At 46.0% G+C, this 282,838-nt stretch overlaps 2 protein-coding genes across 3 annotated transcripts; both read right to left on the bottom strand.

The window, feature by feature from the left end:
* Nucleotides 1–24,082: 24,082 nt before the first annotated feature.
* On the bottom strand, nucleotides 24,083–95,660 carry LOC128345761 (lipoxygenase homology domain-containing protein 1-like). Of its 2 annotated transcripts, XM_053298188.1 has the most exons (15): nucleotides 95,592–95,660; nucleotides 94,666–94,828; nucleotides 92,448–92,602; nucleotides 90,156–90,365; nucleotides 84,107–84,221; nucleotides 80,755–80,963; nucleotides 69,840–70,025; nucleotides 68,822–68,949; nucleotides 64,753–64,870; nucleotides 49,937–50,114; nucleotides 35,638–35,823; nucleotides 31,872–32,042; nucleotides 29,640–29,778; nucleotides 26,381–26,542; nucleotides 24,083–25,002 (listed from the first exon to the last, which is right to left on the bottom strand). In XM_053298188.1, the coding sequence occupies exons 1-15, from the start codon at nucleotides 95,592–95,594 to the stop codon at nucleotides 24,522–24,524; spliced, it is 2,604 nt and encodes an 867-aa protein (XP_053154163.1). In that variant the 5' UTR covers nucleotides 95,595–95,660; the 3' UTR covers nucleotides 24,083–24,521. The 2 variants fall into 2 exon arrangements, with proteins under 2 accessions (XP_053154163.1, XP_053154165.1); XM_053298190.1 differs by lacking the exons at nucleotides 80,755–80,963; nucleotides 84,107–84,221; nucleotides 90,156–90,365; ... (1 more) ...; nucleotides 94,666–94,828; nucleotides 95,592–95,660 and adding an exon at nucleotides 71,736–71,784.
* A 3,306-nt stretch (nucleotides 95,661–98,966) lies between these two features.
* LOC128348218 (lipoxygenase homology domain-containing protein 1-like) lies at nucleotides 98,967–189,438 on the bottom strand. Its single transcript, XM_053303958.1, has 20 exons — nucleotides 189,389–189,438; nucleotides 187,960–188,095; nucleotides 182,334–182,494; nucleotides 178,937–179,023; nucleotides 172,613–172,748; nucleotides 167,436–167,590; nucleotides 157,549–157,709; nucleotides 145,958–146,034; nucleotides 144,047–144,243; nucleotides 141,534–141,726; nucleotides 139,410–139,570; nucleotides 136,768–137,068; nucleotides 132,075–132,226; nucleotides 127,861–127,994; nucleotides 125,721–125,866; nucleotides 121,877–121,981; nucleotides 119,115–119,243; nucleotides 112,873–113,037; nucleotides 105,022–105,203; nucleotides 98,967–99,200 (listed from the first exon to the last, which is right to left on the bottom strand). Exons 2-20 carry the CDS (start codon nucleotides 187,988–187,990, stop codon nucleotides 98,967–98,969), a joined length of 2,907 nt encoding a protein of 968 aa, XP_053159933.1. The 5' UTR covers nucleotides 187,991–188,095; nucleotides 189,389–189,438.
* Between the last annotated feature and the right edge of the window lie 93,400 nt (nucleotides 189,439–282,838).

Genomic DNA, 282,838 nt, shown 5'->3' on the forward strand with positions numbered 1-282,838 from the left:
TTTATTTGTAAAGCCACACTTTTCTCCCCTTTTTGCTGTTCTTCTGATAGATACCCATAGTGGCAGTTGTGATGGGATGGAAAGCAAAAGATATTTGAGTCCAAATGTACAAGGCAAAACGTTATGACAATCTGAATATTTCAGACATGAAGGACATTTTAGATTTCTGAAATATGTTACAGTTGTGCCCTGCTCTTGAAAAATAATTGCTAATGAATAAGGAGTCAACCCATATTCTATTATTAGCCCTAAGAAAGTGGATGTGATTACATATGCATATATTTTATTAGGTTCTGAAGACCTCTGTGCATAATATACTCATTATCAAGATAGGCTGGGGATGGGAGTAATGATACAATACGGAAAGACACACCGTGAGTTGTTAGGGCGCATTCCGTTGTGATGGCCCCGATCCCATTGAAGCATATGCTGCTGAAGTAGATTGCCATTATTATAAGTCTAGGTGGATGGCGAATTGTGTGCAGTCAGGGCTGTGTCTTCATAGACAAGTCAAAGAGCTGATCACCTGGAATCTAGTGGATCCACTGTTTGGCAACAGAAGCAGGGGGTGGGAACCAGATTTAGTTGTCCTTCCTTCCCCTTCCTTCCCAAACAGTAGATCATCAAGATTTCAGCTTCAGTCCTGACTGCTGTGTATGCTCTGCTGAAATCGAGGCCTCTGGGTTTAACCTGGTCTGAAACTCAAAATAGGTGCCCCCTGGCTAAAATAGTTTGGTACGTGTGTCAAAAATTGTCCATTAGAGACTTTCTGGCCCCTTTCCACAATTGTTGTTTCCAGGGGTTCCCTGGCTAGAAGCCACCCTAGTAAAAATGTGTCTGGAAGGCATATATTTCTAGTATGTAAACATGCTACATTTCATTTGGACTCTAGGTATTATCAGGCAGGTATCTTTGTCCAAGTTAGATATTCAGCTCCTCAGCCCAGCAACCAAAGAAGCTGAGATCCAATTCATAAGACCAGTTTTAAATGCTGAACTCACCATAGCAAGGGACTTGGGTCTTCAGAGGAAGTTGGACTACCACTCCTATCATCCCCTGCCACATTTAGCTTTCTGGGGATGATGGAAGTAATAGTCCAATAACATCTGAGGGCCCAAGTCCGAGAACCCCTGCACTACATATATCTGCTGAAATTTATGCATAAACTAGCCAGAAAGTATTCCATTCTTCCTGCTTGGTCAGAGTTTCAGGATACCAAGGGCCAACATGGGTGAGATTTGGGAGTTTCATGATTAGAACTTTTTATTGCTCAAAAAGCAGCACCTGGGGGATATTGTTGGGATTAAGGTATAGTATAGGGTTAGGGGGTTCTAATCTTTTCCTCCCACATCACTGCAGTGCTCACATATTGCACAAGAGTACGTCAGCCTAGTGAGTTCAATTTGTGTTAAGAGTAAGCTCTTTGGAAATAATGGTCTTACTCTTGTGTGACGCAACTTGCACAAATACAACATCCCTGGGCTGATGTATTCTTGCGCAGTATGTGAGTCACTGTCCCGAAGCTGCTGGGAGTTACAGAAGGAAAATCATATGAATACAACTCGTGCCTACAAGTTTTCTCTTTGTGACTAATAGCACCTTTAGAACATAAGAAGAGCCCTGCTGAATCAGACGCAAGGCCTTCTATTTCCCACAGTGGCCCATCAGATCCCTCTAGGAAGCCCATAGGCAAGAGCTGAAGGCATTGTCCTCTCTCCTGCTGCTGCTGCTGCTCCCCTGCAACTGGTATTCAAAGGCATCCTGCCTGCCTCTAAGCCTTGAGGTAGCTATGGCCATCAAGACTAGTAGCCACTGATAGTCCTGTCCTCCATGAATTTGTCTCAGCACTGCTTAAAGCCATCCAAGCTGGTGGTCATCACCAACCACATCCCATGGCTGAGAATTGTGCTCTCCGTAAAAAAGTACTTTCTTTTGTCAGTCTGAAATTTCCTGGCAATCAGTTTCATGAGAGCTTTCTGAGCAGAGGGAATAGAAGTCAGCACGGGGGGAAAGCGGTCCCCACACTGCAGCTCTGATCCCTGTTGATGTCCCCAACAGCTTTCTGAGAAGTAAAATGCCATGGGAAGTCCACTCAGGGAACTCTCACAACACGCCTAGTTTGGCCCTAACAGAATCACTAGACACACAGTTCATCGTGCAATGAAACCATTTCTGGACTGTACCATTTAAGACTGAAGGTGGGGCATTCCCCCCTCATACTGACACAGAGAAAAGCAGATGTGAGGAAGAAATACTCTAGCCTAGCTTTCTCCCAAATATGCTAATTTTCTGCATGTGGAAATATTTTTCCTAAGGGGACACTCAATTACATGGACCTCTGCTGCCAACTGAAGTGGTATAGCTCAAGAATAGTTTTCCTGCTGATGCTCTGTTTGGCTGGGGGAAAAATGGCCGGGGTGTAAAGATTGCTTGATTAATAAGTTAGAGTAATCAGGTAATCAGAGATTCTCAAACTTGGATCTCCAGCTGTTGTTGGACTACAACTCCCATCCTCCTGAGCCACAATGGCCTTTCCCCCACTTTACAGCTTTCCATTACATAAGAACTTACAAGAACTTACATAAACTGTAGGTGGCAGGCACCATGGTAGAAGAAACATCCTGCTTCTCACATGCAAGCAGGAATCCTGTTGATTAAGGATCCCTGTATTAGGGATTCCCAGATGTTGACTACAACCCCCATCATCTCCAGCTGCATTGGCCTTTGTCTGGGGATTATGGGAGTTGTAGTCAACAACTTCTGGGCATCTCTGTTATAGGGAACTGTGTTCTTGATAGTCTTGTATGGCAGCACATGAGGGCAGAACCTAAAAACACAGGCATACTTTTTTTCATCATGAGTAATTTTTTATCCATATGCCTATTTATGCAGATTTCATTTATTAATTCAACAATTAGTAACAGCTTCCAGAGGGGTAGGCTGTTGCAGCAAAAACAACAAAAGAGTCTTGTGATACCTTAAAGCATAACATGTTTACTGACGCCTAAGCATAAGAGCGGGCTTTAGTCCACACAAGCTTATGCTACAATGATGCCGAATTCGGACACACTAGGAAACTGGAGGTCTCTTCACCTCTGGTTTCCCAAGCCACGTGTCCGAATTGATGAAACTCTGATCAGAGCGCAGATTCGCTGCGTACCTGCGGTTCTGTGGCACCAGCATTACATCCGAATGCTGGCACTGCAGTTTCGGCTCCACAGAACTGAAGTTGAGGGAGGAAGCTCCTCCCTCAACTCCCAGTCTGATTGGCTCTCTCTTTCTGTCAAAAAGGAAGACCACACAGCCAGCTCCCCTGGCTCTCTGCAGTCTCGCTGACTGTAGAGGGGCAGCTCTCCTGAATGGCCGAAAGCAGACGGGAGAGCGGGGGAAGGGGGCATGGAACCGCAGGTTCATTGGACCTGCAGTTCCACGTTAGATCTGAAGGGGGCCTAAATGTGTTGTGTTTCCACGTTATGCAAGACTCTTTGTTTTGAAACAAATACTTGACTGCAACTAATATGACTGCTCAACTAATATTGCTTGGATCAAGTGACAGGCCTAAAAAAAGAGCCACTGCTCTTGTGAAATTATACAGTAGAAGGCAAGGAGTACCATATTTACCCGAATACAAGACCACTCCAAATTTAAGACGAGTCCCTTAAAAAGCAGAAGTTAAATACAGGTTATAGCTTTGCCCAAAAGGAAGAGAACTCAGAATTTAAGACGACCCCCTGATTTCTAACATCAAAGAACCGGAAAGAAACCTAGTCTTGGATTCAGGTAAATACAGTAAGGTGAGTTCAAGTATGCACTGAGAAATTCCAAGCAATGAGGCAGGGGCCCAGTGTGACCTTAAAGCTTAACATATTTATTAACATGTTAGTTTTAATAGCTCTGTAGAGTAGTGAGTATCACACTTAACCCTGTTGCACAGAATTTAGGTTATACACCACTACCATTTTATTAGGACTGGTTAAGACAGAAAGAAAAAGTTGCATGATTAAGAATGCCAAAGCAACAAAACTCCATGAGGAGAGATCCTTGGTCCTCTTGAAATAATACATATTGCAGTCTCTTTGCCAGAAGAGGCACTGATTCAAGTGAATGCTCACCCTTTTTCAGTCTCTTCCACCTGACAGTCCCCTGGAGGATCAAAATAAATGAGCAGAATTCTGCCGGCTTTTATGCATTTTTAATGCTTTAGGGTAAAAAAGGGGGAAGTGACAAGTCCCCCCCCCCATGTTTTCCTTCCACTAAAAAACCTCTATAGGTGGAAGCCCACAAAAATTCAAAGAAAGATTTATTCCAATGGTTTCTTTTCCTGAAATAATCTCCTTCAATACTCTGCGCCCCTTCCCATCAAAAGCACATAGCTTCTTCTGTCTCTGGGCCCATCAGAATGTTCATTTACATTCCATGCATTCACAGCAGTTCAGCCAATAGCTAGAGGAGTCTCACTGCAACAAACTGAAGGCAGAGTTTTATTTCTGATCCCCATGCTACTGTGACATCACAGCAGCTCAGACATTGGCTAAGGGCTGTCCCATTTAAATAAGTTTAAAGCAGAGCTCTTGTGACTCTGTTCTTGCAGAAATGCGGGAGCTCGGCCGCTCTCTGTTTATTTCAGTGAGACCTGACTAACTATTAGCTAAGCTGCTGTGATGTGATGTCACAGAACGTAAACAAATATTCTAACTGTTCAGAGGTCTAGAGACGGAAGAGGCTATGTGCTGTTTAAAACCACAGCAGTTCAGTCAATGACTAGGGTTGCTCACAGACTGTCAGGAAACTGCCAGATTGTGCTAGCCTCAGGTTTTATTTTGGTTTGGAATTCCTGCAATGTTCTTTGGACATACTTGCAAAACTTCTGCTTTTAAGTAAATCTTCACATGGTGCTGTGCTTTTATTTTGACATCTTCTTCAAATCCCTATAATGATCATAATTACCCTCACATAGAATCAAGACAGAGGCCCTGAGTTCAGAAACAGTTCAAAAGAAAGAAATAGAAAAGAAAGAAGACAACAACAAAAAATTAAGAAAGAGGAATGGAGGGAGATGTGGGGATGGATGGCAAATGGATGAGGGTGAGTAGACAGAATGGAAGGGAATGTTACCAGGATGCCTTGCCCACCATGACTCTTCCCTTGAAAAGAGCAAGGCAGTGGAATGGAACCTCTGCAGTTGCCTTCTTCTGCCTAGCGTCTTCCCCATACTTCTCTGGGTAGAAAGGACGGTCCCCTAATCCACTAGGTTGCCTTGTCCATTGGAAGGTAAGAGAGGGAGAGGAACCCACACACTGTATTTAGGGGTGGAGGTAGGCTCAAAACTCTTAGCTGACTGGAATCTCTCAACCCATTACTGGCTTCTATTGGCCAGATATTTCATCAGTTCAATGGAATACAGTGGGAGTTCCCAACCTTGGGTGTCCCAATGTTGTTGGATGACAACTCCCTTTGGACATTGTGGCTGGAGATTGGGGATATGTATGAAACAGATTTTGCATTTCATTTTGAGCATGAAATGAAATGCAAAATGCTTGAAACGTTCATTGAAACAGTGGCCAATCTGGCTTTTTTAACAAAACAAACTCAAAATGTTTTGAGTGTTTCAAGCGCCATTTTGGAAGGTTGGTTTTCCATGGAGAGGGTATTTTCCATGACTTATTTAAAAGGTGTTTTGTTTCAAGCTCAGAACACTTGAAAAGGCCCATTTTGAGCTCAAAACATTTTGTACATCTCTATTGGTGATGAAGGAAGTTGTCATCCAACAACATGTGACAACCCAAGCTTGGAGACTCCCGGTGGGGATACAGTTTGCAGCTGGATATGTGCAGAATGCTGTCCATGCAATCAAGAGCTCTGGATCCCTGATGCGTACAACTGTGTGTGGGGAGACCATTCCCAGGCATTCAGTAAATACGTTGATACATGATTTCGGCCATAATTGTTTATTTTTGGGAGATCTGTCTGTTTTAGCACTGAAAGGAAGAGAGAATGCAGTAAAGTGGCAAGCAGAGAAGGCAATGGTTGAAAACATTTCTTTCAAACCACCTTTTTGTATGCCAAAGTCATCATAAGAACAGGCATAATTCTTAAAAATAAATCTCTCTTTGCTAGGAAAAATTCAACCATTACCTATTTACTTTTGATTGAAGATGGAACTAGAAATGGGTAGTCATCTGTTCTTGAGTGGAATTTTAGGGAATTTTAAGGTCTCTGCTCAAAGTTGAGAAGAGTTGAGTGCCTTTGGATTAAAACAACTGCCCAGCAACTTCGCTTGGGCCTATTTCCAGCAGCAGGAGGTTATTATTATTCTGTTCATAGCACTAATAATCATAATAATTAATAATAGCAAGGAAAACTAAAGGTGAAATATGACATTCTGTGCTGTCAGTAATGTAACTGGAGTTTGGTCATGTCAGGATCATAAGCATGTCCACAGGGAAGCATTGTGGAAACTCAACAAAGGAGCAACTTGGAACATGATTCCTGGTTTCAGAGATAGCTGAACTGAAGACTTTAATTTTATGGACAAGCATCTGCCGTGTGGGACTAGGGCATTCACAGCAGGCACCATGAATGACCTGTGAACAGCAGTGCTTCAGAATTTAGAGACCTGTCAGGGCATCAGTAACATCAGTTCCAGTTCCTTCAAAATATTTGCACGTGCATTCAGATGTGCATGTAAAGGCTAGCTTCAGGCCATGGCTTCCTGGGTTCCTGATTGGTAATCTGAGTGCTAAGCTACAAGAAGGTCTGCCCACAGGTGTGCTTTGCCCAAAAATCCCTCCTTCAGTGCCATCTGTGATGAGCTCACTTCAGCTGTCTCTGAAATATGGTCAACATCAGTGTTTGGCAGGGTTTGTGATTTCCAGATAATTTAAGACAGGGGTTCCCAATGCTGAGTCCCTAAATGTTGTAGGACGACAATTCCCATCATATCCATCAACTACTGTGACTGGGAATGTTGGGAGTTGTTGGCTAACAACATCTGGGGACCCAGGAATGGGAAATCCTGGCTTAAGAAAACTGCCAAGAATAAAAGCCACCATATTTGCTCCACTTTTTCCTGAGATCCCACTGGTTGGGAGGCAGCCTGGGCTATTTCTGAGCATTCATCAAACTCCCTCTCTCAGAGTCTTGCTTCTGACCTGGCTGGGCCCATGCCAGCAAACATAAAAAAACACTCTTCATGACCATGAGACATCCTTTGTCTCAACTCCTTTTCCCTCCTCTGTGACAATGAAAGGAGGCTGCCTACAAATGTTTGCTCAGAGACCCACAAAACCCTTGGCTGGGCTCACACAAAGAGCAGATGAGGGGACGATAAAACTGTACCTGGAGTGTACCACTTCAGATTGCAGAGGGGCAGGTTTGCATGGCTGAATATTCCCCCGCTAGCATATTAGGCAGAAGACTACGGCAGAACTCTTCTCCCAGTGACATCTAGTCTTCTGTGTGCCAGAAGACATTTTGTTTGGTGGAAAGTCACCCCACCCTCCAGTCACCCACCTGAAGCCATGCACTTCAGGTACCCTTTTACCCCCTCATCTGCTGCAAGGGCAGCTCCCCCATATGGCCACCTGAGGCTACAGCCTCAGGTGGTGAGTGTGCCATGGGGGGGGGCAAATATAGGCACCTTGCCCTGCTCTCTGCATGGGTGTCACCCCACCTGCCTACTGCTGCTACCTCATCTCTAGGTTCCCCTCCTTGCCAGCCCATTCTTGGCCTTCCCAGCCCAGATGCATTGCTCCCCCTATTCCCACTTGCCCCAGATGGGGCGCACTGCCACAGCCTGTAGCAAGCCATGGTGGTGTACCACCATCTGGCAGTCAGGGGGTAAAGAGTAGCAATACAGGGGGTGGCCTGGCAAGGGACATGGGGGTGTGGCCAGCAAGGGGGCAGGGTGGCATCCGTGCTGCTTCCAGCCCAGGGTGGGGCCAGAGATAGGAAAGCAGGGTGGTTCATTTCTCTTCACCTCAAGCAGCCAACAGTAAAGATCTGGTGCTGAACTGCTGCGCGTGTGAACCGGGCCTTGGAGTCAGGGCACTGCTAGATATGATGCAGGAGATCAGGGAACAGGATCTCCAGCTTCTGTTGCTGTATAATGGACAACCACTGCAGGCTGAGATTGCGATTCAGATTGGGTCCGTGGCACCGGGTGATGGTGGCTTAACTCTTTGTAGGCCATTCTCCCAATTAAAATGTGTTACTCCGAAATGGGTCTTTCGCCTGGTACAGGAGTGGGGGTGAGGGTGGACATTCAGATAATAAGCAGGTCCCTGAGGGCTTTTGCCTTGGGTGGGCGAGGGGGACGAAATAATGCTGGCCTGAACAATTTCACTGAAATCGCTTGGGGCAAAGTTGTTCAGTGGGGAGGAGTGAAATGGGTTTGAAGAGAGGAATGAAAGGGAACTTTTGGCCTGAATCTTTGGTTCATTTTGGGGGAGAATTTACGGGGGCTGTGGTGGCAGCACAGGTGCCCCATACAAATATTCATAGTAGTCGTAGTTGTAGTCCTTGGTCATCTTGTATACTGTGCAGACAGAAGCGATGGAAGTGCTTCTGCCAGTTGCCTTTGGGTGTGTGTGGAATGAACCAGGGAATAACACCAAGACTTCCAGCACTGCCTGTACAGATATATACCATAAAAGAAAGACTATAGAGGATGGCACTATTCCTAGCAAGCCTCTCTGAGATATTCAGGACCTTCATCCCCAGCCCCATACAAACACCAAAAGTGTGCCCTCTTTTTTTTTTTTTGGCAACAGTGAACTGGGCGACGGAAGTGAGGAGGCACCTTTGGTCCAGCACTAGGCAGAAAGCAGCCTCGATGGGGGATTCTCCTTGGGACAATAGCACAGGTAGAAAGAGTTAGAATTCTCCCCCTCAGTGTTACAGTCCCAATCCAATCCCACCCCATGGCCATTAGTTGACTTGGCAAAATGGTTGGTGATGCTGACACACCGCACAATGTTACATGCACAAGGCTGCAAGAGCAGTCTTGTGCAGTGCAGAAATTGTGCGAATACAGTTGTGCAGTGGTATGGCCATTATTTCCAATGGTGATACCATTGTGCAACCCTGTTTGCACAATATTTGCACTCGTGCAAGAGCGCTCTTGCGCCACGGCATGACCATAACAGTATAAGGTGCCCATAACTCAATATGTCCGCCCCTATTCCTGACTCTCCTTCATCATGTCCCAGTGCGCCTTTAGTCTTGCCTGGACACATGTGAGAAATCGCCACGTGAGAAAGCATGGAAATTCTAAGCAGAAAGCGCTGAGGACCAGACAAGGCCAAATCCTTGCTTGGAAGAAACTGTTTTCAAAAGGGGGAAAGGGGCTGTTTTAGCCATGACTTGGAAGAAACCATTCTTTGGGGAGGAAGCTAGAGCTTCCAATCCAAGTGCTTAAAGCCTATGCGAAAGTATTAATATATATATCCATATATATATATATATAAAATATATATATATCCATATATTATATATTATATGCCTAATGAAGAATAATAAGCACAGTTTTTTTAAAATGGTGAAGCAAAGCACCAAATGCATTGATTTTTGGGTTTTTTTGAGCGAGTGGGTGATAAGTGACAGCAACCTGAGTGAGTGAATGCTTTCAAATCTTCAGCGCTGCATAGTGGACATCAGGTTGTGTCACAGTTAAACATCTTGTGTGAATGAGGACACTGAATGATCTATTAAAAAAAATCTCTAGAAACAAAAAACAAAAACAAAAAAAACCCACCATTGATAGTTTACAGGGTTTTGTGAGTTTAAATGCCTTATATTTAACAATCATAATTTATGACTAACTTGTAGATATTGTGGGTTCTTATTTAATTATTTTTATAGTTGGGTTTCTTTTGCATTTTTAATTATAATTTATTTATTTAGAAATGAATACTAATTTTTTTAATTGCTCCTCTATTACCTCATAATATTTCTTTGGGGGCATAATTTCTGAGAATGAAATGCTTTGCATGTGTCGGTACTTTCAAAGAATTTTAAAAAAATGATACAATGGGTGGGATGCATTTATTGTTTCAAAAACAAAACAAAAAAATATTCAGGGTGTGTGATGACAAACTGTATTACTCGTGGTGCTGTTACCTTGGAGACATTCCATTAAAAAAAAATGCAAACCTTTGATTCTGTATGCTGTGACATAGTGGAAAATCTGCAATATAGTGGCTGTGTTTTAGCACATACAAACACACTTACACACACACACACACACACACACACACACACACACACACACACACACACACACAGAGAAACGTATATATATAAATATATATATATAATATGAATATTATTTGCACTCATGATCAAATTGTGATGATCCCTTTACTCCTGCCTTTTTTGCATTGAGGGAAATATCCTCGTAATCCTCAAAACCAAACCGATGGAATTGAACTGTTAATGGAAACTTATGCTGATGTCCACATGGCTAGGCTATGCTCATGTGGTCGGTCTGCCATGTAGAAGACATGACTGTACCATCTCAGTGGGGCCCACCCATGTACGGATTTACAATTCTCACGCAAGATTTTGACATGTGACTGTGTGTACCTGAGGTTCACACCTATATCGCAGCATCATGTCCTCAACCTCCCTTGGAGTTATGTGTGAACCAACCCAAAAATCTAACTCTTAAATGTGGTGGGTGAAGCTGATCGGTGCATGTTAGCTTTTCTAGAGAAGAAGTTCATCTCAGCTGGTAGATGTTTGTATTCTTTTTTGTCATCAAGAGTGAATTCCCTACAACTTAGACAGTAGTTGGAGGCACAATCCCTGTGTAATGGGCACGGGCAGGGTGAGTGGGTACTAATGTCTTTGCTCCTGCCAGGAAATCTTCCCACGCTGAAAGATCATCAGTGGGGTTTTGGCATGTATGTTCCACATAATGGAGGGTTTATACCCTTTTCTGTCTCCATGAAAGCATTCTTCCAGCATAAGAAGTTAACGAGTTAACGACAGCTGGGATCATCTATTAATGGTACACCTATTAATGGTAGCAGAAAATCCTCAGTACAGTAGGTGAACCAGATGTAAATCCTCTGTTATCGGGTTTCTTGAGGAATTCCACCCTTCCTGTTGTTCCCCTGTGAAAATCCCACTTCCAATGCTGTGCTCCTTTCACATCTCTCTCCCTTCCTTCTTTTCTGTTAGGAAGAAAAGAACCAATGTGTCATCTCACCTTTCTTCCTCTGCATCCATGGAAGGTGCTGAGCCCCGTTCCCTGTTCATTGCTGACTACAACTCCCAACACCCCCAGTTGCGTTGGCCTTTAGCTTGGGATTTTGGGAGCTGTAGTCAACAACATCTGGGAATCCCTGCCACAGGGAACACTGATGCTGCTGAGTGGACTGCCATGCCACCCTTGAAAACAGGCCCATCACTTGCCTGGCCCTGGGCAAACCTACCCCATTGGCTTGATCACCAGCTGAGCTGAGATTGCTGCCAACATGGCTTCTTCTGTGTATGTTTGGAGTCGCTGCCCCTCATGCTCAGGAAAAAGCCAGAGGGCAGCAATCACTAAACATCTTGGATGGAATCCTGAACGGGCCTGTAACAACTCAGTAACGTATGACTGATTCTCACCAACAACTCTCCAAATGAAATTTGGAGAGAATTTGCCATAAAACTGGAGCCAGAACTTGCATCTAGTGAAAGTCTGACCCATTTCTGTGGAGCAGCAGCTTTAGATGGCCTTTTGCCATCTACTCTAGCAAAGATGAAACGTCCTGTGTGAAAACTGGGTGTTTTGTATCTATACAGAGAGGAGGAAGATGATATGATTTTGCTCTATACCTGTCGACAGTTTCCCTTTCTCTTAATTCTGAACTTATATATTGCAGAGTTTCAGGTGGGAAGGGAGCTTGCACAGCATCTTTGCATTCTCAACACCACTGGGATCCTCTGTTAGTGGAGATTGGGTCACTAGCAGAGGGAGGCCAGCAGTGGCCCATGTCCGGCCACCATGGCAGCCCCCTTCACCCCACCCCCTATGTCTGACGTCAGATGTGGGTGGTTAGCCACTCCCTCCACATCTGCTGTCAGACACAGGAGCATGGTCTAGCTCCTGAATGGGGCCATGCAGCCCCGTCTGGGAGTTAGATCGAGGCCAGTGCTGCATTCGCAGCGCGGCCAGGAGTGGCTCTCCCTGAGAGAGCCGCTCCTGGCTGCACTGGCCATTTAACTCCTGAACGGGGCTGGGTGGCCCTATTTGGGAGCTAAACCACGCCCCCCACGTCTGACATAAGATGCGGGGGCACGTTGGGGCTGCGACCCGGGTTCTTTAAACCCAGTTGCCCAACGGTGGCTACGCCCTTGGATTGGGTCACCCACTAACAGCGGGCAGTTTTTGCCCCTACAGCACCATTAGCCCAGTTCCAACGTGTGTGTGGATACTGAATGCTTGCGAATTGGTGGAGGAACCCCCACCCCAATCTTCACATGGTCATCTGTATGCCTGAATGGGCCTCCCATCTGTTTAGCTGCATGCAGGGGCAAGGGCAGCCCTTCTGGAATGCAAGATGAGACAGCTGCCTCAAGCAGCAGATTACTGGAGCGCCAGTGGGGTGGCAAGATTCCCCCCACTCCCCCGACTACCTCAGCTCCCTCCCTCTCGGCTACCAACTGCCACTATAGCAGCTCTTGGTGGAGTGCTGGTACAGCCCCCGCTCAGCAAAGACTGTCCTCCGCTACCTCCCTCGTCTTTTTCTTTGCATTGGCAGCGGCTGCTGCCAATCTGAGCATGCCCTGCTCCCCCTGCCTCCCATTCTCTCTAGAGCGCCTCCCCAGTCCTCTATCCTCCTTCCCATATGCCTTCTTCCATTTCTTCCCCCTTTTCACAGCCAAACCAGCCAGGCATGTAGCTAGGGCAGAGAGGGCTCATGTTCACCCCTCTTCCACGTGGCTCCTTGTGCACACCAGCCACATCCCCTGTGCATAGGAGCCACACTAAAGTCTCAGGAGCTGGGTGGCTTGGGTTCTTTGAACCTGCCTGCCCAGTTATGGCTCTGCCCCTGAATCTAGCAGCACAGGAGGAAGCAGCTATTGCTAACTCCCATGGAATGCAATAGAGGACATTGAGGATGGATCTAGCCCCCATCTGTTTAGATCTGCCTAGTCATCAGCAAAGGTCCTTACCCAAAGTTCTGCTTCTTGGCATTGTCTTAGACCATGGGCCTTGATGTTGGTTTATTTAATATGGCACCATCAGAATAATTTAAGCAAACAACAACAACACAGATCCTTGTCCTGAGGACCCTACATTATACATTTAGCCAGTGGGAGAATACAACAGAAGCAGCAACAAGAAGAAGAAAGGAAAAGGCGTTCATGGGCTAACAAGGGATGGATGGGAGCCAATGTAATGATAGTAGTGGATGGCCAATATCTGACTGCCTGCTCTAGAATTTTCTAACATGCACCAACTGTTTGAATGGGGAAATTCTCATTTTTCTAAAATTTAAAATTTAAAAAAACCCAGTGGACCTAACTACTCATTTCGGTACAAGCATGCAGTTTTCCCTTAATGACAGAGGAAAGTGAATGGATCATCCACATTTTTTTTACTCCTACTGCTGTTCTGTTGTGCTGTGCAACATTTTGCTACATAGACTATTTTATAGGAGAAAGCTAGAAAAAAATATTTATTATTAATATTAAAGCAATAGGAAATTGGGGGGAAATCAAAGAGACATTAGAAATTGTGTAAATGCTTAGATTCACTTTTGGTGGATTTTTTTGTACTTTATTTATAACTAATAAAATGAATTGCATTGCTAACTACTTCCATAGTATGTGTGTTGGTCATTGCAACTGAGTTATAAGACAGCCCTGGATGAATGGCAGATCCCAGATTTGTTCAAACAGCGATCGATGGTGTTTCTATTGAAGGCTAAGGCTGCCAGTACAATCATGCTCTTTCACATATTTATTTACTTAAAGAACCTTTAAACACCCCCATTTTAGAGCTCAAGACGGCTTACAAAAATAAAAGTGAAAACACATTTTTAAAAAATACATATATAAAAGCTAATAGTGTACTGAAAAGCCAGTAAAATCCATATTATATAAGCCACTGCCCAGAACTCACCAGGGTCTGCCTTAGGTCCAGCTCTCCTGGTCCTTTACTCTGAAAGGGACTGTAGGGGGTAATTATACAGGCATGTTGGTGCCTGTATGTGAGAGCGCAAAAACTGTAGCCCACCATTGTTGAGAAATGACCAAGATAGAACCATCTGAAAACAGACCCTAAAAAGCTATATCATTTGATTACTACAACTACTACAACTACAGCTCCCTGCCCTGCATTCCCCCTCCACCCTCCTTAAGCCACCCCCTGCCATCTGGGATGGCAGTGGAAGTGGCGAAACCTTCCCCACCCACCCCCACAACTCTCACTCGCTCTCCTCCCTCCCTCAGCCTCCCTCTCCCCTCCCCTTCCTAGAGAGAGAGTGGCATCACGGCGGTCTAGGTTGGCTCCTAGTGCCCGACTCAATCGTGTCACCCTCCCGAGTCTCTTCGTGAGGAGGATGGACAATTTGGCTGGGAGAGTGCACCAAGAGCCAGCCATCACCCTACCAAGCATCCTCATGAGAAGAACAGCCGAGCCGGGGCTTCCCTTCTGGCCTGCATGGACGGCCTTTGGTCTGTTCTTCTGCCCCGGCTGTCTTCCTCACAAGAAGACTCGGCAGAGTGACAGAAGCTACTGCTCATTGTCTCTACTTTCTTCCTTGTTACCACAATGCCACCTCCTCAGCCTTCCCTCCCTCCCTCCACCCTCCTCCTCCTCCTCAGCTGCCCCTCCATCTACTGCTCAGGCCTACTCCATGTCTTCTCTCTCCTCTGGACAACTCTTGTAAGATGTGCCATGTACCATGGGATGTGCGACATACATCCTAAGGCTTTAAAATATCTCTATATTTAATTCTTTAAGAGGTACCCGTGGCTAATCCCATGCCTGACAGCTCTCCCAAGAGTTTTTGAGCAGCTGCCAGATAGCCAAGGGTATGGGCAAGAAAATGGCAGCGGCAGCAGCTGGCTGGCCAGCGGGGAAAGAACAGCCATGAATGGTCACTGCCGCCACCAGGCAGAGAAAGTGGCCAGCGGGAAGGCAAGAAAACTACGGCGGCAGGTAGGCAGTGGAGAGGGCCTGCCTGCCAGCCAAAAGGAAAGATGGCCCAGCCTGCTGGGTGTCCGGCTGGTGGGCAGGCAGGTAAAACTGGCAGGTGGGTGGCAGAGAGGGTGGCACACTCTCTCTCTGGCCCACCTGCTGGCCAAACTGAAGGATGGCCCGGCCCGCCAGGCAGAAGAAGGCGGCTGGCCGACGGGCAGGCAGATGAAACCGGTGGGCAGGCAGCAGAGAGGGCAGTGCACTCCGGTCCATCTGCCAGCCAAAATGAAAGATGGCTAGGAAAAGCGGTGGGGGCGCGAAGCAGCAGCCGGGCTTGCCAGCCATTAGGAGAAGCGGTGGGGAGGAGAAGCGGCAGCCAGGCCGACTGGCTGCTGGGAGAAGCAGTGGGGAGAAATGGGGCGGAAGGGGGAACGAAATGGGGCAGGGAGAGGACAAAATGGGGCTGAAGGGGGGAGAACAAAATTAGGCTGAAGGGGAGGAGAACGAAATGGGGCTGGGGTGGAGAATGAAATGGGGCAGGGGGGGAGACAGGGAGAACTAGGGGCGCAGATGCTCTGTGCCAGGTCAGCTAGTATAGATTATTATTTACATTTGGCCTTCAGCAATTCATCTTGGAATGTTTAATATTGCTCAGGTTATTACCCTTTGAAGTCTTCATTATAGCAGGCATCATAACACATTTCAGATGGCCTGACAGACTCTTTCCAGAAGCAATCGTGCATCCAGGCAGAAATTCAACTGGCGCAGCTTTCCCAATCACTTGCTAGGATGCCCCTGATATATTCCTGCCTGACGCATCTCTACAAGGTACAATGCTGCCCTCAAATGCTATCTCCGAACAATATTCTGCCTAGCTGAGCTGCTGGCATGTGATGCAAAACTACACAACTGTCTCCTAGTTGTAAACCAGGACCTTTAAACCTCTGGCAGGCCTGGTGTGACCGAGGCTCTAGTGGCATCTGAGAAGTGCTTCATCTCAAAACCCTCTATGACTTCACACTGCTCATCTGGTGGGGGCAGAGTATCCCACAGGATTTTCTCATGTGCGCTTGCTCTATGCAGAATTCAAGGTCCTCTTATAGTACAAGGTGTTCTTTTCCATCAGGTATAAATTGAAACTGATTCCAGGTGGTCTCCCCAATTTTGCAGCACAGCGAAGCATGGGGAGTCACTGAACAATGTGCATGCTGCTGTGTGTGTTGTGGAATAGCCCTGTCCTGCTGCAACTTAAAGTTGCACGACATGACGTCCACTGGAAATAATAAACGTCACATTACACAACTACACTTGTGCTCCTTTAAGCCTGAGTCGAACAGGACTGTTTCACAACAGCATAGGCAGCCTGGGCAATGCGCAACCACCTGCATTTCCCTAAGCTGTGTGTGACCCGCTGATAGTGCTGAGCAACCAACTACCAATCACTGCCTGTGCTGCTTGTGGCTGTGTTAAATTCCAAGTTCGGAATTTGCACCAGCAATTCATTGGATGGCCTTAGGCAAGTTGTTAGAGATACTTCCTTAATACTGGAGGCCTGGCGATTGGTGTAGGGTGATCTGAGCTCTGCATTCCGCACAATGTTATCTCTCGACTAGTGAGTCACTGGGTGGTTGTATCGACATTGGCAGGTATGGGTGTACGAACAACCATTTATTGTGGTTCGGTTCAAACTCAAGCCAAATTTAAACCAAATAACCACTGGTCTGCAAACTCGTCTGGTCAGATCGCCTGTCAGTTCAGTTCGATTGGTTGAACCGGGTTGAACTGATTCGACTCGGTTCGAGGGCTATGCTTGTAAAGGGGAATCTGGTGAGGAGTCCCCTTGGCAAAGGGGTGGGGGAATCCTTAACAAGGCTTCTAAAGAGTCTTACCAGTTTGGCAGCGGCCATACTGTTGCTTCTAGAAGGCCCCTGGCCAGGGGTGTAGCCAGCCCGCCGGCGGCCCGTGTGTGACCGCGGTGGGTGCCCCTGCTAGCCCCGCCCCTGCGTCTGACGTCAGACACGGGGATCATGGTCCAGCTTCCAAACGGAGCCTTGAGGCTCCGTTCAGGAGTTGCAGTTTAACTGCTGAAGGGGCCGCGTGGCCCCTTCGGCAGTTAAACTAAGGCTAGCGTTGCCTTCGCAGTGCAGCCCTTGCGAAGGCAGCGCCAGTCTTTTAGTTCCTGAAGGGGCTGCACGGCCCCTTCAGGAGTTAGTTAGGCTGGCGCTACGTTTGCAGCGCGCAGCCAGGAGCGACTCTTCCCTGCCTTTGCAGGGAAGAGCCACTCCTGGCTGGCATGGCAAATGCTGTGCCAGCCTTAGTTTAGCTCCTGAAGGGGCCGCGCGGCCCCCGCTCGGGAGCTAAACTACCACCCCCGCTTCTGACATCAGATGCAGGGGGCGTGTCGGGGCTGCTCTCGCGGCCCCTGATTGGTCAGCGGCCCGGTTTCTTTAAACCCGTTGGCCCAATGGTGGCTCCACCCCTGCCCCTGGCACTCCCCAGCAGCCCGCCCATGTGTGGCTGGCCTCCATGCATCTGTGGAGGCCATTTGTGTGGTCATGCACCATGCAAATGCACACCCCTCCATGCAGTCTACTGTTATTCAAAGTCAGATGCCCACACACTGCTTCATTCTGCTCAAAAACATGCTGATGCTGCTTGCAAATGCTCAGAGCCCCTATGGCTCCTAAGCACAGCATCTTCACTCCAGTGACAAAACTCCCCGATTCCCAAGGAGAGTATCATTGCTGCAGAGATGACACCGTGCTTAGGATCCAGGGAGGCTCTGAGTGTTTGCAAGCAGTGTCAGCATATTTAATAGTAGGATGCAGCAGTGTGTGGGCATCTCGCTTAGAATGACGGTAGACGGTGCTGTCTATAAGCCAGTGATTACAGAAGTGCTGAGAAGGTGCAATGTTGAGGCTAGCAATTATTACAACTCTGTCCTCCTGTGTTATATGCTACAAAGATGTTGCATGAATGTTACTGGCCCTTTATTGGGTGGTGCCTGATGTGACATTATTCCCAGTGAGAGCTGAGCCACAGGCAGAGGCCAGAAGGCAGGACCAGGAGACCTCAGGCAACCAGCCAGTGGCAGGAAGCCACCACAAGGATCAGTGGTAAGCAAGCACAGTCTTCACTACAGGGAACTCTGGTACTCCGTGGTGTCATTAGCTTCTCATCTGCATTGTTATACCTGTTTGAATGACAAAGAATGTTTTTTCCTGTTCTTGAAAAAAAGCAGATCTCATGTTATGTGGCTAATGCTGGAACATCGTGGATATGGCATATTTTATGATACAAATGTATATTGGTGCTGTATCACTTAAGTTGTCATGGTTTCCTCCTCATGCCCCCCCCCCCCCCGCTGCAAATATCTTGGGAATTGTAGTTTGGTAAGGAACTGCAGGATGTCTGTTACAGGCCCCTAGTTTCCCCTTCCCCCTGCAGAACTACAGTTCCCTAGAAACAGGGAATAATTGTTAAACTAGTTTAAAATCTGTATCTCAGATGTGCCCAGAGGGACAGTTTATCCCAAAGGAGAAGGGTTATGTCTAAACACAGATATAGGCTAGCCTGCCTATCAACTGACCTACTTCATGAGGCTATTATGAGGCAAAAATGCTCCCCTGAATGTCTTGAAGCAAAGGTGGGCTGTAAAGGCAAGAAACCAATCAACAGCAGTAAGGAGAAAATTTAATTTTGGCATCCCTCATGGTCGTTGCCCTTGCAGAACTATCTCTGCCATTTTCAGCTTCTCAGATCACACCAATATAATTTCTACATTCAGGGACTCACTCAGGAGTGGGTGTGTTAGCAAATGAGGAAGCCACTGCAGCAAACGAGATCTCCATGCCTGACCAGCTGACGGATCTACAGCTCCCCATCTCCCATTGCCAAGAATGTGTTCATTTTAGAGAAATATATGTAAATCCTTCCATTGGAAAAATTCCATGGGAATCTTATTATGCCTGCAGCATTAGTTGTTGTAGCAACGGGAAGGAGTCTCAGGCGAAAAGTCAAATGTTTAATGCAGCAGAAAGAAAAAGGCAAGGGAGCCCATTCTACACTTTTTTCTGTCAAGGCTGTCCTCTTTGGTCACCAAAGCAGAGAGAGAGCACATCCTAACAGAACTTCCAAACTAGCCGTAGCATGTAGCAGGGAAGCAGCAATTCTTGACCACTTCCTCAGGAAGCCCTCTGGGTCACCTGAAAATATATCCCTGAGGGCTGCAGAACCACAATTTGGACCAGGACCATGACACAGAGGCAGAGGGTATGAACGTATTACTTCCATGCCACTTTCCCACCCAAAATTGCCCCCCACCATGGCTATTGAACCGTGCCATTTCCTACAATGGCACTTGGGTTAAATAGCCATATCGGGAGACAATATCTGGTGGAGAAACAACACAGAACGAAAGGGTTCAAACACACGACAGTTCCAGTTTAAACTACAGCCCGATGCAGTGACTACCTGCAGATACTTTTTAAGCCCCTGATTAGATGGAGGCGGAGAAAGCATTGCATCTAGCTTGGCCCGACATTCCTTGTGCTTGGAGAAACCAGGGGCTGGAAACTGGGGCCTTTTGCATGCAGAACAGAGGCTGTACCACTGAGCTATGGTTCCTTCCGCCTTCCCCCACTGAGAGCGTGCATGGGAGTTCCAGTGGCCTTAGGATGGCTGACATATGGCACAAAAGGATGCAGGTGGCTTGAGCATTACACGCACCCCTGCACACATGTAAACAGCTGTGAGGAGACTGTGCTGTGGGGGTAGCAGTGCTTGGCAGTCAGGGCTCCATGCACAGAGTTGTGTGCCACGGCACGTGTTATTTCCAGTGGGTGGCACATTGCACAACTCTGTGCGCAGAGCGCTTACTGCCATCAAGACAGCCAGTGTGATGTAGGGGTTAGAGTGTTGGACTAGGACCAGGGAGGCCAAAGTTCAAATCCCCATTTAGACATGAAACTTACTGAGGCGATTCTCACGATCGCCAAAAAGTGGGCTAAGGGAGCCAAGCCCACTTCTTGGCGATCGTGTGCTGCAGCGGGAGCTGTGTGGCTCTCGGCAGCAAACCTCGCTAATTCCCCGTCCCCTTAGCTGAGGTTAATGGAGTGAGCACTCCGTTAACCTCAGCGTTTTGCTCGTGTGTTGCCACGGCACACGGCAACACACAAGTAGACCCCTGACGAGGAGGCTGCAAGCCCTGGATCCCTGTAGCCCCCGCCGGCTCTGTGATGGAGCAGGCTGTCATGGGAGCAGCTGATCCGGCCACCCAGGACTGCTTGGCGATTGTCTGCGGGAAGAGCAGGCTAAGCCCGCACTCCCTGCTAACCCCCTTACGGCGGGTCTCACTGATCGTGAGACTCGCCTCACTGGGTGACTCTGGGCCAGTCACTTATCTCTCAGCCTAACCTACCTCACAGGGTTGTTGTGAGGATAACCATTCCCATGTACACTGTTCTGGGCTCCCTGGAGGAAGAGCGGGATATAAATGTAAAATAAATAAAAATAAAATAAATCTGAGCTGTCAGTGTCTGACCAGAAGAGAGATCTTGGGGACATGGTGGACAGCCTGTTGAAAGTGTTGATTTGTGCACAGCAGCTGTAAAAAAAAAGGCCAATTCCATGCTAGGCATCATTAGGAAGGGAACTGAAAATAAGAATGCTAGTATTATAATGCCCTTATACAAATCTATGGTGCAGCCATATTTGGAGTACTATGTATAGTCACCGTATCTTAAGAAGAACATTGGAGAACTGGAAAAGGTGCAGAAGAGGGCAAGCAAGATGATCAGATGACTCTTATGAGGCAAGCCTAAAGCATCTGGGGATTTTTAGTTTGGAAAAGAGGCGACTACATGACAGAGGTCTATAAAATTATGCATGAAGTGAAGAAATTTCTCTCACACACAGACAATGCTAGAACCAGGGGTCACCCCATGAAACTGAAGGTTGGGAAACTTAGGACCGACAAGAGGAGGTACTTTTTCACACAGCCCACAATTAATCTATGGAATTCTTTGCCATGGGATGCGGTGATGGCCACCAGCTTGGATGGCTTTGAAAGGGATTTAGACAAATTCATGGAGGACAGGTCTATCAATAGCGATGTCTGGTGGCTGTGGGCCACCTCCAGCTTCAGAGGCACGATGCCTCTCAATACCAGTTGCAGGGGAGCAACAGCAGGAGAGAGAGCATGCACATACCTCTTGACTGTGGGCTTCCCAGAGGCATCTGGTGGGCCACTGTGGGAAACAGGATGCTGGAGAAGATAAGCCATGGCTCTGATCCAGCAGGGCTGTTCTTATGCTGAGTGGTGTTGCCTTGCAGCGCAATCTCCATCCAGCTATTGATTGACATGTGCGCAGAAGCATGGCCAGTGCTTGAGCACCATGTGCGTCCCCTTGTGCAGGAGGTAAGTCGGTGCTCTCCATTTCCAAGGAGATCCCTGTTAATTTAAACCTGGATGAGGGGAATCGTAGGTTTTAATAATTGGGTCTGAAGTGATGTGAGCCCTATGGGAGCATTTCCCTCTGGAAACGATTCCAGAGAAATATTATTCTGATATTGGGAGCTGATTTGATACTATGCCAAATTGTATCAGCACAGGATCAAAAAGGATCAGAGGGTAGGGAGGGGGCTTACTTTAAGTGAAGAGCCAGCTTAGGAACAAAAGAAGCTGCCTTATAACAAGTCCGACCATTGGTCTGTCTAGCTCAGTTTTGTCTACACCAGGGATTCTCAACCTTGGGTCCCCAGATGTTATTGGACTTCAGCTCCCATAATCCCCAGCTCCAGTGACCTTTGGTTGGGAATTATGGGATAATTACATCTGAAGACCCAACGCTGAGAATCCCTGGTCTACACAGACTGGCAGTAGCTTCTCCAAGGTTGCAGGCAGGAGCCTCTCACAGTCCTATCCAGGGATGGCAAGGAGGGAACTTAGAACCTTCTGTACACAAAGCATGTGAATGCTCTTCTCAGAGCGGCCCCATCCCCAAGGGGAATATCTTATAGTGCTCACATGTAGTCTCCCATCCAAATGCAAACCAGGGTGGACCTTGCTTAGCAAAGGGGAGAATTCATGCTGGCTACCACAAGGCCGGGTCTCCTCTTGTGAAAGATTCTGTGAAGAAAGTGGCTTCCTTCTGGCAGCCACTGCAGCAGCAGCAATTCAGAAACGCCACCTTTCCCTGCACCAGCTTAGAATGCACGAAGCAATGTCTTCACGTTGCATCCTTTTCCTGGTGTATCACTGGAGGGCGGGGCACTGTTCCCTCTAACAGGGATTCCCAGATGTTTTTGATTACAACTCCCTGCATCCCCAGCTGCAGTGACCATTGGCTAGGGATTATGGGAGTTGTAGTCAACAACATCTGGGAATCCCTATTAGAGGGAACAATGGGTGAGGGGATGCCAGTGCCTGTAACCATAGGTTGTGGTCATTTTTGACCAAGTAGTGCACGAGAGGAAGAACATAACTGCCTGTGTTGTTTCCTGCATTCCAGTGCCAATGAGCAGGCTGGGAAACAAGCTGAAGCTGAGGCACTCAGTCTCCCTTCCCACTCCATCCCACCTGCCCCTCTCTCTCCCTCCTCCCTCTCTCTCTCTCTCTCCCCAGCCCACCCTGAGCCACATCATGGGCTGGTTGTTTGCCCATTCTGCAGGATATTGATTGAAATCCCCAACTGGGCAAATGACCAGCCTGCATGGCTCAGGGCGGGAAGAGAGAATGAGAAGGGCCAAGGTGGGACAAGGCGGAAGGGAGATCAAGATACACACCCGTGGCTTGTTTTCTCTCCCCCCACCGCCACCTCCACCGGCACCGGATGCCACACTGGTGCATGCCATGGTGGCACCAGGGGCGTAGCAAGGTTGGAGTGGGCCCAGAGAGAAGATTTTAAAATGCCTCCCCCTCACTGAAGCTCAGCTCATGAAGTCAAGAAATCTTAATAGTGGTAACAAAAAACATGGAGATAGATAGATAAATAGATAGATAAATATAACCTATGTGCCACAATAGAACACCATCCTAAATTATTTTTAAAGGGTTTTGCTTTAAAGGATGAATACAACTGAAGGAACCCCGGGCGGTTGCTCAGCTGGGGGAGTCAGTCATGTGACTTGCCTCGGGCGGGGGGAGGCAGTGGGCTCCCAGACAACTGTCTCCCCTTGTCCTATTATAGTTACGCCCCTGGGTGGCACAGCGGAGGGAAAGAGGACATTTTGTAATTTCATTTTGTTTGCAGAAGCCAGCTCTTAACTTAAGGTGAGTCCCTCCTCCTGCATCCTGATGCATTGAGCTGGGAAATATTATCAGTCCGATGCAATTCTGAACACTCTCTGCATCATTAGCACAATGTAGAAATGGCCAAGACTGGGGCCAGGAACAGGATTGGGCTGATAATTCATTAGGGCTGTGCATGGGCCAAATTATCAGCCCAATAATTCGACCCATGCACAGCCCTAATGACTGGCTCATCAGTTGGAATTAACTGATGGCTGCAATTGAGGTGGAGAGCTGGTCTTGTGGTAGTGAGCATGAATTGTCCCTTTTGCTAAGCAAAGTTCATCTTAGTTTGCATTCGGAAGTGTGACTACAAGTGAACACTGTATGCTGTAAGATATTCCTCTTAGGGAATGAGGCCATGGCTCAATGGTAGAGCACCTATTTGCATGCAAAAAATTTCAGGTTCAGTCCTAGGTAGCATATCCAGGTACGGTTGAGAAAGACTCCTGCCTGAAAATTTGGAGAGCTGCTACCAGTCAGTGTAGACAATACTGAACTAGAGGAGGAAAGGGTCTGACAACTTTCTATGTTAAATTGGCTCCGTAGCCACAACGGGAGGGCTTTTAGTCAAAAACACATGCTTGCAATCTTTGAGTGCAAGTATTTTTTTTAAGTATATATTTTATTTTACAAAACATTAAACCAAATAATATTTATTAAAACTTTATTAAAAACTATCAAGCATGTTTTTACAGTTCTGGAAATAAACTATCTTAAAAAGGCTTGATAGCGAACAGACTAAACAAAGGCAAGTGAAGTGAGTAGAAACCTATTCTGGGGCTGGTCAGGGTCATTTTGCAAAATGTCCCTTTTTTGAAAAAATGAGGGTTTTTTTAAAAAAAGAAATTGACATTTTAACAGACAGACACATATTTTTGGAAAATACTAAATCATCAGAATTCTATATCAGAAGTCTTCTGAGATGAAAACAAGTGGATTGACATAGATTTTCATTTTAGCCCAAAAGACGGTATGTTTGGAAAGTCTATTCACAATGGAAAAGAAAAAGGATAGAAACCTAGGCTTAAAAAGTCCAGTGCCAGAGCAGGCTTAAGTGTTTTGATATATTTAAAGTTGAAAAAGCAGCCATCAATTCCTTGGGAACAGTTCTCTCCACAGCAGCCCATCCCCTCTGTTCTCATCCAGCCATTTCCCACAAGGGAAGTTCGTGGTTACACCGGTAGCCGAGTTGGTGATCTCAACCCGCTCCACCAGCCATCCAGATGAGAGCCCAGTATTGTCATGCTCGACTCGAACCTTTCTCAGCTCCCCAAGTTCAAGAATTTCCAGGTAAAACCGATCAGTGCTACCACGTTCAAAGAGATTGCGGTACTTCTGTTTAAGTTCTCGCTTGCCGGAATCCCCGTTCACTCCAAAAATGGTGATGAGGACATTGGCATCGGTACCTGCTCCCTTCTCAAACCCTGTCACGACAATGACCTCATATTTGACTGGCACCAAACTCCGAGCTTTGCTGGCAAAACTCTCTTCCATCTTGGCACACTCAAAGGCTTTGGGTTCACCCTTCTTTCCACGTAGTGGAATTTTCGAGTTGCACCTGAAGTAATACCTGCCAGAGAAGGAAAGCAGAGTCTTCAGTTTGGATACATGAATTGGTAATCTTTTGAGAGATAGAGAGAGGTGGGGAGTATCACACTTTGTCTAAGAAGTATTTTGCATACGGATCTGCAAATCAATTCGAATTTGAATCAATCCAACTTCCGAATTTGAATTGAATCACCCCTTAAAATGGCATTTTGATTTGAATACAAATTGAATTTTGAAATTAGATTTGAGAGCCATTTGGCACCTTTTTTAAACCATTCAGGCCCCCAATTGGTTAAAAAGGTGCCAAAAGAAGGTCAAATTGGTTTGAATTCGATTCAAGTTTGCATTGAATTTTTGGACCATATTCAATTTTGATTCAAATTTGCAATGAATTTTCAGAATTCGACTCGAATTCAAAATGAATGAAAAAATTCACTTCATACACATTTCTAATTTTGCTAGCTTTCGTTAGCTTTGCTAAATCCTATTTGGTTGAATGGTTTGTTTCCTGTCTTGTATTAAATTCCTTTGGTTGGTGAAGTTCCACAGCATGCTAGGCCCAGGAACCAATTTAATTGGATGTGAAGCCTTCTTTCCCCACTTCTTTCACTTTCTCCACCCATGAATGGTCACAATCTTTTTCCCACCCCTACTCATCCATTTCTGAAATCATCCGAAGAATCAACTATCCCCAAAGTGCTACATCATTTATAACCTGCCTTATCGACAGATATCCTCAAGGTGGTTTACATTAACAAAATTAAAACAATAAAGATACAAAATGATGCTAAAATGACTGTAAAAGCAGCAGATCAAAACAATAAAGCAAGCCAGTAAAAAAAGTCAAATGAAATATATCAATAAACATCAGAAAGGCAATTAATTAAGAGGCTTTCAGGCATTATATTAAAAACCATAAAAAGAAAACTGGATGTATTTTGACAACTAATCATTGTCTTACTATTTGCCACCATTCTTGTTGCTTGTAGGTTCAGGGTGGAGGCTGGTGGTGGACGTTGGGTGGAGCTAATAGTAAAAACACTCCGGCCGAGTAGAAAGGAGCTTGCCCCCTTCAGTCTAGCCACTCATCCTGAAATCCTTCCTCTGGAGGCCCTGGGAGAGAGGCTAAACCCCTGAAAATTTAGGTGTTACATCGAGACCTGGCAACATGCTTGCGGGGGCTGGATTCATTCTTGGGGATCACAGGATGTGCAGGCTAGCAAGGCAGCAAGGAGTGGTGCAGCACTGGAGACAGAAGGAGGACTGCAGGCTTGACTCTATGTCACCTTTCCTGGACTGTAGACGGCCTTGCTACTGCCCAGGAGTGCCACCAGCCTGGTCTGCCTCTGCCATTTGGGGCACCCAGTCTCCTGGTTGACCACCCAAAGCTTTTCACTTACTTGTTGTTAAGTTCCATTTCTGTAATGATTATCTCCTGAACGTGCCAGTAGACTTCTACTTTTGAGCTTGACCTCTTCTTGTCTTTTGGACAGTGAGTGACACAGATGGCTGCAATATCACCGACATTCTTGGAAGAAAACTCAAACACGTCTGTTGCTCCTCTGCAGGGACCCCCCCCCAAAAAAAACACCTCAGCTTTCATTAATATTATGCAGACCAACCATCACTAGTACAAGGCTATAAAGTGTCCCTGTGGAATCATTTTATTAAAATTTATTTATTTATTTGATTTCTATAGCACCCTGCCAAAAATGGCTCAGGGCGGTTTACACGGAGAAATAATAAATAAATAAGATGGATCCCTGTCCCCAATGGGCTCACAATCTAAAAACAAACATAAGACAGACACCAGCAACAGTCACTGGAGGTCCTGTGCTGGGGGTGGATAGGGCCAGTTACCCCCTGCTAAATAAAGAGAATCACCATGTTAAAAGGTGCCTCTTTGCCAAGTCAGCAGGGGTACAGACAGAGTATGACAGAGTATTTAGCAAAGGACACCTATAATTCCTTTCAATCAGTCAGTTCCACATATGAAAGTGATTTACTTCATTCCAGATGGAGCCAAAGAACTGGGAATGCTGACGTTTCTTTAAAAAGATGTCCCTGCATATGCAAACATAGGCAGGCTCAATCAATTAATTAATGATTAAATCCGCTTATTTAGGAGAACGCCTTCTGTGTCATGAACCTTGCCACCTTTGGAGATCATTTGGGAAGGCCCAGTTACAGTTGCCACTGGCTTGTTTGGTGGCCACTGTCACCAGGCCTTCTCTATGGCTGCTCCAAGGGTTTGCAATACACTCTTTGACTGCTTTCGCGCATAATGCCAAACCTGCGGGTTGACAGATCCTTGAACCTGGGAATCATCATGTGGGTGCTCTTCCAACACGGGTCGGGCAATCTCCAGTTTCATGGCAGAAGGTCCCTTCCCTCTCCCTGGTCCACCAAGGCCGCATCCCAGCTTGCTCCATGGCGGTTGCGTCACCAGACTGCAGGCAAGGTGTCCTCACGCCAGCAGTGTGTCAGCCATTGGCCACAACGTTCAAGGGGGTCTGCCCAGCACAACTGTGCCTTTTAGGCATCAACTGCCTGCCCTCGCCAGGGGAAGGACATTTAAATCCCTTTAAGAGGCATTTAAACCCTTTCCCTCACAACACTTGTGCCACCGCCCCTGCAAGAGCCCCACAGGCAAACTGTCTCTCACGAACATGATTACTGGGAAAGAGGAGATGGAGAGGGACTCTATTTTCCTGTTACTCCAGGAAGGGATCAGGATGGCTTCCTAGGAGGGGATAGGTATATGAGGGCGGGCAAAGGATCCTGGGGTCTGGTCCACTGTGACAAAGGATGCTCTTGGGATGGCAGACCTGGTCAAAGCAGTCCAGGAACCCTGCTGCCCCCATATCGTCTTGCTGGCTGGGGATTAGCCCTCTCATGAGAGGGCCAGCCCACTGGGGAGGACCAGAGGGTCTGTGAGCTTTGGGTTTCCATAGGACTGTGCCCTCATGAGTTAGGCCATCCAACGATAGGCCATCCAACTATGATATATCTGTTTAAAAATAGAATGCATTCTCCTTGCCTTCCCCTCACCCCTGCAGACTCCCAAGGAGTCCTGGCCGCTCCATGTGTCCAGCCATTTCCCTGTGGGCTCAGTTTGTCAAGATCAGGGATGGCTCCTAGTACCCATTCAAAATTCCTGGGCTGGGACTAACATTGCAGAGTATGCAGATCAGCCACTGTGGGGAATCGCAGGTGAGAGGCACGCCTATTTTCTGTGAACCCTGGCAAGCCAGGTGGCTGTATTAGGCAAAAATCACCATGCATATGTTCCAAAGGATGACCAGAGTGCCAGAGTGAGCACTTTCACTCCTGCTGTCTGCAGTCACTGTGATCTGGAAAGTAGTTGGTGTGGTACCCTTCTCCAGGGCTTCTAGCAATGGGGCTGGGAGGCAACAGCCCTCTGACCCGTATGCATGTCTCTATGGCCTGCCACTCTCATGAGAGCAGTCCTTGGGAGAAGGAGCAATCCAGTTTGATGTACCTCTTCTCATGAGTAATGCCATAGAGTGTGTGTTTGCACCCAAAGGGAAGGGGCTGGGCCACTCTTCCCCTACTAATTTGTACAAAAATTGAGTGGAGCCACCTAAGAATTCCAGAGGCTGCCTTTCAACCCAACTGCCCAGTGTCACTGCCCTGGCATGTGTTATCTTTGTTGGGAAGCAACCGGGTTGCCCGGTTCATGGTACCACTGGGACTCCATGTGCTTCTGCAAATTCTTCTTCAACACTTGATTTGTGGAGAACTCTCCACAAAGTGTCCGTCTTGTCACCCCACCCCCTTTTTTTTCAGTTTGCCAAAGGGGGGGACATGGGACACAGTGGGAAGGGGGCATCCATACTAAAGAGCACTTCTTGGGGGAGGAGAGATTGCTAAAAATTAGCCCCCTCATCCTCTGGATTACAAAATGGTATGTAAGCAGTTTGCAGCCAGCACTTCTGCATGGTTAGTGAAAATGTCAGCCTATGTTTACAACGATTAAAAAATAAAATAAAGGACTTCTTTGTGAACACTCTCACACAGGAAGAAATGCTTCTCCAGAGATTGCCATTGTCACCTACAGTTTTTAAAAGCACTTGGTTGGTTTGTATTAAAAATGGTTGACATTCCTCAATTCCTGACAATGGAAGCCCTTCAGGTTGGAAACTAGTAACATGTCATCCTTCTTCTGCAGCCGAGCATGCCTGTCCAGCTCTACCCAAGGAATGGCCAAGCTTCATGGCTCTTGCGGGAGGTGGGAGAGAGAGAAGCAACCTTTGGTGGCTGCCTGTTACCTTAGGATGAGCTTCTGCTGGGTGCAGAGGGAGCAGAATATAATTTTCATTGCTTTATCCTCCTTCCAAAAGGACTATTCACTTGCAGAAACATGTCCCTGAAGGCTTCACAACCCTCAGGGACACATTCCTGTGAGTGAACAGTCCTTTTGGAGAGAGGAGAGAAAAATCACACTCCCCTCCACTTCTTCCATTGTTGGAACACTGCAGGAATGTCAGATATATTTTGAAAAATAAATCTGCTGACCTATTAACTTGACTCACCTTTTAGCTGATCAAAACACTTTTAACTGATTAGTCTAAATGATTTACACACACATACTCCTCTATCTGTCTCTCTGTATAAGGTTAATAGTATCTCACCTACCTTAAAAATCTCTTGGTTTTGGAGGAGTTCTCCAGAAGGAACTCTTTGGACCGCCCCTTCTTCCCCTCCAGAATAATAGAGATGTTATCCTTTGTTTCTGCATCCTCCCTGTCGCTGGTGATGGCCATGACCTCATAAGCTTGAAAAGAAAAATATTTCTTTCGCAGAGTGGTTAAAGAACATGGTTCTTAACATGGTATGTTGTGCTTAGTGCTAATGTACTTGTTTATTTTTTAACTAAATAGTACCTTGATTGACCCCACTGAGGATCAAGACTGCAGTGTGCAGGGAGGGGCTTTAACTCTCTCCCCCAGCCCTGGTCCTCAGCCATATCTGGGCCCCATGCAGCTATTTAACCTGGGGGGGGGATCTTTCCTTGGGTCCAATGGAATTTCCCCCCCATAGCAGGGATGGAGAGTTAAATCCTCCTTCCCGCAGCATGGCCCCACAAAAGTCTGATCAGGGGCTATTTGGGTTTCAAAATGTATCGTGACATTAAGCTCGTGCTTAATGGTCATGGATAGCTTGACCTTAAACAGCACACAGACAGCTTTCTTGTGGTCTATGGTGTTGAGATGCCTTGTTTGGCCTGATGGATTATTTCCAACTAGGTATTGACAGAGGGAGTGTGACTCTGCTGATCCTTTTGGATCTCTCTGTGGCTTTTGATACCATTGACCATGATATACATCTGGACCACCTGAGGGAGGTGGGACTGGGTGGCACTGTTTTACAGTGGTTCCATTCCTACCTCTCTGGTAGATTCTAGATGGTGTCACTTGTGGGCTGCTGTTCTGCAAAGCGAGAAATGAAGTGTGGAGTTCCACAAGGCTCCATATTGTCTCCAATGCTTTTTAACATATACATGAAACTGCTGGGTGAGATTATCAGGATGTTTGGTACAGAGTGTTATCAATATGCTGATGACACCCAGATCTACTTCTCCATGCCAACCTCATCAGGAAATGACATATCTTCCCTAAACACCTGCCTGCAGGTGGTAATGGGTTAGATGAGGGATAACAAACTGAAGTTGAATCCAAATAAGAAGGAGGTACTGACTGAGGGGGTCAGGACATGGTTTAGATTTGCCTGTTCTACACCCCCACCCCCCGAAAGATCAGGTAAGTAGTTTGAGAGTGCTCTTGGATCCAAAATTCTTTGAGGTTTCTCAGGCTGAGGCAGTGGCTAGGAACGCTTTTAAAAAGCTTTGGCTGATACATCACCTACATCCATTTCTGGAGGTAAATGACAAAACAGTGGTACATATGCTGGTAACCTCCAGGCTTGACTACTGTGATGCACTCTGCGTGGGGCTGCCTTTTTATGTAGTCTGGAAACTACAATTGGTACAGAATACGGTAGCCAGATTGGTCTCTGGGACAACCCGAAGGGATCACATAACACTGATTTTAAAATAATTGCACTGGCTGCCAATATGTTTCTGGATGAAATACAAAGTGCTGGTTATTACCTATAAAGCCCTTAACAGCTTGAGTCCAGGCTATTTAAGAGAGCGCCTTGTTTGTCATGAACCCTGCTGCCTATTACGATCTTCTGGAGAGGTCTGGTTATGGTTGATGCTGGATCGTTTGGTAGCAACTCAGGGCCAGCCCTTCTCGGTGGTAGCCCCAAGGCTTTGGAATATGTTCCATGTTGAAATAAAAGCATCTCCTTCTCTGCTTGTTTTCAGGAAGACCCTCAAGATGCAGATTTGAGGGAAGACCCTCAAATTATGTTCTCACAAGATTTTAACTGGAATTAATTTTAATAATTTGTGTTAATAGTTTGATGTATGAGATTGTTTTTATTGTGTTTTGTGGATTTTTAATCTGTTGTTACTTTTTAATATTGTTTTTAATTTTGTACACCGCCTAGAGTTGTACATATCAGGCAGTATAAAAATATGATAGATAGATAGATAGATAGATAGATAGATAGATAGATAGATAGATAGATAGATCTTTAAACATAATTGAGACTCAACAAATACAGGAGCAATCTGTTCCTTCTGCCAGCTCTAGCAGCTTCCTCTCCCATGTTTTTTTCATCCAGACTATTGCGATATGATGACTTTAGTTTTTATAATGTCATAGGTAGCAAGACCAAGCTGCCAAACAAAAACCCCAACAAAAAGAGCTGGAAAAGCTGAATTAATACAGATTTGCGACCACCATGTTCCTGTACCCCTCCCTGCTGCCCTCCCCAGGCATGCTGTGTCATCAGACTTACTGGTGCGCTCCTTCAGTTCCAGGATGTCATTATTGGCACACGCCAGTTCTCGTATGGTCTGCCCATCATCTTCGTCCTTTGCCAGCCAGCGGTCGCACTGGAAACGGAACATCTTATCCATGAGGGAGTCTTCTACGTCTATGAATTCCAAGTGCCAGCCAGGTCCAATTCCTTTGGAACAGGAAACACCTCGGGCAGATTAAGCAGCTAGGGAGGGGGGTTGCTACTATCTACAGGTAAGTGGAAGTCAGACATGAAGAGACAGAAAGAGGACAAAACCACTGCACTGGAGGCCTGGCGACATTTTGTTCTGGCAGGCCATTAGCTTCATGACCATTTCTGTGTAAGTTAATCACTGCTTGATGGCTCAGAGGATGGTCCTGAATAGCTGCTCTCACCTCTCAAGGCAGCTGCCTTCAAGAGTCTCGAAAGGCTCACATTTCTCCTGCCTCAAGTTGGAGGCTTGAAGGAAGGTGTAAGATCACCTGATCCTGCTTTCCCCCGCTCCATGGAAGCCATCGTGGCTGGTGCAGGCACCGCCAGGGGTGAGCAGTGAGAGGCACCTTTAAGTATAAATTAATAGCTGTTTACCTTTGCTATCACCACACCTGAATGCTGCTTTGAGCTGCAGCGTGCCGCCCAGCACCCCCCTGCAGTGGGGAAACTCCTCTGCCACTCACCTGACCTCCATAAAGTTATGGTTAACCTCCCAGTTAACCCCTGCTAACTTGGCAAAGAGGCACCTTTTAATGTGGTGATTCTCTTTATTGAGCAGGGGGAGAGTAAATGGCCGTCTCCACACCCAGCACAGGACCTCCAGTGACTGTTGCTGGTGTCTGTCTTATGTGTTTGTTTTTTTTAGATTGTGAGCCCTTTGGGGACAGGGATCCATCTTATTTATTTTTTGTTTCTCTGTGTAAACTGCCCTGAAGGGCGGTATAGAAATAGAATTATTATTATTATTATTATTATTATTATTATTATTATTATTATTAATAATAAAATAAAGCCGACCCCCACCAGCTGGGCCAGGTGAGTGGCAGAGGTGACCCCACCCCCAACACAGGGGGTGCTGGGCGATGCACTGCAGCTCAGAGCAGAGTTGAGGTGCAGCAGTAGGAGGGAAGCACCTATTAATTTACACTTAAAGGTGCCTCTCGCCTTCTCTCTGGTGGTGCCTGCACCAGCCACTACTGCATGGAGAGAAAGCAGACCAAGAGAGGATCTTAAGAGCCTAGAACACAGTCTTCCAAACTCAGGTCCACAGTTGTTGGACTACAACTCCCATCATCCACAGCCACAATGGCTGAAGTTGATTTGCCTAGATGCATGAGCCAAGGAGATAGCAGAGGTATCTTAGGATGCAGAGTTTGGGCTCTCTGATGTAACCTCTTGTTGACATAACCTGTTGCTGATACTACACCCTCCTACAGAAAGCTTAGAACCTTTGGGTGTCACATGGAACCTGAGGTATAAAGCACCTCAGGTTGTCCCTGCATGATATCCGAATTGTCAGAACCATGGTTGCAGTGCCCAATCACAGTTCCAAATTCTCCCTCCAACCTTTGAATGAACCCTCGGTTAGAAGTAAGGTACACTTACCAAATCCAGGGTCTGAAGGCTGCAGTATTGGGCTCACCCAAGCCAGAGTTAAGGGAGAAAGCTCCTCCTACCGTTTGAACTCAATTGGCTGGCATGGCTTTCTGTCATGGGTTAGAGGAAGCCCACACAGCCAGGTCTATACCCATTGCAGTCTCCCAGACTGTAGATAGCTATCGTCTGGGAGCACACTGGGGGTCTCGGACAGAAGCTGCAGGTCAGTTGAACCTGCAGTTAAAAGGTACATGTGAAGGCACCCTCTGAATAAATGTTGTTTTCAGTGGAGGGCTGGATCTCTGAAAAGGCAAGCAGACAGCAATGTTCTGCTTTTCTATGTTGCATGTCACTGCCTGCTTTCCTTTGCACAATGCGTATGTTGAACAGCAACATCTGCTGTCTGTCTGAGAAACTGAATCATGAATGTTCCAAAACAAAGTTAAAAATGTTACTGCCCACAATTGGAAAAAATAACAAAAATATGATACACAAAGCCCCAAACTGTCACCAACAGCCAAAGGGAATGGCAGGAAGACAGAAATGCTGAAAGACAGTGTTGAACGAAAGAAGAATGGTGAGGTGGCGGCAAAGGAGGCAGAGGAGGCACAAAGAAAGAGAGAGTGAAATAAAGGAGGAGGAGGAGGAGGAGGAGGAGGAGGAGGAGACTTCTCCAGGCACAAAGAAAGAATGAGAAATAAAGGAGGGAGGGAGGGAAATGTAACATAAGTGAAGAGAGTGGCACATAAAACCAACAACTGTTCTCCATCATTCTGCTTATCACTTTTGATGGGCCTGCAGCTAGTTATTAATAATATACTTATATATTGCTTTTTAAAAACAGCAGCAACAAAAAGTAATCAAAGTGGTTTACAACAATAACAAATATTTATATACTGCTTTCAACCGAAATTTCCAAAGCAGTTTACATAGCGAAATAATAAACAAAGATGGATACCTTTTGTTTACATAACAAAAAGTATGAGCAAATGGTTCTCTGTCTCAGAAGGGTTTACAATAATAAAAAAGAAACCCTCAAACCGCACACAAGTACACAAAGACGATACCAGCAGCACTCAGGAAGAAATTTTAAGATGGGCTAGATAAAAACACTTCCTCTCTCCTTGTTTAAAAGTGTCTCCCTTTAAAGGAGGGGCCCCAATGCCCCTATGCTAGTTTTAGAGGGTTTCCAACCTCATGGAGAGAGTTAACATCCCCACACATGTTAACTGGGCAAGAAGCGCCTTTTTAAACGGATGGCTTTCAGGGGCATCATTAGAGGGTGGCTCATGGGACATGATCCCCCAGTGAATTGCCCAGAACCCTGAATCTCACCAGCCCCCTCCCTGCCCTCTTCCAGAAAGGAAGTGCATCAGTGGAGGCCCCTGTACAGAGCACCTCACCTAGTTCTTTGTTGTGTCCACCTTCATGGGTTGTGCATTATAATATTGGAGACATAACCACATGCAATCGTTCTTGAAGCAGTATGATTGAGATTAATTACCAAAAGTGAGGCTAGCACCTAGCAAAGCCCCTGGAGGCTAGGAGAGGGAGATCAAGTGTCCCAGTTCAGTCCAGCCCAGAGCAGTGGCTGTTGCTGGTGTCTCCACTGTGCGTGCGCATGAGCTGTATTTAAGACTGTGAGCCCCTTTGGGACTGGAGCCATTTTCTCATACTTTCTGCTATGCAAACTGCTTTCAGAAATCTTGCTGAAAAGAGGCATGTATGTGTGTTTCATAATAAGACTGTGAAATCCATGCAGCATCCCTGGAAATAATTGTTCTTCTTTTGTTTACACGAGAGGCTGCTCTCAGCAGAAGTCGCAGGCTCATCTTCACCTACATCCAACCTTTTGTTCCCCCCTTGGACATGTACATAACTCAGCGGTCAGAGTGACTTCAGGGTCAGTTATCCCAAGATAACTGGTCAAGTAAGTGAGATCTAATTGGCACTTCGGCCAGCTCCCACCTGCCTCATTGTGTCAGAAGAGGCTTACTCACCAGGTCTGCTTGCTACCAGATGAATGTATTAGGAAAGCTGCTTGTTTTGACTTTTATAAAAACACACAAAGAAACAGAGTCTCAGCCATCTTGAACTACATTTTTTTAAAAACGAGAAAGCTTTACCTCTGTGTGGCTCAGTGCATTAATATAATTTATCAGAGTCTAGTTACCTTTGTTGTCATGCCAGATGCGCACCTTGCAGAGTTCCCCAAGACTGAGCACATCGGAGAAATAGAAAACATCCAGCTGGTCCCTTTCGAACTTGTTCTTCCTGTTCGACTCCTTCAGAGCTAAAGTTCCAGTGTCCCCATTCTCTCCAAAGATGGCAATCCACACATTGGCATCTGTTCCAGCCTCTTGGGGAGACAGCAAGAGAACAGAGCATCATGGGACTTTTCAGACGGAGTGGGGAGATACATGACCAATACCCCTTGACCTGCACTTTAGACAGTTCCAGGGAGCTGGGTCTATGGAGGGGGTCCTGGGAGCAGGTTTAGATTTGAGGGTAGTGGTGTTTTTTCTTGTTTTTGGTTAGCCCATTCCTTGATCCAGGCCAGCTTTTGAATGGTGCATTAGTTACTTGTATTCCAGTCCTGGAGTAGAGGCAAGGCTAACACACAGCCAGCAGCAAGAGCACTGAAGGCAGACTGCTACTTGCCTCTCTGTACATAATATTAAACCCTTAATATTCCTGATTCAACTCCACTATCTAGTCCTTGCATACCACAACTCTTTCCTCTGGATTCTACAGGGTTCTTTTGGTACTAGCACACCTTGCTTGTGCGCTTGATTCTGTGTCCTGCCATCCCTGCTCAGTTTATGAACGGTTACAATTACAGCATAAGCTGGCAGGGCTGTCTCCTCCATTCAAAATCAGCTCTGCCAAGGAGGCCCAGAGCTTCTCAACTGTTTAAGAAAGGGGAAAGAAGACCATGCTTATGTGTCTGTGTGTCTGTATTGGAGCTTCCACATGCACCAATACATAGGGTGTCGAGGCAGAAAAAGGAGTATTGAAATACAGGCAGGTACAAAGGATAGGCGAGAGCATGGCCGCATTCCTACGGAAACTGAACCAATTGTGTGAAGTTGGACTTAACTTCTCATTTGCTCCTTGAGAAAACATTAAGGGAAACTCAGCGCCAGGGAGTCACATGCTTTGCCTGGCAGTACCTGGCTTTTATGGCCCTCCAGCTCACCAAGGTGGTGAACAAAACCAAAGAAAATCTGCTTCCCTTTGACAAGAAGCAGGCTCCCAATTAACCCCAGGCCTTGAAAGGTACAGACCTAACTGTTTCTTAGCAAAACCTTCCTTGCACGATGCAGCATGTGAAGGCCTCATGCCGTGGCATTGACTTGGCGAGCAATTAGCCGGGGACTGGAGAGAAAAGAGGAGCAACTGTCGAATCAAATGTGTGCACTGACCCCACCTCACCCTGCCTGCCTTCCCAGCCAAACCTTCCTCTGGCTTACAAAAAAAAATCAGGAAGGCTTGTGATGAGTTTCATTGGTGGGTGGGATCCATAGAAAATGGAGTGGTGAAGTTAGCAGAATCATGGGCACTGGGAGTATGTGTGGGAGGAGTCTTCGAAGGGCAGTCCTGATCCCTTTGCATCTGTGCTGGTTTCTGGTTTCTTCCACAAGCACATCTCCAAAGACCAGTCCTAGAGATTTTGGGTGCCCTAGGCCAAGGACCTTAAGTATTTTTCAGGTGGAGGGGGGGCATTTTGGCAAAAAACCCCACCCAACCCACCTTCAGTGTGAGATCCTTTCCCACTGTGCTGACCTCTGCCCAGTACTGCACTTTTCTCAGTGCTGGGACGGGGGAGCTTAAGAGAAATTGAGCCCTCTCTAAGAGCTTTATGGGGAAAGTGTTGGAAGTGAAGGACTCTGTGCTGCCTCATGCCTCAATGACAGAGGGGGACAGACTAGTGAGTCAGAGGGCTAGAGGGGTCAAGACATTGCTCATCCCTTCTCTCTACTGCTCTGACACTATCCCTTTGATATGTAGATTGCTACTCTCAGGGACTTCCTGCCTGCCTGCCTCTCTCTCACTTCCTTACTTCTTTTCTTCCCTCTATCACACATGCTCGCCTCTCTCTCTGCACCATATGTGCAGAGATGCAGACAGCATCTCTCTGCATCCATCCAGCTAGCTAGCTAGATTAGAGATTCTATCTCTCCACTTTCCTATCTAGAATGGAGTTCTCTAATAAAGACTCCTTATATTGATTTGAAACTATAAACTGGCTCCGAGTTTCTTTTGCTCTCAGCAAAACATGCATGCCTGCACAGACTCCGCTGTGTTTTGCCTCTGTGCACTCTGCTGTAATAGAAGGGTATCTCTTACCAGAGAGAATTCCCAACAGAAAGTGCTGGGAAGGGCTACACTTCCAGCACCCCATGCACGCCTCCAAAAATGATGCAGGGGCTCAAGAGAGTGCAGCTTCCTTAAAGGAGCCCCCTGCCCCTGGTGTTAGGCAAAAGCACAGCACTGCATGATATTGGTTGCCTCCTCAGGGGGGACTGTGTAGAATATTCCTCTTCAGCCAAAGCTTCACACAGGCCCAAGAAACAGAGGGCTGAACTTAGGGTTGCTGGGCACGGCCAATGGCCTCTGGGCCTTACAATGGAAAACACTGCCCTAGGCAATGTTGGACTTTGGCACCACCAATCACATTCAGTTAAAATTATAGTCCATCATGTACAGGATATAAGTTTAAGCAAATGTGGGGGGGGGGGGCAGAGTCATACTTGGCAGCTGGTTGGGCCACCAGAAAGTGGGAGAGCAGTTATTCATGGCGGAGGCAACAGGATCTGTACCCAGCCCATCCCCCCACAAAAAATCTGTTGTTCTAGGTGACCACTTAGGTCTGCCCAGTGGGTGCGGGCCCGCCCCACCCAGGTGGGCACAACCTTGCCCTGGCATCTCCATATCTTCACCAGCTGACCCCTCCCTGCTACCTCCCAATGGTATGATCAGGACCTCCTCTCCAACTCTCTTGGGATGGTGGGAGTTGTAGTCCAACAGTAGTTGGAGAACCTCAGGTTGGCCACCCCAATATAAATGTTTATAATAAATAAGGCAAAGAATGTGACCCGGCGCTGCTGGATGCTAGTCTGCTGTGGGTATGCTAAGCCTGAAAAAGGCCCCCGGATCCTGCACAGAATTTGGCAGCATTCTGTCTCCCATGCTGTTGTTGCTGCAAGATGGGTGAATTGGGCCATCGCTCTGTTTCAGGAGATGCGGCAATCCAGATAGCTCAGAACCTGCACATTTCTTAGTCAGATAGATGTCCTTTTTGCTGACTGCTGTATAATCTGATCAAAACCAAGCTCACCTCATTCATTCTCTAATTTGTTTTTCTCCCACTGGCTGTCTCATAACAAGATAGAACTCACCACAGTTAAAACCCATCACCCTTCATTTCCTGGAAGAGAGGAAATATATTTGCTGATCTTGACATCTACTATTCTACTCCCCCCACCCCACTTTCTCTCTGTCAGAGAGAGGGGGGTGGTGGATCTTATATATATCATGTTGTGATAATAATAGTTCTACCCCAAAGAATACAAGCCCATAAACACATCATCCAGATGTTAAGGTTCTGATGTTTGCTGGGTTTTTTTGGATTTTTTTTTGTACAGCTGCAGTATATAAGAGGGGATGTGAGAGGGTTATATAAAATAACAAAATGGACTGACAATCTTTAAACAAGAGTGTAAAGTCTTTTTCATTCAGCTGAAAAGCACTTGATGAAATAAAGTGCACAGCAGGTTTAGCATAAAAAGGAGACGTTCCAGCTGAGTTGTGTGAAACCCTTTTCTCTCCAAAACAATGATACAGGCACCCTTTCCCAAGAACATACTGGTGCTTTCTTTATCACTGTCTGTTTCGTTATTGGTGACGGAGTACAGAAGCAAGCACACAGATAGGCAGTCACTAGTCCCAAATCCTTAGACTGCTTTTTCCTAAACAGGTCAATAGACCTATGCTAAACAAGGTAATATTGGACACACACACACACACACACACACACACACACACACTCCAAATGGCTCAGGGGCAGGGCATGGTCTGAAAGCAAGATAATGCAGCAGTCTTGCTGAAGCTAAGCAGATCTGGGCGAGTGCCTGGATGCAAGAATACCTAAGATCCTCATGTACGCCTCCCTTGAGTTTATGGTGGAAGAAAGGCAAGGTATACATTCAATTAATAAATACCTGATTGGAGGTATTGCCTATTATTTGTGTATTATTGTCTACAGTCGTCTATTATTTGTCTATTATTGACCACCACCACCCAACATTGGCGGGAGGCATCCCAAGCTTCGGTGAGGGCAAACTAGTATGGACCAGCAGCATGGGTCACAGATGCATTGATTTCCGATCTGGGGATCTGGTACTGGAACAGCTGAAGGTGGCTCTTGACTGGGGACGAGTGCCTTCTTTAGCTCAAGGTCTCGGTGGTCAGTGGCTCGAGCTGGCAGCTGTTGAAGTTTGAGCCCAAAACATAGCAGACAAAAGGTTATCTATCCAGCCCTCCATCCAGGAACTGATGTGTCTCTGTCTGTTTCTCGGACTATCTATCTAATTCCTACCCTGCTTCCCAGCAATGTCCCTGGAGCAGCTTACAGGAATGAAAAGCATAATAAAAATACCCATAACGTTTCATGAAAACAGTTTAAAATTTAACAACAAATACGACACTACAAAAACCTTAGCGAGTCATAAAAGAACTGCTATAAACTCCCATAAATATGTGAGTAACCCTGCTGGATCAGAACCAGAGTCCATCTAGTCAAGCATCCGGTTTCTAACAATGGCGCACTAGATGCCTCTGGGAAGCCCACGAGCTTCCTGGAGGCATGAGGAGAACAGCCCCCCCCACCATCAATTTGTGCTCCCCTCCCCACAACTGGTATTCAGAGGCTTACATGCCTCTTGCTTACTTGCCTCTGAACACAAAGGTTTCACTTCAAGCTGCCGTTAGTCTACAAAGGGGAAACCCTCCTAACGATGACAGCCCTCACAGTAGAGGGCAACCATATTCCTAATGAGCTTCCCAGAGCCCCCAAAGTCCAGCACTGCCTCCGCTGAGCAGGCTGTAGCGTCTGACCCCATCCAATGGACTTCTGAAATTTATTTTTCGAACAGAGGATGAGCAGACAGTTCTCATAGATCAGCAAAGATTTCAGACCCCCCCCTTGTTTAACAATAGCAATAACAAAAGGCTTCCTCTCCTGTCCTCAACAGAGCCCCCTTGGATGAATGTAAGATCCAAAAGGGGGCGGTATTCCTTCAGGAAGCCAAGGGCCGGACCAGTGCTGGACCAAGGATTGGTGGTGCCCCAGGCAAATCCTTTGGCGCCCCTACCCCCTTTGTCCACATTGGTGCCCCCTACCCTCTTTGCCCATGTGGGCAGGCACCTCCCATCGGGCAGGCATTGTGCAACACGACAACATTTGTAATCTGCCATAGCAAAATGGCTACCGAGAAGCAGCTGGCGGCAGCAGGAGCAGTAGGCAGAGGAGAGCAAGAGGGTGGCCGGCTGAGCAGCAGGGATGGGGAGCGCCCACCTGTTTGCTATAACAGGAAGTGCACATGTCTGCCAACAGGGCATGTAACACAGGTCATCTTAGCCCCTCCCTGCTTGGTGCCTTCGGTGATGGTCTAGTTTGCCGAGTTGACGGGTTGGTCCTGATCCAGATTGTGCAGGGCTTGAAAAGTCAAAGTCAGAATTTTGGACCCGAACAAGGTCTATGATTCTAGCATTCATATTTTGCTCACGACAGCAGTCACATTGAGGGCCAGCTCAGGTTGCATTTTGCTGCTAGAGGCAAAGGCAACACGTGATCCTGCCTCCAATGCCAGCCACACCCTACACCCAGAACCAGCCCTGACATTGCCCTGCCTACCCTCCTTGCTGGCTCCACCCAATCCTTCAAGCAGCCCAGACCGTGCCCCTCCTGCCCCTGTGCTGGCCTCACCTTTGGGGTTCTTTGCAAACCTCACTGTTTGCAGTCCAGCTCATCACACTGGCTCATCTTGTTTCTGTTGGAAGTGAAGGACTTTGCGCTGTCTCTTGTCTCAAAGTCAGTGGAGGACAAACTAGTGAGTCAGAGGGCTAGAGAGTTAAGACATTGGTCATCCCTTCTTTACTGCTCTGACACTATCCCTTTGGAATGTAGATTGCTACTCTTAGGGACTAACTTTCTTCCTTCCTGCTTTGCACTTCCTCTCCCCCTTCTGTTCCTGTTCCTTCTACCTTGCAACATGCAAGCTCCTCTCCCTGCACCATGTGTGCAGAGATGCAGAATCCATCTGCATCCAGCTAGATCGATAGATAGATAGATTAGAGATCCTGAACCCAGACAATTACTTGGAATGGAAAACTAGACTGAGGATTGCATAGCGAGTGGAAGGACTACAGAAAGTCACTGAAGAAGACCCCGCCCCCTCCCACAGATGGAACCTCAGCTGCTGAGAAAATTGCTAAAGAGACGTGGCAACTCAAGAATGCAAAAGCTCAAGCTTTGATTGCGGTTTCTGTGAGTAAAAATTACCCTTCTACTATATGTGATCTTGAGACCTCAAAGGAAATGCTAGATTCCTTGCATATGAAAAAGGGGTGGGCATACACCTTTAACTTGAGAAAGAAAATGCAGAATCTCCAGTATAAAGACGGGGACTGTTTTGCCACGCATGTAGCATTGCTGGAAGATTTTTTCTTTGAATTTAAAGCTGCAAGGGAGGAATTTACAGAGAATCAGAAGCTGGAAGCTCTGTTCCTAAGCATGCCTCCCAGTTATAGCAATATAATCGGCCAATTGGAAGTCCACACCACTCTAACCTTTGAGAGAGCTGTGGAAACTATCTCTTCTGAGACAAGCAGAAGAAGAGTTTTGAATTCTTGACATGAAGATGAATTGGCAAATAACTTTGCTCTTAAGGCAACAATTGGCCATTCCAGATGAAACCTAAGGTGGGGAGGGAATGCTGCAAGAGGAAACTGCATGGGTCCCCCACATTTGCATACAAAGAGGTCTGGCTTCGTTGCCACGGAAACTCAGTCCAGAGAGAGAGGTCACATGACCGCCAGCAGGGAGACTGCTCCTAGAATGAGGCCAACTGGGACTAATGCCTTTAGATGTTTTCTGTGTAACCAATTTGGTCACAAGGTGGCAAACTGTCTCAAGAATCAGACAAGAAGAAGAGTTGGTTTTATTGGGAGAGCTTTAAATCACAATTATAGCCTGTCCCTGTTTCAAGGAAATGGAAGATTCATATTAGACAGTGGTTCCACAGTTCATATCTCAAACCACTTAAATTTCTATACTGAACTGTTTGATATTCCTGAAGAGATTGTTCATTTGGGCAATAATACTACAATTAAAGCAAAGAAGAAAAGTGAAGGAATTTTGTATTGCAAGTTATTAGATGGATCAATTAATGAATTTTTTGTGAAGGATGTTTTGTATATCCCTGACTTCTCAAGCTCCTTGCTTTCAATATCCAAGCTAGAGAAACAAGGCTGTGAACTGTATATTAGAAATAGACGATGTGTTGTTACCCAGAATGGAGAAGTTTGCCTTGTAGGCTCTGAATGCAAACGCCTGTATAGCGTGCAGGAGCAACCTGTACCAAAGACAGACAGAGAAAGACCAGCCTGGTACAAACCTGAAGCATGCCAGCCCAATGAAGTGAACCTTGCTCAGTCATGCTCGCATGAAAACTGCTTGCAACTATGGCATAGATGCCTGGGACACAGGAGCTATGAGTCAATCCAGAACATGAAGGAAAGGGGATTAGCTGATGGAATTGATTTTGTACCATGTGACATTGTGACTAACTGTGTTTGTTGTCTTGAGTCCAAAGCAGTTAACAAGCCATTTTCTAAGCACGGTGAAAGGAAGACCAGAAGACCCCTGGAGCTGATCCACAGCGATATATCTGGACCACTACCAGCAACCATAGGTAATTTCAAATATTTTCTCACATTCATCAATGATTACTTACAATACACAATTGTGTTTCCACTAAAGGAGAAATCACAGATGCTCGAGAAACTCCAGGATTATGTGGCCATGGCAAGCAACAAATTTGAGCAGAAACCAAAGATCCTGCGCACAGACAATGGAGGAGAGTATATGTCCAGCACCACACAGCAGTTCCTGAGAGAACATGGAATTGTGCATCAAACCACGGTAGCTTACAATCCATCACAAAACGGAGTCTCAGAAAGAAAAAATAGAAGCCTCCTGGATATGGTAAGATGCATGCTTGCTGACGCACACTTCCCACAGAAATTCTGGGGAGAAGGCATCATGACTGCTACATACATACAAAACAGAATGCACACAAAGCCAGTAGGAACAACACCATATGAACTTTGGCATCGTCATAAGCTGTCCATGACGCATTTGCATGTCTTTGGAAGCACGGCTTACTCATACATCCCGAAGGAAAAAAGGATTAAGTTAGGGGCTAGGGCCACAAAAGGGATTTTTGTAGGCCACAGCACAATCCAAAGGCTAAGAATTCTGGATCCTGACACCAACCATAAGCAGATCGGTGATATTTTGAGAATGAAAGCTACGTCTTCAGCGGGAGCCTACACTGAAGCAAGCAACCAGACCAAACACCCTGATGACTGGATTATGCTTCCTGATCTCAATGGAATTGAGGAGGAGGAGACAGCAGATCCAGATCCAACCACGCTCAACACAGAGACCCCCAGTGATCCACCAGACGCACCTGAGATAATGGAAGGGACCACAGCGGGTGAGGTGAGGTGATCAATGCACTCAACCAGAGGTATTCCAGCCCCGAGACTGTCCTACCTCGCAAGAACGGCAGAACAACCAGAACCCTCATCATGGGAAGAAATATCCCAGCTACCACAACCAGAAGCCCAGAAGTGGAAACGAGCTGCAATTGGAGAGCTTGAGGCTCTACAGAAAAATAAAACCTGGACTCTTACTAAGTTACCTCAAGGAAGGAAAGTTATAGGCTGCAAATGGGTTTTCAAACTCAAACATGATGCTGATGGTGAGATTCAGCGCTACAAAGCCAGATTAGTAGTGAAAGGATATTCACAGAAATATGGAGAAGATTATGATGAAACATTTGCACCAGTGGTCAAACACACCACAGTAAGGACTCTGTTAAGTATTGCTGCTAGCAAAGGAATGCATGTTGAACACCAAGACATGAAAACTGCATTCTTGCATGGCGAACTAGGACATTTACATGCAACAACCACCAGGTTTCTTAGAGAAAGGCAAAGAGGACCTTGTATGCAAACCGCAAAAGAACATTTATGGTTTAAAACAGGCTGCCAGAGCATGGAACACAAAACTAAATGATATGCTGCTTCAAGCAAACTTCAAAAGAAGTGAAGCTGATCCCTGCCTGTACATGAAATTCAGAGATGGCAAATGGACTTACATTTTGGTGTATGTTGATGATTTGATTCTTGCCTATGAAAATCCAGATGACAGCAAGGAAATAATGCATCATCTGAACAGAGATGTGGAAGTCAAGCAACTTGGCAACATTGCACACTACTTGGGCATTCAAAAACAAAGAGAGAAAGATGGAAGTTTCCTCATAAACCAAGAACAGAAAATTAAAGACCTGATAAACCTGCTGAGACTGGAAGATGCGAATCGTACACCAACTCCAATGGAAGTGAATTACATAAAGCAAGAAGATCACACTGAGACACTATCTGACAACCATAGATATCGTGAAGCATTGGGTAAGCTTCTATACATTAGTACACTCACTAGGCCAGATATTAGTACAGCAGTTGGCTTACTTTGCAGAAAGACTGCATCACCAACAGTCAAGGACTGGAATGCAATGAAGAGACTTGTTAAGTATCTAAAGGGTACTGCACACTTTAAGCTCAGGCTACCAGCTAACAGTCAACCAAAACTAGAAGCATACGTAGATGCACACTGTGGTGGAGACCTAACAGAAAGGAAATCCACCAGCGGTCACATAATTTTCTATGGAGATGGAGCCATAAGCTGGTCAAGCATCAAGCAAGACATAACAGCATCATAAACTACTGAAGCATAGGAACATAGGAAACTGCCATATACTGAGTCAGACCATTGGTCTATCTAGCACAGTATTGTCTTCACAGACTGGCAGCGGCTTCTCCAAGGTTGCAGGCAGGAATCTCTCTCAGCCCTATCTTGGAGATGCCAGGGAGGGAACTTGGAACCTCGATGCTCTTCCCAGAGTGGCTTCATCCTGAGGGGAATAGCTTCCAGTGCTCACACATCAAGTCTCCCATTCAGATGCAACGAGGGCAGACCCTGCTTAGCTATGGGGACAAGTCATGCTTGCTACCACAAGACCAGCTCTCCTCCCTATGCTTGCTCTCTGATAAAACTGTTTTCCTGGCTCTTCCTTGGATTGTGATCATGAGTCCTAGCCATAAGACTGGCACTGCTCAGCCCCACCATCCACTGATACTACCTTTCCTTGCCCCACTGGGACATGCTGTTCCTTTTCCCTCCCTGCCCCTGCTGGGGGGCATTTTTTCTTTCCTTCGCTCCAACTTGAGCTAGGAAAGAACACCCCTGACATCACTGCCTGGCTTGGTGCCATGGTCTGAGAATGCTCAGCACTCACTGGCAGATGGGGGGGGGGTGTTCATATTTTTCTTCACTTCAGGAAGCAAAATGTCTTGGATCACCCTAAATTTTGCCTAGTGGAATATTTGAAACATGTGTATGTATTATGCAACAGCTGGCCCCCATATCACATATAGCTTTGGAATATTTCCTCTGTTTCAAACGTAATTTCCTCTGTAGTATTGGACTTGGGATGCTTTCATAAAACACAAGCCCAAAGTCTCCTTGGGCACATGGAACTAATTATTTTGCCACTGATTTCCCTTGCATATGATTTGCGCACTAAACCTACCTTCCTCTATCTGGCTTATAGTTTTATATTTAATGGATAGGACTCACAATCGTTCTCTAATTTCTTTCTGACACCCCTTTAAAAACTTTGCAATGCCTTTTTTACAAATGTCTGTTCAAACAAAACCTTTGCTATTTCCATTAAGCCAGTGTTAGGGAAACACTACTAAGATTTGTTTGCTTGGAGTCCACATGCCTGGTGTCCATGGTTCACATTAAGGTTTCATTAAAGTAGTTTCATGAATAAATGACTTCTTCAGGCTGCAGTCCGAAAGACACTTATTGGGTAGCACATCCCATTCAACTCAGTCAGATTGTTCAAAAACATATTTAGAATCATCATCCATGTCCACTTTTGTAGAATTTCATACACATCCTCAGTTTAAATACACTTCTTGGAAGACTACTGTTTCCATTAGAAATATGTTATTTATTTAACAATGGGAAGTTACAAAAAGATCACAAACTCTGGCAGAATTTTGCAAAATATTTGTCAGAAATATAGAGCTTGGCTGGCCAGAACCTAAGGGGTATACTCGTGAGTCAAATGGGCCGTAACCCAAAATTTGGCTTTTAAAAAGCCAAATATGTATCAGCTGCACAGGGCTGTCATGAGATACAATGGCTGTGTCAACTACTGAAGGATCTAGGTATAGATGTACCACAGCCCATACCAGTGTATGAAGACAACCAAAGCTTCATTCAACTCTCCAAACAAGAAGATGTAAAGAGGTGTACCAAGCATATTGATGTGAAGTACCATGTAGTGAGAAATCTGAAAAAGGATGGGCTAATCAAGCTGATCTACTGCCCTACAAATGAAATGCTTGCAGATATACTCACTAAGCCACTACCAAGACCCTGCTTTGAAAAGCCGAGAGAGAGAATGAATCTTGTGAACTGAGTCATGAGGCATCGAGAGGGGGTGTTGAAAGTGAAGGACTTTGCACTTTCTCTTGTCTCAAAGACAGTGGAGGACAAACTAGTGAGTCAGAGGGCTAGAGGGTCAAGACATTGGTCATCCCTTCTCTACTGCTCTGACACTATCCCTTTGGAATGTAGATTGCTACTCTTAGGGGCTAACTTTCTTCCTTCCTGCTTTGCACTTCCTCTCCCCCTTCTGTTCCTGTTCCTTCTACCTTGCAACATGCAAGCTCCTCTCCCTGCACCATGTGTGCAGAGAGGATGCAGAATCCATCTGCATCCAGATAGATCGATAGATTAGAGATCCTAACTCCTCACTTTCCTATCCAGAATGGAGTTCTCTAATAAATATCATTTATATTGATTTGAAACTATGAACTGGCTCCAAGTTACTTTACTCTCAGCATACACGCATGCCTAACTAAATTCTGCTGTGTTGTGCTTCTGTGCACTCTACTATAATGAAAAAGGGTTTCTCCTGTCAGAGAGAATTCCCAACAGTTTCGTTGTCACTGATCACGACAGCAGTGTTAGGGTGACAATGAAATGAGGCGAGCTAATGGGACAAGCTCAGCTGTAAACTGGGTGGAAGAGCTTGCCAAAGGTGAGGCCAGCATGGGAGGGTGACATCTGGGCTACTTGAAGCACAGGTTAGGGTCAGCAAGGAATATAAGAAAGCACTTTAAACTGAGTCAGACCACTGGATCATCGAGCTCAGTATTGCCTACACAGACGGGCAGCAGCTTTTCCAAGGTTGCAGGCAGGTGTCTCTCTTAGCCCTGTCCTGAAGATGCTTCCAGGGAGGACACTTGGAACCTTCTGCATGAAAGCAGGCAGGTGTTATTCCCAGAGTGGCCCTGTCCCCTAAGGGGAATATCTTGCAGTGCTCACACATATAGCCTCCCATTCAATGCAAACCAGGGCAGACCCTGTTTAGCAAAGGAGACAATTCATGCTTGCTTACACAAGACTAGGTTTCCTCTCTGGGGCAGAATCAGTGCCAGCTCCAGACAGAGGATAGCAAGGGGAAACACTTGGAGGGTGGCAAGGAGGCTGGGGTGGCAGTGACAGGCAGGTGGTATGCTTGCATTGGAGAGCAGGGGTCCTGCACTTGCTACACCATGGTGCACCCACCGCCAGAGCCTCTTACCTTGCCTCATGGAGGAGTCACCCCTTGCCACACAGATGCACGAAGCCTGTGTTTTAAGGTACATATAAGCATTGCTTGTAGACATTTTCTAACTATACCTACTCATACTAAGGGCAAATTCACATGCGAATGTTGAACACTTGGTGACTATAACATCAGCGATGGATTTGCCTGTGCACTGAAGTTGGCTTCACTCTTTGGGACATAAGCACACAAGCTCTGGGAAGAGCAGAAGGTCCCAAGTTCCCTCCTTGGCTTCTCCAAGCTAGGGCTGAGAGTGACTTCTGCGTGCCACCCTGGCGAAGCTGCTGCCAGTCTGTGAAGACAATACTGAGCTAGATAGACCAATGATCTGACTCAGTATATGGCAGCTCCCTATGTTCCTATGTTCCTAACAGCCCTGCTTGATCACGCCCAAGCCCATCTAGTCCAGCATCCTGTTTCCCACACTGGCCCACCAGATGCTTCACCAGACATGAGTGAGGAGTGTCCCAAACAGTCCATGTGGTATGTTCTGTAACCTGTCCAAAGCAATACTTCACTGTGGAGTCAGTTCATGCATTCATCTACCAACCATCAGCCACTCATTGGTGATTTCTCATTTTGTGCACAAGCCACTGTTGCGTGCTGAATTTGTACTCAGTCTTTGAACTCAATTGCTGTCTGCATTTATTTGGATGGCACAATACTGTGTCTCATATTTGAGAATCAGGTCAGGCCTCACTGACAAGCATGTTCAGAATGTATACCCCTAATGATCTACGAGTAAATATCTGAAGTACTGTAGATTAGGGATGTGCACAAAACCGGTTTGCCAGGTTCAGTTTGAATTCAAACTGGGTTTGAACCGGGGTGGGGAGGTTCCGTTTTGGTTTTGCTCAAACCCCCCTTTGGTTCGGTTTGAATTCAAACCTGTTTAAAACCTATTTGAACTGGTTAAAACTGGTTTTAGCCTCCAAAACTGGGTTGTGTAGTAGACATCCATGGGTGCCAACTACCACCCAAACCCCAAAGCAATTGGACACTCCTATGATTTTTTTAAAATGATTATTTGAAATTTTTCTTATTATTGCCCAGTATCTCCTATGTGGAGTACCCAGGGGCAAAAAACTGAGGTGGGTGGTAGGCACCCAGAGGTGCTTAACACCCACCAAACCCCAAAGCAATTGGGTGCTCCTACTATTAATGGAGAATTTTTAAATTATCATTTTCCCCCATGGGTGCCTACCACCCAACCCAGTTTTGGAGGCTCAAACTGGTTCAAACAAGTTCTAATTGAACCAGGCTCGGTGTGGTTCGAATTTGAACCAGCAGGTCGAACCCAATGCCTGGTTCGGTTCAAATTTTAACCATCAAACCAAACCAGTTCAAATTCGAACTGGTTCAAATTTGAACCTGTTTGCACATCTCTACTGTAGATTCTTCAGGGACTCAATACAGCAGATATAGACCTACTTCCAATGTCGCTGGTCTTGACTTGAATGGTGTATGTGGTATAATCCATCATCTGCTCCCCATTGATCATAGCGGGCATCTCCCACTCCAGAGTCTTTTTGTCACCCCACTGTGTGGAAAGCCAGTCATTGTAGGTAAACACAGTCACTTCTTGAGTTGTCAGATTCTTCATGATGATCTAGGAGAAATAAAAGCAATGGAAGCAACTCCAGCTGTTGTCTAAATGATGGCACCGACTCTTCACTAACTCTTGAAAACATCTGGACACACATATTTAGATTCTGTCCTGGAACCTTCTATCCTCTTAATCCTTGTCACAACTGAAATGAAATCTGGGTGTGCATAACTGCATTTGTGCCCCCAATACCCTGGCTTTTTACCTTCCTCCCCTGCTGACCCTCTGACTTGTAAGATTCTAGACTGCAAGCTCCCAAGGGCAAGAATGACCTTTTTTTGTCTAGTTATTCTGTCAAGTGTCATATATACCAATGGCACCAAGCAAATAAAAAGAAGATTATGTTGATGATTTATGCCTAGGTAAGTGAAGTGATTATAGAGAAAAGCGAGTCTCTGAGCATGTACACAACGTGATCTTCTCTGCCCCTGCCATTTTTCATTCACGGTTACAGTAACAGTTTGGAGCTAAAAAAGCAAAAGAAAAATAAACAAGTGCATGCACATCAGTTTTGGTCCCATGAATTTCAGTTTGTCCTTACCACTGTATCAACTCAAACTTGAGTTAATGCACTTACCAATGAAATATGTTGAAGTGGGTAGCCATAGCAGAAAGCAAGTAGATAGTCCAGTTAACAATTCTTGTATCTAAGTCTCATTGGCATCAAGGAGCAGAGATGCAGTCTTGAGTAAGTCCCATTTTTTTCAATGAAACTCACACAAATTTCATGACAGATTGTGCCAGTATAAACATACAAAGCTAAGAATGATGGCTTCTGCTTATTATTACCTTGACAAGATATTCTGAGTTGTTGTTTTTTAAGTGTATACCTTTTTCCATTCATCAGGATTATATTTTTACTAGAGATGGATGCACTTCTGAGTGCTCATCTTGTATTTGCTTGGAAATATATGAATTATTAAGCCCCAAATCGAGACAGACTCTGACAACTCACTAAGCCAATCAAAGGCAGCCTGGATGAATTCTCCACCTCTCCTTGCAGCCTGCGCCTTTGTCCTTTCCTGTATTGCAATAGCAATAGCCCTTGAGAAGACTCCAAATCCCAAGGGTCATTGAGACTGTATTCTGAGGAGCTGCAAAGCAACTCATCAAAGCAGCGGAGGAAAAAGAAGTGGAAGAAACCCTCTTTCAGTCCCCTGCATGGTAGTGAAGCTGTTGCATTTCTCCTGATGTACCAGAATGTGCGGTGGTGTGTGTGCGGGTGGGGGAGAGAACAGGGGGAAAAATGCCTCCCTTCTCCCTACATGCTTCTGCTGTTGCTGCTATTGGCTTTGCTTCAACCCCACTGCTGCTGAGACAGGTAAGGAGAGGTTGAAAGCCTAGTAGGGAGGGGAGAATAACCTGTTCAAGCTCTCTGGTCTCAGAAGAATTCTCGGAGCTCAGCATCATCACCCCTCTCTTGGAGGCTTTTCTGAGCTTCAAGGATTCTTCTTTGGGCCCAACTTTGCCAACAACCCAACGTTTAATGGTTAACTCATTTGCCCTAATGAGACACCAGGTAGGTCACTGGACATGAATGCAGAAGACAAAGGAAAGTGGCTGTGATGCCATCTTGAGAGGCAATCGATGAAGTGGCTCTAGTCTATTAAAAGGTATACTACAATAAATATTTTAGCCTCTAAAATGCCATAGGACTACTGTAGGTGGGTAGCCAAGCTAGTCTATTGCAGCAATAACAATGAAGAATCTTGTGTGACATATCTGGAGAATGACCATAGCTCAATGGTAGAGCACATGCTTTGGCAAGGACAAGCCAAAAGTCCCAGATTCAATTCTCGGTATCTCCAGGTGAAAGGAACAGGTGGCAGGTGATGGAAAGGGCCTCGGACTGAAGAGCTGGAAACCTGCTGCCAGTCAGGGAAGACGTTGCTGGGCTAAATGGAATAATAGTCTGACTCAACATAAAGCATGATTAACTGATTCATTCTGTTAATTCATTCTGCTCACTCTGGTAGACGTGTGAAGTGGTCACCAAGTTGGATTGGGGTGTATACACACTTGGAGTGCAGAGTGAAGAGGAAAATTAGTTTCTTTTTTCAAATCAAGGCCAAAAGGTCAAGCTATGCAAGAAACAGAAGTAGGTGTGTCACATTACTATGCTGAGCACGAATGAATACAAGATGCAATCAAATGAATACAAGATCCAATCAGTGTGGGTGTGACCCACTCCTGTCTAGGGGCCACTGGTGATGAATAAGCACAAAATGTTCAGCACACACTTAAACTGAGTCAATTACTTTTTGCAGTGAGCTACAAATTAAGCAACAGGCATAACAGCACTCTTGGTGCCTTTTGACCTACAGAGCTATCACTTGATCCAACCCTCAAATACAAATGGTTACCTTTTATGGTCACAGATGATTCGTGGCATTTGGCACCACTGGGTTTTTTTTTTTTTTTGGTCCCAAGTGTGCATATATAGATATAGATATAGATATAGATATAGATATAGATATAGATATAGATATAGATATAGATATAGATATAGATATAGATATAGATATAGATATAGGCTCTCTTTAAATATTACGTTATACATGCATTTAGGTATCTGTACACACATACATGTTTTTGTGTGAATGAAACAAAACCCAGGTTTAAAAGTGAACCTGGGTAGACCCTCTCAAACATAAGTACAGGAGAACCTCGAAATCCATGGATTCTACACCCGTGGATTTGCATATCTGTGACCGGGTAATTAACACCCGACTTCAGCATAACTGAATAAAAAAGGCATAAAAGGATTTAACTCCATGTATCCGTGGGTCAGAGGCAGCTGGAAATGACCATAGAGGTCATTTCCAGCTGCCATTTTGTGAGATGGAGCCATTTTGTGGTTCGTTTTCTCTAAAAACCCAGCAGAAAATGGCAGGAAAAGGCGACAAAACAGACTATTTCTCATTTCTTGGGGTCATTGCTGGAGGCCCACAGATATAGTGAGGCACTTTATTTTGCCCTTTCAAACATTTTTGGGGTGATTTTTGGGAAATTTTGGGGCCTCTGGGTACCTAACCCCCACAATCTCATTGCCCCAATAAGCCAGTATTTGCGGTTTCTGTATCTGTGGTAATTGCGGAGAATGGAACCCCCACGAATATGGAGGTTCTCCTGTACAGACAGGGAGTGTTCTGCTATACATATATTCAACATAATGTGTGAATAACTATACGTGCATACTTATCTGTACACGCATATACAGTATCCAGATTGTATGTGCGTTGAACATAATATGTGAATAGGATATAGACAGATTCCTGCCAACCAAGAGAACATTTCACACATCTGATGAGAAGTGATATAAGCCATGGAAGCTTACTCTCCAGTACATTTGTTCATCTTTAAGGTGCCACAAGACTGTTTGCTATGATTAATACTGTTCATTCATTTTGAATGGGTCTTCTTGAACTTCTACTTTATGCATACCAAAGGTAGTATACATTTGTGGTAAATTATGATAAGTTACTATGGTAATTATGGTAAATTATGGTAAATTATTATAAATTAACAGTAAATTATGGTATGCATTATGGTATGAAAACCTATCTTCTGTTTCCAAGTTGCCGGAACAGGAAATCTCAGAGCAATGTGTATGGATATCTATGGCAACAAATGGTTAATCACCAGGCTGATGGCTTAATTTGCTTTCTCATCTTGTCTACTTAGCATTGACAGGGAACCATCTGTCTGGCATTCCACTCTACCCCCACAAGTACACCCGTATGTTCTTTCTTACATATGCCACTGATAGAAATTTAGGTGAGCTCAGATCTGTTGAAATGCCGCACAGATACCCCACTTGAAACCTACTCAGGTACATTTTGGAGCATGTTACTCCAAATTTGGGAGGATGCCCTATTAGACACTCAGGGTTGCATATCCTCTGGGAGAGAGGGAAGCAAAATTCAGTGCGGAGGTAACCCAAATTTGACAACTAGAAAGGCACAATCCTGAAACCTGGAAACATTATGTAAATTAAGGGCATGTGTATATTTTGCTATATTTGCATAATTTGAAATAGATGTTTTTTCTTATTTTGTATCACATTTTATGCTTCTGTCAGTCATGGGTAGGAGCAAGGAGCTCCAACCACTAGAAATTTTATTCAGCTGCTGCCTCTCTGACTCAGACAGTAGCAATAGCAATAGCAATAGCACTTACATTTATATACCGCTCTATAGCCGGAGCTCTCTAAGCGGTTTACAAAGATTTAGCATATTGCCCCCAACATTCTGGGTACTCATTTTACCGACCTCGGAAGGATGGAAGGCTGAGTCAACCTTGAGCCCCTGGTCAGGATCGAACTTGTAACCTAAGACAGTAGGACTTCTTTGAACCCTATGCCCAGACAGAGGCATCTGTTCATCTGTCCAGTGACTGGGTGAGGATCCAATTTTATACCTTATGTAATGCTTACACAAAAAGTTTGACATTGCATGGGAGAGGGGAGCTGAGCTCTGCTCCCATCCCAGCTTGACCTCCCCAAGTTTTTTCACAACCTTTCCCCCTCAACCTACTCCTGAGACCAGGAGTGGGAGAAAATACTGTACTTGAATTGGTGAAGAGAGAAAACAAAGGAAGGGTTCCCCTCCTCTGATAATCTTTTATTGTAAGAAGTAGACCCACCCTCCCAGCCCCTTCTTTATATGTGAACAACCTGCACATATAGACAAGTCATTGCTCTTAGGAACTGTGTGTGTTCTGAATTATGAACATCCAACTCACATAGAGACTTTGGGGACACAACTGATTTGTAAGTTGAGGACTTCCCGTATTCACATCCTACCAATCTAATTAAAAACCAAACCACTTGAGGTGGCTAACAAGCAAGCATTTAAAACCACAGTTACCAAATACATGAATTTAAAAATGAATGAATGAATGAACGAATAGCAGATCAATCAAAATTAAAACAATGCAGCCCAGGGTGGTCTAAGACATTTTGCTGTGTGAGGCAAATATGATGCCTTCCCCATCTCTAGCAGTGGCAGATGATGCCACCAAGCCAGACAGCGGTGTGGCAGTGTAGGTGGGATTCAAGTTGAAGAGGGTAAGGAAGGCAAAATGAACAGTGTGCCCAGGGGAGTGAGGAGGGGTGTGTGTGGATGGCGGGCACTCATGGTGTGTGTGTGGGGGGGGGCACACTCAGCACTAGTTGTCCCCTTTGCTACTCCCCACACCATGTTTGATCTAAGATCGTAAATAAACAACAACTACTACTCCCCACACCTGAGGCAGCAGCTTCACCCTGCCTCGTGGAAGGGCTGCCCCAAGAAACAGGAAACAGAATAGAACTGGGGGGAAGTGGGAGCTGATTGGCAATCAGGGGCCAAAGGCCTGCCTGAACAGATCTTCTTCTTAAGTTTATCAGTGGCTACTAGTCCTGATGGCTACAGGAAACCTCCATGTTCAGAGGCAGGATACCTCCAAATACCAGCTGCCGTGGAGCAACTGCAAGAGAGGGGGCATGCCTTCATCTCTTGCTCGAGGGCTTCCTGAGGCATTTGGTGGGCCACTATGGGAGACAAGGTGCTCAACTAGCAGTCCTTGGGCCTGATCCAGCGAGGCTCTTCATGAGTTCTTCTATTCTAAGACAGGGTTTCTTAACCTTGGGCCCCCAGATGTTGTTGGACTACAACTCTCATCATCCTCAGCCACAAAGGCCATGTCTGGGGATGATGGGAGTTGTAGTCCAACAACAGCTGGGGGCCCAAGGTTAAGAAACCCTGTTCTAAGATGTTTTCAGGAAGTGTCAAAATGTCACCGGAGAGGGGGCCAGGGCAGACAGCTCCAACATGTGGGTACCACAATAAATAAAGTCCTCCTATGTGTTCTTATCAATCATGCCTTGGACGGGCATGGGGCGCACCAGAGGGTTTATCATGATTACAGTAGTGTTAGCAAGATTATAGGATCCCTAGCCTATCTGAGGCCTCCCCCTTCATCTCCACCACACTGCCACATTTTCAGATGAAAGAGAACATCATGGCCTCTTGACCTCAATTCTGTAATTAGTAGAAGGCTTTGTAGCAGTGCTAACAGTAGGACATTTCTTCTTCTGTTTCCTATATGCCTGCTAGAGTCAGAAAAGCTATGGCCAATCCTTAAGCATCAAAAGCAACTTTAAGAAACACCAATATCAAAGGCATGAGTACAGCTACAAAGCCTCACATATAACCCAGCTGAAAAATTATGGGTTTTTTGTGTTGTCGGTTTTTTTGTACTGCTGCGGGATTTAGCAGAACTGGGAACAGCACTGAGAATTTCAATATTTGGCACATTAAAGTGGGGAAAAGGAGGGAAGATACATTTTGCAACAGCTTTTAAAAGATGGTAAAAATAAAATAAAATTGAGCTTATCTGAAAATGTCCTTTCAAGCTAGACCTGGCTATTCACCACCCACGAATATGTAAGGTTTTCTCAAAAGGCCCACGGTAGCTACTATTTCTATAAGAAGCCCCCATCACAAAAGATTATTTGTAATGTATTGCAGGTGCAATGGCACAGAGCCAATGTTCTTTCCAAATACAGTCTAACAGCAGAGAGTCCATTTGGGTAAAATTATAGGTTGTACTTGGCTTTCCCTGCATCTCCTAGGTCTCCATTTCTGCCAAGATATTAAGTAAGGGGCTGAATTATCAAAATATGTGACCTTGCCAAGAAGGAAAAATGACAACCAGATTTTCCTTTCTAATTATGATCCTTTTGGACCTTGAGCTATAGATAATGAGTCACATTATATACAGCTCAAGGCTCAGGCCAGGGGATACAGCAAAATTGGGTTTTCTTTCCTAAAGAAGCAAGCAAGCAAGCAAGCAAGCAAACACTAGATAGACAAATAAATAAATAAATAAATAAATAAATAAATAAATAAATAAATAAAATACAAGAAAGCAGAGGGGAAAGAACAAGGTGGGTTTGTTAGGTCTCATCTTTCCTAGGGTTTTATTTCTGGCTGGCTAGGGGGTTTGTTTTTTTATGGAAGTTTCAGTTTCAATTATGCCTAGAGAGACATTGGGTGGGGATTAGCAGTGGGTGAGTAACAAAGCTTGTGGGAGGGGCCACGTTCCCTTGGAGCCTCAGTTTGGATACAGCTCTCGAGAAGTTTTGAAAACAGGAATGTGCTAACAGACATCAAAGGGGTTTTGCGTGGAGTTTAGTGGGGAAGTGTGCAAGGACACACACAAGTGGTCCCCCTTTATCACACCCAGCATAGAAGAAGGTGAGTACTACCCCACTTTTGTAATTTCCTTGGAAGGCAGAACTTAAAACCTTTAATTATCTGACAACTGCAGCTAAGACAGCTTTCAAGTAAACAAGCTCTCTATATTCTAAATAGCTAATAAAACTAGTTATAAAGATGGAATGTTGCATGTATGATTATCTGCTTCAGGGACAGTTGTGGGTGTACGCTCAGTGCAAAAAGCACCTGGATCTCTGGGAACACGTTTGTTCCCTCGAAGTCAAGGTTGCTGACCTGGAGAAGCTCAGAGAGGCAGAGAGGAATTTGGATGAGACCTTCAGGTATGTGATAGAAGCATCCCACTCCTGACAGCTTCTCTGCTGTCATGGAGCATGAAAGACACATGGAAGGAGGACATTATTCTGAGGAAGAGGGGAATGCTCTCTTAGAAGGGACCCCTTCATTGGGTGATGTGCCTATATCCTCTTGCACAGAAGACACACCTCTGGAGGTTGGGGGCCTCCTGACAGAGGGTGATTCAATTGGGTTTTTGACCAGCATATAGACCGCATGGTGACTTGTTTGCCTAGTGGAAAGGTTACAGATGTCATATAGCATCTAGAAAGGCTGTTAGGCAGTGGTGGGGAGGGGTCAGCTTTTATAGTGCATTTTGGCACCAAAGATACTGGGAAATGTAGGCAGAAGGTCCTGGAAGCCAAATTTAGGCTGCTAGGTAGCATAGTCCAGGACCCCCTTGGTAGCCTTCTCTGAAGTGCTATCAGTTTCATGTGCAGGGCCAGTGAGACAGGTGGAGCTGAAGAGGCTCAATGCATGGATGAGACAGTGGTACCAGGAGGAGGGGTTTAGATTTGCTAGGCACTGGGATACACTTGGGGGCAAGTGAAGCTTTACAAAAGGGACAGACTCCACTTGAACCAAGACGGAAGCAGACTGCTGGCACTTAAAATCAAAATGGCCACAGAGCAGCTTTTAAAATGATGCCCAGGAGATTGCTGACAGGAACTCAGTGGTAACTAGTTTGGCAAGCAATATCCCCTAAGGTGTGAGGGTGCAAACTTCAGATTAACCAGAAGGGGAAGAGTAGAACTAGGAGTAGAGCAGAAAGAAGCACGTGATAGCTGGTAAAAAAGATCACCTGAGGGTAAGGGTGTTAGCCCACGCCAAAGACAGGTATTTATATACCAATGCAAGAAACCTCCAAGCCAAGATGGGAGAGCGGCTGTGCTTGGCTGCAAATGAAAAGTTAGATATCGTGGGCATAACAGAAACCTGGTGGAACAGTGAAAACCGGTGGGACACTCTTATTCCTGGAAACAAACTCTATAGGAAGGACCAGCAGGGGCAGATTTGAGGTGGAGCAGCACTGTATGTTAAAGAAGGGATAGAATCCAAGTTAGAAAACCTAGGGAAGACTGGATTCCTGCACAGAATCCCTATGGTTGACAATATGATGACTGAAGGGAAATGTGTTACTAGGGACGTGCTCTCACCCTCTGGATCAAAGCGCTGAGAGTGACCTAGAGTTGGAGAAGCAAATCAGAGTGGCATCAAAGAGAGACAGAGCTGTAATAATAAGAGCTGTTCAATCACACACACGTCGGCCGGGCAAATTAACATTCAGGTAATGACAGAGAGGCCAAATTTATAGACATGCTAAATGACTGTGCCTTAGAACAGTTGGTCCCAGAATGAACCAGAGAGAAGGTGACCTTGGACTTAATCCTGAGTGGAGCCCAGGATTTGGTGCAAGATGTCAGGGTTGCAGAACCATTGGGGAACAGTGAGCATAGTGTGATCCAATAAATCTTATATGCAAGTAGAGAATTGCCAAGGAAGTCCAACACAGATGTACCGGACTTCAGAAGAGGAAACTTCTCACAAATGAGGGGGACTGGTAAAAAGGAAGCTAAAAGGGAAAGTCAGGAGGTTCAAATCACTCTAGAAAGCATGGAATTTATTTAAAACCACAATAATAGAAGCTCAGTTGGAACGTATAACAAAAAGGAGGAAAGGTACCACCAAGTTCAGCTTAGCTAACAAGTAGAGTCAGTGAAGCTATAAAAGGAAAGAAGACTTCCTTCAGAAAATGGAACTCCTGACCAAATGAGGAGAACAGAAAGGCACATAAACTCTGGCAAAAAACAACAACCACCCCAAAACAAAGAGACAATGAATAAGGGATGCAAAAAGAGAGTTTCAGGACGGGAGCGTATAGCTAGAAGTGTTAAGGGGAATAACAAAAACTTCTTTAAATAGATCAGAAGCAGAAAAGCTGCCAGGGAGGCAGTTGGACCCTTAGATGATAAGGGCATAAAAAGGATTATTAGGAGGATAAGGAGATTGAAGAGAAGCTGAATGAGTTATTTGCATCTGTCTTCATGGCAGAGGATACGGACCATATACTCACCCCAAAACTGAACTTCTCAGGCTTGTAGGCTGAAGAACTGGGCCAATTTGAGGTGATGAGAGAGGATGTTCTAAACTGTCTTGAAAAACTAAAAATTAACAAATCACCAGGGCCAGATGGTATCCACCCAAGAGTTCTGAAGGAACTCAAATGTGAAATTGCTGATCTCCTAGCAAAAATATTTATCTTGTCCCTACAATCAGACCCTATACCACAGGACTGGAAAGTAGCTAAGGTAACTCTGATTATCAAAAAGGGATCCAGGGGAGATCTGGGAAACTACGGGCCGGTTAGCTTAACTTCTGTGCTGGGTAAATTGATAGAAAGCATATTTAAGGACAAAAGTGTATAGAAGAACAGGCCTTGCTGAAGGAGAGCCAGCATGGCTTCTGCAAGGGCAAGTTTTGTCTCACTAACTTTTTGGAGTTCTTTGAGAGTGTCAACAGGCATGTGGATAAAGGTGATATGGTTGATATTGTATACTTGGATTTCCAAAAAGCTTTTGACAAAGTTCCCCACCAAAGTCCCTTGAGTAAACTTAGCAGTCATGGAATAAGGGGACAGGTTCATGTGTGGATCTGTAACTGGTTGAAGCACAGGAAACGGAAGGTAGGAATAAATGGACAGTTTTCACCATGGAGGTAGGTAGGAAGTGGGGTCCCCCAGGGAACTGAACTGGGGCCAGTGCTCTTTAACTTGTTCATAAATGATCTAGAAGTTAGGGTAAGCACCAAAGTGGCCAAATTTGCAGATGACACTAAACTATTTAGTGTAGTGAAACCCAAAAGTGATTTGGAGGAGCTCAGGGAAATCAGAAAAGAGATCTTGGGGTTGTGCTGGACAGCTCATTGAAAGTGTCAACTCAGTGTGCAGCAGCTATGAAAAAGGTAAATTCCATGCTAGGGATCATTAGGAAGGGGACTGAAAATAAAAATGCTAATATTATAATTGGTTGGCTGGCTGATTGATTGATTGATTGATTGATTAAGTGCCATCAAGTCAGTGTCAGCTCTTAGTGACCACATAGATAGATTCTCTGCAGGATGATCTGTCTTCAACTTGGCCTTTAAGGACTCTCAGTGGTGCATTCATTGTTGTCATAATTGAGTCCATCCACCTTGCTGCTGGTCATCTTCTTCTCTTTCCTTCAACTTTCCCCAGGATTATGGACTTCTCAAGGGAGCTGGGTCTTCACATAATGTGTCTGAAGTATGATAGTTTGAGCCTGGTCATTTGTGCCTCGAGTGAAAATTCTGGATTGATTTGTTCTATGACCCATTTGTTTGTTTTCCTGGTTGTCCATGGTATCCTCAAAAGTCTTCTCCAGCACCAAAGTTCAAAAGCGTCAATACTTTTTCTATCTTGCTTCTTCAAAGTCCAGCTTTTGCATCCATAGAGTGTCACAGGAAAAAACATTGTCCAAATGATTCTAATCTTTGTAGGTATAGACATGCCAAAGGCATTTAAATATCCTTTCCAAGGCCTCCATTGCAACCCTACCAAGTGCTAGTCTGTGGCGTATTACTTGACTGCTGGATCCTTTACTGTTGATGGTTGATCCTAAAAGGCAGAAGCTATCCACCACTTCAGTGTCTTGATTGTCAATTCTGAGGCTGGTTGCTGTACCCATTGTCATTAGTTTAAACTTCTTTACATTTAGTTGTAGTCCCATTTTTTCACTGTACTCCTTGACTTTCACTACTAGAGCTTGCAGATCATCCACATTCTCAGCTATCAGAGAGGTGTCATCAGCATAGTGCAGGTTATTGATGTTTCTTCCTCCAACTTCAAAACTGCGCTCATCTTCTTCCAATCCTGCTTCTCTCAGTATATGTTCAGCATATAAATTGAATAAATATGGAGAAAGTATACAGCCTTGTCTTACTCCTTTGCCAATCTGGAACCAGTCTGTTTCATCATGTTCCATCTGAACTGTGGCTTCCTGTCCTGTGTATAGGTTTCTCATGAGAACAATGAGATGTTCCGGGACACCCATTTTCCTAAGGATATTCCACAACTTGACATGGTTGATGCAATCGAAGGCTTTTCTGAAGTCAGTCAAGCACATATTGACTTCTTTTTGGTATTCTTTGGCTTTCTCAGTTATCCAGCATCTCTTGTTCCTCGGCCTTTTCTGAAACCAACGTGAACTTCTGTCATTTCCCTTTCCACGTTGGGCTCTAATCTGCGTTGGAGGATCCTGAGCATTATTTTGCTAGCATGTGAAATTAAGGAGATTGTGCGATGGTTTGCGCAATCTGTTAAGTCTCCTTTCTTTGGTATGGGTATGTAGAATGACCTCTTCCAATCTGTTGGCTACTGTGTTGTTCTCCAAATTTGCTGGCATAGTTTGGTTAGAACCTTGACTGATTCTTCTTCTGTTGCCTGCCATATTTCTGTAGTGTTTCCATCAATTCCTGTAGCCTTCCACCTTGGTAATGACCGGAGTGCTGTTCTAACTCCATCTTCCTGTACTAGAGGTTCTTGCAAGTAGGGAATATCTTCTAGAGTATCTTGGATGTTGACGTCCCTGCAGTACAGATTTTCAGTATACTCCTTCCATCTCTGTTTGATCTTCTCTGAATCAGTTACTATCTGTCCTTTGGCATCCCTTAACATACCAATTCAAGGTTGGAACTTCCTTTTGAGTTCAGAGATCTTTTGGAGATTCAATATTATAATGCCCTTATACAAATCTATGGTGCGGCCATATCTCGAGTACTACATACAGTTCTGGTCACCGTATCTTAAGAAGATCATTGCAGAACTGGAAATGGTGCAGAAGAGGGCAACCAGGATGATGAGGGGCCTGGAGCACCTTCCTTATGGCAAGGCTAAGCATCTTGGGCTTTTTAGTTTGATAAGTGGATGGAGATAAATTTTTCTCCCTCTCTCACAACACTAGAACCAGGGGCCATCTCACAAAACTGAGGGCTGTGGAATTTAGGACCAACAAAAGGAAATACTTTTTCACACAGCACTTAATTAATCTATGGAATTCTTTGCCAAGAGATGTGGTGATGGCCACTCGCTTAAAAGGGACTTGGACAAATTCATGGAGGAAACTTCTGTCAATGGCTACTAGTCTGGTGGCTATAGCCACTTCCAGCCTAGAGGCATGATGCCTTTCAATACCAGTTGTAGTGGAGCAACAGCAGGAGAGAGGGTGTGGCCTCCTCACCTCTTGTCTTTGAGCTTTTCAGAGGCATGATCATCTGGTGGGCCACAGTGGAAAACATTATGCTGGACTAGATGGGCCTTGGGCCTGATCGAGCAGGACTGTTGTTATGTTATGGTGTTATGGACAGATCCTCTAAACGAGGGGGAAACCCTCTCAAATGCAGGGCACACAACTTTTGGCGAGGGTGGGGGGAGCTGAAGCTGTACTTTATGGTGAGTGGTAGATCTCTGTACAAGGTGGGGGTGAACTCTCTGGAAGAAATGAGTCAGGGGCTTCCAACTTTAGTTCCCTCGGTGTTGTTGGATTACAATTCCCATCATCTCCAGCCACAATGATCAGGATGATGGGAGTTGTAGTTCAACAATACCTGGGGATCTGAGGGTTGGAACTTACCTACCAAGACAAATTCCCAGACCTCTAGGTTATGGAATGAATCAATCTTGTATCCAAAGGGATGTTTCCATGAGCATAACTCTCCTTCCATGAACAAAAGGACTTCCTTCCATGGGGCATCAGCTTAGGATCTCACTTATCTTATTTATGCTTTCCTAGATTAGTAAATTGATGTTATTTAATACCTTATTTAAAAGAATGGCATACTTCCTGTCTTGCGGGCTTCAAAACTAACCCTTTCTGAGTGAAAGAGTGAACCGTGTCTCCAAATATAACTCATTAGAAACTGTGCTTCAGCTACCAGAAGTCTGAGAAATGCTGGTTCAGGGGCTGCTCCCCACATAAGCATTGTAACACATTTGCCAGATCTCCATTCTAAACCTATATGGTTTTCTAAGGATTTTAACTGTCATGGCTTTCCTCCAAAGAATCCTGTGAATTGTAGTTTAGAGAGGTTGCAGAGAATTCTGATCTTAGATCCATACTCCCCCCCCACTCTCCCCCACTCCACCCCACCCCACACGGACCTCCCTTCCATCCTTCCTCACCGAACTATAGTTCTGTAGGGAGAAGGAAAGACTTTTGAAGCAGTGAAGAGTCTGTGATGTGGAAAGCCCAAAGCTCCACTCCCCAAAGCCACTCCTCCAACTGAAAAAAATCTAGGCAGAAAGCTGATACACTCTCTCACCTCTGCATCGGCTTCGTGCATGCATGGCTTGGTACGTTTTGTATCTCCATGAGAGTGCTTCAAGCACAGAATCTGCTCTCTGACACAGAATTTAGCTTCCTTTGAGTTCTAGCTGCTGTTTTTAACAAGCAAAATTCTAGCCCTAAAATACCATATTTACCTGAATCCAAGACAAGTATTCCCCCCCCCAATTCTTTGGTTTTAGAAATTGGGGGTCCCCCTTAAATTCAGAATCCTGTTCCTTTGGGGTAAATACAGGTGTAACCTGATTTAACCTTTGTTTTAAGGGGGTCTTCTTAAATGGTGCGGCGGGGAAATAATGTGTCTAGTGAGCAAGAGGTTGCCGGTTTGAATCTTGCTGGTATGTTTCCCAGACTATGGGAAACACCTATATCAGGCAGCAGCGATATAGGAAGGTGCTGAAAGGCATTATCTCATACTGCACGGGAGATGGTAATGGTAAACCCCTCCTGTATTCAACCAAAGACAACCACAGGGCTCTGTGGTCGCCAGGAGTCGACACTGACTCGACAGCACAACTTTACTCTTAAATTCAGGGTCATCTTTATTCAAGTAAATATGGTATGTGGGTAGAATGTGGCAAAATAGAAGGGATTTGCAGTAGCTGTAACAAGACATAACTCTGCTTAACTCCTTAGCCCTTCTCCCAAATGGGAAACTATATGCAAATCCGCAGAGAACACACGACCCTTTTTAATATAAGGCGGAGAGTGAAAGAAGCAAGCTACCTGTTCCAGAAACCAATCTGGGCGACAGCCCTCTCCATCACTCTGTATCCTCATCTTCCTCAGTGGTGCAATGTCAGGAATCTCCATGATGAAAGTATCCTTTTGACCAATCTCAAATCTGGGGAAATGGAAAGTTTGCACAGATTTCACATTGGCAGCAGTACAGTCATTGATCAGCCTCTAAACCAGCTCAGAACCTACACTAGGTGTAAACAGAGATGATCCACTTCTCTAGCAGGGATCACAGATATGGCAAGGGCCAGCAGCTCCAGGACATCACTGAACCCTGAGCACACCTCTCCAGTCTGGCAAATGCCCCTCCCTGCTTAAAATGAAAAGATGTTGCAGACGCTTCTGAACTGTGGCTTGAACCTCTGGACATTTCATGCAAGGAAGGATTTCTGCCATGTCAAAAGTGGCACACAAGTCTGGCCTGGCAGGCCCTGAGTGGAATGGAATTGGGGTGGGACTGGGGTGGATTCAGCCAGTAGGCCACTAGCTGGCCATCATTGCTTTAAAACATCAGTTCAGCTTGGTAAATTGTGCTTGTCATGAGTGAGATTCATGACCAGATGGCATCATGGCACAACTTCACCGCAGCCCATAACGGCCTAGGTCCAGAGCATACTTTGGCAAACGGAAAATATTTCTGCTGGCAGCCAAATTAATCCTGGCACAGGGTTGACTCGGGCAGGATCCAAGACCTACTCAAGGGCTTATTTTCATTCTGAGAGTCACTTTTGTATAGCTGGGGAAAGTGTCTGCCCTGCAAGGGGATGGCATCCAGCCAATGTGCCCTCCCCTACTTCAGGGGTGAGTTGGTAGGTGTTGGATGGAGACGTGTGGGGAATGACTGGGGTTGAGTTGCAGGGGTGCAAGTCACCGCAGCACAGCATCCCACCAGTGGGGATCTACCTGGTATTTCTTTTCAGTTGGGAGCCCTTGGGGGAAAGGAAACCCTCTTATTTATTATTCATTTATTTTTCGATGTAAACACTTTGAGAACTTTTGTTGATAAATGGTGTGCGCATGTGTGTTTGTGTGTGTGTGTTTATATTTGCAGCAGCAGCAGTGGGTATGATAGGCTGGCAAAGTGCTCCTTCTCTCCACCACCATGCACTACTCCCCTCTCCTTCCTGACCCACATAATTAATCCCCACCCAGAGTAAAATGTCACTGAAAACAGGAGCACAAAATTTCAGCTGAAAAGGCCGAAGGTAGAAGGGTCATCACTTTTCTAGATCAGATGCAAAGTGCGGGTGGGGGGGCAGAGATTTTGTTTCAGTATCCACGATAAAATTCCCCAGCTTTGTGCCAGGATAGGAGCTATTTCACAGTGGCAAATGCAGTGGAAAGCACATAATTTCCATGTAGGAGATCCAGGGCCAGGCCCTGCCATCTCCAGTTAAAAGGATCCCAGGGAGCAGAGCTGGGAAAGAGACCTCGAATGGAGCTCCCGAATGGGGCCACGCAGCCCAGTTTGGGAGTTGGATGGCCAACGCTGCGTTCGCAGCATGGCCAGATGTGGCTCCCCCCTGCCTTCAAGGCAGGGAAGAGCCGCTCCTGGCCACACTGTGAACTCAGTGCCTGCCTGGCTCTAACTCCTGAATGGGGCCGCGTGGTCCCGTTCTGAAGCCAGACCACGCCCCCCAAGTCTGACGTCTGATGCGGGGGCATGGCTAGCTCCTACGCCTGACGCGGTGGATGGGGTGAGCGGGGCCACAGCGGCGGCTGGGCATGGGCCACTCATGGTCTGGCTCTGCCACTGGATCAGGCCTTGTTGTGCAAAGCAGCCTCACATGTTTAGCACCTGAGCAGAAGGGTCCATCCTCCAGGCTGAAGAGTCTGCTCTCACACTCTCCTGCAGTCTCCTATGCCACATGTAAAGGTTCTGTTAATAAATGTGTTGGATTCATATCTGCCCTGTTGCTCCGATGCACTTATTAAATTACAGGGTAGCTATTGCTTTAAAGAGACGGACCGGATGACTTTGGTAACTCTAATTTATACACACATGAGAGCATAAATCCGAATAAAGGGCTACGAAGAGAAAACGGGGGGGGGGCGAGTTCAGATAAACTGCTTGGCACGGTGCCTTCTTCAGGAGGATACTGACTCATTTCTCGAGAGGATTTTATTGGGCACTCCTGCCCTCATGTCCACTTTTCAATATTTGTGTTGCCTGGAGCTATTTGCAGTTAACACTAATGTAAATTAAATTGCCTTATTATCTGGGACAGTTTAAAGAGATGTTTCTTTCTAGCATATATATCTCTTTGCATTATTACTTAAGGAACAGAAAGATTTATTATAGTCTCCCCTGCAGCTAAGGGGAGGGTGAATAATGACAACCTCCTCTTGCACTGATTCTTCCAAGGCAATACTCTGGGATATAGCCAAGCCTTTGTGTGTTCTGCACACACAAGTGCAGAGAAGCCATGAATCTCCGCTCTTATTTTGTTATGAAAAAGCAAGTAGGGATGTGCAAACAGGTTCGACATCGAACAGGTTTGATATCGACCCTGGACCAACCAACCTTCCCGCCAGCCTGTTCGGGGGGGTTGCGAGTTTTTTTGGTTTTTAAAAATTAAACTAACCCCCTCTGGGGGTGTTCTCCAAGGCAGTGGAGGGAACCACGGAGGTTCACCCTCCCACCGCTGGCCTCCCTTAGGTCCAAAACTAGCCCATTCAGCCATTCTTCGGCTCAGTGTGGTGGCCATTTTGGAGGCTGCCACACCTGTGCAATGGGCCTCTGACTGGCCTGGCTTAATTTTTTAAAAATTATTATTTTTTTAAAGGTTGGTGAAACCCCTGGACCGGTCCGGGGGGGTCCAAGGGGGTGCTGGACCGAACTGGCCCAGTCTGGTCCGGGTTCAGTTCGGACACGAACCAGATCGGACTACCCGATTAGGAACAGGGTTAGAAACATAGGAAGGTGCCATATACCGAGTCAGACCCTTGGTCCATCTAGCTCAGTATTGTCTACATACTGGCAGCAGCTTCTCCAAGGTTGCAGGCAGGAGTCTCTCCCAGCCCCATCTGAGAGGGAATTTGCAATCTTCTGCATGGAAGGATACAGGTGCTCTTCCCAGAGCAGCCCCATTCCCCTAAGGGGACTGTCTTACGGTGCTCATATGTAGTCTACCATTCAAGGCTGGCAAGGTTTATTAGCAATTTTATTTTCAATCCCCTTCATGGAATCCCTAGCATGGAATTTGCCTTTTTCACAGCTGCCGCACAAGATTGTGGGGCCATGGGGGGGACCCCAAGAGAGATCATCTGCACTGAGCACCCTTAGGTGCTTTGTCAAAACCTGGCTTTTTAGAAAGGCCTTGGCCTTGAGCTGACAGCAGTTCCATTTCAGCCTTTTTCTTTGTACGTAAACTGTTGCTGTGCTGAGTTTTCTTGTTTTATTGCATTTGCACTCCCTCTTTTTATGGTTAGCTCAGTGATTGCTGTCATCAATTTGTTTGTTTTAGGTATTGTATTTCTTTGTATTTGGATGGTTTATAGCTATTGACTTTCTTAGCCCCTCTGGGAATGTGGGCATCAAATCTGCAAAACAAACACGCTAATATTGGGCAGCATCCAGACCAATTCTGCCCTTGCATTAGAAGGCTTCATGTGCACAACAATTTTTGCCAACCTCCCCTTCCCTCTGCTGACTAAGATGCCCCCTGTAAACATGTCTCTGAGGGCTGGAAGACTCTCAGGGACATATACTGGGAAGTGGAGATAGGCAACAATCATTGCCCATGCCAAAATTTCTAATATGACAGCAGATTTAGTCTGGATGCTGGCCCTTGAATCCCATTTGTGCTGCTGTTTTTATTGATCCTTTTATTTTTATTTTTATATTTTTGGTATTATTGTTTTTAACATGTAAGCTGCCCTAGTAATTTGTTTTTTGAAGGACAGGGACTAAACACACACACACACACACACACACACACACACGGTAATGAAATAATAAATATCTATGCCCACAGAGAACCATGGACCAGTACAGATGTTGTGATGGGCTCTGTGATGGGTCACTTTGGAGCAATGCAGCAGGCAAAGCAATTACCTGACTCCATCTTTTTCCATCTGTATCTCTTCAGTGCATCCGTTGCGTCCAAAGAGTGTTATATAAATAGTGGCATCAGTTCCACCATATGAGATATCTCCGGTCACGACGGTCACTTCATAGAGAATCTGGGAAGAATTGAGGCACACCATGGTTTTGTTAGCTATTTTCCCTTTGCTAAAAACAAAAACAAAGACTAAGCTAGAATCTTGAAATTGGATGGACTAGAGTGGATGACATTGGCCCACATATGGAACAAGACTGGCTCCTCAGAAACCTGGGTGAGAGGAACACCCAGTAAGGTGGAACCAGTAAGGTGTTCCTCTGGCTATTAAAACTAGAGAGGAAATTAACTCTGCACTGAAAAATATGTGTTGGAATTGACTGTTACATTGGATAATCCTTCACAGAACACATAACTAAAGTGTGGACTTTGTTGCCGCAGCAGCTGGTGATGGCCACTGGCTTTACTTCATGCTTGGCTTTCAAAGGTGATTAGACAAATTTATGTCTCTCCATGGCTATTAGCCATGATGGGTATGCTAATGCTTGCCAGCTGCTGGGGGTACTGGTGACACCAGGGGGGGAAACTGAGGGAGGGGGCACAGAAGGGGCAAAGTGCACTTATGGGTGGGTGAGCTGTGTCCCCACATTAGATTTTTAGAACAAAACTGGGGTGGGGGGGGATTACTGGTCTGAGGGGATGCTTGCCCCCTCTCTGGAACCACCCTTGGCTGGGGGAAAACAGTGAGGGAGGGCTATATTTACAATAGCAAGGTATTAAAATTTCCTGATTTGCTTCCAATAATAACCGAGAGGTTGATGCTGATTTTTGGAGATTTGGGGTCAGTACTAGAAACCACAGGGCTTTGTGGGTGCCAGGAGTCGAAATCAACTTGACGGCACATGTTACCTTTTTACTAGAAGGTCGGCATCCCTAAATCATAAAAGGCATTTTACTGGGGGCAGAGTTTGCTTCCTGTATTGACTGTGCGGGTTACAAGACAATAGCACTGACCTTCAGACCAATGAAAACGCAGTCAGCATCCAAGATGTCAAAGACACGCCAGGTGAGGCCATCTCCCTTGTCCCTGGCCAGCCAACTTTTACAGACAAAGGTGTACATGACCCCTTTCGTTGGCACAATGATGGTTATTTCTTCCAAGAGCCAGGAGCTTTCTGGCGTGGCACCATCATGACCTACCTGTGGGATCCGGGAACAGAAAAATTGGGTGGGCCAAAAGGGAAGCGTCTGCAGTCCCTGGAAGATCTAACAGGAAAGAATATGGCTGGTAATGACCAGGATCTTGAGTGGAACAATTGACTCTTGCACCAGGCAGAAGAAATCAACAATAGAAGGTGGTGTGGCTATAAATGGCCTGGGAGCAGACATCCTCAAGAACTAGTCCCCTTCAGACATTATGTTGTATGAGTGTACAGATATCCATACACACACATATATTTTTGTGTGAATGGTTGTACTTAAATTCATGTTAAGTGAACCTGGGTACAGGACTCTCAAATGCTTGGTACAGATGGGCACTGTACTACTCTACATGAGGTCACCATAATGTGTGAATAACTGTACCTGTGTATAGCTCTCTAGCTGGGTACACTCTATATACTCTTTGTACAAATGTTGAATATAGCGTGTGAAAAGGGCAAACTGCCTCCTCCCATTCCAACTACTTGAGCTTTGAGATCTACTTCTAAGGCCTGTTCCAGTTCCCATCACTGATGGAGGTATACAGGTAGTAGGTAGACATTAAAGACAGGGACTTTTCTGTTATGGCATTCGAAACCTGAAGTGCCTACCCAAGGGAGATCTGCCAGACAAATCTCTGCTTACCATTATGCAGGCATATTTCTTTCAGTGCTTTTTGCTTTTTTTTAAAAAAAAAATAACATTCTCCCACATCTTACAGTTTTTGAAATCACATCACTGCTATAGCAGTTTCCTGCACAGAGTAGGGGGCATGACTTGAAGACTTTCAAGGTCCCTTACAGTTCTAACAGTCGATGGTTCCATGACCACTGAACCACTGCATCTGACTCCATGATGGTATCATTGAGGTCAACTGAGAGTATCGTTGACTGAGGACAAGGTCTAAATTAGTCACATGTGCAATCCCACCCAATAGGGTTATGCAATTAACAGTAGGGCATCATGATGCAAACTGAAAGTGAGAGCAAGTGAGGGAAAGTGAGGGCAATGTAAATGAACTGATAAACATTTGCTCAAGGAGTACCAAAGGATAAATCAAGAAGGGGAAGGAATTTTTTCCCCCAATACAGCCGAACACATTCATAGAGAACTGTGAACAGTTTCAGCCCAGCTACACCCAGCACTACATTTCAGAAGTGACAGAGTGAAGAACCTCTTTCTGTAGCCCAGCAGGGCTTCTCAGCCAGTCCCTCAATTAGCATGACCCTGCTTAGCTTCAAGAGACAAGAATCCTCTCAGCTGTGCACGGTCTGAGGTGCCTGACAAACTGCTAACAGTTTAGACTTCTCTCCAAGAATCTCTGCGTGTGTCACTGCTAAATTACTTAAGAGATTAATCTTGGGCACATTCTTATCAGCATAATTATGTATCCCAATCACTTCAAGGAAGCCTCTCCCAGTCAATCAGCCTAATGAACAATCTGTTCACGAAAACATGGGAAGGCCTGACAGTTCATCATGTTCAAAGCAAAAGTTGTTCATCATTAGCAGAGGAGCGGGAGCCTTTTCAGCTCCTTGATTTCAAACAAAGAAATTATTTCCCAGTCCGGCCTCAATATCCTAATAACTTTCTCTGGACAATAAGCGGCTCCATCGGAGATGATAGATCTCTTGTATCCCCGCCACCCCTCAAACAATTGATCATTTTATCAAACTGCTTCAGCCATCATTCCAATTAGGGCATTATTACCTTGTTAATGCCTGTGCAGCTGAAGAAAATGAAAGCTAGTTGCCCAGAAAGTTCCACAATCTACTAGGAGATGCAGTGATGATCCAATTCCTGAAATGTGACGGGGATATGGAAAGTGGTGTCTGTCAGTCCCAGCGGAACCTTGGCTTTATCTTTTGCTCCCTCTCTCCTTTATTCCCTATATTCAGTCTGTTAACAAATCATGCTGGTTTTTTCCTTTGCATCATTGAGTGCCCCTGCTAACTCAGTCTTTAAAAGACACCTTTTAAAGTGGTGATTCTCTTATATTAAGCAGGGGGAGAGCAACTGGCCCTATCCAGCCCCAACACAGCATCCCTCCAGTGGCTGTTGCTGGTGTCTGCCATATATTTCTTTTTAGATTGTGAGCCCTTTGGGGACAGGGGACCATCTTATTTATGTATTATTGTTTTTTCTATGTAAACCGCTTTGAGAACTTTGGTTGAAGAGCAATATATAAATATTTGTCATCACTGTCATTGCAAAAATATGGGCCTTCCTCTCTGTCCCCTTGTGAAACCTCCAGTTCATGCCCTGGTCTGTATCACTTTGACTACGGCAACATTCGCTTCTCTGATCTTCTGTTGTCTCAACTTGGTCTGCTCACCTCCGCCCAACATTTTACTGCCAACATCATCTAGCTTTTGTGTGATCATGTCACATCCCTTCTTATATCCCTTCACTAGCTTGCTTTCCAGTTCTAGTTCCTGCACAAGCTCCTTGCCTCCAGATGCCCCCCTTATGTCTCTGCCCTCATTTCTCCTTACACCATTGGCCAGATGCTTGACGCTCATGAGCCACATTGCGTGGACGCAGCTTGCCTGCTTAGGTCTCTGGCCTGGCCCAGGCTGGGACCATCGGCTTAGCTGCTGCCATGGAGGCCCACTTGGCTGAGTCTCTCAGTCTCAGCCCTCACCCACCAGATGCACTGCACGAACGACCATGGTGGGACACACACAAAAGAGATTGGAGGGATGTGGCGGGGGCAGGCACAGTGGGGGGGGGCTGCAGGGAGGGCCCCCCCAGGACATTTGGAGGCCCCCCTCCCCATGCTGAGAACCGGACTGCATCTCTGAAGTCCAGTCCAAAGAGTCCCGCTGCTCTTGGCCACGACTTTTGCTTCTCCCATCTGCATCTCAATTGCCCAAAGATTTCCTACTCCCTCAAATGCCTTTCTCCCTCTGCTCTTTCTTCTTTTGCAGTTCATGACATATGGAGCGAAGGTTGCGTGTCATGTTTGACCCAATGGAGACATCAAAACTGACAAGTCCTCCGACGGGCATTGTTGGAGCGAGTTCTGCAGTGACGGCAGGGGGTCTTCAACAGGCAGAGCTGCCGGGAGGCTCCCTGCTGTCATCGTGAAAGTCAGTCAGAACTCTGCCATGGCTGCAGCCTCCGAAAAAACTACCAGTCCCAGAAGCATCTGCACCACTCAAGGAGCTAGAAGGCCAGTTAAAGGGGAAAGGCCCCTTTTAAACTCAAGCTGCAGAGGGCAAATCAGCTACTTGAGTGCTTCCTCCAGAGTGAAGAGGAAATGATGCAGCCTGTCACCTCCCACACCTGGACACATGTAAAAGGGGGAGGAGGAGGTGAAGAGGAGGAGGAGACACCATGTGGGGTAGAGTTCAACAGACATGTCAGAGTTTTGCAATGACACCGTACAAGGCAACAGTTGTTAGGGTCAGCATGAGCCCTCCCAACAGTTCCAGCATCATACTGTGTCATGGCTTGTTGAAATCTGACATTTTGGGCCATGCACAGGCAGAACATCTCTATGATGCCTCTTCTCTTACTTACTCCAAAGCCCTTTTCAAGACACACTTTTTCATTAAGTGGCCATGCCACCATACTATCCATTATTTGTTGTAAATAAGTACACGTAACACCCCTTTCTTCCCCTTTGACTTCATTTCTTTCTGCAGCTTCTTTTCCCTCCCTTGTATCATTTTCTAGATTGTGAACTCTTTAGGACAGAAACCTATCATCTCATATTTTGCAAAGTGCCATCTCTTTGTTAGAAAATTTCAAACCTCTTCTAAGCAGAAACCTCCTCATTTCTAACCTTCTAGCCCATTCATAAACCAAGGTTAATGAATGGGCAATTTGCAGCCATTCAGTCTTGTGCTCTTGAGCGGAGACATCAGCCTCTTGGAAGCTGCAACTTATCATGTCTGCATCTCCCTCTGTGCTTTCAGAGAGGTCTGGCAAATTCCAACTGGCATAGATGCTGCAAGGTTGTAATAATGAGCCAAAATGGATTTGTCATGGAGGAAGCTGGATCAGATTAGCTAAAAGACCATTCCTGCCAGATGGAGCAAGATGTGAGAAAATACAAAGCCCCAAGGAGGAAACGGGAGCAAGGAAAGCTCCGAGTCAGGCCTTGTTAGTAAAGGAACAGCAGACGGAATGATATCAAGAGGCTGGTCAAGAATGACACGGGGCTGTGTTTAAGGCTGGGTTTCAGAAACATGATAATGCTGGCTGACATCCAGATTACAAAGTTGTGCGTGTGCAAGTAGCTGCATGGCTGCACAGATGCTCACAGTTATGGAACTGCTTGTGTACACTCAGCCTTTTTGCACAAGCATTGCATTGATGCAAGAAGGGCAGTATCATTCTCTGAGACATAGCCTCCCTTCAGATGTGATACGGAACCGCACCCCACTCCTCCTGCTCTCCCGACTGCTTTCAGACATGCAGGAGAGCTGCTTCTCTGCAGTCAGCGAGACTGCAGAGAGGCAGGCTGTGAGGGCTTCCTTCTTGACAGAAGAACAGCCTGCACAGCCAATCGGGCTGGAGTGAGGGAGGAGCTTCCTTCTTCAACTCTGTCTCTGTGAGGCCGAAACTGTTGTGCCAGTGTTCAGATATAACACTGGCACCACAGAACCAGAGTAAGAGGCGCCCAATGTCTCAGAGTGGAGTTCGGGGAGGGAAACTGCGGGTCCCTTCTCACTCACCTTCAATTCTAGTTTCTCAAATTCGGATGTGCACCCAAGGAAACTGGAGGTGAAGGGACCTCTGGTTTCCTGTTACGTCTGAATTCAGCAATACTGTATATGGACCGGTAAGAGGTTTCAAAGCAGGAGGTGTACCACAGTTGTTGCACCTTGTTGTGCAATCACACTCTTGTTGTGCCAGCGCAAAACCAGCCTGGGGTGCAAGCTCCTGACTTGGTGGAATTAGCTAGTGTGACATGTTGGTGCAAGTGCAGTATTCATCTGGCTCTCAAGCATGATATGTGGGCCATCCAAGTATACATTATTCAAACAGAACAAATTAGCATAATTTCCATTTATGGGCATAATAAGTTCTGGGTTTGCTATAAATGGCGAGCGGCAAAGAACTATGCACAGCAGAGTGGTCCTACCCAGGGGCAGCCGTTCCATGAAGGCTGAGGTGGTTGCCTCAAGTGGTTGCCTCAGGTGAAGGGAGGGGCACAGGAGGTGGCAAGAGCTCCACCACCATGGGCAGAACCACACCATGCACCCATGGCACTGTCCCTCCTCACTCTGCTAGGGCACACCTCTTCTTTCCCTCTCCCAAGTAGAGCTAGGGAAGCTCACTGGCTCAGTGGCATAGTCTGAGAACGCTGCCACTGCTGCCTTGGCAACATGGCTGAGAATCCTGAGTACCCATCTGCAGATGGGAGGATGTCATACTGTCCTTCAGCTGAGGTCTTGGGCCAGCCCTAGGCCTGCCCCCAACCAGTTGGACTCTTGTTCAGCAAGCCCTTTGGCTTCTGAGGTCATCAGGCATTGGCCTGAGGCTTTCATGCACATCTCCACAGCCAGGAGAGCTAGACATTTGAGAGTTTCCCAGAGAGAGCTAGTTCACCACTCCGGGAAAGGGGATGCTTGGCTTGTTGGCAGGGGCATCCCAAGGTATTGGGGTGCCTGTGGCAAGGTGCAATACACTGCCTTGCCCCATGCAAACCCTTGAAAGCTTTGAAAAGAGAGCAGAGGAGATTTCCAGAAGCCTTCTCTCCTTGTGCTTCTTGCAAGCTTTGGATGGAGTACAAGGAGAGGCACTTCTTGAAAAGTTTGCGAGGCTTGGTTCAGTCCCAAAGTTCAGTCCCATCTTACCACCCTGCTGCAGCCCCAATAATCTGCCACCTGAGGTGACTGCCTCACCTTGCCTCATGAAAGCTGCTTGTTGTCCTGCTTGTTGGACATTTGGTCAGATCCAAGAGGGCTTTTCTTATGTTCCAATTAGCTGGGTGTGTGTGGAGGAGTAGAATAGAAGCAGTGGTGTAACCAGTGGAAGGGCGGCCCGTGTCCCTCCTACTGGTGGCCCCCATGCAAAGGGGGTGTGGCCCGATCATCCGTGTGCATGACATTCATGCGCGTGGTGTCACATACAAAGGGGCCATGGCCTGGGCTCCAACAAGCCCTTTCAAGCTCTCCTGAGCTCATTTCCAGCCGGCATTTGCTGACTGGAGGCATTTACTTCCCTTCTCTCCCTCGCTGGAGGGAAAGAAAGGGAAAGAAATGCATTGAGGGAGAGAAAAGGAAAGAAATGCTTCCAGACAGCTAATGCTGGCTGGAAATGTGATCGACAGGGCTGGGGTAGGCCTTCTGGCTATCGGGCCATACCCCCTCATTGCACATGATGTCATGCAGACAGAGGGCACTGGTGGCCCTTTTCATTGGCGGCCCAGGTTCTTTGAACCCTACTGTGCAATGGTGTCTCTGCCCCTTAACAAGAGGCATAAGATGATAGTTCTGTGTATGAGTAACACAACTGGCTGACATTCAGACTAAGTTACTAAATAGTGCTAAGGAGTCATGCTACTTAATTTCAGGAAGACTACTCAGGAGTAACATAGTCTGGCTGTCGGACACTGATTGTAGGCAGGCTTGAGGAACACGGAATAGCATTTTTGAAGCAGAGTGGTTGTCAATGCAAATTTTGCCTGTCAGGCCCTTAGTTACATAAGGGTTCCTATGCTGCTGGGATCTGTGATCTGTGAGCATTGCTTATGAGCCATGATTAATACTCTCTTATGAGAGGTCTCCCAAGGTCTGGCAAGCTGTGAAAACAATTTCCATGTCGGCCTAGAAAATTATACAAGGAGTTCTTCTCACTACAGGCCATTTATGAAATCCAATTGCTGAGAGGGATCAACACTTTGTCAAGTTCTTTTTTACTGCACTTACAAGGGTGGTTGTTGTTGTTTTGTTTTGTTTTTAAGACGAGATCTACCCAAAACTGTACCACACAAAACCACATATCAAAATAAAGAGGATGGTTCTTTGTATAACCATCACCTCACACAAAACTTTGCAATTTTATTTCTTTTTTCAACAGAAGAGGGGTCTGTCTGGCACAATTGGTGAGGACCAAGCCAGCCACATCCCCAGACATGCATTATGGCCAGCTGGGAGGAGAGCTGATCTTGTGTTGGCAAGTATGAATAGTTCCCTTTGCTAAGCAGGGTCTGCCCTGGTTTGCATCTGAATGAGAGACCACTTGTAGTTAACCCCTTCTAACTGGGCAAAGAGGCACCTTTTAAACATGGTGATTCTCTTTATTTAGCAGGGGGAAAGTAACTGGCCCTATTCACCCCCAGCACAGTACCTCCAGTGACTGTTGCTGGTATCTATCTTACGTTTCTTTTAGATTGTGAGCCCTTTGGGGACAGAGAGCCATCTCATTCATTCATTCATTCATTTATCTATCCATTCATTCATTTTCTAGGTAAACTGTTTTGGAAACTTGTTGAAAAGTGTTATATAATATCTGTTGCTGCTGCTGCTGCTGTTGTTGTTGTTACTTGTAATTACTGTAAGATATTCCCCTTAGGGGAAGGAACTGCCCTAGGAAAAGCACATGCATGCTTGCAAGCAGAAGATTGCAAGTTCCCTCCCTGGCATCTCCAGATAGGGCTGAGGAAGGCTCCTGCCTGCCACCTTGGAGAAGCCACTGCCAGTCTGTGTAGACAATACTGAGCTAGATGGACCAATGGTCTGACTCAGTGTAAGGCAGCTTTCTCTGTTCCTATGACAATTCCTTTTGCTCTGCAGCCTCCACCTCCACCAGGCCACGAGCAAAAACAGGAGGTTTATTCTGTAGGGAGGTTTGATGCTCATACCAAAGATTAATTGAATATTTTGAGTGTTCAAATGGAGTTAAAACTGGAAAAGCCCAATGCCACCCCACCAACAACATATCCACATCCATTCCTCAAACCTCCCCACTTTTCCCCAGACCCCCTGCCTCTGCTGCTCTCCTCCTGACCTCCTTTCCAGCTTCCCCTGACACAGTCCCTAGAAAAAAAGCCTTGGAGAGCTGGTTATCAGGTGGTAGAAGGCAGGAAAGAAGACCCCATTTCAGTCATATTAACCCCTCACCAAAGGCTTTCTTGTGGGTGGGGAGGTTGGCAGGAAGGGCAGGGGAGTGGTGGATGTGGGGTGATGCCAAATTCTGAATCAGGTGCATCAAGAAGTGGGACATGCCATTTTGAAATGGAGCCTGCATATTGAACTATGGATGTGCCTGAACCGGTCCAGAGGCCATTTCAGAGGCCTCTGAACCAGTTCGGACATGGCCCAGTCCGGCGGTTCAGCACCGGGGGCGGGGGGAGGTATTTGCTTTAAGGGTGGGGAGGGTTGTACTTACCTCTCCCGCTGCTTTTCCCCCTCTGGTGCTCCATTTTTCTACAAAGTTTTGGGGGCAACAGCGTTTCTCCCTGCCGCCCCTGCCCCTGTCATTTGCAGGAAATAGTGAAAGTACCTGCCGCGCATGCGCCCACCACCACCCGCGTGCGTCTGCTGCGCACGTTGCATGTTCCACGTTGCGGGTACTTAGTGGCGGGTACTTCCGCTATTTCCTGCAAACGACGGGGGCAGGGGCGGCAGAGAGGAACGCTGCTGTCTCCAAAACTTTGTAGAAAAATGAAGCGCCGGAGGAGGGAAAGTGGCGGGAGGGGTAAGTACAACTCCCCTGCCCTTAAAGCGAGACCTCCCTCAGTGCCAAACCGCACCTCTGTGGTTTCGTGCACATCCCTCTATTTAACTGAGAGGAGTTTGCAGTTTCAGCCTCCTTCTTTAGGATGCTTGTGCCATCCTGACAGCATTCATCACATTTGCATCTCATCCTTCCTCCAAGGATCTCAGAGCAGCATACATGGGATTTCTCCCTCCCACATGTTTATTTGATCTATTAAAATATTCATGCACTCCATCTTTCCATGGGAAAATGCTCAAGGCGGCTTACAGTGACAGGATTTGAAACGTCTTTTTAAACTGGAAACAAAATTTGAATTTGAAAATAATTTAAAAAACGAAACAAAACACCCCTGAACTGCAAAATAGAAGATAATTTCACAGCTCGCATTTGAGGGAGGCCAATGTCTTCCCTAAAAAGCCAAGCCTTGGATGAATGTCAGAAAGCCCACAGTGAGGCTTTCTGTGAGTGTGCGCTCTTGAGTGCCCTCTTGGTGGAGGACATTCCACAAAGAGGGCACTGCAGTCTGTGAAGGACCTCTCCCTTGATAGTCAACTGGCCTCAGGGAGCAGGGGATCATCAAGAGAGTTTTTGTTATTCAGCGGAACACCCGAGCAAGTTAGGATGGAAAGAGTAGGTCTTTCAGATGTCCTCACAACAACTCAGTGAAGCAGGTGTGGCTCAAGTTCGCACAGTTAATAAACCAATAATAATGAGCCAGTATGTGGCACTTGTTCATCTGAGCCGTTTAGGACCAACAAAAGGAAGTCCTTTTTCACACAGCACATAATTCACCTATGGAATTCTCTGCCACGGGATGTGGTGATGGCCCTAAGCTTGGATGGCTTTAAAAGGCGGTTGGGCAGATCCATGGAGGACAGATCTATGGTGGCTATAAGCCACCTCCAGCCTCGAAGGCAAGATGCCTCTGAATACTAGTTGCAGGGAGCAAGAGCAAAAGAGAGGGCATGCCCTCACCTCTTGCCTGTAGGATTCTCAGAGGCATCTGGTGGGCCACTGAGTGAACCAGGAGGCTGAACTAGATGGGCCTTGAGCCTGATCCATCAGGACAGTTCTTATGTCAGGAGGAAGTACCATAGCTCAGTGGAGGAGCATCTGCTTTGCATGCAGAAAGTCCCAGGTTCAGTCCCTGGTATCTCCAGGTAGGGTAGGGAAATATCCAACTGAAACCCTGGAGAGCTGTTTATCAATCAGTATAGACAATACTAAACTGGAGAGACCAATTATTTGACTTGGTATAAGCTGCTTCCTGTGTTATCTATCTATTAGACTCTAGAGAGCTGCTTCCAATTAGAGTAAGCAATACTAGGGTTGAATGAAAATCCTCTCAACCCATCTGCAGGTGGTGATCTAGGAGGGCAATCTTCAGGGAGGGGTGGAACATGCTGCAGCTGCCACGTTTGTTTCCTAGAAGCCGCCCACAGTGGCTGACTCCTAAGCATGTGCCCACAGGCTGGAGAGCTTCTTGAGCTAAGTAGCACCTAACACCTAGGGGGAGCAATTTTCTATGATCTCTCCTTCCCCCCCCCCCAAGTTCCCTGCATTACCTGAAAATATGTCCCTGAGAGCTGCACCCTCAGGCACATATTTTTGGATGTCAGAGGGCACTTCTGTGGGAAGCAGAGATCCATGAAAATCACCCCTGCTTGTGTGACAGGCACTGCAGAGCGCAGGAGGCACTCCACACTGGGGATGCTTCTTCTGAAGGCACACACTCAGTGCCTGGATATCAACCAATAACATCTTGTAGTATTATCAGGGGAGCATTCTGAGAAACAAGAGTCGTCACAAACTGTCAGCAGCTGCAAGGATGAATGACAATGTTGTCTCTGCAGAACAGATGATGGTGAAAAAGGTAACCTGAGGGGCTAGTTCCCCACATTCACACCCCTCCCCAGTTGTCTGAAATAGATAAGCCTTATATTAAGCCAGACCATCAGTTCATCTGGTCAGTGGTGTCTGTTGTAACCAAGTGGATGTAACTGAAATAATTGCTTAGCTCCCCAGATCTCCCTCCTCAGTCATTCATGGTTACCTCCACTTTTTTCACTTCGTCAACATCCAGTCCCATGACAGAGAACTTCTCTACAGAGGCATCTGCGAACTCATCCTTTCCTTCTGGAAGATCCATCCATAGCCGGCCTGTTGTAAGTTTCTGAGGGCCCGTAATGATGACATAAACACGACTGTCAGTGTCCGAGTCAAACTCGGCACCTGTGGTGATGATTACGTGGTAAGGAATTACTGAAAACAAAGAAGACAACCAACAACGAAGATGGTGAGGGGTCTGGAAACCAAGTCCTATGATGAGGAGAGCTGGTCTTGTGGTAGCAAGCATGACCTGTCCCCTTAACTAAGCAGGGTCTACTCTGGTTGCATATGAATGGGAGACTAGAAGTGTGAGCACTGAAAGATATTCCCCTTGGGAAATGGAGCTGCTCTGGGAAAAGCAAAAGGTTCCAAGTTCCCTCTCTGACATCTCCAAGATAGGGCTGAGAGAGATTCCTGCCTGAAACCTTGGAGAAGCCGCTGCCAGTCTGTGAAGACAATACTGTGCTAGATAGACCAATGGTCTGACTCAGTATATGGCAGCTTCCTATGTTCCTATGAGGAAGCTGGGTATGTTTGGTCTGTCAGAGAAGTAGAGAAGACTAAGGGGAGATATGATAGCCATCCTCAAATAGCTGAAGAGCTGTCCCACTGAAGGAGGAATACACAGGAAAACAAGAACAAGTCCCTGTAGTTCTTCAGGTCAGTACTAGAACCAACAAGTATGGACTGTCTCAATATGTTGCTGTTTATCCCTGGGACGCATGCATTACCTGAGCTTGTTTCTGAGCATGGTGAATGGTTTTATGCACTTTTCCCTCTCAGAAGCAGACGGGGTTGTGACTGTCTTCGGAGCTATTTTTTAGGGATGTGCAAAAAATTTCGGGCACAGAACGATCTGTGCCCGAAACGAACAATTTCGGGTGATTCGGGACTGAACCGAATCACCCCCGATGTCCCCCGATATTTTTCGGGCACGAGCCAAATCACCCGAATTTCGGGCACGAAAAATTCGGGTGATTCGGTTCATGGTTGATTTTTGGTGAATTTTTAAAGTTTTAGTGACTTTGGGGCAGTTCGGGGGCATAGCATGGGATCTGGGCAAAAGGAGTGGGGTGGGGTGGTAGTGCCTAATGGGTGCAGGCTACCACCCCAATTTCAGGGGGATTGGGCCAAGGGCTGATTTTTGGTAAATTTCTGAAAATTTCATGTCTTTGGGGCAGATTGGGGCAGATTGGGGCAGAAAGTGGGGCCTGGGGCAGAATAGTGGGGTGGGGTGGTAGTGCCTAATGGGTGGAGGCTACCACCCCAATTTCAGGGGGTTTGGACAAAGGGCTGATTTTTTGAGAATTTTTGAAGTTTTAGTGACTTTGGGGCAGTTTGGGGGCAGAAAGTGGATCTGCCCCAAAATAGTGGGGTGGGGTGGTAGTGCCTCATGGGTGGAGGCTACCACCCCCATTTCAGGGGGATTGGGCAGAGGGCTGATTTTTTGAGAATTTTTGAAGTTTGGGTGTCTTTGGGGCAGATTGGGGGCAGAAAGTGGATCTGCCCCAAAGGAGTGGGGTGGGCTGGTAGATAGTGCCTAATGGGTGGAGGCTACCACCCATCCCCAATTTCAGAGTGATTGGGCAAAGGGGTGAATTCTGGTGAATTTATTTTTATGAGGTTTGTCTTCATAAGGTGAAGTGTGCTAAATTGATTACTTCCTCATATTCATAGTAAGTGTGAAAAAGTGAAAGTGGGGTCATGAGAGTTGTTTAATTGAAAAATATCTCATTTGCTATGATAGAATGAGAATTCACACCTCAGAAGTTTTTTTCTGAGGTGTGAATTCTCATTCTATCATAGCAAATGAGATTTTTTTCAATTAAACAACTCTCATGACCCCACTTTCACTTTTTCACACTTTCCTTTACTATGAATAATATGAGGAAGTAATCAATTTAGCACACTTCACCTTATGAAGACAAACCTCATACAAATAAATTCACCATAATTCACCCCTCTGCCCAATCACTCTGAAATTGGGGATGGGTGGTAGCCTCCACCCATTAGGCACTATCTACCAGCCCACCCCACTCCTTTGGGGCAGATCCACTTTCTGCCCCCAATCTGCCCCAAAGACACCCAAACTTCAAAAATTCTCAAAAAATCAGCCCTCTGCCCAATCCCCCTGAAATGGGGGTGGTAGCCTCCACCCATGAGGCACTACCATCCCACCCCACTATTTTGGGGCAGATCCACTTTCTGCCCCCAAACTGCCCCAAAGTCACTAAAACTTCAAAAATTCTCAAAAAATCAGCCCTTTGTCCAAACCCCCTGAAATTGGGGTGGTAGCCTCCACCCATTAGGCACTACCACCCCACCCCACTATTCTGCCCCAGGCCCCACTATCTGCCCCAATCTGCCCCAATCTGCCCCAAAGACATGAAATTTTCAGAAATTTACCAAAAATCAGCCCTTGGCCCAATCCCCCTGAAATTGGGGTGGTAGCCTGCACCCATTAGGCACTACCACCCCACCCCACTCCTTTTGCCCAGATCCCATGCTATGCCCCCGAACTGCCCCAAAGTCACTAAAACCTTAAAAATTCACCAAAAATCAGGATTTTGCCCAATCCCCCCGAAATTGGGGTGGTAGACTCTACCCATTGGGCACTACCACCCCACCCCAAAATTTTGCCCCTGGGCCCCTTTTTACCCCCCCGAATCGATTCGGATTCGTATTCGGATTAAATCCGAATCCGAATCGAATCAAGGGTGATTCGGGTGACCCAGATTCGGGCACAAAACAGAACAGGGGTGATTCGGTTCGGGTCCGAGCCGAATCACCCGAAATCCCGAATTGCACACCCCTACTATTTTTCAAACTGAGAAATTTTCCGCTCCTTTTGTTCAAACCCTCCTCCTCCTCTCTTCACCAGTGAGTTCCACTGAGTGAGTTAGCCACCCAGCTGTCTGACTGTTAACTGCTGCCCTCTGAGTTCACAAACATTCTGCTCCCTTGGACATGCCAGGGATAAGAGGTGCTCTTATCAGAGGTGCTCTTTGTGGTCAAAGTCCAGGGCCTTGACAGCCCCTGGGCCCCCCCAAATCTTCTTTAGTCTGTCCCAGATGGTATGGTCACCCGCTGAAGCATGATTATGCTTAATTGGGGTGGGGGCTCCAAAGGCCTTTAGGTCCAGGCTCCAAAATTACCTAGGTGCACCTCTGCCAGGAATTGAACCTGGGACCTTTTGCATGCAAAGCAGGTGCTCTGGCATTGAGCTACAGCCCCTCTTGATCAGGTGTAGTGTGCTCTTGTGCCCTCCCTCCACCTTCAGGACAGTTTTTTCTTACATGGTCCTTCGGGAATAGATCCATCCAAGCTGCCGTTTTTCTTATCCTTCACATTTGCATTGCTGTCCTTGTTCAGGGATGCATCACCAAGACTTTTGTGGTCAGGTTCATAGTACTAAAGAAGAGAGCACACACACGCAGGAGACTAATCAGCTTCAGCCTTCTCGAAGAAACCTTGAGTTGTCCCTCAACACTCCAAGGGACATTATTATCAGAATGCCTGTCATGAGTTATCCTAGGTCGGCTGTTTGGCAAGAGCACTATGACTAATAGCGTCTTAAAAATATAAACGAGCCTTTCAGCTCCCCAATGTCACATCTACTCTCACAGAATGCTGGGCAGATGCTGAACTTATTTCTTAGATAGAAGAGAAGTCCTGGGTTCAAATCACCCCTTGGCCATGCAGCTCACCGGGTTGCCATGGGCAGGTTATTCTTTCTCAGTCAGCCTAACCTACCTTGCAGGAGTGTAGGGAGGATAACCCAGATGTACACCACTCTGAGTTTGTTGCAGTAAACAAACACCCTCATCAGACATGATGCTGTAACTGCATTCAGAGGCCTGTACACTCTGACATGTTTTTGTGTGGATGACTGTACCTGCATTCATTTTAAACATGACCCTGGGGACAGCCCCCCCTGAAATGCAGGTTACAAGCACAATTCAGACATTACGCTGTACGAGTGTACAGATATCTATACACCAGTACATGTGTTTGTGTGGATGGCTGTACCTGTGTTCATTTTAAAAGTGAACCTGAATACAGGCCCTTCAAGTGTACAGATAAGAAGTGTACTGCTGTACCTGCGTTCAACACAACGTGTGAATAACTGTACTTGTGTACAGATCTGTAGCTCATACAGGTCTATAATCATACCATACACAGATTGTATGAGTGTTATACATAAGATGTTAATAGGGCTATTAAGACTGCAAGTCCTTCCACCTGTTCTAACACTCTAACATGTGCCTTGCCTTCTGTTCTCAGGAAAACAATATTCCAGGGTGAAAATCATCTGTGGGGAAGGATAAGTTGAATTTAATATACCCATTCTTACCAATTATCTTTTTTTCTTGAACACCATCATTTAGTCTGAGGAGGAGCTCTGTATAACCTGAAAGCTCACATCCTGCATTCTGAACACTCTAACAGGAGGGTATTTCCTAATTCACAGAAGAGGCTGTAAGAATGAATGAGCTAGGAATCTGAAATAACCTAGTTCAATGAGAAGCGTGATAAGAATGAAAAACAGCAATAAAAAATATTGGGGGTCTGGGCTGGTCTAATAGCATGACTGAATGTGAAAATCCCATTGCACGTTCATTGAAATTGTTTTTATTAAACCTAATTAGTTTTGCCTCCTTAAAAGGAATTAATAATAGCAACTAAGTAAGCCTGGTCCCACCAGGGCTCTTTGCAGCTACATGTATTAGATGCAACCCATCAAGCTCGTCCCTGGGGTAGCTCCATTTGCCCCGGTGTTAATATGTAATCGTTTCAGTCGTAACGTGCAATTAAAACATTGCTGTGCCCTGTAGAACAAGCCCCTGCAAATAAACCAGCTTCAGTCAACTGTGGTCCAGGACCTTACTGGGTAAAAGGGCTAGCACTGCCTATTAATTCTGATCCTGTTAATTAATCCACATACTTTGAATTCTAATTAGCCACATTATCTGAGGCTGTGGCACACAGAAGCTTGCTTCCTCACACACGGAAGCCATGGGCATTTCACCGAGATGATGGATGGCACCAGAGCAAGGCCGTGGCATGGGAGGTTTGCTGCTTAGCATGGAGTCAGTGCAAAGGACACCGTTTTGCATAACGTTTCCTGGCCCATGTAAAATTATGCATGCTATGGAGAGAGTGGAATTTCCCCTTCCTCTGCCATAACACCAGTACTCAGGGCCATTCAGTGAAACCAATGAACAGCAGATTCTGGACAAACTCAAGTACTTTTTCACATGGTGCATCATTAATGTATGTCAGCGGGGTTCTCAGTGTTGGGTCCCCAGATGTTGTTGGGCTGTAGCTTCCAAAGGGCATTGTGACTGGGGATGATAGGAGTTGGAGTCCAACAACAGCAGGGGACCTAAGTTTGAGAAACCCCCTGACATGCAGCATTCACTGGCACAGGAGGTGTCAATGGCTAGAGGACTGGGCAAAGAGGACTAGGCGAAGTCCTGGAGGAGGAGAGGTCCACCAATGGCTATTAGGCATGATAGCTCAATGGAACCTCCATGTTCAGAGGAAGTGTACCTCTGAATATCAAAAGCATACAACAGGGGAGAGCTGTTGCTTTAAAGCCATGCTTATTACTTCCCTAAGGCATCTGGCTGGTCCCTGTATGAAGCAGGATGCTGGATGAAATGGACCCTTGGTTTCATCATCAACTGCATGGACCATCAACTGCATGGACCTTCGGTTTCATCATGGACTACATGGACCTTGGCCTACATGGACCCTTGGATCATGAAGCTCTGGTTTTTAACCCCTGGATCCTTGGTTTTTAAGCCCTGGACTACATAGACCCTTGGATTCATCATGGCCTACATCATGGACTCTGGACTCTATGGATGGTTGGTTTCATCCAACAGGACTTGTCTTACATTTTTATCCAGGCTATAATACCCATTCCAAAACAACCTATACTTCAATGCAAAAAGTAAAACCGAAGATCATCAAGGAGGTTCCCAAGATCTTCCAAAAGTAGAGCCGGGTCCAGCAATACCCCCAAGCTGTGCACCTGCTCTTTCAAGGGAAGTGCAACCCCATCCAAAAATAATTGAATCCCCTCATCCTTATTGGCTCTCCTGCTGACCAACAGCACCTCCATCTTCCCTGGATTCAATCTCAGTTTGTTAGCCCACATCCAACCCACCACTGGCTCCAGTCCCTGATTCAGGACATCCACTGCCTCCTTAGGATCAGGTAATAGAGAGATAGAGCTGAGTGGCATCTGCCCATTGCTGACAACTCAGTCCAAGTCCCCGGATGTCCTCTCCCAACAGTTTCATGTAGATGTTAAAAAGCATGGGGGACAAAACCAAACCCTGCGGGACCCCACAAGCCCATAGCCAAGGAACCTAGCAGTAATCCCTGACTGCCCTGAGTGTGGCTTAGAGGGACATCGTTTATGGAGGCCTGCATGCCAGACCACATAGGATTATTCCTCAGGAGCATCTATATTTCTCTGGCCAACTCACCAGTTCCAAACATGGGGAGCTGGCACAGATAATGATCTGGAGGTGGAAGCCTTTGAGATAACTCCCTTGTCATGGAAAGATCATCATCTGATGGGGTTTAGTTTGACTCCTCCATCTACCCTCTGCAGGGGTGGTGAACCAATTAGAATGGTCTGCCCCCAGAGGCTTATGAATCTGCTTGGTTTTCAGAGAGCCCTCAAGGGGTTTCCAGTGTCCAGAACTGGTGAATCTGTCGAGGCCCTGGTCAATCTCTGGAACATGGTGACAGCCTGGGCTATTGACACAGTTGCTCCTAAATGCCCTCTCCGGCTTGGTGGAGCCTATTCTGTTCCTTGGTTTCCCCTGGATCTTAGGGCAATGAAATAACACGGACGATGTTTGGAGAAAGAGTCATGATGGATTTGACCAAACACAGGCTGAGGCCATTTTAGGGACTATTCTGTAGCAGTGAGGGTTTTGAAAAAAAAATTTTCCCTCTGTCTTCATTGCATTTGCTCAGTGCAGTTTCATATAGCAAAGGCATTGCTTCACACATCCCCCCAGGTAATGGGGGAGGAACCATCTGCAGCCCATTGTGATGAGCTTGCATGTCAATTTGCAGATAAAGTCTCTCACATCCATGCTGATCTGGACTCCAGAGTTTTGGCAGCTCCCAGCAGACATGCCTTGGGTACCATCTGGTCCATCCTATTGTGTTGGATTTTTTTTCCAGTTAGTGCAGCCTGAGGATGTGGACAAGATCCTGGGCAGTGTGTGGAGAACATCATGTGCTCTTGCCCCTTGCCCCTCATGGCTAATAAAATCTGCCAGGGAGGGTATAGGCAGATTGTTGGAGGCTATAATCAGTGATTCGTTAAGGGAGGGAAAGATACCACCATATCTCAAGCAGGTGATTGTAAGACAATTACTGAAAAAGCCTCCCCTCAATCCCTCAGACCTGGATAACAATAGACTTTTTTCTCTTTGGGGGCAAGGTAATTGAGCATGTGGTGGTGTCTCAGCTGCAGAGGGTTTTGGATGATACAGATTATCTAGACCTTTTTCAATCTGGCTTCCATCTTGGATGTGGGACTGAAACTTTCTTGGTTGCTCTTGTGGATGACTTACACCAGGAGGTTGACAGCGGAAGTGTGTCCCTGTTGGTTCTGCTGGACCTCTCAGCAGCGTTTTATACCATCAACTATGGTATCCTTCTGAACCACCTCTTGAGTATTGGAGGAACTGCTTTGGAATGGCTTTGGTCCTTTCTCGGGGGGAGGGTCCAGAAGGTGGTTCTGGGGGATTACTGCTAGGTTCCTTGGCTGTGAGCTTGTGGGGTCCCGCAGGGTTTGGTTTTGTCACCCATGCTGTTTAACATCTACATGAAACTGCTGGGAGAGGACATCCAGGGACTTGGACTGAGTTGTCAGCAATGGGCAGATGCCACTCAGCTCTATCTCTCTATTACCTGATCCTAAGGAGGCAGTGGATGTCCTGAATCAGGGACTGGAGCCAGTGGTGGGTTGGATGTGGGCTAACAAACTGAGACTGAATCCAGGCAAGATGAAGGTGCTGTTGGTCAGCAGGAGAGCCAATCAGGATGAGGAGATTCAATTATTTTTGGATGGGGTTGCACTTCCCTTGAAAGAGCAAGGTATTGCTGGACCCAGCTCTACTTTTGGAAGCTCAGATGGAGGTGGTGGCCAGGGGTGCTTTTGCACAGCTTCAGCAAGTGTGCCAGCTGCATTCCTTTCTTAAGAAAGTAGATCTGGCCACAGTTACCACACCTTAGTCACATCATGGCTGGATTACTCTAACACACTCTACGCGGGGCTGCCCTTGAAGAATATTCAGAAACTGCAGCTAGTGCAAAATGCGGCAGCTCGGATTTTATCCAGAGCTGCCTGGTGGAAGCACATCACACCCATTTTGAAAGAGCTGCACTGGCTACCAATTTGTTTCTGGGTCCAACTCAAGGTGCTGGTTTCGACCTTTAAAGCCCTTAACAGTTTGGGTCCTGGATACCTGAGGGACCACCTGCCCCCAAGTGTTTCTGCCCACGTGACAAAATCATTGGAGGGGGCTCTACTCTACATGCCGACAATGAGGGAGGCTCAACTGTTGTGCATGTGGGACAGGGCGTTCTCAGTTATTGCCCCCAATCTTTGGAATGCTCTCCCAGTGGGCATCCACTCCTCAGTCTCCATCAGTTTTTAGAAGTAATATCTTGGCTTTTTAACTGGGCTTTTATATGAGTGCTGTTTTTTGTTGCTGCTACTTTGTATTTTATGGTTATATTGTGTATGTTTTTAAAACTTTTAATTAGGTTTGTATTTTATATTCCATTTTAATATCTTGATTGTGTAATTTTCTATAGCTTTATATTGTTTTAAATGTTTGTAAACTGCCTTGGGATTTTTTAATGAAAAGGCGGTAATGAAAGGTGGTATAAAAATTTAACAATAATAAAACATTACTGGAGTCCCTAATCTGCAGGGTGGGGGGCTCTAGTTGCATGAGCAGCAGAATGCTGGGACAGCAAAGGAATGCAAGATGGCAGCTCCTCTTCCATGACTAGAAAAATGTCCACCCAAGAGAAGGTGGCACGCAGCACCATCTATGGCAGCAGCAGAAAACATATTGGGAAGGGGATGCAAAGTGCATATCTGCACGGTGAGGTTGAGCTTTATCTCATATGTGAGGGTCCTGAAAGGGTTATCTCATATGTGAGGCTCCTGGGGGGAAAGGTACTGTGGCAGGCAATGATGGGAGTTGTAGTCCAACAACATCTGGGGACCCAAGTTTGAGACCCCCTGCCTTAGGAGGCTGAGGTCTGGCAGGTGCATGGAGCACCACTGTGACGTACTTTTTCAAAAAGTATCCGCTCTATCTTTTTGTCCTCCTTCTTCAGTGACAGCCAGCGTTCACACTGGAACAAGTAGAAGTCTTCTGTGTCATAGTTGAGGATCTCAACTTTCTCCAGAAACCAGTCGGGCCTTAGCATGGTGTTGTCATGGCGAATGTGGATCTTGTAGAGAATGCCAAGGTCTACAGCCTGCATAGTGAATTTATCCTCCTAGAGGAGATTATATGGAAATAGTTGGTCTCACATCCACAGTATTTTTGTCATGCAACCAGAAATGCATCCAGTGGAACGCTGTGCCTAAAACCTAAATAGCCCTGCATAGAAGCCCTGGCATTTCTGCATGGGCATCACAACTCTCTGCAGTTCATGCTCCTTCTGTGAAGCTTCTTGTGCTTCACCAAAGATGCTCCTGTGGGTCTCATTCTTAAGATTTATTATTTAAGTATTATTTAGGGAGCATATTCCAAAGCCCTGGGGCAGCCACAGAGAAGGCTGAGTCACTACCAAATGAGCTGGCGGCAACCGTATCTGGACTTCTCCAGATGATCTTAATAGGTGACTACAGGGTTCATAACAAAGAAGGTGCTCTCTTAAGTACCCTGGACCCATATTCCATGGGTACAGCAAAACATGTTTCAGTAGACACAAACAGTGGAGGGGCAGAAGGGATGGGGGACAGGTTGCGGATTGCAAGAAAATCTCATATGGGGGCAGAATGATCATGAGGGGGACACTGTCCCAATTTGCACCTCCATCATCACACCTCTGCAATTCTTTTCCTTGGGGCAGAATCACACAACCTGACATAGTAGATCTATTTTGGTCCGCTAAGTAGTTTTTAGCATTTCTGATTAGTTTGAGAAATGCTGAGGCACATTCAGACTAAGTTACTCAGGAGCTACTCAATAGGACAAGTCAATTTCAATAGGACTACTCCGGAATAATTTAATCTGGATACTGCCCCCACTTTTAATGGCTGATTCTGTTGAACCAAACCAGGTCCGGTCCCGTTCTGTGCACACTCGAGCCGGGCCCAGTTCGGTTCGAACTGAGCCGGTTCAAGTGAGCTCGGAGCTCTATTGGTAAAGGGGAATCTGGTAAGGATTCCTCTTTACCAGTAAAGGGGAAGGGGGGGACCAGGGGGTTTCCCTAAAACTAGCTGAGGTGGGAGGGGAGTAAAGTGCCACTGTGGCACCTGTGGTGGCTGTTTGGGGCCCAGTAGTGACTCCCCCACTGCCACTGGAGCAGGCAGGGCTGGTTCAGGCCTCTGTGCAGGCCTGGGGGGGATCACTAAAATGGCCTCCATGCATGTGCAGAGGCCATTTTAGTGACCTCCACACCTGCACAGAGGCCCAAACTGGCCCTGCCTGCTCCAGCAAGGGGGCGGGGAGAGTGACACCACCCCTCCCCCCCACAGCCACCACAGTCACTGGCAGCACTTTTAAGGTAAAACTTTACTCCTCTCCTACCCCAACTAGATTTAGGGAAGCCCCCTGATCGGGGGGGATATTTACTGGTAAAGGGAATCTGGATTCCCTGTTACCAGCAAGTTCTGAGCCAGCTCGAACCAACCTGGGCCTGGTTCGACTCGTATTTGGGCCAAACCAGGCCCAGTTCAGTTTGACCTGAACCCTTTGAGTTGTGCTGGCTCGCACACTCCTAGTGTCTGTGCGAAAATAGGACGCTGCTGTATACTGAGTCAGACCATTGGTCCAACTAGCTCAGTACTGTTTACTCTGACTGGCAGCAGTTCTCTAAGGTTTCGGGCAGGAATCTTTCCCACCCCTACTTGGAGATGCTGCCAGGGATTGAACCTGGGACCTTCTGCATGCAAAGCAGATGCTTTATCACTGAGCTACAGCGGCATCCTGCAGCATGTGACCACTTGTCATGCCTCTGTAGTAGTGTATATAATGAGGAGACCATGTATTCCTGGAAGCCATTATTTCCCATGACAGCCAATGGCAGCCTGAGCTTACAATGCTGACCACTGCCCAGATGCATATACTTGTGCCTGCACCTTGTATCCTCCACCCAGCTTGGCCCCCTTGCTTCCCTTATCACTCCCCAGCACTTTGGTGAATTTACAATTCTCCCCTGCCAACCTCCTGCCACTTAGTAATGACAGCCGAAAGGTACATTTTCCCCTTCATAAGCCCTGCTGCCATGGGTTTCTTACAGCATTTGACCGGACACAGAAAAAATGTCCTCTTCTTGTACCACATTAAGAATTAATATCACAGGTGTTTTTTTTAAAAGCAACAACACCCCAACATTTTATTTATTCTGTACCTGTCCTCTTTCAAATTTGTTGGTGTTCAGTTCAGAGCTGCTGAGTTTTCTCTCCCCTGTATCTCCAAGGTCTCCATAGATAGTCAGGAACACATTAGCATCAGTCCCGGCACCAGGAATATCCCCGGTGTAAACACTAACCTTGTACGTCTGCACTACACAATGGAAAACACACACAGCATTTTAATATATGCTTTTGGAGTGGTGGTACCAAACAGGGATTCTCAACGTGTGGGTCCCCAGATGTAATTGGACTTCAACTCCCATAATTCCTACCAAAGGCCACTGGGGCTGGGGATTATGGGAGCTGAAGTCCAATCACATCTGGGGACCCACACATTGAGAAACCCTGGGTTAGAAGATCATTCTACCAAGTTTACTTCATTCATGCCTTACAACAATTTCAGATTTTCCAAATGTCCCAGGACCTCCTTGGACTGGAGTCCTACACCCTGGTGCCTCAGTGTTTAGAGGAGGGGATTCGAAGCACCCATCTCCTCCTCCTATGGATGGATCCCAAATCTAACCTGGCCCTTCCCTGGGAGCCTAGACCCTCAGCAGCACCAAGGGGGCAAGGGGGGCGGTTCCCATACCTTGGATTGAGAAATCCCCATTGAATTCAATGAGGCTTACTTCCAGGTAAGTGGGTATAGTATTGCAGCTTTTCTGGCCTCCAGAAAGAGCCCTGTGAATGCCCATGGTCCACTCCCACCCCCCCATCCTTGGTGCTGCCCACTCTAAATAGCCCTGAACATTCCCTGCATCATCTTATACTGGTTCCACTTGCCACTACTTCTTGGTCCCATGATATTCTCTGTGCTGCTTGATTTTTCCCATTCTTCCTCTCCTGTTCCCCACCCACCCATCAGTCAGATTAGATGGGGCTGTCCATCCCCAGAACATCTGCCACCGCTCTTCTGGCTTGCCTCACCACCACGATTGACAAAAAGCCACCAGAGATGAACTATGCCCCACGACTCCAGGTTAGGGTGAGCCTGAACATGCTGCCAGCACAGGCTCTGGACTCAGATGGACATATGAAGTTGCATTTTGTTAAGTCAGACAGTTGGTCCATCGAGCCCAGTACTCTGGCTGACAGCAACTCTTCAAGGTCTCGGACAGAGAAGGGTCTTTCTCATCACCGGATACCTGATTGTTTAACTAGAGAAGCCAGGGACTGTTCCTGGCCTGGAACCCCCTGCATGCAAACTATGAGCTCTACCATGGAGCTAGAAATGGTGGAGAATGCATTTCTCCTGTTCCGTTTCATGTTCTTTGTACCCATGCATGTTCAGGAAAGAAGAGGCTTGGCGTATGCTAGCTGGTTTCCTCCAATGCTGCTTAAATTGCAGTCACATCCCTTCAATGTTCTGCAGAATGCAGGAAACAAAAACTAATCTATAATGAATTTGAAAGCATTTGATCTAGTCTAGCACTCTTTTAAGAAGAAAAGAAAAAAGGCTGACTTGAAAGAAAGAAGATCAACTGCAAAGTAAAATTTAACTGCTCTGAAAAGGGTCCTTAAGGATATATTGAAAACCATCAGCGAAGATGATATGATTATGAAAGCCCATTGCTCAATATATGATGGAGTTTTAACACGATCAAACTGAGCTGAACAATTTTACACAATTAAATGCCTGTTATGTTAAAGTGCATGTAAGCACTTGTTTATGCTGTCCTTCATGCGAAGAGTATGAACCCCTTAACTGGATACAGTCTTGTATTTGTTTACAATCAAGGGGGTAACCTGAGCCTATTGCCTATATTGGCTGACCTCCAGACTACACTACTGCTTGCGGTGGCTCACAACATTAAAAAAAATTGATATAGTATACAGTTAAAAAAATAATAAAGTTAAACAAGTTAAAAGACCAAGCTAAAATCACATTTGAAATTACAAATTTCAAAAGTTTCAAATGAAAAGTTATTAGTAAAAAGCTAAAAACTAAGAACTAAATACAAATACATATCAGACCAGGCTGCATGCCAGGTTTTATCCCGCCCCCCCCCCCCATTCAATAGTAGGATCTTGCATCCCAAGGCTGGACAGGGCTCCCTCAGTTCCTTGGAAGTGCAGTCATGGCTGACTGCCAGCTAGGAGTAACAGTAGGTTTCAAAGGATGATTTGCTTGGCTCACAATAAAGCCTTTCCTATAGGGCCACAGCTAATGAGGTAAAAAGTGTGTACTGGGTCAACAGCTGAAATCTGACTTACTTTCCAGTGGATCATCGATTGCTTCATCAATCTGCTTGAGTGTCCCATCTTTCAGGAGTTTTTCAGTAAAGACGTTGGATGGAACGAGCTCTCTCATAATCTCACCATCATCTTCAGATTTTGCTAGCCACCTATCACATGGGAATGTGGTTTTTTCAGAGCCCTGATGCGGCAACACACACACACACAAGAGACAACATGAGTAGGGCAATAACATTTATAAATGGCAGGTTGTAGCAATCAGATATTATTTATTTGTTTAGTTGTCCTTAAGATTAATACATTCTGAAATGTCTTCTTTTGCCCTCCCGTAACTGCGACTACAGAGCTGCCGAAGAACATCTTGCTCTGGTGGGTGGAGGGAAGGAGAAAGAAGACAACCTGTGCAACCTGTCAGGGAGCCTAGCTGAACACAGAAGCAAAGAAGGAGAAGGAGAAAGAAGATAGTGCAGCCTGTCAGGAAACCTAGTTGAACCCAGTAGCATAAAAAGAAGGAGAAAGAAGACAGTGCGGCCTGTCAGGAAGCCTAGTTGAACCTAGTAGCATAAAAAGTAGCATTTCTCATAGCAGCATTTCTTTTATGCTTTGCCAAGTGTTTAATGTAGGGGGATGGTCTCTTTTTGCATTAAATTCCCCACATTACACATTTCTGTATTTGTACTCCTGTGCTTTATGGTTTTAAAATGTTTTCTTGGCTCTGTTATATTTTAATAGAGGGCCCTTTGCAGGGCCAAAAGGCGAGCATGCAGATTTCTAAAAACAAGAGAGCTGTCTTAGATTGAGCCAGACCATTGGCTGGCTCATCATGTCCAGTACTGTGATTGGCCCTGGACCGTCCCCGCCCGTCCCCGCCCCCCGCTCCAAGGATACAGGTAGAGGTATTTCCCATCCCTGTGATCCTTTCGGTTGAGATACTGGGCACTCACCATGGACCTTCAGTAAGCAAATTCTGTACTCTATCACTATCTCTTTCCAGAGAACTGGGTATTCTTGCTCTTAGTCGGTTCTCCTAAGCTCTTGCCCAGCACTTATGGCCTCCCAGCTCCTCTCCAGAGGCCAAAATACATTCATGTAATATGCAAGGCACATCATGGGGGAGGAGCTTATTTTCACCCAGCAACTGGCCATGCCTCCCACTGCCAGAAGCACTGCGTTACTGTCTGCCCCCCCCCACTCCTGCTTCCTCTCTGTAATATCAGGGAGATGAGATCTGACTAAAAATGCTCCCATTTGCCTGCTGCCCCTCCCCATACTGGATACAGCAGATGGAATACAATTTTGAGACATAATTGGCACACATCGGTGTGGCTTTAGCCCTCTGCGGTGAATTCAACTTGGCCTGCCCAAATGCTTTCAATTTAATCTGACCTCATTTTCCTCCCTTCGCAGCGCACAGATACATCGCGTTGCTTCTTAACAGTCTAATCAGGTAGCAGAGCTTTTAGAGGCTTTGGCAGCCCATTGCTATCCCATGGCAGGCCGTAATATCCTGCGGCGGAGTACGGCACGATCATGCAGCAGTCGGCTTTTCTTCTTGTCCTCCTCCTCCTCCTCCCCTCCTCACGTGCCCGAATCAAAAAGCTCAGCAGGAATATGTGCGGCTCTCCACGCTGCTAAAAGCGCACGGCCTGCCTGCTGTTCTTTGAGGCTCCTCATTTACTGGGTTTTTGCAAAAGGCTGGTTGTGCCTTTAGGAAGCTGAGCAAGTGCAGAAAGGAGCGGAAAGCAAAAGCCTTCTGGGCAGAGGCAGTTAGGAACTGTCCACGGGGAGCTATCCAAGGTGCTGATTCCAATATGCCCATGAAAGGGGCCTGCAGTCAGATTGGATTGCCTGTTTCAAGTCGGCATACAATCTAGCACTTGCTTTCTAGTGTCACAGTTCTTCATCGCCCCTCTTGTCTAGGCCCTTTCTGTCAGGCCCTCATTTTCTCAGTGTATTGCTTCCCCTCTTTTCCTTAGCCCTCTTCCAGATCCATTCACACACACCCCAAACTCCTGCTGCTGCTTCTCATCCCACGGTCAGGGCCGACCTTGGTGTGTGTGTGTGTGTGTGTGTGTGTGTGTGTGTGTGTGTGTGTGTGTGGTGAGATGAGCTGTCACCCAGGGCACCTATCTGAAGGGGTTGTTGAGTTGAGCTTGGTGGCTCACTGTGTGTTGATCGCTGTCTGCAGTGAGCAGGGGAGGAGGATGCAGAACCCAGGAAGAGTTTTCTCTGCCCAGTGGCTTTCTTAGGGTAAGAGAGAGGGGGCTAGGTTGGGAAAAAGATGGAAGGAAAGAGCTGGAGAGAGGGCAGAACACTGAAGACAAAGCTGTAGAAGGGCTGTGAGGCTTCGGTGGGATCCCCAAACAGGAGCAGGAAAGCACTGGCAGCAAACGCAGCAAATAATTGAGAAGGAGCTCTGTCTGGACCTTTTTGCTAGGAAAGCCTGGGAACAGTCACAGGAGTTGTTACATGCCTATGTTTTGCAATCCTGAACAAGCCAGCTTGGCAACACTGATAAACTATTTGTTGGAGGGGGGGGGATCAAGGGCATTCCTCAGCCAGGGCACTATTTATCTAAAGGCTGGCCCTGCCCTAAATCCATTCTCTCCATTGCACTTCAGCCACTCTGCCTCCTTCCTTAGCCCCCCTGCTTCCGAGAGGCTCTCTTCATTCCTCTTCCCACCCCATAGCCTCATTACTGTAGGGCAGCAAAAACTGAGGAGCAGACACAGAGGGGATAAAAAGCTGGGGAATGGTGTTGCAGGTGCTGAGAGGGCAAGGGGCAGCAGCTGTGGCTGCCCACCTCTCCCTGGCACACAAGGGAGGCATCCTTAGACTGGATGCTTGTTTTTGGATCTAGAAGGGTGTGTGTTCCTACAGTGCATAATGTGCAGCAGCAAGATCTCATTAGTTTCAGTGAGACAAGGAAGTGCATCTGCTGCACTTTCCCCAGGATCCCTTGATGCTGCTTGCTTCACTCCGTCATTAGGAAAGCTCTCTGCCTCCCAGTCCAGCACAACCTTATGGTGTAATTACACATCACAAAGCAAACAGAGAATTCCTCCTAATACTGTAGCTTTCCTCACAACACTACTGCAGGCCTGGATTTGCAAGAATTGGCAGGTAAGACCGGGGTGGAGGGAGGATTTAACTCTTCCCCTACCCATAAATTATCTCTTTCCTTTCTCCCCCAAGCTGTTTTAATGCATTTTAGAATCACAGAATCATAGAATTGCAGAGTTGGAAGGTACCTATGCAGCACCAGGAGCTTGTACAAAGTAAGGGTGTGCAAAAAAACAACTGGCCCAGTTTGGTTCGAGTACAAACTGAACTCAAACCAGACCTGGCCAGTTCAGTTTTGCACCCCCTTGAACCCCCCAGTTCAGTTCAGGGGGGTTCACGAATTTAAAAAAATTCTTTTTAATCAACTTACCCCCTCTGGGAGGCTTCCTCGAGGCCACAGCGGGGTTCTCCGGATGTTTTCCCCGCTGGCCTCCATTACTGCCAAAATTGTGCAGTTCCAGCATTCTTTGGCCCGTTCCGGGCCTACTCTCCATCATGGTGGCCATTTTGGAGGCCGCTGTGCATTCCCAATGGGCCTCTGCGTGGCCTGACCCGGCCACGCAGAGGACCATTGGGAATGCGTGGTGTCTTCCAAAATGGCCGCTCTGTCGGACAGCAGCCCTGGAACAGGGCATAGACCACCTGAACTGGGTGATTTGGGCAATAATGGAGGACAGTGGGTGAGGGGGAACCACTGGAGACCTACCCCCAGCCTTGGAGAAGCCCCCTGGAGGAGTAGGTTTATATATATATATATATATATATATATATATATATATATATATATATATATATACACACACACACACACACACACACATACATACATATAAATAAATTTAGATAGATAGATAAGATAGATAGATAGATAGATAGATAGATAGATAGATAGATAGATAGATAGATACTTCAAACCCCTCAAACAGGTTGGGGGTTTCAGTTCTGTGTGATTTGGTTTGACATCAAGCCATTGAACTGAAATGGTTTGATGCGGAACAGGTTCAGTTCCAGACTTGTTCGCACATCCCTAGTACAGAGTATTCAGCTTCAGCCAAAGTAACAGACTTAATAAAGAGCTATTCAGGGAGCTGCACTTAGGGTTGATGTTTGATGGGAGCCACCACTGGTTTGCAATGAAGAACACTGGTGAAAGGCAACTTCATCAGTTCACAGATGAAACTGAGAGTCAGTGAGTTGCTTAAGGCCACCCAGTATGTTCTTGGCTACAATGAGATCTCAACTAGGGACTTTTGGCTTCAGAGCTCATTTTCTAAACCCTGGTTCTGCACGGTCCTTGGTTTGCCTCTGTGCTTCTGGCAGAAAACTTCTGGTGCAATCAATGCAGCAAACACAAAGTTAACCTCAACACCCACCTTCCCATTGGGTAAAAGCCTGCGGATCTGCACTCGATCAAGATGCCAGCCAGAATTGATCCCCGAGCCATCATGTCCAATGCGAATCTTTTCAAGTATGTCTCCAATGTCCTCCAGCTGAAGAAATTAAGGGAAACATGCCAACATCAGCCAAAGCTTTGTAAGTTTGGTATCTCTATATCTGGCACCAAATCCCATTTGTTCCATCAGTTTGTATCTTGCGTCTTAATGGGATATGAACTCTGGAATAGCATCTGATGGCATCTCAGATTCAGATTTGTAAGCGGATATCAGATACAGATACAGATTCATATCAGTTTCTGAAGCGGATGGCACAGATTCTGAGGGTTTGCTGAGGGTTGTAGCCAATGAATTTCTGGGCATTAATTAATTAACATATTATTGCATTGCAGCTGTCTTCTACTGAGGCAGATCATTGGTCCACCTAGTTCAGTACTGTCTACACTGACTGGCAGCATCTGTCCTGGGTTTTAAGCAGGGGTCTTTCGAGTCCTACCTAGAGAGGCTTCCAAGGATTCACCTGGGACTTTCAGCACACAAAGTAGCTGCTCTGCCAAGAAGCTATGGCTCCTCTTTAAGCTGTTTAATCACTTTAAACTGGTTAAGCACTTTAACCTGGTTGTATTCTATTTTGCTTTAGGTCTTTATGCGTCTAGTTTTTTCTATCACACGTTTGTGTCAGAGGTAGCCAAACTAGTAGCCATAGATAGACCTGTCCACCATGAATCTGCTAAGCCCCTTTTAAAGCCATCCAAGCTGGTGGCCATCACCACATCCAGTGGCAAGGAATTCCATAGATTAATTATGTGCTGTCTGTGTGAAAAAGTACTTCCTCTTGTCGATCCTAAATTTCCTGACCTTCAGTTTCATGGGGTGACCCCTGGTTCCAGTGTTGTGAGAGAGGGAGAAAAAATTATCTCTGTCCATCCTCTCCACTCCATGCATCATTTTATACACCTTGATCATGTCTCCCCTTAGTCACCTCTTTTCTAAGGTAAAGAACCCCAGATGCTGTAGCCTAGCCTCATAAGGAAGGTGCTCCAGGCCCCTGATCATCTTGGTTGCCCTCTTCTGCACCTTTTCCAGTTCTACAATATCCTTCTTAAGATATGGTGAGTAAAGCCGTCTGCAATACTCCAGATATGACCGCACCATAGATTTGTATAAGGGCATTATAATATTAGCAATTTTTTTTTATTTTCAACCCCCTTCCTAATTACTCCTAGCATGGAATTAGCCTTTTTCATAGCTGCCACACACTGAGTCAACACTTTCAATGAGCTGTCCACCATAACACCAAGATCTGTCTCCTGGTCAGTCACTGACAGCTCAGATTCCATCAGTGTATATGTGAAGTTGGGGGGGGGTTGCCTCAATATACCTCACTTTACATTTGTTTTCATTGTTTACATTGAACCAAATTTGCCATTTTGTTGCCCAGTCCCCCAGTTTTGAGAGATCTTTTTGGAGTTCCTCATAATCTGTTGTGGATTTCACTACCCTAAATAGTTTAGTGTCATCTGCAAATTTGGCCACTTTGCTGGTCACCCCAAATTCTAGATCGTTGATGAACAAGTTAAAGAGCACCTGTCCGAATACCAATCCCTGGGGGACCCCACTTCCTACCTACTCCCATTGTGAAAACTGTCCATTTATGACTACTCTCTGTTTCCTGTCCTTCAACCAGTTACTGATCTGCACATGAACCTGACCCCTTATTCCATGACTGCTAAATTTACTCAAGAGCCTTTGGTGGGGAACTTTATCAAAAGCTTTTTGGAAGTCCAAGTATATTATGTCAACTGGATCACCTTTATCCTCATGCCTGTTGACACTTTCAAAGAACTCCAAAAGCTTAGTGAGGCAAGAATTTCCTTTGTAGAAGCCATGCTGGTTCTCCTTCAGCAAGGCCTTTTCTTCTATATGTTTAACAGCTTTGTTCTTAAGTATGCTTCCATCAATTTACCCAGCACCGGTTAAGCTGACCTGCCTGTAATTCCCTGGATTTCCCTGGATCCCTTTTTGAAAATTTGAGTTACCTTGGCTACTTTCCAGTCTTCTGATATTGGGTCTGATTGTAAGGATAAGTTACATATTTTTGCTAGGAGATCAGGAATTTTACATTTGAGTTCCTTCAGAACTCTTGGGTGAATACCATCCGGCCCTAGCAATTTGTTAATTTTTAGTTTTTCAAGACAATTTAGAATATATTCCCTTGTCACCTCAAACTGGCCCAGATGTAAAGAACTCATTCAGCATCTCTGCAATCTCTTTATCCTCCTTAATAATCCCTTTCACACCCGTATCATCTAAGAGGCCAACTCTGGCAGATTTTCTACTTCTGATATATTTAAGGAAGTTTTTGTTATTCCCCTTGATAGTTCTAGCTATATGCTCCTCAAACTCTCTTTTTGCATCCCTTATTGTTTCTTTGCATTTCTTTTGCCAGAATTTATGTTCCTTTCTATTCTCTTCATTCAGGCAGGATTTTCATTTTTAGAAGCTTATTTCCTTTCCTTTTATAGATTCCCTGGCTCTTCTTGTTAACCATGCTGGCATCCTCCTGGACATGGTGGTACATTTCCTCTATCTTGGTATACATTCCAACTGAACTTCTAGTATTGTTGTTTTAAATAAGTTCCATGTTATGTGTTTTACAACTAATGTTGATGCCGCATTCCCCATTCACTTTCTCCTGACTGTTCAGGGTGATATGACCAAGCTCTCACTTGGCAAAGAGAGAATTAAAAACCTCTCCATTTATTTGAAAACAACATTTTTGATGATGTTCTCGATTTCCTTCCTTGTCTGCCTGTTCTAAACAAATAGCCTGCTTCAGTTCTATGCATTGTAATAAGCCGCTATGTGACTTTTAAGACAAACATGACATAAACCAGTAAAAACAACAACAAGAAGAAGAGTGTGTTTATGGCATCACTTTCCACACTGCCAGAAAATCACCTCCTCGAAATGGAGCTGATAACAGTTCTTAAAATGCTTCTAGGATGCCGTCTGCAGAATACAAAGCAGCTCTGGCAGCAAAACTACTCCCCACCCCCCACCCCCCAAAAGAGGCAATTCACAGCTGTGGGAGATCTGGAATTCTGGAATTGTTTGTAGATTCTCACAAGTAGATGACAACAGAAAATACTTTACCCTTCTTTCCCTTACCTTTCACTACCTGTCAATACTTTCGGGGCACTACCTGCCCCCCTTTTAACTGAGCAAAGAGGCACCTTTTAAAAGTGGTAAGCAGGGGGAGAGCAAGAGGCCCTATCCATCCCCAGCACAGCATCCCTCCAGTGACTGTTGCTGGTGTCTATCTTATGTTTCTTTTTTAGATGGTGAGCCCTTTGGGGACAGGGAGCCATTTTATTTATTTATACCTATGTAAACCACTTTGTTAACTTTGTTTGAAAAGTGGTATATAAATATTAGTCATATTCGTATTCCCACTGCAAAAAGACCGCCAAGCAAAAAACGAATCTGCAGAAGGTTTGTTTTTTGGCGGGGGGCGGGGGGCGCTGTAGCTCAATTATAATGCACCTGCTTTGCATGTAGAAGGTCCAAGGTTCAATCTCTCGTTTCCCCAGGAAGGGCTGGCAAAGACCCCTGCCAGTCAGTATAGACTATACTGAGCTGGAAGAACCAACAACTTGGTTCAACCTAAGGTGGCTTTGAGGGCTGAAGCCCTGGCTCAGTGGTGGTGAACCTGCAATTAGTCCAGGGTAGCATAGAAAGCCAGCATGGCATAGTGGTTAGAGTGCTGGACTAGGACTGGGAAGAGCCAAGTTCGAATCCCCATTCAACCATGAAACTCTGGCCCAGTTATGTATCTCTCAGCCTAACCTACCTCGCAGGGTTGTTGTGAGGATAAAAATAATCATGTGTGCTCTAAGCTCCTCAGAGAAAGAGCGGGGTAAAAATAAATAAATAAATAAATAAATAAATAAATAAATAAATAAATAAATAAATGCTTGATAATAATCAAAACTTATAGCTTTACAGCCATTGAAACAAATCCTAAAGCACCCAAGGCTATGTTGAAATCCACCATGAAAAAAAACCTATGTAAAAGAGTAAATAACACAAGTATACTTTTTTAAAAAAAGTATGACACAAAATGAACTGCAAACCTTTCAGAGGACACCATGTAATAAAGGCTTATTACAAATAGTGGACAGGCCTAGTTTTACATGCACATTTATCTACTGAAATAAACTGGACTACGCCAGTGGTGTGACAATGGTGGCAGCAGCCTGTGGCTAGGTTTTTGGATGGCCCCCTATTGCCATTGGGATGTGAGAACCGGCTTGCCCTTGAGCTGGTTTGACATCATGCCAGTCCTTCTCAGTGTCGAGCCAAACCCACCTGGGCTGGATTGGGGCTGGCTTGGGGTTCTACAGTTTTTAAAAATTATAATTTAAAAAACATTTTTTGCCTTGAGGGGTCTCTGGTGGTTCCCTCTCCCCCACCAGCTCCCCCGTCGGTCTCCCTCCAGGCTGTTTCAGCCCATTTTAAGGTCGTTCTGGCCCTTTCTGAGGGGGAGGTAGCCATTTGGGGGGCCACTGTGTATGTGCCATGGCCATGAGCAGCGGGCTCCAAAATGGCTGCCGCCACCTCTGACACAACCCGAAAACAGACTGAAACAGCTCGGGGAAGACTGCAGGGAGGCTGGCAGGTGGAGTGGGAACTGCTGGAGACCCTCCTGCAGCCATCAGTAGCACCCCCGAGGGCCTCAGAGGTGGTAGGTCCGCCATTTAGAAACAAAAACAAAAATCTTCCCTTGCACCTCCAAACTGGGCTTGAACTGGCTCAAATTTGAGCTGGAATGGGCCCTCATTCAGGCGTGCCAAAACCGAACTTCCTTAGTTTGGTATGAGCCCATTTCGGACGTGAACCGAACCAGGAAAACCGGTTTTGTGCACATCCCTATGTTGCAGCTCACCTCTGCAGCTGTTCACTCGCCGTTCGCCCCTGCAGCCCTTGCATGGCTCCTTGCTCACTGTCCCTGTTGCCACCAGCAATCTGACCTAATGGCATCACTACTCCAGTGTTGAGCCCATCCCAGCAAGAACAGGTGCTGGGATGGTGACATGATTAGACGGTGTCATGGCTAGCAAGGGAGGCAAAATGGCGGCCACAGAGGCAGTGGGTGAGAGTGGCTGAGCGGATGCCATGGAGGTGAGTGGTGGGTCAGCTTGGCAGCCTCACCTCTGGCTCATGAGCGCTGCACACTTCCACTCAATTTTGGATCTGCCCTACTGCACCCTCATCTTCCATGTGATGATCTTCTATCTACCATGTGATGAGAGGAGGAGAGCTGGTCTTGGCGAAGCAAGCATGAATTGCCCCCTTTGCTAAGCAGGGTCTGCCCTGAATTGCACTTGAATGGGAGACTACATGAGAGCTTGTAAGAAATTCCCCTTAGGGGATAGGGCCGCTCTGGGAAGAGCACCTGCATGCTTGGTTCCACGTTCCACGTTCCTTCCCAGGTGTCTCCAGAGATACTGCTGGCTGAGAGAGACTCCTGCCTGTAACTTTGGAGAAACCACCACCAGTTTGTGTAGACAATGCTAAGCTAGATGGACCAGTGATCTGACTCAGTATAAGGCTGCTTTCTTCATTTCTATGTTCTATGTTCTCTTAGCATTTTGGTCCCTTTCTCCTCTACACTTCTTCCAATCTCTGTGCCCTCTCCTTTCTCCTTGCCAATTGCCTTATCCGTGACAAAGGATTCCACATTACCTGAAAACATGAATATTGGCTGCTGGGTAAATTTTGTGTGTATATATGTAAACCTGGTCCATGGGATCATTCTAAAAGCAAAGTTTTTTAGGTTTCAGACTGCAGAGTTGGGACTCTGGGAGGGGAGTACAGTTCTAATACCTACATTGTACAGCATCTTTTACATTACCTCAATAATGAACTGGTTCACGGTGTTCCTCTCAAAGTACATCCTTCGCTCCCTCTTGTTTTGGCACAAGGATTTCTGTGACGTGCAAACCCCATCAGCTCCATACAGAACAATGTAGACATCCGCATCTGTACCGGCTCCAAAAATGTCACTTGTGTAGACAGTGACCTCATAGGGAACAACTGCACCAGGTAAAGAAAAAATAGGTCAGGCAAAGAGACAGGAATGAAGGATTCATTGGTTTCCATTGGCAATGAGCAAAGCACAAAAGTGGCTGGAATCAGACGCGGCCCTTCCATGAGGCAGGGTAAGGCAATCGTCTAGTCATGGATCCATGGAGGGGCACACAGTGGGCAGCTGGGTCCAGGTCCCCACTAATATGGGTGCCACCCCCACCATCTTTCCTTACCCACTGGGGTACACTGTTCATTTCATCCTACTCACCCCACTGAGGCACATCTCCCCCCCACAACCCCACCACCCCACCCTGAACTAGGAAGGCTCCACCACAACTGTCCAACCTGGTGCTACAGTCTGTGTGTCCCTTTGCTGCCTTGCTAGTATGGCTGAGCACGCACCCGCAGTTGAGGGACAGCATCCTATCAGCTTCAAGCAACAAAATGTCCTGGACCACCCCTCATTGGAATCATGGATATTTAAACAGAACAGTCTGTGTGCTGATGACTGTTGCATATTGCAGAGAGAAAGAAGATGGGTGACTATTGTCTTCCCAGGCTTTCGCCCCAGGCAGCTCCTTGGTTCTCCCAGACCTTGCCTGGCTATGAAGACTTCTTGGTCAGGCCATGCTGGATCCTCCTCTGGCCAAGAGACAGATTCTGATCTTGTCTGTGTGGATGCCTAGCCTGTCCCTAAGTGTCTGTGCCCAGCCACCAACTCCCTTGTTTTCTGATTCCCCTCCCTGCCTGCCTGCCTGCTTCTCTTCCACGTCTCTAGCTTTCTTGCCTTTTTGCTTGCTTCTCATCTGTATCCCTTTTACCCGAGAGCACCTTTCTCTACAAGATCCACACCACTCATTAAGATCATCAGGAAGGGTCTGTCTACAGGTGCCACCAGTTCATCTGGTGGCGATCTGGGATAGGGAATTCTCTGTTGTTGCCCCTCGGTTGTGGAACACACATGGAAGATTATCTTCCTTGGAGGCCTTCAGGAGAGGCCTAGAGACCCATCTCTTTAGCCTGACGTTTAACAATACCTTGTTTTAATTGTGATTTTAATCTATTTTTAATTGGCTTTTGGTTTTAATTATCATGTATTTTTTATTTTAGTGTGCAATTTAGGAAGGGCGGTATAAAAATCAAATGCATGAATCAATGAATTAATCAATGAATGAATAGATAAAGAAATCTTCATCAGACTTGCTGGTTGGTCTAGGACAGAGATTCTCAACGTTGGGCCCCCAGATGTTATTGGACTTCAACTCCCATCATCCCCAGCCACAGTGGCCTGAAGTGGAGCTGAAGTCCAATAACATCTGGGGCCCAACATTGAGAATCCCTGGTCTAGGAGACCTGCTCTTGCTGGCCAGAGACTCACTTTGCTCCACTCTCAACTACACCTACCCAGGAGCTAGTGACTGGCAACCTTGGAATGAGTCTCTTCCAATGTATAACAGTTCCAGCTGCAGCAATGAGTAGGTGATCATGTTGAGCCCAGTAGTGGCCCATGCTAAGAAGCGGGAGGGGTGGAAAGCCCTTCCAGATTCACCCAGTAGCAGAGGGAAACCCCCTACTGAATGAATGACCAACCCACATGGCTCAGTTACATCCAGGGTGGGGCCAGAACAGGGCAAGAGAGCATCTGTGGGTACCAAAGCAGCAGAGATTCATTGTCCATCCCTCCAACTTGTTAGCACAGGCTGCCTCTGGTTGAGTCCCATGCTATGGAAAGCTTCACCATAATGGACTCCGCTACCTGGGAGTTATTTGCACATGGCTTCGTGCTGCGGGGTAAATGCTGAGCAAAGCCACTTCGAATTACACTCGCGGCATCTGAGGGAAGCAGCCCCTCCCCTCTGCTCTCGGGTTTGCTTTTGATGCAGGTTTGCATTGCATGCCTCTGTGTTTTCCTTCTAGTCAATGGGGAGAGAGCGAGTGAGAGAGCGCTCCTTGGATAGGGACGCAATGATTCTGCATCAGTGCTTCTCCTATTTGCTCCGGCATTTTCAGAAAAACTGTCCTGAAACCAGCATTTTAAAAAATGGGAAATACATCAAGATAAGCTAGAATTCAGGAGACAAAACCCAATCTGTGTATGGAGTGCTTCCAAGGATCTTGAATGGACTTCAGGGTAAGTTTGGCTGGTGTGTGAATGCACACACACATCCTTCCAGAGGAGATTCGGGGTAACAGCCCCGTCTGTAAAAGCTCCTGGAAATATAAAAGACCACTTGGATTTATTCCATAGTTGTTTATTGATTACAGGCTATATGTTTGCAGCTGAATTCTTTTTAAGCATGTGCCCAAATGCAACCTTTTTGTTATACCTTTCCCTATTCCTGATGAATTCACTTGACGTTCCTTTGTTAAATGAATATAATCTGTTGTTCTAAATGGTGTCCCATACAAGAGTTGTGTTGTGTAGTTTAACATGTAACCAAAAAATTGTAAAACAGAAGCTCCTTTTTTTAACAAAACAAAATAAAACCTCTGTTAAAGGCACAGGAGCAGGCCAAGCTTTTTTTTTTCCTGGCAAGTTGGCAACCCTGAGTGGTCTGAGAGTGCTCTTGCCATGCTGGGACTTATACTTTCAGTATTCTGTGTGCTGGGCTACTTGTGCCCTAACACTGAAAAGAGGCTGCTACACCAAAGGTTCCCAACCTTGGGTCCTCAGATGTTATTGGACTACAACTCCCATCATCCCCAGTAACAATGGGAGGATGATGGGAGTTGTAGTCTAGCGACATCTGGGGACCCAAGTTTGAGGACCACTGCTCTACACAATTCAACAAGTAACAGGAACTGGCAAGCATAGAGCTAGGATCTCCAAATTTTATAACACATAGGAATGGAGTGGCAGCAAGGGGCCATGTTTTCAAAACTTTCTTTAAAAGTGCAGAAAAATGCTCACAGCCACCCCACCCACCCTCCATTCATTCATTCATTCATTCATTCAATTCATTCATTCGATTTCTATACCGCCCTTCCAAAATTGGCTCAGGGCGGTTTATACAGAGAAATAATACATAAATAAGATGGATCCCTGTCCCCAAAGGGCTCACAATAAAAAAAGAAACATAAGATAGATACCAGCAACAGTCACTGGAGGTACTGTGCTGGGGGTGGATAGGGCCAGTTACTCTCACCACATTAAATGGTGCCTCTTTGCCAAGTTAGCAGGGGTAAACTCTCAGCCATGTGCTGGTTTAACTGTCACAGGCCTGAAAGAACATGTTCCGTGACATGCACACCCATTTTTTCTTGTACTGGCAACAACCAAACCTCTTGAAATGTTATACCTACTACCAGTGTTCCCTCTAATTTTTTTCCATCTGTGCACAGAATGAACTTTGTTCTGGGTGGAAGTATCAAGGCTGTGTGTGTGCACGTGCATTCAGAATGGGGCCTTCTAGATTCAGCCTGAGAGGGATCTAAAATTAATTGAGCGGACATAAAAACACTTGTGAATGTGCGCATATGCGCATACCTTCGAGCAGGGCTGCTCAACTTTGGCCCTTCTGCAGATATTTGCCTACAACCAGGGCTGGATTAAGCTAGTGTGGGGCCTGTAGAATATGTGATAAAGGGGCCCTAAATTTTAAAGAATGCACATAAATATTAAAACATAAATTATTTACTTGCATAGTAAAGTAATTCAATTTTTTCATTTGTTATATTTTGGAGTATGGGAGACCAAGCCACAAACTCACACTTACTACAACCGTGAACATTCATATACCGTATTTCAATCAAAATTCTCAAAGCGATTTACATAGAAGAATAAAGAGTGGATAGATGATTCTCTGTCTCCAAAGGGCTCACACTCTAAAAAGAAAAATGTGGTAGGCACCAGCAACAGCCACTGGACAAATGCTGTGCTGGGCCTTCTCTTAAAAGGCACGTTTAGCAAAAAAGGGATCTTTTATCTAACATGGACCAAATAAAACAGCTAAAGTTTTAACTTTAATTCCCAGTTAGAAGCCAGGCATGCAGGGCCCTTGAAAACACGGGGCCCATAGCAAATGCTACATTTGTTACTACGTTAATCCGCCATAGCCTACAACTCCAATAATCCCTGACTGCTGGCCACTGTGGCTGGGGATTATGGGAGTTGTAGTTCAAAAACCGCGGGAGGGCCAAAGTTGAGCACTCCTGCCTTAAAGGAAACACTGCCTACTGCTATTATTTGCACACCACTTTTCAATGAACAGTTCTCCAAGCGGTTTACATATAAAAAGAATAATAATAAGAAGATGGCTCCCTGTCCCCCGAAGGGCTCACAGTCTGAAAAGAAACACAAGGTCCATACCTGCCAATAAGTCCCTATTTTCCTATTCAGGTGAATGGGAAAATAGGGTCATGTTGGCAGGTATGAAAGTGGATACCGGCCACAGCCACTAGAGAGGTGCAGTGCTGGGGTTGAATAGGGCCACTTCCTATCTCCCTACTAAATATAAGAGAATCATCACTTTGTAAAATGTCCCTTTGCCTAGTTAGCAGGGGAACCTGCTAAGGTATCAAATCACTTTCTTCTCTTACTGCAAACAAGGGAAATAATCTGCAAGGTTAATGGTTGGGAAATTAGATTACTGTTAGAAGCACAAAGTATTCATTTACGATGAGCAACCAGGAGGCAAACCTAACCTGTCTGTGTCAGCCTGTTTGGTGGTTTCAAAGCAATGGATAACCTGGGGCTGAGGATACTGCAAGTGATGATGCAGCATACCAGTTACTTGCAGAGCCAGCTTACACTTTGCTTTTTAAACTTGGGCACCAAAATTACCAGTAGCAGTTGTCGTTGCCATAGTAGGGATTCTGAATCATTTTTATCCCACCTTTCTGCTTTGACAGAAGCACTTAGGGTGGTTTACAAAAATTAAAAGCTTCAATTAAAAAAAATTAAAAGAAAAAAAATTAAATTAATTAAAATTAATTTAAAATTAAATTAAATTAAAAGCTTAAGTAAAATCACAACAACCCAAATATGGAAACACTAGCAAAAACAAAAGGAACAAACATGTGCTAGTAGCAACAGTCAGGCATGTATTGGGATTACTATAATGCAATCTACATGGGGTTGCCTTTGAAGAGGATTCAGAAGCTTCAGCTGGTCCAGAATGTGGCAGGAAGGATGTCCGTGGACGCGGGTCACAGCAGCTATCCTGCAGTAGGGGTGTGCACGAACCAAAAAATGTGGTTCGGTTCAAATTAGAACCAATTCGAACCAAACCGTCTTGCTCCGAACCAGTTTGGTCGAACCAACCGGCTGGTCTGGTCTGTTAGACCAAACCTTTTGGTGCAGTTCATACAGCCAATATACTTGTAAACAGGAATCCGTTGAGGATTTCCCTTTAAATCTACAGGGTTTGGGGACTCTGCTAACAGTAAGGGACGATCAGGCGGGGGTGTTGAGAGAGGTAAACAGCTGCTTAACTGGCTAGCACGTTTGTGCTAGTGCTGTTGTTTGCCCTCCCAGTGCAGCCCCCAGCATGCTCCCCCCTCCTTTACCAAGCTGCCAGCTCAGCTGTGAGGTTCTAGCAAATTGAACAGCCACGCAAATGGCCTTGGTGTGTGCGTGGAGGCCCGAACTGAGCTGCTCCCAAGCCAACACTTCAGTAAAGGAGGGGGGAGTGCACTTGGGGCTGCACCAGGGAGGGTGAGTGGCAGCGAGCGGCGGCAGCAGCAGCCGTGCCGACCATGTAAGCAGCTTATTACCTTTCTCACTGCCCCCACCTGGCGGCCCCTTACTATGCCGATCCGGTTCACCCGAACCAGGCCTGGTTCGGTTTGATCATGAACCGAACCACCCCTGGTTCGGTCTGCAACCGAATCTCCGAACCGGCCCCAGTTCAAGGCAAACCGTTTGGGCACAAACCATTCGTGCACACTCTTATCCTGCAGCAGCTTCACTAGTTGGTTGTCTGCATGCTTCTAGGCAGGATTCAAAGTGCTGTTCTTTTGACCTTCAAACCCCTACATGGCTCATGTGCCAGTTTACCCATCAGATCTCCTTTGCTCACATTAACCTGCCAGGGCCCTCCAAGCATGCTCACAGGCTCTGCTCTTGGTCCCACCACGGATGCAAATGTGGTTGCTGAGGGCTGGGGACAGGGCCTTTTCAGCAGGGGCCTGAAAAGCCTGTACTCTGGATGCCCTCCCTGAAGGGCTTTGTGGTTCTTCCCCGTGGGTTAATTTTGAAAATAATTTGAAAACTCTCAATTTTAAAGAAACATTTTCAAACCGGTTTTAATTAGATTTCCAGTTTTACTCCTGTCTGATATTGCCTGCCACACTCGCTTGTCTTTTTTAAGAAAAATGTTTGTTTTAGTATTTATTTTATTTTACTGTTGTGTTTTTATTGTAAGCTGCCCCAAGCAGCAGTGTGTTGGATGAGTGGGATAGAAACATTTAAACAAACAAATTAATAAAATAAGTACAGGCAAAACCCGTTATACGCGGAACTGCTATTCGCAGTTCCGCATATCCGCAGGTGTCAAATAGACACGCAACCTCTTTATCCGTGGATATGAAAGGGTTAAAACCCACATATCGGTGGTTCCTAGAAGGCTGTAAATGACTTCATAGGTCATTTCTGGCTGCCATTTGGAGCCATTTTATGACTCATTTCATATCTATCTATCTATCTATCTATCTATCTATCTAAAATTGGAAAAAATTCTATGTCTTTTTGAGACTTTTGAGGGGCATTTGGGGAACATTGCTGGATAACAGGAGACCTGCGGAGCACGGTAGGGCACTTTATTTGGCCAGTTTTCACTTTTTGGAGGTGATTTGGGGTTTTTTTTTAGTCTGGGAACCTAATCCCCATGTTCCCATAGACTCAATGCCTCATTATCCACAGGTTCATTATCCATGGTAATCTGAGGGAACGGAACCCCTGCAGATAATGAGGTCCACCTGTAAGTAAGTAAGTCAGGCTGCAGACCCCACCTCAGATGCTTTCTGACATATTTTTAAAAGGTCACACCTCACTGGAAGGCAAGGAGTGAGGGGGCCAAGTGAACCTCTCGCGCGGGAGGGGGGGAGATTCAGAGCCTGGGTGTAACAACCAAAAAGGCCATGTATTTACTTGCCCATCTCACATGGTAAAGGAATGCAAAATAAAATTATTATTATTATTTATTTATTAGGTTGAATTGCCAAATTTAAAAGCCAGAATTCTCATGCAGTGTGGTCAAATTGTGACTGACACAAATGTATTTAAATTGAGATGTATCCCTGCAATAAATACAGACATGAGGCACATCTTCCAATTGCTGCTTCTATGTTTATTCCAGGAAACCTGCTTATTTAAATGCAGATATGCCATTCACAATTGATGGAATTGCACATGCATTTTACCATATTATTCATGAAAGCATGAATTGGTCTTTATATCATGTAATACACTGCAGATATGAGAGATGGCTTCTCACTGACTCGCAGAGGACTCTTCTGCCTTATGCTTTGAAACTAGTTCGTTTTGGTCCCTGGGTGAATCTTCATATCAGTGATTCCTCTTTGGGACTCCACTGGCACCCAGACCTTGTGTGGCCCCGGTCAGGTTCATCATGTGCAGAGTGTTCTGTTGCACAAGGTTCAGAGTTTTCTGTTGCACAAGGCTCTCCTACATACTGTATGTAATCACCCATTGTTCGTTAGCATTTCTACTCACATGGGACATATTTTACTGTTTGCAGTTCTGCAGGAAAGAGGACCCTTTCAATAGATCCATCATCTTCTGTTTTATCCAGCCAACGACCACAAGGAAACTTCAAGCACAAGCCAAGACACGGAGCATCCACTTCGACCCACTCCAGAAACCAGCCTGAAGCTTTACCTGCAGTGGAAAAGGAGAGACACATTTTCACCAATACTCTATCCCTATCCAGACATAATAGTGTATGTGCGTTCAGGTGTCTGTACACAGACATGTTGCCGTGTGAATGACTGTTTGGCCACATTCACACATAATCTGAAATCAGAGGTTGACGAACCCACAATTTCAGATTCAAACTGTAAACCACATCGCAGACTTTCGTCCAACCGTGGTCCAGCAACCTCCAGTTTCAGGAGAGGGGAGCCCCTCCCTCATCCTGGTCTGCCGAGGCTGATCCCAGCAAGCTCCATAGCACTCCCATTGCCAGACTGTGGGGAAGGTATCAGCATGTCACCAGAGCGGCTGTGATTGGCCACCATCTTGAACGGGGCGTGCCAAGTGTGATTGTGCCTTTTTGGAATGATCCTCCCACCCTTGGGAGGGAAAGGGCATTTAAAAGCATTTAAATGCCATGCCATGCTATGCCAGTGCTACTTCTTACAGTGATTGCACCACTGCCTTTGTAAGAGCCCCAAAACAAAACTGTCCCACACAAGCATGATTCTGGAGGGGGGGTGGATGCTGAGGTGCACTATTCTCCTGTTACTCAGGGAAGGCCAGGGAACATGATGACTTCCTAGGAGGGAAGTCACATATATGAGTGAGGGTAAAGGATCCTGGGGGGTCTTTCCCACCATGACCTAGGATGCTCTTGCGAGGGCTCACCCTGGCAAAGCAGTCCACGCAGACCAAACCACATTCCTGTTCCCCTGGCAGTTTGCTGCAGCTGGACTACTATTCTCATGAGAGAGGCAGTCTCCTGGGGAGGACCATTGGGGTAAACATCCTCGGTCTTCTGTTGGACTGCATGCTCATGAGTTGAGCTAACCCAACAAAGGGGCCCCCGCTTGCATGGGGCTCCCACTCTCTTTGGTTAATGATAAAACTTTTGCACTGTAGCCCAATATATTAAAGAAATAGGAAGTGGCTGTTTGAGAATCCCCGGTTGAGGCTGCCTTTTAAACCCGACCTCGGGTACCACCACCACCCCGCCATGTGTTTCCATCCCGGTGGTCTAATGGGATGCCCTGCTAATTTTGCCACCTGGAGTGTTTGTGCTTGTGGACATTCGTCATGGTCACTTCATTCTCGGGAAGCAAAGCACTTAGTGCCCATCCTGTCATCCCATCCTCTTTCCCTCCTGCTTGCCTGGAGTTGGGGAGCAAGAGAAAGAGTGGGAAGAGGGAATGCCCCTGTGTGACTTTGCTGCTTGACAGAGTGACAAGCTTGGAATTGGACGTGGTGGCGTTACTGTTGCCAAGCAACTGCATTGCTGCATCAGAGACAAGAGGGGTGGAGTTGGTGCTCGGAGAGGCAGCCAGCGAGAAGCAACACAGGCATGGAGTGGGCGGAATCCTGGGTGGGTCTGTGCTGCCCTCTCTACTGCAGTTCCAAGAACAATACCGAACTGTGGTTATGGTGCAGTCTGCACTCAGACGTAATGTTTCAGTGGCCAAACCTCAGGTCCCGGTGGCAAACCTTGCTGCATACCTTACTGCAATTTGAAGGTTCAAATTGGAGTTTGGCAAAGCAAACTGCAGGTCTCTTTCACTGTAAAACTGTCATTGCGCACATTCAGAAGCAATGGAGTTCCAGCCTCTGCTCCGTGTAACTCTGGTTTTGCATTATGTCCGAATTCAGCCTTTGTGAATTTATCCGTATGTAAAGGTTGCTGGTTCGAATCCCTGCTGGTATGTTTCCCAGACTATGGGAAACACTTATATCGGACAGCAGCGATATAGGAAGATGCTGAAAGGCATCATCTCATACTGCGTGGGAGATGTCAATGGTAAACCCCTCCTATATTCTACCAAAGAAAACCACAGGGCTCTGTGGGCACCAGGAGTCGAAATCTACTCGATGGCACGCTTTACATTTATTTTAAAAGTGAACATGAAATACAGGCCCCTTGAATGGCACGAAAGAGAGAGGAAGTGTACTGCTATGCATGTGTTCAACGTATCATATGAACAATTGTACTTATGTACAGAGCTGTACATGCATACACTGGTTTATAGACTATACAGCACTCTGCTGAGAGTGAAGCACACACACTGGTTCCATTCATCTACAAACTCTGTCCACTCTGCTGCAACATGCAGAGAGACTCTGTGGCACTTAAGAATTGTCTCAATGCGCTAGCAACCATTTCCTCATCATAATGGGATTGTCATGGTTAGAGCATTGACATAATTCTTAGGCCGCATGGAGCTTCTCCATGCTCAGTAGCATGGGGATGGGGTTTGGACAGAACCAAAATGCCCCACTCTTGGATCTGAGAGTGCTACACAACATGTATGCTATTGTACACAGATTGTGCATATGCTGAATATAATGTTTGAATAGGGCTTCTGTGTAGATGTCTACACTACAACCCCAAAGGCATTTACCGCAGAGCAGCTCCATTAAAGCAAACAGGTTTGCTCTAAAATGTGTATAATTGCTACTGAACTCTGTAATTTGCATGTCAAGTTGCTATTTGTGTGTGCATGTGTTTTTGTTTTTGAGCCCAGGTGAATATTCAAACTCCAAAATGTGCCTGAAAAAGGGTATGTACTTATGAAGCTGCTTTGTGTTGAGCCAGGCAATTGATCCATCCATCCTGCCTGCCCTCCATCCCTCCATCCCAGAACTGTCTACTCTGAGTGTCCATAGCTCTTAGGCAGCATTATTTCTCAATGACTGCCTTCGGACATAACGCTAAACTGGAGGCAGACATGCCAGAGGTTCAATTCCATGGTCACCCGAATGCGTGAAACCGCGGTTTCGTCACCCAACTGACCTGAGGTTTTTGACCCCAAAGCATTACCTGACCTTCCGTTCCAGTGAAATTTGCTGCTGGAACCTCAGGTTTGAAGGCAGAATAGTGTCGTCTGCATTCTACCATTGTCATAACTTGGGTTTTTTGCTGTGGCTGCTCCTGAAACCATAGAGAGGGTGGCTCAGACCGGCCCAGAAATGCGTCAGCTCTTCTCACTGGCTGCCTCTCCGATCAGTTGCCCCACCGCCTCAGTCTCCACACTCTTCCTGCCATTGCCTGGCAACAAGGATGCCACGTTGCCACATCCCAAGCTTGAATACATGTAAAGGGAGAGAACCACATTGGGGAAAACACACTTGCCACTGCACCTCATTGTCTCCCCTTTGTCAATCTGCATGAAAAGGATGGGATGACAAGATGGGCACAGCGGAAGAGGTCTCCAGCAGTGGACTGCAGAAGTATGTGCGCAAACACATGGAGCCCTGGTGACACCAAGAACTGGGCTACTCTGTTGTTTCCCAACAAAGATCACACATGCCAGGGGAGTGATACCATGTCACTTGGCAGAAATACCAATGTGCGGACCCAGTGCAGAAACCCATGGAAACCCTGTCCATGGAAACCTTCCTGTTGTCTAGTCATATAAAGAAAGAGACAACATGTTTCCCCACAAATCTGCTCTCTGTATCTGTCCATTTGCTTGTGTTACTTGAGCAACCTGCAACGCACACCTTGGCATGTTGCCCAGCACGCAGGACCTTTAATTGCAGTTTCCATACAAGATGTTTTGACAGCTTCCATCCAGGGAAGGGGATTCATTTAATCACACACCTGATCAAGTGTGGCTGCCCAGCAAGGCATCCTTTCAAAGGCATTGCATGTGGAGTGTGGTTGGTCAGCAGGATATTGATTTCCCTGAATGTCTGGACAGTGCCTATATTATTGAGTTTCCCGTGGACAGTCCTGCTCTCATCAACTGTATAGAGTGGACCCCTAAACACTGCACGTATATGTATGTGTATCCAAATGTTCAGCCTTGGGCCCCCCGGCTTGGAGATGCCCCAGACTGGTGCAGTACCATGTGTACCGGCAAAGGGATAACCCAAAGTGTGAACTATAAGACAGCCCGTAGAATTCTTAAGTAGTTCTGTTCTACTTTCTGTACAAATTTTTAGGGGAAGGGGGGCCCAGCCCCTTCCCCTTGGGTGCAAACAAGCAGTCTCATCCAACCTCTGGAGAAGAACCATCTTGAATTCATCTGGATGATGGTTACAGCGACAGGCTAGAAAGCCCAGTGTGACAATAAAATGTGCAATAGATGTACATTCCCTTCTTCCAAGGACCTCTCTCTCTCATGACAGTGCCAGGCCATAGAGGCATGTATGCGCAGCCCTATTGCTGGATCCATGCATGTCCTGGGGAAGGGTACCCCAGCAACACCTTTCAGGTCCTGGCAACTGCCATGAAGCAGGAGTCCAAGAGCTCCCTCTGGCAATCTGGTCTTCCTGAAACACATGCCCACATGGGGTTTTTTACCCTGCACAGCCACCAGGGATTGCTCTAATCCATGGGTGCCCTGCCCCAGAATGCCCCGGGGTGGCCAATTTACATACACCACAATGCTGGTCCCAGCCTGGACCATTTGAATGTGGACTGTGGTCTATCCCTGGTGTTTCCCTAGTTTGCTCACCTGAGACCAGCCAACACATGGAGTGGCCTGGACTCCTTGGGAGTCTGGAAAGGTTGAGTCGAGATGGGAGGATATGGAGTATGAGTTCAATTATTAACCAAATACTAGGAGTCCCTCATCAGTGGGGGCCCCTAGAGTTGGATGGCCTACCTCATGAGAGCGCAGTCCAACAGAGATCTGAAGCTCATGGAGCTTGTGGTCTTCCCCAGTGGACTGGCCCTCTCATGAGATGGCTAATCTCCAGCTGGCAAGCCAGCATGGGAGCAGGAGTGTGTTGGAGCTTCCTGTTCTGCTTTGCCTGGGTCTACCATTCCAAGAGCATCCTTTTTCACGGTAGACCAAACCCTAGGATCCTTTGCACACCCATATATCTATATCTATATATCTATCTCCCCTCATCATAACTCTTTGCTATGGAGGGTTGGCCCAGGCCCAGCTGGAAGTTTTGCCATTCCACTCCAGCACTCTAGAGCTCAAGTAGATGGCTTGCTCAGCCTTTCTGGGTGGGCCACCTCGCCCATGCCAATGGCAACACCTATGTTCTCCCCACATCTCATGGCTGTTCTTTTCCTGTCCGCCATATTTCACTGTGAAACTGTATTGTGTTTAAAAAATGGTCAGAATCGGAGTGCCACCCTCTTTGTTTATATGGGGTTGACTTATTGTAAGAAAACATGATTGTGGAAACTGGGTGGTGGCAGCAACACTAAACACTTTTCCTAAGAGTCCAGAATCAATACTATTAGGTATTGATAACCATGCTCTACCGAGGAAATATTGGACCCTCTTCATGTACTTAACTGCGGCAGCAAGACTGACATTTGTGCGCAAATGGAAAGACAGTCAATGCCCGTCTAAAGAGGATTGGATTCTTACAGTACTAGAATTGGCAGAAATGGTGAAATTAACATCACTACTAAGAAATAAATTTGAAGAATTTAAAAAAGAATGGGACCCTCTTCTTGTCTATTTAAAAATACATCGCAAAATGGATTTTTGTCAGGCCTTTGAGGGCGAATAACAAATGTCTTAAAAACACCCTAAAGTTGTTTTTTATATGAATTACTGGGGAGAGAATGTTTAATCTATAGGCAAGATCCGGTTATTGTCAACAACACTTGTTCCAGTGATGAGATGGAAGTCTGTATTGTGTGTGTTTGTGAGTGTTTGTATCATTTGTGTTTGTCCTTTTGTGTTGTGAAAATCGAATAAAAAGTATAAGACAAAAAAAGGTAATACTCAGGGATTCAGGCATAGGGAAAGCTTGAGAAACAGCTCCTCACTTAATTTTTTGGGGTAGAGAGAAAACATACTTTTGTGGGGGAGAAGAATATGTTTGAGGGATTGCAGATAAGGAGTTACTAGGTTTGTCAGTGGGTAGAGTTCAGTAAAATGAGGGGGGAATTCCTCTTATGCTCAGAAAAGGAATCTGCACCCCTGGTAATGCTTGAGGATCTGTAGATGCAAAAAGATTAAGAACTCCTGATTTAACTACTGTAGAGAACTTTGAAAGTTAAACAGCTGGGTGTAATACAAATAAGCCACACACAATTAAAAAGCCAGCTGCATCATTTTAAGCCAACATACCTTTATTGTCATGGCCAATCTTTATTTTCTTCAAGTCTCCGAGGTCCACACATTCCACCGTGAAGATGTCAGTCTTCCCGCGTTCAAATTTGTTCTTGTTTGTCTTGGAGGCCATCAAGAAGATTGCCCCTGTTGTGTTGAAATCACAGATTCCCACTGATTACAGGATGGGAGGGTAGGACTGGCACCTGCCTTCACCACACTTTAACACCTGTCAAGAGGCTGGCCAGTTGGGGCTCCGCAGAGAACGGTGTCATCTTTGCAGACCTCATGAGAGGCCTGGCCAGGTCAGAGCTGCTGCCTGCCTCCAACTCAAAATGAAAGTCTGTCTCCAAAGATTCTGAAGTGATGGACAATTTCGGGAATGAGAGAATTCTTTGCCCCAGCGCCCAACCTGCCCTAATGATGACCCCAAACAGGGCAATATGGAGAAGAAACACATGACAGTTCAGATCTACACATGACCCAGTTCTTTGCTGGCAATGATTATAATAGGTGTTTATAGAGCATTTTGGGGAAATGTCAGACACTACTGCACAGACCTAATCTCAGGAACTTTCAACAGTTGTGTAAGATTACTGTATCTCTCCGCCCTGTGCGGGATTGCGGGCAGAGCGCAGCAGCTTGCAGTGCTTACACACTGGTAAAAGTAAAAGGCAAAGTGTGCCGTCAAGTCGATTTAGACTCCTGGCGCCCACAGAGCCCTGGGGTTTTCTTGGGTAGAATACAGGAGGGGTTGACCACTACCTCCTCCTGCGCAGTGTGAGATGATGCCTTTCAGTATCTTCCTATATCGCTGCTGCCTGATATACGTGTTTTCCCATAGTCTGGGAAACATACCAGCGGGGATTCAAACCAGCAACCTTCTGCTTGTTAGTCAAGCATTTCCCCGCTGCGCCACTTAAGTAAGCACCTGCTTATTTCTCCTTAAAGGCACCTCTTCCCCCACCCACTACTGCCCTCACTGTCTGCATGGCTCTCACTGCCTCTCTCTCACTCACCCCCTTACTGGCCCTCCACCCATTTCTCTCAGCGGTCTGTCCCCCACCTCACTGGCCCAGAGTCTTTGCCCTCGACACCAGCCTCAGTTTCTGGGGCACACCTTTGCTGCTTGCAAGCCAGCTGAGGCAATGTGGAGCAGCACCAGTCAGCCTGTCGTCTTCACTGCTGCACTGCTAAACCAGTATCAGCTCTTTCTCAAGGAGGGGAGCGAAAGCGAGTGAGTGAGAGCACGGACGCTGGCTTAGTAGTGCAGCTGCAACCAAGGCCAGCTGCTGCTGCAGAAGTTGGTGGCCAGACCCTAAGGGGTATACCCGTGAGTCAAATGGGCCATAACCCAAAATTTGGCTTTAAAAAAGCCAAATCTGGCAACAGAGCTGCAGACATGTTTGGGGCCATCATGCAAGACATGGTGACGTACCCCACTTGGGAGGAGAGCTGGTCTTGCAGCAGCAAGCATGAATTCCCCCCTTTGGTAAGCAGGGACCACCTTGGTTTGCATTTGGATGGGTGATTACACGTGAGCACTGTCTGCTCACTGTCTGCTGTAAACTATTCCCCTCGGGGGATGGGGCCGTAGCTTAGGGATGTCCACGAACCGGTCCAAAGGCCATGCAAGAGGCCTTCGACCAGTTCGTGCTGGTGCCGGTTCAAAGTTCAACGCTGGCTGGGGGGGTCGCACTTATCCCTCCTGCCACTTTCCCCCCGCCGACGCTCCATTTTAAAAAATGGTTTTGGGGGAGGCAGCATTCCTCCCTGCCACCCCTGCCCCCATTGTTCGCCCAGAAATACCAGAAGTACAGGCTGCGTGTATGGACACTGCCACGCATGTGCGCCTGGCACATGCGCAGCCCGTACTTCCGGTATTTCAGGGCAGCAATGGGGGCAGGGGCGGCAGGGAGGAATGCTGCCACCCCGAAAACCTTTTTTAAAAATGGAGCACCAGCAGAAGGAAAGTGGCGGGAAGGGTCAGTGCCACCCCACCACCACCCCACCACCACCCTTAAAGGGAGACTCCCGCTGGCCCCGAACCGCACCTCCGCGGTTCCATGCACATCACTACTGTAGCTCAGTGATAGAGCATCTGCTTGCATGCAGAAGGACCCAGGTTCAATCTCCGGCATCTGTAGAGCTGGAGGGGGGGGGAATTCCTGCTTGATACCCTGGAGAGCCACTGCCAGTCCGTGTAGACAATATGAGCTAGACATACCAATGGTCTGACTCAGTATAAGGCAGCCTCTTATGTTCCTACCCACGAAGGTGGGGTGGGTGAAATCCAGGCTTTTGAGCTGATAGGAGTCAGTTTAAGGAGAGGTGATATGAAGTCAGTTCTGGATGCCACTTGGGGTGGGCTGGTGAGGGAGGGCGTAGGCTGCTTTTTGCCGTTAGCTCCCACCTGCGAAGGGCAACAATCCAGGGCTGGGACACAAAGCACCCTGGCCTTTATAGAGAGCCTTAAAACCGCTAGAGGAGGATCCAGGAAAATGGTGTATGTGAGTGTGTCGGGTGGGGGGAGTCACAGCCAAAGGTCTGAAAATACTAGACCTCTCCATGTCATGAAAAATTCTGATCTGATTCAGCAGCGCTAATGAGCAAAACGTTTTGCCTTGATAAGATAAAAGCATTGACTGAAAGGATAGATGAAGCCACTGTGCCAAATCTTTTGAGCCTCACTGCAGCCATTAGGTGAGTGGCCAAAATCCATCTTTCTCTCTCTCCTCCACACCACTCCTACTCTCTCTCTGGCTGTTCTTGACTCTTACCTGTATCATCTTTGGTCCCATAAAGAACGATGAACACATTGGCATCTGTCCCACCGCGCTTCTTATCTGCAGTTTTTACTGTCACGGTAAATGTAGTGGATTGAGCTGTCAGAAAGAAGAACCTCCATTGGGAAGGCTGACATCTGAGGTCCTACACATATTATTTCTTCTCTTGTTCCATTGCAAGTGGGGCTATTTTATGGAACAGGGAAGTGTGTAGGGGATCATCTCCAGCATAGGGAGTGTGTTGGAGATACTGGCTGGCATCCCGAGTAACAAATGAAGAAAGTCTGCACTATCAACAAAGCTGTGCTAGTGCAACGAGTGTGTGTTGTGGTGCAGAGCTATAGGGATGCTTGAAATCGTGCTCTTGTGGAAAGGTTCACTACGAAACATATGTGGTGTGCCAGAGGTTGTGCACCTTTTTGTGGAAACACAAACATGCTTGCACTAGTGCGAAACTATTTGCACAACTAGCTAGTGCAATGTATTTGCACAAGTGCTTTGTTAGTTCAGATGCCAGCCATTAATTCATATTTATACACCTTTAGATGCGTCTTTACATGCATCTTTATGCACATCTTCTGCACAATATCTTTGGGTCACAATATCTTTGCACAATATCTTTGCTATTTCCCTAATCAGAGTATATATTTGATTATCATCTAATAAATCTTGAATGTTTTGTATTGAAAACCTGTCTCCCCTATTTGTATCACTGAATCTGGGAGATGGGAAGTAGGATAGTTGGCCTGCTGCAATGATACTGTGGCCAGCTGCCCTTTTAGGACTGCTGAAGTGGGGTGTGGACTTCAACCTATGGTGATGGTGGATCTTGTGAGGCCTGTGGGACTGCATGTGTGGCTGGCATAGCTGTTTCAGATGCTCTGGGTCTCAGAACTGGAAACATGGGGAGATCTGGCAGGAGGAGGAGGGAAAACTAGGCATTATGTTAATACTCATCCAATGCGACCTCCGCAACCTGGTCAGCGCCCTTGGACAACATTGTACACAAAGCACAACTGACCTGTGGAATTCATCACCAAAGGATTATGATGGCTGCTATAGAAGAGGCTGCTGGTTTTCTGGATTTTGGATTTTAGGTTGGATTTTGTTTTTGGCTGTTGTTTTTCCAGATTACGTTTTTTGTTGTTGATTTCACTGACTGCTCATTTTTTTGTCTCCAAAGTATGACATCCAGACTAGCACAGCATTGCTACTCTAATGCTGCCCTGGTGCTACAGAGGCACAGGGACGGTTTTTCATCCATCTCCCCTTCCCTCTGAAGTCCACTGGGCCTGCCAAAAATATGTTCCTGAGGGTCACGCGACCCTTACAGAATATTTTTGAGAAGCGTAGTGGGCTTCGGATGGAAGGGGAGACTGAGACACAGAACCTGAAGGACTGTCACCTTCCATATGAACTTGACACAGTATCAAGTTGTGTTGGAGCCATTCTCAGGAGCGTCACTCTCAGTGTTCACCTGTGGTCTGTGAACATGGGTCTCTGGGTCCTGCTTGTTTACCTCTGCCCACCTGTTGCTGCCCCTGCCACCTTTGCTAAAGCTGCTGTTGCCATGACATATTACAATTTCAGCACCCAGCTCCTGTAATAAGTGCCAGGTGCTGACCTTGTAATACCATGCCATGGACAGCAAAAGCGCCTGTAGCATGGGCTGTGGAGGCAGCAACCGGTGATGAAGCAGCAAGTGAGTGAAGCAGCAGGGTAGTGATGCTGTGGCGGGGGCCCACCAAAAATCTTGCTACACCTTTGGCTTCTCCTCCCTGTTCCCTCAGCAACTGAGTTTCAGTTAGTTGGGATGCAACTGAGTTTCAGTTAGCTGGGATGCAAGAGACGGCCTTCTCTGCAGCTGCACTCAGGCTGTGGAAGTCCCTTCCTAAGGAGGTTTGTCATGGTCCCCTGCTAATGGTCTTCCACTGTCAGGTGAAGAAAGTGTATTACTACTACTACTACTACTACTACATCTACATTTATAAACTGCCCCATCCAGAGCTCTGGGCTGTGTACAACAACTTTTTAAAAGACATAAAAACTCAGTGCTAAAAACAATATAAAAACAATTCAAATTAAAACCATTTAAAGACCAAGTAAAATACTTTAAAAAACAACAACAGCACAATATCTCAGTGGATTAATGAATTCCCTCTTTTGCTTTCCCCCCCAAGCCTGCTGATGGTGTTGTGAGTCACATTTGCTGTTTGTTCTTTTTAGGCCGATGCACCCCCAGAAATATCTGATCAATGCCAATCCAATAATTTGTTTTAAAAAATAAATAAATGGGTGGCCAATATGGCCTTCCTAACATTCTCGGTATTGAGTCAGCATTAACCTGATATTTTATTTTACACCCAATAAAAAACAGCCCAGAGCCAGCTTGGAGAGAACATTTAAGGGACTTCAACCCCAAAATCAGTGGGTGGGGCCAAGATAACCCCCCAGGAAGCACCCACTGACTGATTGGGTGCTTCATGGGGGGCTAACCTGGCCCCTCCACCCCCTAATTTCAGGGGTGCAGTCCTTAAAAACCAGCTCAGAGCTGGCTTGGAGTAGAGTTTCTGCAAGTTTGTTCCAATACGCCGACTGGAAGTAGGATTTCCAAAAGCATAACAGGATTTTAGTCAGAATTCTGGCTACTGGGGCTCTCTAGTGTTATATTGGAAATCCTTCCAATAATGCCTGATAGTGAGCATATCAGTCTGATATTCTTACCAAACTCATACAATTGCACAGCCCAAGTATTTGATATGGTGTTAGCCTCTTTAGGCATCATGGTGCAAAATGGTGAGCTATACATACTTAAAATAAATAAACAATATATACCTCCTCATCAGTTGCGGAAGCCAATTCCTTATTTCCCACTGGCTCTATTACTAGGAATGAGCCATTTAGCTTGTTCATCATGCAATTTGGAATCAATATGGAATCTTCAATTTCCCACCCACCAGCATCATTGGGGACATTTTCTGGATCATGACAAACCAAGAATCCACTCTCATATGCTACCAGAGAATCTGAATTTACACTCAAAACATCTCAGAAACAACAGAACACAGTACCCCATGGGTTAGCAACTCATGGGGGTGGTTGGCACCCTATGTGGTCTACACCACCACTCGCTCTGGGCCACCCTGGTGCCCCCCAAGTGCAGTTATGGGGCAGGAATTATGGATGTCCATCATTCCCTATGGGGAAGAACTTTACAGACACACAAACTCCATTACATCTTTAAAAATCAGCCTTCCGCCCAATTCCTTTGAAATAATTCTGGCAGCTTCCTTGCCCCCACTGGGTACTACCACCCACCCTACTCTGCTCTGGGCCACCCCTTTCCCCCCAACATGAAGCTATAATTTTGCTAAAACCTCCATTCTTCCCTAAGTGAAAAATCCTATACTTCAAAAATTCACTAAAACCCAGCCCTTTGCCCAGTTCCTCTGAAATTTGGGTGGTAGTTTCCACCCATTGGGCACTACCACCCCCACCCACTAGTTTTTCCCTGGGGCCATTTTTTTAAATCCCAAATGTTTCAGATTCGGATTTTGCAATTTTAAACAAAGAACAAAACTGGGGTGTTTCGGATTGGCTGGTTTCGAACAAAGAACAAAATGGGGGTATTTCAGATTCGGGCCAAAAACAAAACAGAAGTGGGGAAAACGCACAACCCTAGTTCAGACTCTCTCTGATGCCCTTCTATTTTGGTAAAATCAGACATGGTCTGATTTTACCAATCTGATTTTGCACGGGCATAATAACTGATACTATTAAAAGGGCTCAGTTCCATTTTCAGCATTGGAAGAAGTGTTTTGAAAGGCTGATCGCAAACCTTTCTGTTCCAGGCCAAGTGTTGAAACTGAGTCAGAATTATTCGGATCCTTCTTCACGAAGGCTTCAGCCACCGGGACCAGCTCTCTGGCAATCTGACCATCGTCTTCATCCACTGCCAACCACCTCTGGCATGGGAAATAACAACTGCAAGAATAATACTATTTAGCACAGTGCCCTTGCTCAGGCACAGGTTACTAAATCTGGTGAAGAGCCAGCTCTAAGAGGGACAAGTCACTACAACTTGGGCCAAAGGGCCTCTCCTTTAAGTCAGAACAGAACCTGAAAGTAGGCAAAAAAGCAGATTCTGATATATCAGAAGAGTCCAAAAAGGAAGTGGGGTAGAGAATGGTGCCGCATGGCCATTCTTTATTTCTTAGACCATTTCTCCTCATCTGCACTCCACAGATAGATATACTGAACCAAAAGGGACCCAGTGGCAGATATGGTCCAACCCACAGCTTAAGACAAGGGTTTTAGATATGCCGGAGATCTTGATAGTTTAAAGCAGGGATTCTCAACGTTGGGTCCTCAGATGTTATTGGACTTCAGCTCTCATAATCCCCAACCAAAGGCCACTGGGGCTGGTGATTATGGGAGTTGAAGTCCAATAACATCTGGGGACCCAACGTTGGGAATCCCTGGTTTAAAGCACCAGGGGAGAGAACCAAGGAAACCGGTAAGAAGGCCCAGATGCCTTACTCTCTGCAACATCAGGGCATCTTTCAGGAAGCCAGGAAGTGCAACTCACCAAACCAGGTGATTTGGGGAGTGGATTGGGGCCTGGCTCAATATAGATGTTGAGCAAAGCTTGGTTCCTTAGTCTGAGCAATTTATTGCCAAAGTAGCTATACAGACTGTTACGTCTTACCCTCTGCCTCTTGGAACCTGATCACCTACCTGGCCTTGTATCTGCTTCCATCCCCCTGATCTTTGTTCACGGCTTTGGACCTTAACTTTGGCCTGACCTGGATTACACACTTCCCTCTGGCCTTTCCATTCAACTGTGAAAATCTGACCCTGCAGGACCCTGACAGGTATATATGATCTTTGCTGTTATTAACAAGAACATTTTTTAAAATATTCACTATGAAACCTCTGTAAATATGTGTGTGTGAATATACCATATTTTCATGAATATAGCAAGTGTATATTGCATTCTGGGAGGGAGTGTTGCATTCTGGGAGGGGGTGGTTTGTGGAGAATTGGGGTATATAACATAGAAGCAGCCGTTTAAAGCTCTGTTCCAGTAGAAAAAAAGCTTAAAATATTGTATACATTTATATCCTTTCTGTTCATTGTGTAATTCATGTTGTTGATTTATTAGCTGAATATTGTAGTATTTATTGTATTCAAAGTGGAAAATAAAGTAGTTTTAAAAATCCCAGTAACAATAATATTTTTAACAACAGCATTAGAATAAATAATATTACATTTAAAATATCCTCTGCCCAATTCTCTGGTCAGCAACTAGTTTTCCTAGAGAGTAACTTTAAGGAAGAAGCAAGAGGAAGCGCATCAGCGCATAACCCTTCACTTTCTTATAACTTTCTGCATGTCTCTTTTGCCCCAAAAGTCAAACAGGGGAGCAGAGAGTACCCCATGGGACTGGCTTTTGCAGGCGACCTCCAGTTGCTGCTCTGAAATGAAAGCACCCCAAATCAAGCTTTTCCAGCTTCATTCTGAAAATCTGCTATGTGGGTAGGCAAGCAAGCTCACAGGCTGCTGGTTCAGCTGGTGATAATTTTTTGGTACCCTATCTCAGAATGTTATCTCTAGTGCTTACCATGAATATACTTTCCTGTTCTTTAAAATCTTTGTGCTTTGCTAGTGTGGTGCCTTGAACCAGCTTGACTGTAACTAAGTGCTTAAATTCCTGGCACTGAAATAAATGCATATTTTTTTTCTCTGTTTACTCCTGCCTCCAAGAACATTATTCGATACTTAAAAGCCTGGGCCCATAGGACCTGGCTCAGGCCAACAGACTCCCCGCTCCTCTTTTGACAATTTCATGTTCCATAAAGGAATCCAACACTCATTTCCAGATTGCAGATTGTAACTCATCGGGTCAACTACACACCAAGGGCTACATGACTTATTTGGCCAGGACCCTAAATGTTATCTGTCATCTGTCTGCTCACGTGACATCTTCTTTGGTGTCAACAACTTCAATCCTTTCCAGGAACCAAGCTGGATTGCTTCCAGAATTGTCCTGCCGGATACGCACTTTCTTCAGCTCTGCCAAGTCGACGGCTTTGACAGTGAATATATCCTCCTACAAAACGGCAAAAAGGAGCTGTGCAGTTGTATGTTTCTAATGGAGTTTGTGCCTCAGGCTCAAGATTTCCCAGGATTTCCACATTTTAAAAGTGTTTTATTATCTGCCAAGTCTGCATTCACGATTAAATAAATCTGCTCCTAAAACTCTCTGCAAAATTCTCTTCTGCAAATCTTGGTGCCCAATATTCACTTGGAAAGTCTCCGAATATTCAAGCCTTCCATAAAAAAACTGAATATGTGATTTCAGCATTTAGTTTCTGATGTTACTCCTAACAGATATTTAACAGATATATAACAGATATACATCAATTTCTAAACACTTTCTATTGTCTATAATTAATCAGCAAATCCTTACAGAAAACTCTGCATATAACAGAACCATGCTCACTTTTTGGGGAATTCGTATCATTTTGTTCTTAAAGATCTGCCTTTGAAGACTCCCCCAGCACAAAAAATGATGGCACTTGGTGCTTTCCAATGTACTGATTTCTTTTTCTGTCTCTTCTTTATATATCTCTGGCCTGCCACCAGTTGAGTACCCCTGTGTACTGAATGGTATCCGGACTGACACTACACTAGTGCCACAAAGGTGCACCCATTCCAGAAGGGCCTGAGGAGGTGCTCAAAACGGCTCGATGTCTTGTGATCTTGGTCTGCTTGTGCAAGCTTTGTGCTTGCGCAGCAAAGAGAACCGGGGCGTAGCCACCATTGGACAAATGGGGAGGGGGTATCTGTCCCTGGACCGCTGGGGTTGGGGGAGCTGCCACGGCTCACAATGAGGCAGAGAAAGAAGAACCCAGACCACCAGCACTTCAAGGAAGTGCCAACTGGGGGAGGATCAGGACTTGGCCCTTCTTCCCTATACTGGCCGTGCACCCTGTGTCTGACATTGACACGGGGGGGGGGCGGGAGATTGGTTGGGGTGTGTGCGTGTTAGCGTGCATGTCCAGCTGCAATTGGGGTAGGGGCTGCCAATGAGAGCTTTCCCCTACCCCAGCCACTGGTGAGCTCCCTACGTCCCTGAGGATAGCAGCTAGCTCTGCAGTGTATATAGACTACAGAAGAGAAGACATGCCACCAGTTGTGAGTGCACACTGTGTTGCACCAGCATGACACTAGTGTGGGACACAAGCGTGTTCCACACTAGTTGTGTTCAACTAGTGTGGAACACAAGCTCCCAGATAAGTGGAATTAGCTAGCACAACATCCTTGCACCAGTGCAGCATTCATCTGGATGCCAGACACCATCTGAAGGAAATTCACATGCCCCTGAGTTTTAGAAAATGTTAAATGTGCATTCATTGAAACATATTCACAGTTGGGGTATAACGATGAGGCCAAAGATGCATGGAAGAATACCTGCGTTCAATGCATAAGAGTCAGATCCAAGCTCTCAGCACTTCCAGTTAAAAGCATCTGAACTAGCTAGATTTAGAAGGAAAGCCTTGAAGAGCTGTTGTCAGTCAAAATAGGAAATCTTGGGTTAGATGAATCCATCTGTATAGTCAGGATTTAGTCACCACTAAATCCTAATGGTGTTGCACAAAAGCCTGAGCTTTTACATCACAGAATATAGATTTTTTTTTTTAAGCAGGGGGAAAAATCCCATGCACCTGCAAAAAAAGGATGCCATGCCCATTTTGCTTGAGCTCCTAGGAAAGTTATGCTCACACCACATCTAGGAATTTGAACATTGTGCACATCTCTACTAAGTGGCACTTGAAGATCCGAAGCTGGCTCCCTAGAATTGCTGCTAGGGCATATAAAACGATCTTATCCTGGGTTAGACCAACGGCCTACCCAACTCGGGCTGGCCTCTGTGAGATTCAGAAGACTTTTTCCAGCTTACTAACTGTGATCCTTTAAGGGGAGATGACAAGGGCTTAACCTGGGATCTTCTTCATGCAAAGCAGGTGCTTTATCAGAGAGCAATGACCTTCTTTCAGGTGTGTAGTACCAACAGATCTGAAATATTACTCCAGTGTAGTTTGGTGATATGCAACAACCAAGAAGGGGTATCAGTGGTGTAGTGGTTAGAGTACTGGACTAGGACCAGGGAGACCCGAGTTCAAATCCCCATTCAGCTGTGATACTAGCTGGGTGACTCTGGGCCAGTCACATATCTCTCAGCCTAACCTACCTCACAGGGTTGTTGTGAGGAGAAACATAACCATGGGCTCCTTATAGGATGGATGGATAGATAGATAGATAAAATATTGCTTGTTTTCAGCGGCCTACATGATGCTCAAGGCAGTGCCAGCATTCCTGATCGTCCAGCCCTGCTATGCATGTGGAAGCCAGTCCCGGTGGGTGTTGCACAAGAGCACCATTGTACAACTGCTTAAACTGCTCAATGAGCAAAGAGACACCTTTTTAAAGTGGTGATTCCCTTTATTTAGCAGGGGGAGAGCAACTGGCCCTATCCATCCCCAGCACAGCATCCCTCCAGTGGCTGTTGCCGGTGCCTATCTCATGTTTCCTTTTTTTGATTGTGAGCCCTTTGGGGACAGGGAGCCAGTTTTATTTATTTATTTATATCTATGTAAACCACTTTGGGAACTTTTGTAGAAAAGGGGGTATATAAATATTCATTGTGTTCGCAACATGCCCACAATTGTGCATGGTCACTTACATTGGAAACGATGAGGCACTTCACACAATTAGTGTGAAGCTCTGGGAGGATTAGTGCATGGAGCGTGGGCTTAGCCCGCTTTCCCCGCACATGAGCAGAGCGCTCGCCCTGGGTGGCCGGATAGGCTGCCCACACGACTACTGGCTCCGTCACAAAGCCGGTAGGGGCAGCGGGGATCAGGGGCCGCCCAGCCCCCAGAAGTCCCAGCATGCCCCAGGTGAATGCATGGTGCATGCCAGGGGGATCCCCAAGGCTAGAAGGCTTGATGGAGCATCCCGTTCTGGGGTCTCCTTGCGAGTTGCCATGGCACAGAAACACACTGCAGCGTCTCACGACCCGAAAACCTGGGTTAGCGGAGCACTTGCTCCACTAACCTGGGTTAAGGGGAGGGGTTTTTAGGCGGGCTAGCCACTAGAGAACCACCGGGATCGCCCACGAGCCTGGTGTTTCTCACGACCGTGCAGAAGTGGGCTGGGCTACATTAGCCCACTTTCACGCGGTTGTGTGAAGAGCTCCGGTGTAAGTTCTGAAGGGCAAGAGCAGGCATGCTGTTTTTATTATTATTTTATATTATTATTTAAAATATTTATTCCTGGCCCCTTCAGGGCACTACTGCTTGGGGAGGCTTACAACGTTAATAAAATCGATACAATATGGAATAAGGTTCAATATAAAATACAATATAGGATAAAAATGGTTAAGGTTAAAAAGTTAAAAGACCAGGCTAAAACCACAATTAGAATAAGTTTTGAAAATTGAAAATTAAAAGTTATCAATGGAAAACTGAACACTAAGAAACCTACCAGATAAAAGCAGAGGATAAAATATTTAAAAGCCTCCCAAAAAAGATGCCTCTTTAGTTGTTTCTTTAAACAACTGAGAGAGGAAGCATGGAGACACTGTTCTGGGAGGGCATCCCGAAGTCGAGGGGCCACAACCAAAAAGGCCCTGTCTCTAGTTTTGAGATACTTAACAGAACACCTTCTTTGTTACGAGCATTGTGGCCTATTGAGATGATCTAGGGAGGTCCATCTGCAGTTGCCACAAATTGTCTGGTGGCTACTCAGGGATGGGCTTATCCATTGGAATGTGCTTCCTGCTGAAATAAGAACTCTGACAACTTTCAAAAAGGCTGTTAAGGCACATTTGTTCATCCAGGCTTTTAATTAGACTCATAGGATTTAACAGTTTTTTTTTAAAAAAAAAATATTATTTTAATGTGTAAATTTGTGTTGTTTTATTGCAAACTGCCGAGAGATGTGCATTTGGGGTGGTACAGTATATACATGTGTTCAAGTAAATAAATAAGTCATTGTGCAAATGCACTGTTGTGCAACACCATCAGGGCTGACTTCCACATGTGCAGCATCAGGAATCCTGGAGTTTCCTTGCATCTCATGAGGACCAGAGTGGCCAACGAGCACAATATCCTTCGGTTTTTACCTGTTCCTTTTCAAACTTGTTCAGGTTATCCGAGTGCTTCAGGTGGCGTTCCCCCGTATCTCCTCTTCCTCCATAGATGCTCAAGTAAACATTCGCATCAGTCCCAGCTCCCATCACACTCCCAGTGATGACATGGACTTCATACTCGATTTCTGGGGAAATGAAGCCATAAGATTGTAATGATTTAAAAACCTTTATTTAGAAAGTTAATTTCTAGCAATGGGAGAGTCCATGAGGCGATTCACATGATGGGAGAAAATCGGGCTAGCGGAGGCTAGCTAGCCCGATTTTCTCCCATCATGAGAACCACCGGGCTCGGCTGCGAGCCCGGTGGTTCTGAAGTGGGTCACCTGCTAAACTACCCCTGCTCCTAAACCAGGTTTGCGGAGCGACTGCTCCACAAACCCATTTTTTAAAAAAATCATGTGTTGCCGTGGCATGGCAACTCACGAGTAGACCCCCGACCGTGAGGCTTAAAAGCAGCCTCCGGGCTCAGGGGTCTCTCTAGCATGCCCTGTGCGCTCGCGCAGGGCATGTTGGAGCTTCCAGGGGCCGCGTGGCCCACGAACTCCCAAGCCCCCACTGGCTCCGTGATGGAGCTGGCTGTTGTGTGGGCAGCCGCTGTGGCCACCCAGAGCAGACTGACCGCTCGTCTGCGGCTAAGCCCGCTCTCCCCGCAAACCTTCTCCAGGCGGCTCCCACTGATCGTGGGAACCGCCTCCATGTTTCTCTAACTAGGAGACCAGTTCTGTACAAGCACATATTGGCTATCATGTTGCTAGCACTCTAATCACTTTAAGCAGAGTTTCATTACTCTTTCTTTAAAAATCCAAACCAGTGCTACAACAGCCATGCATGAGTGAAATAAGCAGGGAAAGAGAGCCCCTTTTGGCTCAAAATTAGGAACATAGGAAGCTGCCTTATACAGAGTCTCAACAATGGTCCATCTAGCTCAGTATTGTCTACACAGACTGGCAGCGGCTTCTCCAAGGTTGCAGGCAGCAACCCTGGAGAAGCCCTATCTCTCCCAGACCTATCTTGGAGATGCTGCCAGGTAGGGAACTTGGAACTTTCTGCATGCAAGCACACAGATGCTCTTCCCAGAGTGGCCCCATCCTCTAAGGGAAATATCTTACAATGCTTATATGTAGTCTCCCATTCAAATACAAACCAGGGTGGCCCCTGCTTAGGAAAGGGGACAATTCATGCTTGCTACCACAAGACAGGCTTGCTTGTTTGTTTGTCTATTTATTTATTTATTTAGTACATTTATAAACCACCCCATTCAAAGGCTCTGGGTGGTGTACAACAAATTGAAAAAGACATACCAACACACACCATTTAAAACCCAGTGCTAAGATAAATATAAAAACAATTCAAAAACAATTCAAAACCATTTAAAATTAATTAAAATAAATTAAAAACAAATTTACAAACCTTGGAAGGCCAGGCCAAACATGTCAGTTTTTAGGGCTCTCTTAAAGGCCAACAGTGAGCCTAACCTGCAGCTATCTGCTTGGTCACTGCCATCCCAATTCTGCTTACTCAAAGATAAAGGCAGGGGCGTATCTAGGGTGGGGCAGGCAGGGCACGTGCCCCGGGCGCCACTTGAAGGGGGGCGCCATTTTGTAAAATTTTTTTAAAAATTAAAAATGGCTGCCAAAAACAAAATGGCCACCGCGCATGCTCAAATGGCCTCTGTGAGGCCCTAGGTCATGCCAGGCCTTGCAGAGGCCATTTGAGCATGCGTGGTGGCCATTTTGTTTTCAGTGGCCTTTTTAAAATAAAAAAAGATTATTTTTAAAATTGGTCACCGCACATGCTCAAATGGTACCTGTGAGGCCCTAGAGGCCAGCGGGGTGAGGGGGAACCTTTGCAAAAAAAAACCACCCACAGACTTTAGGAAGCCCCCCAAAGGGGCTACAGGTTTTTAAAAAAATTAAATTTAATATAAGACACTGTACACATATTCAGATTGGCACTATGTACAGAGAATCAGGGCTTGTGAATACTGAGCTGATGCTTATGAGCTAGGATTGTATTCATTTGCTTTTGCTTTGCTTCTTGTGATAAGTGAGTTAAATGTGATGTCTTGCTAATATGGCTATTAATGGTGAGTTTGTCTTTGAATCAGTGTGAAATCCTTAATATTAAGGCCCATTGGGAGTTTCTTGCTCTCTTTCTCTCGTTTTAACTGTCTTTCTGAAAGACTAGAATATATTCCAAGCAGTGACACAGTTTACTCTGCATATCCTTTAATTATTTTCAGAGTATCTGGGAAAAGTCAAATTCTCCATTGATTTTTAAAACTTATGTAATAGTGATGCTACAATGCATACTAGAGAATTAGACAGGCACTTCTAGTTTTCCAAGTACATCTCCACATAGTGTTTGGGTATTTCATGAGCCCCAGCATACTGAAATTGGTAGTTTTCCAACATTTTTTGGTCTGGCTACATCCACTGCTAAATAGTTTTTGAAATATTAAAAGATTAACGAGCCTGACTTGTATTTTTCAGCTGATATTATGGTAAAGTTATCTGAAAGATGGGTGTCAGATGTTTGGACAGGGGGCACAATTTCAGTGCTTGCCCTAGGCGCTATTTTCCCTAGATATGCCTCTGGATACAGGGAGCCTAGTGTCTTTCCCCCTAAGGTGGAAAAGCAGTTTGGAGTGGGCGATTTGAGTTTTTAAAAGAGCATGAAGGGAAGAGGTTAAGCAGACTCCCCTCTCCCACACCCCTTGTCTGCACAGACAGGGCCTGCTCTCAGATGCTGGGGTTAAAAAGAAATCCCATGGAGGAAACTACCACAGGGTTTGAGCCTTAGACTACTCAAGCAATGTTGGTAGCTGTCTTGTAGAGATTACCCTGTTTCCCCGAAAGTAAGACCTACCCCGAAAGTAAGACCTAGCAGCAATTTCTGATGTACCGCTAATTGCCCTAGTGCATTTTGGGGGGCTAAAATTAATATAAGACACTGTCTTATTTTCGGGGAAACACGGTACATACTGTATCTGGAAAGGTCGGAGATAGAAACGTATCAAATAAATAAATAAATAATACACAAAACGACAACTAACTTTAAAAAAAGATATCAAGTGAACAAAAAGATCAGCTTGGAGCTATAGCATTAAAGCATATTCACAAGAAATCTGTACATTTGCATTTGACTGGAATATTTTTAGAGCCTTGGAAGTTTTTCTGTATAAGAAATAAGATGCCATTATACCTTTTTTCGCACTGGAAGTTCTTGCCTGCTGCACCTGCTGAGCGAATTTGTACAGGGTCGTAATTTTTCAGGTCTTTTGAGACCATTGTTCTTTGAAAGGTTAAATCAGAACCTTCTCATTACATCCTATACAGCACTGTGCACTTTGCTCTAGAATATCTTTATGTAAATAACTGGAATGATTTTGTTCCAAAAAGACGAGGAAGCAGAGGTTTCGTGGACACTTGTGTCCTAACACGCAGAAATTAATCGCTCTTTTAAATCACCTTGACACCATTCATGGGGGAAAGTGGGTTAGTTAGAAATCCAGTAAATAAAGAGGAGAAGTGTCAGATCTGAGCCTGCATGGCCCAACAATGATTGTGGGCCCTTTGGGAACAGGAGACTATCTTATTCTTTTCTGTGTAAACCACTTTGAGAACTCTGTTGAAAGGTTGTATAGAAATATTCAAAATGTTATTTATGTATTTCTTTTAAATATTTTAAACCCCACCCACCCCAGGACACTACTGCTCAGGGCAGCTCACAAAAACAGTGAGGCTATTCCCACAATCAACGGAACGCGGGCTAAGGGAGCTTAGCCTGCTTTCCGTTGATCGTGGGAACCAACGGGCTCACAGGCGGGCCCAGTGCTCCCAAGGAGGCTAGCTTGCCGAAAACACCCTCCCCTTAAATGAGGTTAATGGAGCGAGCGCTCAGTTAACCTCATTTCTTTGTTCGTGTGTCACCACAGAACGCCATGACACATGAGTAGACCTCTGACCAGGAGGCTGCTTGGGGGTCTCTTTGGGATGCCCCGCACACTTACACAGGGCATCCTGGAACTTCCAAGGACCAGCCAGCTCCCGATCCCCACTACCCCTGCCAGCTCCATGACGGAGCCGGCAATCATGTGGGTGGCCAATCTGGCCACCCAGGGCTCTGGGAAGGATCGTCTGCGGGGAGAGCAGGCTAAGCCCGCTCTCCCCACAGAAGCTCTTCTCACAGATGGTGAGAAGAGCTTCCATATATAATTGATAGAAATTAACTAAAAACAAGCCTCAGTTGAAACCAAAATTAAAATCACAAGTTAAAACGTTTAAACCCACTGGATATAAGTTGTAGATAAAACATTAAAATCTCTATTTAAAGTTGGGTCTTTAGGGTGAAGGGAACCCTGAGGGAGGGAGCTTGGCAGGGAGAGTGTTCCAAAGCCGAGCGGCCATAACCAAAAAGGCAATCTGTCTATTTCCTACCAACCAGATCTCCATTAGTGGTGGGGCCTTGAACAGATGCTGAATGGAGAGCCCTGGCATATGCCTATGGGTGGATGCAGTCCAACAGATGCCCTGGCTGCAAGCCATGTAAGGCCTGAAAGGTCAAGACCAGCCCCTTAAATCTAGCCTGGAAGCAACCAGTGAAGCTGCCACAGGATGGACATAATACTTGTGAAGAGGCTCATGCCAACACATCATCATCATACCTTCCAGATCACATCCCTTCTCAGGAATGAGCTCTATGACCAATTCCTTGTCTTCTTCATCTCTCGCCAGCCAGCGACGGGGTGCAAACTCATAAACCTCCATGATGTCTCCCACGATCGGCTCATCATCTTCCTCCTCTTCAGTGGACTTTTTCTTCTTTTTCTTCTTTTTCTTCTCCGTATCCTTCGTGGTCTGTAGTTTCTTAACAGTGACAGTTTCCAAGAACCAGCCATCCCCAATGCCTTTCCCATCATGGCCGATTCGGATTTTGTAGATCTTACCCACATCTGAAGCCTCCACCTTTAATATTATTAGTATGATTGTTTAGCACGTATGTCTTATTTCAGAGTGTTCTGAAATATATTATTAGCTCAATAACTGTTAGTAGGGGTGTGCACAAACTGTTGTTCGGGCATCGGTTCAGCACCAAATTGGTTCAGACAAGGTCCAAACCGGTTCGGCGCCACAGAGCCGGGAGCGGGGAGCAGGAGCTTTAAGAAAGAGGAGGGCAGGTCTGCTCTCTGCTGCCCCATGCAGCTTCCTGCTGGGATGGCGCTTGGCCCTTGCCACCAGCACTCACATCCGAGCATGCGCGGGCACCATTTGTGTGGTCAGCAACACCATGCTGACCATGCAAATGATACCTGCGCATGCACAGGTGCCATGCTGGCACTGCACGTGGTTATTTGGGCTGTGTGCCGCCCCAACAGGAAGCTTCATGGGGTGATGGAGAGCAGAGAATGACCTGCTCTCCTCTTTCTTAAAGCTCCCACTCACCGCTCCCCTCTCCGCAGCGCCAGACTGGTGCTTGAACCGTGGTTCGTGCACACCCCTAGCCTCAGCAATCCTCTCAGGCAGATCAGTATTATTATAGCCATATCACAGATCAGTAACCTGAGTGGACTGAGGTTTGCCGAAGGGCCCCTGGTACGTTTGTGACTGCGGTGAGATGTGAACTGTGGTGACTGATAGCCACCATACCACACCAGCTCTTATGTGCCCATCTCCAAAAGAAATGATTAACACCTGTGCAGTGGCTCAACCCATGGGTTGCCTATAATCAATTGTATCCCTCCATTTTGACCTCACAATGGGGCAGTAGGAGGGGAAGAGGTTCTCACTGCTGCTTGAATCCTCCTCTTCCCTCCCTAAGGTGGCGTCACCCAGCTACTTTTCCAGGGAAGGTCTCCAGCCATCTGCTTATCACTTGGGCCTCCTCCCTGGACCTCACCTTGTTTCCCTAAGCAAGCACTGGCAGCACTGACAAGCCACCACCAACCCAGACACAGTGCTCACTTCTGGACTGAAGTCTCATGAAACCCCATGAAGCTGCCCCATCAGCTGTTTTGGCCCAGTGAGGTTGCTCGCCCAATTCATGCCACAAGCTGTGGTGGTCTTCCTTCCCTCCATTTATGCCTCTGTCCCCAGGTCCCCAATATGCTCCACTACAACTCTGCATGCACCATTGCTGCAAGGTCAGCTGGGAGCTGCCTGACATCTGAGAGGGTTTAAGGCTATTCACACGGACAGCTCTACCAAGGCTTGGGCAGTCCTACCTGGATACAGCTGCTCACGTGAAGCGCCAGAATCAAGGCTGACCCTGGCGGCGCTGCCCTGGTAGTCTGGGTTTTTTACCCAGGCTTTTGGCATGCCCTTTAACCAAGGTCTGGGGTTGTGTGAATGCTCAAACTGTAGGCAGCCTGAGCAGTCACAGAGCCAGGTGCCTAGAGCAGGGATTCTCAACGTTGGGTCCCCAGATGTTATTGGTCCCCAGTGGCCTTTGGTTGGGTATTATGGGAATTGAAGTCCAATAACATCTGGAGACCCCACATTGAGAATCCCTGGCCTAGAGCACCTGGCCAGAGGGGGAATCCACCAATCCACATTGCTGCTTGCATGGTGCTTCTTGGGATTCCTGGAGGCTGGGACTCACTTCCTGGCCTACAGAGATCCATGCTGCTCAGAGCGCAATGCACTTTGCCATGTGAAACATTCCTGTTTTACAATAAAATGCTCAAGTTCAGGGCTGGCAAGCAGCCACAGAGCTGACCCTCCATCTCTATGTAGTACAGCAGGGAAATACCCCAAAGGAGGTGAAAGAAAAAAGTCATCTTTCCTTCCCTCTCCTCCTGAAGTGATGCCCCACCCACACCATGGTCTGAAGACCACTCCTGTTACAGGTTGCCTGGAGCCTTCGCACAACTCTTAGGGGGCCGGACAGGTACAGCAACATTTTGTTCAGCTCCCACTTGAAACCTCTTTTTCCTCACTCTGGCTTGAAGCCTCCCCCTGCCCCCATCTTTTTTAGCTTACTTTTCTCTTGGCAAGAAGCCTTATGAGATCACCATGCTATTCATGTCCATGTTAATGTCTGTGTGTGTCTAACAACTTCACAATACCTGGACTGATGTGGACGAAATTTGGTACAGTTGTAGTGCCACTTAGGGACACCTCAATGGCATATTTTGTGATGATATCGTCCCATAGCCTCAAAGGCACAGGATCTGAAGCCTCACCTAAGGTTGAAGGCTTGCCTATAATCAAAGACTTGCAAAGATCCAAAGTCTAGTTCTGCAGCATTTGGGAAGGGAGAGGCTAGCTCTAAGAGAGAGATTCAGAATATTTCTGTAGCTCATCTTACCTTGAATGTTTCTGTTGCTCCCCTCTCATAGTTGTTCGATCTGTTCTCCAGAACCAGCACCTCTGTTTTCCCCTGCTCCCCATAGATCTGCATGAAGACGTTGGCATTGGTGCCTGCATTCCACACATCACCAGTAACGACGCAGACCTCATAGTTTATCACTGCATTTAAAGCAGAAAGGGGGAGAAATAAATGTTGTTGTGAAAATTAAGACTGATCTTAGACATCCCTCCTGAAAAATTCCAGAACAAGAGAGACTCAACATTCTACAGTTAATCGCATCATTTTTTTTTCTTTTTAACCAAACTTGATGGATTATTGATCTGCTTTGTTGTGGTCTGATATGCTACATATTCGTTTCTTTAAGCAGAAAGAATACACAGAATGTGAATGCACAGAATAATGATATAGCAGAAATTCAGGCGTGGAGATGGTTTGGGGTATGGATTTGCCTAGCTTGTAAGGCTCCATCATAACTGAAGCCTAGAGCCACCCTAACTGAGAGTTCTTATCTAATCTGGATCATAATCCAGAGTTCAGGGCAGCCTTTACAAGAAAGAGTCCAGAAGACTTCTGCTGTCTTTAGAGTAATCTTCTGCTTTGAAGTTGCAGCAATCAGCTCCTTTCCAAAGCCCCTTGATCTCTCAGCCAGCCATCTCCAAGCCCTCCCTCGGCTCTCCTTTCCCCCACCTCCCACCTCCATAATGGCCAAGCCAGGTTTAGCTTTGAGCCAAGTGAAGGAGTCGAGCCTTGCATTCCAAGGTGTCTTTGCATAAAGAGCAACCAAAGGGCCCAATAGAATGTCCACTGCACCCTATCAAGGGCCAAGCCACACAAAGGTTAGGAGACTGCATGTTGACAAGGAGATGTACTGGGGGAGGTGGGGAGAGAAACAGGATGCTTTGCAGGACACAAAACCTCCAGGAGAACACATTTTGACTGGCAAATAGCTACAAGCACTAATTTGAAACTTCCTGTGCGGGAGAATGTCCATGGCTTTTTGTTATACTTGGAAGATACAGCCTGCTTGGCAGGGGTGTAGCAAGGCTGATGTGGGCCCTGGGACAAGAAGTGAAGATGGGCCTCTGAGCCACTGGCCTTTTGTCAATTACAGCTAGGCACCTGCTGCTGGGACTCCTTGCATTTGGTTTCAGACCATTTGCTCTTCCTCCTCACACTCCAACTATGGCCCCTACGTTGTGGAATCCCCTCCTCCTCCTAGAGATGTTCCAGATCCTTTCACCTTTTGCTGTCCAGTCAAACCATTTTTATTTTATCAGGCTTTCCTCCACTGATTGATGAATTACTGTAGTGGCTGACATTCAGACTAAGGAAGCATCAGTGCTTCATGAGAAGCAGCAGCAGCACTCCCAATGACTTCAACCAACTCAGCAGAGGTGGGGCATTTTTGATGCCTCCCCATATTACAGGGCTGCTCAACTTCAGCCCTTCTGCAGATGTTGGCCTACAATTCCCACAACCCCTGGCTATTGGCCACTGTGACTGGGAATTATGGGAGTTGTAGTTCAAAAACAACTGGGGGGGCCTAAGTGGAGCAGGCGTGCAAGCGTACTATGCCACATGAGAATATGTCCCTGAGGGTTGCGCAGTCCTCATGACATGACTTCATGTGCCCCAGGGTGGTCAAGCCCGCTCTCCCTGCAAACCCCCTGCAGGCTCTCCACACTGTTCACCTCATTATCTTCTGCTGCTGGTTGTTTTCATTTTATTATAATTATAATGGGTTTTTTAAAACTCTGATTTATCTGTGCTTTTTGTACACTGCTTTGAGCTCGCTTTTTAGGAAAAGCAGTATCAAAATGTAATTAATAATAATGACGATATTTGCCATGTTTTCTTTAAGCTTAACATTGTGCAAGGCATTGCACACAACTGCAGAAGTAAGGCAGTGTCTACCCTTTCAGTCATTCAGCAAGCAGCGAGTGCTCAATAAGCACTGAATGGCAGTGGTTAAATAGTCACATTTTCAAAGAGTTCCAATTCCAGGATGGTCCTTCTCCTCTCCAGATCAAGAACCAACAGGTCTGTTGCTCCATTCCTTTCACTCACAGCAGATCCTATCCACAATTATTAGAAAGCAAACCCCACGTCAGTGTCCCTTACGCCTCTCGATCGACACGATCTCACTCGGATAGACTTCAATCTCCACCTTTCCGTCAGCCTCCGTTTTGTCCAGCCACCGGTTGCAAGGGAAGTTGTACAGCTTGCCGTGGACAGGAATGGAAACCTGGACATAAGCCAGGTGCCAGCCAGCTCGGAGCCCAACATTGTCGTGCCCAATGAGAATCCGCTTAATCTTTGGGAACCAAAGTGGGGAGAGTTTGTGCACATGAAAGAAGAAAACACAAGACAGGCATTTATGCAAAATGGTACTTCTCAAACCAGAGGAGGGAAACCATCAGAGAGGATGGCCCAAAGGTAAGCAAGCAGGCCTAAGGGCGTGAATCATACACAAGCCAGCTCAGACTGAAGAATCAGGCCAAATTGAATCAGTGTTTGTTTGTTTGTCTGTCTGTCTGTCTGTCTGTCAATTACATTTTCATACTGCCCAATCTAATAGGCCTTGTTGGTTTACAACCAGTATAGAACCAGACACCAGAGGGAACCGAATGGCCACATAGATCACCAGGTCTCTGCTGGATTGAAAGTTGAAATTAGAATTGACCAGCAATATTTGCAGAAATGAGATTTAGCTAATTTTGAAAAGCTGGTAGGGTCAAGGGTAGGAGAAATTTTGCAAATTTCAGTAGAGGGAAAATTTTGAAAATTCAAGGAGCTAGGGGCAGCTGGCCAATGATGGCTGTGCTTTCTTTTCCAGACACCCTGCTCCTGCCAACCACCATTTTTTCCCTGGAGTGTACCAGAAATGATGCTAGCATCACAATATCACAACACAGGGTCTTTTCCTGGTGCATTCCAGGGGGGAAAACACTTGCCGGGAAGGGCAACAATTATTTAAGCAGAATAATTGTTTATATAATTCTACTGCCAGAAGGCGTGCTTAATGAGGATTCTAGGGCTGGAGGGGAAAATCTATTCAGTTTAGAAAGGAGTCTAAAGCACAGCGTCCTTCCAGAGCAGGGGTGGGCAAACTTGGTCCTCCAGCTGTTGTTGAACTATAACTCCCATCTTCCCCATGGGAGTTGTAGTCCAAAAACAGCCTCAGGTTTGCCCACCCCTGCTCTAGTGGATGTTGCTGACGTCCCCCTAGTATTTCTTTTTTAGATTGTGAACTCCTTTGGGACAGGAGATCCTCATTCATTTTGCTATGTGAACCACTTTGAGGATTTTTTGTTGAATATTCTTTTTACAAATACAATAATATGAATACTAATAATGGCCCACATTCTCTGCAGCCTTATAAGGGTGGAGCAAGAGCTCTGCCCTCACAGCACAGTGCATAGGGAGGGGGGATCGAGATGTTTGCTTCTCTCCTCTCACTGCAAAAGCCATGTTCACTGCCAGGAATATGTCCCTGAGGGCCACACAGCCCTCATAAGGTGGTTGCAGAACATGTGGACCAATGATGATAATGATGATGACGATGATGATGATGATACTGACAGCCAGACTACATTTCTCATGAGTAGTCCCACTGACTTAGTGGTGAATAGTCATGACTCACTTGTCCCATTGATTTCAATGGGATTACACATGAATAATTTAGGATGCTAATTTATTAGGATGCTAAATGAAATAATTTAGGATGCTAAATTTGTTGGAAGTTCTCTGTGGTGAGAGAATCCCTTTCTCATTATAGCAGAGTGCACAGAGGCACAACACAGCAGAATTTAGTTAGGCATGCATGTATGCTGACAATAAAGTAACTTGGAGCCAATTCATAGTTTCAAATCAATATATAAGGCATTTATTAAGGAACTCCATTCTAGATAGGAAAGTGAAGGAGTTAGGATCTCTAATCTATCTATCTAGCTGGATGCAGATGGATTCTGCATCTTCTCTGCACACATGGTGCAGGGAGAGGAGCTTGCCATGTTGCACGGTAGAAGGACAGGTAGGGAAGAGAGAGAGGAAGGAAGTTAATCCCTAAGAGTACCAATCTACATTTCAAAGGGTTAGTGTCAGAGCAGTGGAGAAGGGATGACCAATGTCTTGACCCTCTAGCCCTCTGACTCACTAGTCTGTCCTCCACTGTCTGAGACGAGACAGCGCAAAGTCCTTAACTTCCAACAAAATTAACCCCTCCTAACTTGGCAAAGAGGCACCTTTTAATGTTGTGATTATCTTTAGTTAGCAGGGGAGAGTAACTGGCCCTATCCACCCCCAGCACAGTACCTCCAGTGACTGTTGCTGGTATCTATCTTACGTTTCTTTTTAGATTGTGAACCCTTTGGTGATAGGGAGCCATCTTATTTGTTTGTTATTTCTCTGTGTAAACTGCCCTGAGCCATTTTGGAAGGGAGGTATAGAAACTGAATGAATGAATGAATGAATGAATGAATGAATGTTAACAACAACAACAACAAAAGTTTGAGAAATAATCATGGTTTGCTGAGGGAAATGGCCATCCTGAAAAGGCCCAGCTTGGTCTTCAGATTGAAAAGGCAATAATATGGTGCCCCAAAGCAATTGCTGCACTTGAAATGGTTTCTTACCCTCCCAATATCCATTGTATCTAGAGTAAAGATATCTATCCGGCCACGTTCAAAGTAATCTTCTAAGTCATTATCAGAAACCAAGAGGATCTCCTTTTTAGTGTCTGCTTTTTCACCATACATCTTGAACAAGACCTTTGAATCAGAGCTGGCTCCAGGGACCTCTCCCGTCTTTATGCTGATGTGGTAGCCAACATCTATGGAGAAATTAACACAGGTACACAAGAGGCAAGACAACACATTGCAAAAATCCATCTCCATTCTTTGCAGATGATCAAAGCAGAAGAGAGCAAAAGTGGGGAAAGAGAGGTTGGGTTTTAAGGCTCAGTTGTGTCCAGACTCCAAGAAAGGGACTTCTGGCTCATAGGAAGAGCCAGACTCTACTGTGGGACCAAGCACAGACTGGGACCACATAGAGTCAAGACATTCCTTGAGGGAGAGCCCGAGGTTGTTACCATGCCAGGGGACTATTGTGGAAACTCAGCCCATATCTGGGCTGCTGCCACCACCCTAGCTCTAAGCCTCCTAAAGAGGATAAGCTTCCCTATATTCAGAGGGCAACCTAATCCAGAATTTGCAGTCTAAACACTGAAGTTTTACAAAAACCAGTTTTATTCTTCAGAACATTTTCTCGTGGCACCAATTTCCAAGGTTATTTGGCTGTAGATTGAAATGAAAGGCAGTGATATTTTGACATTCCAAGAAGTGGCTGATAACAATGCATAGGGAGGCTGGTGCAATTCTAATAACTTTTAATAAAAATGAAGAATGTTGAAAGTTTTGTGATAACCCTATAGCTGAATGACAACCAGCTTTCCAAGCTAAAAAGGCTTAATTGGTCAGAGCTACCATCTGATAACGGCTGATGACCAGACAAACAAAGCACTTGCACAAATCTGCTGAGCTAGCACAAGGCTGCTGCACCGGAGGCAGAGCTTGCGATTCAGGTTACAGAGTTGCTCAAACCTGTTTGCACTTTCATAGAAAGGTATGCCACCTGTGCCTCATGTTTTGCAGGGAACCTTTGTGCAATAGTCCAGTTTTGAGCACCCCCGTAACTTATGCAGCTACTTGATCTTCTTGCACTAACACAAACACTTGGTTAGTCTGGATGTCAGTCAGTAAATTTAGGTTCGTGGCTACTAAATTTTGATTGTAAGTAGGAAATTGACTTGGGGGAGACCGTCATCAAAGAGAAAATGGGGCTGTTTTCATGCGCACCCGAACCCAGGCTAGGGAAGCCCAGCCCGGGTTAGGCTGCACGTGAGAACCAATGGGATTGGGCCCAATCCAGGCAGGGCAGGGCCACCTAGCCCAGCTTTTAGCCAGGGTTAAAGGCTCGAGCAAGTCCTTAACCTGGACTCTGGGGTGGTGTGTTTTCTGGGGCTGCATTCAGCCCCAGTGGACACAGAGACGGGAACCTAGAGCGCCCATCTCCTGGGGTAATCCCCCAATGCACTGTGCATGTTGTGTGGTGCATTGTGGGATATCTGGAGGCCGGGATGCATAATCCCAGCCTCTGGAGTTCTGCACTGCACCATGCAGCATGGATCATCTGAGAGCACCGTTCACTCCCCCAGCAACATTTCAGCAATAATGTGGGAGAAGGAAGGTGAGTTGGACCAGCCTTCCCCAACATCCGCCCACCTGCCCAACCCCGTTCATGTGAATGGCCCCATTGTATTGGTTATGGAGCAATGCTGCATACATGCAAGGTAAACCTGCATGTTAAGCATACAGGGCAAATGTTCTTCACATAATCTGAATCTGTTCAAGAGAGCGAGAAGAGAAGCCTGTCATTTTGAGCAGTGAGGCCAAATGTGAACGAGCAAAATATATTGATTAAAAACATGATGTTTTCCCTGTAAAGAGCCAAGCCCAAGGGCGCCCATATTAACTGAGCAAACTCACTTTCCAGTATAAACGATCTCCCCGCTGGCACTAACTCCCGAATAATCAGGCCGTCGTCTTCATCTTTGTCAAGCCATCTGGTTGGCAAATCAAAGTTTAAGTTATCTGCTATTACCAATCAAACATCAGGAGGCTTATTAAGATCCAAGAAGGTACTGTGCGCATACTGAAATAAAGTGCTGTGTGTTTAGAGAGACGTTTTTATGGGAATCTGAAAGGAAGAATCCGATTAAGAATCCTTGTAAAGAAGAAATAACCCCTGACATTCTTCAGCTGTGACTTCTAAGAATATAAAGGGACTGATTAATGGTCCATTCAGCCCCGGACTGTCTGCTCTGACCATCATCAGCTCTTTAGTACAACCAGGATTAACTGGGGGCAAGGGAGAAATCTCAAGCAAATTTTCCTATCACAGATTTACTTGCAAAAACCTCTTATTTATATCTAAAAGTTTTGTTTCAGTGGCTGACATCCTAACTAGCAAAGCAACAGTGCAAAGGGAGAAGCACCAATACTTCTGAAAAGTTTAACTAACTCAGTTCCACTGCTAACTAAATGTAAAATGTAAAATATAAAATAATAACTCAGTGGTGGAGGCAAATTTTGATGACCTCCCCTTCCCCAAGTAGTGTTCTGTGCCACCCAAAATTATGTCCCTGAGGGTTGTACAGCCCTCAAGGACATATTTTTGGATTACACAGAGGGTTTTTGGAGGAAGAGGGGACCACTGAAATTCTCTCTCTCTCTCTCTCTCTCTCTCTCTCTCTTACACACACACACACACACACACACACAACAGTGAAGCATTAGTCTAGAACTCCTTGAAAGCACTGATGCAACACAGAAGCTTCTCCTGTTGCAACTATATTCTCAACAGTTGACACAATATTCTCAACTATGAATTCAGGTGGACTGAAGGGTTTTAGAAAAAAGCAAAAAAAGGGGGGGGGAAGGGCGGGAAAGCATTGATTTGTACCAATTAATACTTAGCTCTATTGTCTTGAAACTGATCAACAAGACTGAACTTTCCAGTGCTTTGGGAGTCAAAATTAACTTCAAAAGGAATTTAAAATATGCATAATTATTTTAATTTTTACCCACTTCATAGTATGTCATTCTATGACAATAAAGGGGTCATTTATTATGTAGTGTTTTATACCCCACCATGTGTGCATGTGTGGCAATAAAATTGAGGGTTTCATTGAAAGGGTATTGGTCCTTTTAGACCCCAATTAACGTGAATGGGAGGGAATGAAACCCAGCAGGTTCAAGGCAATGGAGATGCAAATTACTCCACTGTGATAAACTCATATTTAACATGACAGTTACAATATGTTGATGCAGCAGTTAAGACAGGGAGATGTTAAACATCCAGTGCTCCTTCCTCTCATACGTTCAGGATATTTTGAGTTGAGTTGAAGGTAAAAAAAAATATGCTAGAGGTATGTAATTTTTAAAAATTTCATTCATATTCATTGTCTGAACCCCCATTTCATCATTAATCCATTAAAAGTACTTTCATTTTGTCTCAAATCCTAGGAACACAGGATTCTGCCTTATGAGGAGTTAGACCACTAGTCTAGGGGTTCTCAACGTTGGGTCCCCAGATGTTATGGGGCTTCAATTCCCATCACCCCCAACCAAAAGCCACTGGGGCTGGGGATTATGGGAGTTGAAGTCCCATAACATCTTGGGAACCAACGTTGAGAATCCCTGCACTAGTCCATCTATTTCACTATTGTCTATGCTGATGGCTCTTCAGGATTCCACACAGGAGTCTTTCCCAGCCCTACCTGGAGATGCTGCCAAGGATTGAACCTGGTACATTCTGTATGCAAAGCAGATGCTCTACCAATGAGCTACAGCCCCATCGCTGCCCATTTGCATTACTCCATTCATTTTCATATTTGGGTGGGAGGCTCATCTTGCATCGCTGCATCAGTGTGGGCATTCTTGTGGGCCACTAGGAGGTAGCCAGTAGGAGGTGCTCTGGTGAACCTTTTATGCTCCGAAGTTAAGTTCCGCCAGCCCCCCTGTTACATACACAAATGGGGCTGACTGGAGAAAATGGCCCATTCAGACCCTACAGACATTATAGATTTGTGATCAATACAAATTGAGCTGAATGGGCCAGTTCAATTTCTATTTGTTCTGAAATGAATAAACACCACTGCAAAGTGCATGAGTAAGGTATCTGGATCTTGAAAACACTACAAAAATGAACACGGGGGATCACCCCATTACTATAAACAGTAATGCTCAGTACAATTTCACATTTTATATTCATTTGGCATCCTAGAGGTCATTGTGTTCTACCTGGGTTTGGGAGCTGTGTGTGCTTCCCATTTTTGGCTGTATGGAAGCAAGGTAGGAGGAAAACCTGAGTAGTTTTTTCTCCTGCCTTTCTTCCACACAATCACTTCTACCCAGGTTTTCCTCTAACCTTGCTTCCATGCAACCAAAAATTGGGAGCACACACAGCTCCCAAACCTGGGTAGAACACAGTTTTTGATTGTCTGAATGACCTCCTTGTGTTTCAATGCTGGATTTCAAATATAAAATTTTAAAACATTTGGAATTCAGAAATTCCGTTTTGAATTCTGGCTTGTGATTCTTTTTTGTAAATGCAGGGGTCTTGTTTTGAAGGTACAACCATCTTATAATGAATAACCATGCAACCCATGAACTCTTCACTCCAGCTAGACAATCTGAGGCCCTCTACCACGCCCACTGGAATATCCCACTAAAGAATCTCGCCCTCTCCTTGCCTCAGGGTGCCTAGCAAAAACAATGCAGCAGCAAAGATGAGGATGGCTGAGCCAACTTACTCATTCCTGCCCTCTCTCCTTATGTGCCACACAGCAATGTCAGCCAGGATGCAGAATCTCCATCTCCTGACCAACAGGACCTTCTGCAAACCTCCATGTTCACATATTTTCAAATTTATTTCTGCATCTAACATGGCTAGAAGCTTCTTAACCTTTTTCTAAATGTAATCAGATGTTTGGATGATTTCTATAACTGGTGCATAGTTCCACTTGGAATTGCTGCAGATGAATCTCCTAGGGCAGAGGTGGGCAAACTTGGCCTTCCAGCTGTTCTTGAACTACAACTCCCATCTTTCCCATCCACGATGTATTGTGGCTGTGGATGATGGAAGTTGTAGTTCAACAGCAGCTTAAAGGTTTGCCCACCCCTGTCCTAGGACCTTGCCTACAACTCAATTTTAAACTGGTTTTGATAGTGAATAAACATTTTGGAAGAGATTTCCAGCTCTTGTCATGCTGGCTTTCCAGGTAGCTGCACCATGAACTTTCCATGAGCTGCACCATGTTTGTTTGTTTATCATATTTTTATACCACCTGATATGCATATCTCTAGGCGGTATATAAAATTTAAAATATTTAAAAGTCACAAATCAAAATACATGACAATAAAAACAATAGAATAAAATTATTTAAACAAGTTTTAAAAATTATTAAAATTAATTCTAATTAAAAGCCTGAGAGAACAGGAGGGTCTTGAGGGTTTTCCTGAAAACAAACAGAGGAGATGCTCTTATTTCAGCAGGGAGCATATTCCAAAGCCCTGGGGCAGCCACAGAGAAAGCCCGGTCCTGGCCTGGTTCGGTTCGAGTCTGGACTGGACTTGAACCAAACCAGCCGAGTTCAGTCCGGCCCCCATTGAACCCTCCCACCTGGTCCGGTCTGGTTCGGGGGGGGGGGTTGTTCATGAATTTTTTTAAATCTTTAAAATAAAATTAAAATACCTGTAGCCCCTTTGGGGGGCTTCCTGTAGGCTCAGGGGGGGTCTGAGAAGGTTCCTCCTCCGCCTGCTGGCCTCTGAAATCAACACCGTGGCTGGGTAAAAAAGCCTCTTTTTGGCCTACTTGGGCCTCGTAATTGCGCTCGGCAGCCTCGCAGAGGTCATTTGCGCATATGCGGCAGCCATTTTGTTTTTCCAAAATGGCCACCGCACATGCACAAATGACCTCTGCGAGGCCATGGGCCATTCCAGGCCTTGCAGAGGCTATTTACGCATGTGCAGCAGTGGCCAAAATGGCCACCGCGCACAGTTACGAGACCCAAATAGGCCGAAAAGAGGCCTTTTTACCCGGCCACAGCGATTATTTCAGAGGCCAGCGGGGGGAGGGGAATCTTTGTGTACTCCCCTGTGCAGCTTACAGGAAGCCCCCCGAAGGGGCTACAGGTATTTTAATTTTATTTTTTAAAACAATTTTTTAAAAAAATTGCGGACTTTTCTGGAGGTTCGGTTCCGGTCCAAACGGAACTGGGTGTGTGTGTGTGTTTCGGTTTGATCCCGAAGCCTTGAACCTCTAGACTGAACCCCCGAACCCCAGAACTGGTCCACACATCCCTACCCCACATAGAGCGTATTACAGTAGTCAAGCCTAGAGGTTACCAGCATATGTACCACTGATTTAAGGTCATTCACCTCTAGAAATGGACATAGCTGATGAATCAGCCGAAACTGATAAAAGCGCTCCTGGCCACCACCTCAACCTGAGAAAATATTATTGTTCTTTAAAGATACCCAACCACATATGGATGAATCCCTGAATGAAAGCAAAAGAGATTATAGCCTGATCCTAAACATGCTTACTTGGAAACAAGCCCCACATTCTTCAATGGAACTTTATTTCAAGTAAGTGTGCCTAGGACTACAGCGTGAGTTATCTGTATCCATTGCTCTTCAACCATGTTTCCTGGAACTATCATGATTGTATGACTCCAGTGGAATCACACACCGTTTATAGGAGGAGATCCATAAGTATGAATGGCTGAATTCATAGAAAATGGCAAACCATGGTTTATCATTATGAGAACAAGCTCTAGTGAGCCTGGACCTTGCAAGCAACCTCCTCCCTTCCTTATTTCTTTGGCCAGCTTCACACATCATGGAGATTCAGTGCCTCAGCCAAACCGCTGGTTCCCAGAGCATGTACAGGAATCCAACTTCCAGGAATGAAATGCTGACATGGGGCGTGTCATCTGAACTCACCTCTGTCAACATATCCCACCCTACTCGTGGTTCAGAATCCAACATTTGTAAGCTTGATTTGAAGCAGGTTTCAGATGTTGGATTCGAAACAGCCAACCTTGGTGGGTTCAGACAACATGCCCAGAGTCAACATCTCCTTCCTGACGCAAGAAGCTAGGCTCCTTCATGCACTCTAGGAACCAGCAGTTCAGCTCAGCTGCCAGTTCTCTGTCACATGAACCCAGCCTTCTCTGTGAGGGCAATAGATTAGAAGCTTCTGGGTCTACTGGACAACAGATGTTTCCACTATCTTCATATCATTCCATCTCTTCCTATTTTCCACAGCATCCTCTTTCCCACTCCACCCACAAAGGATTAATGTTCTCTTAGGCATCCCGCTGTAGAAAAATAGTAGAATGAGAACCTGCCAAGATTCTCCTTAGGCACTCACAACAACAGAATAAAACAACACAGAAATAAACAGTGGATCCAAAAGGCATGTCTAAGTCTTTCAGTACAAACTCAGCGACATGATCAGCTGCTTCATACAATGTATGCCTGGCTGTACTGTTTGGAATTGCAGCCGAGTGCTCTACCATCAAAAACATTCTCAGCATCTGAAGAGACAGAAGGCCACGAAGAAGACAGCCCTAAGAGGACCTTTCTCCCTGAACACTCAGAATGTGTGAATACTCAATGTTCAGGGAGTTTTTATACGGAGGTTCATTCAAACCCTTGATCCCCCACCAAATTGTGCAGTCCAGCAACAGATACATCCCATGAACCTGCTGATCATGTGTGTCAGCTTCAAAGTACATAGCATCACAGGAGAACCTTGCTGAAACAGAATGAGGACAACATGCAAAACCAAGATACCTTTATGTCAAACACCCCACTTTCATTGCTGAACATTTTTCTGGTGGTCAGGTATTGTGTTCTACCCAATATTCTGGTAATATTCTAGTAAGCCAAAGGTGGTGTCACATTTAAATTCTGTAGGGTTTGGTTTTCACTGCAAATGTTGCCTTTGGACAATGTTCATGGAAAAACCCTACCTTCCATTCTTTTATATATATTTTTCATGACTGTTCTTGCCATTGGTTTCCATTTGCTGTTGCTTGGATGTCTCGATCTCGATCTCTCTCATTTATATATGTGTGTGTGTGGTGTGTGTGTGTGTGGGTGTGGTGTATGTGTGTGATCATATATGGGATCATGCCGTGAAGGTCTTTTCAAGGGAATATATTCCCTTGAAAGGACCTTCACTGCATGATCCCAGTCTAGCAGGGATCACATACTGAACATGATTGATATCACAGCACCACGTAGCCAGTCAGATTTGTCATTCTGATGACATCACTGAGAACAAATGACATCCTCCTATTGTCTTCACTCTGAATGGGGAGGAAAGGACCACATCCCTGTTGCCCAGGCAGTTGGGCTGCTGCTCCCTGCCTTGCCATGCTGTGCTGGCACTTTCATTGCTTGCCAGCACTGCATAGCGAGAGTGACCTTCCCCCTGATCCAGTACTAGTGCTGAGTAGTTATGCATGACAAGTCAGGGCAGCGCGTGGATGGCTTTATACACTCAAATGAACATCATCTTGAAAGCAATGCAGTGTGAATGGATGACATCTGCATTCTACCTCAACTAGTTAGCTATGCACAGCTGAATTGGAGCAACGTCGAGTCTTCCCATCCTTTGGTGACGGGGTGCAAGTGCTGAATGATAGGTGGGCATCTTTTGTGGGGAAATGCTCACAAAACATGCCCCCATTTTGGCTCAGCACAAGTTAAGACTGGTGATCCTCCACCATGATGGGTAAGAAGTTCTTGTAGAAGGGACAGATAAGTCAGGCCAAGAATGGAACCAATTGAGGGATGTAAAGTATACGTGTGAAGATGCAACCAAGATAACTAGGTGCCTTTAGAAAGGAAGTTTTTGTAGGAATTGTTTTCTTTTACCTTGTTGGAACTGGTCCTTAGTACCTGTGTGCCGCACAGTCCTTGGTGTTGGTTCAGGGTTCCCATCCTGGGACAGGATCCAATTACTAGAGATTAAGTCACCACAGTGGTAAAGACATCTTGCTAGATAGGTGGCACCTTAACAAGAAGCTCTCTGAGATAGCCTCTCAACCCCATCACCCATCTGACAGCCAGCGAGATTTAAAATAATTCTTTCAAGATGTGGGTCAGCAATTCTGCAAAGTGCAGCTATTAAATATGAACATCTTGATCTTTTTGTCAGCACTCTGATCTGTTGCTAGTGGATATATGCTGATGTTTCCAAAACTGGGTGGAGATGCCAAGAAGACCGCATCAGAATTATGGAAGAAAAAGATCAACTGAAGAATGTTTTCTGACTAGACAAACACCCTTTACTCATCTGGGATCTTGAAGACATGATACAAAGAAGGCGTTTGAAATAGCAGGAAAGACTTGCCATGCACCAGAAAAGAAGAAGGGGTAGAGTCACATTGATGGAAACAGACCAAGAAAGAGGAGTACAACAAATATATCCACCAGCTTCAGAATGAATGAGAACCCTTACCACAAAAAATTTAGAGGTCCTTAAGCCAAATGCTAACACTTCCCTACTTAGGTCTTCATAATGACCAGGATCACTCACCACAGGAAGGCTGCGTTCAGCAGCATCCTTGTGGAGAGTGTAGTGTCTGCCCCAGACCTGAGGTAATAAGCCCACTGTCTCAAGTCAAGCTTTCATCCATATCTGGATCATGAAGAAATAAAGCCACAGAGAAATTGGATGCCTCCTTGGCCAGCAGGCCTGGAATCGATTTCAACCAAAATCTGCAGGCCATGGAGATACTGGCTTTCCCGAATAATGGAGGATGCAGTAGGCGTGCACCTTTGTGTTCAAGTGTCTCAACAGTCCATGACACAATCACTCAACAGAAGGTAGCCATGTTAGCAGAGAAGATGAGTGCCAGCAGCAGACTGGCCCCTTCTGCTGTGGGTTGTCATATGACCCTCTTTCTGTCTGAAAGGAATAAATCATGGAGGTGCATGGGTAACAAAGGAAACTTCTCTAGGAGGCTTTTTTCAGGGCCTGCAAAGTGCAAGAGCAATACATTCCTTTTGTGGCATGAGAGTTTTAGGATGCGTGTGTGTGTTGCTATTCAAAGAAGTTTCAGCCATGCAAACACAATGTTCCAAGTATATGCACTCCTATTGTACAGGTAAAAGGAGGCTGAACTGGCTGTCTGGTCTGGAGCCAGATTCATCTCTAATTGAGGTATCAAAAAGTAAGAAGGTAAGACCCAGCAGAGGCTATATTTTTTCCTGACCTCTTAGGTGTATGGGTGTGGGGAAGGGCTGTTTAAAAAAAGGTGAAATAGCAGTTTTGTCTGTTGTGTCACCCTAGCATTTGTTGTAGCTAGTTTTTAAAAAATCTTATTTTTAATATTATAACAATGTCATCCACTCTAAGAGTCATCCTCTGTTTTTTGTAAGAAAAGAGATTGGAGTCTTTTCCACAGATAGGATGTGGGCCCATGTAATGGTTTAGAATGGCTCAGTTCAGAAGATCTGAACAAACTATGTGTGTTGTTTTTTTTAGATGGAGTGATGTACCCCACTCCCCTTCTCCTCCCCTTGCGCGTTAATGACTTAATAGAAAACATCCTGATTTGTTAAACCACAGTTTGTGGCGACACCCAAATTGTGGCTGCATTTGCATGTAACGGCAAAGCACGAGTAGACGAACCTGAGGTTAATTTTTGTAACCATGAATCACGTCACAGACGCTCATCCAACCGTAGCCCAGCAACCTCCAGTTTCAGGGCAGGGAAGCCACTCCCTCTTTGTGGTCTGCCAAGGTCACATCCCAACAAACTCCATAGCGCTTGCATCACCAGACTGTGGGCAGGGCATCAGAATGTCTGAAGGGTGGCAACCATTGGTGACCATCTTCAAGAGGGCATGCCAAACCGCCCTGAGCCATTTTTGGAAGGGCGGTATAGAAATCGAATTATTATTATTATTATTTTATTATTTCCAGAATGGACTGCCTGCCCTCGGCAGGGAAAGGGCATTTAAATACCTTCAAATGGCATTCAAGCCCTTCTCCTGACAGCAAATGCACTGCTGCCCTCATAAGAGGGCACACAAGCACAATTACTGGCTACAGGGAGGGGGTGCAGAGGGGCACTATTCATTTTGTCACTCCAGGAAGGGATGATGATGACTTCCTAGGAGGGAATATGTATATGGGGGAGGGCAAAGGATCCTGGGGTCTGGTCCACTGTGACTAAGGATGCTCTTGCAATGAAAGACCCTGGCAAAGCCGACCACAGGCTCAGTGAGCTTTGGGCCTCCATTGGACTGTGCTTTCATGAGGCAGGCCATCCAAATCAAGGGGGACACACTTGTGTGGGGGCCCCATTCTCTCTGATAAATAATAGAACTTGTACATCATGACCCCCTCCTCTCAAGGCAACAATTTCATACTCCCAAGGAGTAGTGGCTGCTCCACATGTCCAGGCAGTACTGGGTGGGCAGACAACCAAACTGGCAGGGGGGCTGCTTGGACTGCTTCCTTGCCACAGTCGCCAAGACAGTGGAAAGTGTTGCTGCAGTAGCCATCCCCATGGCTTGCTTGTGTGGAACAACTAGGCTGGGCAGCAGCTGCCATTTGGCCCACATGCTTGTATCCATGGGCTTTCACTCTTATGGGAGAGCAGTCCACCCCCAGAGCAGCATCCATCATCACCACACAGGAAGAATCTCTCCTGTGACTGGAGGCAATACTGCTCCTGCTGGATGCTTCTTCTCATGCGTAATGCCAGAGGCTGTATTGCCTTACCCAAGGAGAAGGGGCTGGGGCCCCCTTCCCCAACTTAACTGTACAGAGCCATTCAAGAATTCCTGGGTGGGGCTGCCTTTTAAACCCAACCTCGGGTATTGCTACCATGCCATATATTATCTTTGCAGCGATCTCATCGGTTTGCTCGGTTCATGGTGCCACCGCGACTGCATGTGCTTGTGAACATACTTCCTTATCAATTCATTTTGGGTGACCAAAACACACAGTGCCCAACTTGCCATCCCATCCCCGTTCTCTTCTGATTGGCGGGGGTGGTGGGAGAAGAGACACAGTGTAAAGCGGGCATCCCCCAATGTGACTTTTCCCTTTAACAGGTTTAGAAGCTTGGGATAGGACAAGGACTCCTATCCATTGCCAGGCAATGGACACAGGGGGCAGGGCAAGTGGTCAGAGAGGCAGCCAGCAAGGAGCACAGTAGGCATGGAGTGGGTTTGTTCCTGGGCATGTCTGGGCTGCCCTCTCTATGGTTTTGGTCTCAGAAACAGCACAAAACCACGGTTATGGTAGCGTCTGCATTCGGACATAACGATGCCACCTTCAAATCTCAGGTTGGAGGAGCGAAATTCTCTGCAAACCAAAGGTTCAAATTGGAGTTTGGTGAGGGAAACTGCAGGTCGCTTTTGCCACGAAACCATGGTTTCACACATTCAGATGCACACAAATTCCAACCTCTGCCCCATTCAACTCTGGTCTGGCATTACATGTGAATGGGGCCTGTGGCTTAAGCTGTCCCTAAAAACCAGAATATTAAACCAAGATCAAATCATGGTTTGATATCCTGGCTTGTGATGAGCAGTTAACCCAGTTTCCTAGTACAAATGTCATGGGAAGCTGTGGTTTAACAAGCGCGGAAGCTTTCCACTTGTCTGAATGTAGAGGAGGAAGAGGAGGAGGAGGAGGAGAAGAAAAGTGTGCATATAGGGCTAGTCATGCTTTTCTCATTCATTCATGATCCAGCAAAATATAAAGTGTGTTGGATCATCTGAACCTTGCCGATGTCTGTCTTTATTTGCCCTAGTATCAAAAAGTGTGGCAGAAGTGGCTTGAAAACACAGTTCCTGAGTGCTGTGGCATTTTTTTTTAAAGGTTTGATATGTGAGTTCACACCACTTCCACAACATTTTAGAATACATGTCTGCTTTCACCCCTACTTAGTCAGTGTGTTGTTGGATAAGTGAGCTGGCCAGAAATACAGGCACTCCTGAGGAATGCTTGTGTGGTCTGAAACATGGGTGGTGATGGAAACTGCTCTCCCCATATTGCTCTTTATGATTCTTTAAAGATTCTGTTTTTGATTTGTATGCCACTTTGGAAGTCTTTGGGCAAAGAGCAATTAATGCATTTAAAATAAATAAAATTAATCTGCTCTCCATGCTGAACGTTGGCCTTCGAGCATACAAAGCATGGATGTCCACCATTCAACTGTGGCTTCCTTCTTAGTTTTTCTAATGCACCTTACTATCTTGAAGACTAAGATGGGATCAAAGGAGATCTGCCTTTAAAGGCTTTCAATCTACTAATGAGGTTTTTAAGATCCAGGCCTTTGGGCTAATTGGTGATTGATTTTTCCTCTCTCCTTGCTAATTTTCTCTCTTGGAGGAATGACAAGAGGGAAGGCATGTTCCGAGTTTTATGGTACAGGATCCACATTGTATCCACCACATGGTACAATGAAAGGATGGCCTGAGGTCTTGAATGTTCAGCCAGCTGGCAGAGCACTGCAGAGCCTAAACATTTCTAGTACCTGTAGCAGGGGAACGCCAAAGCCTCACTTTCTGGCTGTCCATCTTTCCTCACTGTCACTTTGCCAAGGTACCAGCCACTGCTTCCTCCTTTGCCGTCATGCCCTATCCTCACCCTTCTCACCTGCTTCAGGTCGACCGCTTCAATGATGAACTCGTCAGCCTTTAGTAGAAGGGAAAGAAAGAGGAATTAAGATAGAGGAACATGCGATCAAGCAACACAGGCATTTTTCAGACAGCCCCTGGCCACAGAGCTGAACTAAGTTTTGGGGAAAATGAATTCAAGTCCCATTTCCGCTGTCATCTCATGAGGTTCCTTTAAGCAAGTGAGCTTTCCTCAGTTCTACCAAAAACAATTGGGATACATACTGAGCAATCTACTGCCCTTCTATGTGAGATGCCTCAATGCTGCATTGCTTAAGAAGTGCTTGCAAATACTTTACAGTGGCTTACTTACTGACCTTCTAAGTGTAGAATCCAAGGGGAAAGAGCTGTGGTATGAAAGGATATGGCAGTGGAGTCAAATCAAGAATATTAATAGTTTAATGAAATAGATATTATGTACAAAGAGGCAAGAGCAGACTGCCTTCAGGGCTCTTGCGGCTGGCTGGTTGTTAGCCCCGCCTCTACTCCAGGACTGGAATACAAGTAACTAAAGCTCCATTCAAAAGCTGGCCTGGATCAAGGAATGGGCTAACCAAAAACACCACATCAAGCCAAATGCCTAAATGAACGCTGCAGCATTCTACTAAAAAGTACTCAGCTGCTGCTTGCAAACCTGCAGTGCCTCCATGTCTCCTAACCACAGTGTCATCGCTCCAGTGACAAAGCTCCCATGATTTCTAATGGGAGCTTTATCGCTGGAGTGATGAGGCTGTGCTGAGGAGACACCAAGGCACTGCATGTTTGCAAGCAGCATTGGAGTGCTTTTGAGCAGAACGCTGCAGCATCTCACTTAAAAGGGCAGTAGACCATTCACTAGGTAAGCCACTGTAAACTATTTGCAAGCGCTTTTAAAAAACGTTATATACACTGATTGGTAAGAGGTCATTCTTAACCTGAGCTGAGTGAGATGAAGATTGGAAAATACTTTCATACTGAAAATGAATGTTAAGTAGTTTGGGGTTCAAGGGCAGAAAACTGGCCATGGTTTCATTCTGCAACATCAAATTGACAAATATGCAATAGGTATGAAAATATATTTGTAAGCTGCCTTTGTGGCCTTGTCAGCTGCTTTCAGCTTAATCAGTGCAGACAGGTTGTGACATTTATGTGCCTTATATGTACCTTTGTACCTTATATTACTTATGACAAGAAAGGAGGTTTTTCTTACTAGGTAAGGCTTGACACACAACATATGCAGCCAAGAATCCAAGAAGGGAGGAATGACCAGCCAGCTGGTGGCAAATCAGCCTCCTAGCGTGTTGCCTCCTGGAACTGTTCTTATCTGATATTTATATTAAAAGGATCATCTGATTTCTCCTCTTTTAGTAGCAAGCAAATTTGTATCTGCACTACTGTATGCAGATGACTTTATTCTCTGATCTTGTACATCTTTGATGTTGAGTTGGCTTCTGAAAATATTTGGCCTGTTCTTCAAAGCTGAACTTTTGAATACACAACTAATTAAAAGATCAGAGTTATGGTCTTTGGTCATAGGTGATCGCACAATGGCCAAAAACTGAAGGAAGAAAATACTTTTATAAATCTAGGAATTTTGTTTGGAAGTATATGGAAATGGGGTACCCATATATGTATATCATGCCTGGGAGGTTATATTTCTGGGTACTACAATGAAGCTTGCAAGAACTGGGAGGTGGAAATAAGACATTTACAAGGTTAAAGGTTGTCAGACTACCAGGGGACGAGGTGGGCTCCTAGCCCTTCTTGAACTCCAGAATGACTGGAGCACCCCCAAAAAGGTCAGCCTCAGGAACAGCCAGAGTAGAAGGTTAGCTTATCACCTGAGTCCTCCTCATAGGAACATAGGAAACTGCCATATACTGAGTCAGACCATTGGTCTATCTAGCTCAGTATTGTCTTCACAGACTGGCAGCGGCTTCTCCAAGGTTGCAGGCAGGAAACTCTCTCAGCCCTATCTTGGAACTTGAAACCTTCTGCTCTTCCAAGAGCAGCTTCATCCCCTGAGGGGAATATCTTGCAGTGCTCACACATCAAGTCTCCCATTCATATGCAACCAGGGCAGACCCTGCTTAGCTATGGGGACAAGTCATGCTTGCTACCACAAGATCAGCTCTCCTCTCCTGGATTGCTGCATTCAGCCAGTTCCCTCTCCCGGAGAACTCCTGGCTCCTATACTCAGAAGCAGCTCTTCATCAACAGCTGCCTTGTCTTTAAATACCCCAGTGCAGAGTGGACAGGGCTTAAAGCTGACTTCCAGCCCTGCTCCCTTCCTGACCTGGCTTCCTGTTTCCTGCCACACCCAACCTAGCTGTCTCCCTAGAGCTGTTTCTTGCAGCTCTCGCTGCCTTGCCCTTTTAACCCCACTGGGACTCAACCAGCCTGGACCCTTCTCATCCCTACTGCCCCCTAAAGGGAACAAAAGCCTCAGGCAAGGGATGCAACGCCCTTCTACCGCCTCTACAGGGCCACCCAAGTGACCAGCTAACATGGCATCCTGACAAAGGTCTTTGGTGCTAAGATACCAGTGCAACAGATTTATGGCATCACATCTGGGCTTTGGGCCAAATCGAGACACTGGAAACCATACAGAATCAAATATTTACAACTGCCCATCCTCAACTAGCCCCACCAACTGTGAAGTTCTGTATGTGGGCCATAGTTACTGGCTATGAATAAAATCACAAAAAGAATGTGTTGCCAAAGAAGTGTCCTCTTGAGCACATTCATCGGGCCCTCTTATGGCAGGGAATTACTTGATATACTGACATCACTGACACTATTAATCACTTCGGATACTCTGAGATTTATTTAGACCCAGTGAGGTATGAAGAAGCTGAATCTCATAAATTGGGTGACTGAGATATAGGCACTAGAGGATATGGCAGAAATATGTTGTTCCAGATTTGCTCCCAGGTGAAGGCATCCTAATGAGCCAGGAGAGGGCGCCAAAGGAGGTGCAGCTGCCTTTGCTTCCTGGCAATAGCTCAGAGGGTTCCTCACTCTCCTGCCTCGCCCGAGAGCCACACTACCTGCAGGCTGTCCATGGGTCAGCTCCACCTGACAAATGTTCAGCCTGCAGGCAGCATGACTGTCAGGCAAAGAGATAGAATCAAGCAACCTGAGCTGCTGCCAGGAAACAGATGCAGCTGCACACACACACACACACACCGCATCCCGCCATCTTGTTGGGATGAGCCACTACTGGCAGACACTGTAAACCCAACGATATTATTGAAAATTATCCCCTGAATAAGACGTGCTAGAATAGAAGAAGAAATTTCATACCTTCCAAATCATGAACACAAAGGTTCATAATTACCAGGTCATTGGTTTTCCATCCCTAGGAAAACTTGATATTATATACACAGTACTATATGATAAGAAAGACAAGTGGTGGTGGCCAGCATCCAGGGCATTATATCACTTGCAGAAAGATGTTGCACAGGCACAAAACTGTTACACTAGCTATTGCACACATTGCACTAATGCAAGCATCCTTGTGGTTGTGCAACAGTCACACAACTGTGGTGTGGTGCCTCGCTTGTTTCAATGGTGCCATTTGCACAAAAGCGCTATGGTGTAATTGTGCAATTCTGCAAATCCCCATTTTTACTGCAACTAAACTAACACTTTGCACTAGCGCAAATTTGATTGATCTGCCAGCATGGTATAGTGGTTAGAGTGCTGGACTAGGAACAGAGAGACCCAAATTCAACTCCCCATTCAGCCACGATACTTTCTGGGTGACTCTGGGCCAGTCACTTCTCTCTCAGCCAAACCTACTTCACAGGGTTGTTGCGAGGAGAAACTTAAGTATGAGGTACACCGCTCCGGGCTCCTTGGAGGAAGAATGGAATATAAAATCTAATATATATAATCTAATATATATTTGCTGCTCTGGATGTCAGCGAGTATCGACACATTTGGTGGCAAAGAACAGAGCACTTTTTTTGGCCAGGGTGGGGGGCAAACCTACACTATCAGTTGTAAAAACAATTTTCCATCTTGACTGAGGAATTCTATTATATTTATGATAGGCATCCCATTCGTTTAAGCTTTGATATTAATATAGCTAGTTTCAATTAATATTAATAAGAAAAATAACAGAGGGCTCGTTTATGCAAGATGCAGAGATCCCCGACATCATGGATCTGTCCACATAAAAAAAGTGAGAGTGATTCATGGCTGTTTTACATGCTATAGTCCACAGAAACAAGACAGCAATGTCCCCATGGCTTATAAATAACTTTTTGTCTTTCTGTAAAGATCCAATGGGTTTCGAGCTACTATGTGCTCTTTAGGGAATTCTAAAGCTGTGATAAAGAGAGTTTGCTTTCATTTCCAACCTCTTCTCCTGCAGAGAGACTGTAGTAAAGTTATTTATATGTACTTTGAGATGTTCCCTGATGCTTTTGTGGTTTAAAGGCGTAGCCCTCTTTGCAATTTACAATTACAGCCACCACATAGAAACTGCATTATACTGTTATATTATTACTTTGAGCTTTAATGGCTCAAAGTAATAATGTACCAATGGCATGGAGAAAGCCACCCAGGGCCAGCTCTAGACACTTTGGGTATCCGAGAAGGACATCTAAATGATGCCTCCTCTTCTCAACTCTCCCTGCTCCTTGGTGGTAATATTTTGTTAGGGTTTCTGGCCAGCCAGCAATGCTGTTGCTAGAGAAATTGCTTTTTAATGAGTGGCTGGCTGATAGGAAGCCAGTGGTCCTTTGCCATCTGGAGATCTCTCAAGTGTTTTGATGGAGAAAGGCATCAGGGCTTGGAATAGTGACCCCCTCTCTCCCAACTAAAAGGAAGGGAAAGGGTGGGGCCATTCACATGTCATGTTCAACGCCTGTATGAGTGTACAGTGTACACAGTTACAGATCTGTACACAGGCACAGTCATTCACACATTATGTTGAACACAGGTACACAGTACACTTGCTCTCTCTACCATGCATTGGAGAGTCCTGTACCCAGGTTCACGTTTAACATGAATGCAGGTATTGTCATTCACACAAACACATGTACAAATGTACAGACATCTGTACGCTCGTACAGCATAATTTCTGAATGGGGCTGGTGTCTGTCTGTGTTTTGTAACTTGGAAGCAACAGAGGCAGAGAAAGAGAGAGAGGAGAAGGGAGAAAAAGAGAGCTGTGGGTTAACTGAAAGCACTTTTGAGGCACAGGACCATTCTAGGTGGGCCTTTCATGTTGAGTAGCAAATTTACTGCTCCATAACACCTAATGGCTCAGTGCGGAAATGACTTAACTAGCAAACCAGAGGTTGCCAGTTTGAATCCCCTCTGGTATGTTTTCCCAGACTATGGGAAACACCTATATCGGGCAGCAGCGATATAGGAAGGTGCTGAAAGGCATCATCATCTCATACATCTCATCATCTCAAAGATCATCATCATCTCAGGAGGCAGTGGTCAACCCCTACTTTGACACCCTTTTTGCTCTGCTTATATATATCTATTTAAATGGAGAAAATATTGCAAAAATGCCATACATCTCCAGCAGTGTTCCCTCTGACAGGGATTCCCAGACATCGTTGACTATAACTCCCATAATCCCCAGCCAAAGAGAAGTGCAGCTGGAGATGCTGTCAACAACATCTGGGAATCCCTGTTGGAGGGACAGTGATCTCCAGCTCTCTGTCATTCGAAGGAGAGCCAACCTGAGTAGCCCCTGGAATGTTTCACTGCTCAGAGAAGTGAGAAGGCCACCACACTCTACATCAGGGGTAGGCAACATGCATCTCTCCAGATGCTGCTGAGCAACACTCATACCCCACGGCCACTGTTTATTACAGCTGGGGGTGGTGGGATTTGCAATTCAGCAACATCTGGGGGGCCACCCATTGCCTCCCCCCGCTCGGCATTATATCAATCCCTGGCAAACAAACTAATTGATGGCCGCCTTGAGAGCAGACGAAATCTGCCACTGCAGAGCTGCCGTCTCATTGTCGGCCTGGTTCTGCCCCTGCCCATTTTGCAAGGGGAACCACGGCGGCTCATGAAGGGCTTGCTGTACCACATGGGAGAGCAACTGGGAAAGTGCCGAGGTAGCGACATCATGCTCTCTTGCTTGCTTCCCTTGGGCAACTAAAAGCACGGGACTGTGCTTCTCTAAGAGCTGTGAGCTCCATCCAGCACACGTAGTATTATTTGCACGAGAAGTCAACAAAGATCCTTATCACCCTCACCTAAGCCGGAACATAAAATAAACATAACATGATATCAACCATCAGCTCCCATACAGATCAGCACTGGCCTGTGAGGTCCATTAGAGCAGCCCTTTCCCCACCTTCCCAGGGGTACTTGTCCCAGGACCGACAAGAGGAACTGTTTTTTCACACCGCGCATAATTAATCTATGGAATTCTTTGCCATGAGATGTGGTGATGGCCACCATCTTAGATGGCTTTAAAAGAGGCTTAGGCAGATTCATGGTGGACAGGTCTATTAATGGCTACTAGTCTGGTGGCTGTGGGCCACCTCCAGTCTCAGAGGCATGATGCCTCTCAATACCAGTTGCAGGGGAGTAACTGCAGGAGAGAGGGCATGCACATACCTCTTGCTCATGGGCTCCCCAGAAGCATCTAGTGGGCCACTGTGTGAAACAGGATGCTGGACTAGATGGGCCAAGATCCAGCAGGGCTGTTCTTATGTTCTTACTGCATGAACTGTATGCCCTGAGAGGAACACCAGAAGGACGTTGGAGAGGAGATCTGGTCTTGTGGTAGCAAGCATGACCCCATAGCTAAGCAGGGTCTGCCCTGGTTGCATATGAATGGGAGACTTGATGTGTGAGCACTGTAAGATATTCCCCTTAAGGGATGAAGCCGCTCTGGGAAGAGCAGAAGGTTTCAAGTTCCCTCCCTGGAAGCTTCTCCAAGATAGGGCTGAGAGAGATTCCTGCCTGCAACCTTGGAGAAGCCGCTGCCAGTCTGTGAAGACAATACTGAGCTAGATAGACCAATGGTCTTACTCAGTATATGGCATTTTCCTATGTTCCTGTGTTTCCTATGTTCCTATAATGCACCCGGGCCAGGGAGTTCTTGTTCTCAATGCATAAAAAGTCCACCAAATGCCTGAGACAACCCAAATTTTATGTAACTTGTTTGTTTACTTTTAACATTGTAAACTACTTCGGGTGCCTTGGTCAAGGCGGTATAAAAATGCAACAAATAGATGCATAGTGAATACACAAATAAATATTTCACTGGGACAAAGCCATCTATACATTTTTAGAGTTCTGGAGATGTGGCTTCTCCCCATGCTCCAACCACCACCAGTTCCATCATCACCATGAAGGGAGAAGCTGCACATCTGGAATATCTGCCATCCTCAAAGCCCTTGAAGTGGGGAGGAGCCCCGCCTCACATGGACCATGGCAACACTTGCCTTCACTCCCACCGCATTTGATTAGGAAGCACTTCTCAGCAACCCCTAATTCTCCGTCTCCAGCAGTGTTCCCTCTAACAGGGATTCCCAGATGTTGTTCACTACAACTCCCAGCATCCTCAACTCCAATGGCCTTTGGCTGGGGATTATGGGAGTTGTAGTCAACAACATCTGGGAATTCCTGTTAGAGGGGACACTGGTCTCCAGAGGCAGCACAATGGTTTGCCAGCAGCGGCAGGCACCCGGTTCCCAGTTATTTTTGAGATTGCTTGGAGTAGCAACAGTGGTAGCACTTGGACTGGCTGCTCCACATCCCTACAAATGGGAGCACAACTTGGGAAGGTCCAAGGTCTCTAAAGGCCCATCTGTTTCCATGTGGATCAGCCTGCTTTTGAGATCCATGTCAGAGACCCTGCTCTGGGTGCCTCTGCTTTCAGAGATGAGGAAGAAGGTAGTGACAGGGGACAGGTTTTTTTCTGTGTTGGCATCCAAGGTGTGGAACTTCTGCCATGGGGATATTCTGTGTGGTGGTTTCATGTATGATGTGCTTTTACTTGATGTTTTAATGCTGTGTTCGTTGCTAGAGAACACTTTGTTATGGGGAGGCTAACAAACGAAGTGTGTTTATTACCCCTGCTAACTGGGCAAAGAGGCACCTTTTAAAAGTGGTGATTCTCTTTTATTTAGCACGGGGAGAGCAACTGGCCCTATCCAACCCCAGCACAACATCCCTCCAGTGGCTGTTACTGGTGTCTACCTTAAGTTTCTTTGTAGATTGTGAGCCCTTTGGGGTTAGGAGACCATCTTATTTATGTATTATTAATTTTTCTATGTAAACCGCTTTGAGAACTTTGGTTGAAGAGCGATATATAAATACCTGTAGTAGTATTTATTATTATTATTTTATTGTTGTGATGATGCTGATGCTAATGCTGATGCTGATGATGATGATGATGATGCTATTGATGTTTAAACACCAAGTTATTACAGAGTATTCTGAGAGGCTTTTAATGAATGATGCATTTGTATGCTGTTGGGTATGCCTTTATTGCTTTATTTTTATTTTTATTTTATTTATTTATTTGATTTTTATACTGCACTTCCAAAATGGCTCAGGCTACAAATGGCTACAATTAAAACAAACCATTAAAACAGTAAATAGCTAAAACAAAAATTTAAAAACAATATAACAACAATTAACAATTTTAAAACATTTGAAAACAACAATTAAACAGTCACAGTAATTATTGTCAGGCATCACAACTTCAGTTCTCTAGCTGCTGTTGGACTACAATTCCCATCATCCCCAGCTACAGTGGCCATTAGTCAGGGATGATGGGAGTTGTAGTCCAACAACAGCTGAAAAGCCATAGTTGTGCAGCCCTAATTTATTGCCATTTTATTCCATGTACTGCTATATAGTTATTTTTGTAGTTACTAAATTTTAATTTGTCTTGTAATGCTCTTTCTAGTTACTTCCACATTGAGGCCCTTTAGTGCTGTGGTAGCACTGCTTTCCCACAATTAGCTGGAAATGGCATTAAAATTTTGGTTCTGCACAGCACTTAACAGAACCACCTTGGGATTTTGTATGATGGCAGAGTATAAATATAAATAATAAATAAATAGCGCTATATTATCCAATAGTGCCCTTTGCATGGCTAAGATCCATGCATGTGCCCTTAGAAGTCAGCCGTGTCCAACAAAGGTCTCCTGTAGCATGAATTAAAGTTTCCTTCAGGTTGGTTCAGCTCATTGTATTGCTTCCTCTTCTGCTTCTCAGGGAAATTAGTGATGGAGTTACCTCTTAACTAATTAAATTGGTTAGTTTCTGTTCCCTGCAGGGGGTTCCCTGTTCCCTGCAGGGGGTTGGCTTTAATTACAGATTTCTTTTTTTCCCTTTCATAATGAAATAGTAATATAAAAGAAGAAAAACAAAGCCAAGAAAGCAGTGATTTCATTCCTCCTCCTGACTAATTAAAAGGCAATTCACAATTTTTAGATTGTGAACTGCCCAGGGACATTTTTGTATGGGTAACTTTTTTGTATGGTACAAAACTATACAAAGTTTTGTAACTTTGTATAGAAATATAAAGTTATTTTTTTAAAAAAAGTCATTATGATTTTTTCCTCCATAAATTCATCCACATAAATTCATCCACTCCAGCCACACTGAATGGGCAAGAATAAAATAGGCTGAACTTGCAAACAGGATGCTTTTCAGGCAGAGGAGACCTGAAAAGTTTCACCATCTCTTTGCCTGTCCACTCTCGCCACCTAATACACTTTCATTTTATTTTAAACATCCACACACATGCATGTCAACTTACACTGCCCTTCTCAAATTTATCGGTAGTGTTCACACTGTTGTGAAGGAGCCGGTCTCCTGTGTCTCCCTGTTCTCCAATGAGACAAGCAAAGACCTTGGCATCTGTCCCACTTCCACTCACCGTCCCGGTGTAGACGACCACCCGGTATTTTATCACTGCAAAAACATAGGTTTGTAAAAAAGAAACAATTCCACCAATGAAGTTGTATGGTTTTTTCCATATGGCTGAGCACAGTCACTCTGGAGTGCTCTGCTTCACAGCTCAGTTCCCACAGGCAATTCTGCTGATGTATTATTGGCTTTTATACATCTTGTGCTTCAAGTCTAGTTATCCCCCCAAGAAACATAAAACCTAGCAAAGACTCCAAGCAACAGTAAAGCATGCATTGTTGAATGCATGTTGAGCCTCATAAAAGCACACTGACTTTATCCCACACACTACCACCTGCTTCATCAAAATGCTGCATTGATGTTGCTTAAACTGGGAATCTGATGGAAGGTTGTCTCAAGAATGCCAATTATGGGAGGGAAATGCATTTGGTATCACGGGCCCAGACTTAAACTCTGAGGACATGGAGGGTGGGGGTGACTGGTGGTAGGAAGAATGCCTAGAATGCACTCTGGAAATGCATGTCTTGCTGGACAATCCTATGGGAACAGAGCCCCAGGAACCAGCATTGCTAGTATGAACTTCACCTGGGGCTGCATAGTGTGATGCCCTTCCTCTGAAGACTCCAACTCCTCCTTAAAGCCCTCCACAGTTTGGGAGGGTACCCTGTTACTGCAATCCAAGTGCCGGGGCAGCATTGTTTCAAGAATAGAGCACATCCCCTTTAAGCTGGTCCCAGACAATCACTGGAACAATATCCCTAACTTGCTGCTTGGAGTTGCCTTGCATCCAGCATCTGGGGTTCATTCCACAGGCAGCTGACCAAGGTACGGATCATCTGCAGCTAGCATACCCTTTTGCCAAGTCTTGTCAGTACCCCTGCAGGGTCCCAGAGAGAAATAGGATACTTGATCATTTTTAGGCCAGTAGGCTCTGTAGTGATGACTTGCATCTGAAAAAAGGCTCTTCTCAGATCAGTCACCACATATAGAGAGACAGCATTTGGTGTTGTGTGTGGGATTTAGACTGGGTACACATGGGTTCAAATTCCTGCTCAACCCTGAAGCTTACCAGTTGACACAGGAATATAGGAAGCTGCCTTATACTGAATCAGACCATTGGTCCATCTAGATCAGTATTGTTTACAAAGACTGGCAGCAGTTTCTCCATGCATGTTGCAGGCAGGAGTCTCTCCCAGCCCTATACTGGATATGCCAGGGAGGGAACTTGGAACCTCCTGCATACAAGCAAGCAGATGCTCTTCCCAGAGCCAGAGGCGTAACTAGGGAAAACGGCGCCCGGGGCAAGCACTGAAATGGCGCCCCCCCACGCCCCCCAACATACTACATTATACTTAGGATTTTCCTCACAAGCGCCTGCCGCCAAGCCAAGCCACTGACTGGCCACCAGGCGCCAGCAAAGCAATGTGGGGGGGTGCGGGCGACGCGGAAGGGACCACTCATGGGGGAGGGCACTGAGCAGGAAACATTTGTATTAACAAAAAAATTAAAGAAAAATTTAAAAAAAATTGTCATGGCGGCGCCCCCCCACGTGACCAGAAAAGATGGCGCCTGGGGCATGTGCCCCCCCCTGCCCCCCCTATAGTTACGCCTCTGCCCAGAGCGGCTCCATCCCCTAAGAGAGATATCTTACAGTGCTTATGCATGTGGTCTCCCATTGATATACAAACCAGGGTGGACCCTGATTAGCAAAGGGAACAATTCATGCTTGCTACCACCAGCCCAGCTTTCCTCCCCAACCTTGGTGTCTGGACCTTGGAACAGACACAGCCTAATCCACTTTACAAGTTGTGGAAATAAAATGGGAGGAGAGCATGAGGTCCTTGGAGAAAGGCAAGACAAAAATGCAATTCTAAATAATGTACAAATTTCATATATCCAGATATTAACTCAAGCACAATGCTTTTTCAGTGGAGATTCTTCATTTGAGAGCCAGCAAGAGATGCATACAATCTATCCTAAACAGCTTACTCCCCAACTCCAGTTACAAAAATAAGTACAGAACACTCAAAATTAATGGACTGTACTCAAAAGAGCCTGCAGGCTTGTGGCACCTTAAAGGAGAACAATTGTTGCGTAGAGCAGTGTTCTTCACAGTAAGGCCAGGGGGGCAGTGATGGCCCCCATCACCCCCCCAGTGCTAATTGTTAGCTCCCTGACTAATTGTTCCTTGGGCCTATGTGAAGCTTCAGCCAAAGCTGAATACTGTACTCTGCACAGTCCCCCTGGCACTATGCAGAGTCAGCCATTCTCACTGTGTAATGCTTTGCCTTGCCCAGCACTGGGGGTGGAAACTAAGCCCTCTTGAGCCCCTTCACTGTCTTGGAAGCTGTGTACAGAATGCTGGGAACTGTAGCCCTTTTGGGGGCTTTCCTCCTAGAGCTCTTAAGAGAGGACTCCATCTCTCTTAAGGGTCTTCTCCTGCACTACGAAAATGCAGCACTCTGCAGAGGCTAGCACAGCAAGAAATGGCTCTCACATTGAAGTGGCTTTGTGGTGTGTGTGTGTGTGTGTGTGTGTGTGTTTTGTTGTTGTGGTGGTGGTGGTGGTGGTTGTTTTTGCCAAAGTGGCCCCTGCTTAAAAAATAGTGCAGATCACTGAGATAAGGAGTGCCTCTGAGGAACATAGGAACACAGGAAGCTGCCATATACCAAGTCAGACCATTGGTCTATCTAGCTCAGTGTTAGGGATGTGCATGGAACTGGCTGGCCCGGTTCAGTTTGAGTCCAGACCAGACTCGAATCCGACCAGGCCAGTTCAGTCCAGCACCCCCTCGAACCCACTCCCAGCTCAGTTCAGTCAGCGGGGGCGGGGGGCATTTCACAAACATGGGGGGGGTTTTAAGAAGAAGAATAAATTACCTTATCCCCCTCGGAGGAGTTCCTGGAGGCAGCAGGTGTGGGTCTGTGGAGGTTCCCCCTCCCCCCACCGGATCTCCTTATGGCCCCCTCTGGCCAGTTCAGCCAATTTTCAGACTTCTCCCCTCAGCACGGTGGCCATTTTGGAGGAAGGGGCCATAAGGAGAGCCAGCAGGGCAAAGGGGAACCTCTGTGGACCACCCACCACCTCCAGGAACTCCCCTGAGGATATGGTTTTTTAAAAAAGTCCTTAAACAAACAAACAAAAAAGGTCCGCAAAACCCTAAACAGTCGGTGGATGTTCGGTCCAGGGCTGGACTGAACAGGGGATGCTTCGGTTCGACCCCAAACCTTCAAACCGAACAGGTTTGATGTCGAACTTCTCGAACCTGTTCGCACATCCCTACTCAGTATTGTCTTCACAGATTGGCAGTGGCTTCTCCAAGGTTTCAGGCAGGAATCTCTCTCAGCCCTATCTTGGAGAAGCTTCCAGGGAGGGAACTTGGAACCTTCTGCACTTAGCAGAGTGGCTCCATCCCCTGAGGGGAATATCTTGCAGTGCTCACACATCAAGTCTCCCATTCAAATGCAACCAGGGCAAACCCTGCTTAGCTAAGGGGACAAGTCATACTTGCTACCACAAGACCAGCTCTCCTCTCCAAGGGTGAGGGTGGCTCCTGGTTTGCAAATCACAGTTTGAAGGAAGCCAGCATCCCATCTGCATTGGCCTGAGTGGCTGCATTCTTCAATGGACAAACAAGAGCATCACCAGGATTACTCCTCCTGGCCTGTACCCCATGCAGTTGGCAAATAGCAGCCAGCCAGGGAACACGCTCAGTTCCTCACAGCTAAGCACTTCACACTGGATTAAAAATAAACTTCATCAAAGGTTTGTTGACATTTTAATCATAGCATTTGCAATTATAATCATCCCCGCAACATCTCAGGAGCCGCTGTCTTCTGCATACTGATCAACGAGCAGGTTGGAAGAGCCAGAGTTGGCTCCGATTCATGCCAGCCAAGACTCTGCTTCCAAGGGGAGGCCTGAGCAGCAACCCAGGCTGATCTGGGTTTAGGGTCGGTGGGTGTCATACCCGCAATGCTCAGCTGTGTGATTTCACGGCGTTAAACCAGGTCTGCACTGCATCTCATAGAATGCCAGGCTACACGTGATTAAGATAGTGCCTCTCGTGGTTTTGGTGTGCGCACCTGAATGTTTGATGCTGCCTTATGCTGAGTCAGATCCTTGATCGATCTAGCCCATTACAGTTGGCCTGACTGGCAGTGGGCCTCCAAGGTTTCGGGCAGAGGTCTTTCCCGCCACTGCTACTTGATCCTTTGAACTAGAGTGGGACCTTTGGCATGAAAAGTGTGTGCCCTACCCTCAAGGTCCACTCCCAAATTACTATTACAAAGTAATAACATACAAATACTGATCAAAGGAGCTGTTGGTCTTTTTGAGTTGAGGCAAGTTTGATCCTTGTCTCTAATTAATATGCATTTATATTGTAAATATAAATATTTACAATATATTGCATTGTAAATATACAATACAAATTGTATTCCGTATGTTCTTTTCACCTTGTTTTTTGTCTGTTATGATTTAATGTGTTGTATGTTTTTATTGTATGTTTTAATCCTCTGTTGTGAGCTGCCCAGAGAACAATTTGTTATGGGGTGGCTAACAAATAGAATTGTTTATTAATTATTAATTATTATCATTATTAATGCCATGTTGACATCTCTGACTACGAATCAAACAAGGGAGCCAGAAATGTATGGAGCTTAATCAAAGAGAACTAAAGGAAGCTACCAATCAATCCTTCCATTCAAAAAATGGGCAAAACCCTTTGGGGGGAAAGTGTGCCGTCAAGTCGGTGTCAACTCCTGGCAACCACAGAGCTCTGTGGTTGTATTGGTAGAATACAGGAGGGGTCGGACATTGCCTCCTCGCACACAGTATGAGATGATGCCTTTCAACATCTTCCTATATCACTGCTGCCCGATATAGGTGTTTCCCATAGTCTGGGAAACATACCAGCAGGGATTTGAACTGGCAACCTCTGGCTTGATAGTCAAGCCATTTCCCCACTGCTCCATTAGGGGACCCCATATTTCAAACTTGTACTGGGCCCAGAGAAATGACGCTTGGGCAGTGCCCAGGCTCCTCTGATGCCCTCTTTCTCCTCACCTGGCTGGACATCAGTCACCAAGGGGCCTTCAGCTGCCAGTTCTCGCACAGTTTCTTTGTCTTCTTCGCTGGAGTCCAGCCATCGGTTGCACCTGAATGTGTACCTCTCTTTTGTCAGGGTTTTCAGAAGGGTTGCCTTGAATTAAACCAAAATGGCACCAGAATTCACAGACTTAACAAATGAAAGAAAGAAAGAAAGAAAGAAAGAAAGAAAGAAAGAAAGAAAGAAAGAAAGAAAGAAAGAAAGAAAGAAAGAAAGCTAGGGGTAAAGAAATTACCCCAAATAGGCTGGGGCAGGGTTAAATCATAAGGTGGGAATAGCCATGTCAATTACTAGGGTGCTATTGTGAGGTATTTTATTTCCTCTAGACAAGACTGAGCAGCCTGGAAATTCAAGGTAAAGCACTGTCCAGTTCTTTGTTCTCACAACATAAAGGCAGCCAGCTAGCAGCACAGCCTCATGAAACGTCTATTTTAATCTAGTGTATGCTGTGAATGGCTACTGTCTGAGTACTCTCTAGGCTAAGTTACACATCAGACAAATTTGGAACCAGGATGTTTTACGCACACCAGTTTTACCGCGAGGTTTTTGCTTTTAGCTCTCATCTCCTCCAGAACGGAAGATGCAAGTGCACATATTGGCCAGATTTCCCCCAAAGTCCCTGCGAGTTATCAGGGAACAGTCCGTACGTGCAATTCGTGTTTCCCACTGTGCCCGAGTGTAGTCTGATTTATCTCCGGAGTAAAAAAAAAACCTCCACTATTTTCAGTGGTTTTTTGAGACAGCTTTACGTTCGCAGTAAAGTCTCCCGGTAAACCCGCGGTAAAATCTGTTGTGCGTAAAAACTCCAAGATTTAGATTGGGAAGTAGAAGAATAGGTGGGCTGGGAACTTCCACAATGATTTCTCCGCTTCAGATTACCCCTCCTCAAACTGCTTTTTCTCAGAAGAAGGGATTATTGGGGTTTTATAACTTGTGTTTGAAGGCATGGCATATAGTTTCTTTGTTTCTTTGTTTATTCAATTTATATACCACCCTTCCAAAAATGGCTCAGGGTGGTTTATATCAAAGTAAAAACAATTAAAATCAATTAACAATTAAAATCAAAACTATAAAAACAGCATAAAACTAATTAACAGTTAAAACATTTACACAGTTGAAAACCCTGGAGAACCAGGCCAAACATTTATAACAGTATCCATTATTAAAAAACCAAAACCATGGTTTTTCCAAAATGGCCCAGACAGCATAACTGGTCTATTAATGGTTACAGGATAGCCCAAGTAAACTCTTTCAAATATCTAGGAGTGGTATTTCACTCTTCAGGTTCACGTAGTCCTCACCTTAAGTCCACTCTGATTACGGCTCCGTGTACTACTAATCTTACTATCTCCTTTTATTACTCAAGGGGAGCTTCTTATATCCCTGCAGCAATTAAACTATTTGTCACCAAAGTTCATCCCCAATTGTTGTATGGTGCCCAGTTAGGACCGGCTAGTAATTTCTCGTCTTTAGAAGCTCTGCAATCTAAATTTCTGAGATTGATATTATTATTGGTCCCCCGCTGTGTTCCTACTGTTGTGTTGAGAAGAGAGGTGGGCTTGATTAGAATGGTAACCTGTTACTAGAGAACCATCATCCTATTTTGGTTAAAATTTGTGTTCTCTTGTGTGGGCCTGGCCTCTCTTATAAAAACTGATTCGTTCCGGTTTAAGTGGTACACCCTGATCAGTGGCAAACTAGCACATTATGGGTTCTCTGCAGAGGAAATCCTTAAAATGGGTTATGACCGGGCTAGGAAGGAAATCAAGCAACGTATTATAGATGTAGATGTTCAGGAGGAAGTTGCTCTTTTGCCCAACAATGTCCATTTGGGCGAGCAAACAATTAGCTCTAACCCCGCAAGTTATCCGCATCTTGTTATTGTTCCCAAATTTAGACGCACTTTGACCTTAGCGCATTTGGACGTCCTCTCCTCCGCTGTTTTGGAGGACAGATTTAAAGACATCCCTTTTCCCGCCCGCCTATGTCCCTGCGGTAAAGGCCAAGTGGAGACCAGTGCACATTCTATTTTATATTGTGATTTTTATAGGGATGCCCGTTTAGAATTAATTTCCCCTTTGCTGACTGATTTCATAGGGCATCCCGATGATTTTTATCTGAAGTTTTTATTAGCCAATCCTGATGAGAATGTTATTAATAGAGTGGCCAGGTACTGTTATATAATTTGTAAAATCTGTTCAGGTTTTTAAATGTTTGATCTTGATATATTGTTCTATTGTTTTTTGTTTTTCTGTGTTTGTTCTTTTTTGTGTTTTTGTACTTTGGTCTATGACCGTAATAAAGATAGGATTGGCTTGAATTTACAGCAGTTAAAACAATTTACAATAATTTAAAAACTCTGGAAGGCCAGGCCAGGCTCTCCTAAAGGCCAGTAATGAACTCAGATTACGGATTTCTGCCGGGAGTGCGTTCTGCAGCCCCAGGGCAGCTACAGAGAAGGCCCACCTCTGAGTCGCCACCAAACAAACCAGAGGTAACTGGATATGGACCTCCTCAGATGACCTTAACGTGAGGTGGGGATCATGCAGAAGAAGGCGCTCTCTAACATAACTCAGACCTAAGCCATTCAGGGCTTTAAAGGTAATAACCAGCACTTTGTATTTTGCACAGAAACATATTGGCAGACAGTGTAACTGTTTCAAAACAAGCATAATATAGTCTCTCTGGGTTGCCCCAGAGACCAATCTGGCTGCCGCATTTTGAACTAAATGAAGTTTCTGAACTACGTACAAAGGCAGCCCCACATAGAACACATTGCAATAGTCAAGCCTGGAGGTTACCAGCTGATGCACCACTGTTTTGAGGTCATCCTCTTCAAGGAATGGGCGCAGCTGTTGGATCAGCTGAAGCTGATAGAAAGCACTCCTGGCCATGGCTTCAATTCAGCTCATCCAGCCCATTACTGCCTGTAGGCAGGCATTTAGAGAATGAGTGCCATTTCCTGATGATGAAGATGAGAAGGAGAATAGATTTGGGTGTGATCAGCATACTGATAGCACCCAGCATCAAATCTCCTGATGACCTCACCCAGCGGTTTCATGTAGATATTGAAAAGCATCGGTGACAGAATGAAGCCCTGAGGGACTCCATGTAACAGCTCCCATTTTGAGGAGCAACTGTCACCAATCTCCGTCATCTGGAATCTGCCTGAGAGATAGGAGCGGAACCACTGCAAAGCAGTGCCCCCTATCCCCAACAACCCCAGGTGACCCAGAAAGATACCATGGTCGATGGTATTGAATGGTATTGAATGCCACTGAGAGATCCAAAGGAACCAGCAGAGTCACACTCCCTCTGTCAATTCTCTGGTAAAGGTCATCCATCAGGCCAACCAAGGCAGACTCAACCCAACAGCTAGCTCTAAAGCCAGTCTGAAATGGGTCTAGAGAACCAGTTTTCTCTGAGACTGCCTGGCCCTAGTCGGCCACCACCCTCTCAATCACCTTGCCCCCAACCAAGGGAGATTGGAGACTGGCCTATAATTATCCATCACTAAGGGGTACAGGGAAGGCTTCTTAAGAAGTGGTCTAACCATTGCCTCCTTCAGTTGGCCCTGTGAGGTAGGGATGTGCGTTTTGTTTCGGATACAAAATATTTTGTGTACAAAACAGGCCATTTCGGCTGTTTTGTAGCCAAAACAAAACACCCAATGCTCAAAACAGAAAATTTTGTAGCCAAAACAAAACATCCCTGTTTCAGATACAAAACGTTTTGTTGTTTCAGCTATTTTGGAACTCCATTTTGCAATCGCAAAAAGTCTTTCTCCTTCAGTCTCCATTTTGAGTTTTGACATCTGTTTGAATTTCCAGCCCTTCCAGCCCGCAGATTGACCAGTGAAAGCATGGGCTGATCTGCTGGCAATTGCCTCCTTATTCCTTTTAAGCAAATTTAAGGGTAAATTTTACCCTCTTGCCCAGTGGAGCAGTGTGCATTTCATTGTTGTTGTTTCACACTGTTGTGTGTAGATCAATTGCATTTTGGGCAGGGGGGATGTGAATGTGCATGACCTTTGGAAATCTGCCTGATTTTTTCCAAAGCTCTGCTGTTGTTAATGTGTGATGATGATATTATTTGGGGTGGATTTGGGGCAGAAAGAGGGGTTTGGGGGCAGAAGAGTGGTTCAGGTGGTAGTGCCCCAATGGGTGTCTGCTGCCACCCAGATTCCAAAGGAATTGGGAAAAGGGCTGATTTTTAAAGAATTTCTGAAGCTGACCTGTCTTTGGGGCAGATTTGGGGCAGAAAGGGGGTCTGAGGGGCAAAACAGTGGGTTGGGTGGCAGTGCCCCAAGGGGTGCCTGCCACAACCCAGATTCCAAAGGAATGGGACAAAGGGCTGATTTCTGAGGAATTGTTGAAGTTTACGCTTCTTAAAGGTCCCCCCCCAGGGAATAATGGAGGTTTCAGAAGACCCATAACTCCACCTGGGGGGCACTGGGGTGGCCGGGAGCGAGTGGTGGTGTAGTGCACACAGGGTGCCAACCACCCCCATGGGTTGCTAACCCATGGTGTGCTGAGTTCTGTTGTTTCTGAGGTGTTCTGAGTGTACAGGTTCTCTGGTAGCATATGAGATTTTCAACGACAAACTATGGATCCACTCTCCCTATGGCTCCCTATGTGCTCTACACCACCACTCGCTCTGGACCACCCTGGTGCCCACCAAGTGCAGTTATGGGGCAGGAATTATGGAGGTCCATCATTCCCTATGGGGAAGAACTTTACAGACACGCAAACTCCATTACAACTTTAAAAATCAGCCTTCTGCCCAATTTCTTTGAAATAATTCTGGCAGCTTCCTTGCCCCCACTGGGCACTACCACCCACCCTACTCTGCTCTGGGCCACCCCTTTCCCCCCAACGTGAAGCTATACTTTTGCTGAAACCTCCATTCTTCCCTAAGTGAAAAATCCTATACTTCAAAAATTCACCAAATTCACCAAAAAATCAGCCCTTTGCCAAATTCCTCTGAAATTTGGGTGGCAGTTTCCACCCATTGGGCACTACCACCCCCACCCACTAGTTTTTCCCTGTGGCCGTTTTTTAAAATCCAAAACATTTCAGATTCAGATTTTGCAATTTTGAACAAAGAACAAAACTGGGGTGTTTCGGATTGGCTGATTTCGAACAAAGAACAAAATGGGGGTGTTTTGGATTTGGATTTGGGCCCCCCCCAAAAAAATGCACAACCCTACTGTGAGGTTCAAATAATGGCAGTGCTTTGTGTATTTCCTTGGTATTGCTGCACAGGTTGTCTACAACTGGGACACTTTGGAATTTTATAAACCAGGGATTCTCAACATTGGGTCCCCAGATGTTATTGGACTTCAAATCCCATAATCCCCAGCCAAAGGCCACTGAGGCTGGGGATTATGGGAGTTGAGGTCCAATAACATCTGGGGACCCAACGTTGAGAATCCCTGCTGTAGACCAGGGATTCTCAACGTGTGGGTCCCCAGATGTAATTGGACTTCAACTCCCATAATTCCCAAAGGCCACTGGGGCTGGGGATTATGGGAGTTTAAGTCTGATAACATCTGGGGACCCACACGTTGAGAAACGCTGCTACAGACCAACAAATGTTCTAATGATCATTAACTGAGTAGGACAAGCTTCCTACCCAGTTTTGGGAGCTGTGTATGCTCCCAATATTTGATTGTCTGCCAACTCAGCTCTCATACCCAGCAGTCAGAGGGCGTAGGACAAAAAGTCTCCCTATCCAGTGGATGCCTCACACACGAGGACTCCCTCTCCTCCTACCCTACCCTACCCAAGTGTCTCCCTTTGGTCTTTCTTCCTTCCTTCCTTCCTTCCTTCCTTCCTTCCTTCCTAATTGTGAGTCAAGGAATTGTCAATTGTGAGGCAAGGAACCATTTCTTGATTTATTTTGCTGTGTAAACATTGAGTATGGGTTTGTTGAAATATATAATTAGAGAGGGGAGGATATAGAAATATTCTGAAATAATAATTTTAAAGGGTTGGAAATACATAAAATGTAAAATATCTATTATCAGACTTTGTGGTATGTTTTTCATCACAAAACATCTGTTATATTCATTGGTGGCATTTGTAATTGTGGATGGTACTGTGACTAAAGCCGTGACTACATTCGTACGTAATGCTTTGGGGTCTGAACTGTGGTTTCACGCATTCAGATGTACAAAAATTTCAACCAGAGGCCCCTTCAATTCCTGTTTCACATTATGGGCGAATGGTCTGAATATTTAATTCAAAGCACAGGCTCTCTCACTCTCTCGCTCTCCTTACCTTGTTCAGATGCCAACCAGCAAACGGGTTCCGCTTCTCATGCCATATCCGGATCTTGTAAAAAATGCCCAGATCTGGGAGTTCTATCTACATAAAAACAAGTGGGAAAATGGTAACATCTCAATGGATTCTGCCCATCAGAAGAAGTTCTCCAGTACAAGCCCCAGTAAAATTGATGGGAGCTGCAAAAGACCAAAATCCAGCAGGTCGTCCTGCTGCACAGCCTCCTTTGGAATCAATGGGAGCTGCATAGGAACACAATGGCAATGGTCTTGCACAATTCCCATAATTTCAGTGGTGCTTTTGTAGAACTTCCGGGTGGATAACGTTATCTGCATCAGCAGAACAGGCTGTTCCCCTTCAAAGTCTTACTGCACCAAGCTGAAAACAATCTAGAAAAAGAACCCAGCAGTTAAGGCTCTGTGCATGTCTACATGGGGCTTTCCCCAGGGATATGCTGATCTGATGTAGACTATGAACTCACCATACAGCAATCTAGAGAAATCCTGGGGTCAATGAGTTTGGCACTGAAGTCAACACAATGGGTAGATGTCCATAATTATTGGACACAGTAAGGCATTTTCTTATTTGGGCCCTAGGCTTGACTTCAAGAACCAGGAATAAGGGAAGAAGCTCTCATTCTTCTAATCTTGTTCATCTGACTTGCTCAATTGAGATATTGTGGAGGTTTGTACAGGTGTCTGTATACATATACATGTACTGTGTGAATGACTGTACATGTATTCATTTAAAAAGTGAACCTGGGTACAGGCACCTTCAAATGCAGGGCACAGGTAGAAAGTGTACAACTGTATGTGCCTTGAACATAATGTGTAAATAACTGTGCACCTGTATGTGCATACACTGTACAAAGATTGTTCATGTTTTGAACATAAAGTATAGATAGGACTTGGATGTACTGGAAAACTGGGAGAAGAGACGATTGCACACATCTCTGTAGTAAAGGAGTGTAAAGGCTTGCTCTTATATAGTGTGACCAACATTAACCTCATGGGTCACTAAGCATCTATTCAAAATTGCATTACAAAACCCAGAGAAATCATGAACAACATTGTAGTCTGCAGGTTGGCAGGAAGGTCTTGCAAATCTTTCACATTTTGCAATGGGTCACTTATAGCTAATGTTGATTTTGATACAGGGTGACATCCAGACTAGCTTACTAAATTGTACTACTCAGGAGTTACTCTCAAGGACTAATTAATTTCAATAGGACTACTTAGGAGTAATTGGCTGCCAGTTTGTTCTGCATAGTTTCAGGTTGTTCTATATTTGGTAATGAGTGTCCCAACCAGTAATTCAATTTGCTGGAAGGCTGTTTGAGAATGGCATGGGGGTACTTTTTTATTTTATTTTACTTTATTTTTTACATTTTATATCCCACTCTTCCTCCACGGAGCCCAGAGTGGTGTACTACATACTTACGTTTCTCCTCACAACAACCCTGTGAAGTAGGTTAGGCTGAGAGAGAGGTGACTGGCCCAGAGTCACCCAGCAAGTATCATGGCTGAATGGCGATTTGAACTCGGGTGTCCCTGGTCCGAGTTCAGCATTCTAACCACTACACCACGCTGGCTGAGACAAGGATTCAAGACCTCAGTGGCCAGTATGGCTTGCCAGCCTTCTATGGACATCAGCAGCCCTGGGATAATTTTATTTCCCAGAGCAACTGGCACCTGAGTCCTTGCCATAAAAATGCTTCAGGAGATAGAGAAGGGAAGAAGAAGGAAGAGAGACCTTCCTCCCTGTAAGACTTGTGCATGGTGGGTTGGGTGAGAAAGAAGGCGGGAAGGAGCAGGAGAAGCAGCTGAGTTATTCTCTGATTTGGACTGAAAGCTGAGCCAGAGAAGAACTCTTGGATGCTAATACACACCTTGTACTTAAGGTGGAAATTGCAAGTAAATGAGTTTTACAGAATCATAGAGTTGGAAGGGTCTAGTGGGCCGTCTAGTCCAACCCCTTGTTTGATGTAGGAAATCTATGGCTAGAGTATCTGCAACAGATGGCAGGCCACCCCTGATAGAAGACCTTTAGTGAGGAAGAGCCCATCACCACCCCCACCCCCAGGTAATTGGTTCCATTGTCAAATTGCTCTTACTATTAAGACGTTTCTCCTAACAGTAAAGCAACCTCTACACTCCTCTAACTTCAGCCCAGGAGATCTCGTCCTGCCCACTGAGGCAGCAGAGAACAAGACTTTGCCCTCTTATTCCACATTCTGAGACAAGGAAATATCCATTTGGGTGACATTTCTAGCCGTATCCTTCTCTCAATAGGTTTGCTATTCTCCTCCTGTCATTAAGGTCATCACATATAAATATTGAGGGTGGGCACACGAGCAGCCAAACCCCGGCTTGGGCAGCCCTGCCTCGGTTTGGCAGCTTGTGTGCAGCACCGGGATCGGGGGCGATCCTGGCACGGCCTCCCCCGCAAGCCCAGGGATTTACCCCAGGCTTTGACCTGGGTTAAAGGGCACAAGTGCACCCTTTACCCCAGGTTCAGGGCCGTGAGTATTCTTGGGCTGCACGCAGCCTGAGCATACACACGGTCAGGCACCTAGAGGGCCCAGCTCTTGGGGGAATCCCCCAGTGCACCATGCTCATCACGCAGTACATTGTGGGGTTCCTAGAGGCCAGGAAAATAAGTCTGGGCCTGCAGAGATCCACGCTGCACAGAGCAGCACAGATCATGTGGGCACATCCTACACACAATGAACGAGATTGTCGGGGGGGGGGGTAAGCTCGCTCTTACATTCCCCCCACACCCTCCCTGCTCTCCGAAAATGGTTATGAGTACGACCTTATTGACTGACTGTTCTTCTACGCCATCTCATTGGCACTAACTGCGAACAAAAATATAACTTTGCGCTGGATTTCATCTAGTGTATTACAGTAAACTAGGGTTCTTAACTTTGTTTGTTTGCTTGTTACATGTACATCCCGCTCTTCCTCCGAGGAGCTCAGAGAGGTGTACATGGTTATTTTTATCCTCACAACCACCCTGTGAGGTAGGTGACAGATACATGACTGGCCCAGAGTCACCCAGTGGATTTCATGGTTGAATGGGGATCCAAACTCGGGTCTTCCTGGTCCTAGTCCTAACCACTACGCTAGCTGGCTCGGGTCTCCAGATGTTGTTGGATTATAATGGCCTTTGGTGACGATGACGGCAATGACAAATATTTATATACCGCTTTTCAACAAAAGTCCCAAAGCTGTTTATGTAGAGACATATAAATAAATAAATAAATGGCTGGGGCTTTGGGGAGTTGTAATTCACCATCATCTGGGGACCCAAGGTTAAGAACCCCTGCACTAATCACATGACCACCATTGCACGCATTCAACACACACATCTTTTGCAAGCGGGGAAGCCATACCATGAATTTGTCAGTCTGTCCAGCTTCAAAGTTGTCTGAGTTATTGTCCAGTTTCATTTCATCTGACTTCCCTTTGCTGCCGAAAAGCTGGAAGTAAATAGGGGCATCTGTTCCTGCGCCCCTCATGTCACTCGTCCATATCCACAGTGACCAAGGATTTTCTACAAAAAAGATGCTAAATTTCTGAAAAGCCAGCACTGGTGACAAAGAATCAATACAAAGGAAACACAATCCAAAGGAAACAAAAAGCCAGAAATGAAATAGGCTTGCCGTCTTTTTGCTGGCAGGGCTCACAAGGCCTTTGCAGTGCCACTTTTCGTAGCACGGCAATATAAAGCCTTGTGACACATTTTCCTTACAATTACTTCTTTTAAGCACCACATTTCCACTGGCCCCCATGCAATCCTATACTTCTGCAGCAAGAAAGGGGAAATGTGATGTCCCTGCCACCAAAGGGAAAATTTGAGGCAAGGCACCTGGAATGTATGCAATGATAATGTGGTGTCGTGGATAGAGTTCTGGCCCTCTGACTGATGAGACCCATGTTGAACCTTGGCTCAGCTGTGAGGTTTAGTGGGTGGCATTGTATATGTCTGGGGTGTCAAACTCCTGGCCCACTGGCTGGCCCCAGCCTGCATAGCCCTGCCGTCTGGCCCCCAAACCATTGCTGCCGTCTCCCTCCACCACCAAGAAGTGGCCACTGATACTGCCACAGCCGAGAAAAGTCCCATGGTCAACACCACCACTGAGAAGCACCACTGGCAGCAAGACTGCAGCTTCAGCACATGATGGGGGAAAGACAGGAGCTGGATACAGCCTCACCCACCAGCCGGCTTCCCACCAACCACCAGCACTGAAGAGGGGAGATCAAGATGATGGTGGAGGAAGAGGAGGAGGAGGAGGAGACAGTCAGAAGATGGGCAAGGAAGGGAGAGGGGAGAATGAAGGGGAGTAAGAGAAAGAGGGGGGGGAGGAGGAGGAGGAGAAGGAGAAGGAGAAGGAGAAGGAGAAGAAGAAGAAGAAGAAGAAGAAGAAGAAGAAATAATTGTGAATGTAGGGTAAGGGAGCGGAGAAGAGAGGTTCTGCTTTTGCATGGTATTGTTTTGAAATTATTGATCTGAGTATTGTGTGCTAAAAATCTATTCAGAGATTCAGCCATGTGAGGCCACTTGCAGTCTCAGGTGGTGTCGCTCAACCAAAGGTTTACCACTGGGCTAGACCTCAGTCGGATTCATTCTGCAACATAGCTGTGAGAATAAAATAGGACATGCTGGCTAACAACCTGACTACTGAGACATCATGAATGAAGTTGTGCCAGCACAAGAAGATAGCGCCATTGCGCTACAAACCGGGGATTTGCAGAACTGCGCCCTGGTGCTATAGTGCTGTTGTGCAAAAGTTTCCTTTAAAACAGATGAGGTGTACCACAGGTTGCGCAACTGCTGCGCAGGCACAAGCATGCTGGTGGTAGCACAGCATTCATCTGGATTCAGAATGCAAGTTCTAGACCTAGCACAAGCACCGAGCTCAACAGCTTGACCCTGGCACAACATCCTTCTGTGCATGCTTAATTCGTCAGGATGTCAACGAGACACTATCCTGGGGTCCTTGGAGAGTGGGTCCCTGGGATACATACAGGTGAAACTCGGAAAATTAGAATATCGTGCAAAAGTCCATTAATTTCAGTAATGCAAATTAAAAGGTGAAACTGATATATGAGACAGATGCATTACATGCAAAGCGAGATAAGTCAAGCCTTAATTTGTTATAATTGTGATTATCATGGCGTACAGCTCATGAAAACCCCAAATCCACAATCCCAGAAAATTAGAATATTACATGGAACCAAGAAGACAAGGATTGTAGAATAGAACAATATCGGACCTCTGAAAAGTATACAGTGTACTGTGCTTGATTGGCCAGCAAACTCGCCTGACCTGACCCCATAGAGAATCTATGGGGCATTGCCAAGAGAAGGATGAGAGACATGAGACCAAACAATGCAGAACTGCTGAAGGCCGCTAATGAAGCATCCTGGTCTTCCATAATACCTCATCAGTGCCACAGGCTGATAGCATCCATGCCATGCCACATTGAGGCAGTAATTGCTGCAAAAGGGGCCCAAACCAAGTACTGAATACATATGCATGCTTATACTTTTCAGAGGTCCGATATTGTTCTATTCTTCCATCCTTGTCTTCTTGGTTCCATGTAATATTCTAATTTTCTGAGATTGTGGATTTGGGGTTTTCATGAGCTGTACGCCATGATCATCACAATTATAACAAATTAAGGCTTGACTTATCTCGCTTTGCATGTAATGCGTCTGTCTCATATACCAGTTTCACCTTTTAATTTGCATTACTGAAATTAATGGACTTTTGCACGATATTCTAATTTTCCGTGTTTCACCTGTATGTGCAGGGCACCTGTGTATATAATGGAGCACCACGTGCTCTGCACACAGGTTGCCTGTGAGGTAGCCACTCTGCACTCAACCTCCACTGGACTCCACAGCTCACCACTGCCATCACCTTCCCCTGCAATAGCCTCCCACTAAGCACTGCCATTGCCTGGCCCCTGCTGGCCTCCTATGGTGCTGGGGAGGTGAAATCATTATAATGCATTGTGGTGCTCTAATAGAAGACTGGCAGAGGTCAGTGAAGAGGTTGCCATGGTAGAGGCCAGTGGCGTGAATGCCACTGTCCCCTGTCCCGTCCCCCCCCCCCAGCATCCCCCTAGACCGCCACAATACAAGGCGCTGGGGTGGTGACATCCTTCCACCAGACAGTGGCAATATCATGGGAGCCCAGTGGCAAGCGTGGCAGTGAGTGGGGTGCGGCTGCAGAGGCCAGCAATGGGTGCCAGCAGCTGAGTGGCCCGCCAAAAATGTAGACCTGGGCCACCTGATGCCATCACAAAGCTTCTGCGTAGGGGAAGCATTGTGAAACACAGTCATTGTGCAAAAATGCCCCGGTTTGGAAAGGCCCTGAGCCTTTAACAGAAAGCCTTGTCACCAGGCACATGCGGAAATTAATTCAGACAGAGGTCTTGCAAAGGGGCAGCAGAGAATGCTCCAGCCCAGGCAGGCAGGAGGGGAAGATGACAATAGCAGTTTATCCGTTTGTATGGCAGTTAAAGGTCACCAATTACTCTAGGCCACTGCAGTGCTTCCTGCCCATTTAATATGCGGCGGTCACAAAGGAATTACACTGTCAATAGCAATCAGGGTGGATAATATGGCAGTTTAAAGGTCATAAATGCTTTCGCTGAACGGACCACGCTGCAGAGATAAAGTGGCCGCAGCATTAAGTAATGTTTGCTGTAATGAGCTTGGTTTCAATGGAATTGCTTCTTAAGCAGCACAAACTGTTCGTCACAAATGGACCCTGATTATGCAGCGCCGTAACCAATTTTAAAAGCATTTATTGCATGAACATGATCGGGGAGAGGAGAAGCAGCATGAATTCTCTTGGCCTCTTATGAACCTTATACAACTCCTTGCTTCTGAAGCATCTGTTACTGCTGAGGGTAATGCACTTCCTGGAGCCAATAATGATGTAGAATGTCGCTGGAGTTTCCTATTTAGCACTCAGAAAGCACTAGGGTTGGTTTTACATGATGTTAAAACAGCAGCATCCAATAAACCTCACCATGAGGCATCCTTTATTTTGCTTACGGTTGTTTTGTGCAGTGCCTAGTTTCTGTAAGCACTCTAGAAATTAAATAAAGCGTGCATGTACAGAAAGAGTATGCATGGCAGGAGAGGGCCATATCTCAGGAATAGATTACATGCTTTGCATATGGAAGGTTCCAGGTTCAATCCCTGGCATTTCCAGGTACAGCTGGGAGATGGGCTGGAGAGCTGCTGCCAGTCAGGGTAGACAATACTGAGCTAGAAGGACCAAGGATCTGACTCAGTAGAAGGCAGCTTCATATCCTCATGACACAGGAAGAACTGGAGCTCAGTGGCAGAAAATCTGCTTTGCATGTAGAAGGGTCCACTTTCAATTTCCAGAATTTCAAGGCAGACAAGGAAAGACCCTGGAGAGCCATTGCTAGTCAGTGTCAACAATACTGAGTCAGATAGGCCAATGAATCATCTGACTCTATATAAAACAGTTCCATATGTCTACGGAGATCATTCTTATGGTGTAAGACAGAAGGAAGGTCTGTCTCAGTAGAACCAAGGGTTGCTCCACGATTTGTCATCCTCAAAGTAATTTTCATTTGTGCAACCTTGTCCTGAACATAAGATCTCTGCTGCATCAGACCATCTAGGCCTGCTTTCCATGGCCACAGTGGCCAGCCTATACCCCACAAAAGCCCAGAAGCTTTAGCCCTCTCCTACTATTGTCCTCCAGGAAGAGGGATTCAGTGAACTGAACATTCTCCTGAACATGGGTCGGGGGGTGGGGGGAGAGAGAATGGGAGAAGTGTAAGTGTGTGTGTGTGTGTGTGTGTGTGTGTGTATTCCAGGCGAAAGAAGATATATGTATTCTGGGTGAAATACAAAGTGGTGGTTCTTACCTATAAAGCCCTTAATGGCTTAGGCCCTGGCTATTTAAGAGTGCGCCTTCTTTGTCATAAAACCTGCCACATGTTACAGTCTTCTGGAGAGGTCCAGTTACTGATGCCACCGTCTCGTTTGATGGTGACCCATGACCGGGCTTTCTCTGTGGCTGCCCCTGGATTTTGGAATATGCTCCCTACTGAAATAAGAACATCTCCTTCTCTGTTTGAAGAAGCTCTTCTGTTTTCACAGGCTTTTAATTCGAATTAATTTTAAAACTTCTTTTAGTATCTATTTTATTATATTGTTTTTATTGTGATGTGTTCTAATTTGTAACTTTTAAATATTTTGTACACTGCCTTGAGATGCACATATCAGGTGGTATAGAAATATTTTCTCTCTCTCTCTCTCTCTCTCTCTCTCTCTCTCTCTCTCTCTCTCTCTCCATAGACAGACCTCTCCTCCTTCAGAGATGTGTCAAATCCCCTTAAAAAGCCATCTAAGCTAGTGACCATCTTAGCACATATTGAATTTCATAAATTAGTTATGCATTTTATTTGATTTATTTGGTCCATCCTGATTTTACTGCCAACCAATTTCATTGGGTGACTCTGGAGTTCTTGTATTATGAGAGGAAGAAAAAGGTTTCTCCAGTTGCTTCCTCTGCAGCAGGGCTGCAGCCTCAGGAAAAAAAAACCTACAAATCCCAGAAGCCCCTGCACAATTCAGGGACCTAGAAAAGAATTTAGGGGCAAAACGTGCATTTTACATTGCAGCACAGTCAAAAGAAATTGAGGTGGCTGCTGAAGTGCTCCTTCCAGGATGAAGAGGATCTCATGAAGTCTATCTCCTGTTCCTCCTTGTCAGTCACGGGTAAAGGAGAAGAAAGGGGGGAAGAAAAGACAGCAGGGCAAGGCGCAGGAGGTGGGGAGTGGGGGGTATCCAACAGAAATGTTAGATTTCCAGCGTGACATGATCCAACCTAACAATTAGGAGAGGCCAACATGGCTCATCCTGTCAATGCCAACGTCAGATCATGTTGTGCTACATCAGGATCTGACATTGTGGGCTGGGCACAGGTCTAATAACAACCACACTTCCTTTTGCACCTACTTTTCAGTCTCTTCTGGCGTAGCGAGAGCATTTCATAGAGCTCCCGTTCAACCAGCCCGTCACCTTCGTCTTCATCCAGCCATTTCCCACAAGGGAATGTTTGTTCAATACCAGTAAATGGGCAATACACCGTCACCTGGGGAGAAGAAGAATCACAATCAGAATACATCATCCAAGTACATTGCCATCCATATCCCCTGGCTACACATCATAATTCTAGGGAGGGAAGGTGGGGGGACACCTTCAGTTAAAGAGAAGAGGAGGTGATTACAAATTCACTCATGCCCTGAAAAATACAGAAACTGCAAGTGAAGGCAACAGCCTTGAATTCTGAGCCATGGAAGCAGCGAACATGCTCTGCAGTCACGCATGCTGTGCTCGCTTACAACTTCACTTACTGTATCAAACATGCAGACTCACTCTGTTCCACTTGCACATTCTGCAGTTTAATTAGCTAGTTTTCAACAGAGCTAACTGTAGAAAAATTCAATGGGAAAGAGTTGTGGCATGCAAGGTCAAGGCAGTGGAGTTGAAAATGGAATATCAATAGTTTAGTGAAGTAGATATTATGTACAGAGAGGCAAGCGCAGACTGCTTTTTAGTGCTCTTGCTGCTGGCTGTGTGTTAGCCCCACCTCTATTCCAGGACTGGAATACAAGTAACTAAAGCTCCATTCAAAAGCTGGCCTGGATCAAGGAATGGATTAATTAAAAAAAAACCCATCACACTAGCCTCTTGCAAAGGCTTATTAATGATGGACTCTCCTTTCCCTTTCTCTTGTGAACATGTGTGTCACCTCATGATGAAAGAGACACACGCCCCAATGCCCATCTGCCCCTAAGCTAATGCCTCTTTCCACATCCTCCATCTCTAACTTTGCTTCCCCAGTTCCCCTCCACTTACAGCCCATCATGTTTAATGTGTGCCACATTCTCTCTATCCCAGATGAAAGCAAATAGGGAAAGCAGAGGGCTGGTGTGCAGCTAGGTGGCCAGCCACTGCCCCACAGCACCCGGAGCATTCTTGTTCCCTCATTCTGCTGAGAAAGAGGGCTGGGGCAGAAAAGGAAGCGGTGGGTATATAGAGACTAAATTGTAAGCCAGCACACCATGTGAGAGTATAGGAGGATGCTTGCAATATTTCTGAATTAACTCAACTGCTGCTTTTGTCTTCAGTGACTGCAGTCTAACACCGCTAAATACAAGGAGAGTGAGCTATACATACAGCTTGGGCAGGAGAAGGTTCTTCAACTGTTTCTGCTACAGCAGCTTGCGTTGCAGGGGCAACTTGTTTTTCCACTCTAAGTCTGCATTCTCACGTAACACGAGACCGGAGGTGAAGGGACCTCTGGTTTCATTCTCAGTATGTCCGAATGCAGTTTCACTGAAAAATGGACCCACGGTTTCCCTCCCCGGACAGAAATTTGTACCTTCAGTTTGCCTGGACCTCTGGTTCCATGATGCCTGCATTACAGCCAAACTTTGGCACAGGAGTCTCATTGCTTTGCAGCCAGAGTTGAGGGAGGAAGTTCCTCCTTCATTCCAGCTACTATTGGCTGCTGGTCCTGTCCTTCAGTAAAGAAGGAAGCCTGCACAGTGAGACTGCAGAGAGGGAGGTCTCCTGAACATTCAGATTCAGACAGGGAAGCAGAACTGTTCTGCGTTACATGTGAATGCGGCCTAAATGTTGAAAATGAAACTAGATTTGGGCTGTACCAATTATCATCTGCTCTATGCAGGGACTGCCTCAGCGCTTCGGAGGGGTCCCCCATTCTGTGGTTCAGGGGAGTCTGACTTGCTTTCACCCAGTTCAAAGGTGTCTTTTTGACCTGAGCCAAAGCATTAACAAACCTCTTGTCACTCCCATGACTGCTGCTTAGTACTTACCAGGCAGGATCAGGAGATGGCTTACTTTACTTTCACTCTTGGCAGTAAAACAACTATGACTGCTGCTGCATTGTTTTAGTTTTTAAAGGCTTCCACAATACCCCTGCAGAAGCCTCAGAAAAAGAGCATTTCCCAATATCTGTAGGACTGCAGGGAGAAGCACGGAAGTGTTCTGGAAGACTTTTCAAAACAACAACAACAAATATTTATATACTGCTTTTCAACAAAAAAAAAAAAGTTTCCAAAGCAGTTTGCATAGGGAAATAAGAAAGAAAGAAAGAAAGAAAGAAAGAAAGAAAGAAAGAAAGAATTATTTAAACTGAAGCAATACCACTGCTCCTTCACTATAGATAGCAAAGAACACAAAGTAAAACCTTTTCGGATCCTGCCTGGTAAGAACTAAGCCAGTGTGAGGCTGAAACTTCAAGAGCCAAAATGGATCCAAATAGAACTGGACCACATAGGACCCAACTCAATCCAAAATCACTCAACTGGTGCAATTCGGGTTGAATTGAGTTGCACCAGTTTGGCTACAGTTTGATTTGGCTACAATTCAGCTTGTCGCCAAATCAAATTGTAACGCAGCAGGGAAATGCTTGACTAACAAGCAGAAGTTTGCTAGTTCGAATCCCTGCTGGTATGTTTCCCAGGAAACACCGATATCAGGCAGCAGTGATATAGGAAGATGCTGAAAGGCATCATCTCATACTGCACAGGAGGAGACAATGACAACCCCTCCTGTATTCAACCAAAAGAAAACCACAGGGCTCTGTGGGTGCCAGAGTCAAAATCAACTTGATGGCACACTTTACCTTTTACAATTCAGCTGTCAAAGCTTCACACACACGTCTAAACTGGACTGCCTCTTTAGGATGTAGCAGAAGCTTCAGAAGAGTATAAAAAGAGCCTTGGCCACTCTGGGAAAAGGTGGAGTGCTAATACAGTGAGTAATGCCACCCTCCCCTCTTCGACCACAGAAATACATCCGGTTGATGAGTCCACGGTTTATTTCTGCATAAGGCTGGAGTGTCACAGCACATATTAGGAGAAATCAGATCCACGCGAACATGATTACATTAAATCGACTGGCTAACCTGGCGGCCTTGTAATTGAAAGGGGAGCAACATTTTTCAAATGTTCTGGGTCACTCCGGTCAGCCTGCAAATGGGAAAAGGATTGGACAGCTGTCCAAAGGCGTTAAGTGTCCTGTTCTCACCTTTTCACAATACCAGCCACAGCTGAGACCGGCATTATCATGTCCAATTGAGACGCGGCTCAAAGGACTGAGAAGTGCGGCAATCTCAACGTTAAAGAGATCGGTCCTGGCACGCTCGAATTCGCCTCCCTCCAGGAAAACCTTCCCACTGTTCTTCAGCCCTTTGGAGCCATGCATGACAATGTGGATCTTGGAGTTGGTGCCGGCCCCTCGGATGTCTCCGGTCATGACAGCGACATTGTAGACAATGCCTAGATGGAGGAAGAATGGTTACAGCCATCACCACTATGATTGTTACTAATGGGATTCTTTGTGGCGCTTAATGGATTTCTCCCTGTCATAGCCTTTCATTTGAAAATGTTTATGCTGCCTGCCTTTCTGAAGAAAGCCAAGACAGCCTTTAAAAAATCAGATTAAAACAAATTACCAAAAGTAATTTGGTAAAATAGGAGAGGAGGGCTGGTCTTGTGGGAGCAAGCATAACTTGTCCCATTAGCTAAGCAGGGTCCACCCTGGTTGCATATGAATGGGAGACTTGATGTGTGAGCACTGTAAGATAGTCCCCTCAGGGAATGGAGCCACTCTGGGAAGAGCAGAAGGTTCCAGGTTCCCTCCTTGGCAGCATCTCCAAGATAGGGCTGAGAGAGACTCCTGCCTGCAACCATGGAGAAGCCGCTGCCAGTCTGGGTAGACAATACTCAGCTAGATAGACCAATGGTCTGACTCAGTATATGGCAGCTTCCTATGTTATTCAGGTACTTAAACCCTAACACAAGGCTATACCTCTGGCCTCTTTCAAAAATTGTGAGATTGTGAACCATGCAGGGACTTTTTTGTATGGGGCGGCATACAAATGTACTATATATTCTTTTTACAAAAAAGTTAAAAAATGACCCTGGCATGTTTTGAATGTGGGGATGGGGCTGTAGTGGCGATGGGGCCATAGCTTAGTGATAGAGCATCTGCTTCGCATGTGGAAGGTCCCAGGTTCAATCCCTGGCAGCATCTCCAGGTAGGCCTAGGAAAGAACCCTGAACCTGAAACCTTGGAGTGATTCTGCCAGTCAGTGCAGACAGTACTGAGCTAGATGGACCAATGACATCTCCAGGGAGAGCTGAGAAATATCCACCTGAAACCCTGGCAAGCTCCTGCTAATCAATGAAGCTCTTCTCACGATCAGTGAGAAGATCTTCTTCTGGGTCTGCGGGGAGAGCGGACTTCTCCTGTTCTCCCCACAGACAATCCAAAGGCAGCCCTTTGTGGCTGGATCGGCCGCCCACATGACTGCTGGCTCTGTCACGGAGCCGGTGGGGGCTACGGGGATCGGGGCCACGTGGCCCCTGGAAGTTCCAGGATGCCCCGTGTGAGGAGGGGTCTACTCATGTGTCACCGTGCATTGTGGCAACACATGAACAAAAAGATGCAAATGCTCTATTAACCTCATCTAAGGGGAGAGTTAATTATGGAGGCTACCTGCCAGGAGCAACGAGGCTCCTGTTGCAGCACACCATCTCCCAAAAGCGGCTAGGTTCCCTTAGCCTGCCTTTGGACAATCATGAGAATAGCCTCCGTGTAGTCAGTACTAACTGAGCTAGATGGACAAGAGTCTGACAATGTTTGAAATAGTCTGACAATAGTCTGGAACTCAGAAGGCAGTTTCCTACGTAATTATCACAGGGAGATCTACTTTGGGGATGGGGCTGTAACTGGGTGGTAGGTAGAAGGTCCCCATTTCAATCCCTAGCATCACCAGGTCAAGATGGGAGAGAGACTATGGGAGAGAGATTATGGCCCCTCTGGGACTGTGGGAGAGAGAATATGGCCCCGTAGAATATGGCCCTCTGTGGGAGAGAGAATATGGTCTGTAGAGAGACTACGGGAGAGAGACTATGGGAGAGAGACTACGGGAGAGAGACCGTGGCCCCGATGGGAGAGAGACTACAGGAGAGAGACTATGGCCCCAAAGGGAGAGAGACTACGGGAGAGAGACTATGGCCCCGATGGGAGAGAGACTACGGGAGAGAGACTATGGCCCCAATGGGAGAAAGACTGTGGGAGAGAGACTATGGCCCTGATGGGAGAGAGACTATGAAGACTATGGAGAGACACAGCCAGTCAGTTAAGATAGAACCGAGCTAGGTGGACCAAGGGTCTGACTCCGCATAAGGCAGCTTCCCCTTCTGTGCCCTCAGATATATTTTGCCTGTTACTGCCACTAATCAAGAAAACTAAATGCTAGGCAAAAATCAAACAAAAGTAGCACTAAAAGGAACAGAGCAGGGGAAAGCCTCTTGTTCTGTGTCATGTGCAGTCCAGTGGCATCAGGCGAGGGGTATTTGGTCACTTCTTTTCAAGTCCCTCTCTTCAGTCTCATCTTCCCTCTCCCTCTTTAAAGGTTTTTTTTATTGCTAATATCCCTTAGTACAGTAAACATAAGCACAAATTTATATAAAAACATATATCTTACAGTACATCAGTTCATACCAATCCTTAATTGTAATTCCATATATTGCAATTAATATGAGAAACAGTTTCTTTGTTTTGACTTATATAAAAGTCAATCCATATCTGTAAGACACATACATTAGAAAAAGCTCTGCATTTACCACATCACACGATTACCTTTAATTAATTTTTTCTAGACCTTTAATCAGACTAAATCCATCCTTTTACACCCTGACCTTTTAAATTTTTAAAGTATACTTTAGGTAATCCACTACCATTTTCCGTCTTTCTGAGATACCAATGGAATTTTGCCTTGACCTTAAGTAAGTTGTCATTTTCACTAGAGAGGGTAATTTCCCAGACCTTCCTCAAACATTAAGCCCTTTGGAGTTTTTTCCTCTTTCCATTTCTTTGCATAAACTATCCTTGTGGTTGTTAACATATAGAACTGACTCGGAATACTGGGTCCAATTTTGGCCCCACATCCTAAAGACACTGATAAGAACCAGGGGAGGATTAAGTTTTTTGCCACCCATAGGCAAGAAGGCTTTTGCCACCCTTTTACCTTAAACAAAAAAGGTTTGCTTTTTTAGTATAAGGTAAAAGGGGGAACTTCCTCCTCACCCACTCCACCCTTGCTGTAGCCACCGCTGCCCACAGAGAGGGGCAGCAAAATTCAAGGAGGGGCAAAATTTGCTGCTACTCAAATTTTGGTGCCGTAGGCAAATGCCTACTCTGCCTCTCCATTAATCCACTACTGATAAGGACACATTTTAAGGATGGAGGGCAGCAAAGATGGTAAGGGGTCTGGAAACCCCATCCTATGAGGAAGAGTTGAATGGGGAAGTTTAACCTGGAGAAGAGACGACTGAGTGCGGATATGACAGCCGTCTTCAAATAGCTGAAGGGCTACTACATATTTGAAGATAGTCATCTACAAATAGTTGAGGGTGGCACATGATAGAAAGAAGATTCTGAGTGTGGAGCATGATAGAAAGGCAGTTCAAATGACTGGGTGGTGGGGTGGGGGGAGGCAGGGTCCAACTCACCATCCCCTCAGATGATCAAGAAAAAACTACATGGTGAGCAGCTTGAACTCCCAGACAATACGTGCTGCTCCAGCACTGCAGATCTCTGGAAACTGGGACAATGCGTCCCGGCCTCCAGATATCTCACTATTTATTTATTTATTTATTTAACATTTATATCCCGCTGTTCCTCCAAGGAGCCCAGAGCGGTGTACTACATACTTAAGTTTCTCCTCACAACAACCCTGTGAAGTAGGTTAGGCTGAGAGAGAAGTGACTGGCCCAGCGTCACCCAGCAAGTATCATGGCTGAATGGGGATTTGAACTCGGGTCTCCCTGGTCCTAGTCCAGCACTCTAACCACTACACCATGCAACAAGTAAACTGTGCCTGCAGCCTGAGCAAACACACAATCCTGGCCACACCCTTATCCCTGGCTAACGGCCAGGTTTACATGTAAGGTTAGGTGACACGGCAGGGCAGGGATCACGCTTGATCCCAGCGCTGCACACAAGCAGCCTAACCCAGGCTGACCTGCCCCAACCTGGGTCAGGCTGATTGTGAGAATAAGCACAGTAAGGGGAGCAGACTTGTTCTCTGTTGCTCTTGAGGGCAGGACTAGAACCAATGGGTTGGAATGGTAGGAAGGCAGATTTAGGCTACACATCAGAAAGAACTTCAGAATTGTCAGAGCCAGGGGCGGAGCCACCATTGGGCAAATGGGTCCAAAGAACCTGGGCCACCGCCAATCAGGAGCCACACCTCGTGGCCCTGACACACCCCTAACGTCTGATGCAGGGGGGCATTATTTCACTCCCCAATGGGACCACGCGGACTCGTTTGGAAATGAAATTGGCCTGTGAAACTTCCGCTCCTGGCCTCGCAGCGGGGCCGATCTCCCTCCCAAACAGAGCCGCGTGGCCCCATTGGGGAGGGAGACCATGCCCTCATGTCTGATGTCAGACATGGAGGTGTGGCAAGCAGGGGCCCCTGTGTCTGACATCAGACACTGGGGGCAGGGCCAGGCGCTGTGGTGGCAGCCGAACATGGGCTGTCACCAGACTTGCTCCACACATTGTCAGAGCTATAAGACTGAGCAACCGTCTGCCTCATGCAGGCTCTTCTTCACTGGGGTTTTCAAACAGAGGCCGAACAGCCATCCATCAGGGATGATGCTGTAGTGGGCCTCCCAGGTCCCTTCTGACTCCTACTTCCTATGATTTTATGACAGTATCTGCAAACAGGGAGGAAAAGGTTCCTTGGTAGCCTTAAGGTGGCAGCTGAAGAAGCAAGAAGCAACCTCAGATCGAACAACTGCTTGTTCTGTCTTCTTGCTCCTTCCTTAAGAACAAGTTGCTTCTTCGGTTGCCCTGAAGTTGTCCTGGTGGGAAGAAGAGGCCATTTCCACTGGCATTTCGACAGCAAAGGTAGCCCAAGCAAGAAGCATCTCCCAAGGGAGGGCATTCCATAATGCAGGAGCCACAATGGAAAAGGCCATGCCCTTCCTACCCACCTGCTGAACTTCAAACTGGAGGGATTGCACAACAGGAACAATGATGTGGTCTAGAATTATTAATTTTAAAGAATGCTGTAAGTAGGGATGTGCATGGAACCATGGCTGGGAGGTTTGGAAGCGGTGGGGGTGGCACTTTAAGAGCGGGGGGAGGTGCACTTACCCCTGCCACCACTTTCCACCCGCTGGCATTATTTTTTCGTAAAGACCTTCAGGGCAGCAGCATTTCCCTCCTTGGCCAGAAGTGGCCAGAAGTACCAGGTGTACATGCACCCGTCGCCTGTGCGCCCATTTACGTCAGACGGGCGCATGCGACGTTCGCATGCTCACCCGGTACTTCTGGCCACTTCCGGCGGAGGAGGGCAACGGGGCAGCAGGGAGGTATGCTGCCGCCCCGAAGGTTTTTACGAAAAAATAACACTGGCAGGGGGGAAACGGCGGCAGGGGTAAGTGCACCCTCCCCCCACCCTTAAAGCGCCACCCTCCAGGGCCTTCAAACTTCGAACCAGCCCCATGTTTGAACCTGTTCGGAGGCCCATAAAAGGGCCTCCGAACAGGTTCGTGCACATCCCTAGCTGTAAGCTGCTCCCGCCCTTTCGAGAAGAGAAGAATATAAATGTAACTTATTATTCCCAACAGAGTAGTGTGCAATGCGTGATCACGCTCCTGCAGTGCCAGTAACTGCACTACACACAGCAGCAGCAGCAGCAGCAGGCAATTTAGAGCCCTGCCCCCATGACATTGGGGACATGTAAGCTGAGGACAATAGCTAGCACCTCCCCTCCCCAACAGACTCAACTCTGAACAACAACAACAAACATTTATATACCGCTTTTCAACAAAAGTTTCCAAAGCGGTTTACATAGAGAAATCATAAATGAATAAGATGAATCCCTGTCCAAAAAGGGCTCATAATCTAAAAGGAAACATAAGATAGACACCAGCAACAGCCACTGGAGGGATGCTGTGCTGGGGGTGGAGAGGGCCAGTTACTCTCCCCCTGCTCCTTAAAGAGAATCGCCACGTTAAAAAGGTGCCTCTTTGCCCAGTTAGCAGAGGCAACCTAGGCTAAACATAGCACTTACTTCTCTCCCCCCCCCCAGCAAACGACAGAGAAGTAAAGTGTATGCCCCAGCTTACAAGGATTTCAGTCGTTTCAAGTGTGCCTGCCGAGCAGATTAATATGGTAGTTTTCATTTTGTGGAGATTTCTCCATTTTGTGGAGACCTTATTACATTGTAGATAACTTTGGAAGGCCTCCGCAGGGGTCTTCGAACAGAGAAAGCCTCCGATGCACATTTGCCGGGGATGGAGACCTGAGCAGCAGCTCAGTGATCCCAGCAGCCACATGACAACACTAAACAGGGTGAATAACTAAGCGTTTGATGCAGAGCCACAGCGATGCTCATCTTCAGTGCTTTTGAAAGGGAGGCAAATGGATTGCCCCATTTCATTCCAGGGGAAAGCCAGACGATGGCCGCTTCGATCTCCAGATCCAAGCATTTTCAGATTAACATGAAAATCTGTATTTAGACATCTAGGGTCTCATTTTCAGGCATGCTGCCCACCAGAAGTGAGAACCTTTTGCAGTACTGAGGGCTACTGAGTGCAGGAAAGAGAAAGAGTGGAACATTTCAAGACAGGGCCCAGGGACACCTCTAAGATAAGTTGCACTCTGGGAGAGGAGTGCCTTCAGCCAGCCCTCATGGGAACATAGGAACAAGTCCCTGCCTTCTACAGAGTCAGACATTGGTCCATTGGTCCAGTATTGTCAACACAAACCCACAGTGACTTCTCAAAGTTGCAGGCAGGAATATCTCTCAGCCCTATCTCGGTGATGCCAGGGAGGGAAATTGGAACCTAGATGCTCTTTCCAGAGTGACTCCATTCCCTAAGCAGAATACCTTACAGTGCTCACACATGTAGTCTCCCGTTGAAATGCAAATCAGGGCACATAAAAACATTCCCAAGGCCTATCTCGTCCAGCATCCCTCTGAGAAGCCCACAGGCAAGTGGTGAGGGCTTGCTTGTTTAACTGGGCAAATAGGCACCTTTTTAACATGGTGGTTTTCTTTATTTAGCAGGGGGAGAGTAACTGGCCCTATCCACCCCCAGCACAAAACCCCTCCAGTGATTGTTGCTGGTGTCGATCATATGTTTCTTTTTAGATTCTGAGCCCTTTGGGGACAGGGATCCATTTTATTTATTTAATTTATTTATTTATTTATTTATTATTTCTCTGTGTAAACTGCTTTGGAAACCTTTGTTGAAAAGCGGTGTATAAATATTTGTTGTTGCTACTGTTGCACTCTCTCCTGCTGTTTTTCCCCTGCAACTGGTATTTAAAGGCATCTGAGACTGGAGGTTGCCTATAGCCAGTTAGCCACCAGACTAGTAGCCATTGATAGACCTGTCCTCCATAAATCTGTCTAAGCCCCTTTTAAAGCCATCCAAGCTGGTGGCCATCACCACATCCGGTGGCAAAGGATTCTATTTATTTATTATGTGTTGTGTGGGGAAAAAACCCTTCCTTTTGTCAGTCCTAAATTTCCCAGCCTTCAGTTTCATGGGATAACTCCTGGTACTAGTGTTGTGAGAGAGGGAGAGAAATTTCTCTCTGTCCACTCTCTCTACTCCATGCACAGTTTTAGAAACCGCTACCATGTCTCCCTGTAGTCGCCTCTTTTCCAAACAAAAGAGCCCCAGGTGTGAGAGCCTAGTCTCATAAGGAAGGTGCTCCAGACCCCTGATCATCTTGGTTGCCCTCTTCTGCACCTTTTCCAGTTCTACAATGTCCTTTTTAAAATAAGGTAACCAGAACTGCACACAGTACTCCAGCTGTGGCCACACAATAGATTTGTATAAGGGCATTAGAATATTAGGATTCAGTCCCTTTCCTAATGATCCTGAGCATTGGAATTGGCCTTTTTCACAGCTGCCGTGCACTGAGTCGACACTTTCAATGAGCTGTCCACCACAACCTCAAGACCCCTTTCCTGGTCAGTCACTGACAACTCAGACCACCATCAGAGTATATGTGAAGTTGCGGGGGGGGGTGTTCCCTCAATATGCATCACTTTATACTTGCTAACATTGAATCACATTTACTATTTTGCTGCCCACTCGCCCAGTTTGGAGAGATCCTTTTGGAGCTCCTCCCACTCTGTTGTGGATTTCACGTTAGTGGCACTGAAAATTTGGCCACTTGGCTGCTTACCCCCAACTTCGAGATGATATATGAACAAATTAAAGAGCACTGGTCCAGTATAGATCCCTGGGAGACCCCACTCCTTACTTCCCTCCATTGTGAAAACTGTCCATTTATTCCTAGCCTCTGTCTCCTGTCCTACAGCCAGTTAGCAATCCACAAATGAACCTGTCCCCTTATTCCATGGCTGCTAAGTTCACTCAAGAGGAACTCTGTCAAAAGCTTTTTGGAAGTCCAGGTAGACTATGTCAATCAGATCACCTTTATCCACATGCCCGTTGACACTCTCAAAGAACTCCAAACGGTTAGTGAGGCAAGACCTGCCCTTGCAGAAGCCATGCTGGTTCTCTTTCAGCAAGGCCTTTTCTTCTGTGTGTTTAACAACGTTGTCTTTAAGTATGCTTTCCATCAATTTGCCCAGCACAGAAGTTAAGAGAGAGGGCACAGAGATATCCTCCACAGAACCACTCCATGCCTGATGCCTCTGTCCAGCCCAAAGCCTTCGTGGTCATTGTGGATGAATTCTTTTAAAATGAAGCGTTTGTGTGTGCCACCAACTTCTTTATATGCCAACAAGGCTACATTCGGCAGCCTAGGAAGGCTCTGGTTTTCCTTCCATGGCAATCTGTGAAGTCAGTGAAGTGCTGATTTTTCATCCAAGGCTGAAAAGGCATTTGTTTGTGGAGCCTCTAATTAAGCCAGACAATTAAGAAGGGGTCAGTGCTGGGCCTTGCACTGTGGCAGAACCCCCATGAGTTGGAAAAGGAAGGCTCTGCTTTTTTGCAGCCAAGATTCTGAAGCATAAAATTGAGCAGTATGGAGCGCGCTGGCAGCTTATTCATCAGTTATTCAAATAAATAATTAAGCCACTTAGAAAGGGCGACTCGCTCGGCAGAGGCTGCTATTCAACTGGCAGAAGCTGGTCTTCCCTGTAGCCTTCCGCAGCATGCATGTGGCTTGCCCAGATGCTTCAAGGCCCAAAATAGTGTGTTATGCTTCCCCTTCCCCCGGGGGGGGGCAGGAGGCTCTGGGCAACCTTCAGAGAACCAATTGTCTCTGAAGGAGAATGGCCAGGAGGCCCAGGGTGCCTTTGTAATTGCCTCCTGTTACACAGCTTATGGCAATTTGTGGAGGGGAAGGCCAGGAGTACACCGACCAGATCCTGACCTGGCAAGAGGCAGGCACTTCTCAGTAACCTCCAGACTGAACTGCTGAAATGGAATCGTGGGGCTGCTCAAAACCTGCTCAGATCGATTGCCCAAAGAGTTCTTTCATTTCACCAGTGCAATGTGATTGGCTGCTCCCAGACAATCCACTGGGCTTGTGATCAGCCCCACGGAACATTAACTACCAACAAAGTGGACACAATTCAGTGTCCGGGCACTTGCTTTCCACGCAGAAGATCCCCAGTTCAGCTCCTGCCATCTCCAAATAAGGCTCGGAAAATGCTTTGTCCAAAATCCCCGAGAGCTGATGACAGCCAGTGTGGACTACTCTGAGCTAGATGGATCAATGGTCTGACTCCGTACACAGCAGCTTCCTATATTCCTTTCTGACAGTGTGGGCTGTTGGGACCAAAAGGTGTCAATACCACCTGAGGGACAGTCTGGAGTGCAAAGATTTCCACTGAAGAAACTTGATGCCCCTGGCCAAGGTCATAGCAAGGTTGAATTGGCCCTGAGACAAGATGGCGCCCCGGGCCCCCTGCCTTTACTTCTTCCCTGCCTTCCAACCTTGCTGCAGAAGAACGATATGACATGGTGCGGGGTGGGGGGGGGGAATTTCTCTCATGCCTATGCAAAAAAGATCACACTCTCTCTACAGTCTGATCAGAAGCCAGTAGCTTGCCAATGAGTCAGGGAGGTGGGAGAGAGACACAAGCTATTCCCCAACCAGGGCCCCCGTCCCTCCTTAATTGCCCCTCTTGCTCAATTATTGCTGAGCCCTGCCTCTACTTCACTGGCAGAACTGGGGATGCAGTGCCTGTCTGACAGCCCAAGGTCTCCCTAATTTCAGTCCTACTTGGGAGGAGAAGGCAAGCACATGATCTGGATCAAGTTCCTGCTGACAGGAAGGGCTGGGGCGGCCAGGCCTACTATAAAACTGCTCATGTGTGGCCTGGTGGTTGCGGATGTAACAGCCCCTTTGCCTGGTTCTGCAAGCTCAGCCCCTTTGATGTTTTCTGGCCTGAACAGCAACCCAGCACCTGCTGCTCATCTCCTACCTTCCAAGGAGAAGGGAGATTGAGCCAAATTGCTCGGGGTTGGTGGAAAGAGGACAGCATCAGCCAGGGAGCACACTGTCTCGGGTTTTTTTTAATAAGTAAGATGCTAGAGGCTGCTGGGTGTAACTATGCTTGTGTTCATCCCTTTGGAAAGGAATCCCCTTGTTCTTAAATGGTATGGCATTGGAGCTCCAAGGCTCTAAAATGAAACCCCTTTTGACTGGGTTTATTTGTGTCCTTTTGACTGGGCTTATTTGTGACCTTCTTGCATCACCCTTACCCCAAATGCATTTACCTGTAGCCTCCGTTCCTCCCACTAGAATATCCCGCTGAATTTTCCCATCATCTTCATCTAATGCAAACCAACGGTTGCATGGGAATTCATACACAGCTTTGTTGCCGATGTCTTCTATGACAACCTGGGGTGAAAGCATGGGATGTGGGCAGAGATTTGGAGAGGAGAGAAAGAAGAGTAACATGAGAACCTAAGAAGAACCTCAGGCCAATGCCTATCTAGTCCAGCATCCTTGTTCTTCAGGATGTCCAACCAGATGCCTCTTGGAAGCCCACCAGCTAGCAATGAAAGCACCCCTCTCTTCTACACTACTGCTCCTGGGACTCAGAGAGGTCATTCATACCATCAAAATCTGTGTTCAGCCGGGTTTGGGAGCTATGTGTGCTCCCAATTTTCAGTTGTGTGGAAGCAAGGTTGGAGGAAAACCTGGGTAGAAGTGATTGTGTGGAAACAGCGTAGGAGGAAAAGTTACCCAGGTTTTCTGCCTACCTTGCTTCCATGCAATCACTTCTGCCCAGGTTTTCCTCCAACCTTGCTTCCACACAACCAAAAATTGGGAGCACACACAGCTCCCAAACCCAGGTAGAACCCAGTTTTTAATTGTGTGAATGACCTCAGAGGCATCTCTAGAGACTAGTAGCCCTGGATAGATTTGTCCTCCATAAATCCTCTTTCAAAGCCATCTAAGCTGGTGGCCATCACCACAGCTTGTGGCAGCAGATTCCCAAGATTAATTATGTGCAGTGTGAAGAGGTCTTTCCTTTTGTCCATCATAAGTCTCCTAGTCATCAGCTTCATTGGATGGCTCTGGTTCTTGAGCTGGTTCTTGAGTTAAAGAGGAAGGAAGAAAAACGTATTTCTATTCACTTTCTCTACATCATGCATAATTTTATAAGTCTCAGTCATGTGCCCACACCAGTTGTTGTTGATTGCCCCCTGATCATTGTGGTTGCCCTCTTCAGCATCTTTCCCACCTCTAGAATATGCTTTCTGAGATGGGGTTACCAGAACCATGCCCAGTGGCTGACATCCTAAGGAAAGTACTTGCAGAGGGACATGATGCAAGCACAAAGCTGATGTGCCAGCTGGTTGTGCTCAGTCTGGCTCTTGCATTCCAAACTAGTGTTGCGCAACTGCAAGCATGCTCATGCTTCCACAACAGTGCGCAACTGTAGCGTGTCTCATTTGTTTTAAATGGAGCTTTTGTGCAACTGTGCAAATCTCTGGTTTTTCAGTACAGCTAGGCAATCCTTCAGACAATATTCCAAATGAGACCATAAGGGCATCAGATATCACTTATTATTTTTTTAATTTAATTTTTTGGGGGGGGATTAATGTTAAAAAACAACAACAATCAGCCATTTCAACTAGGAAAGTAAACTATTTAAATCCAATTCAATCCAATCTTTATTACGGTCATAGACCAGAGTAATAAACTATTTAAAAATAAACTAATATTTGAATATGACTAGCCCATCTAAATGACACTACTAACAATACTGCATTCACATTTCAAATTTTTAAAACAAAGAATAAGGATTTACATTATCACTAAACTTATCAGTGTCCCCTGCTAACTGAACAAAAGAGGCACCTTTTTAAAGAGGCAATTCTCTTTCTTTAGCAGGGGGAGAGCAACTGGCCGTATCCATCCCCAGCACATCATCCCTCCAGTGCTGTTGCTGGTGTCTGTCTTACATTTCTTTTATAGATTGTGAGCCCTTTGGGGACAGGGAGCCATTTTATGTATGTATATCTGTGTAAACCACTTTGGGAACTTTTGCTGAAAAGCAGTATATAAATATCTGCCATATTCATATTGGCTGATGTACTGTGCAAGAGTACGTCAGCCTAACAACATTGCATTTGCACAATTTGTACAAGACATGAAAGTTGCACATGCACAACACAAAATGTGCATGAACTGCATTGCAGGAAAGTCAGTCAATTTTTTCGAATGGGTTTACTCTTGTGTAACATAATTTGCACAAATTGGGTATCTGTGCAAATTGTGCAAACATAACATTACTAGGCTGACATACTCTGCAAGGGTATGTCAGCCACTATTTCAAAACAATACCAAAAAATGACAATTTCTGAACGAAACGACAATCATATAGCTGGTCCCATTTCTTTAACCAGTTATCAATCTATAAAAGGACCTGTCATTGTATCTTATGGCTGCAAAGTTTACCCGAGAGCCTTTGGTGAGAGATTTTGTAAAAAAAAATTGTGAAAGTCTAACAATACCATGTCAACACCATCACTTCTATCCACATGCCTGTCGACACTCTCAAAGAATTCTAAAGGTTAGTGAGACAGGAGTTTCCTTTGCAGAAGTCATGCTGTTTCCCCATCAGTGAGACATGTTCTATATGCTCAACAATTGTATTTTTAATTCTACCTCTCAATTCTCCTGGGTATTATGCTAACCGACTTGTAATTTCCTGGATACTCCTTTGTCAGGCTGTACAAACCTTGTCCATGAACCAGCCAGCGGATCCCCCCTTGTTATTGTGGCCAATGGTGATTTTCCTTAACTTTCCCAGATTGGGAGCATCAAGTGTGAACTTGTCTTCTTGTCCTTTCTCAAAATTGTCATTGTCATTATCCAGTTTCCTTTCGCCTAAGCAACAAAACAACATCAAAAGATAATACAAATAAATTAGGAACATTTGGATGGAAATGTATACAGCCCATGTGATCGGCAGGCACTATGAAGTAGGGATGTGCGAATCGATGCGGGTACAAATCGATTTGTACCTGAATCTTGCTGATTCGGGCAATTTGTAGACAGAACAAATCGCTCCGTAGTCCATTGGCTAGATTTGGGTCCAAATCAAATCATACAAGATTAGATTCAAATCAATTCAAGATTCAGATTCCTCCTATTAATTTCCCCAGATTCCCAGATTTCATTTTTAAAAGAAAGCTAAGCTCTAGCCCTTGTAGAAGTGGAGTTATAGTGCAAAAATGTGTGGTCACTATTTTTCAGGTGTTTGGATTCTTTGGTGTATAATAACTACAACATTCATTTCTTCTGTTCATTTTGACTGTCTTTGGACAGTGCCAGCTGTCAACTACCATGTGCCAACTACACCCCCCTCCCACCCACAAGGCACTGGAGTACTACTCAGTTTATGATCTAGGATTTCCCCCCCAAGTGTTTAGACTCTTGGGTGTCTAATAACCTTTCCTCATAATGAATCACTATGAGGATTCATTACACACCAAAGAGTCTAAACACCTCAACAATTCCTAAAATATAAACTGAGTACCCAGTGGCTTGAGGGTTGGGGGGTAGTGGGCACATGGGATGCCACTAATTCCCCACCCCCACCTGCAAAGTAGCAGGGTCAACATGAACAAAAGAAATGAAGGTGTGCAATGAAGATGCCAAAGAATCTAAACACTTCAAAAATTCCTTTAAAAAAATAAACTGAGTACCCCAGTGTGTGTTTGGTGGGGGGTGTAGTTGGCACATGGCAGTTGATAGTTGGCACTGTCCAATGACAGTCAAAATGAACAGAAGAAATGGAGGTGTGCAATGAATCCACATAGAGATTCATTATGAGGAAAAGTTATTAGACACCAAAGAATCTAAATACTTCAATATTCCTAAAAAATAAACTGAATACCCCACTGCCTTGCGGGGGAGGGGTGTAGCTGGCACATGGCAGTTGACGGTTGGCACTGTCCAAAGACAGTCAAAATGAACAGAAGAAATGAAGGTGTGCAATGAATCCACATAGAGATTCATTATGAGGAAAATTTATTATACACCAAAGAATCCAAACACTTGAAAAATAGTGACCACACATTTTGCTCCATAACTACACTTCTACAAGGGCTAGGGCTTAGCTTTTTTAAAAAAAAGTTGGGGATCCATGTTAGGGTTAGGATAGGGCAACTTCGAATCCCCATTATTTCCTATGGGGGAATATACAAAATCAGTAAAAGCTTTTAAAAAATCTTTTAAAAAATCAACCAAGTGCCCCACTATCTTGAAATTTGGGTGGCAGGTGGCACACATGGGGACCTATCCACCACCTGAATTTAGTGCCCCTAAGACCTTTATAGGTCATCCAAATCGATCCAAATCCAAATCAAATTGAATCAAATCCAAATTGAATCTGGGTGATTCTGGGGGACAGATTTGGACACAAAACAAATCAGGGGAGATTTGATTTGTGCACATCCCTACTATGAAGCCCTGGATTTGGTGGGTCTTGTATAAATATGAGGTGCCTGGCCTACTTAACAAAGTAATACCTTCTGCAGTACAGTTTTCAGATTTTCCAGCTGTAGGGACCCTGAGCTGAAGGTAAATCCCTCCAGGTCTAAATTTATGTACAGCTACAGATTTAATCTGTGGATTAATTCAATGTAGCTTTAGTTGGTGGGAGCCAATTGGTTAATCCAGGGGCTTCCAAACTTTGGTCTCCAGATGCTCATCAGACTACCATCATCTCCAGCCACAGTGGCCCTGAAGCTGATGGGGATTGTTGTCTAACCAACATCTGGGGACCCAAGGTTGAGAATCTATGAGGGCAAATTGTGGTCAGAGAGGGCTGCAGTTTAATGCAGATTAAACTCTTCTAAGTTTGAGGAGGGGAAGCTATTTGCTTCTAGTGTGTTACTAAAAAAGGGCATGAAAAAGTAACTTTATAAGGTGGATTTTCTATCTAACAACAAGTGGCAGTTTTCTTTTATTATACCATAAATTCTTCCTTACAGTGCCTGCAAAGGAGCACCTACATTAAGGACACGCATATGCAAATGTGTTTAAATGTAATTGATTAATTAATCAATCAGTTTAAACGGTAGAGGGTTAATCAAATTATTTAATCAGTTGGCGGACCAGGCAATTTTTGCTTTGTTGTTTGAGAAGAAATTTTCAACACATGACCACAATGTGCTCTGGAAATACAATTCTTTAATTAATAATAAAAATCCCAAAGAGCAGCCAATGCGGTTCGTGATGCATGCAATTTGGTCAGTGTGTGCTCAACTCTGGGGGTGTCGGGACTCGGGACAGTGGAGACGGGCAGTGCGGCAGCACCAGAGCTGCCACTGCACTGAGATCAAGCATTCTCTTTAAGGCAGGCCTGTTCTCACTGGCACCTCTGCAGCGCCAGCAGCACAGTGACACCATCACCAGCAAGAGCCAGGCACACGTGCAGAGTGCAGCAGGGGCAGGAAGAGTGAAAGTTCCAGGAGAAGTCCCAGCTCAGCACTGAGCAGTCACTAGAAATAACTTTGCACATGTGCTTGTGCCCAGGAAGGCGGCGGCAGTGGCGGCAGGCAGCACTGTTCTCTCTAAGGCAGGGGTTCTCAACGTTGGGTCCCCAGATGTTATTTGACTTCAACTCCCATAATCCCCAGCCCCAATGGCCTTTGGTTGGGGATTATGGGAGTTGAAGTCCAACAACATCTGGGGACCCAAGGTTGAGAACCCCTGCTCTAAGGCGTGCACACATGCGCATGCTCACAAGTGTTTGGATGCCCACTCAGTTCATTTTAGATCCTGCTCAGGTTGAATCAGGAGGGTCCAATTCTGAATCCAAGTGCGCAGACACTGCCTTGATACTGCCACCCAGGACAAAACTCATTCTGCACAGAGATGAAAAAAATTAGAGGGACCACTGGGAGGCAGGCAGGCAGGCAGGCGGAGGGGGCTGCCAGGGGGCACCCACCCTTAAACCTTGATCCAGGGCCGCCACCCATCTTCCTATGCTACTGCTCAACCCGTTTGCTCACTGTGCCAATCTGATGGCAGAATTCCGCTCTAAACTGCGTGAACTTGCCACTGATCCATAAAGCTGCATTGTGGTATGATGAGCGGGTTATAGTTGGACATTTCTTTTCATTTTTATTTTTTTATTCAGTTTTTATGCAGTTTTATTCTACGATTCCTCAAAAGAGGGATCGGGGCAGAATATGACGTTCTCTCCTACCACACACACTTTGGCCTCACAACAACCCGGTGAGGTAGCTATGGAGGCAATGGCTGACATCCAGACGAACGCTGCACTTGTGCATACGTATTGCACTAGCACAAGGACATTGCACTAACCAGATGCACCAAGTCAGAAGTTGGCATTCCAGACTAGTGCTGCACTAGCACAATAGGATGTACTTGTGCAAGAAAGCACAGAAGCCGATGCCCACATTCTGTTCCACTGCCATTGCTGCACAAGTGCAACTTCCAGTACCCCTTGTATAGCTATGCAACTTTCTTGTATGTGCATAACGTTGCTACACAGGTCCAGCTTTAATCTGGATGTTAGCCAATGACTGGTTGAGGTCACTCACCACTGAGCTTCCTTGCTGAGTGCAGATTTGAACCAAAGTCTCTTTTCTGCCCCTCCCCCCAAAATAATCCAATACTCTAACCACTACACCACAGTGCCTTTTAGAAATAATCCCAGGAGCAGACACTAGCTTTCCCAGAATCAGATCACATCAAAGTTTTGTAGATAATTCATAGATCAACTACTTGGTTTGCTATGAAGACTGAGAAGAACACTTTTACCAAAGATTACTACCTGTGTCTCCATGTTGGCCAAAGAGGTTAATGAAAACATCAGCATCTGTTCCACTGCCGTTGATATCAGCTGTAAACACTCTGACCACATATTTGTTTACTGCAGAAGGAGAAGGAGAGAGAGAGAATCCCACAATGCCATTAATAATATAAGGTGCAATTTGGTATTCAAGACATAGTAAAACTGGGTTTAGAACACTCTTAGACACTGGAGAATTGACTTTTAGGTATGATTCACTGGCAGGCTGCTGGCAGGTCCCACCTGAGGCTGCTAACTTAGATCACGCTCTTGCCACTGCTTATAGGGATGCTTGCCCCTTGTAAAAGTGTAAGCAAATTCTAACATTAACCAGGGATGTTATGGAGGTTGACATGTCCCAGCATAATATGAAAGGTTCTGACATGCCTCTGCAGGTGTCTGTCCCACCCCTGCTTACCATTGTATAATTGCATGTTGCAATGTGACTTGTGTTGGAAATAATGCAAGGCATGTCGCAATATGCAGCTGCACAAGTAGTAATGGAACAGTCTCTTGAGTAGCAATGTGGGATTGTGTTAGATGCCCACAGCAATGCGGACAGTTCAGAACTTCCCACATTACACAGAGCATACCACGTCAGGATCTTCCTCCTCATATCCTCAGTTCTACAGGTACCAAGCTTCAGATTAAGCCAGAATTACAGCCCAAACTACTCTATCTGTCTGCGCCCTTTCCCCCCTTCCATCTCCCTATCATGTGAATTTCTTTCCACTTGACATCCAGCCCTCTTTCTCTGTTTTTGACATTCAAGTGCCTTCTTAAAACATATCCATTCATCTGACTCTCCTTCCCTTGTGTTTTCGGTTCTTTTCTTCTTAAATGCACTTGTATTGCCTTTATCTTTAGACTGTAAACTTGTGTGCAGGGCTATGTTTGAAGAAGAAGAAGAAGAAGAAGAAGAAGAAGAAGAAGAAGAAGAAGAAGAAGAAGAAGAAGAAGAAGAAGAAACAACACAGCTTTTCACAGGTGATTGACATTTGGAATGTTTCCATACATAAGACTTAAGTCACATTTGATTCTTTGTTGTGTGGTTGTTGGCCAGATCATTCTTAATGTGGAAGAGAAAGCAGAGGAGGGGCATTTGTAATGCTAATGAGCATTCCTCCCCACATTCATTCTCATTACAAAATGTATTGAAGGAGAAACGGTCTTAATATTCAAGCTGTTCAGGCACAGATGAGTTTATCACAACTGAGAGGTCAGAAGGGTTCATGGATGAGAGAACTTTGAAAAATCATTTATACACCATACCTGCTGAAATAAACCCTTATTAATAAATGTAGTGCATCTGCTCCCTCTGCTGGTTAGACATAATTTGCTGCTGGTTAGACAACCATTTTCTTTTGGGAATTTAACATCTGGAGCTGAATATTGTGCAAAAATCAGAGGTTTCTGATATAAACAAGCCACACAGAGAAAGAAGATGATGCAATCAAAATCTAAAATAAATCCATGAGAAAACAGGATGTCCTAACATGAAAAAGAAACAGAATGACTTAGTAGGAAAACAAGCATTTTTAGATCAAAGAATCCAGCACATTTTGCTGGAGCAAATTGAAGAGTTAGACAATAAGAGTCATAAGAATAATTTAATTATGTATAGTGTACCTGAGGGGAACCAATTTCTAATTTAATGTTAAGATTTAAATTATCTCTCTCTCATGACTGAGGGCTACAAAAGGTAGACTATTTCATGTCTTGCATTTCACTTTCAGGGCTCATATAAGATTCCTTGGTATATGTTAGGAGGGGGGACTTGTTTCTAATGAGGTTAATTCAAAGACATGCTTGTGCAGAATGAAACCAACCCTTATACTTAATGGTTTGCGTGTCCAGAATTTGTGATATGACATCAAAAACACTGAGGAAATGGAGACTTTTGAGAGTTTTCTCTTCTGAGTTTCAGCAGATAAATGTTAATTATCGGGGGAAGGGAGAGCTCCCTTAAAACTAGTCATGGCCTTTAAAGACAAAACTGATTCTATGCATACGCCAGAGGGAGGGTGCTTGTTTTTTCAAGAATCGCTACCCCTGGTATTCCCAGGAGGTTTTTCACACATGGCTCTATACCTCAGGCGTATCTGAAGAGCGAATCTCGAGGGAGTAGATGGACCATTCACATAGCCATCAGCACCTCCATCAACACCTTTGGAGCAAGCAGAAGCCCCAGAGTTTTTTCAAAAGCTGCTGGAAATAGAGGGTTGTTTTTTACCCCAGACAAAACTCCGGCTAAGCCAGAATTCACAACCTCCCTCCGAGAAAAACAAAGCCCTGTCTGTCCTGGTCCCTGATAGCCTGCAGGGAGGTCGGGTTAAATCCAGTGAATATGTGGACTGGCACACTCCAATCGGGATTGGATTGGGGGGGGGGAGCCCTGTCTGTAAAACCTCCTGGTGAACCTTTTTAAGGACTTTCCATGATGCTTTACATTTGTATTGCTGAAAGTGTCCAATAATATTTATATTACTGGAATTATTTTTAATTTTTCACTTGTGATCTTTCATTGATCAGATTTTACAAATTCTTTTCGATAGAATGCACTTTGGCATATTTTCCTTGTGAATTTCCAAGCTATGTCTGGATTTACCTTACGATTATCTGAGATGACAAGCAAATGAAAGCCAAGAGAGACACCAGAACAGATATCATCAAATAAGCTTAATAAAGGTATGCTGATTAGATCCTTTTCTCCTAAATTCCTGTCTTTTTATAGCACCAATAATTCAAAACCTCCTATTTTCTATCTTATATCTGGAAATCTTATAGCTTATCTTTTAAAATCTATATAACTTTGCCCCCTGCCCCAATATTATCCCTAGGGGCAGATTAAGCTTTTTGCTGCCTATAGGCAAAAAAGATTTGCCACCTCAACTCAAGGCCTTGTGAGGGTAAGTTAAAAAAATTTTTAACCTTTTTAAACCACCTCTGTATGGCGGCAAATATTTATATACCATTTTTCAACAAAAAGTTCCCAAAGTAGTTTATATAGATATACATCAATAAAATGGCTCCCTGTCCCCAAAGGGCTCCCAATCTGAAAAAGAAACATAAGATAGACATCAGCAACAGCCACTGGAGGGATGCTGTGCTGGGGAAGGATGGGGCCAGTTGCTCTCCCCCTGCTCAGTTACAGAGAATCACCCCTTTAAAAAGGTGCCTCTTTGCCCAGTTAACAGGGTGCGCAGAGAGCCCCGAATTGGGCCGAAAACAGCCCAAGCTGTCCTTTGGGCAGCAGGCAGGCCCACAGAAGGAGCTCTTGCCAACGCCAATGCCTCCCCTGCCTCAGTTTCCCCTTACCGCCGCCAGTGGCACACCCCACCGGCTGCACCCCATCTCTGCCACCATTCCCGCCACACAGCAGTGGTTTTAAAAAGGTTAAAAAACAAAGATTTAACTTGCCCCGACCCCCCGTAATTTTTCTCCCTCTCAACATTTGCCACTGTAGGCAAGTTCCTATCTTGCCTATGCATTAATCCACCCGTGATTATCCCCCTGCCCAGTATTATAATAAGTTTGAACATTACTGTCCACTGATCTGGACATGTCCACTGATCTGGCATGAACAAACATGCCCCCTGACCCTGGCATGCCATTTCCACTCTGCATACTGTTGAGAGGCCGTGTGGTGCAGTGGTTAGTGCTGGACTAGGACTGGGGAGACCCGGGTTCAAATCTACTTGCTGGGTGACTCTGGGCCAGTCACTTCTCTCTCAGCATAATTTATCTCATGGGTTGTTGTGAGGATCAAATATAATCATCTACGCCACTCTGGACTCCTTGGAGGAAGAGCAGGATATAAATCAGGACTGCTCAACTTCGGCCCTCCTGCAGATGTTGGCCTACAATTCCCATAATCCCTGGCTATTGGCCACTGTGGCTGGGAATTGTGGGAGTTGTAGTTCAAAAACAGCTGGGGGCCCTAAGTTGAGCAGGCCTGATATAAATGTATCAATAAAATACATAATGTACTCATCTCGGCAGCCACCTTAAGTGGTGCAGCGGGGAAATGCTTGACTAACAAGCAGCAGGTTGCCGGTTCATCCCCGCTAGTATGTTTCCCAGACTATGGGAAGATGCTGCAGTGATATAGGAAGATGCTGAAAGGCATCCTCTCATACTGCGCGGGAGGAGTAAACCCCTCCTGTATTCTGCCAAAGACAACCACAGGGCTCTGTGGGCACCAGGAGTTGAAATTGACTTGATGGCACACTTTACTCATCTGGACAAGATGCAAACAGAGGGAAAGCTTGAGGAACAAGCCCTAACTTAAATCTGAAAGGGGGCAGGAAAGACACTTTGCAGGGGAGAGAGAAATATGTTGAAGATATGGGTGATTAGGTTTGCCAGGAGAATACAAATACAACACATATTTGTATACTGTTTTTCAACAAAAGTTCACAGAGCAGTTTACATAGATAAAAATAAATAAATAAAATGGCTCCCTGTCCCCAAAAGGGCTGACAATTCAAAAAAGAAACATAAGATAGATACCAGCAAGAGGCCCTGGTGGGATGCTGTGCTGGGGATAGATAGGGCCAGTGAGAATCACCATTTCTAAAAGGTGCCTCTTTGCTCAGGAGTTCACCAAATGCTTAAGGGGGGAGATCGGCACCCCTGCATCTGAGGAGTGGCTTGGACACTCAACAACAACACATATTCACATGCCACATTTTCCACAAAAGTTTCCAAACTTTTCAACAAAAGCTTCCTACATGATTATGTGGAGTGGAATTGTGTATGAGGTGAGTGGAGATGTGTTTGCCTCCACGTGTAATCATGTAGTGGGCAGGCTAGAGATATCTGAACCAGCCCTTTGAAATATATGTACATGTAACAGGATCCAGACTGCAGAGTAATCTCCTCCTCACCTGGGTACATGCTGCTATATCTAAGAGCTGAGCTACACAGTCAGCAGTATTGTATTGTGCAGCTCTTGGTAGACTGGTGCCACTTCAGGCTGCAGTGGGGGACCATGTTTGGACACTCCTCCATTTTTAAAAAATGGAATCTGTAAAGTAGAACATACAGCATAAAACGAGGAAGGAAAACTGTTGTCTCTGACGGGTTAGACCTTCAGAGAGAGGTATATATTGGAAATACACTTCAAACAAACCATGGTTTTAACTTGTGGTTTTTGAAGGAACCATGGTTAGCATAAACCTTGGTGCACACATACCACCCAACTATGGTTAACATAGAGGTGGCTCTGGAGAGCAGTAGAGGGAAGGAGAAAGAGCATACATTCCCAAGATTGGCTTCAGATTTGCCAACCATAATTTCCAGGGAATCAGAGTCTAGGTAGCAGCTTCATAGGAGGTGGTGATGCTATATGTTTGCCATGAATAAGAATGGAAGAGCTGCTCTAGCAACTATCGCTTCCTGGAGTGACTGCGTGGGCATTTCTTTGGCCCTTCTTTACTCAGGAGACCCATTTAGTAGCATCTGACTAAATCTGGCAGGAAGAAAAGGCTAATTAGGCCTGGATAGACTCCTAGTTTCAGACATACACCAACACCTTGGCAACCATCAAGGAGAGAAAGCAGAGTCAAACTCAGACAGACGGAGGGAACCGGTTTTCCAAGAGTCTTGTCCAAAAGCACATACATGCGTAAGGGATTTTATGTCTCCGGCTCACCAGAGAAAGACATTAATTGTGAACAGAAATGGAAAGAAATGGTGGGAGAGGAATGACTGTATCACTCAGAATGCGTTGCCAGTCCTGTGGGTTGGTGCTGGCTTCTTTTTAAGAGCAATTAGGGGCATATCCATACATATATCAAAACGTCATACAGGAGACTCTCTTATTTGCGGGTTCTCCATCCACAGTTTTGTGTATCTGTGGTTGGGTCACAGAGACCTGGTTTCTTTAATAGCAGGGTGAAAATAGGGTGTTTTTTATCTATCCAGCATTCTGAGTGGCCAGAAATGACTTTTGACATCATTTCTGGCCACCATTTTGTATCATGGAGCCATGTTGTGGCTCTTTTCCCAACTCTGCCCAAAAAAACTGGGGGGAAATTAGAGGATTTGGCAGTTTGGGGAACATCGCTGGAAAGTAAGGTACTATGCTTATTTCTACACACACACACACACACACACACCCCTTTCCTGGTGATTTTTAGCTTAGATATTTAGCTTTGGAGATGAATCCCCCCACCCAATCCCATAGGGTTAAGGTCTCTTTATCAGCAGTTTTGGTATCCATGGTAATAGTCCATAATGGAACCCCCATGAATAAAGAGGCCCTCCTGCATTTATATTTCTTCTTACAAAGAACCCTGGGGGCTGTAGTTTGGTAAGCATGCAGAGAATCCGCTCTCAGAAATCCAGCCAGGTATCTGTGGTTGCTACGGTCAGCCATCTGCCAGACCCTGTGCCCTGGCAGGAAGCCCACAGCTAATTGGAGACTCTCTTCCACGGCTGCTTCTTGTTGCCCTGCTGCTGCCAATTATCTCTTTGAACCAGGGATAGTCCATATTTTTTGGCACATCCCTGATAAATCACTGTCCCTATTTTATCTCTGTGTTTGCCTTTTAAACATTCTGTTAATATGGGATTCTGGAGTTGTCGTTCTTCAGGACTATTGCCCGAAGTCTCTACAATTTGAACGGAATAAGAGGACAGGACCCTGCCCCGAGGAACTTGCAATCTAACATTTGACTCAGGGGAGGTAGTGATGAAGTGGCATCAGTTCACTCAAACGCTTTCTGAAAGAGCCAGGCTTTAGCCTGATGCTTGAAGCATTACACGGATTTTGAGTCCAAATCTCCTGTCCCAAGCCCAGCACTGTCCACTATCCCATTCTTTTGGACCTGACCGCTTAGCTACTATTTTTAGAAGGCTAAAAGAGGAATCCTGCTTACCTTATAGACAAGATACACAAGGTGTGGAATCCGCTCTAAATCCAGAGATAAAAAACATGTTGAGGCGCTTCACACGACACAAGCGAAGCGCCTGACAGGGTTCTGTGGGGAGAGCGGGCTTAGCTTGCTCTCCTCACAAACAAGCAGCTGCTCATAGCTGGGCGGCCAGACCAGCTGCCCACACAGCTGAGGGGAGAGGGGGCCGTGTGGCCTCTGGAAGTTCCAGGATGCCCCGCGCGAGTGTGCGGGGCATCCTGGAGAGACCCTCCCCCCCAAGCCCAGAAGCCTGGCTGCAGCCCCCTGATCAGGGGTCTACTCCTGTGTCGCCATGCACCGCAGTGACACGTGAGCTAAGAAATGAGGTTAACGGAGCACTCGCTCTCTCATTTAAGGGGAGGGTGTTCTAGGCAGACTAGCTGCCTTGGGAGCACCAGGCTTGACTGCGAGCCTGGTGGTTCCCACACTCCACAGAAAGTGGGCTAAGCTCCATTAGCCTGCTTTCCGTCAATTGTGGGAATAGCCTCATTGTTTACCAGTAGTTTTCTCCTACTATGGAATCCTACATCCCATCTACTCCTTTCCAGAGAATGCTGCCACCTCAGCTCTGTTGCTTTCCCCATTTCCAAGGCCATGGAGGACTCCACTGTCATATTTATTATTAACAACAACAAATGTTTTTTTTAATGGGACCCAGGGAAAATGTTCATGCTAATCAGGTTAACAGAAGAAGGGTGCCGCTCCAGATCGTTCACAGGCAACAACCAGTTCTGAACGCACAGCCTGTCTACAGACTGAAATACGAGTGCTACCTGAATCATTTCACTCCCCTTGTGCTTCATCTTTAACCACCTTTCGTGTCGATGGCCAAGCAGCCAGCTGGTGTGCCAACCTTGGCACCGAACCAGTTTGCAAGAGCCAAGCAGGAATGCCTGCATGTATGCAAATGTAATGGTTAGGGTTGCAGGCAGTCACTGAATCAACTCAAGCTGGAGTTCGATGAGCAGCAGGAGCCCATCTTCATTCATGGAGCTTTGAGGTCTGGTGGTAAAAGTAAGGTAAAGAGTGCCGTCCAGTCGATTTTTTCTCCTGGCGCTCACAGAACCCAGTGGTTTTCTTTGGTGGAATACAGGAGGGGGTTTACCATTTCCTCCTCCCATGAAGGATGAGATGATGCCTTTCAGTATTTTCCTATATTGCTGCTGCCCAATATAGGTATTTTCCATAGTCTGGGAAACATACCAGCGGAGATTCGAACCGGCAACCTTCTGCTTGTTAGTCAAGCATTTCCCCGCTGCACCATTAGGTGGCTGGTCTTGTGGTAGCAAGCATGAATTGTCCCCTTTGCTAAACAGGATTCACCCTGGTTTGCATTTGAATGGGAGACTACATATTTGAGTGCTGTAAGATATTCCTCTTAGGGGATGGGGCTGCTCTGGGAAGAGCATCTGCTTGCTTGCATGCAGAAGGTTCCAAGTTCCCTCCCTGGCAGCATCTCCAAGATAGGGCTGAGAGACACTCTTGCCCACAACCTTGGAGAAGCCACTGCCAGTCTGTGTAGACAATACTGACCTAGATGGACCAATGGTCTGACTCAGTATATGGCAGCTTCCTATGTTCCTAACTATACCACTGCCCTATGTCTCCTTCCCTGCCTTCCTGATAATATGCATTTTGTCACATCACCGCCCTGTACACAACTCTTCCCCCTGCAGGCCATAAATATGTGAGGGGAAATAGAGCATGTGGCTAGCCACACTGCCCAATGCTGATGCATCCTCTGGCCTTGCCCTTCCTCCAGCCACCGTGGTGACACATCTGGCATTTGTCTGAAAGCAGCAAAACTGTATAGAGAGCAGGAGGAGTCTGCTCTGGACTAGTTCCAGACTCCAGAACTAGTCTGGAGGAGCAAAGGGGTGGCAAAGAACATGATTAGGAGAGCAAAGATTTTGCTATGCATTAAATGCTTACAGCAATAAGATAATTGATTTTATTTATTTGATTTTTTATGTATTCAACATAGTTGCATTCTGCCCACTACCGAAGTCTCTAGGCGATTTACAGCAACCGCCTAGGGTCTTTAATGTTGTTAGTTTACTTACCTTATTAATGCTAATCTGTTTTAATCTATCCAATCCCATTTTAAAAACCTTGTTAGTTAGTGACAAGGACCAGTTTTATGGTAATGATTTCATAAATGAATTATTGTGGGTCTGGGCCAAATGCCCACTTCACCCAGTGAGGAAACTCCCCGTTATCTGAACAGGGCCACCGGAAAGAAGGGCCAAAGCATCCAGTGAATATAATTCATTGCTATTCAAAGTTAAACTGTTCAAACTTAAGAATTTATTAGAGGAGAGGAAATAGCACAAGGCAGAACAATATCCTTCTCCTTGTAATTAATAACCATGGCACAACCACAATACCTACTCCGCACAGAGGCACTTAAGAATCCATGGTGGCAAAATAGTCAGAATAATAACTGGCATATGGCAGAATTCACAAGCAATAGGAAAGGAAGCAGAAGACCACTTTGACCCAGAGACACCATCAAATTCTACCTTCCCTCCATTTGAAAGAAGGTTAGTTAGTTAAAGGGGCTATTCTGATGATTGGCAAAAATCAGGCTAGGAAAGCCTAGCCCAGTTTTTGCCGTTGTAAGAACGAACGGGCTCACAGCCAAGCCCGGTGGTTCTAGAGCGGGTAACCCGCTCAAGAACCCCTGCCTTAAAACCAGGTTTGCGGAGTGAGTGCTCCGCAAACCTGGTTTTAATAATCGTGAGTAGCTGCGACATGGCTTCGTGCTGCACCTACTCACGAGGAGACCCCCAGAGGGGAGGCGAAAAGCTGCCTCCCAGCTCCGAGGGTCTCGCCAGCATGCCTTGCATGCTCGCTCAGGGCATGCTGGAGCTTGCGGGGGCCGATTGGTCCCCACTCCCCTCAGCCACTGCCGGCTCCGTCTTGGAGCCGGCAATCATGTGGGCAGCTGATCCAGCTGTCCAGGGCTCCCACCACACTCGTGAGTGGGGAGAGCGGGTTTATCCCGCTCTTCCCGCTCACTGCCCCAAACCGGGTCAGACAGATCATGAGACCCGGTCCAAAGTATATTATGGCCATTGACCAGCAGAAAATAAACAATATACCAGTCCTAACAGTATCATCCTAGAGCTCACTGAAAACATTGAGGTCATTCACACAAACAAAAACTGCATTCTGCCCGGGTTTGGGAGCGGTGTGTGCTCCCAAGTTTCAGTTGTGTGGAAGCAAGGTTGGAGGAAAACCTGGGTAGAAGTGATTGAGGCACTACACACGATCCATGTGTAGAGCCTAACCAGGCTCTGCAGGGAGCCATCCCTGGGTGGTTGGACTGGCCACCCACATGACTACCGGCTCCATCATGGAGCTGGTAAGGGTGGCAGGGATCAGGGGTCACCCAGACCCCGGGAGTCACATTCTGGGGATACCCCCGAGGCCAGGAGGCTTGTTGGAGCCTCCTGGTCAGGGCTCTCCTCATGAGTCACCACAGAGCAAAACTGCGCTGCGGTGACTCACGATTGCCAAAACGGGGTTAGTGGAGCACTCCCTCCACTAACTTTGTGGTGGGGCAGACTTAAGTGGGCTAACTGCCAGGAGCTGTGTGGTTCCCACGATTACTTGAAATTAGGTTGGGCTCCCTTAGCCCACTTTCGAGCAGTTGCATGAATAGCCTCATTGTCCATAAGCAAGGTAGGAGGAAAAGCTACCCGGGTTTTCCTCCTACCTTGCTTCCACACTATCACTTCTACCCAGGTTTTTATCTTATCTTGCTTCTACACAACCAAAAATTGGACACACACACACACAGAGAGAGAGAGAGAGAGCTCCCAAACCTGGGTAGAACACAGTTTTTGACTGTGCAAATGACCTTATTCGGTTCAAAAAGAAACAATGCGAATCAAGTTGATTTAATCAACCTTTATCAATAGTGCAAAGCTTAGCCACACTATCAGAAATAACTGGGTACTGGTCAGACAGGAGGAGGGAAACAAAATTCATCAGACCTCTCTGGCAATATGAAAGAAGGGGAAGGGTGATCACCCAGGGAATTTGACTGGGGGTGTCCAAGCAGGGCCAGCCCTTCCATGAGGTGAGACAGCTGCTTCAGGCAGCAGGTTATCGAAGTGTCAGTGAGAAGGCAAGATGTCCTCCTCCCAACCCTGGTTAAAAAGAAGGGGGGAAGGAGGGTGTATGTCAGGGGATAACATTTGGCACCCTTCCTCAGGCACACAGAGATCTCAAGCCACCACTGACTTCAGGCCAAGGACAGAAATGGTTGACAGCCATTTCATTCCTGGCAGGCCTTCTATTTTCTTGGTAAGGACATTTCCCCACCCAAACCAGCCCTCATGCTATAAAATTTGTCTACCAGAATTTTAAATCTTTATACCTGCCAGGTAGAAATATGTCTCCTTTGGAAGAGGGTAGGCAAAGTTCAGCATCCTTGAGTTGACCTTTTAGCCGTCAGGGATGAACTATTCACCTAAGCATATGCAGGCTCCATTTTCACAAACCTAACACACTGGGGTCACATCCTCACTCGTGTTACATAGACTCCTTTGCTCCTTGTGATCGGTGCGCTGGTATCACTGGTGGAGTACTTGTCTGGTTCGCAAAAAGCATCGGACTCAAGTAAACATCATTAAATTAATGACAGATCTACACTACAGAGTTAAATGGGCTTATTAGTCATTCTGAATCCCCAGGGAAACTCTGGGAGCTGTAGGGGTATGGATGTGCACGTCTGTGTGTGCATGAAAGAGAGAGAAGCGACCCTGCTGAGCAACTCTAACACAGAGCTCTTGGCAACTCCATCAACTCCCAGGATTCTTTGGGGGGAAGTCATGGCAGCTAAAATGGTATGCGCTTGTAGTATAATTGTTATACTAAAATGTTGACTGACTTTCAGACTAACACTATGCATGTCTGCCTAACAAAAGCACATGAACAGGGCTAACCTGTGTGCTTCCAAAACACAATGGGCAAATGAGTTTGGCTGCGCACTACTTCTCCAGAAACACTACCTGAAAGTGAAAACACGTCTCTGAGGAAACATGTCTCTGAGAAAACACGTCTCTGAGCCCTTAGGGGCATGTTTCTGTGGGTCAAACAGTGCTATCAGAGCAAGGGGAGTGTGACAAAAATAGTTTCCCCCATTCTGCAATAATGTCAATGCTTCAGAAGCATGGAGACATTGCTGCACATGTGTTTTAGTTACGAGTGCATGGTCAGCATTAGTCTGTATGTCAGCCATTATATTTCCACAAATGTCCAAAGCAGCCAACAACAAAAACAACCGTAAACTATAATATAAAGCTGATTTGGGCTCACTGACTGACATGAAACTCCAAGACCAAACCACAAGACATGCCGTTTTTTGCAGGTAGGTTCCAGACTTTGCCCAGACTACCACAAAAATCAAAAATCACTGAAAAAGACATGATTGTCCCAGAAAATGTGAAAAACTCTCCCCTTGGAAAACATGGGGAATGAGACCAAATAGAGTCAGGCAAAGTCTAGAGTCTCATAGTGATGGCGGTTCTGAAAGGGCAGCAAGGTTGCGGGGGCGGGATGCAAAAAATAGCAATCATCACTGCCACTGGCACCCAGGATCCTGTGGGAAGCCCAGGAGGCCAACAGGTTCCCACACTCAAATTCCCTCCCTGGGTGTCCGGCGTCCATTTGAGTATGCAGCATGGCACTAGACCACTGTGCTGACCACTCAAATGGCTGTTGCACGTGCACAGAAGCCAACTGAGCTGTAGGGATGGGACAGTCTCCCCATGGGTTCCCATTGGCCTCCTGAGCTTCCCATAGGAAGGGGAGTGCCACCAGTGGAGATGTATGCCCTCCCCCCACTGCCCCAGGTATTTCCCCCTGCCCCTGCCGCCCGGCACCGCTGGAACCACCATCTCCAACAGAAGATTTGCAAACTTCAAGCCCTTTGCTAGTAATACAATAAAACAATTTACATTATCCTAGAAATACAATACTAAAAAAGAAGAAGAAAAGAAAACAACACAACAGATTTGCCCTTAGAGTCCTCTGCAAAGATGGACCATGTTGCATGAATGAGATCAGGTATACTTTCAACTTGTCTGTAAAGGTAAGGTGTGCTGTCGAGTCGGTGTCGACTCCTGGCGCCCACAGAACCCTGTGGTTGCTGTTGAGTCGGTGTCAGCTCCTGGTGCCCACAGAGCCCTGTAGTTGTCTTTGGTAGAATACAGGAAGGGTTTACCATTGCCATCTCCCACACAGTAGGAGATGATGCCTTTCAGCATCTTCCTCTATTGCTGCTGGCCGATACAGGTGTTTCCCATAATCTGGGAAACACACCAGCAGGGATTCGAACCAGCAACCTCTGGCTTGCTAGTCAAGTCATTTCCCCGCTGTGCCATTAGGGAGCCTCTCTACAAACTAATAGAAGGACTGCAGTTAAGTGCTAGCTCACAGGCTTTGCATGTAGGCAGTCCAGGTTTGATAGCTGGTGTTGTCAGGGACCAGTGTTCCCTCTAAGTTATGTGCATGTGCATGCACTCACACATCTTTTGATGCCCACTCAGTTAATTTTGAATCCCACTCAGTTTAAATCAGGAGGGTCCCATTCTGAATGCACACGTGTGCACACACTGCCTTGATACTGCCACCCCAAATACAATTCATTCCACACACAGATGAAAAAAATTAGAGAGAACACTGCCAGGGAGGTCTGGGAAAGGCCCCTATCTGAAAACCCGGAGAAATGCTGCATTGAAGCACTGAGCTAGAGGGACCCACATGTTGACCCAGTATAGGGAAGCTTTGTTTATACTGGTGTCAGGACAATCACTAACCACATCTTAGATCTGCTGGCAGAGGATAAGATTGTGGGGGCAGATCCCAGGTAGCTTTGCTCTTGGCTCATGTACATTTCAATAAGGTATTATTGTTCCATAATAGTATTCAATAAGGTAATATCAAAGCTGGACTTTGAAGAAGAAAGGCAGAAAAACTATTGACGCTTTTAACTTTGGTTCTGGAGAAGACTTTTGAGGATACCATGGCCAGCCAGGAAAACAAACAAATGGGTCATAGAACAAATCAATCCAGAATTTTCACTCGAGGCACAAATGACCAGGCTCAAACTATCATACTTCGGACACATTATGCGAAGATCCAGCTCCCTTGAGAAGTCCATAATGCTGGGAAAAGTTGAAGGAAAGAGAAGAAGAGGACGACCAGCAGCAAGGTGGATGGACTCAATTATGACAACAATGAATGCACCACTGAGAGACCTTAAAGGCCAAGTTGAAGACAGATCATCCTGGAGAGAATCTATCTATGTGGTCACTAAGAGTCGACACCAACTTGACGGCACTTAATCAATCAATCAATTATTGTTTCAAGATTTCATATCCTGTCTCAGGGGTTCTCAAATGTTTTTGGACTATTAACAGCAGCAACCTTCAACCAAGGTTGGGAATGATGAGAGTTGTAGTCCAACAACATCTGGGGAGACTCAAAGTTGAGAATCCTTGCCCTGTCAGACTCCTTGCAACCCAAAGCTGATATTACCACCAATACACTGTGTTGGATGCCCCATTTTGATACTCTTCAAAAAAAATCACAAGTTTAGCACTTGAGTGCAACGTACCTTTAGGAACATCCATGGGGTTGAGGCTGCCAATCAGATCTCTGACAAAAAGTCCATCCCCATCATCTCTGCTCAGCCAATTGTTGCATGGGAAATAAAAACGGAGGTGGGGCCTGTTCATGTCTGTCACTATCACACGATCCAGGTACCAGCTGGGACTCATGCTGGTGTTGTCATGCTCAATTCTGCAAAACAGACCAGGACTGGAATAACTTAGCTTAGGCTGGTTTGGGATTTGCTATACAATATCTTCACATATAATGTAACAAATTAGTAATCATTGCATAATTATCAACTACATTAACGAACCGAGGTTTTTCTTAATATCAATACACTGATTTAATTAGTTTCTTAATCTCTAGAACTAAGCACGATCTTAAACCTCATTAAAGGGACTTCACCCAGTCATCTTCCAATAGAAATTGGCTGATCTCACATTATAGAGTTCCCCAGTGAAGAGCTATCTGATCCCATACATAATATCAAAGGGACAATGATTGGATATAGATGTCTGGGATTTCAGAGCAAGAAGCAGCAAATGTAGAACGAATTAAAAAATAATTTGTGCAAAAGCACTGGGCAATCCTCCCTCCTTATAGCTGGTAAGTTTCTACATTTAGACACCGCTCACTATTTGGAGAGCCCATCACAGTCTGTCTTCAGCAGGCAGACAAAGATCCTTAGTATAGGGGTTCCCATCCTTGATGTTTTCAAACTACAGCTACCATCACCCCCAGCCTTCAGCTATTGTGGCTGGGGTGGGGATGATGGGAGTTGTAGTCCAACAACCACTGTGTATCCAAGTTTGGATACCAAAGTTTAAGAATCCTTGGAGTTCTCAAATGTGCAATATATGACGAGAGGGCTGGAAGCTCAGTGGGATCCCGCCAGCTTTGTATGCTGAAGGCCCCAGGTTCAATCTCTAAGTAAAAAATATTTCAGGGAGCATGTTGGGGAAAGAGCCATCTCTTCCTGAGACTCTGCAGAGCCGCTACCAGTCAAGTTAGACTAGGCTCAAGGGTGGAATTCTTTGTCACAAGATATGGTGACAGCCAACAGCCTGGATAGCTTTAAGAGGGGTTTAGATAACTTCATGGAGGAGAGGTCTATCAATGGCTACTAGTTGGAGGGCTATAAGCCACCTCCAGCCTCAGAGGCAAGATGCCTCTGAATACCAACTGCCCTCAAATCCTGCCTGTGGGCTTCTCAGAGGCATCTGGTGGGCCACTGGGTGAAGCAGGATGCTGGACTAGATGGGCCTTGTTGGGCCTGATCCAGCAGGGTTGTTCTTATGTTCTTAAGGGGTCGGTGGTCTGACTCAGGATGAATTCACACATTCATAACTCAATAGGCCAACGCCAAAGACATAATTCCTTTTGCTTTATTTTATTTTATTTTTTAAAGCTGAAACACACCCCATCCAAAGGAAGGTGACAGAGGGAGCTAGAACTCCTCCTAAGATTGTCTGGGAGGGGGGACTGAGCCCCTCCTGGGACGATCAGGCAAAAAAGATGGCTGTTGCAGTCAAGGCTGATTGATAAAGGAGTGGGCGTGTTGGAGGCCCCAATTCTTACTTGGCCATGGGGCTCCTGGGCACGTTGGGCCAGTCCCTGTGAACGGGTTCAGACGAGAGAAGAGGCAAGTCTGGTTCCAGCAAATGCCAGTTCCCAGAGAGTCCATGCTCCCAACGTGAGCCGCTGGGTTCCCACCTCCTGTGTTGTCCAAACCCACCAATGTCAGGTTGTCATGAGGCCCTTTCCGCTGCCAGCTAACATCTATTACCAAGATTTGAAGTTGGGTGACACATGCTGGGTGGTGGAGAATGTGCTGCTTGTCAACCTGACAGCGGTGGGTTTGGGTGACACGGGAGGCAGGGAACTAGTGGTCCCTGCTGGGGGTACGTGCTTACTGGGGACCAGCGGCTGGCAGAAACAGACTTGCTGCTTACATCATCTATGTTGCCTTAATGGTTCGGGTCCAGGGTATTTAAAAGAGCGTCTCCTTTGGCTGCCTATCAAGAGCCTCTGAGGAGATCTGGTTATGGTTGCCACCAGCTCTTCTGGTGGTGACTCGGGACCGGGCCTTCTCTGTGGCTGCCCCAGGGTTTCGGAATATACTCCCTGTCAAAATAAGAGCTTCTCCATCTCTAACTGCTTTTTAAAAGACCCTCAAGACTACAAGGTTGAAAATGAATGAATGAATGAATGAATGAATGAATGAATGAATGAATGAATGAATCTTTATTTTGGTCAATGACCCATAAAAGGTTGAATATAACCTTTGACTCTAAGGACTACAGAGTAGTACCACACAAACAATGGTACGTGGATAGGGCCAAAGCTTAATGATAGAGCACCTGCTTTGCATGCACATGGTCCCCGGTTCAATCCCTGGCCTCTCCAGGTAGGGCTGGGGAAGACTCCTGATTGGAGCTCAGTATGGAAACCTAGCTCAGTATTGTCAGTGTAGACCAGTGTTCCCTCTAACAAGGATTCCCAGATGTTGTTAACTACAGCTCCCAGCACCCCCAGCTCCCAGCACCCCCAGCCTTTGCTTGGGGGTTATGGGAGTTGTAGACAACATCTGGGAATCCCTGTTAGAGGGAACACAGGTGTAGACCAGGCTTCCCCAACCTGCGGCCCTCTAGATGTTGCTGAACTACAACTCCCAGCATCCCTAGCCACATTGTGGCTAGGGATGCTGGGAGTTGTAGTTCAGCAACATCTGGAGGGCCGCAGGTTGGGGAAGCCTGGTGTAGACCATACTGGGCTAGATGGACCAAGAGTCTGACTCGATATAAGGCAGCTTCCTATGTTTCTATTATAAGAAAGGACACACTGAGGGGGACACACATTTAATTTAGGAGAGGAGATTGTAGCTCAGTGGCAGAGCATCTGCTTGCATGCAGAAGACCCCAGGTTCAATCCTTGACATCTCTAATTAAGGCTGGGAAAGACTCCTGCCTGAAAGACTCCTGCCTGAAGCCTTGGAGAGCTGCTGCCAATCAGTGTAGACAGCACTGTGCTAGATGGACCAAGGGTCTGACTCAGTAAAAGGCAACTTTCTGTGTTCCTAATGGGAACCATCCAGACTAACTTAGTCATGACTAAGTCCCATTGGAAAAATGAGTCTTGTTAGTCATGACTAACTTGTCTCATTGATGTCCATTGGGATCATAGCTAATCTGGATGCTCCTCAGTGTATTTAGTCCCCTAAATTACAGCCAGGCAAAGATAGCCTCATTTGCCATATTGTGATTGGATTCCCTAGGAATACCTTATCTTCTTTATAGTTCCAACGTTGTTGGTTCTCACTCGGAATACATCTGTTTTACTCCTCTCAAAGGCAGAGCAGCTCCTGAAATATACACATGTCCCCAAAAAAGACCTCGTTAAAAAAAATCCCAGGCAATTAAGCATGATAATGAACCACACATGCATGTATATCACTTGATGTCTCTTCACCGGATAAATTGCACCTGAGTGTGTGGGTTGCCATCATATACTGTAACACACAGCAGTGGCAATGAAGCAAGTGAGCTGATGTGGTATCTCAGAATGTTCACAAACATTCTAACTCGGAGACGATGAAAGAGGTGGCACAGAGTCTTCACTACTAGTCAGTTCTGAAGGAAGTGGCTGCGACCAAAACCTCAGGTAGAGGACCAGACCTCATAATTCATATTTCTTTCTTCAATACCTTTAAAAAGCCAAAAACCCTGTAAAATAGCCTTGGAAGCTGCAATAAAGCAGCAATATTAATGTGTAATGTGGTTCAAGAGTAATTTTGAGTGGACAGATGTTGGCTGTCGGCGTAGCTGAAGGAAGCAGGACTGAATCACTTTTGGGGGGGAATGTAGGAAAGACACTTTTGGGGGAGATATGGGTTATTAGGCTTGCCAGGGGGAGTTCAGTAAAATTGGAGGTGGGACTTCTCAAATGCTTAGGGGAGATGTGCACCTCAATACAAAAGGTGGTGATGCACAGTAATCTGGAGGAGGGTCTGGTCAGGAATCCCTTGTGTGGGAAGAGAGGTTTTACAAGTGTGTCCATTTAAAAAAAAAAAGAATCTGTGATTTTGGAGGGGTTAAGACTTGGGGTAATAAAGAACAGTGGAGGTATTGAGTTAAAGAAAGGAGAGGGTTAGGAGAAACCACTATACCACACTGGCTCTCAGTTGTTCTTAGATTAAAAATAGTCAATGTTTTAAAAACAAGCTGTCCAATTAATCAGAGATGCTTTTTTGTTTGTTTGTTTGTTTGTTTGTTTTTTAAAGGTTTTTGATGTATTAACCTAACCAATCAACTAACTACAGTTTCCAGCTCCACTTTGCTGGCTTCCCTTTGCTGCAGCCTTGTGAGAAGCACACAGGAGTCACTGCTGATGAAGGAGGACAGCCAAGCGAAGAGGAACGTATCCAAGGCCTCAACCAACTTCCCTCCCCCTTTTTTGATAGGCCCAGTAATTTATCTCCCCCTCTCTTTCCCTTTGCTTCATGAGAGGTGAGGGCTTGGTCGGATATGGGTTTCCACTCTCTTGGGCCAACTCTGCCAAAGAAGGAAGGGATATATAAGCAAAATAATAAGGTAAAGTGTGCCGTTAAGTCAGTGTAAACTCCTGATGCCCACAGAGCCCTGTGGTTTTCTTTGGTAGAATACAGGAGGGGTTTACCATTGCCTCCTCCTGCACAGTATGAGATGATGCCTTTCAGCACTTTCCTATATCGCTGCTGCCTGATATAGTAGCAGCGGGGATTCGAACCGTCAACCTTCTGCTTGTGAGTCAAGCATTTTCCCACTGCGCCACTTAGGGTGACAGCAAGATAATACAAAGACAAATTAACCATTAAGCTGAATATATTTGGGGAATCTCTGGAATGGATGCTGCTTGTGACAAGTGGCATGAAAGGTGGTGGATGTATACATGAAAACTCTCGCGCTTCAACACATGGTGCTTCATAAGACTTTAGCATGCCTTGTCGTGACCATTCTCGAGTGCATAACTGAAATGCCATGGTGAAATTGTCATGCGTTTTATTAGCAGCACGCAGCCGTGAAAAGAAAAGAAGTGAAAGTTGTGTGATGGTCAGAAAGGAACATTCTCTGAGGAAATGCACGGTATTTTATCTTATCTACACCATGGAGCAGAACAGGGATATAAAATGTCATGCATTTTGCAAGTCGTTTCATCCGTGAACTCTCTGAAAACAGCTCGCCGGAAGATGCATGAGATTCCGTCCTTTTGCCATATTCCGTGAGCAGCGTGACAAATTTGGGAGCCGTCATGCTATTGATATCCCCATCACTTCCAGCATTTCTAAGGGAGATCAATCAGCCAGTTATTGCAGTGAAAAGCAGCAGGAGCTAACAGGTGGGAATAATTTTACTCCTGGGTTTGCCTGATACATATTCCTTTTTGAAAGGCTGACACTCAGGAGGTTATGGAGTGGGGGGCAGGATAGAATCAGGGGACCAAATGGTTATTATTTGTCTATGTAAACTTTAGTAACTTTAGTAGGAGAGGTCTATCAATGGCTACTAGTCGGAGGGCTATTGGCCACCTCCAGCCTCCAAGGCAGGATGCCTCTGAGTACCAGTTGCAGAGGAGTAACAGCAGGAGAGGAGGCATGCTCTCAACTCTTGCCTGTAGGCTTCCAGACGCTTCTGGTGAGCCACTGTGTGAAACAGGGTGCTGGACTAGATGGGCCTCTTTGGGCCTGATCCAGCAGGGCTGTTCTTATGTTCTTATTTTCTTAACTTTTTGTTGAAAAGCAATTTGATGCCTTCCCCTCCTGGTCACATGGTAATGTGGTCAGAACTGCTTCAGCATGTCAAACCAGTGAGCTGGTCAGATTGACAGATGCCTCTGAGGAATAATCACTGGAGGTCTGAAAATGAGGGCGGGGGTGGCGGGGGAAACAGCTCCCCTTCCCACGTCACTCTCCTGAGATAGGATGACACTGGCAAAGTAATTTGAAATGTTTCACCGATTGGTCTGCCATTCACACCCACCGCCTGTGAAGTTGAAAGGTTGCAGCATCTTTTCCAAGATAAACTGAGATCTGTGATTAGGCAGCAGGACAGAACAGGTATGGCAAAGTTGTTGTTGTTTTACCTACAAATATATTCAATAGCCAACAGCCTAACACTGAGCTTGTGATAGGCTGTTGCACTAATTTGTGTTCCAGATTAGTGTCGTTCTACCCCCAATGTGCTTGTGTTGTGCGGCAAGGTGCACGGCCTCAGGCATGCAACATATGTTTTGTGGGGAACTTTTGCACAATGCTCAAGAGCACAGTCCTGAAAACCTCCATGATTTAGCATTATTTGGGATGCTGGCCACTGTTTTTTAGCCATGGCAGCTAAATGGAACCTCCATGGTCAAAAGCAGTGTGCCACTGAATGCTTCAGGCAAACATCTGGGATAGTTTCCATTTTCATGCCCTACATGTGAGCTTCCCAAAAGCATATGGCTGACTACCGTAGAAACAAAATGTTGGTGTAGATGGATTTGGGGACCACTCAGTGGAGCGTCCCTTTTGCCAGTCTAGTATAGACAATCCTTGAACTTAGGCTAGAGCTGCCCAATGAAGTTTAGAACATGGCTCTAAAATCCAAAGGTGGGAATTCTTGCAAGGACAATGCCAGCAGAAGACTGTCCCCTTTCAGGTTTTTCCTCCCCCACCTAAGACCGACCACCACAAATTCCCAGGAACTACTGGAAGATTTTCGTCTCTGCTTGCAAAGTGAAAAAGAATGTTTCCCTTGAAGCAAACTAGTACTTCCTTTCCTTCCTGGATCTAGACAGTTTTGGTTCTGTGGGAGAGCATCAAAAATTGCCTCTTCCCTAGTGCACTGGTGCAGTTAGTTGAGAAGTGCTATTAGCCTGCTCTTCTCACTGCACCAATGCTTCCTTGCTTTGTAGGTCAGCCACTCATTCTTGAGAAAAGGGGAAGTGTAGAAGCATCTTTGGTGGCCCCTTCCATTTGTTAAATTGAACATGCTTATTTTAACCCAGAGTATAGCTCCTTTCATTTTAATGCATAATTTGCATGCATGATTTATCCTATCATCTAAGGCAATGGCCGCCTTCAGATGTAACAGCAAACCACAGCTCCAACGGACTCACGGTTTGCCTCCATCCCCCCAGCGTGCTCCCAGATGATCACGATCCGCACTCTGGGAGACTGCAAAGGGGGAGTAACTGGCTGCGCAGGCTTCCTCCTTCACATGAAGGAAAGCCCTGGCAGCCAATTGAATAGGAGAGAGAGAGGAGCTTCCTACCCTTAACTCGGGTTTGTGCAGGTTGCACAAACCGGAGGTAAAGGTGGCAGCATCCCAATGGCACAACGCTGCCTTCAAACATGAGGTTTCGATGGAGAAACTCAAAGCAAACTGAAGGTTCAAATTCAGATTTGGGGTCAAAAAACAGCCCACGGTTCTGTAATGAAACCAGTGGTTCAAGCATACGACCACAAACTTGAACCTCTCTGGCATGTTTGCCTCGGTTTGCCATTATGTCTACAGGTGGCCAATAACTTTGGCTGCAGGATCTGTCAATCTGTATTTATTAGTGCCATATATATGCAAATAACACATTTGCTTCCTATAACCTTGTAGAGGCTTTTTAAATTTTAAGGAAAACAGAAATGCCTGTTTTGCGTCCCCTCAGTCTTAATGCCCCAAGAATTTGCCTGGGTTGCCTACTCCTAAGTCTAGCCTTGTGCAGAAAACTGTCAGTTGAGCACCCTCAGTTATTCATGCTTTGGGACTGTTAAACAAGGGAAGGCTCAAATATTTTCTTTTTCATTCCCCCCTCCCCATTTTTGTCACTTAGGGCAATGAACGTTTTTGAGAATGTCTAAAAATCTCTGCCGACTCCAGGTTTATTGTACCAAATATGGCAAACAGGCCTGAAATTTCATGTATTTTCTTTACCATTCCCATATTATTTTTCTTTACAAGATTTTCATGTTTGAGTCACTTCACTGGGGAGAGAAGCTCTTTTGAGGATAAAATTTAAAATAGCTGCAGGTACCTCTTGCCGGAGCTGTAGAAATGGAGAAAATGTGACGTTATGGTATGAGAGATTAGCATTTTACATCCACAGGAAAACAAGCAGACACAGAGAAGGGTTTGACTCTACAGGTAAGTGGGGTTTAATAATTCTCCGCTAAGACTATTTTACCAAGGGAAAGATTAAGAAATCGCTCAGTGGGGAATTCAATTGTCTTTTACTTTTATAAATGTATTCCAGGGAAGAAAGGTGCAGGATAATCTCTCATGATTCAAAACCATAATGGTTTCATCGCCCTTGTTTTGAATTCACTCCGCAATCTTCATGTGTCCAGATGTGGGTCAAGTGAAATTGGTCGTCAAATCGGCAGCACAAAGAAAAGACCATCCATACACTCTGCCATTCACACAGCTCACCTGTCCATATGCAATCAAGTTTGTACACTTTTAAAAACCTGTTTAATTGCTCTGAACCCTTCAGTTCCAATTGTCTCCCCCTAAGATTACCATTCCTCAGTGCAGAGCTATGTAAAGTAACAGTTCTACATAATGACAGTTAAGGCAATAATCACACACTGCATGTCAATACACTTTAGTGTGGCTCAGTTAACTATTTTAAGTTTGTATGAAGCCAGAGAAATGGTTGGGTCATGTGCTGGATGAGGTGTAGACGTGGCTTCTTAATGGGCAAATCAGCATCGTCGCAAGAGGATTAAGGTGCATGTGTGTTGCATAAGTGTGTTTGTGCATGCTCAGGTGATTCATGCAGATGTAATTGATGCTTCTCACAGGTTTTGCATGCATTTAAATGTGCACCAACCATCAATAAGCTCCTTAGCAACCAAAGCCATAGGCTTATTGTGGGGTTCCAAGGAGCTCATGGGACACCCTCCAGCGATACTTACTTGCTGGTCAGATGGACCTTTGGAGTGATGCCGAATTCTCCAAAGAGAGTAACAAAAACGTTGGCATCTGTACCTGCTCCTCTGACATCACCTGTCACCGTTACCACTTCATAAACTGTGGGGAAAGTGCAGAAAGGACACGAAAGTCAAAGGAGAAGCTGGTCAAATTCTCAGAGCCTGCCTGGATAGGATCGGTCCTGGAGCTACAGGTCAAAATGAACTGTACAATCTCGATTTAAAACAAGGCTTCTTGCAGAATAAATATGTAGGTCCCAGCAACGGGTTTTTCCCGCCATAAACCCAGGAGAGGAGAGCTGATCTTGTGGAAGCAAGCATGACTTGTCCCATTAGCGAAGCAGGTTCCACCCCAGTTGCATTTGAATGGGAGACCACATGTGAGCACTGTAAGATATTCCCCTCAGGGGATGGAGCCACTCTGGGAAGAGCATCTAGGTTCTAAGTTCGCTCTCTGGCCTCTGCAAGATAGGGCTGAGAGAGATTCCTACCTGCAACCTTGGAGAAGCTGCTGCCAGTCTGTGTTGACAATACTGAACTAGATAGACAATGGTCTGACTCAGTATGTGGCAGCTTCCTAGGTTCCTAACCTGCCCAGCTTCTGAAAATAAAGTCCATTGCCAGTGTGTTTCGAGGCCCATTTCAAGGAACTTCTGACTGACTCTAAAGACCCTATGGTCTGACCAGTTACCATATGGACTGCCCTCACCATAAGAATATAAGCTGAAATGAGTCCTCTTACCAGTTTTCTCTCTAACAGGGATTCCCAGATGTTGTTGACTACAACTCCCAGAATCCCCAAGCAAAAGCCATTGCAGCTGGGGGTTCTGGGAGTTGTTGTCAACAACATCTGGGAATCCCTGTTAGAGGCAACACTACTCTAGACCAGCAAGTAAACCTTCAGTCCCCAGATGCTGTTGGCCTACAACTCCCATCAATGGCCTTTGGCCATTGCAGCTGGAGTGGATAGGAACTGTAATCCAACAACATCTGGGAACCCACCGTTGGGAACACTTGGCTTAAGCTGTTATGGGACATAGTTGCCCAAGTGCAGTGTGCATTTCCGAGTTGGCACACAACTGTGCTCTTGTGCAACTCCATTGGGCCTGGTGCTAGATTTTACATGTGCAGCAGCCCCAGTGAAGGGGAAATGCTGGTGTTGGCCTGTAAATTATTTATTTATTATAATTATCATTCCATTAGTGTGCACAATGCTTTGCAGAGTAAAAAAAGAGCAGGTCTCTGCCTCTAGCAGTAGTTTGCAGTCTAAAATCTGACACAGAAGAAGCAATGCAGGAAGAAGCGGAGATGGGTCAAGAGGAAGGGAAGATTCCTTCAGCTCAGTTACACATACTTGGCCTTAGTTTGTGCAGATGACAGCTAAGGTGTTGTGCCAATAGCTTTATCACAGAGGTGGCCTTAAACACATTATACAGAACAGACATTACAAACATATAAAAACGTAGGCCTACAAAACAGAAATAACAACATTTGTATTAAATTAAGGGAAAGAGTGTGTTTTGGCCTGATACATATGGAAAGTTACCATTCCAGAATAATGTAACCATTGCCTGTGTCTGTATGAATTTATTTTACATAGCTAATTATTCCTGAGCTTGTACCTAAGACGTTATATTTCAACCAAGTGGCAATACCCCAAATTCAATATAACCATTCTGATATAGGATATGAACAAGATGTCTGCCAATAAAAAACAATGGGCATTTTAGCTGTTCTTAATAAATTAATTACCACCTTCACAGCACTCTTTCCAACCCAATATAAAAGAAGTGTAACAAAGGACAGAGCTGTTCTTCCGGAAACTTCTATTCTGCAGTTTGTTAAATATAAAAAAAGACCAGGAAAAGTTCCAGGGGAGAGTGAAAGGTGTAGGGGTAAAGACAGGAATACGACGAATAATACTTATGTACCGCTTTTCAATAAATGTTCCCAAAGCATTTTACAGAGATATTGATTAATTAATTAATTGATTGATTGATTAAAATGATTTCAGTGTTACGAAATACACAATGTACAAAAGAAATGTTCACAAAGAAGTGTGTATGTGAGTGTGTGTAGAAATTGCTCAATAACATATCAAACATATGAGCTCTGATTAAGTTAAGTGAAAGCCAGACTGTACTTTGGGCAGGGGGGTAATTTTGCAAAAATAAGTAAAAGAGTTCCACCCACTTAGCGACCAACAAAATCTTACACAGTTTGTTAGTCTGCTCATCGGGGTGAAATGTCAAAGTATCAAGTCCTTCAGTATTGTAAAGGTAAAGTGTGCCGTCGAGTCGGTGTCAACTCCTGGTGCCCACAGAGCCCTGTGGTTGTCTTTGGTAGAATACAGGAGGGGTTGACCATTGCCTCCTCCCACACAGTAGGAGATGATGCCTTTCAGCACCTTCTTATATCGCTTTTGCCCAATATAGGTGTTTCCCATAGTCTGGGAAACATACCAGCGGGAATTCGAACCAGCAACCTCTGGCTTGCTAGTCAAGTCATTTCCCTGCTACGTCATTAGGTGACTTGTAGATGGCCTCTAATGGCCAACATTCAGACTGGTGCTGCACTAGTGCCAGACTATTACATGAGCTAGTTGTGCTAAGTCTGCACAACATCATAAACATGTTTGCACTAGTGCCGTGATAGGCAACCTTGGTTCTCCAGCTGTTCAACTACAACTCCCCTCAGGGTCAGATTACAACATGCTGAGGCTATGTCAAGCTTAAAAGGCCCCATAGCATTGGGGAGGGGGGTATTACTCTAAGGGAAAGGACACCGGAAATAGAAATAGAAGCTTTATTTGTACTTGGTAATAATGCAATGAAAAACTAATAATCTAACAATCAATTAAATCTTGCAATAAGCCTATTTACATTAGAAATACTTTTCAGTCAAAATGCATGGTGTAAAACTTGAAATTCTGTCTTTGCTTTTATATCTAGGGGCCCCTCATAATATGAGGCCCTGAACTGTAGCTTGCTTACCTGGTGCCTAATTCTGGCACTGACTCCCATCATCCCAAGCCAATGATTGGTGCCAGGACTGCATATGATGATTCACACTCACTTTACCTAAGATCTTTCAGAAAAGGTGTGTTTGGAGGAAGGATTTGGAAGAGGAGAAACAAAAAAGAGAGAATGGCTGCCAATGATATGCTAGATCATTGTAAACCGCTTAGAGAGCTCCGGCTATAAAGCGGTATATAAATGTAAGTGCTATTGCTGTTGCTATTCACACATAACGGCCAACCCTGGGTGCAATGGACCCGCAGTTTGCCTCCATTCCCCCTGCTACTCCTAAACGATTCTGATTTGCACTCTGAGAGATTGCAAAGGGGAAGACACTGGCTGTGTGGGCTTCCTTTGACGCATAAAGGAAAGCTGCAGCAGCCAATCGAGTAGGAGGAAGGGAGGAGCTCCCTACCCTCAACCCCGGTTTGATACAGCGACAGAAGCCACACATAACGCCAAACTGCAGTTGAATGGGGCACAGGTTCAGCAAACGTTACATCCTAATGTGGGAAAATGGAGATGGGCGCAGTGATGAACCTGAGGTTTCAGATTTGTGACTCCAATCTGAACCCTCAGGTTGTAGTGAGTTTTGTCGCCTCAACCCGAGGTTGAATGCAGCCTGCATTGTGTCTGAATTCAGAACTGCAGTCTGCATCCCCTGGAACTGAGGGGAAAAGCTCCTCCCTCAACTCCTGCTGTGATAAGCAGTACAGACTGTCCTTCATGGAAGGAAGCCCACACAACCAGTTCCCCCTCCTCTATGCAAGCCTTGCTGACTGCAGAGAGGGAGCTCTCTGTTACCTTTGAATTTGGATGGGAGAGCGAAGGGGGGGAGAGCGGAACCATGGGTTCATTGGACACACTGTCCCTCATTATGTGCAAATGTGGCCACAATCTGAACAACACTTATGGCCACAATCTGGACAACTAAGAAGTAACCGAAGGTTCAGATCAGTGTTCCCTGTAACAGGGATTCCCAGATGTTATTGACTACAGCTCCCAGAATCCCCAGCTGCAGTGGCCTTTGGCCAAGGATTCTGGGAATTGTAGTCAGCAACATCTGGGAATCCCTGTTACAGGGAACAGTGGTTCAGATTCAGGTTTGGGGGCTAAAACCAACCCATGGTTTGGTGATGAAACCACAGGTTCATGTATTTGGATGACCAAAATCTTGAACCTCTGGCACGGTTGCCTCCGGTTTCACATTAAGTCTGAAGGCAGCCAGTGTGGAGTCACACCTTCCCCTTCTAGGCCTACCCCAGCTGGTCTGAAGGACAATGTGTGAATTAATTAGTAAAGTGCTTCTCTTTGTTTCCCGCTCCCTTGCATGCAGCCTGTTTTTAAATACATATCAGCTTACGAGTATTTACTTTCTGCAGGGTGCTCAGGAAGGAGCGGAACCTCCTCTCTGGGTCTCTTTGGGCAACTTAACCAGAATAGCTGGAGACCCAGCCACCCCTCAAACTAGGCTTGCCTGCCTGATGTTGCTGGCAGCATTGCTAGCACTGGAAGGAGCTGCATGTTGCAAGCAGGTTTGAGTCTTCTGCCAATTTTCAGTGTTTCAATTTTCAGTGAACTTTCAGAGAAAGCTTATGGCTTTCAAAAGAAGCCATGAGCCCTTGACACTCAAAACACCCCGTTGAGGCAACCACCCACCCACTCCCCACCATCCAACAAACACCACTTACCTCCCCTTATTACCTCTTTTACCTCCCTTTCTCCCTGGAATGTCACCCAAAATATATATAATTGAGGGCTGCATGACCCTCTGGGACATATTTTTGGGCAGCAAAGAGAGCTTCCTGGAAAAGGGGAGGTCTTTGAAAATTGCCCCACCATTGAGCGAGCACTGCAGTGGAATTAGTCAAGCTTTTCAGAAGCACCGGCTCTTCATGGGTTAGGATGTTGGCCACAGGGAGAAACAAAAGTAATCAAACCCTAAAGTGAAACAGAATAGTTTTCACAATCTTCCAGAATTATAAGAAACAGCTGTCTGGCCAGGCCTCCCAACTGAGAGTTCCACCACCTGGGTATTGCAAGGAAAGGTGAGCTGGTCTTGTGGTAGTAAGCATGACTTGTCCCCATAGCTAAGCAGGGTCTGCCCTGGTTGCATCTGAATGGTAGACTTGATGTGTGAGCACTGCAAGATATTCCCCTCAGGGGATGAAGCCGCTCTGGGAAGAGCATCTAGGCTCCAAGTTCCCTCCCTGGCAGCATCTCCAAGTTAGGGCTGAGAGAGATTCCTGCCTGCAACCTTGGAGAAGCCGCTGCCAGTCTGTGAAGACAATACTGAGCTAGACAGACCAATGGTCTGACTCAGTATATGGCAGTTTCCTATGTTCCTAAATGTCTTTCCTGTATTCCCTCTAGCCGTACCTCTGACTGTGGTGGAAGGAGAAACAAGACCTCTCCTGATGACATCAGAGAGCAGATGGGATCATGTGGAAGAGAGGTCTAGATATGATCTCTCATATAATCATCATTATAACTTGTTCTGCTTTCTTTGTGAAGAAGAACAAGGTATTCATTTTTTTTAACAAGCACAGGGTGCCCAACAGTTAAACAGCTGATAATGCTTCTTACCATTACATGAAGAGCTAAGGAAACTGGCAGGTGGGAGAGAAGTGCCTAGTATCCAAGTTATTCTCAAATGATCTGAGACACGGTAACAAGAGCTAACTTTTGTGGGAGTTATCGGCAAAAAGGAGCATCCTGCTGCAGTTACATAAAGTATGAGGGGAGCCTTTGCTCTTAAAAGCATTACTCGGCTATTTTGCCTTCCCAACCAAAAAGTAAATCTCCATCACATCACACCTTTGGGTTTTCTAGGGAGGTCAGCTTGCCTTGCTGGTTTTCATCAGCCTGATGAAACAAAAGGATGGGAAGGGAGGAGCAAAGGATGATAAAGATGACCTCAGATGCAACAGATACTGGGAGCTCAACGCTTCTAAAATATTTACAGCCTCTTGCTTGCTTTCACAAGAAGAAGCCCTCTGCAGTGGGCTGGCTGTAGATTGGGTAAAACTGGGGAACATAAGAACAGCCCTGCTGGATCAGGCCCAAGGAGGCCCATCTAGTCCAGCATCCTGTTTCTCACAGTGGCCCCCCAGATGCCGCTGGAAGCCACAGGCAGGAGTTGAGGGCATGCCCTCCCTCCTGTTGTTATTTCCCTGCAACTGGTGTTGAGTCAACATACTTGCAGAGTGCTGTAGATGGAAGAAGCTGTAGGGTCCTTCTGGTGTTAGGTACTCTGATTGGGCGTGCTTGACATCCACATACCAGGAATGCACCAGCTACAGTGACTTATCCCCTTCTCAGCCACTACTTCCCACAACCCATGAGGCCAGGCATTCTCCAACGTGGGTCCCCACATGTTGTTGGATTCCAGTTCTCATAATCCCCAGCACAATGGACTTTGGCTTATGGGATAGCTGAAGTCCAACCACATCTGGGGACCCACATTTGAGAACCCCCGCATGAGGCACTAAATCATATAGCCAGCAGTGTGAGAGGCTGCTCTCTGAACACAGCCTTTTTTCGTGTTACTCTCTCAGCCTCAGATCCCAGTCTGCAACCCCGGAGATGTGGATAAAACTGGCCTGCCTTACTGGTTAGTTGTAAGGATGTGCACATGGACCGCAGTTCAGGCACAGTTCTGGAGCTTTAAGAAAGAGGAGAGCAGGATCTTGACTGTTCTCTGCTGCCCTGCAGGCGCGGCTGCCATTGGCATGGTCAGCATGGTGTTGCTGACTACACAAATGGTGCCTGCGCATGCGCAGATGCCATGTGCATGCCGGCACCACACGGGGCTTCTTGGGATATGCACCACCCCAGCAGGAAGCTGCATGGGGTGGCAGAGAACAGGTAAGGACCTTCTCTCCTCTTTCTTAAAGCTCTCAAATTGTGTGTGATGTGAACCGCGCTCCGAACCACAGTTCATGCACACCCCTAATTAGTTGTAAGGCTTGTGGCACACACACTCTCTCATATCACCATTTCAGAATAATAATTATAATTATTATAATTATTATTATAATTATTATAATTATTATATTATTATATAGTAATAGTTGTTGTTGTTGTTGTTGTTGTTGTTATTATTATTAATTCACTCCACTACAAAAGACAGGAATAGACCTACCTCAAGGAACATTCATCAGAATAAAATCATTTAAAGGCAAGCTGTCAGTGCTGAAATAACCTGGTCTGAACCAACACAAAGCAAACATGGACTGAAATAGCCCTGGTGTCAAGATCATGGAGACGAGATGTCCAGCACACTCACTGCCCACTTAGAGTTATGTTTACATGGGCATCTTCTGTCCCGAAGGCAATCATATGAACTTCCATAAGCTATGTACAGAAATGCTAAAAACAGCCAGAGAATTGGATTCCAAGTTGAGCCCATGCACTATGTGGTGTTTTTGGTTAATCCATTCCTTGATCCAGGCCAGGTTTTGAATGCTGCTTTAGTTACTCTTCGTCTAGTCCTGGAATAGAGTGGGGGCTAAAAGGCAACAAGAGTACTGAAGGGCAGTCTGCATTTACCTCTCTTAATACTATCTGTTTCATTAAACCATAAATATTCCTGATTCTATTCCACTGCCTTGATCTGGTAAGTCACATGTCTACACCTGGAGCTTCCAACACTGGATCCCTAAATGTTGTTGGACTACAAATCCCATCATGCCATTGTGTCCAATATAAGGACTCAAGGTTTAGATATTCCTGTACTAAGCAGTGGATAACCCACTGGGCCCTCATCTGCATAGCCCATTTATTTATTTACTAAAAATAAATCATGCATTTACATTGCACATTCAATACAACCCAACAGCTTCCCAACTCAGGTCTCATAAATCTTTCCACTGTTTCTTCCCAGTTTTATCCCAGCACACAATTGCCCCACTTAAAATACTCTCCCTCTTCTTCTGGAACTCTTTCTCCAGTCTTTAGAATGCCATTGGCTTTGTGAATGTTTTGTTGAAGAGCGATATATAAATATTCTTAACAACAATGAACTGTCTCTCCTTCATTTATTGGTTGTTTTTATTGTCTTGTAAACCGCCCAGAGAACTTGCGTTTGGGGCGCTATTAAAATGTGTTAAATAAATAAATACATTTCCTCGCTCACAATCCACCTTTGAGTTCTCCTGTTTAGTCTTCATCTCCAATGGTGATGAAACCTACAAGCATATTTCTGCATTTGAGCACATTCATCCCTTCTGCCTCTCTTCCCAGTCCTGCTTTTTTCTCTCTCCCAGTCTCACACTCCCTGTGTGTGGATTCAATTGCAAACATTTCTCTGCCCTTCCTCTACCTAAGGCAGGTAGAACAAAGGCAGGTGGCAGCCTACTGAGGCAGGTAGTAGCCTACTCCCTAAGGCTACTACCTAAGGCAGGCGTCTCCCTCCAAAGGCAGGGGAAATAGTTTTCTAGGCATTAACAGGGTGCTGCTTTTTTGGCTTACCTTCCTCTCTAAAGCCCAATTGTCTTTAATGCTTTTCCTCCAAAGAGCTCAGGGCAGCATACATGGATCTCCCCCCCCCCCGGCTTCATTTTATCTTCACAACAACCCTGCATGTTAGGTCTAGAGACACTGTCTTCTTGGCTGAGCAGGCAGCTGAACCTTGGTCCCAGGCTCTCAGCTCAACACACTGGCTGACATTCAGAGCAAGGGATCTCTCTGATGCAATGAGAGGATGGCTCAACAGAGCTTCCCAACTCACCACACCAGTGCAGCAGGGAAGCGCCATTTTTATGCCCTCCCTTTCCCCAGGAAGCCCCCTGTTGGACTCAAAAATATGTCGTTGAGGACTGTGCCGCTCTCAAGGACCTATTTCCAATGGCAAAGAGGGCTTCCTGGGGAAGGGGGGAACCAAAAACTGCCACGTGCCCCCAGCACCGGTGCTGCTGGTTGGGAAGTTCTGCTCTCTCCTCTCACGACCGCTTGCTCTCAATGTCAGCCACTAACCACCACACACCTTGGCTCTATGCAGTCGTGATCCTATAGGAATGATGATTACTCATTACAAAGTTTTGAAGATTAGCTCAACAGGATATCTAAATCCCTCCACTCACCCTTCTTCTTGTTGTATTCATCCTCATTTTCATGGGGAGAGTCTGAGTGATAGTTCCGCAGCTCCTGCTCATACATTTCGGCAAAATTCTCCTCATCCTTCTTCTTTTTCTTCTTGTCTTTGGTCTTGGACTTTTTGCCCTTTTTCTTCTTCTTCTTCTTATGGCCATAGTCATCGTCGTCATCTTCACTGTCACTCCACTCTGCCTTCTTTTTCTTCTTTTTCTTCTTTTTCTTGCTCTCATAGGAATCATCTTCTTCCTCCTCCTCTTCCTCTACCTCCTCATCTTCTTCCTCCTCAGATGACCTACTCATCCTCTTCCTCCACTGATGACCTGTCCTTCCTGCTCTCTTTCATGTCATTCTTGTTCCTGTACTTGTTCCTGTACAACAACCTTTTTCTCTTGGGCTCTTGGGCACTTTCCACTTGATTCTTCTCCACGTGGTGTTCTCTCTTTGGATTCCTCCCCTGGAACCCTCTTCCTGTCTGGTCCTTGAACTTCTGCTAGCTATCTCAAACTCCTGTTTGCCCCTCTTCCTCTACAACTGACTCATAGGTCTTCCTTCCTTCTTTGAATCCACACAACCCCATTCATGGGCAAGTTCTTTAGTTATCCTCTTCCTTTCACTGCTCCCCTTCTGTCTTCCACCTGCTTAGCTGACACGCCTTTTCCTTTCATACCTTCCGTTTCTCCTTTCCTTTGCCTAGTCTTCTTTTTCGCTCCCATTACTTATTCATTGGCCTGAGCAGAGCTTTTCCTTCTTCTTCTGCAACACCTTTTTTTTAAGAAGAGCTTTCTGCTCCCTAGATTGAGGCATGTCTACTGTATCACATCTAGCCAATGAATAAGGATCTTTTGAAATGTGGGTCAGATGGGGAGGCATCCTGAAACACTACCTGGGCCTTAGCCCAGAGGTAGGCTTGAGAGGCAGAGGTGTAAAACCTCATTCTGCGTTCCTCAAAGCACTATTCGCTGTTCCAGAAGGCTCACGGAAAAGCATCAGCTGCTGTTCCTTCGGTCAGGTGACCATAAGACAGACAGCCAGATGAAAAGGGAGAGAGCCAGCCGGCTACCTTATCTAGCAGGTCTGCAGCTCCTTCTCCATTATTTATGGGTCTCAGGATTGCTTTACAACCGGAGATCTCAGACCTTGTCACAGTGAGCCACCCTAAGTCAAGGGGGGAAGGTTTTCTGAACCTCCCCGCTTTCAAAATGTAACTAGAACCAAGGTGGTTAATAACCACCCTAATAATAATGCTTAGCATTTGTAGGGCACTTTCAAGAGCTCAAAGTGCTTCACATGAAATATCTTGTTAGACTAGGACTGGCAAGACCCACGTTCAGATCTTCACTCTGCCAAGAAGTCCACTTGACCACTCCCTTTCTCCAAGCCTAAACTTTTCTGATCATTCTTAGGAGAAAATGAGGGGAGGGGACCGCTGATAATGTATGCTGCCCTAAGATTCTTGGAGGAAGGGTTGTATTAAAAAAACAAGTAATACATTCTGTCTTCCAAAGAGGGATTACTCGAATTGCCTGCTTACACCCCAAGATGCAGAAACACATGCCCTCAGTGAGCAATGTTCATTACAATTCATAATTCTGTCCTTGCCCCAAAGCTCAGAGAAGAATATAAGCCCAAAGCAGCTGTCTTCCACTCTAGACCTATTCACACAATGTTCAAATCTCAGCTTAATGTGGGTTACCAATGTTGGAGAGATTGTGTGAACCCATGCCAAGCTGGTTTGTGGCCCAAGATTCCCACCTTAGCATAGGTTCACACAATCATGCTAATGCTGGTAACCCTCATTAAACCTAGATTCAAATGACTGTGTGAAGAAGCCTACTCTAGAGCAGGGGTTCCCAAGCTTGGGTCTCCAGATGTTGTTGAACTACAACTCCCATCATCCCTAGATGCAATGGCTGAAGAAGTTGGTGGAAGTTGTAGTCCAACAACATCTGGGGAACCCAAGTTTGGGAACTCCAAATCTAGACAAAGAGCAGATTAAGACCATGTCTGGACTGTACCACCTTGCATGGCTGGAGGGGGGCTGCATTTCTGAATATTTGACATATGTTTTATATATGTGTGTGTGCACAAACACACTCTACACACATCTAGTTGAATGGCCGCATGGGATGTACAACGGTACTTGCATGGGTCTCTCTTTACATGATTGGGAACCCTGGAAAAGCAGATTTCCAAGCAGCAGGGAGAGAGCCCTCCAGCCAATAGTTGTATACCCAGAGATATCATGCAGACATTCATCCAAAAGCACATGAATCTTCTTTCTGCATCCGTGTTCTTCACTGTAAAGCCTGGTGGCCAGTGGCGGTCCCAGCAACTCTAGGCACAGTTCCCTGACTCATTGAAGCTATTCACATGAGCATGCAAAACCGGGCTAAGTGAGCCCAGCCTGGTTTTGCACGCTTGTTTGAACCGCCGGAATCAAGCCCAAGCATGGCGGAAAACCGGCCTAAGTAGCCTCCCAGTTAAAAGAGGTTAAGGTATCTCCCTTGCCCTCATTTTTCTGATTGTGTGGCAGCCGTGGCAGCTTGCTGCCGTGGCTGGCACACGTGGGGGGTGGGGAGAGGGATCCCAGTAATGCACCACGCACTCGTGCTATGCATTATTGGGGCTTGCGCGATGGCGTGTCCCAGCACCCCAACCCCAGGAGCTGCTGGAAGAGCCTCCAATCATCTGATCAGGCAATCTGCCTGCCTATGGAAGCCATGGGAATCATCTGCTGGGAAGGTGAGTTAAACCCTCCTTCCCTGCAGACCACCCTGGAGCTCTTCTAACAGATCGTGAGAAGAGCTCTATTGCTTATTGGGCCCGTGTGAAACTTCGGCCAAGCTGAATCCTCTGCCCAGTTCTGACGGAACCATGTGGAGATGACCACTTCCACCAAACAGTGTGGTACTTTGCCCAGCACCAGGGAGCTCCTTTAAGGTAAAGGGGGAGGGGGGGTTAAGCCCCTGCACCATCTTGGAAGGCCTGCACAGGGTGAGGGGAAGTATATCCCTTCCCAGTGCTTTCCTGCATCCACTGGTCCTGAATGTGTCATGAGAACAGGGCTTCTGACCAGCTAGTTCACCACATTTTTGTTCCATAGAGGAGCTTCCAAATGTCTTGGACTTGTATCTGGATTTAAATCCAGTGTCAACTGTGTGTTCATTGCATAACCTTGGATAAAATTGCTTTCAGTTAGCCGCAGCCCTCTCTCTGTAACATGTAATTAATAATTGAAATAAGTCTCTGCCTTCCACCTAGGTTTATTAGAAAACAGGCTGGTGTGTGAAGATCTTTATTAGCCTTTCTGGAACGTACTCCATTACAGGAATTTATGAGAGTGTTCCAGAAAGCTGCACCTCCTTTTGACATATCGCAAGGACAGTCATTTTGACATTACCTTCAGAAACTTTAGTGTGTGTTTATTCACTAGTTATTTCCACATCTCATCTCACAGGCTCTTTGCTCACAACAATCTAACCATAAAGACTAGAAGAATTTTTGTTCCCATATGGACAGTCTAAGGTAAAGTGTGCTGTCAAGTCGATTTCGACTCCTGGTGCCCACAGAGCCCTGTGATTGTCTTTGGTAGAATACAGGAGGAGTTTACTATTGCCTCCTCCTGCACAGTATGAGATAATGCCTTTCAGCATCTTCCTATATTGCTACTGACCAATATAGTACCAATGTATAAACAACAATCCATGCAATAACCTTAAACAAGGTTAAAATGTATTAAACATACATATGAAAATGTATAAACATACACCATGATGCAACAGATCTCAAACCATGGAAAAACCCAGCAAATAACAGCACATGTACAAATGTATGAATGTGCAAAAAGTCAAAGATGGAATCTTCACAGCTGGAGAGCAAAACACTGTGAACCCAAATCAGCCAAACATGTCAAAATGCTCCACAAAACTCATCAACAAGTGGAAACATGCAAAATGTTCAAGATGGACTCTTCACAGCTGGAATGAAAAACATGCAGAATGCTACAAAGATGCCAAACGTATCCTCATTCTTCACAATCTCTTAACAGGTGTCCTAGGTAATCTCGCCCCAGTCTGAAAAGCCCTCTTGGTTCTAAAGGAGATGTACTAGAGGTCTCGTGATAGGAGAAGAGATAGGAGAGGAGAGCTGGTCTTGTGGTGGCAAGCATGACTTGTCCCCTTAGCTAAGCAGAGTCTGCCCTGATTGCATATGAATGGGAGGCTTGATGTGTGAGCACTGTGAGATATTCCCCTCAGGGGATGGAGCCACTCTGGGAAGAGCATCTAGGTTCCAAGTTCCCTCCCTGACATCTCCAAGGTAGGGCTGAGAGAAATTCCTGCCTGCAACCTTGGAGAAGCCACTGCCAGTCTGGGTAGGCAATACTGAGCTTGATGGACCGATGGTCTGACTCAGTATATGGCAGCTCCCTATGTTCCTATGAGAGCACAAAATCCTCTCCTTCAGTGCTGATGAGAGCCCCAGGCAGCTCAGAGTAGCCCTTGGTGGTCATAGGCAACTTCATTCTCATGCTGCTATTTCATGCTCCTCTCAGTACTGAAGGAGAAAATACTCCACAGAGATTGGGAGGGGATGCATCTAGATATGACCTTCAGGTCACTTGCTTGCCGCTGCTGAAACCAGAGGTGTAACTATAGGGGGCAGGGGGGGCACGTGCCCCGGGTGCCATCTTTTCTGGTCACGTGGGGGGCGCCGCCATGACCAATTTTTTTTTAATTTTTAATTTTTTGTTAATTCAAATGTTTCCTGCTCAGTGCTGCAGCGCTGCAGCAGTCAAGGGAGAGCGTCGGTGCCCCCTTCCCCATGAGTGGTCCCTTCCACGCCGCCTGCGCCCCCCCCAATTGCTTTGCTGGTGCCTGGCGGCCAGTCGGTGGCCTGGCTTGGCGGCGGCGGCAGGCGCTTGTGAGGAAAAACCTAAGTATAATGTAGTATGTTGGGGGGGCGACGGGGGGCGTGGTGGGGGGGCACCATTTCAGTGCTTGCCCCGGGCGCCGGTTTCCCTAGTTACGCCTCTGGCTGAAACACCATATTTTCCCTCAGTGGCCTTTTGGTGCAGCTCTGTAGTGCATAGGCCGATGAAAATGTATTGTTTAACTATTGAGCGTTGGGCAGAACATTATAGAAGAAAATTGTACAGGCCAAAAAAACCACAAAAAAACCCTCCCATTACATTTTATGTTTTCAAAAGCCTTTTACAGTACATCATTAAAATAAATTGCCTGCGTAAAGGACATTGTTGCTTCCCAACAAACTCTTGCAAAGCTTAGCTGCCTCCACAGCAATAGCAAATGACTTTGCTGGGGACATTCTGATTAGCACCTGCTAAGAGAAAACAAATCATCTGGACAGTAGTCCGAAACTGCATTATTTCAAATCATTACAGGACCACAAGCCCTTCTCTACTGAGTCATACAGATGCCATGGCAAGAAAAACAAAAAGCGGCTCCAGTTCCACAGATACAAATTCTGTGCTCGTATTGGATTTTACGATTTCTCTCATAAGAACGTAAGAACCCCAGAAGAAGCCTGCTGGAGTCGAACAAAGGGGCCACCAGTAGGGTGAACAGGCCAGTAGGTGAGGTCCGTCATTGACCAGGCAAAATCCTTTTGCATGGATTACACTTATAGGAAGGTTCAAGAAAATAAAATATATGTCGTAGAATTGTTTGTTAATGTGCTTGCAAAAGGGAAATAAAAGAGCAGTTTGGAATATGTAGGATTTCAACTTCAAATGTTATTCATTTTATTGTATAATGACCGTATATCATTGTATATATATTAGATCTGAGAAAGATCTTCTGCTTTTCTTGGGCATGTCAGTATGGGATTATTGATATGACTGAGTTTTTAAAATCTATTGATAACAGCTGCTAAAATGTTTAATTCAGACTTTCTTTTTAAAAACTACAAAAAATTATTTAGGTTTTCACCATGCATATTCTGATGTAAAAAGTAGTGCGTTCAGCTGAGTTAGACCACTGGTCTATCTAGCTCAGTATTGTCTTCACAGACTGGCAGCGGCTTCTCCAAGGTTGCAGTCAGGAATCTCTCTCAGCCCTAGTGCAACCAACATGTTAGCCTGCTGAATCTCCACTGATAATCAAGCTGTTGTTATTAATCTTTGCACAAAGAGTCATAGGAACATAGGAAGCTGCCATATACTGAGTCAGACCCTTGGTCTATCTAGCTCAGTATTGTCTTCACAGACTGGCAGCAGCATCTCCAAGGTTGAAGGTAGGAATCTCTCTCCGCCCTATCTTGGAGAAGCCAGGGAGGGAACTTGGAACCTTCTGCTCTTCCCAGAGCAGCTCCATCCCCTGAGGGGAGCATCTTACAGTGCTCAAACTTCTAGTATCCCTTTCATATGCAACCAGGGCAGAGCCTGCTTAGCTAAGGGGACAAGTCATGCTTGCTACCACAAGACCAGCTCTCCTCTCCTCTCTCCTCTCCTCTTCTCTCCTCTCCTCTCTTCTTCACACAGCGTAGAATGAATCTATGAAATTCTCTGCCATGAGATACGATGGTCAGCTTGGAGGTTATAAAGACTCTAGTCAGTGCCTCTCCCTGGCATTTGCTGCAGTGTTTTAAGAAAAACTCACTTAAAACCAGGATTTTAAAAACCCAGAAATACATGGGGACAAGCTAAAATTCGGAAGACAAAGCCCAATTTGTGTGTGGGGTGCTTCCAAAGATTGCGAATGGTATTCAGGCTAAGTCTGGCCAGCATGTGAACTCACACTCTCTCTTCCAAAGGGGGTTTCGTGGTAACAACCCTGTGTGGAAACCCTCCAGGATAGCTTTAGAGTGGGGTTAGTCTATTCATGGCTACTAGTCTTTTTTTTAATCAGATATCAGATATACAGTTAAAATAATACCAAAAGATCCATTATAAATAAGTTTTCACAAATTATCAAATCTACACATGCTACAAAGCACAGTACAAGACTATACGGTGTAATAGTACTAAATGGCGGTCACTGGGTCACCCTTGTGGATCTGTGCACTTGTTTGAAACAGACTATAATACTGTTGAGAATCTCTTTGATCATAAAGCTATATGAAACCAATTTGTTACATACTCTTCATTATATGGTTGGTACATAATATGGTGGGGATCTTATTGTTTCTTATTTGCTTGATTTAAGAGATCCCAGTGCGCATTATTTATCTTTGGGCCACTGTGGGAAACAGGATGCTGGACTCAGGGGCGTAACTATAATAGGGGAAGGGGAGACAGTTGTCTGGGGGCGCACGGCCTTGGGGGCCCCCCCAGAGGCAAGTCACATGACTGACTCCCCCAGCCGTGCACCCACCTGGGCTTCCTTCAGGTGTATTCATCCTCCAAAATTGATGTGAGTGTTAAGACCTGGAGCTACCAGAACAGCATGTCTTTCTCTAGTACCATTAAATGACTTGCATCGTCCGCAATTTACATAACCTTAAAAAAAATTTAGGATGATGTTCTATTGTGGCACATGGGAGATAGACAGACAGACAGACAGACAGACAGACAGATAGATAGATAGATAGATAGATAGATAGATAGATAGATAGATATTTTACTATGCTTTTTGTTACCACTATTCAGCCTCATGTAAGATTTCTTTACTTCATGAGCTGAGCTTCGGGGGGGGGGGATTTTAAAATCTTGTCTCTGGGCCCACTCCAACCTTGCTATGCCCCTGGCTGGACTAGATAGGTCTTGGGCCTGATCCAGCAAGGCTCTTTGCATTCCTGACACGGAGCAAATTTAGCAGATAAAAATGAAGATTTCAAGATACCTTCCTTTCGGGAACCATGAAACAAAAGATCACAGTTCTCAATCCAATCCATTGTTTTGGGAGAGCTGTTTGCTTGTTCCCTTTCTGTGCATTCATTAACCAATTAACCAGGGGAGGGGGAAGCTGGACTAGGCCCGCTCCTCACATTGGTGCACCCAACATCCATCCCCACCTCCCCGCAATGCTCGCACTTTCAATGTTAGTGTAAGGAACTCTGTGCACATACAGCTGTACGTGCATAGCTTTCTCTACAGCCTTAGAAATCCCGCAGTGATCAGGGTTCCTGATTTTGTGGAGCAGTCCTAAATGCCTGCAGCTGTACGTACATAAGAGTATTTCACACTAACAGCGAATGCACAGACATTGAGGGCATGGCCATTGGATGCGATGTCCGTGGCAGGCGGGGCAGGTGCAGCATTACCTCACTCTCCCCAAGCTCAATGAACACAAGGAGAGCGAGCGAACGGCCCTGTGTCTGCCGTAATTAAATTAAAAGTAATGCACTGAAGAAAATGCCTGTCGCTTTTATTCTTCCTTTGAATAGAAGCCGAGGGAAATACAATAGAGGTCGCTGGTGCGTGAAGAATAACCAGGAAAGCTACCAAGTTATTGGCGAGAACCGTTAGTTAAAGCTGTCAGGAATATTCATAATCAGCTTCTGTGCTTAATGGGCTTCCCTGAAAGGATCCCCAAGCCAACCTCCACTCCCAAACACCCACCCGCTCGCAAACGCAGACTCATAAGCCACATCAAAATTGGTTTTCCCCCATGCTAAAATGTTTGTGGGACTTTGCTCAGATCCTCACATGAACAGGTGATAAATACACATAAACCAGGTGGTAAAATACTTCTGTAAGAACATAGTAGAGAGGGGCTTGCTGGATCAGGCCCAAGGCTTGAGATGACATAACATATGAACCAGCCTTAAGTTTGTGTATTTCTTGTTTTATTGTCACACAACCCAGCATGTGTTGCCCATAGGCCAGAGGGGAAGCTTCAAGCAGGCAAATTAAAAAAGGGGATGTGTTTTTAATCTTCCAATTGACTTGACCCTTACATCGTTGGTCTTCAAATCTAAGCACAGAGTGCCCCCTGCTGGTTCTAAATAATAATATTTCTAATACGTTGTGCCTGGATATGAATGTTTCAGGCCACTTCCACAAAAGACACTTAAGGCACATGGTGCTAAATGGGTCGTTTTTTAAATTCCATCTTTTAAAAAAGAAAAAAAGATAAAGCAGCTATGAGGGGTTCCAGATTGGTACTGTGCTGTTTGTGTGGGGGTGGGGGGATATTTTCCCCCATGTCTTTTTCCAGTGGAAAGCGACCCTCCAGACCTGATATTTGCCCTGGGAGGGAAGTGGCTATTCAGCCACTAACAGCTTTCCTCCCAGAGCGAAATAACCTTCTGGAACAATTTTCATCAGGAAAGCAATGCAAAGGGAAGCGGGATCATACATACACATGCAAAGGGAATGCAAAGGGTAGCGGGATCATACACACACACACAACCATGAAATGCAGGGTTTCTAAGGCAGGGTTTCTTAACCTTGGGCCCCCAGATGGTGATGGACTACAACTCCCATCATCCCCTGCCATGTCCATTGTGGCAAGGGGTGATGGGAGTTGTAGTCCATCAACATCTGAGGGCCCAAGGTTAAGAAACCCTGGTCTAAGGTATTGTAGCACCTGAGGCTGCTTTGCCCCCATGCCCCTGGTAGGGCCAGCCCCCTTTCAAACCATCCCTTGCAAGTTTTGAAAGTCCAGTAGGCAGCAAGAAGGAGGGAAAGACTGCCAGTAGCCTTTTCTTCTCTCCATTTGCTCCCTGCAAGCTTTGCAAAAAGTGTGAAGAAGAGAGATGCTCCTTGTGTAGCTTACACAGATCCGTTTGGTCCCAAAGAGTTGGACCAATGGGGTGGGGGGCATATGACACCCTGCTAGCACCCCACTGATCTGCTGCCTGAGGCTACTGCCTCACCCTGGCTCACGAAAGGGCCGCCCCAGCCTCTAACTGGGCACCAGCATCCTGACCAGGATTGGCAGTCACATATTTAAGGTCATGTGTAGGTTGACCCAGAGGCTGGAGACGGGACAGGAGCATTTAAATGTTGACTTGAATGCGTTTCCCATGTTGTACAAACACATCGCTTTTCTTGCCTCTGGTCAAACAGGTATTGCAGGTAGCAATAATGATTCCAAAACCTACAATGCCTGTTTACCAAAGGCAAAAGTGAAACGAATGCACCCACCATGAGCAGTGACCAGACTAGTCTTCCAGACTAGCTTGAGCTTTGGGGCAATAACTATTGTCTGGGTCCCAGCTGGAAATTTCTTATTTCTACACAGCTATAGAAAGAGGTCACCCTGATTCACAATACAGCTGCAACTCACAACTGCAGCTCATATGGGAAGGTGGTGTGCATATCCCTAGAGGTAATGTGGGAAACGACCAGAGAATCATAGTATTTTAGAGCTGGAAGGGACTCTGGAGATGTTCTAGGAACATAGGAAGCTGCCATATACTGAGCCAGACCATACTCAGGTCCATCTAGCTCAGTATTGTCTACCCAGACTGGCAGTGCCTTCTCCAAGGTTGCAGGCAGGAGTCTATCTCAGCCCTATCTTGGAGATGCCAGGGAGGGAACTTGGAATCTTCTGCATGCACGCATGCAAGTGCTCTTCCCAGAGCCGCTTCATCCCCTGAGGCAGGGCTGCTCAACTTTGACCCTCCTGCTGACATTGGCCTACAGTTCCCATAATCCCCGGCTATTGGCCGCTTTGGCTGGGGATTATGGGAGTTGTAGTTCAAACACAGCTGTGGGGCCTAAGTTGAGCAGGCCTGCCCTAAGTGAAATATCTTAAAATGCTCACACATGTAGTCTCCCATTCAAATGAGAACCAGAGTGGACCCTTCTTAGCAAAGAGGACAATTCATGCTTGCTACCACAAGACCAGCTCTCTTCTTCTAGTCAAATTCCTGAAGGCCATTGTGGCTGGGGATAATGGGAGCGGCAGTCCAGCAATATCTGTGGACCCACGATGGAGAACCCCTGATTTAGAGGGAGCAAGTCATACTCAACCCAGTGGGGATTCTGTGTAAGCATGCATAGGATCAGGCCCACAGATGACAATTAATGGTCAAGCTGTGAACCTGCATTATGCCCTTTTCATGACCATGAGAAACCGGAGAAGCAGCTTCTCAAGCAAACTGTGATCTGTTTGGGGAAGTCCACACCTCAGTTGGTTTTCACTTAGAATGCTGTAGAGCAGGGTTTCTTAACCTTGGGCCCCCAGATGTTGTTGGACTACAACTCCCAGAATCCTCAGCAACAAAGTCCATGTCTGGGGATTCTGGCCATTGAGTCCAACAACATCTGGGGGCCTAAGGTTAAGAAACCCTGCTGTAGAGCCTTTTCCCAAGAGCCTCCAGAGAATTCTGTGTGTGTTCAGTTCTGTCCAGAAGAGGGCAATACAATAATACTGGCTGCCTATGTATTCATTCTACTGTAGCCCAAGTCCAAACGCAGAAAGCAAAGAAACAAACAAATTGAGGAAATCTGCTAAAGACAGCATGGAAACTGTATTGAGGGGTGCTTTCTCCAGTCGAAATCCTTTTCTTCTCAGTTGTCAGCTCTCCCAGAGACTATGGGGTAGTGGGGGAGAAGGACTTTGCAACACCATAAAGATAGATATAGATATAGATATAGATATAGATATAGATATAGATATAGATATAGATATAGATATAGATATAGATACAAACACACACACACACACACACACACATACATATGACTCTCATTCTTCTCCAGAGCTCAGGGCAGTATACACATTTTTTTTCACATTTCAGCCTCACAACAACAGCCGTGAGCTAGGCCAGATTGACAGAGATGGGGTCAAACTGGGTTGGGACACAGAGTTCATATCGGCTGACATAAAGAGCAGAAAAAGCCAGCTCTGCGAGGGATCAGCTTCCCAGTTAACTGCACTGGTGCAGCGGGAAAGTGGCCTTTTATTTTCATGCCGTACTCTTCCCCAAGAAGCCCTCTGTGCCACCCAAAAATATGTCCCCAAGGCTTGTGCAGCTCTCACAAGCAGCTTCTAAATATTTATTTTATTATTTATTTATTTATTATTAAAACTTTGATACTGCCCTTCCGAAAGGCTCAGGGCGGTTTACATTAAAACACCATTAAAATCAATTAATAATTAAAACAAAAATTATAAAGCATAAAAAATAATTAACAATTAAAAACATCGTGAAACAACAATTAAATAATCAGAAGAATTTAAAAACAAGTTTTTAAAAGCTGAGAAAGCTTGGGTGAAGAGATGTGTTTTCAGGTGTTTTTTGAAAAATGCCAGAGATAGGGAGGATCGTATCTCAGCAGGGAGCGCATTCCACAATCTCGGGGCAGCGACCAAGAAGGCCCGTCTCTGTGTAGCCACCAAACGAGTTGGCGGCAACTGGAGACAGACCTCCTCAAGCGACCTCAACGGGCGGTTAGTTTCTTGGATTCTGGCAAGGACAGAACTGCTCTTGCTCCGTCCTCCTGATGCTGTGTAGCACATCTGCCAGTCCCTCTAGCTTGGACGGTGGCAGAAAGAGAAGGTTATGTACTCCCCAGAAGCTGGTAAACACTAAAACTGAAGCTTCAACTATCTATTCTGATTCAGCCCGATTCGCTCTGAACTGAACTACTGTCCGATTCAAGCCAAATTTGCCCCAAATTGAATCAGATCAGGGTGGTATGGGCAGGCCACTAAAGATCTGCTTTGACCTACACCCCCCCCACCACTCTCCTGACCCCTGAAGTTACATACTAGACTGGGCAGGGGCAGGAGCCAGGCTGCAGGTACTTGATCTTTCAGCACTGAGAGATCAGTGGTGATTGCAGTGATAGCTTGCAATTTAAAACATCTACTGGCAGGGTTTCCCCCCTGCAATCCTGGGAATTGTGCAGGTGCTTGTTGGAACTGTAGTCTTTCCTGGGGTTGTGGTCCTGGGAATGCATGACCGCAGTCACAGGAAAGACTACAGTTCCAACAAAGGCCCCATTCACACGTAACAGGAAACAGGAGTAAAAGGGCCGTGAGACTGAAATTTCTGTAAATCCGAACGCCTGCAACTGCGGTTTGGACCCAAAAGCAATCAGAGGTTCCCCCCGCCCTGAAACTCCAATTTGAACCTTCAGTTTAGTAGCAGGTTTTGCCGCTTCTACCTGAGGTTTCAATCTGGCAGTGTTATGCCCAAACACTGCAAACCAGTCCCACTGTGCTCCAACTGGAACTGAGGGAGGAAGCTCCTCCCTTGCTCTGCTGTGATTGGCTGCCGGGGCTGTCCTTCAGTCAAAATAGAAACCCACGCAGCCAGTTCCCCCTCCTCTCTGCAATCTTGCTGACTGCAAAGAGCCTCCTGTCTGTTATGTCCAAATGAGAACGGGGTGGGGTGGGGGGATTGAGCAGAACAACGGGTGAGCGGAACTCCAGTGGACACACAGTTCCATGCGAATGTGGCCAAACACCCACACCATTCCCAGGGCTGCAGGGGAAACCCTGCTGGAAGTCATTTTAATGCAAGCTGCCACTGCTGGGAGAAAGATGAACTACTTTCAGCCTCTCTCCTGCCCCCTTCCCAGTCCAGTAAGTATTTTCAAGGGCAAAGGTGCTCTTAGGACTGGGCCACAGGGATCTGGCCCGGTCCTCTGCCACTGGGGGGGACAGACTCCGAATGCTTCCCTCTGTGCTGGCCAGATCTCCGTAGGCCACCACCGCAGTAGTGTGTGGATGGGGGCTGGGGGGGCTCAGTGGGGATGAATGGGCCACGCTGCTGCTAGCAGAGGAGCTGTGGGCACACCACTCCACCGCAGGCGGAACGGGACTTCGGAGCAGCCACTGGGCTCAACCTCTTGGCCCAGCAGCCCTTGAGAATTGTGAGGAGCTTCCTCGCAGTTCTCGCAAGGAACGGCATGCCGGAGCTTCCAAGAACTGCAAAGAAGCTTCTCGCAGTTCTCAAGGGCTGCTGGGCCAAGAGGTCCAGGCCAGCAGCTGCTCCCGAGTCCCGCTCCACCCACCAGCACCACCAGGTCCACAGGGGGGAGGCCTGCTCGGCTCACCCCCACTGTGCACATGATGCGGCTTGAATTTTTGAAGTGGGAGTGGGGCAGCAGCAGGATGGGGGGCGGCAGACAGAAGCCCCTCCAGACTTTTCGGTGTGGATTGCAGCAGGTATAACTTGGGGGGGACTTTTAATTTTAACTCATGGGGGGGCTCCAAAGCCCCTCATATCTGGGCATTAAAATTACCTAGGAGCGCCCCTGTCATGGGCCTGGTGGGGTAAGGTGAAGTTTCAGTCCACGATCAAAGCAACGGCTTTGAATTGGGCCAAAGCAAACTGGAACCCCCCCCAACCCCCAAAAGTCCCAAATTGAATCAGGCTGCCCATAAAGCACCAAGGCAATCCCCAAAGCCAAGCCAGGATGCTTTACACAGCTCTAGTCAGTGCAATTTTGAGCCCTTGCTACTCAATACAGAGTCTGTACACATCCGTGTCCCGGAAGAAGGGCTTCCAGTAGGAGGGGTGTGCATGGAACTGATTCTGGCAGCTTGGTTCGAATGCAAGTCAAATTTGAACCGGAATGCCAGCCCGCAAGCCAGTTTGAGTCGAACTGGCCCCTGGTTCAGTCCGAGGGTCAAACCAGACTGAACCAGTTTGGAACTGGTTTGATTCAACTTGAGGGGACATGCTTGAAAAGGGGAATGCAGTGAGGATTCCCCTTTATAAGCAAAGGGAGGAGCCCTACCTTTCTTTTTAAAAACTCCTAATGGGGGCAGCAAGAGGGCACCTTGGTGGTGGCGCAGCTCCTCCAGACCGCGTCCAGCAGTCCAGCATGGCCCCATTCCGGCCTCAGTGCCAATTTGTGAGACACACATTTGTATTCGCATACAAATGCCCTCCACACATGCATAGAGGCCGGAACCAAGCTGTGCTGGAGCTGGTCTGGATGTCACACCGCTGCTGTGCCCTTGCACTGTCCCCATTAGGAGGTTTTTTAAGGCAGGAAAGGTACCCTGCTTTGCTTGCAAAGGGGAATCCTTACCAGATTTCCCTTTACATGTATGCCTCCTCAGACAGCCAAACTACTTCCGTTAGATCTGGAGCTGGTTCGGCTCAAACTCAGACTGGCACCCCTTTTGAGTGGCCTCGTCCAAGTCCGAACCGGCTGAACCGGGGTGGTTCTATTTGAACTAGGTTCGAATAGAACTGGTTCTGCACTTCCCTAGCTTCCAGATCTAAGAGTGGTGTTTCTAGACAGGCCTGAGCCCTGAAAGCTCTTTTTTTAAAAAAATTAAGCACTAAATGAGAGGCTTTTGAACACACACACACACACACACACACACACACACACACACCAGCTAATATGAAGGAAGGTATCCCCATGTAGAGGGTGCCACCTTTCTACCATTATCCCCCTACAGGACATCTCTACAACAAACATAGTACTCAAGCAGAGAGTAGGGATGTGCACGGAACCAGCGGGGGCTAGTTCGATGGCGGGGGTGTGCAGCTTTAAGAGTGGGGGAGGATGCTCTCTCCACCACCACCACCATGTTTCCCCCACCGGTGCTCGGTTTTCTAAACATCCATCGGAATGGCAGCATACCTCCCTGCTGCCCTGTTTGCTAAGTTTTCTGGATGTACCTGGAAGCAGCGGACACGCCTGCGAGCAACGTGCGCGAATGTCACACTCACGAATGGTGATAAAACGTCCCAATGGATGTTTCGAAAACCGAGGGCCAGTGGGGTAAACGCGGAGGCAGGGGGTAAGTGCATCCTCCCCCACCCTTAAAGCTGCGCCCCCCGCTGTCGAACCAGCGAAACCACCTGCCGTTTGAACCAGTTCGGAGGTTCAACCCTAGCAGAGAGAAGAAGGGAAAGAATCCCTAAAACCAGGAACGGCCCATGCAGGAGGGCAGGGAGGTAGTAAACAAGTGGCAGCTGGGGCTTGTTCCCACTTTCCTCTCCCCACTCCTTGCTTTGCCTAGTTTCACCCACCGCCGTATTAACCCCAGGTGTGTGGGCTGGGTTTTTTGCCTGCTTCCCCTCCTGAGTGAATATCCAAGCCCATGCTCCTGAGGTCAATGTGCTTCCCTTACCAGACAAAAAACAGCCTACTCTCCTGGGTATAAGACAGCAGTGGGCAAAACTAGGCAGAATGAGGCGACAAGGGTGGGGAGAGGAGAAGATAAACCAGCCACCCCTGTGGCTTATTTATCGCCTTGACCATTTGGGCCACTCCTGCCTAAAACTAAGTCACAAAAGGTAAAGGACCTTCTAAGACAAAACAGCTGCACGCTACAGTCTACACTCCCTCAGCTGGAGATGACTCAAAGATCTTCACACTTTGCAGAGGTATTCACTCATTAGGAAACCAGCCAGCAAAATGAAGTAGGGACCGTGTAATTGCTCAAGAACCCAGAGGCAAGGGTGGGCCAGTGGGCCAAGGGTGGGAACTTCCAGTGAGGTGAAACCTCTTTCATTGCTTGTAAGGAAGGTGGGGAAATCACTTTTCTTGAAAGAAACATGACTGTCAAGTCTCTTCCAGAGAAGCCAGAGACTGTGATCAGGAGCAAAACACCTGGGCATTAATTCCACTATATTTATTTTCAGAAGCCTGGAAATACTCTGGACATCTTGAGACAGGGTGGCATTTCATCACAGATGATGGAATCTTGGTCTCTTGAGTAAACTTAGCCATCATGGAATAAGGGGACAGGTTCATGTGTGGATTGGTAACTGGTTGAAGGACAGGAAACTCCCCTCCTCTGTTTCTTGGAGAGGAGAGCTGGTCTTGTGGAAGCAAGCATGACTTGTCCCCATAGCTAAGCAGGGTCTGCCCTGGTTGCATATGAATGGGAGACCACATGTGTGAGCAGTGTAAGAGATTCCCCTCAGGGGATGGAGCCGCTCTGGGAAGAACATCTAGGTTCCAAGTTCCCTCCCTGGCTTCTCCAAGATAGGTCTGAGAGAGATTCCTGCCTGCAACCTTGGCGAAGCCGCTGCCAGTCTGTGTAGACAATACTGAGCTAGATAGACCAATGGTCTGACTCAGTATATGGCAGTTTCCTATGTTCCTGTGTTTCCTAAACAGAGAGTAGGAATAAATGGATAGTTTTCACAATGGAGGGAGGGAGCAAGTGGGGACCCCCAGGGATTGGTACTGGAACCAGTCCTCTTTAACTTGTTCATAAATGATCTAGAAGTTGAGGTGACCAGCAAAGTGGCCAAGTTTTCAGATTATACTAAACTATTTAGGGTAGTGAAATACATAACGGATTGTGGGAACTCCAAGAAGATCTCTCCAAACTTGAGGAGTGGGTGACAAAATAGCAAATGCGGTTCAATGTAAACAAGTGTAAAGTGATGCACATTGGGGCAAAAAACACCAGCTTCACATATACAGGTGAAACATCCCTCGTGATTTTCCCCCGCCCCCCCCCCCTCGGCAAAAGTCCATTAATTTCAGTAATGCAAATCTAAAAGGTCGAAACTGATAAATGTGACAACGCAAGACCAGACGCATTACTCGAAAGCGAGATAAGTCAAGCCTCTAAATTGACGCTCATGACCCCAAATACCACAATCCCAGAAAATTAGAATCATCTACATGCCGAACCAAGAAGACAAGGATTGTAGAATAGAACAATATCAGACCTCTGAAAAGTATAAGCATGCATATGTATTCAGTACTTGGTTTGGGCCCCTTTTGCAGCAATTACTGCCTCAATGTGGCGTGGCATGGATGCTATCAGCCTGTGGCACTGATGAGGTGTTATGGAAGACCAGGATGCTTCATTAGCGGCCTTCAGCTCTTCTGCATTGTTTGGTCTCATGTCTCTCATCCTTCTCTTGGCAATGCCCCATAGATTCTCTATGGGGTCAGGTAAGGCGAGTTTGCTGGTCAATCAAGCACAGTACACTGTATACTTTTCGGAGGTCCGATATTGTTCTATTCTACAATCCTTGTCTTCTTGGTTCCATGTAATATTCTAATTTACTGGGATTGCGGATTTGGGGTTTTCATGAGCTGTATGCCATGATCATCACAATTATAACAAATTAAGGCTTGACTTATCTCGCTTTGCATGTAATGCGTCTGTCTCATATATCAGTTTCACCTTTTAATTTGCATTACTGAAATTAATGGACTTTTGCACGATATTCTAATTTTCTGAGTTTCACCTGTACACTGATGGGATCTGAGTTGTTGGTGACTGACCAGGAGAAAGATCTTGGGGTCATGGTGGACAGCTCATTGAAAGTATTGTCTCAGTGCATGGCAGCTGAGAAAAAGGCTAATTCTATTCTATGAATCATTTAAGAAGGGGATTGAAAATAAAAATATTAATATTATAAAGCCTTATTCAAATCTATGGTGCAACCACATCTGGAATACTGTGTACAGCTTTGGTCACTGTATCTTAAGATATTGTAGAACTGGAAAAGGTGCAGAAGAGGGCAACCAAAATGATCAGGGGCCTGGAACATCTTCCTTATGAAGCTAGACTACAGCATCTGAGGCTCTTTACCTTGGAAAATAGGTGACTAAGGGGAGACATGATCGAAGTGTATAAAATTATGCATAGAGTGGAGATAGTGGATAGAGATAATTTTTTCTCCCTATCTCGCAACACTAAAACCAGGGGTCACCCCATCAAGCTGAAGGTTGGGAAATTTAGGACAGACAAGAGGAAGTACTTTTTCACACCATGCATAATTAATCTATGGAATCCTTTGCCATGGGATGTGGTGATGGCCACCAGCTTGGACGGCTTTAAAAGGGGCTTAGACAGATTCATGGTGGCCAAGTCAATCAATGGCTACTAGTCTGATGGCTGTGGGCCACCTCAAGCCTCAGAGGCACGATGCCTCTCAATACCAGTTGCTGGGGAGCAACTGCAGGAGAGAGGGCATGCCCTTATCTCCTGTGGATGGGTTTCTCAGAGGCATCTGGTGGGCCACTGTATGAAACAGGATTCTGGACTAGATGGGCCTGTGCCTGATCCAGCAGGGCTGATCTTATGTTCTTATGTTAACTACAAAAATTACACAATTTAAATATCAGCTATAATATTAAAATACAGATCCGATTAAAAGATTAAAAACAAGCACAATATAACCATAAAAGATACAAAGCAGCAGCAATAGGAACAATCATATAAAAGCCTGGGTAAAAAGCCAAGATTTCACACGCTTTCTAAAAACTGAGATGGAGACTGAGGAGCGGACGGCCTCCGGGAGAACATTCCAGAGTCTGCTGGCAATGACTGAGAAGGCCCTGTCCTGTGTGCATGACAGCCGAGCCTCTCTCATTGTCAGCACCTGGAGCAGAGCCCCGCCCTGCCCCGCCCCCAGATGACCTTGTCAAGTGGGCAACAACCTTTGGGAGCAGGTAGTATTCAGGGCCCAAACTATTAAGGGATTTAAAGTTCGAAACCAGCACCTTGAATTGGACCCGGAAACAAATTGGTAGCTAGTGCAGCTCTTTCAAGATGGGTGTGATGTGATCCCAGCAGGCTGCTCTAGATAAAATCCTAGCTGCTGCATTTTGCACTAACTGCAGCTTATGACTCTGTGATGCTCTCTCTCTCTCTCTCTCTAACACACACACACACCCCTCCCTTTCATACAAATAGCTGTCATCCCGCCCATCACGTCTCCTCCAGAACCCAAGGCGGTACTGAAGATCTGCTGTCTGTCTCTGTCCGATAATCACGGTACAGTTCCCTTTCCCTGGATTCTTTGCTCAGAGGCACTGTGGGAAATCGGTGCAAGTTCTGCAGCACAGATCAAACAAATGCAGGGTGACGGGGTAGGAGGCTCAGAGAACCTTGAGGCCCCATTTTCTATCTGCTCTGCCATCACTGTAACCTTGGCTCCAGGGCAGAAAGAAATTGAGGCCAGCTTGTGCTTGGAGTCCCGCTTTACTTAAATATCATGTACTGTCAGTAGGAGCAAAATGGTGGTGAACTCTCTATAACAGCACTGAAAATGCACCAGTGTGGTGGCAAATATAAATAATAATTATGAACTTTTTCTGCTCCCAATTATTGTAATGTATTCCTTTGACGTTTAGCTGTTAATTAATATACTCTGTTCGAAATTATGAACTGTACAAGGAGGACTTTATTATTTAGCTTAAAATGTACAAACAAATTCTAAAGCTCTCCTGCAGAAAGAACATCTGTTTCCTGCTAGGGATGCTGGGAATAGCAGGCTTGTCTCTATCCCCAGATATATGGAGGCCTGGGGAGAAACTGGGAAAATGGGGGAGGGGGGAGATTCCTGGAATTTTTTCCAAAATTTCAGGGGAGAGGTTGGGGGAAAGGGGGGAATTTTGAAGGGGGAATGGAAAGGGGGTGTTTGTGGTGGGGAAAACCCCCCAGCCCTTTAGCGTCCCTCTGAATCCTGTATCATGGAGCAGGTAGGATTTAACAATCTGTACCTAATGGCGTAGCAGGGAAATGCTTGACTAACAAGCAGAAGGTTGCAGGTTTGAATCCCCGCTGCTATTATATCGGGCAGCAGCAATAGAGGAAGATGCTGGAAGGCATCATCTCATACTGCGTGGGAGGAGGCAATGGTAAACCCCTCCTGTATTCTACCAAAAGAAAACCACAGGGCTCTGTGGGAGCCAGGAGTCAAAACCGACTTGACGGCACACTTTACCTTTACATGAAGGAGAGGGGCAGGGCTGTACTACTTGCCTGCCCAGGATTCAGTACTAAAAGAGAGAGTTTATAGGTCACACTCACCTATTCCCCCCACCTGCTCCAAATTCTTCAGCTTGCTCAAAACAGGCTGTTGCATCGGCTTCCAAACTCTGCCTTTTACCGAGACAGACCCTTGGTCCATCTAGCTCAGTATAGTCTACTCTGTACAGACTGGCAGCAGCTTCTCCAAAGTTGCAGGCAGGTATCTCTCTCTCAGCCCTATCTTGGAGATGCTGCCAGAGAGGGAACTTGGGACCTTCTGCATGCATATGCAGGTCTTCTTGCAAGTCCTCATTGGTTCTTCAGAACATTTTTCACAATTGTGTCATATTTCCCCCTGACCTGGGGTAGCCTGGGCCCTCCTGCCTCTTTCCTTCATGTACAGGTTGTGAAATCCTTCTTGCTGCACGTTACAGGACTCAGAGAATCAATCATGGAAGAAAAGCTAAAGGACTGGTATTTTTTTTCACACCACACGAACACCAAGAAGTCAAGCCCCTTGAGCTGTTATTTAAAACTAATCAGCAGTATCATCTAAAGGGATTAATAGGATGATCAATCACAGCTGGACTCTCTGAAACAAGAGCAGAGAGATAGGGTTACCTGTATTTGCCATTGCCCAGGGGAAAAAGGCCCCCAAGACAATGGCAAAATCGGGCATCTAATGTCAACCCAAGCACATATATAAGCACAATAAGAAAGGAAACAGTAAGAGGAAATTCAAGCCTTGGAACTGATAAGAGGAAAGCCCTTCACAGAAAGGGCGAATGTGAAAGAGTACAATGGATGTGCAACCTCAGACAGATTAAGTCATGCGTTCTGAAAAATTTAGATGTTTCTTGGCCGACAGCAGGTTGGCTCTACAGGGCCCTCTGGTGGCCCACCCAGCCTCTGCTCCTTCCCATGGGCAGTGTCCATCTCTCTTTCACCATATTTTCTCATATTACTGTGCATGCATGCATGTGTACAACATAAACAATATGGCAACAACATGCAATGACATGTCCCATCCAGGACTTGCATGCTTCTCTCAAAGCTAAAGGTCTTGAACAAAACTTTGCAGCCAGTCTTCCATTCCTTTCCTTCTCTGCCACCCATGCCTTTGCCCTTCCGTAAGCCAGGCAGATTAGGAACATTGGACGCTGCCATATATTGAGTCCGACCCTTCGTCCACCCATCTCAGGATTGTCTACACTGCCAGGCAGTGGCAATCCAAGGTTTCAGGCAGAAGTCTCATCCAACCCTACCTGGAGATACAAGGGGTTGAGCCTGGCATCTTCTGCACACAAAGCAGATGCTCTTCCACTGAGCTATGGACCCATCCCCTAAAGGGAATACCTTATAGCAGACAGTACTCACATGTAGTCACCCATCCAAATGTGAACTAGGGTTGGCCCTGCTTAAGAAAAGAGACAATTCAGGCTCACTGTTGCAAGACCAGCAATCCTCCCCAATTAAACCTTTATGGTTTCTCAGGTTGAGGCGGTGGCCAGGGGTCCTTTCTATCAGCTCTGGCTGATACGCCAGCTGCACCCATTTCTCGAGATCAATGACCTCAAAACTGTGGTACACCTGTTGGTAACCTCCAGACTTGACTTCTGTAATGCGCTCTACGTGGGGCTGCCTTTGTACATAGTCCGAAAACTTCAGTTGGTTCAGAATGCGGCAGCCAGATTGGTCTCTGGGTCATCCCGGAGAGACCATGTTACGCCTTTACTGATGGAGCTACACTGGCTGCCAATAGGTTTCCAGACAAAATACAAAGTGCTAGTTATAATTTATAAAGCCCTAAATGGCTTAGGTCCTGGGTATCTAAGAGAGCATCTTCTTCACTATAAGCCCCGCCGCCCATTGAGGTCATCTGAGGAGGTCCATCTTCAGTTCCCGCCAGCTCGTTTGGTGGCTACACAGAGACGGGCCTTCTCGGTCACTGCCCCGAGATTGTGGAATGTGCTCCCTGCTGAGATACGATCCTCCCCATCTCTGGCAATTTTCAAAAAACACCTGAAAACCCATCTTTTTGCCCAAGCTTTCTCAGATTCCTAAAAAATGTGGGGTGGTGTACACATTTAATAAATAAATAAATAAATAAATAAATAAATAAATAAATAAATAAATAAATAAGAGGCAACCATGTCCTTTAATCAGCATGAAGCCCTAGACTGAATGTGTTCATCATCTGACTCCTTGGCACATCAGACCCTATAAAACTCCTGCCTCCAAGCCAGACCAACACTCTGAGCAACTTGTCTGAGCACAGACTTGCTTTTTGTCATCCTTTGCTGGCTAGCAGTACGGACTCATTTCTGCCTTCCCTTGCTTTGTCTTTTCCAGTACCCGACAGCCAGCCCAGCTCTGGCTGAATCTTCTGCCTTTGACCCTCTGCTTTGTCTGTCTCACCTGGTACCCAGCTGTCCTGTGCCAAGCTGGGGTATTCACCAGGGCAAAGATTTAGGAAGGAAGCAGACCTTGAACAGCTCCAAGGATTTCAGATTGCCCTGAGCAGGAACATAATGAGAGCTGGGTACAAGAGGCATGTACCCTCTCACGTAACGCTAGAACCAGGTGTCATCTCATGAAATTGATTGCCGGGAAATCTAGGACCAACATACGGAAGTAATTTTTCACACAACACATAATCCACTTCTGGAATTCTCTGCCACAAGATGTGGTGACAGCCAACAACCTGGATGGCTTTAAGAAGCGTTTGAATAACTTCATGGAGGAGAGGTCTATCAATGGCTACTAGTCGGAGGGCTGTGGGCCACCTCCAGCCTCAAAGACAGAATGCCTCTGAGTACCAGTTGCAGGGGAGTAACAGCAGGAGAGAGGGCATGCCCTCAACTCCTGCCTGTGGCTTCCAGCAGCATTTGGTGGGCCACTGTGTGAAACAGGATGCTGGACTAGATGGGCCTTGGGCCTGATCCAGCAGGGCTGTTCTTATGTTCTTATGTTCATGAGACAGATATTGCTCCAGCAGCTACTTGGAGTGCAAGTTGCTTTGCCAATTTATATGGATGCTGCCCTACTCCGAATTGGCCCTACTCTCTCTTCTTTAAAGGGGCCTTGCCTAATTTTTTTTTTAAGTACCGGCACGAGCAGCACTGGAGGACGTCTACTTGGGCTGATTAGGTTCTCATATCATGATGGGAAAGCTAACTCAGGTTCTCCTTATATTCCTGGCGTAATGAGTCCCAGTGGCATGGGGGCATCTGAGGTCGCAGGGTCTTCTCATCTTGGCTCACCCCCTGAACTGTCTGCCTTGTCCTACAATTGGAGAGGTCCCAGATCCATGATCATGGCACCATCCCTCACCTGGACAATGCCACTGCAGCCTGCCTTAGACTTTGGCATGTCATAGACCAAAAGTCCATCTGAGCCGAGCTCAGCACACACACAACTGCCATGCAAATGCTGATGGAGCTTGATGTTAGCATGAGCTGAAAGAACCACCGCTCCTCTGGGCTGAGTGCCCATGTGAATAAGCTCAGGATGATGACATCCAGCAAAATGACTCCACTGCCCAAGGCCCATGGATGGCCAATGAGCTCCCCAGCCAAAGTTTTGGACTTGGTGGAAACCTTGATCTGCCTCTCCAAATGCTGAGGATGCAGATGGCGGAAAACTGGATTAAACAATATTTTTTCTCCCATGTATAGATTAGATGCTTTTGTAGGTAATAGACAAGGAAGCCATGGAATGAGTTGAAATCAAATGTCTTCATTTTCAGATTTTGCCATTCAGATCCCTGTTTTGAAATTTGTCTTTAAAACCTGACATTTATATTCCACATTCAGCTGTTTGTGTCTGTTTTACCTCTTCAAGGAATCTTTTCTAATCAGTTGAATCAATGAATGAAGTCCATTTTAAAAGTTTTCTAAGTGTTATCAATTGTCCAATATTGTAAAATACCTACTGAAAAATCAGAGGATAATGTATATATACCCACTGACTTCCCATTGAAATTAACATATTTGCTACAAACAGAAAGTGAGTGTGTGTGTATGTGTGTGTGTGTGTGTTTTGAAATACACACTATGATTATACCCAGGCCCTTTCAGAGGTCCAGAGAGGCCTGAGCCACTTCTAGCTCTCGAGGCTCCTAATAATGAAAATCTCTATATATAATTCTCTAAGATGTACCCGTCACTAATCCCATGCGTGGCAGCTCTCGTGAGAGTTTGCGAGCAAGCTGCCGGGAGGGGGAGATGAAAACAGTAGCAGACAGGCATGCAGGAGGAGGGGGGAATGGTGGTGGAGGATGGGGAAGAAAATGGCGGCAGGGGAGAATACGGCAGCGGCCGGAGGGAGGGAAATAAAATGGTGGCAACGGGGAGAGAAAACAGCGGCGGTGAGGGAGAAAGCGGTGGCAGCCAGGGACGCTGAGAATTGGGGGAGAGCCAAGAGGGAGGGGAGAAGGAGCGGGGAGAACTAGAGGTGCAGATGCTCTGCCCCCAGGCCAGCTAGTATTTAAATAATTCCTTAGTCAACTAGCTATAAAATGGTAAAGACACTAAAATATAAAAATTCTCCACCTTTCATCAGACACCAGTACCACAGGCACTAGTAGTGGCTTGTTTATATAATCAGCTGATCTGACAGGACATACTCATCACACTCTAATCTTGTGTCATGAGAACCAATATATTGCTATTAATGTTATTTATTAACATTGTTATTTATGGACATTTTAAACTCTTAAAATATGACAAATTCTATAGCAGTTAAAATTATGTCTTTTATGAAATCACATCATCTCTTCTTTGCTTAAATTTGCTGCTCTCAGCTGAAAGAATGTGTCCCATTTTGATGCCATAGGGATGCTCATAAAAACAAGCTGCAAAAAGACAAAAGACCCCAACAAATCTGAGACCCCTTTTGAGCTTGAGGCCCGGATCACATGGCCCTCCTGGGCCCTCCTCTGATTGGCCCTAACCTACTACATTCAGAGTTGGCAATGGTATTACCTCCCCAAGAGCTCTGGAATTCCTACCACCATCGATTCATAACTGATCAATGCCTTTGGCTCTTACTTGATGTTGGCAAACTCAACATGCAACACCCTCCATACTCAAGCTCTTTAGTCCTCTAATATAAACGCCTTCTCCCTTATACTTCTCGACACCAAATACAGAACTGCATTTGGTCATAGTAGGTCTGGGCTACTGGAGAGGTGTCGGGACTCTTCCAGAGACTCCTCAACTGAAAAGCTGGACCAAACTAGTTTAACTTTTTAGTTATGAACTGGAATTATGTTGCTCTGTAGGATCTTTTGCACAGAAAAAGAAGAAACACCCCACAGCCTAGAAAACACCTCCCACCACGAAAGCACAATCCCACCATGCTGTCCTACCATTCTGCGAATGAAAAGACTGAAGTTTCTTTCTCAGCCACATGGCAACTCCCCACACCGGCCTTCCCTCCAGGTCAGGTCTTTAGCCCCCCCAAAACTGTCAGGGAATGACAGCCACTTGCTAGCCCAGAGATGGCTTTACCAGCACTCTGACGGATGCTAGCTAGAAGTCAAGACAGACCAGCGCTCGCTTCTGGTATTTAAGTGTCTGCGTCACCCAACTGAGAGCCCTTTCAGACTTAATGAGTGCTTTAAAAAAATATGAAGTCAGAAAGGACCTACTTGGGCGGGGGGGAGGGGGAGAGAAGACAATAGACATGAAAGCCAAGAGATATTGCCGAGTGTGTTTTGGACACAGGGTCTGTGCCACTTGCCACTTGCCCCCTAGCCCCCACCATTCTTTATATACGTCCCCAGAACTACTACTACTTCTTTTTTTTAACATCAATGCTTTTCAGATGTGCACAGAAAGAAAACCTCAGAGCAAAGCTTTCTGCATATTAATACTAGCCAAGTCCCAGACTTGGAACTGAATTTTTTCCCCACAACTAGTATGAGTGTTGATATAAGCCCTATTCACACATTATGATCAACACTCATACAAGTGTGCAGTGTACACAGGTACAGTTATTCACACATTATGTTTGAACACAGATACAGCAATGAATTTCCTTGACGTACCGTGCATTGAGAGGGGCCTGTACCCAGATTGATATTTAACATGAACACAGGTACAGTGGTTCATATAAAAACCATGTATGGGTGTACAGACATCTGTACACTCGTTTAACATAATGCCCAAATAGGGCTATAGTTTTTGTGAGGATCAGTGTCTTTACAGAAGTGACCCTATTTAAAAATGCAATTGGGGGCGTGGATGGAACTGTAAGAGGAGAAGCAGTCTGCAGAGTGTGCATCCTACAAGGCCGTTAATCTGTCCATTACTGTCTCCACAGCTGACAGGGGTCAAGCTCAAGCTTATTGCTTTGCCGGCCTGTCATTACAATGCACAATGAACAAATCACAAATGGCCAAGTGCAACCAACATGTTAGCCTGCTGAATCTCCACTGATAATCAAGCTGTTGTCATTAATCTTTGCACAAAGAGTCAAAAGAACATAGGAAGATGCCATATAGTGAGTCAGACCATTGGCTTATCTAGCTTAGTATTGTCTTCACAGACTGGCAGCAGCTTTTCCAAGGTTGCAGGCAGGAATCTCTCTCAGCTCTATCTTGGAGAAGCCAGGGAGGGAACTTGGAACCTTCTGCTCTTCCCAGAGCAGCTTCATCCCCTGAGGGGAATATCTTCCAGTGCTCACGCTTCTAGTCTCCCATTCATATGCAACCAGGGCAGACCCTGCTTAGCTATGGGGACAAGTCATGCTTGCTACCACAAGACCAGCTCTCCTCTCTGTAACTAGAAATCAGTCTCAGATTTAACAAGGTCTCCAAGGGGCGGGCAGCAGCCTGGCAGGACAGCTGCAGGAGCTTTTGGATTAAACTAATTGTCTATGTTCCGTTCAGTCTGGTTTCAGACCCAGGTGCAGAACTGAAACTGGCTTGGTCCCCCGATGTCTACACTGCAGTGGGAGAAGGACAAGGAGGATATAACCCTCAGAATTCCTCTGGACTGGTCAGCAGCTTTTGATGCCATCAGCAGCTCATATACTGCACAGTGTCCCAGGCATGTTGCAATGGAACATGTGCACAGCTACGCAACTGCACTCTTTGTACAGATGCAAAAATTGTGCAAATTGAGTTGCGTGATAGATGGTCATTGGAAATAATGGTCCTCTATCGTGCAAGTGTAATGTGTATTGCACAACTGCACACACATTCCACAGTACTGCACCCATTGCACAGTATTTGAGCTAATATTCTTCTAGACAGCCTTTCTGAACTGGGAATTAAAGGCATTGCATTGTGGTGGTCCCATTCTTGTCTGGAAAGTAGAATTGGAATTGGAAAGTATCCAATTTTGGGATACCCTTTTTCTCACCATGTTCACCATCAAACAGCTCTTATCGTTAGGAAGATCCTCCTAATGTCTAGCCTGAATCCACTTCCTTGTAATGTCAGTCCATTGGAATTCAATCCATTGGTTCTCGGCCTGTCCTCAGCACCTATCGCGAACAAGCCCACTTCACAATAGGAGCAAATGCAGATCATATAGCAATGGAGTAGCATGCTTCAGATAACGAGTTCCTGTCAGAAACTGCCAGCAGCGTTCCGCACCACTGCAGTTTGCAAATGCTTCTGGGTTATGGAAAAGCAAATGGTTTTGCTATTTTAAACCCATGGCCTTAGGCCCAAGTTCAACACACCATCTAAACATGCCATCAACCTGAGTATAGAGGCTCTATAATTACATGTACCAACACCTCCAAGGATATGCACTAAACAGAATTTGTTCAGCAACACCAGAATATGCATCAATCTTCATCAATCGAAGCTGAAAAATTGGGCAACAGCTGACCTGGAGTACAGCCATTTCTGATACTGGACATTAAGCATTAGATACTTACTGTGATAAATCAATCATGAAGACGGATCAATAGTCAAAAACTATTTTTAGACCATGTCCTCATGGTGGCCTGACAGCCAATTAAGGTTCATAATAACCAGTCTTGTCCCTGAAAGGATATCTGATCCAGAGCGTGCTTATTTTGTCTTATGTATAGAAGGAAACTGAGCTGGATTCACCTTTCTTGGCAAGCAGAGGTGGACATTACACATCCCTCCTTCTACCTGCCTGCTCTTCTTTATTGATTTAATGAGGAGAGGGGGAACTCCATGATCTTCCTTTTTAGCATTTGCTGATAGTGATATGTAGGGATAAATAGGGACAACAATCAAGCCAACAAGTGCATTAAAAACATTCAGGGAACACTATAAAAGCAAATATTGAAGAATAATCAAACAAAGCAGCAAATCATCCCAGCTGGCAAAAGAAAAAACAATTATGGTGATGCACATATTCTACAGTGTATCACAGGTGGTTCTGGTTGTGAGCCGCCCACAGGCTCCGAGGGAAGCACCGGTGGTCTTGTGCAAGACCAGAAACACTTAAATTAGCACACCTGTGCTTTGAGAGCACTACCTACGCTGGCTTACATGTCCCACAGTGTAACACAAGCAGTGCCAGACAGATTCCCTAAACCCCGGGGCGTAACTATCATAGGGCAAGGGGAGACAGTTGTCTGGGGGCCCACGGCCTTGGGCCTCCCCAGAGGCAAATCCCATGACTGACTCCCCCAGCTGCTCACCCGCCCAGGCTTCCTTCAGTTGTATTCATCCTCCGAAACTGATGAGAGTGTTAAGACCTGGAGCTGCCAGAACAGCATGTCTTTCTCTAGTACCATTAAATGACTTGCATCGTCCGCAATTTACAAAACCTTATAAAAAATAATTGAGGATGATGTTCTATTGTGGCACATACATCATATAAATTATAAATTATAGATTATTTATATAATTTATAAATTCTATATATATAATTTATAATTTATATAAATAATTTATATAATTTATAATTATATTATAAAGGGGGAGTCAGTCATGGGACTCACCTCTGCCCCCACCCCAAGGCCGTGGGCCCCCAGACAACTGTCTCCCCTTGCCCTATGATAGTTACGCCCCGGGGTTTAGGGAATCTGTCTGGCACTGCTTGTGTTACACTGTGGGACATGTAAGCCAGCGTAGGTAGTGCTCTCAAAGCACAGGTGTGCTAATTTAAGTGTTTCTGGTCTTGCACAAGACCACCGGTGCTTCCCTCGGAGCCTGTGGGCGGCTCACAACCAGAACCACCTGTGATACACTGTAGAATATGTGCATCACCATAATTGTTTTTTCTTTTGCCAGCTGGGATGATTTGCTGCTTTGTTTGATTATTCTTCATTATTTGCTTTTATAGTGTTCCCTGAATGTTTTTAATGCACTTGTTGGCTTGATTGTTGTCCCTATTTATCCTTACATATCACTATCAGCAAATGCTAAAAAGGAAGATCATGGAGTTCCCCCTCTCCTCATTAAATCAATAAAGAAAAGCAGGCAGGTAGAAGGAGGGATGTGTAATGTTCACCTCTGCTTGCCAGGAAAGGTGAATCCAGCTCAGTTTCCTTCTATATTATATAAAGGTTTATATAATTTATATAATTTATAATTTATATAATTTAAGACGTGCTCTCTGGAGCCCAGGCCATGCCCATGTGCATATGATGTCACATTCAAAAGGGGCATGGCCCGCACTCCAAGAGCCTGTGCAAATTCTCCAGAGCTCATTTCCAGCTTTTATTTATGCATTTATTCCCCTCCCTCTCTCTCTAGCAAGGGAGAGAAAGGTAGGTAGGTAGGTAGGTAGGTAGGTAGGTAGGTAGGTATGTATGTATGTATGTATGTATGTATGTATGTATGTATTTGACATATTTTTATACAGCCCAAAACTTTTGTCTCTGGGCGGTTTACAATTAAAATCTTTTAACACATAAAATCTTTTAACACATTAAATCTAATTGATCTAATTGATTTCATGTTTGAATGATTTTAATTGTTGAATTAATTAAAATCATTAAAACATTAAACTCATTAACATTAAAATCATTTGAAACCAACATTAAAAATTTAAACCATCCATCTAGTGAAAAGCCTGGGTGAATAAATGTGTCTTCAGTTTATAAACTAGTTCAATGGCAGCTTGGTAAAGCAGGACTTTTGTGCACGCAGCATGACTCAGGCTCTAACCCTATTGACTTCGTAGTGAGCCACCTTAAGTGGTGCAGAGGGAAAATGCTTGACTAACAAGCAGAAGGTTGCCGGTTCAAATCCCCGCTGCTACTATATCGGGCAGCAGCGATATAGGAAGATGCTGGAAGGCATCATCTCATGCTGTGCGGGAGAAGGCAATGGTAAACCCCTCCTGTATTCTACCAAAAGACAAACCACAGGAGTCGAAATTGACTTGACGGCACACTTTACCTTTAAGTTTACAATACTTAGTAGTAAGTTTGGGCGAGCCCTCTGGCAATCGGACCATGCCCCTTATGCTCATGACATCACGCACAAGGAGGGCTCATGCAGCCCTTTTGATTGGCAGCCCGAGCTCTTTGAACCCTATTGCTCTATGGTGGCCCTGCCCCTGTCTGGCTCCTCTTCATCAGAGGCAGATGCTGAGACAGAGTCCAATGATGCATAGGTGGAAGCAGTCTGTGAGGGTCCACCACTCCAGGTCCCAGGGAATCCTATATCCCTTGAAACCCCTCTGTGGCCTGAGGATGCCCTCCAGGACTCAGAAGACCCTATATCTCCTGCACCTCCCGTTCGACCTGAGGATGCCCCACTGCCCTCATCTTCCTCTTGCAGTTCAGAAGAGGAGGCGGAAGCCATGCCAGTCTCAGCATCCATGCTTCGGCTCCGCTGCAGCCAATGATGACAGAATAAGGCACAGGCACTTTAAGCCTGCAGCAATACAGACCGAGGGGCATGCCCAGGCTCCACACCAAGGGCATAGCTAGGGGAGAGGGGACCCGTGTTCGCCCCTCTCCCTGGTGGCCACTTGGAGTGAAGGAGATAATGAAGAAAATAGGGAGGGGTGGAGCTGGGGGCCCCTCTGGAGCTGGGAGCCTCGGGTTCTTTGGACCCATCCTCTCAATGATAACTACACCCTTGCTCCACACTTCCCCTTGAAAAGCACTCTGTTTGCAGCAGAACTTTGCTGAAGCAACCTTCTTGCCAAGCTCTCAGCCTGTTCCTTGGGCTTTACCAGGCTTTCTGACCCTGCCTTGTTATTGGACCTGCTTTACCCTGCCCTCCGGTAGACCTGACCTCTTGGCCTCTGGCCTTGGCTTCTTACTGGACCTGCTTCACATTACTCCTACATAGACCTGACCTCTTGGCTTTCTGACTTCAGCTTGGTGACCCTGATTTATGTCTCACTCCTAGTGAGTCCTTGCTAATGGACCAGCATTGCCCTGCAGGACACAATAGGCAGTGCCAGTACTGCTGATGTTTGTGTGGTCACACATTGAGGTCATTCACACAATCAAAAACTGTGTTCTACCCAGGTTTGGGAGCTGTGTGTGCTCCCAATTTTTGGTTGTGTGGAAGCAAGGTAAGAGGGAAACCTGGGTAGAAGTGATTGTGTGGAAGCAGGGTAGGAGGAAAATCTGGATAGCTTTTCCTCCTACCTTCCTTCCACACAATCACTTCTACCCATGTTGGGGCTCTTCTGACGATCACAAAAATCGGGCTAGGAAAGCCTAGCCCGATTTTTGCTGGTCATCAGAACCACCGGACTCACAGCCGAGCCCGGTGGTTCTGGAGCGGCTAACCCTCTCCTGTAGCCCGCCCCTTAACCTGGGTTTGCAGAGCGAGCGCTCCACAAACCTGGGCTATCTGCTCATGAGTAGCTGCGGCGCGGCTCCGCGCCGTGGCTACTCGCAAGTAGACTCCTGGCCGGGAGGCTTAAAAGCAGCTTGGGGTTCTCCCCAGTATGCCCTGCACGCTCACACAGGGCATACTGGGGCTTCCAGGGGCCACGCGGCCCCCGAGCTCACCAGCCCCTGCCAGCTCCGTCTTGGAGCCGGCAATCGTGTAGCCGGCCGATCCGGCCGCCCAGGGCTCCCTCCCTGCTTGTGGGCAGGGAGAGCGGGCTTAGCCCACTCTTCCCGCTCACTTCCCCAAACTGGGTCTCACGGGTCGTGAGACCCGGCTCGTTTTCTTCTAACCTTGCTTCCACACAACCAAAAATTGGGAGTGCACACAGCTCCCAAACCTGGGTAGAACACAGTTTTTGATTGTGTGAATGACTTCATTGTATGTGTAACAGTTTTGCTGGGTGCATTACAGCCCTGCAGCAGCTCAGATGGGTCTGGCACCCCTCGTGTTACACCGCAGGACATGCAAGCAATTGGAAATAATGGCCCGATAGAGACATAACACCAAATTAACATAACATCAGCATTATTCCATGTTTGCACCAGGACATCAACAGAGCCAACCCTAAACACTTCCAAGGCTTCTTGGAATGCTATTGGATCCTTTCACGGGGGCTTCTGGAGCCTGGCAGCTGGAACAGGCCCTACACAGCTGACGCTCGTCAGGGCAATTGGACCGTGGCTGCAGCCAATACAGGATCGGCAGACGGTGATACTCTGCTACTCGAGGCCAGAGGGAGGGAGGGTCAGCGCTGCAAATTTCCCAGCTCAAGCAAGGGGAACTTCTGCTGTACCCTGGATTTGACAGGATCCGCGCCCAGGTTGACTTTTAAAGTAAATGCATGCACAGTCATTCACATGAACACAAATGTGTGTGCAGACCTGGTATGTACACACAACATAATGTCTGAATAGGAATTGTGTGGGCCTGAATCCTGATAGAACCCAGAGTTGCTCATTTTCATGCTTAAACATTCCTCCTGCCCTTTTTAGGAAAGGGTAATTCAGAGATTGTCACTGTTGTTGCATTTGATTAATCATAATTGCTCAATCAGCAAGTAATTTGTATGCATAGACATGCAACACTTCCAAGATCTGCTCTATGGGGGTCTAAAAATAACCCCCAAACAACACAAAGAGAAAGAGTTGAAGAGTGAGGAGTGGGTGGGTAGAAGGGGCGAAAGAAGTGTGAACACTTCCAGCACTTATTTTTCATCTTGATCAGAGCCTGACCAGAGTAGACTATGTAAACTGTACTGAGGTTCCTACAGGTGGAAAGTACATGTTGTCCTCAAGTTCCCTATATTGGATATGAAAGGAAACAGCAGCACACGGCAGACCTCTTCAAGTAACTCAGCCATCTCTTCCTTGCTACTTACTGGAAGAGCCCAGCCAGTGCATATAAATGGAGACTGGTGAGAATGCATCTGCCTTGAACCAAGCCCATGCAACTCAGTAGGAGTTAATTCCAAGAATATCGGGGATGCATCCCTAACCACATTGAGTTGAGCTTCATGAGAAGCCCTTTGGATAGACCAGGTTTTATGCTTTTATCACAAACGGAACCGTTCTTATTGTGGCCTCTAGCTGTGGGTTCATCCAAAGGCAATGCCTGCTTGGTTCTTTTGTCTTGTCCCCAGTTTCTAAAGCAGTCAGAGGCCCTCTTTGGACATGATTACCGTGAGCAGCACTCTTACAACCAGGCAAGAGGGGAGGAGGTCCCGCTCGCCTCTGTCACTCACCTGCTCTTGCGGGGCACACATGCTTACAAGGGGGAGGAGCCATAAGTGTATTCACCAGCGAGTCCATGAGCTGCAACCTTGAGTGATCAAAGTTGCAGCTCATGAAATCACTGGTGAACACGCTTACGGTGCCTTCCCCTTCAGGTATATGGAGCTATACATGTGTTCATCAGGTGGGAGGAGTGTGTGACAGTGGGGCAGATGGACTTCCTCCCCACTTTCCCCTCTGTAAGCATCAGTGCTACGAGTCGTGTCCCATCCCACACGAGAACCCACAAGTTCTGAGGGGAGAGGCTGTCAGTATCTGGCCACCTGGCAGGGAAGTTCACAATACCAAACGGAGCTTCAGAAACAAGATATGGCTCGGAACAGTTCTTCTTTATCGGGCATGGCTGCAAGCTGTTGACATGAAAGTTGACAAATGTTGCTTTCCAGCAGTGAATAGAAAGGTGGTGAAGTATATTTATAGTACAAGCCGAGAGCTCCCAGCTGGCAGGAATTCAAGGCTTACCAGCCCTCTGCAAGAGGCGTTTACTCCTCCTGATAGTTTCTAGCTGTGTTCTTCGTCTTGTAACACACCTCTGTTGTGGAGTCAGTGGAGGTTGCTTGCCTAGCTCCTCTTCTGATTGGTCCGTCATGGTTTCTGCTGTCTCAGGTTCTTGTGCCTGCTCTGAATCATCAGCTGGATCTGCCTCAGCCATTTCTTGGAAACTGAAAGCCGGTTTCTGCCCCTCAGACACAGAGGCGTAACTATAGGGGGGGAAGGGGGGGCACGTGCCCCGGGCACCATCTTTTCTGGTCACGTGGGGGGCGCCACCATGACAAAAAAAATTTTTTTTGTTAATACAAATGTTTCCTGCTCAGTGCAGCAGCGCTGCAGCAGTCAAGGGAGCGCGTCGGCGCCCCCTCCCTCACGAGCGGTCCCTTCCGCGCCGCCCGTGCCCCCCCCCATTGCTTTGCTGGCGCCTGGCGGCCAGTCAGTGGCCTGGCTTGGTGACGGCGGGCGCTTGTGAGGAAAAACCTAATGTAGTATGTTGGAGGGGTGGGGGGGCGCGGGGGGTGCCATTTCAGTGCTTGCCCCAGGCGCCATTTTCCCTAGTTACGCCTCTGCTCAGACACCCCTGCATCGGCTGAAAAGTTGACAGCTTCCCCTTCCTCCTTGCTGTCTGAGATTGAGGGCATGACAGAGGCAAGCGGCAGCATCTCTCGCATGGCATCAGCATGTAAATGCACTGACACCATTTACATGACGATACCGCGTGAGGGATTCCAGGGAAGCATCCCATCACCATGGTGCGGCACAAGCTGCTGCCTGCATGGAGGTATTTCTGGTTGAACAGTGCCGTGGTGGGGCAGTGCAGGGCGGCGGGGGCTTGGAGGATGGGTAGGTAGGACCTGCCCGCCTCCTCTTAAGGGAACCCCTCGCAGCCCTTGGGATGGCACCGAAGCATTTCGGTGCACATCCCTACTCAGAAGTCTTTAAGGCAGGGATGTTCAACTTTGGCCCTCCAGCTATTTTTGGACTACAGTCCCCATAATCCCCAGCCACAGTTGCCAATAGTCAGGGGTGATGGGATTTATAGGCCAACATCTGCAGGAGGGCCAGAGTTGAGCAGCCCTGCTTTAAGGGCTCAGCTGACCTCTGACTGCTGTGGGGTCAACTTGTCTCTCGGAGCTCTCCATGGTGCTGCCGCTTGCCTCTCCCCTCAGAACTTGTGGGTTCTCATGTGTGGGATGGGACACGACTCGTAGCACTGATGCTTACAGAGGGGAAAGTGGGGAGGAAGTCCGTCTGCCCCACTGTCACACACTCCTCCCACCTGATGAACACACGTATAGCTCCATATACCTGAAGGGGAAGGCACCATAAGTGTGTTCACCAGTGATTTCATGAGCTGCAACTTCAATCAATCATATATGTTTAATTTATCCGTGTTTCATGAAGTTGTGTGTGTGAATAGACTCATATACACAGTATATATATACTACCCAGTATGTTTTGTTCTCTGGTCCGTGTATCCTCTATTCTTTCACCCCCTCCCCCTTGTAAGCATGTGTGTCCTGCAAGAGGAGGTGAGTGACAGAAGCGGGCGGGACTTCCTCCCCTCTTGTCTGGTTGTAAGAGTGCTGCTCACGGTAATCATGTCCGAAGCGGGCCTCTGACTGCTTTAGAAACGGGGGACTGGACCAAAGAACCAAACAGGCATTGCCTTTGGATGAACCCACAGCTAGAGGCCACAATGAGAATGGTGCCATTTGTGATAAAAAGCACAAAACCTGGTCTGTCCAAAGGGCTTCCCATGCAGCTCAGCTCAATGTGGTTTCTGGTTGAGCAGTGCCACAGCGGGGGAGCGCAGGGCAGCGGGGGCTTGGAGGATGGACAGGGTAGGACTTGCCCACCTCCTCTTAAGGGAACCCCTTGCCCTGCACTGAAGCATTTTGGCGCCAGGGAGCCAAAGCGTTTTGGCACCTCTCCGAAGAATGGTGGAAGCGCTTTGGGCTCTTCCCTAGTTCTGAGCTCAGGCTACCTGATCCTTGGCTCCGCCTCCCTGCCAGAAGAGTGGAGGCCTTAAAGGGGCAGCCTTCTGGACTGGAGTCTGGCGGTCCTCCTCCTCACCTGATTACTGGCTCTGGCATGCAGACACAAAGGAGTGCAGAGGTGTAGGAGAGGGTGGTTCCTCAGCAGACCGAGGTTCTGAAGGTGCCACTTTGTGGGGCTTGGGCTGTGAAGGTGCTATTTTAGGAGGCTCCAGTGTCAGAGCCTGTGACCGAGTCCAGTGCTGGCCTTGCTTCCTCAGGGTCTGTACCCAGGCTGGGGGTTGTGATAGAAAGGCTGAAATGGAGGCAGAAGCCCTCTGTTCAGGCATTATGGAATGGGGGGGGCCTTCTGCATATGGTTACAGTGCCCTCAAAAGCAGACCAGCAAGCACTGCCCCTACCAACCCCTTTGGCATGATTGTCATGTTAGTCTGAAGAGATGAACACAGAACTTGTAGAGAGATTCTTCTCATGGTGAGAATACTGAGCTGTCCCAGCATTCTGATCGCAGGGAGCCTCTCTTCCAAAAGGACCATATTTCTCTCTTCAGACATTTCACTCTTCAGAATGGGAGGCAGGTTTAAAGAGTGCAGGGGTGGGACTTGTTACTACCATGGGGTTTTGGTGTTTTTTTAAAAACACCATTGAGGCATCCAAGCAACTCTGAGAACTTCTCTGTTTCCCCAGATTTTCCCGCTAGAATGTGGACTGCTCCTCTTCCAAAATGCTGAAGTCACAGAGCTGAATGCTATTAAAATTAGAGGCTGATGCTGTTGAAATTACCTCCTACTTTGTTATTTTTTTTACTTAGCACCATCAGTGTTCACAGAGTGCAAGAGCCCCTGCCCCGAGGAGCTTACAATTAACAATGGATCCAAGGCAAGATATTGAAGAAAGGGAGGGAGATGGAAATTGGGGTATATCCTAGATTGGGAAGAATATGCATTCTATGTAGTAGCATCTAAACAGCTCTTCCTGCAATAAGAACCACCCTAAATAGACAAGGACGGAAAAGAAGCAGTCTTTGTCTGGAAAGTGTTTATGATCCAATTAAAAGGCAAGTGCAATGGCTGAAAGCTCGAATGCCAGAAAACAAATCGATTCATGTGGAAAAGAAGACAGATGAAGGAGAAGAGAACAATGTGGAAAAACTAACCAGCAGTTTGGATGCTCTGAAAGCATCTGCTAGCAAGCAGTCTGAGTTTGTGTGTTTTAGATCTATACTGGTAATAGAAGAGAGGCGGCAAATTGGCTGAGCTTTCAGTGACCTCTCTCCGTGCAAGGTGACTGCGGCAGTCCAGATGAAGCAAAATGAATTTACATTTGTTTGCCACAGAGAGCGACACTAAATGTGGGAACGGGAGTGACGGAGAACATGCTCTGCAGTGAGGTGGTGGGGTGCTGAGGTGGTAGAGCAGACTGTACCAACTTCAGACGATCAGTAGGGGTGCCTTTTTTTAAAAAAAAAAAGCATTTCCCCACATTCAGAAAATCCCTGCAAATAAAGCTAGCCGATCAAGGAGAAAAGTTGTAGTTGAGAAAAGTTGCTCCTTGCTGTGTTTGTTTTCTGCTTGCAGAGTGTTTACATACACAGGGGGGCATTCAGAAGTGTCATTTCCTAGTCCCACCCCCCAATTTTAAAGCGATGCAGCCCACCCTATTTCCAGGGCTCTGCCACTCAATCTTCCTGCATATGTAGCCCAGGCCAGTGTCTTTTCCTTTCTCATGGCAGGCCCGGCTTCTTCCCCTCTAGGAACTGCCACCCAAGTGAATTAAACATGGTGGACATTCAAAAGGTATTGTTGGAGAAATCACACAGTTCTCACTGCTGAAACAGGTTTGATCAGACGCTGGGGAAGAACTCACTTCAACATGGCTCCTGTGGCATCAGAAGGCCAGTGCCATGGTGGAAGGGGCTGGGGCATGTTCCTCCCCACACCACTGTGCCCCAGTTTTGGACAGGCAACACTAGCATGAAGAGCTTCAGCATGATATTCCTCCCAAGTGGCCTAGGGCCTCTCATTTCATATGCTCCTACTATACTTGGGCACTGCAAGCATGACTTGTCCCCTTAACTAAAGCAGGGTCTGCCCTGGTTGCATATGAATGGGAGACTACATGTGTGAACACTGTGAGATCTTCCCCTCAGGGGATGGGGCCACTCTGGGAAGAGCATTTAGGTTCCAAGTTCCTTCCCTGGCATCTCCAAGATAGGGCTGAAAGAGACTCCTGCCTGCAGCCTTGCAGAAGCCGCTCCCAGTCTGGGTAGACAACAGTGAGCTAGATGGACTAATGGTCCTATGTCTCTATGACCCAGTGGGATTGGAAGATGGCCAGTTTTGTTGGCAAGGGACATGTCAGGATCAGGCCAATGATGGAAACCAGTGCTGTAATGTTTAGTATTATTCTTCAAGCTTTATAGATGGAATTGTATCTTACAGTACAGGTTGGTCTCATTCTTTACATTTTCCTTTCTCTGCAGGAATAGTTCTAAAAGATGGTCCCCAGCAGTTGCAAAGGGGAAAGAGCTCCCATTCCTGGACATGAAAGTGGTGCTGAAAAGCAGTCATCAGAATAGATCCTGCCTGACTTTGTCTCAATCTTGCATCTCTGGAGCAGTTTTATTTTGGGCTCTCTGAAAGAGCGGATAAGCACATAGCAAGTGTGGCTCCTACAGAATGCAGATAATGTGCAGCTTCTATGCACACCTTGCTGCGTTAGTTGTATAAGCATCAGAATAAACTGAACAAAGCACAAAGTCTTGTAGCATTTTAAGGACCAAGACATTTGTGGCATGTGTTTTTCATAGTCCAGAACCCACTAAGTTGATGCAGTGATCACCTCAATGGGTGGGTATTTGTAATCCTGGTATGGGTGGGAGGGACCCTTTGATTTCTTACATAATTGGGCCAAAAAACCAATTTTGATTTGATTTCTTTGATTTCTTACATAACTGGGCCAAAAAAACAATCAATGCATCCATCTTCTCAGAATAGACTGGTTTTAAGTTTGAGTTTGTACCTGTATTTTAAACTGTGCTTGTTAGGGCTGCTCATGTGAAGCACCAGGATCAGGGCCGATCCTGGCACTCTTCACTGGGATAGCTCGGGTTTGGTACCCGGGCTTCTAATGAGATAGAAGGTAGCTTGCATCCTTCTACACCACTCCCCGGTCATGTGGCTGTCAGCAGCCCAAGCGTCCAAAGAGCCAGATGGCAAGAGCACCCAGCAGCAAGGATATCTCCCAATGCACCGTGCTTCTGGCATGGTGCATTGTGAAATGCCAGCATTTTTCACAATATAGCCATTTCTATCTTCCTCATTCTATTGGTTATTTTATACAGGATCCTTTTTTGGCTTTTTGTGATATATTTAGATCCCAGCATGCTATACATGTTTCACTTCAAGTTATAATGAAACTATAAGCCTAGCCCTCTCACGTTCATCTTTGCACAACATCTAGGCTGCCCTCACACTTTCCACACTCTGTGCAGCTGCTGCTGATTTAAGCCACCTGATTCACCTAAAATGCAGCTGCACTGCATTCAAATATTTTGCCTATCTCCTCCTTTTCTAACCCATCAATTTCCCCGATTTGTTGTTTCCCGTGTCAGTTAACCCTCTGTCTGTCTCAGAAACCATCCCCATGAAGAGCTGCCACATTCAGGAGTCAGTTTAATAAGGAGACTTGCTAGGAGTCACGTCTTTTCATTCTCTCTGTTCATTCCACTCATTTAAATGAGTGCTACTGAATGCCTTGCTTTTCTGGTTTGTTCGATATGCAAGCAAGTTTAGTCTATTGAAATCCCCCACATGAATAATTTGGTTTGCTTGCATTACAATTAGGTACCTATTCTATTGATTCCCCAGATGAGGATGAGAATGCTGATTGTCATGCAATACACGTCTAGCGTTTAGCATTAGAAACTTGTTGCCTCCCCTTAGTATTGTCCTTACTGCAGCAACCAGTTTAGCCCTCGCTGTAAAGTTCCCATAGCGTAAACATGTCTTGCCCTATGTGTCATTACACGGCACAACTGTTGTGCAAGTGCAAACGTGCTTGCAGTAGTACAGAACTAGTTTCAATATCCTCCTTTCCTTGGGTCCAGGTAATGAAGATGATATCAATGTCCAGGTAATGGATATACTGTATCAGCAGTTCGTCATAGGTAGGGAATAGGTGCTCAGCACTTCAATTCCCTAAGCTAGGAGTGTCCAAACTTAGGCCCCCAGATGTTCTCGGTCTACAACTCCCATTATCCCTAACAACAGTGGCCTTTGACTATTATGGCTGAGGATAATGGGAGTTGTAGTCCTGCAATATCTGGAGAGCCAAGGCTGGAAATCCCTGTCCTAAGCCATTCTGTTGCAGGCCTTAAAATCACCATAATCCAACACAAAGACCCTATTCTCAGGAGCAGCCTAACCCAGGCAAAGGCAGTCCAGCCTGGGTTAGGCATCTGTCTTCACAGCAGAGAAGACTGACCATATACCCTCTCTGGAACAGATCTTCTTATGCTTGGAGGCTGAAGAACTGGATCAATTTGAGGTGACAAGAGAGGATGTTCTCAACTGCCATGGATGCCATGATGGCATCCACCCAAGAGTTCTGAAGGAAGTCAAATGTGAAATTGCTGATCTCCTAGCAAAAACATAATTTATCCCTATGATCAGGCTCAATACCAGAGGATTGGAAAGTAACCAATGTAACACCCAGGGGCATAGCTAGGGGAGAGGGGGTCCATGTTTGCCCCTCTCCCTGGCGGCCCCTCATAGTGAGGGAGATAAAGAAGAAAATAGGGAGGGGCGGAGCTGGGGGCCCAGGTTCTTTGAACCCATCCGCTCAATTATAGCTACACCCCTGGTAACATTGATTTTCAAAAAGGGATCCAGGGGGATCCGGGAAACTACAGGCCAGTTAGCTTAACTTCTGTGCTGGGTAAATTGACGAAAAGCATACTAAAGGACAAAATTGTTAAACATAAGTAGAAGAAAAGGTCTTGCTGAAAGAGAAACAGCATGGCTTCTGCAAGGGCGAGTCTTGCCTCACTAAACTTTTGGAGTTATTTGAGAGTGTCAGCAGGCAGGTGGATAAAGGTGATCCAGTTGACACAATATACTTGGACTTCCAGAAAGCTTTTGACAAAGTTCCACACCAAAGGCTCTTGAGTAAACTTTGCAGTCATGGAAAAAGGGGACAGGTTCATGTGTGGATCGGTAACTGGTTGAAGGACAGGAAACAGAAAGTAGATAGAAATGGACAGTT

The sequence above is a fragment of the Hemicordylus capensis genome, chromosome 2 (assembly GCF_027244095.1).
Source record: "Hemicordylus capensis ecotype Gifberg chromosome 2, rHemCap1.1.pri, whole genome shotgun sequence".
Classification (NCBI taxonomy): Eukaryota; Metazoa; Chordata; class Lepidosauria; order Squamata; family Cordylidae; genus Hemicordylus; species Hemicordylus capensis.

What these genes read in the sequence shown, in the direction of transcription:
- LOC128345761 (XM_053298188.1), bottom strand. An exon ending in ATCTATTCCCGAAGGACCAT is followed by an intron (nt 80,964 to 84,106) that starts GTAAGAAAAAAC and finishes CTTTGTTTTCAG; the next exon opens with TAATTCCTTACCACGTAATC. An exon ending in CAAGACCAGCGACATTGGAA is followed by an intron (nt 35,824 to 49,936) that starts GTAGGTCTATAT and finishes TGTCTCCCCAAG; the next exon opens with AGGCTGGAACAGATGCCAAT.
- LOC128348218 (XM_053303958.1), bottom strand. Translation starts at nt 187,990, where the DNA reads ATGCTCTCGCTACGCCAGAAGAGACTGAAAA. An exon ending in GATCGTGTCGATCGAGAGGC is followed by an intron (nt 139,571 to 141,533) that starts GTAAGGGACACT and finishes CTTTAAATGCAG; the next exon opens with TGATAAACTATGAGGTCTGC. An exon ending in TGAACCAGTTCATTATTGAG is followed by an intron (nt 99,201 to 105,021) that starts GTAATGTAAAAG and finishes TAATTTCTTCAG; the next exon opens with CTGGAGGACATTGGAGACAT.